We start from the raw sequence: 240,879 nt of genomic DNA on the forward strand, positions 1-240,879 counted from the left end.
AAAATAGGCCAACTAGCCTCAAATAGTTTGCCTTTTGTCCTATATTGCTTGCACTACCAATTTTAGGAGACCAAGATGAGTTTTATAGCAGCTACTTTCCCTACCTGTCTGCATTTCCCTACCTGTCTGTGATATTTGCCAAAAAAATCAATTCTATGAGGATGCTGCAGAGCACTGCACATAGTTTTTCTTAGAACATCACTGGGAAGCTAAGTGAAACTATGTGGCAACCTAAGTCTCAAAAAGACTAACAGTAAAACAAAATACACCATATCCTGCACTATTGCAAATCCACAGATCTTTACTTTCAAGCTGTTGACTCACTGGGCAAAACCTAAGAACAGCAAGGAGCTTTAAGACTAGAACTATTGCAGAGCTGCACTGACCCACCTGAGCTCACACCTGTGAGAAGGAAGGATGGGGGGGGTCCATTTCCTGTTGTGCAATAAAGGGGTGTCTCATTGCTGACTTCTTGTCACACCAAGCCTGCTGCCTTCTAACCTCTCCCTCTCGAAGCTCCATCCACAGTGCTGTGGAAGTGCATTGTAGGGATGTTTAAATTGAGGTAATCTGTCAAATATCTGCAAGTCCTTCAGACCTGGAGACTGGGCATTTGTGCTAAAAGGAAAACAGCCCTCGCATCTGCCAGGACAAACCACAGTACCCAGAGCCTGCACATGCAGCCTTAAGTCAGAGTTTTGACCACATCAGCTCAAGTCCTAGAAGCAGCAAAGCTACATTAACTCAGAGCTCTGCCTACATTAATACACTCTTAACAGAACTAATTAGCCTGGGCTGGGCTGATAATTAGCAGCTCATTAGCTTGTGAACGCTGCTGAAGTGCTACCAGGACCCATGAAGATTTACACTCAGCAGGAAAAAACATCTATTAAAGAGCATCAAACACAGATAATACTTCTATTTAAGGTTCTTTTTTTTTTTAATCCAGAATAGTCTATTAGCCCAAATTCTATAAGGAAACCTGTTTAAATAGGCACCCTATCCTGTAGCAAGTCAGAGGAAGGAGGTCAGCAGCCCCCCAAGAAGGGGGCACAGAATCCTGTAGCAGAAACCAACCCCCCATCCCAAATCTCCTCCTGGCTTCCTCCCATCCCTGCTTCTGTTGTGGCCAGCCATGACACAGCTGTGCTCAAAAGTAGCAGCTCACCCTCTTTCTTAACAGATCTGCAGTTCAGTCTACGATCTCCAGAAAGACACTCCAAGTAAAGAACTTTCAAAAGCAATTACTAATCACATACACAACTCTGGAAATGTCAAGCCTTTACACTGAGATCTTTCTCCCCTTAGCTCTTTGCAAGGATTCACTTAGGCTCATAGTGAACCAGGACTAGGATCAGCTTCAACAAGTAAACGTAGAGTAAGACTCTGAAGGTAGAGCCAAAACCACAACCATAGGGCTGAGCAATACAGATCTGGATTTACTTCAAATGAGAACACTATGGGAACAGACTTTTTGCAAAGCTGTGCAACTGTGCCAGTTGACAGCAGCAGGAAATAAAGTCATCCTGGGCACATCTGCATCATCAGCTTAATGCAGTATGGAGATCACTCTTGAAGCTCATTCCTGCCAGCAGCCCCAGAACAGTGTTCTGCTCCCTGGTACAACAGAGTTCCAGGAACAGGCTAAGTCCAGTGTCACATGAGACCTTCTGGAGCAGCAATCACTCCAGAAGGGCTTGTGACATGCCACTGAAGCATTCCGGTGGTAGTAGATACCATGTTGCTCTGTTCTTTATTTTAAATCATTAGGAAAGGTGGAAAGCAAGGGTGAAAAATGACACTTACATTTAACAGGTTCATTTATAAATGCTGGAAGCTCCAAGTGGCTGCATGTTTCTCTGGATCCTGTGAGACTGAAGCTATCCAGCAGCCAAGTATGGCGATGCCAAACTAAACTGACCTCATATCCAGTAGGATGCTGAATCACAAGGTCATGAGAAGATGACAAGCCCCTGCATCACATGGTTCACAAACTGCAGTATTCATACCTTCCAAAGTAGTCTGTTTGCCCTGCTCCACAAAGATGTGAAAGGTGACCTCAATGGTGGCAGGCTCATCCTTCCCTATGCCACCAGAAGAGCTGTGCCAGTAATTCCCACTAGCGCTGGGATTCTGCAATTACATATCCTCCATAAACACAGTTTGGTATTTTCTGACAGAGGCATTCAATAAAAATTTAATTCAGATGTCTGCATGGATTTGGTGCCAAGTGAAAGCAAACTTTGACATGGCAAGGTCCATCAGAATCCCCTCCAGGAGGGAAAGCAGTGAAAACCACTTCCTTCATGTAAAGAGGGAAAAAAGGCAAATATTGGGATAAGTTAAACTCCTTTTAAGTTACTATAAAATGTATTGCCTTATGTATTGTTTCTTGAAACACCTGAGATTACCCAAAGACATTCAATCTAAGGCAGTGAATATGAGAGGAAGAGAGAAGCTATTGAAGACCACCAAAGCTATAGGGAACTATAAGGACAGATTTGTGCTCATCCAGCTCCTGGGAACTTGTCTTACCAAAAAAAGGGTGAAGGAACATGCCACATTGTACTCAGAAAAAACTGCTGGACACAGGGGACTGCAGCAGCTGAAAAACAGCTTTTCTTAATGTTTGCCTAGGACTGATACAGTTTTCATCCATGCATGCAGCAGTCAGATAATTAATGTGCATTTACGAGATAAGTCATTACTGTCACAAGAGGTAAACAGCAAGGATTACTGGTCATGGCACATGAGGCACTGAAGTTCAGTTTAGTCAAGATTACCTTCCTTAGAGAAGCCACACGGACCTAACCTAGGCGACAGCACAGTGTGACACAAAGGAAAATCAGGGATGACAAATGCCAAGGAACATACACTGGAAGAGATCATTTAACTTCCTCATGTGTTTTTCTGGATCCTCATGGGCCAAGGAAAATATCCATGCATGGCAAAATTTAAAAAGCAAAGAAAACGCCAGGGTAGAGAGTAATCTTGTAGGTGATATGTACCACCACAACAGGCACCCGCTGTGCACCCCCAGCTTATGCATCATGTACAGGACTGTTCATTCAAGCTCAGGCAGGAGGGAAAGCTAGAATCAGCGTGTGCTTAGGAACCAGTGACTGAAGAGATCCATTTAGCTCACCAATCCACCCAAAAAGTAAATTTAAAAGAAACACCTTTCAGTTTGGTTTTCTAAGGAAACAGTTTGTGCAACCATCCTGCAATCAGCCAGTTATTCTCCTTCTCTCTCTTTCTTTTGAACTGCACAATAACTTCAACTAGATGTGACAAAGCAGTAGTGTCCTTAAAGATGCAGTTCTTAAACTGCTGTTCAACACTGGACAGGAAACAAGTCCAAAGTTACCCTGCTGCTAACGGAGAAGCAGGCAAAACCCTTCTCCTTTCTAGGAGCCCAGTTCCACCACATGGGTCTCTCTAAATTAGCCATGGCACAAGTGACTAATGAGAGATGGATCTGAAAACACTGGGAAGCAAAGGGGGAAAGCAGGAAGAAAGAACAGGAGGCATCACCCAACTTGATAAGCGATCTTGTTGGTTTTGGTACTCAGAGGACTTCCTCTTCAGTACACAGGTAAGAGAGATGTACAACACAACAGATAAATAGGGACTTCCCCTTTTCTCTTGTATTTAGAAAGAAAATTAGAAAGCAACAATCAATGATGTTCACAAGCAAAGTGTTCTGGAGGAAATGCATAAATGATAGGAGCTCTCAGCAAGCAAAAGATAGCAAAAGACAGGTTATATTAAAAGTTCCCCAAGTCTCATTGGTTCTTAATGACTCTTGGGCTCAAATTCCTGGCAAAGATTCGGGTTTCTGAGAATTTTATCTCAAGAGCTCAAGAGGAGTTTTACAAGTTACCTGTAATCAAACAGAGAGCAGGGGTGCCTCAGCCACCACAGAGCTTGCCCTATTCCCTTCTCAACATCCTGGAACCTGCTGTGGGAACCAGCTCTGCTTATCTCATGCTGCATTACAACTGTGGGCTGAAATGGGCTCCAATGCCAATAAGGAAAACAGAAGGAGAAATTCAATTGGGTAACAACTGGATAGCAGAGCAAATTCAAGCACCTTCAGGGACATTTATTTCTGTTACATCGCAGGCCTGGCCCACTACAGTCCAGTTTATGGTCTGAAGAACAGGTCATCTGAAGAAAAGATGGATGCACAGATGTATTTGAATACAACCCACTGGGGCTGGAGCAGATAGTACCTAATGAGCTTTTCTGCCTGTCAGGCTCAGCAACCTCATACAGTGACCTGAATGTCTTCCAGTGGCACCTTGAAAAATTACAGCTTATTAGTTTTGCCACTACAAGGATTTCTGACTTGTTCTGTAAGTCACATCAGTCAAGTACTGCCCAGAATCTAAAGAGCACACACTTAGGTCAATGACAGTCCTTAAAAACCAGGCTCCGCTGTGCGGAATCCCTGAAAAAAAAAAACTATGAAGCTGAAGACTTAGATGCTACCTCCTAGTTAGGAAGTTGAGCTGTATTTGTCACCCAGGCACACCTGAGTGGGCAGAGGAGAGAACAAGGATGCACAGATGGTTGACTGTCACACACACAGGCTTTACCATTGCCTGTGCAGTTCTATGCATTGCTGGCACAGACCGCTTGCACAAAGAGCTGAAGAGCTGTCAGGGGCAGGTACCGCAGAGTGCCCGCTTTTCAGCACCCCCCTGCTGTAACTGGATGAGAGATGATGCTTTCTCTATTTACAGTATAGCAAAGCCTACCCTGCAAACACCCAGATGTAATCAAAGAACAGTCCTGTTCACTTACACACTAAGTACTTATAAATCCCAGGCAATACAGTGGCCAGTTCTCTGAGCAGCAACTGAAAACTGCACTCCTGCTTTCCTCTCATACTCATCTTGGAACTATCACATTCTCTTGTATCCTGGCTGTATTTTTTTCCCTCAGCACAAGGCAAGCCTTCTCCCCGAGTGATTCCAAAACCTCAGGTGACCCACTGCTGTGTACGTCAGGTGAGCAACAGAGTACACAAGCTTGCTGGATTCATCATTAAATGGCTGGATTAAACCTACAGTGCATTGCAAGAAACTTTTTATATAGAGGAGATGACAGTTTCAAAGAGGTCGCCATATAGTTGTCACTGGTTGGTTCAACATGACCTGGATAATTGTCTTGAGATCACACATTTAAAGCCCCTCTTCAAATGCCTCTTCCCCCAACAGACAAACCAAAATTATTTGCTTAAAATTTTCAGAATATCCCAGCTTTAAAGTGTCTCACAAAAATATCTTTTGACTCACATTCTTGCACAAGCCCACCAACAATATTCAGGAAAGGCTCACAAAAACTGGAGTAGGAGACTTTCTGGTCAGGAATGCTTGACTATAGGGCCAGGCTCTAGACAGGGTAACTGTGAACTTAAGCATAACCATTTCTATGTTGCAACCCCCCTGTTTGCCACAGTCTCGTTGCCCTTAAGGATGAAATCAACTGCCAACTTTTATCAGTGAAGAAGAGCTCCCATATCCTGTCTGCTAGACCCAGGGAGAGGCAAAGAGCAGGAAGAGCTGCAATTAACTTGGTGCCTAATTACAGTCAAGCTAAAAGACAGCAGTGATCTCTCTTCTACACTACAGAAAACAAAACAAAAATAAACAACTGAGAAACGATGAATTGAAGAAAGAGGTGAAACCAGGAAGGAAGAAGAATGCCATATTCTGTGAGGGGAAGCAGACCCTTATTGAGGATACATGAGTCTCACTCTGTGAAGCACAGATTTTCCCCAGCTGCTGATCTGACCCAGTGCCTTTAACAAGGAAGCATCCTCCTCGCATGGGTAACTAACACATCACAGCTACAGAACAGCTCATCCAGTGATGAGTACACAGCAATGAATAATAAAAAGTATTTAGAATATACATTAATTTTAACTGCACTTTGGAAGCAGTGATTAAAACACAAGAAACACTAGGCTGAAAAGCACACAAGAACAAGGTGAGTCTGGAGGATGAGAAGGCCACAGTTGTGGAGGAGGATGGACCACAGGAAGCTTTTCTTTTCCAGAAACTGAGGGCTGTACAGCTCTCCAGAGATCTTTATCGCTGACTCCTTTGCCTTGAAGCCATCTGACACACATCCCTCCTGGCTGGGGAGCAGCCCCAAGTAATGAAGGGCTGTATCACTTCCTGTGGCTGAGTAACCATTTGAAATCTCAGCAGATGGATTCCGGAAAGGAAGAAGGACCCTTAGCAAGGAAAGGAACAGAAAGCCAAGCAGACTGACCAGAGGGGCGTTAGCTTATGGTGACAAACAGCCCAGCCTCAGGCCAGCCAAACCCATCAGCATGTGGGCACCTTCTTAGGTTACATCAGCCTGAAATCCAGCCTACCCCTGTGCATGTGGCCTGCTGGCTGGCTGACCTCACAGGGAGGGGTGCCTGGTGTAGGCAAGGAGAGGCTCTCCTGAGCCCTGGCACTGTCCCTGTAGATTGTCTGGATGCAAACACCTCAAACCCACACTTAGGCACAAAATCCACATGGACAAACAGAACAAAGCAGGGCAGTGATGTGGCCTGAGACATGGATGTGTGGTCTTAAACACACTTGTAGTCTCATGTAACAACTCAAGGGACAGTGAATGATTTCTATGATTACACTCATTTGCTTTGTGTGTACAGGTTTGTCTAAAGTATAACTTCTATTTTACATGCTGCCCTTTACCGCAAGAACAGTGCCTGTTCTCCAGACACGCAGACACCACAAAACAGTCTGTTACCTCCTGAATTCAGCACAGAGTACAGAAATTGTCAGGGAACAGGGTATCCCAGAGGGGCCATACAAACCTCCTCCACCACAAGAGGAAACATGTTGAACTAGACACTCAAGAAACAACAAACAACATGGCTCATTTCTAATTGTATCTGCCACTCTATGTACCAGCTTGGCTCCCGCTACGATGTGGGGTAACTTTGTATATGTCAGTTGAAACAAAAAATTTTTTTTGTTAAAAACCAAACATTTCTACTTAATGCCAACTGAAATTTTACAAGTATTTTCTCACTCCCCATTTTCTAGGACTATGTTGAAGGGAAAAGACAGACATTAAATGCTTGAATTGTTTTCTTTTTTTAAAGATCAGAAATTAAGACATTTTCAGTTTGTCCTTGCTGAGCTATGAACAGAAATAAAAGGTGCTGGGAACAACAGCTTCCATTGCCCCAGAGACCAAAAGGAAGGGTAAGAAACACAGCATCTCCCAAAAGAACACAGGAGACATTTCTTCCCTGAGGTCATGGCACAGCTATAAGAAAACACACCTGACATCCAAATCTGTCCAGCACACAACTTTCTGAGTAGCCCTGACCTGCAGCTGTAGCGAACTCCTCCCTCCAACTGTGGAACCCAAAGAACTCGGCTGGGACAGTCCAAGCCCTTATACAGTGAGATCTGGATCTCCTGCAACATTAACGGAAATGCAGTGCTTAATATCAAACTCATTTCAAGCTTCAGACTAAGCCCTTCTCTTGCCTTTCAAACAGCCATGACCATAGTGGGTTTTCACATTAATGGTCAGGAAAAGAGGGGCAGGAGAAGGAAAAGAAGCAATGATCGAAATAATGCTGAGGTTCAGCAACCTACCACAGCAACCCAAACACTCAGGAACTGGCAGCACTGCCACAACAGCTGACGCTGTGGGCTGGCTGTAACCACAGGTACCAATACAGGGTTGTATGACAACTCAGCACACAAATGCTTACTGTTTTCTAAGCTGAACTCCATCTCCATTAGAGAAAATCTCAGCACAAGTCCAGCAGAAACCTCAAGACATCTGATAACATTGAAATGTTAACACACGATGTGACTTCAGTCTGATAAGGTTCTGCAGGAATAATGCATCTGGTTCCTGTAGACTGATAAGAACTTTCATTCCACTATATAGTGCCCTGTTTCGCATTTTAGATTTCTGATTTTTTTTAATCTCAAATTTAATGCACTAACTTTGGATAAACAAGCCTTAAAAACATCAAGATGAAAACTACTGTTGCTTAAAGTATATGGGCATTGGTCCCACTAAGATGCTTTCTTATTCTTACATACTGTGGCTTTTGGTAGTCACTTAGTGGGGTTATGCAGTGACAAGAATTAGATTTGTCTGTACAGCCCTGTGGGATCAGGGCCAAATGTGCATATTTGCAGAACAGATCAGGAGCAAGTCATGGTTCCTTACACAAATGTAAACTGGAGCTTCTTCCCTCACTTTGCAAGGCAGTGAGCCCAGCACTTCTGTGGATACTCCAGCTAGCACAAGTTCATTACCATGTAACAGAGACTCTCCTGTCAGGCCTATTTGATTCCAGAAGGTATAACTCTACCGGCTGTGTCTGAGTGCTTGCTCAATAAAAGCAGCAATTTTACTGCAATGTAAGAAGATCACGGCATTATGTCATACTTTGGGCTATTTCAATAGAGAGGGATGTCAGCACCCTGTTCCTACACATCCTGAAGTTTGACTCTACCGAGTGGGAGCACCCAAATTCCCGCTGACACCGGGAGCCGGGTGGGGAAAACGAAAGCACAGGGCAGAGGGGAACGTGTATTTCCAGACGGGCACATGACTGCAGGCGTGTTTGTGCTGTAAATGCCAGCGCGGCCGCGCCCGGGCCCTCGCACACAGCCCCGCACAGCTGCGGGAAGCCCGGCCCGGCCCGGCCGCCCCGGAGGGGCTGGGGAGCCTGGCAGCCCCCTGCGGCCCCGCCCCGCCCGCGGCCCCCGGGAGTGTCCGCATTTACCTGCCTGCCCGCTCCGGGAGGGCCCTGCCGGCGCCCAGCGCGCCCCTCCTGCCGCCGCGTCCTGCCGCAAAGCCGTCCCGGCCGCCGCGGGAAACGGCTCCGCCGCAACAAGGTTCCTGCCGCCGCCGGGAGCCCCGGGAGCGCTGGAGGAGCGCGGCCTCGAGCCGGCCCTGGGAACGGCGGGGCAGCGGCTCGACCGCCGCCGCCTGGCCCTGCAACCCGCCGGAGGCTTACTTCCCCTAAAAATATAGTAATAGAAACACCCGCTCGTTTTTCTGTGTAAGCACTAGGGGTATAATTGCGCCTTTCCAAGTTTAAAGCAGCCGAGATTCTCGGGGAGCTGACACTTGACTTCAGGAGGGATGGGAAACGCAAAATACTGGCCGGATTTTAACAGTCCCTAACGCAAGCACGCTTACCTAGGCGCGAAGGCTGCGGGGAGCAGCACGGCGTGTGGATCCACATCGCCACAGGGCAGCAAAAGGATCACTGGCAGAACCTGTTACCCAAGGAAAACAAAGAATTACAAGACAATTACAAATGGCTTATTTCATCAGTCTGTAGCACGGCACCCCACCCGGCAATACAGGTCCTGTAAAAATAACCTCATGGCAAGAAACAGCCATGTGTGGGTGAGAGGTGTACCTCAGTTTTGACGTTTGGTACGTGCAGAGCAGCCCTGGGTAGCACCGTGCACGCGTTTAAACCCACGGGCGCAGTGGTGTTTCACTGGCTGCATCCCAGGGGAGCTGGCGGTGCTGTGCTGAGCAGCAGAGATGAGGTTAGTGCTGAAATGTAACTGCATGAAGATGTGGTGCTGAACTGAATCCATGAAGAGGATTCACATTCCACAGCAAAAGGCAGGTGTTAGGTCAGCTTGCATCAGTAGTTTTTCTTCTCATCCTCGCACACCAACCACTTAATGTCTCCTGCTAAATCCAACTGGCACAATTAACAAAGTTGCATTTGTATGGGTTATCTCATTTCAGTGACAGCAAGGATAAATGAGAGCCTTTGGAACAAAAAAATACCAGTTCATCTGATTGAAAATTAATTCATCTTGGCCTTTACAAATAATATATTAGTAGACCACTACACATTTCAAGTCCTGCTCCTAAAGATGAATGGCTTCTTCACTGGGTAAAAGACAAGGATTGATCTTTTTATTCCAATTCAACTGTATGCACTGAGATCCCACAAAGGACGAGGCAGTATCATTACCTGCCATGTTACTTATCACCATCCAGCCTTCTCCCAAATGCTACTGAGACATTTCTCTCGGGGGCTCCTCAGAAGGAAAGAGACTCTCTAGGCCTCTTGGGTCTGATGATGTTTGAGAACTTTGTCTCTCTGCCAGATACGAACTAAAAGTTTCCATTCCAGTCTAACAAAATCGTGCAGAGGGTGCGCTGGTCCATCCCCTGTGGGGACACAAATGTCAGAGGAGGAGAGCAGGCAGGAAGTGTGTGCTGTATAGAAATCCATCCTTCCCTTGGTTCTGATTTCACTGTTGTGTTGGAGAGAAAGTGCCTCTGTTTAACATTACACTCAGAGAGTTTTCTGGGAAGGAGCCCATATATCATTTTTCACCTGTAGTGAAAAAGTAATTTCATGCTACAGAAAAGCATAGATGTCATTGGTTTTAGGGGAGGACAGCAGAGAAGCCTTCTTCAAGATCACTCTCTTTTCTGCTCAAAAACAGACTCCCAGAGTCACTTGACAGCCATAAATCTGGAAGGACAGCAACCATGTATGCTGGACCCAGAACAATCCCAGTTGTCTTGGTAGCCAAGTCAAGCCCCAGACTTTCAGTGCAGTCAGGCACTATTCCTGACCCCTTTCTTTCCTACAGCCCTAGTATCTCCCACTGGGTTCCTTGGGACCCCATTTGCCAAACACATCCAGGCATTACAATGGTATCCACTGTGCAACTCCCCCTGCCCCACAACTCTCGGGTCTGCAGGGAACACTGTGTTTCCCCAAGAAAGGAGGGGAACACACAGAGAAAATGGTTGATACTAGTCTCTCAATTTTGTCCTTCTCAGCCCCCTAAAGAACACTTTCGCCAGCTCTAGATATTCCTATTTCTGTTCTTAAGTGCTGGAAACCCTTTGCAAAGGTATTGGGATGGGTAACATGTTCCATTTCCTAGGCAAAATGCAATTAACATGCACCTTTCTCACAACGGCTGCTGGAGAACAGTTTGGGTTCAAGTTCTTAATTTTCCATTCTGTCTGAGAAGCGCTTTATAAACAATTGCCACCATTTTATTGGCAAGAGGAAGAGATTCCATCCCCTTTCTAAATCATATTTATATATCTGTGATCCACCATATATCTCTCTATCACAGCCTAAAACAACCAAATCTGAGAACAGGTAACTACATTTCCTCCTTCTAATCTGGTACAGATTTCTCTTCCTGCAGTCTGTGTGCCAATTAAAAAAAAACCACCGACCAACATTATCCTTCAAAGTTAGATAACACTCTCTAATTCTGAAGAAATTTCACTTTGATTTTTTTGTTGTTATTTATATCTATATATCTATAAATATATATAGACATCTTCAAGAATGCAAGTTCCAGATTTTGCAATTTTCATTGCTTAAGTATATCTCTGTCCTACAGAAATCATGAGCTGTTTCCAGCAAGATATATTGGTTAAAGACATGGTGGTGGCTATCTATCAGAATCTTCCATACAGCTTGACTTCCAGCTTTGTCCTCCTTGTTCACAAACCATCAGCACCTGACCCCGCACTGAACAGAGTGCACGGAGCCAGTTGTACGAGTGAACAAACTGTGCCCTATTTGTCCATATGATGAAGACGTAAAGGAACTCATCTTCCTGCTACTTGGAATGTCTCAAGTGTCAGCTTTTCACTAGTTTTTAGATCATGGTTCTGCAAGTCTAGACAGTTAACACTGAAAGAGGGAGAAAATTACTCTCTGCTTACACTAGAAACTTAACTTATCTGCTTTCCTTGTGGGAGAGTTTGCAGGACCAAGAGCTCTTCAGATCTGAACATCTTCCATAACTACTGCAGAATTATCTTCTGAAGACCAGATCATTGTTCCACGTATTTCTGAGCTTGTTAATAAGAACTCAACCATCTTTCTCAAACTCGGAAACACTTAAGAACCTTTGGGCACATCTTTTGCTGGCATAATGTGAAAGGAGCAGTGCCCATTTATTGTGGCCGTAACAAACTTGCCAGCTCATACCAGCTGAGCATTAAACCCACTGTCTTCCACTGCTGCCTCTGAAGAAGTGGCCTTTTTTCACACGTTTTAATTACTGACTTCCTACATAGAAGCTATTACCTCATAGAAAGGCCATTAACTGGCACATTCAGCACAAGATGAAGTCTTTCTGATAATTGTTCCTTGAGTTCACACTTGTGAAAATAAATATCATCAGATGATTAAATTAAACACTGCAGCCAGCCCAGCTATACACTATTTTCACTTATGATGCAGAAGGGGAGATCAAAGAGAAAGGCCCAGGTAGAGTTATCTCAACTCCTCCAAGTTTGGTTGATAGCTAGCTATTGAACATGCTAATTAGATTCCTGCCTGGGGTGTGCAGCAGAAAATTAACCCTTCCAAAATTGGGTGGTATGGCCATTTTCATGCTCTGTAGTCATCTGGATGCAGAGGGATAACTGTAACTCATCTCCTCTGTATAATAAAGCAGCACACAGTCTGATTCCGATTATGGAGACTCTCGGGCCTCCATCCCCTTGGGTATCTTGTGTGGGCGCGAGGAGAGCTGTGCCTGGGGAACATGAGGAAAGGCTGGAGGCATTCCAGTCCTGCGGGGTTTCTGCCTCCAGCTCTTCCCTTCCCTTTTGGTGAGCAGACATGCCCGTCTCTGCGGTCCTGCAGCGCGGAGCAACACGGCTCTCTTAAGCGCCCTGGCACGGGCACTGTTTAAATAGGCAGATTGTTCTGAGATGCAGTTTCGCCCAGCACTTCCCCGCTTTGCTTCCTTGGGCCGTGGAGGGCAGGAGAGGCAAGTGAAGCAGTGGGCAGCGTAGTCTGTTCCCACTGCGAGCCCGCTGTCCTCCCGTGAGCGCACACACCCACACAACCAGAAAGCTCTGCTATTCTTCTGCTAATGGGATTGGCACCGCTTAAAGCAGTCTGCGAGGGTATTGTCTGCAACCACAGCAAGAGAAACATTATTCAAAGGCTATTCAGGCCCCAAAAGAAGCGGCAGAGCAGAGTAATTATCGGAGACTCTCCATTAACGAGGGCATCTTTGCTCTTTGTCTGTGTTGGTTTAATAAGGGCCACTAATGGGGCCGGGGGAGGGGCGCACTAATGCTTCTAAACAAACCTCCTTCCCTTCCCCACCCCCGCACTGTGAGGAGAGCTGCCTTTATGGGCACTGACAGCCGGGCTGGGAGTTACCATATTGCAGAGTGACCTTCGGGAAAACTTAGTGTGAACCCAGCCGCTTTCAGCCCCATCCCCACCGAGCCGCTGGGAGCATCGTTTGGGTAGCTGTTCTCTTTATAGCCTTTCCATATTTCCCGGTGGTTGCCAGACCGTTTTGTACACCCCCCCGCCCGACCTCTTTCATGTCATCTTGTGACCCTTCATGGCTGGACACGACGGCACTGAGTGGCAGTAATGAGGGACGACAGTGCAGATTAAGTTCTCGCAGAAAAACCTGGGGCTGCTGTCCATTATCCAGCAGCTGTGACTGGGAGATGCTGCTGGGAAGGCAAGAATGGAGCCACCTCCCCTTCCCACACTCCTGGAGAAGGCAGGCTGGCATGTCTCCTACCTTCTGGCTGTGGGCACTTTTCTGGTGATGAAGAGATGGACCGAGGCAAAAGTGAGCATGAACCCCTATCCCGAGATTCCTCAGAGCCACTTGCAGGAGAATGCAGCTAAAACTCTTCTGGGGACTCCTAGACTGTCCCCATCTTCAACCACCAGTTGTAAGGGGCCAGTTTTTGAGTTTGCAATATTACAGGGTCAGATGCATGCTGGTCACTTAAACAGGGAAATGGGGACAAGAGGTCTCAGGAAAAGCAAAAGGCAGCATTCAAACAATGACCTGTAATGGTACACACAGATTTGAATAATGAACCATATAGCCTTTTCCAAGGTGTTGTGGATACAAGATTGAGAACTGCTAGACTCACTTTTAGCCAATGAGGAATCTAAGGAACAATAAAAGGAAATTATTCCCCCAAATTTGGGCAGGTCTTTTACTGAAGCCAAGCCCTGGGTACTGTGCTATTCTACAAATGATGCACTCCTAATAGATGTTTGTACCATACAACCAGTCCATGTACTGCAGAGCAAAGCAGTGCCTGTGTACCTGGATGTGTGCAGGGCAGCAGTCTCAGGAACCTCACTGATGAGCCTCTTTTGATTTTATTCCACTGAGGTATGGAATGACAAAACTCTCTGTACAGGCACCCACGCAGTCCTCTCCACTTAGGCAAATGTCCTGGTGCTAAAGGTTTATCACAAGCAGAGGAAGAAAGACATGTGGAAACTCCTCACTGCTTAAACCACAAGACTCTGGTTTGAAGAAACAGACTCCACACAGGATTCACCCTTGTTTCCTCATGGCTTGGTAGTTTTGAAATTTTCATGATTTTGGCCTTTTCCTTTCAACATTTCACCAGTAACCGCATCTCTTGTAACAAAAGCAACTTTTCATATGTGCTCCTCTGACTCATCTCTATAGGATCAAAACATCTCAGAACAATCTTGCAGGTCAAACAAAGAGCAATCACCCTTTACACACAGAGAGCTGTCACGGTGAAATTAAATAATACCTGAGGTCATTCTTGCCATGGCAGAACTAGGAAGTGAATACAGTTCTATCTCCAGAGTCTTACTGTAGTGTACCAAGATCAGTGGTATTTCTTCTCCCTCTTTTGAAATGTCTGGAGGATTACACTCCTGAAACAGAAAATCCATCCTATTTTCAGTATTTCATTCTTAATGTTAATCAGTTTTTGTTCATTTTCTTTTTTTCTTTTTAGAAGAATAATCATTAAACATACATAAAGCAAAGGATTACTAGGAGCACACAACCTGGCCTCTGATTGGTGTGGGTTTTGCTTTGTAAGTGTTTTTAAAAGTCCTCCTTCTTTGCCATCAGCAGATAATACTGTCAGCTTTGTTGCAGATGTAGACAATATTTGAACAAAAACAAAATAGCAACTCAGAAGGGAGAACTGAGGTCTCACTAATACCCAAATCAAGGGCAAATGAATGGAAGGATGAAAAAAAAAGTTGGCTTCTAACTCAGAAGAAATGGGTGCCACAGAAAAAGTCGTTGCAGCACGTAAAGGAGGGACGGCCATGGCAGACAGAGATTTGTCATGAGAAAGGGCAGTTTTGAGACCCAGCATGAAGGAAAGCTCAGTGAGCAGCTTGTGTATGGCAGGCTGAAATGAGATGGTCCTGTAGAAGGGAGGAGACCTTGCAGTCTCCTGTCTCCCAGTGACAGAGATAGGATGGGCAATGAGAGGGTGGTGAATCTATTTCTTCGAACTTCAGCCAGAACAGTACAGCTGAAGATGAGGCATCAAGTACAAAAGAGATGGAAAGAGAGCAAGTAAGGTCTTGGAAGCAAAGCTTCAGTCTAAGAGCCATCACCTTGCCCATAAGTCTTTTTCCAATCTACTCTCCTCCAGGTATAGTTCCTGCAGTGAGCAGGGAATGACTACACTGGACCTCATCAAGCCAGTTCTATTTAGATTTGCTCTTTAACACCTATAGTTTAATACAAGGATATTTCTTCCCTAGTTTTCTTTTTTTTTTTAATTATTATTAATGCTGCTAGCATTTGAGGCCAACAGACAATGACTGTAAGTGGATTCCTTCCAGGTTGCTCTACTTCACTCTACTGCCATTAACCTGTCACACTTTAAATAACTATCTAACTGGGATCTGATCTGAATCCCACTAAAACAATGAAAAGGCCTGCATTGGCTGTGCAGTTTTGGATTGTGCCCTGAATTGTGTTTGAACTCATTTAATGTGGATTTGAGCCATTTATTCAATTGCACCTGTACCTTGAAACCCAGGGGAAATTGAACAGAAAGAGGAGTAAAATATGCATTTCCAGAAAATCTTTTATGTGTGTTTGCAAGCAGAAGACATACTTGAAATATGGGACAGGAAGCAGCTATTAATCTCTGCAAGTACATCCCGGTTTAGTTCAATGCAACTTCCCTGCTTTGTCTTCGTATCCTTTGAGCTTTTCTTTCTCTACAAAGCAGGCCTTGCTTTGCCAGCTCAGCAAAAACCTGTCCCTCTAATGCCCTCAACTGGTTCTTCCTGCTCCTGCCCTCTCCTTTTCGTTCCTGCAGGCCATCGTCCTGGCCAGCAGGAGTACAGAGAGGTACCCACTCACTTAGCAGCAGGCAGACCAAGGCCCCCCAAGAACAGGGGGGACAGTAGCGATTATGTGATATTTTTGCCTGTCCAAGCAGCTGCATTTGGAAGGGTTTTAAAGGCAGGAATGCCAGATTAGGATGGTGACTTTCTGCCTTTACTCCTCAGGTATGCCATGGGGCTTCCTGTGTGAGTTTAAGCAAGCTGCTTTTGTCTCCACATCTCCACTTCCCTTTTCAGAACGGGGAATGTTGCTGTAAGGGTACATTTAAGAACACAAACTTTACACTGATAGGGACTGAGAAATTAAGCTGTTCATGAACTCATGTCCTGACCAGTCTGATGTGGCTTCTGTATCCAAACAATCAAAGGACTGCAATCACCACTGTTCAGCCTCCCCATCTTATGGGTGTATAGGCAGCCTTAAGGGATGCAGCTGAATGTTCAGTACTCTCATTTCCTGACATGTCTTTTGCGCTGCTCCACCTGCCTACAAACTCTCCCTGCCTGCCTTTGCTCCAGGCCCATCTTTCTCCTTGTCCCAGCCCCACCCAGTTTCTTGGCCTTTTGTGGCCTGTTTTGGTGCACTCCACGGTTTCTCCAGCTTCCCAGTCATAGGCATTGACCTTGTTCTGGTGTCAGGACACTGCTCACTCTCTTTGTGAAGTCTTTAATACAGCCGACAAGAGGAATATCTATGACTAGGAGAGGCAGCTCAGTGCAGAGATTCCCCTATCCAGCATCAATCCTGCCAGCTTTGGGACTGGGAGTAATAGTGACACCTCAGTGCTGAACAACACTGCACTCACCTGCCTGTGGCACCATGCCAGCAGCCATCCTGCACCCACAGCCAAGAACAGTCCCTCTGCAGAGCAGCACAACTATGTGGAGCCTCCAGCCAATTCAAGGGTCTCTCACAGGACACTGCTTGCCTGCAATGTGGATACAGCCTATGCGAGCTCCTTGCTGGGCAGAAAACGCTGTGGGAACAAAATACTGAAGCTGGAGTGAGATCAGTGAACAGATGTTATACAGCATTAACTTCCACTCCAATTCCCCTGGAAAGGTTTAGACAGAGAGTCCTGACACTGATCACGCCTAGAAGTAGTCTGAGAGGCTAAAGCTTGCACAAATGTAATTTGCTGATTCTACCATAAAAAAAAGTCTGTAACCACTGACCATTTATAGTTGTTGCTGATAGAAACTTAACTCATTTTCTCCTCAGAAGTTACAGCCAGACTTTCAGTGTCTGCCTTTGCTACAGTGACTCCTCATCTTAATCCTAATTTAATTAGCAAGTAGCAGAGGGGGGAAAGAAGTAAGATTTCATTGCTGCTGCATTCCTGAGATCTCTGGCTGATGTTTTAGCCTTTCAGTTAGATATTTAGCTGCAGTTAGATATAAGTTAAAGCAGCCTCAGGGTTCTTTTTCTCTCTGGTATGAGGAACAAGAGCATAAACGCGACCATAAATGTGTGTATACTTTCCCCATAGCTTGCAACTCCTCTACTGTCCTGAGAGCTAAAGTCCTCTTTACTTCATGTATCTATCACTATACTCATGTTCCAAGTACATCCAAGAACATGGTCAACCTGAACAGTATGTGTTATAATAGCCTCAGCCGTTTTCACTTTAACTTCTAAAGCTAGGGCATAAATAAAAAGAAGGAAAAACCACTGACAGAATTAACAGGGAATCCAGCTAAATAAAAATGATGCATTCGTGTTAATGGGGACGAACCTCTTAGGTGATTAAGGAACTTAAGTTTGTATCGGCCAGAGGAGTCTCTATAGTGTCACCTATAAGGGAATAAGTAACAGCTTTTTTGGTACTTGTTGCATCTTGTAAGAGCAAAACCCAGGCAATCTAGCTTTATGCAACTGTTACAAGATACCAAGAGAAAAACTTCACCCTCTGTACCCAAGTATACCTTGAAGACGGCTGCAGTATCTTCTATTGCACAAATTGGACTGAGCTGCAAATCAACACTTAATGTTGGGAAAACTGTAGTACTTAAGCATAGGAAACTGTGAAGTCAATGCCATTGTAATGCCTTCCCATCTTTGGCCCTTTGCAAGAGCCCCCTTGTATGGCTTCCTGAACAGCATCTATTCCAGCAGGACAGCATGTTTCTGGCAGTAATATTCCACTGAAATACTGTGACTTGCATTTGAGTGATTATTTTGTGTCATATGTAATATCCACCTGTCTAGATGGTCCTTCCTATCTGACATACAGACAGGGTTGCTACAATATTGTACTTTCCCTACCATGGTTATTCTAGTGAAGAATAGGCTAAAGGCTTTACTTTGATGCTGGCCTGACAGCACCCAAAAGCCCCTTGGAAGGACGCTGGTCCCTTCTTGCTCATGTGGAAGTAAAGAGAAAAATCATGACACTGGACGCTTCTCACCCCTGAACTGGAGAGGGTCAAAAAAGCCTCACACTTCCATCCAGTAGCGTTGCACTTGTTCATCTTGCATTAAACACTTCGCATTTACAATAAACTAAGTCAGAAGCAGAATAGTTCAGCGTGTGCAGCTAGCGGTTAGAAGCCCGCGTTGGTTCCAGCCCCAGCTCCCCTTGCCGGAGAGTGTGGCCGGGAATCACTGCCCTCTCCCGGGCAGAGCTGCCCCCACACAAACACCGAGCCCGAGCCCCGTTTGCCAAAACTCTGCACAGCAAGTAAGTTTGTTTTGCCTCGGGCACCGGGGGAGTACGATTGTCCACTTACTGTTGCCCTGACAATTGAAATGACCTTACTGAGCATCACAGTGACAGCTGAGCTACCTCTGAAGGAATAAGGATTTGTTGAAATATAATTAAACAGGATATAGGTAGTGCTCACTAGGATTTGTAATCCACACATCAAGAACTCTGAGTGATGAAATGGCTGTAATGTAAATTAAAATTTGCTCTGATTATGCAAAATTATCTTAACTAATATATTTAAGCTAGCTCATTTCAAATGTAGCTGCATTTCAGCCTCCAAAGACCCCAGCTTCTGGCTAATGTGCTTTCATCTGCCCTGTTACAGTGACAGATCCCCAGTGGAGAAAAACAAGGAGATGGCAAAAGAGTCAGCCAACGTGTTTCATGATGTTTCCTCGTGCTTTCAAGTCACCTCCTGGCTGCTCTGGAAAATTTCCCTTAGAATACTACTTTGTACATACACACACACACACACACACACACATATATGTATACACACACATCCACAAGGGCTCCCAGTGTTACAGCTCCCATGTATTCACAGTGATACGAGAGCTTATTTCCTCCAAGGAAGTTGGGAAAAAAATCCAGCCATGACAGAGGTGCTCAGATATAGAAGAAATTACAGCTACAGCATTTCATTATCTGAGTGTCTCTGAAAGCCATGTGTAATTTCCTAAGACGATACATTCAGCCCTCCTAATATTGCCAGTGATGGAAAAAGGTGCACTATAGTCATCAATGGCACTTTACTTCCCCATCTGTGTTTCCTCAAGAATTGTCCAAGATACCATGATTCACTCTGGCTGCTTAAGCCATGAGCTCCCTCTAGTATCAAAAAGGATTAATGCAGTTGGTACCTTTGTCATCCTAAAGGAACAGAGAGCAAATGTAAGGAAGTATCAGTAAGATGAAGGAAGTCTGACCCTTTTCTTTATTTTTGACAACAAACCTCAAATCAAAACAAAAAACCCTTGAAGTTATTTCTGTGCACATAACTAAACACTGTCACCTTAAGAACAATGAGGCAAACACACCTACAGGGCAAGAAAAGGCATATTTTACATCCTCATCCAGCAAACATGGGTACAGATTGTAGAAGTGCACTCTGGTCATCACCTTTCACAGGAGAGCAGTATAAGCTGCTGATGTATGCTGAAGTATAAAGCCAGATGATGATTCTGGCTTCAAAGATGTGCTCGTTGCTTAAAAGAGCATTGTCACCAAAAAGGAAACAATAGAACAGAAAAGAATGAACTTGGATAATAGGTAGCTCAGGCCACAATATTCAGGTTGGGTTTTTAGAGATTCTCTAGTAATTACTTCCATTTGATAGCATTTGGGAGCAAAGCAGAGGATTATTTCAGTGGTGTTAAGAGCTCCCCTTCCCCAAGAGTACCAAAATGCTGTCCCTTCAATAAATCCTGTGAGTGAGAAAGGGCTCCCCTGCTATGGTTTAGAGCTTTCATCTAGAGTGTGTTGGCAAGTCTTCTTTCCCAGACAGAGGAGAAGAAGAGGAGATGTAGCCAACATCTTTTTTGCTGGCATTTGGGAGTAGTTTTAGAGGTGGTAAGCACAAACATGTGCTAAAGCCTGTATGTCCCTGCTCCAATGACTACAGTATTTGTGCTGTGCTAGGGGCCCAGGAAGCCTCTCCCTGTGGCACAGCAATTCTCTCAAAACACAGAGGGAGCAAAGAATGACCAACAGAATAAGGCAAAACTCCTGACAGAAGCGAGACACCAAATGGATCTGCTGCTACACATAATTACTGGACAAAATTGCAAGACAAAATAACGTGTAGAAGCAACACCAGCTAGTGCTCAGCAGTTAAGAGAGAGCCTTCTCCCATTTTCAGGAGAAAGCCACAACTCTGTAGCCCAGGCAGGCACTTTAAATTTCAGTTGTTTGTGACATTCCTGATGACTCCTCTGCACTAGTGTCTGCTGCCCTGTCTTTGACATCAAAGACTTGTCCTTGACATATATCACAGGTCCACCAGTGAAAGAGGATTCCTTCATGCTACCAATATTCCCGAGAAAGATCTCCTCTCATAATCTGTTGGCTTAAGTAGCTATCACCCCTCCCAAAGATAAGAACTAGAGAATAGATAGCCTGACATAGAACATACTCCTTCCAAACAGCCTGAAGGAGGACTGGGAAAGCATCTTCCCACTTCAAATGCTACAGAAATAGCTGGATCACTTAGTGGAGTTCAACCAGCTGCCATCACAAAGTTCCCAAGCACTTTCTCTGCAGTGCTGCTCATTCGTTCTCCTAGAAATCTTTTGATCTGATATGGGAACAACCAGAAAAAAAACAGGACTCATGTCCACTCTCTATTTTGTTCCTTTTTCTCTCATCTGCTGGGTATAGGGATGACGGTTGTGTCCCCTGCCAACACTCAATAACTCTGTAGCTATTGTTTTCCAAACAGCAGCGCCCTCAGGCTATCTTTTCTGCTTGACCCTGTAGACGACAAAAAAATTTTCATCAGGGCACAGACTTTCCAAGGAAAGAGTGGGGTCTTAAAGATCATATAATTATTATTGTCAGTTATCTACTGCCACTCAAAGCCAACAAAAATTTGATAATAGCCAGCAGAAATGGTTTTGGATGCCTCACTCTGTGCCAATTCTCTAATCCTGTCTGACACTGCTTGTCCCTGTATAAGTAATAATGTCATAATGTGGGTTAGAACTTCAAGATGTAAATTAGCAATGAGAATCCACAATTGAAAAATCAAAAAATTACCTGCTTTTTTCATGCAATATTTTAAAACATCAAGTTAAAAGTATAAAGATAAAAAATTAAAAAATAAATTAAAACCCCCAAAAGAATGGTACTTTTCACCCCAGTGGTTTAAGTCAATATGAGTACTCCTTTCTGGCACAAATTAATCAGACTATTACCTATTAGAGTAAGTAGCAATAGTCAAGCAAATATTATTTCCCCTCAGTCTCCCTTCTAATGGAAAACAGGAACTACTAATTTGAAGACATATTTATTTTTTTAATTTATACTTTTAAAAAATGGAGTGCCAGTTTTTGCCCGCATCATTTGTTTCAGACTGCTTTCTCAAGCAACCCATTTAAACTAGGATGTGGTAAAATGACACTAAAAAATTACCTTTAACTCAGTATGTGGCCTACCTAGAGACTCCTTTCCTGGCTAGGGGTGAACAGGAACAAATTTGTGTGTGCTGCTGAGAGGGTTTTGGAGGTTTGTGATAGTGTGTGCTCAGGTCCACAATACCAGCTTAGTCCATGCTCCAGATCATGTTCTGTGGGTTTTTCAAAAGCAGGAGTTAGTTTTGGTGTCTGTATCACATTTTCTTTGTGATACAGACTTTGTTAGGTCTTTCTTCAATATTTTCCACTGCTTCTCTTTTAGAAATTTCTGACACAGCTCATTATCACCTAGAAGACAGCTAAAATATTTGGTGGTGACACTGCACTGCACTTCTCATGTAGGCAAAGGTTAACCATTAATTCTAAAACAGCAAGCAGGAATCTGAGTAAGTGCTGGTCAAGTAGCAAATAACCTCGTTCAGTTCTTACTCTGTGGGCAAAGATGGTAAACTCTTGATGACCCATGCAAAGGAAGTACTGCTTCAGGTATCAGCCTTGGTGAATGTTAAGATTCAATAATGGTAACAGCAAAAAACTGTTCTCCTCTAATTCCTCAAAATGTCAGTACTCACCACATTATGTCAATGTTGTCTTCCCAGCAGCCTTAAATAATTCCATCTCTGGAAAACTAGTTTTTATGTAGACAGCCAACTCTACTAACCTTTCTGTCAATCACCTAAGCAATGGAAAAGAATTTTTTTTCTAAGTTAGTAAACAAGACTACTTCACATACCAGAGACAGCACACCACTGGAAAGTATGGACAAAAATTCCCTGAAGAAATTAAGTGACAGCAATTGGAAATCTGAAAAAAGCACCCAAATGGCAGTATTATCTATCTGTAATATTGTTACTACTATATCCTGGATCCTAGAAAACTCTCCAAATAAGCTTAATATATTATCCTTTGTTACCAGACAATGTTACAGAGAAAAAAAAAACCAACAGTTTTTTTAATCCTCAAGTATCTCAAGACACTTACCCATGTACAAATTTAAAATATGCCAGGTGTTGCCTCTGTTTCTGGACTTAAAACATTTATTGTGCACTCTCTTCTTTTTATCATCTCACTGGTATGTCAGCAACAAGACACTAAATAATGAACACAAAGTATTTTTAGGCATCTCATAAAAAAGCAGAAAGCATTGCTGCCTCACAGCATACTATATTTGTCTATGATGCCAGTCAAACCTCTCTGGAAACCTTGTTGATCTTTATAATGTTATGCCCAAAAGGTAATGTTTCTCTGAGTGCAGAGGTGGCTTCAGTGCCTACTCTCTTCAGAAATTCTGGCCACTCAAAATCAAATATGATTTCAGTTTCCTTATCTGAAGCCATTTTTGCTGCAGTTTGGAACCTACACTTCATTTCAAAATAGTCACTTCATTGCTAACAACTGCTAACAACTCTTAAAGAAATGGGAATTCATCAATTCCAAAAGTAAAACACAGATAAAAGAGTGAATACAGAATGTGAAGTTTCTCTCAAACGTCTTCTGATAATTATCAATAATATTCAAACACTTCTACTATTTCCATTAGAAAATACATGAAATATTGTATATCTTGCCATGAAGAACTTGTGTATTATGCTCTGTGCGTTAATTATTAACTTATTTTAACTTACTCTATATAAGAGACCAGATAAATCAGACCCCACATTGGGTACACAAAGGAGCTGAACACCAAGTAAAAGCTTGACAAAGCCAACAGAAACCAAACCCACCACAGACTGGTGTTTTACAAAGTGCTTTATTTCCCAGTTCTTTCTGCAATGGCTCATAATCTTTATTTTTGTTTGTAAGGTCAGAATAAACATCAGCATACCACCAAAAGTATTAGCCTGTGGCTAATCTCTGAAAGATCTTACCTTACTAATGTTGATTATGCTGGTTGACTATCTTTTGTTACCACCTGTCCACAGTGAAACTTTTCCATTTTTGCAGTTATTAGCTAATCTCTCATTTTGCAAAGGAGCTCAGAAGTCTGAAATAAAAGGAATGGAGACACTTTTTTTTCCCAGAGATTGAACTAGCTGAACAAAACTATGTTTCACTATGAAAACATTGATCTTTTTTAAATTGCAACCAATAAACCCTAAGCCACAGCTCCTGAAGATGCTAAATTTGGTTCTAGTGTAGTCTGTTTCTTCAAAGATGTCAAACTCACTTTGCCTGATCCAAGTTCACAAATTTATGGAGTACTTCAGTGCAGAAGATTTTTTGGTAGCTATGGAACCCAGATAACCATGGACACTCTTCCAGAGCAGATGGTGGCTAAGCAAGCAGGGCTGTCCTCGAGAGCTGCACAATGAGGAATTCCTTTCCTTTCCATAAAACTTCAAGAGAAAAGAGAAGTGCCACATGCACTTCTACGGCCTTGACAGAGCCAAAAAAGCCTAATGAATAAATGATACAGTAAATAAACCGTAAGACAATAATCAACAGTGTGTGATATCACTGGAAGACATCACTTGATGAACTTATAATGACAGTGCAATTCTTTCTGAAGTTCATCTAATTTATTATCAAAGAAATCTTCTTTATCCACCACAAATAGCTTTGTATCCTCCAGACAGACAACTAACAATTCACTATCTTCCTTTTAACAGAGAATCTTCCTTTCATACTGAGATGTGAAAAGAGGGGAAAAAATAGATTAACTGAGCTAATGTTAGGAAGCTATCCGTAAATTTTGTATTCCAAACAGTGCCCCCAATAGAAACCATTAAGTGTGTCATGTCAGCTGGTACCCTGTCTTGATACCTTTGGTGTCCAGTGTCAGGTATTTTTCACAGGTGGAGTTAAGAACACACATAAAACCTACCCTCTAAAGGAAGTTCCCGTCTCATTCAGGAAAATAATCTCTGAAAAGCAAGACAATAGAAATCTCAATCCCAAGGTTTGTTTATTTCTTTTCCCAAAGTTAACAGCACTTTCACCAAGGATGCTGCTTTACTGCAAACTTTGCTCCATTCTGAAGCACAGACAAACATAATGCTGTAAAGATGCCACATCCTTAACATCTGTAAGAACAGCACTACCAAAGTTACCATAAAGTAGAATCCATGATGCAGCATCCTCTCCTCAGAATGATTCTTCCATGCTCAAACCTGTAAAAATATGGCTGGTATTCTTTTCCAGTTGAAATGTAATGGATTGGACCTGTTCCTGAGTTAATTCTCCATCTGAGCTTTACTCTAGTGAAGAGGTGAACCAGCAGAACTTGAAAGGCCTAACCAGAATACATCCAGAAATGCAACTTCTGATTCAAACAAGTTACACTCCTTTCTACACACAGAATGAATCCTTCAAATCCTTAAGAACTGTCTTACTTAAAAAATTAAAAGCAAAAGTGACTTGCAGTGATCAAACAGAAATCAGTAAGCATTTTCCACTGAGTCCAGATGTAAATTTCAATATTTGATTCAATGTGAGAAAAAATAATTTATTGCCAATTAAAATAGATTAAATCAGTGAGAAACAAATGCAAATTAAATCAGCACCTTCCCTTCATGCTCCCCTCTTTCCTCAGACTCAACTTCACACTTTAAACCCCCAACTTCTCTGCCTCCCTCTGTCCAAAGCAGCACAGGGCAAAGTGGAATGGGGAAGTTGCAGTCAGTTTATAACAGCTCCTTTCTACCACTCCATCCTCACACTTTTCCCTTGCTCCATCATGGGTCCTCTCCACAAGCTGCAGTTGTTCAGCATAAGCCTGCTTCCATGCAGGTTCTCCACAGGCTGGAGTCCTTCGGTGTAAGCCTGCTCTGGCATGGCTCCTCTCCATGGACTGCAGTTCCTTCAGAAAAATCTCCACCTGCTCTGGCATGTGATCCTCCACAGTCTGCAAGGAAATGCACACTCCAGCACCTGATTCAATTCCTCCTCTCCTTCTCTGACCTTGGTGTTCAGAGGACTGTTTTTCTCACCTTCTTCCTCATTCCTCTCTGCCATGCAGCATTTTGCCCTGTCTTAAATACACTTCCACAGAGGTGCCAGCAGCTTCACCAACGTGCTCAGCTCTTCCCCGCGGTGGGTCCATTGCAGAGCTGTCTGGAACCAGCTGTGTCCTGCACAGGGTCACCCACACCTGCACCCAATACAGAAGCACAAACTACAAGCTGGAGATTAAGAACTTCCTCACCCTCTCCTCTGCTCTCTTTCAAGCTGTGCTCAAAGAGTCATTTGTGGGGGCCCAGTGGGCCAGACCCTCAGACTGATCTGGATTCGAAACAACGGACAGTTGTTTGTACTGATACCGTGCTGGTGCACACAGTGCACAACAGTGCTCTCATCAGCACAGCTCTGCAGTTGTGCTGGCCTCTGTGGACATGCAGAAGCAGAACCTGTGGCAGGTTCTCACAGTTCCTGTGAGAACTTCTGGAGTGAAGGGGACAGCAGAATTCACCCCAGTATCTCTCCCTCCTTAAGCAAAACATAATGGCATCTTACATTTCAGTCATGTAAGGAATCAACCTCCAGCATAGTAAGGCAGAGAGGAAATTTATCCCCAAACATGGGAAACCAAGGATAGCGCAGTTTTTTAAAACGAGAAATTTGTTTCTATACTGCTCTAGAGAGGAGAAAGAAGCAATAGGAGAAAGGCAGAAAAGTGAAAGATGAGAACATCTAAAACACTTCCCCCACTCCCAAAAAGCACCAAGTATGAGTACAGTGATAGGACACAAAAAATCCCAATATGGGTAGGCCAGCAAGAGGTAATTTTATGGCTTGTATTACGTACAAAGTTAGACATGCACCAGCACCTGACATGAAAAACCTGTACACCCACCAAATTATTGTGAAGATATTGATTTAAAACTGGTAAAGCCCTCTTTCCACAGATCATCTGTTCTCAGTAGAAGTAAGAAGGTTAAGAAAGTTCCCACTTTCTCCATCTCCTTCCATGTACAAAACACCTCAGATGTGGTAACTTTTAGCTTTGTCAACAGTCAAGAACATGGAGTTGTCAGACCAGCTTGCATTCAGAAGATAACTACTGCACTGAAGATAAAAGCAAACATACATGATTACCCTTCTAGCTTTTATTAGATGTGATCTTAGAGAATAAATAATAACAAAATCAATGACTAAGAAGTTGTATATTAAAAAAAACATTTACCATCTACAGTGAGCCATTTCAGCCAGTAGAAAATGCAATCTTCAGCTGTAACTTTGAGAGCTTTCTATCTCCTGTAAGCAGCCTGTTGCAAACTTCCCTTCCTCTTCTGTTCTGTGCTCTGGTCTCTTGACAGTTATCGGGAGTACTCTCAGAGGTAAGTGATCCTGAAAAAACATCCAAAACATAGTGAACTAAGACAGAAAAGTGGAAGCCAAGGAAGAAACACCTGCACACTTCAGAAAACTGAAAAGTGTCATCTGTAATAAACATAAATAATTAATTTCCAATTCTCTCTCCCATTTAATTTTAGTTTTAAGAGAATAGCTGTGAGAAAAAGTTAAATTTACGTAATTTAACAGCAACCTGACAAAGCAAAACTGAATTAGATCTAGGAGAGATTTTGAGGCCAAACTTGTGATTAATTTCCAAAAGCACTGTTAAACTCAAAGTTGGGGGTGGGGAGAAATTGAGATTAGTTTTCCTCCCACTGCTGGCCAGTATTTCTCAAGATGTTTAAGGAAACATATTGTGCAAGGGCGGTACTATATAAAGAGCAAGAATGCCTACTTTTACCATTATATTCTTCAGTTGCTTATTCCTCCTATCAGCTCCCATTCCTAAATTACAGCATGCTTGAGGGTGACTGTCACAGGTGCTCTCAACTCTCTGTGTACATTGTCCATCAGGTTTTCATATACAGAGACCTTTAGCTTCCCTTAAGCTGGAAAGCAGAATTCCATGAGCCAGCCTTCAAAAGATTAATATGAGCAGCTTTGCATCAGGCAGAAAGACAAGTGCAGGTGTTCCTGGGAGCCAGAAGGTTTGTCTTCTGCTCAACAAGCACTGCAGAACACAGGGGCATAGCCTCAGAATTTGTCCGTGGCTCAGACTAAGATCAAATTCACAGCCAAAGGCTCTCAGTTCACAAGATCTGACCATTTTTGACACCCATCGGTTTCCCTGAACCAATGCAAATTCCATGCACAAAGAAAATTTGCCACAGCTAGAACTGATGTGACATGGACGTTAACAAACCAACTATAGTTTGCAGATATTGTAACTGACATGCTGCCAAGTGACCAGATACATTACACAAACAAAAAAGTGCCCTCGTGATGGGAGAAGTCATAAGTGTGGATTCTGGTGTCATGCCTGTTTCCCACTCCACCCCTCCTGTTGTGCAAGTTTCATTCTGTAGCTGCTGATCTTTTTTTGTTGAAGACACTGAACAGAGTGATAATTATAGAACAGATGGAAGATCACCTACAGAGGAAGAAAAGTGCCAAACCTTTCAGGCTCGGTTTTGAGGTGCAGTTTGGAATGTTTCATGTTCTGGATAAAAAGAAAAAAAAACGGTTAAAAAGGCTTAGGTTATTTTAGGTTATTTCAGGGCTAGAAGTATATAACATTATTCATTTAAAGCTTACTCTGTAAAAAACGTATCTCTGAAAGGACTTCAGACAAAAGCTCTACACTGCTTCTTTATTAAACAAGCTTTCATTTAGTTTAAGAAAATGTACACAAACAATAAAAAGATTAGGAGGTGCCACTGGCCTACAATTTCACTGTGACTTGCAAAGATGGCAATGCATGGATGAGTATTCATTAGCACTTTGGTACATACTCATAAAAACATAAACATTGAGATCTGTCCAAATGCTGGGCATCTTGTCAAGCAGATCAGAGACACAGTAATACTAATACTTCTGAAAAGGAAGATTTACTTTTATTTTCTATTGAAAAATCCTCTTCCTCCCACCAAAGAATGTGGGTTAAACAGAAGTTATGCCATCAAACTTCAATCCTCTTCCTCCCACCAAAGAATGTGGGTTAAATAGAAGTTATGACATTAAACTTTAATCTCCTCTGTTCCATTCATGCTGGTCCTCTCATAAAATCTTACACACCTTCTTCATGCTCTCCATGTCCCTTGCAGGCTTGTAGAACTTCTTGAGTGGGCAAGAACAGCTATGTCAGCACATAAAGACAAATCATTGTTTCTGAAGGGTGCATTCAGGACTAGCACAGAGAGTGTTAGTCTGTCATGAGGACACTGGAACCCAACTTCTCTCTCTCTCCTACTGATCTGCCAACACGCACCTCTGTTCCTGGCTCTCCTGCTGCCATGTGACTGCCACAGCTAATTACATTTTAAATAGTATCTAGAGACAAAGACTGTTCTGCAAAATGCAGAAGCAAGTCTGTGATCCTTCCTGAAGCCACTATCAACATTTCAACAAACGATAGAGCTAAAATTTTAACAGTATTTTAGTGGTAATTTATGCTGTAGTGACACTATCCTGCTATAGCAATCCAAGTACATTAGAAAAATGTCCAAATGGCAGACAAATAGCTCTGTAGCTCCTTCACAGTGAGGACCCAGAAATCAACTCTTATGAAAGCACTATACGACAAACAGATTTCCATCCTCTGATGAGCCTTATCAATCCCTATTAGAAAAAAGATCAGGAAGAGAGACAAATTTAATTTGCTTAGAACAGCATGGTCTTGTTTAAACAGGCAGAATGTCATTAACAGAAGCCAGTACATGCCAAATGACCAACTGAGCTGCGCTGCAGAGAGCTAAGGATGGTTGTAGTAAAAACATGAATTCCAATTATCCACATCTGATTACACGTGCCCTAAAATATCTGCATCCTTTAACCACAGCTAGGTGTAATTAAAGCTGTATTAAAGAACTACATGCAAACAATTATAGTTCTGTCTGCATTTTATTTTTTTTAAGATACATACGATCCTCTATGCATATATAATTCAAAACTATTAAGTATCCAAAAGTAACTTCCATAAAGAGGCTATCATATGCACGCTTTTTGCAAAGTTCTTCTATCTAGCAGAGGCTAACAGACTACTGATGAGAATAACTCCTACAGCTCCTATTCTTCTGTCCAGGGAAGACTCCTTAGGACAAGGACACTCAGTATTCATACTCAGAAAGCTTTCCATGCTTTTAAACCCCCTTCTGTACAGGATGGGGTCCTAGATGACAAACACACACTGATACTTTGTATGATACAGCAGTACTATTTATGATCACTCTTTTGAAATCTTTCCAGAAAACACATAAAATCCCTCCAGAAAATAAACATGTCATTTGTCATGTGCATTAGAAATGGAATGAGATATTAGACGTAAGAGCTTACATTGGAAAAAACCCAAATGCACACACATACACTCCTGTTAGGTGGTGAGATTTTTGCTTTCCCCTCCTTCTCCCCTCAAATCATACCTTAGTTGCTGCTGTTGGATAGACCACCTGGATAGCTTCTGACCTAAAAAATCAAGCCTGCTTTACACAATGCTTGTTTCATTCATTAATGAGGTGCACTGTTGCTGGGAGAAGATAATTGTTACTGATGGCACAGACTCTGAAGTCTACTCCTAAGAAAGCTTTGTTCAGAAGGGCAGGGCAGATCAAAGACAATTTTCTCATCAGAGATCCGTGAAGAGCACTAACTTTTCACGGCACCATCCTCAGCTATATCACTCTTTCTATCCCTAATGGAACAGATTTTTCCTGCCTAGACATCTGAGAACATATCTGCTCGGATAGGCTTAAGGGAGAAAACTGTAAGTTTGCCAACAGACAGACAAGTTAACAGGCAGCTACTATCCACAGCCAGAATCAGGAATTCAAGTGGTATGAAAGAGCCCAGCCCTAACAGCTGGCAGAAACCATCCTTTCCCTCCTTGTTTTATGAAATCTTTCAGTTGCTATGAATGTAATGATGTCCTGTGAAATGTGGCTCCCTGATATTCATCCAGGTAATGATGATGATGACCCCCAGAGCAAGCAAGGAAAAAAATTAATGGAATTAAAAGGAACATATGGACGTAGGATTCTGAGAAAAAAGGAAGAAAAACTGACAGGGGCAAATCTCACCACTATTTAATTGTGCAGGGAACTCAGCAGCTGCTTCAACAGTCCAGCAGCGAAACACTGAGATTGGAGGACCCGATGGATGGGATTTCTGTGGAAGCCTTAGTAAGTGTGAAGAAAGAGACATTTGGCTGGATACTGAGTATGCTTGAGGTAGACAGAGCTGCAGTCAGATGGATGAGGAGAGCAGCAAGTTAATTCAGTTGGGAAGAAAAGCTTTGTTTTCCTTGGTATCATGTAAAGAAAAAGAGTCTACAGTCCTAGGTTAAAGCTCCAAGAGGAGTTTCTTCTTCATATTATAAGCTAAGAATGGGCATCTCAGACCATGGGAAGTCATTTATCTGCCTCTGGTACTCACCAGAAGTCAAGCAGCTTCGTTGGTTTTGAGGGCAGGACATGCTTCCCTTTTCTTCCACACCTTTAAGTTCCTACCATGAACTCAGACTATGCACTACTGGCATAGACAGGACTGTGGACAGACTCAGGAGCTGCACCGAACCTTTGTGATGGGTTCTCAACCCCAGAGCCCACCCCCACCACTGGGGCCCCATCAGCCCTCCCTGTAGGACACACCTTCATCCTACTTGCTTTTCACACACCTTAATCCTACTTGTGCTCCATCATACCCAAAATTCACTGCCCTAAATAGCTCTTGCATTTCTCCCCATGAGCCCCCATAATGACAACATAGACTGTACTTTAAAAGAAAAATTAGTTTACATTTGAATAGGAATATTATACATTAAGTTACTATATAAAAAAATATATATACACACACATACATATACAGACATCTGTGTCTCTAAATTTTGTACAAACTGCAACAATCTTTATACAACAAAAAGGACTCATTAACACTACTGGTTCCATCCAAAAGGCTGCCAGCCTTGAGTGAGAGCTCTGGTTGTGTGCTTTTTTTAAGCCTTCTCTACATTTTATCAAAAAGTTATTTTTGCATACACATACAGAAGCACAGCCCTTCTTGTAAAGCAACCGATCGCTATTATGGGCAACCAACAACGAGAATAAACGGAGAATAATTTGTTCAATTACAGTACTGTTGAAGCTCAGGGTCTCTAAGTTTGCAAAACAAATGCTTGAACATAACCACAAGAAAACAAAGTCAACATCAGAAAAGCATCTACAATTCCAACACAAAGTAATAACCAACTACTTTGCACGAAGCTACACAGCTTTCTCTGAAAAATTAGCCTTGTGTATACTATTCAAACAAATTCAACTGCACTGAAAGTGGTAATGTTTACTTCTGATCTTTTTCATATACATAACAATCTTCTCTGTAAAATTTAGGTGGACATTAGTGAAAAAAGGTATTGAGTATAGAGACTGGATATGGGTGATGAGTTCACGTTGTTCCACTAGCAACACGCACAAAACAAATGTAAACATATTCTTTGAAAAAGAAAGGTTAAATTAAATTAAAAAGCAACACAGTAATAAACTGAAATATCTATTTGAAAGACAAAGAATTGAAATTCTGTGAAAATGAAGAAAATGGAAAACAAAAATGTGAATATTGGCTGAAGACGCATTTCAAATAAATTTTTTGACGAACAGAATTACAAGTCTAATCCCCAGCTTTTAAAACCAACTAATTCCTTACTGCTTCTTTAAATTTCCTCCAACTTTTTCTTCTATTGTTTTCAGAATGCCATGCAAATCGGGGTAGAATTAATTTTGCAGCCTGCAATTCAAGATGGACTAAAAGAGTATTTCCTCCAGCTGTGAGCACTAAGCCAAAAATAGAAGTACTGTCAGAAATATTGTTCAGCACAGGATGAGGCTGTAGCTTATGGTGGAAAGAACAGTGACTGTTAAAGAACAGAAATGTTAATGAGGGAACTAAGTAAGAACTGATGGAAATGTAACTTCTCTTTCCTTAAGCTTTCACTCCAACCATAAACGTATTGTTTGCTTTGAAGAGAACTAAAACTGAAATAACATCTTGCTGGTAATCTTTGGCTGTAGTTTATTCTTTTGAGAATAAGTATTCTAAAAAATGAGGAAAAATTCTCAAAAAAAATGAGCAATATAACATATGAGAAAGATAAGATAGTCTGGAATGCACTAGTTTAAACTCTAAGAAAAACCAAAGGTGATGGAATCATTGAATACAGTAACACAGAAGGAGGTACCTGTTCTGGTATGCAGTTATTGAGTTGGAAAAGAAAAGGTGACTGCTACCTGACTGCTCCAGAACTATGACTGCAGCAGAGGACATCCATTTTGGACAAATGTTCACAATTAACAACAACAGCAACCAAACCAACCAAACCCAACCAAACAAATAGTCCAAAAAAAACGCAGGTGCACCTTGTGGAATTGTCTTTAGCCAGAAACAAGTAGGATATACCACAAAACAATTCAGTGTAGAAACTAAATATGAGAGGCTCAAAAAAAAAAGAGATTTTTTTTATGCACTTGCATGATAAAATACTGGCTCTTATTTAATAAGAGCATGATCCTGTAGGAAAGTTCTAATGGGAGCTAACCCTTAAACATTAGCTTTAAACAAAGAGCATTCACAATGCTAGTTAACCTCACAGGAGTTAATGTATGTTAAGACTAAGATATAGCACCTACCTAACAAATGCTGCCCATAAAGGCATTTGGAACACAAGTTCAGTGTAAGATTTTTGAAATGCTCAAAAGAAAATGAAAAAAATAATTTTAAATGTCCACTATTTAGATGATGTTTGTGAACGCTTGAATGTAAGTTAGTAAATGTAACAATTTAAAAATGCAAATATTTTGGTTCACATAATATTTGCAATACTTTCTACTCTACATAAACAAACTAATCATTTTCCTGGGTTTTTTTTGTTTGTTTGTTTTCAAGTCATAGAAACAGAAAAGTTCCCAGACTGCATTCTTCCACAGCATACAGAAAAAAACCTTGTAATTTTATGATCAAGCTCTCGACCACTAAGTAGGAACTAATAACAGAACTGCTCCTATTGCTGTATACGAAGTATTCTGAATATTGCTCTCGGAATTCATCATCTGAAGCAAACAATGTAATTGTTTACCTTGATATCTGTGTTGGTATCAGTTTAATTTCATTTAGGGCTTTAAATTGACATGTCTGCCCAAAGAAACATAAAGAAACACGTCTGTCACAGATTACACAACTCAGTGCTTGTCACCTATTATGGCTTTGACTTAAATATTGCTAAAAGATAATTTTTTTATCACATTCAATTTCTAAAGATTCCTGCTAATTATTTTAATGACATGGACCATTTTAGTCTTAGAAGATGTCACTGTTCAAAAAGATGAGTTTGTTTTCTGAATGCTATAGTGACAGCACATTTGGACATATTGCTTGGATTTATATCGCTTTGCTTTCTTGGGCTTGTTAGGAATGCTTACATTACAAGCCCTACATCATGAACAGCAGCAGGTTAAATCACATTTATCTGAGCTGGCAGCTTTAAGTGCATAAAGCAAACGACAGGTAAGCTGAAATGGCAGCATCCGTCATTCTCCATGAGACAAGACTCCTGCATTTAGTTGTTACGACCGACTGCTAATACAGTGCCACTGCAAAGGAAGGCTGCATGCAGCAATGAACCTCATCATAAAGCCAGAACACAAGTTCAAAGATGTCAAAGTTGAAAACATTCACCGTTACAATTCACACTCTTTTCTTCATCACACAACCTTACATTCACCTGGCAGCCTCACCTTTCTCCTCTCCTTGATCTTCACACCATTAACATTATGATCAGGTCGAAGTTGCATTTTCTTAAGCATCCATGTCCTTTATCACTTTGCAGTTTAGCATCCTGACCTTCATTTTGTCACAAAACCATTGCCATACTGATCAACTTTGCCATTGGATTCTGTGATCTTGGAGCTGACAGATTCTATGGTCTCTGTAGTGCAACAACAGTCGAGGGTCTCAAGGAGAAAAAGCAAACCCAGCATTGTGATCCACACTTTAAAGCTAAGGAATTAAACTGTGGAAGACCTTCAGAAACATTAACCAAAATGGGCCATTTGGATAGCAATCAAATTACTCAAAGCTTGAAACAGAAGAGAGAGGTGGTGTTCCACAGGGCAACTGAATGACCTGGAATTGGCAGTGAGCCACATCAGTCAAATCAAAACAGCTTTCTGTCAGAACAACTCTAAAGTATGCTTAGTCTAAATGTCACAATACAATTAAAAAAGAATGGCAGGACTTTGAGAGCACCTGCCTTTCCTTCCAAGACATTAGAGTTCTCCAATTTGAAAAATCCTTCCAGGCTTCACAGGTGTAGGTGAAGAACTATGGTGAGGAACTATGGCAGTCTCTGATTTTATCTGGCTCCATAGACAACGCTTTTTCTCTTGGCTCTTGTTTAACTTGGCTCACACAGGTAATACCCTCCGTATTTTCTTCAGCTTAAAAACAAAACAAAAATCAAACACTGAAGTTCAAACTCCACTGACAGTGCTTCAGCCCCAACAACTGTATGCATTTAAAAGAAAAACATTTCAGGAACTCAAGCTAATAGGTAAGGCATCTATGAAGTTAACTGCTGTTAGGTTGACAGCCAGTTACATCACCTACTGTGCTCTAAGACATTGCAAGTCGACATGAATTTACTACAGTAAGCCCCCCCTTGAGTAACAACAGTTAAAACATCTTATTAAAAAATGTTTGGAGATATAAAATCACTTTCACACAAAATGTCTTTTCTCTTTCCCATGGAAAAAAACAAAGCTACCATCTTAATTTTTGGGGTTTGCTGTGAGGTTCTTTTCTGCAGAGAAATGGAAGTGCTATTGCTGAAAAAACTAACTCTAAAGCACGTTGATTTAGAGAATGACTTACACTTCCGGCACAACTGGCCATTTCTCAATGGCTGCACACCCATTTTAGCAGGAAATAGCCTACTCTTAAGCTAGCACTTAGAAATGAGAAAATCCAGATCACAGAGGATAATTTTAACCAAGTCCATGTGCACACATGGAGGAGAGAAAAAAAATCTTGCAATATACATTGACTGAAATGCTAAGTTCAAGTTTATGGTGTTTCCTCCAAAAAAGGTCTGCAGCATTATTCCTCCTTCAGTCTAGACTCGTTTTTGACCTGCTCACCAAAGAATTTGTCTCTGGGGGAAAAAAAACCCAAACAAAAAAACCCCAAAAATTTCATAGGCAATTCCTCCACTGACTTAGGAAAGGCACCAATATTCTTGCAACTTCCAGATTCAAGCTGGTGAGGACAGTTTGAGACCTTCAGCAGAGAAAAAAGGAAAGCCCAAAAGAACAGTGAGTTTAATTCTTGCAGTTATATAATTTTATATTTGACTACATTTCTTTATGAGCAAAATAGTGTTTCTTTTAAAAATTAACTTACAACACTTGTCACATACAAAAATTTTTGAGATGCATCAACATCTAGACTGAGGAAATGGGTTAAACATTTGATAACCTCTCTGAAATTCTTTTACCCTGAAAAAAAAAGAATTTCTCAGGAGACAAGTCCAATTTTAAAAGGGAAAACAACCAGTTACACAAGCCTTTGAGTACAACAGGCAGAAAATCCCTTAAATTTATCTTTGACAATACTGCCACAGTAAAATAACCCATTATCACTTTAACACATATGAATTTCAGTATATTTCCTCATGTATCCTTAATTTATATTAAATTCTATAATATTCTGAAAATGAAAACGTAAGAATACATGAAGAAATAAAAAGGAAATAAAGTTTTGCTGCCCCACAGAGGTCATTGGTACGTGTGGAGATAATTGTCAGTACGTCATTATGAAGGTGTAGCTATGATCTAGCACATCTTTAGCTAGATGCTCCTGCAGAACTACTCGAGACATCTTTCCAAAAGTCACAGATGACAAGAAAAGATAATATAGAAATAATAAAGCATTGCACAGTTAATGTTTCAGACTCTCCGGGTAGTCAAAAGACCACGTTGTGCTGATCTGTGTATGGTTCACATCTAATAGGTTTTCTTCACCCAAAATTAAAAATCAATCCATGAGAATGCAAGCTTCCATTCTCAATCAGGTTCCATGGCAGAGAATTCAAAGGCTATTGATATTTGTTAGCAGTGGTTTTAAGGAGCCTTCAATTTTGATAGAAAGTTATTTACAGCGTTTATTGCGTATTTTTTAAAACTGTTTTCAAAGAGTAGTTTGAAATTCCAAGCAGTTACGTACAACTCCATCTGACCATTTCTAAAGCATATTGATGACCACAGAATTTTAGTAAAACATTATTAAAAATTTTCAGAAATCTGCTGGGATGGTGTAAACAAAGAAGTCATCAAAATCCCCATATTTCTTTCCAAAGAGTTCTAACTAGATTCAGTATTGGTTATTTCCTATTTTTATTTTTCCCCAAAAATATTTTGAAGATCATAATTATAGCTAAATATTAGGATTTTTGGCAAAAACATTGTGTTTAACAAGTAAGTTGGTATTTGGTCAAAGAAACTGACAAGTGTCTTTTTGCAGCAAAAGATAAGTTTGGGGCTGCTTTTTTTGTGGTTTTTGTTTGTTTCTTTCTGTTTAATATAGTAAAAACTAATTAGAATCAGCTGAAAGAAGTCTATGCTGGAGTTCCCCATTATCAACACATTTCTCTCCTTTCAAGCCACACAGAACAAAATCCACTTTATTTTCTATATTTACATTTTACAGAGAAAAATTGCCACTTACTAAGTGCTGGCTGGTTGTCCACAATCTGAACTGGAATAGTCTGTACATCTCCCAAGAGAATCTGATGAACTCCTTGCAGGCTTCTGGAGTCATTTACGCCTCCAGCTGGTACCAACTGGCCTATGGCAGCCAGACTTTGATCAGAGCCAGGTGGAGTCCCAAAAGCAGAGGCAGCAGCACCGTGCTGTGTTAGGCCAGCACCTGCTTGCAGGTTATGTCCCTGATTAAGTGTTAGAGAATGGCTGGTTATTGCACTCCCTAGGGAATCCAGGAGACTTGCAGGGCTGGGAGGGGAATGGTTATTTACAGCTATCAGGGCTGTTGATCCATTTGTGGAGGTAAATGCTGACTGCAGCTGTAATCCCTGTGAAAGAGAAGGCAGAAGTACTAACATATATTTTTATTTATAGTAGAAGGAGTTTGCATTTAACGGTGCATATTTTGCAGTGCTGCAAGTGTATAGCTTCCAACTTCCTACACACAATCTCTTTTGAATAGTCAATCCCAGCAACCCTAAGCTCAAAATGTATTTGAAAACAATTGGGATAATGGTACCTAACAGCATCTAGAAGACTGTTTATGACCACAAAGCTCTAATTTTGGATTGATACTCAGTTTCGAACCATTCCCCAATACTGCCCATTCCAACAAGACATGGGTAATCTATGCTAAGCATACTGCTTTAAAAAAACCAGTGTGAGGTGGAGCCAGGCTGTCTTCAGAAAGAGAGAGAAACACCAAGTAGAACAGCATCTTAGTGCAGACTGTATTTCTAGGGAAAGTATTGTGCATTTCATTGGGGCTCAGGAAGTATGAAATTAGCTTTTCAAAGCAGTTAGGGAAGAAAGCTAAGAGAGCCAGCTTGGAAGGGAAATGAGCTTTAGAAGAAGCTCTTTTAGCATGACATTCTTATCTCCACCCTTTAGCCTTTCAATCTGGAAGTTTACAGATCTGAGCTAGGAGCAGTTTTAGGACTTCAATATATTTTCTTAAGAGGCTGGAGGAGGATTTAAATGGAATAAATAAGACTGACCTATCTCCCCTCAGTTTTGCAGCATTTTCATTATGAAATGACTGGACCATATGGAAAATGAATAGGCACTGGGTTTGAAGCAGAAACCCACTACCTTCATCTTCTTGGTTTTGCCTTCACAAGAGACCCTAACTTCAAAGTGTTGGCAGCTGGTAGTGGGATCCCCTGCACCACAGTTACATGTCACATGCCCGAGTTCACAGCCCTGAGTTACCTAGACAGTGTTTGGGATTAGCTGAGAGGGAACTTGCTGTTCTCAGCCTACCCTCAGCACTTCCAGCACAGCGTTCTGTAAACAACTTGACTGTACCTGAAGTTGTGCAAATATCTTGGGCTGAAGGGAAGAGAGTGAAGACAACAGCTGGAATGTTTCTGGTGGCAAGGACTCCCCACTCTGGTTAGATTCTGCTTTGGTGATGACTGACTCCCCTCCTGAGCTCCCTACAGTGCCAGAGAGGAAGCAGACAGTTAGGCCAAATTTCTTCTTCCCATTTAATAAAAGCTTCCCTTGCAAACCAAACAAACCCCTTCAATCTCAATATAGATACACAGAAGGTATATATATACATAAATGCTGTTTTCTTTGCAGAACCTGGATGCTAAAGAAAAAAGATTGTGTATGAGAAAAAAAAAAATACTGGAGGAAGATTGTATGTATCTACACAGAGAAAAAACCAGAAACACCAATAAATCTGTTCTTGAGAGCAAAGTAATTGCACCCTACACTGTGCTTTGAATTTGTAGTTACAGAACAAAGGCTGAAACATTTCTAGCAAAGCAGCAAACAAATAATTTGACAACATCTACACCTCAGTAAGGGCTCAGTAACAGATAGGTATCAAAAAAAGGGTTGTCTTCAAAAAAAAAAAAACTACACAGGAAATTTTCTGTCTCACCACTCCCTTCCAATCTTGTTGTTCCAATCTTAGCATAACTTCTATGCAATATCATCAAAAGTCCATTTATCTGGAGGCCTTTCAGCCTACAGATTACATCATATCCTCAAAATTCTTATTCAGTGTAAGAATGATGGACTTCATTTCCTGAAGGCTTGTAAAAACTGAGATTCACTTGTAGCAATCTCTGCAAGAAAACTTCTCATGGGATCATTTCATTTCCTATTTGAGCCACCCAGAACATTTTGGTTAAGATTTATGCAGACACAAGTAGACATTGCTCAGTCTTTTATTTAGGAGTTTCACTGTTATAACAGCAAAAGAAGAGCTTGCCCTGTGAATGCAGACTAGTCTGGTGAATGGCAAAAATTGAGAATGGTCAACTGCAAAATGCTTTCTTATCAGAAAATCATAGAAAAAGTTTCAGCAATCTGAGGGGAGATTCATTTTTCAACATACATACTGATCTGCAAACTTTTAAATCTTTATCACAACTGACCACAAGATACTCTCTATAAATCTCCTTGAACACAACTACTTCAAATATTTAGGTTCTTTTTAATATCCATATGCATATGTGAATGTTCATATGCAGGAAGAGATGGTAGTTCTTTCCTTAGGTTGTATTTTACGGCAACATGCCCAGGAACAAAGCTAATAGTTCAACTCCTGATATACCTGCTACAGAGGAAGCTGTATCCCATGAAGATATGGAGTTCCACACAAGAAGTTCCGTTATTGCCTGATTTCTTAAATGTAAAGTTGTCCCCACTTGGCACAAGTTGAAATTAAAAAAAAAAAACGTATACAAAGAGTAGTCATAAAAGTCAATGTTGTTTTCCCTTGCTACCGCTTCACAAACACTAATAAGAGCTCATTTTTAGAAAGCCAGGCTTCTTTTTTTCCTTAGACTTGTAATACAATTATAAACACGTGTTTGAAATATGTACAAACACATACCCACACATATAAGGGGAGACAAGACATGCTGCAATTAGAGTATCTGCTTATTTTCACTGAGTTGGTGCACATGTGCATAAAACTAAACAAAACCAATTCTCTGGCCTCCTGTAAAATTCAGTATGTCACTGGATGGATGTTTACACATTTGATAGGCTACTTTGTCTTAGAGAATTATCTGTGTAAAACAAAGAAGCCAAGAATTGGTCTCTTCCTGAACCTTCTCCAGCACTCAGTTCATACCAAAAGTCATCCTGCTCAGCTCTATCACAGCTGTTGAGAGCACAACTATTCTGTGTTTCTCCCTAAAAGCACAGTAATAGCAATATTAACACAGGCATGCAAGCTTAACTGCAGTAAGTCTGCTTACATTGTAAATTTCTTTTTTCCTAAAAAACGAGACTTTCTTAAAAAAGAGGGGCACTGTTCAAGCTGAGTCTAATTTAATTCTCTTGACAGGTGTTATTAGCATCTTCATCCAAGATAAAATGTTCTTTTCACACAACCATCCCACTAAAATTTTTAATTGCTTGAGGCTGCTAAATAAAAGCCCAATTCATTATTTTAGTACTTCTTCCAACAACATCATGACTACATATTTTTCCACACATGCAGTCAAATAGTTAAAAAAAGCAAATGAAAATAGTTATGACAAAATAATCCTTCTTAAGTTCAGCTGAGTGACAGAACATGGCAGCAACCTCTCTGGAATTAAACTGAACTTCTGTGACATAGCTAATAAAACACATTTGAAGACAGCTACATTATCCAAACAGTCCTACCATCTGAAGGTGGTGAGGCAAATGTAACAGTCACTGTTTCTGTGAGGACATTCCCACTGTCCGTGGTCCATTGCAGCTGAAAGGAAAAAGATCTCAGTTCTCAGAAAGGGTACAAGCTTGTCTACTGCAGGAACACAGGCTCAATACAGGACCTGTAGGAAAACAATGTCTAAAACTACACTTCCTTATTTTCTTATAACTATGCATTTTGGGAGCTCTTGATTTACCAAAAAAAAAAAATATTGTGAACATTACACTATATCAGGAAGGCTGAAGTCTGCTCATGAGAGTTTAAAGACTTTAAAATAGAAAACAGTCAAACCATTTGGCTAACTAACAAGAACACTCACTCATCACCTGGGCCACAACAGTATAGGGAGAAGGAAAAGACTGATGACACAGCATGATTTAACAGAAGGCTTTGTCAAAGCTGATTTTAAATCAGCAGTTTCTTAGTAGTCACTCTCATAACTGGGAAAACTAGGATCACTGTGTGTCCTTTATGAGTCAATATGCGAAAGAAAATTAAGAAACATCTGAGAGTTACTGAGCATTCAGAAGTATTGACTTCAAGCTTACTTCACTTGCTATAAAGTGTATTTACTAATGTTTACACATTCAAAATGTCATGTAAGCCCTAATTTCGACTGCACCTCAGACACACCTCACCCCCATTTTTTCAGATACGGAAAAGTAGTAGTAACTTCTTCAAAACAGATGATGACAAAGACATGAATAAAATTTTCTGCCACGTGCCAATTTTTCTACACCACATGGCTTCCAGTTCATGGGCATTAAGAAGTGCTAGTATTGTATAATTTGTCAATCAAATAACAGCAATCTAATGCTGATGAGATAAATACTGAAGAAGGTCAGAAGGTTTTATTCACATTTAATCCAACCGTGCTCAGCCAGAGATTCCAGTGAAAATATTGCTGCTGGAAATATAAAGACATAGAGCATTTTTAAAGAAATACAGCAAAATGGTACAAATTAAAAACAACACTTCTAGTATAACTCCAAAAATCAAAAAGATACACAAAGGCTAACATACCATTGCTGGGATACTTTCTGAATTATACACCATCTCTCCATTCCTTAGGGACTTCTGTACTTCATGAATGTGGTTCTTGATGTCATTCACAGTGGGGAAGAAGGACAGATTATGTCTTTCTGGCACTTCATCAGGCGTGAATAACTCTCTTTCCACATACTTTCTGTCACATGTTAAAGGACATTCAAATATGCACATTTAAATACATTGTGCTATTTCCCTCTGTTAGAGACACCACTACCTTCTCCCTCCCCTTGTTGCAATGACAAGACAAAAGCAAGCTAGATGATCTTCTGCCAGTTCCTTGTGCATCTGCTACAGAGTTTGGAATTTAAAATCTCCATTTATTTAAGTATATTTAAAGAGTACAGCAGCTTTTGGTGGCTACCAACAATAATATAGAAAGAGAAGATAAAAGGTGGGAAAAACAGTCTCATGACATCTGGGAAATACACCCAGTGGTGCATCATTGCATTTGCAACCATTTAGTTGCAAACCAAATTAATCAGATGCAAGAGTAGATACAGCACTACAGACTGAGAGCATTCCAGACAGTTCTGTACCTTAGTTGCTTCCTCACTGCATAGACCTGCTCTATTCCCTGAGACACCAGTTCTCGGATCTTGTCTGCCACTTGAGGATGAAGTCGAGAAGGCAGAGCACAGTTCTCATCTCTCACAACCTCCTCCTCCTCCTCAGGAGAAGACACAGGAAAATGGGAGGGTGAAGGAGGGAGGCAGGACGTTTCCATTTCATGGTATTGGTGGGCTTGCTGAGTGGGTAACTGTACATACCACCTAGCAAGAAGGAAAGAGTTTAAACACACAATTCTCAAGCAAAGGCAAAAAATTTGGTGTCTTAGGGGAACAGTCTGACAACCACAAACAACCTAGTTAGAGCGATGTAAGTTTTGACGCTTTCACAACTCAGGGCCCTAATGTCTTTCACAACTCAGGGCCCCCTCACACCTTTCAATGCAAAATAAACTAGCTCAAACCCTCCAATAATACAACTATTTCTATCTGCATGAAAACACCTGCTGAAGTTCCACCACTTGGTGCTTAACGCATTTACCAAATGAATACTTCAGAGCCACAGGAGTCTTACTGACATTGTGGGATTTTTTTACTGTTGATATTAATCAAAAGCCTTAATAAGTGACTCAGTAAAAAATAAAGCAAACCTAGCAAAACATTGCTCTTTTTTGCTTCATTTGTGAAAATAAAGAAAGAAGTGGAAGTTTCACCTGAGGATACCGCCAGCATCTATCAAGTTCTTCTTCAGAATGTTGAATGCTTTCTCCTGCTCCATTCTTATGATTTTCTTGTCAATTTTAGGATCAGTAGGAACCCTGTATTCTGGAAACTTCTGAACCTTTTTAATATAGATTCTGCCAAGGGGGAAGGCAGGGGGAATAAAAAAAAATTCTCCATCAGTATACTTTGTCCTTGGGAGGGGAAAGGCAAAATCCCCATCTTCATATCAGACACTAGAATAGAAGTTTGAGCAGAGTGATGCAGGGAGGAAGGAGCCTCTAAAATAACTGTAGAATTCTTAAAGACACTTCAATAGAGATGGATGCATACAGACACACTTCTGGTCTGGTCTGGCAGCTGCTCAGTCAGAGTGATTTTGTTCCTCAGAAAAAACCCTCTGTCCCTCAGTATAGCAAAAGCACACACCATTTGTGAACAGACTGCAGTTCACCCAGCTGTGCAAAATTGAGCACATACATACTTAGCTACAACTGTTGAAGTAAACACACTCTTAAATCAGTAAAAACTGAACAAGCATCCAGGAGGGTGCTCAAGGAAAAAAACCATTAGTGCTGGATAAGGAGAAACTCCTCAGTGAACAGGAAGAACTGTAACGTCTTCAGCACACAGGACTTGTGCTAAACTAGGCTTGACTGATATCAATGCAATTAAAAGCCTGAAGAAAAAACAATAAATAATATGACAAAGTTTTATGACCCGAAATGGTCGCTAAAGAACATCACAGTAACTCACTAATGCTCAGGTAGATAATGATTCTTACTTCTATTTCATATAGTGATGTGCTGCTACTTTGCATCCAGGCAATCTATCAGATCTCAGCCTTATTGAGTCAAATAGGACAGCATTTCCTCCTTACCTCTAAATGAGTATCAACCTCAAGCTCCCAAGGAGATGAAACAAGAGCTACAGCAGAGAGTATCAGCTACCACCCCAAAAGAGTGCTCTGTCCCAACTCACAGAAAGAACACTTTCTTAGGATGCTGAGTCACTCTTACAGCTTTATAGATAATTCATACCTTGCTGGACAAGTGGCTTTGTACAGATGGCCAGAGGTGCTTTCCTGCTCACCAGCTTTTTTGGGCTGGAAACCTTTCCTCCTTGGCCCATATTGACACTCCATTACAATGGCTCTGCTTCCTGGAAACAGAAAGCAATTCACTCTATATTTATTCAAGCAATAACTGAATTTTTTACAGTAAAACAGTAACTACAGAAGAGATGAGAGTTCTGAAACAGAACGTTTCTGTTTGCCATCGGACTGTTCAGAAGACAGAACGCTTAGGTGTAGCAAGCAAATACAGTGCAAATGCTTCTCTCACAGCATGCAAGAACACAGAGCATTTACTAGGCATTTCTCAAACCTGTTACACCTCGTAACACTCCTGCAACATATGTGAAGGCAAAGTATGAGATTCTGCCCTGGTGAACACCAGTACTTCATAAGATGAGAAAATTACCAAAGGAGCACAATGCTGGTAATAAACATAAAAGAAGCAGAATCCCCAAAATAACAGAGAAAATTCACAGCTGAAATCAAACGTGTGCTGGTTTTGGCCGGGACTCAGTTTTAATTTTCTTCACAGTAGCCAGTATGAGGCTGTGTTTTGTATTTGTGCTGAAAACAGTGCTGATAACACAGGGATGTTTAGTTACTGCTGAGCAGGGCTTACACTGAGTCAAGGTCTTTGCTGCCTCTCACTGCACCCCACAGGCAAGGAGGCTCAGGGGCACAAGAAACTGGGAGGGGACACAGCCAGGACAGCTGTCTCAAACTGACCAAAGTCATGGAATATGGTATGGAATATACCATAGGGCCTCATGTTCAGCGTACAGAGCTGGGGGAAGAAGGAGGAAGAGGCGAGCATTCAAAGGTACAGTATTTGTCTTTCCAAGTCAGCATTAGAGGTGACAGAGCCCCGCTTTCCTAGGGATGGCTGAACACACGCCTGACGACGGGAAGGTGTGAGTGAATTCCTTACTTTGCTTTGCTTGTGTGCCCAGCTTTTCCTTAACCTTCTAAACTGCCTTTATCTCAACCCACGAGTTTTCTCACTTCTACCCTTTCGATCCTCTCCCCCATCCCACCAGGAGGAAAGAACGAGTGGCTCTGTGGTTGTTTCCAGCTGGGGTTAAACCACGACAGCAGGTCAGCAGCCATTTCCAGCCCCCTGGCTTAAATCAACACTTCAGACCAGTCTGTCCCATAAATTCTTAACTGCAAGTCAGAGCTATCTTAACTGCCAAATAACAGAGTTTCAGAGCAGCATACCCACACAAAACCAGACAGGCCTAAACAAATGCTGCTTTGCTCTAAACCTGAAGTAAGTGACTTCTTCCAATCAGACCTCTAAAAAAAGAGCTGACGAGCAAAGCATTAATGCTGTCAAGAAGGGAACGTTTTCCAAATTTCTTCCACGTCATGTTTAGTTATCTTTTATTTGTCAGGCAAGCAGCTGCCTATACCACAAGTGACATAACCAAAACCTTTTTAAGTATTACAACAGGAACATAATCTGCTTCTGTAAGATATCAAATGATTTATTGCTTCAGGGTAATAAATGACATTAAAAAAATAATGAAAAAAAATCTAATTATGTATAACAAATATATCTTGTCTCGTTTTTAACAAACAAACATTAACAAACATTTTAACATACAAACTCAAAATGTAAATTTCAGGATTGAAAAGACTGCAACAGCTTTAAACTAGTCTTTGCTAAATTGAATCTCAAAACCAGTTTGATAGGCACCTTGTTTAACAAAAGCTTCAACTACCCAAAATTCTCACTAAAAATAACAATCAAGATTTTGATGACTTTGTTTTCTTTTACCTCACAGTTTATGGCTGAAGCTTTAAAACTGGTGCTAATACTTCACTTTTTCAGTAACTTTCAGGGAAAAAAAAGAAAAAGAAAAGAAAAAACCCAAGCACATAACCTACATTCCTGCCAATCATTTTCTCTATGTAACAATTAAACCCCATTCATTTAATATCCAAATTAACTCTTAGTAACACATAACATTCATGAGCTAAATATGTAATTACCAACCTATGAAGTATTCATGTTCATTTAAAAAAAACCCAAAAATCTGTCTGCTGAGGTATGTTGATATTTATCTTGTTTGGTTGCTTTTTAAAGTTTATTTATTTTTTTAAAGGTTGCAACTTAAATAGTTTCTTGACTCCTGAGGAACAAACTCTTCAAAAGATCTTCAAGTTAGGCAAGAATAAGCGAACAAGCTCTTACCCTTATGAGCACTTTCATGTCCTAATAGAGCAGATGGGACCTCCCCCTTAAAGATTTCAGCACATGAACCCCCATCAAACAGTACTTAACTAATTCCTAAAGGACAAAAGGAAATAATCACAACAAAACATAAAAAAACCCAAAAAACATGTTTCCTCTTGTTTCAGAAAACAAGCTCCTTCAGACTGTGTCACAGAAATGCCCAAGCTGCTCCTTTTTTATGTTTATGCCTTGACTTTACCAACACTAAGGAACAACATAAAGACTCCTCTTTATGGCCAGTTGGAAGCTAATGTTGAAATTTTGAAAGTAGTTATTAAAATAAAAGTTAGTTACCTGCATTGACAAAGGGGATCCCATCATATGGGACATACTGAGATTTCCACATCAACCGTGTGGCGGGTTTGGCTGGGCTTGGAGACTGGCGTGTCCCCCACACACTTTGTGTTTGCTGCTTGTGTAGCGTTAGAACACTCTCTAATTCTGTCTCACTCACACAATAGCCGCGGTACGAGTCCCCAATTTTCTGCATGGAAAGGAGGTGAAATAATAGGATTATTCACCCAGCTGACTGCTGAACATTACACAAGAAAACAAAAGCAGTCAGGGACTCTGGCAGGTGAGAACATAGGCCCAGATTTTTGGTGTTTTACGTTTTTTGTCCCCACATTAGTACCTCACAGAGATTTAATGTAGGATCTAACGCCAGAGCGGTCTCCACTGAGGTCAGGAGTTTGTCAGCCACTCAAGACCCTAAAAACACCAAGAACCCCTGACACAGTTACAGTTACTGCCAACTCTGATTTCCATAGGACAACTTCACTCCTGTGGTTTCCCCCCAGTACACACTTTGGGTACAGTCACCACCTACACAAATTTGCCTTAGATGAAGTTTTTCACTTGACTGCCACAGAGAATCTCTGAACCACTAATAATTGTCTATGCATGTACTGCAACACACACATGCTCCACTGCACTGGAGCAGAATACACCCACTTATACCACCAGTAACTGTCTCACCCACTTAGTGCACTAACTTTGAATGGAATGTCCCACATACTATCTCTCCCAGCCTTCAATGCACTCTTGATTCTCAGCATTACACAGAAACATACTATACCAGATCTGCCATGTGCAAACTGATGATGGTTGCAATGAACTCTGCTACAATCTTGGCAACTCCACAAAAACTGCATCTAACTAGACTCCAAGTAGTTATCCAGCTACTCAGTGCCATCACAGCCGGTTGAGTGCTGGTCTACCAGGGCCAGCCAGCCATCAGCAAAACTACTGGGACAGAGAACTTTCCACCCAAATTCAGAATGCCATGCTTCCTTCTGTTCATATGCAGCTCAGGGACAGGTTGGGCAACTGGCTGTAAGTAACACCCAGAGTAGTTTGCCAGCTCAGTCTGTGGGACAAACACACTCCAATGAGTACCAAAGTCTGATGGAACTCTTTTGCCACCTTCAGTGACAGAGCAGACAGATGTTTAAGTAATACTGGCAAAAAAAGCAGCAATGGTGTCTCTTCAAAATTGTTATCGCACAGATACTTTAGCGACACCTGCCTAAAATCTGCCTCATAGTCATCTAAGAAAACCAAAATGGCTGTGCAAAACCTAAATCAACCAAGAACCAACAAAGATCGTGTGAATGAACTGGGCCAGCACGGTGTTGCTGTGGGCGCAAGGCCAGACACTGAGGGCTGTGTGTCCACTGCATGGGAGTCACTCTGAGCCACGAGGTGCTGACACTTCAGCACCCCCTGCTCTGCCAGCACACTGCTCCAGCAGTTAAAGTCTGCACAGGCTGCACCCACACAGCTGTGCAGAGCTAGAGAGGTTGGCAATCGTTTACTTAGAAGTTATAAATAACATTTCTGTCCAAACCTTGGTCTGAAAAATCCAGGAGAAGCAAAGCAGTCTGAGAAGTACCGGAACTACCTTCCTTACAGAAACCTGGGATGCTGCCTTTCACAGTAGGGATGACAGCACCACTCCACACAATAAATACTGCACAACCAGGCTTTTTTTAATGTTATCTTACACTTGTCACTATAAATAGGACATTGACCTTATTCTAAGGAGATGAGAAGACTGATAAAACTGTTGTGCCAGAAAAATAGCAATAACAGTTAAGGTACTGTCTCCTATTCTGGCTTTACTTTTGCACAAGTTAGATCACTTCCCTAAATTGGTGGCGGGGAGGAGGAGGACAAGAAGAAAATCATAAGCACATAAGATCCCTGCTCTCTATGAGCTTTGCAAGTAGGGAAAAAAAAATCAACAAATGAGACCATCTGCTTCAGAAAAATAAATTTACTAAGCTTTGTAGAGTTAATTAATGCAATTTATAATTACACTTTATTTCAGTATGCTGATACATGCTGGAAATGCATTCTGATCACACCATTGAAAACTAAGTAGGTTATTGAAAATAGCTGGTTTTAAATTCACTTTTTATTAACAAAGTAATTACCTTGAAGTAATCAGATACTCTCCAACCCTTTCACTCCAAGGTTCAAGCCAAAAAAAGAAGCAATTCCTTTTTCTCTCCTCTGGCCTCATCTCAGCAAAGGTACATAAAAGCTTACACTGAAGTACACAGACCAAAACTGCAGTTTCCTTGAGTGAACTAACAGCAGCAGGGTACCAGAGGCATTATGCTGTCTAGACACAGCTGAACATTTCAAGGTAGTCAGGGAATCAACATCAAACACAAAGCTTAGTGTTAATTTGGATAACTGTAGCTTTTACTCTCTGTGTTTACCTGCAGTACTAACTACCAAAGGAGTCACTGCCCTTTAGGGTGCAGTGGCTTCACCTGCTGACATCTTCTGTGAAAGTCACACAGACCTCAGCACTGTTTGTCTCTATTTTGGCAAGCAACTGCAAGAGTGGAACTGTGAGTTGACAGATTTACCAGCACCCCTCCAAGTTCCAGCAGGACCCCACAATTCTGTCACTAGTAACAGAATAATATGTAAGACGGTCACACCTGAAAGACAAATGACACCCCAAAATCCCATTGTCTCTAGTCTGTGCCCATGAAAAGGTACATACATCCTAGCAGTCTCCAGTGGATCAGGGAGGATTAGTGCATACAGGCAACAGTTCTGCTGAACAGCAGAAGCAGATGTTTATGTCCTCAGAACACTTCAAACAGATAATATTTCTATTTCCTGTTCTATAAAAATAAGATCTCTCCTATAAATGCTGCTGTGAATTTTAAATAGAGCAGGTGAAATTTCTTGTAATAGACAGACAAAGTAGATCATAATACAAGTCCTCCTATAAAATGAAAACAATAATAAATGATTCAGATAAGCCATATGGATGCTAAGATAAGAAAGTATGTGCCACATAGTGCTAAAAACACAGTTTAGTGAACTTTACCAACTAACTGGCCAACTGAATTAAGAGACTGATTCTATGAAAATGGTGTCTCCACCATGGAAGAATTCCTGCTAATAAGTTTCTGACCTCTTAACATTTAAGTGGATATAAGAGTGGACAGTACCATTTGTATGAAATACATAGCATATAAAAAGAGGAAGAGATTAATATATTTAAAAATTATTTCTAAGTGGATACTTAGAAAGAAATTCAATTTCTAAGTCCCTGCAATGGTAATTTCCAGTTATCAGTGGCCAAGTCGATAGGAAAAAACTCAAGTGGTAGAGATATCTAAAGAGATGAAGCAGTTAGAGAGTATAAGATTTCCTATTAAAAAGTATTAAGGGAAAGTGAAATAAACATCTATCAGGAAGAGTCTGGTAGCAGGAGGAAGGGGTAGTTGAACTCTCAAGAGTCTTCCCTTCTCCCCTCCCTTCCTTTTAAGTGACTTGGGATACATTCTAGCTGTTGATAGGATCCAGTCATCAGGACAGTTCTGCAGACACCTCACAATATGCAAATAAAGGAAAAGTTCTGTTTAGGTCAAAAGCCATCATGGGGAATAACTTTTTAACAAAAGAGAAAACAAGTACAGGTAACCTAACCTGCTGGGACAAAAAAGAAAAAAACCCACAGAATATATAAAACAGAAATCCTTAATAAAATATTGACATTAAGGTGTTTTAAGTCTCAGACTTGACACTGGCCAGTCACATGGATTTTCATTTCTGTGTGGTAACACAAACTAGCATGAATAATTGCAGAGGTCAGCAAAGTTTGCCCTGCAGTTCAAAAGCAAGTCCTTACATGGTGCACAATGATTCTTCCCAGCACTGTAAGGCATCAGGTTTTCAGCAGCACATTTTTTGCTTCAGAAGCTGTTGCTGGTCAGTTATTCTAACATTCTCAAAATAGAAAAGGATTCCACAGCATTTTATGTGTCTAACTGTGTTAGCAATACCACTACTATATATCAGGAAGCTTGAACACAACTTCTACAACTATGAATTATTCCTTTCGTGCAATAGGATCACTATCTTAGATCAAGATACTAAAACACCAAGTCAGAATTCTTTGTGGCCCACCTCACAGTTCCTGAGACAGCGTGCCCATGCAGGGGTATTTAGTGGCAAAGGCTGGTGAGGGATGTGAAAAGGATCTTCCATTACCCTGAAAAAGCAAAAAAAATATAATAGAAGTCTTTACAGACATTCAGGAAAGCAACAATTTAGTCTGAACTACAGGTAACATCAAATCAGTGTATTATGTATAACTGTAGAGCATATGATCCAACCATGGATATTGTATCAACATGCCTTAAAAACCTGGGCTTCCTTTTCTTCATATTCTATTTCATTGTTAAAATAATTTACAATAAATGTAAGTATTTAAAAAAACCACCGTTTTCTACATTCAAGACCTCCAAACATTCAGTATTCTTAGTGTTGTTGCTTGACAACAATAGACAAAACACGGTGAAATAGAGCAGCTGATTGTCTGGATAATTTTCTTATGCAGACTGATGGTAAAATGCTAAAGACTAAAACCAATATCAAACACTGCACATTTTAATATATTTTATAAATTACTGAAAAACAACTCCAATAACTATTTTAAGTACACACCTAGTTTCTCCATTCCTTAAATCCTGGGCCAGAAACAATGCCTACTCAATGTTTATTATTCCGAAACAGGTGCATCACCTCCTGTCTATAAAAATATGCCTCCTTTCCAGGATTATTTTTCTGGCATGTACAGACTGTGTTCTCAACATCCATTCACAAACTGTTTCTCTTCATTTTACATGTTTCTTGAACATATATAATTTGTGTTGGAGTGAGATGACTCTGATCTTTTCCACATCTCAATTTCTGAAGAGCATAAACCAGTGCAAAGCCAGCCTACAGTCCACAGAGCAAACACCTTCTTTGGGAGTTTTTCTGTTGTCATAGGTTTTTTGGTTTTTTTTTGTTTGTTTGTTTGTTTTGTTTATTTGTTTGTGGATTTGTTTTTCTTGTTTTTTGTTTTTGGTTTGGTTTGGTTTTTTTGTTTGGGTTTTTTGTTTGTTTTTTTTTTTTGCTGCTGTTGCTCTATTTGGTTGGTTTGAGGTTTTGAGGGTTTTTTAAAGCAAAAAAGAATTCCAGAGTATTCAGGAATTAAAATAGTAGGCAACATTTAGCATGGGGAGAGAATCAGGTGGATATCAAGTTAAAAAAACCTAACAACTAATTAACTTCAGAAGCTTTGTTAATCAATGTGTCTGTCTAAGTGTTTCACCAAAATACACTGTTACCAGCTACTTTCTCATATTTTACCAAAGGAAACCAAAGAAGTTATCCAGAGAACAAAGACCAGGCTCTCAACAGTTAATGCCAACTACTGAAAACTCTATCTAAAAAATCAATCTCTACAATCAACTGTTCTTGAGGGAGGATGGTTTATATAGGTTTTAGTACACTCCTACAAGAAACTTTGCTCCCTCAAACATCAACTTTCCCTGCAGTTCCCTCACTGGATCACATTCAACTCTTGGTTGGCAGTAACAGTGTTTATTGAAAGTTATTTCAGTAATTTGCACTGTGTTACTTTAAATGCCCACCAGCACTCCAGTCAGAATATATCCAATTATGTCTGGAATACAGGGAATAGAATACAGGTACTTTAATTGCTTTTTCCACTGCTCTGGCACACACAAAAGCTGCCTGAAAACCCAGTTAGCTATACATCATTCACTAACACTAAGGGTTCGTAACCTCCACTCCACGGTAATTTTGTGACAACCATTGCAAAATCAAAACTGCAAGAAAAAACCACAGTGCTAACAGTGAATCGAAGTGATTGTTCATCCTTTTAACTCCCAACCTACCTGGTGGTTGTTTTTTTTGATACAGTGAGAGATGCCTGTGGGTGTAGAATGTAACTGCTTGCACTGTCTGCTATAGCAGCCACCACCACAGTCTGCAGGTTCCCATCGCCACAGTTCTCTTCCGAAGCATCTTTACAAAAATAAAACAGACTTCTGGTTAATAACTGAACAAAGAATGGGGAAACAAGCAGCTATGACTAAACCTCATGTTTGGAAGAGCAAGCCTTTTGACATATGAAAGAAGTTTTACAGATGATAAAGTAGTTGAATAGTTGTGAATCAGTACTCTAACTCCAGGCACACATATGCAGATACACTTGATAAAGTTGCTTCTATTCAAGGACTTTGGTAATCACACTACTGCTAATTAATCCTTCCACAGCAAAGCAAATAATCAGAACAACTTGTAAATTACTCTGCTTTACATTTCCACGAATCCATACAGGATTGCACAACTATTTTGCTCAGCTGCAAATCACACACTGGCTGCTTTTAAAATAAGAAAAAATGACGCAATGGTACCGCTTTGTACTTAGTAAAGAACACTTAAACAAGAAAAACAGGCCTCTTATAATTGAATCTGACATGCTGTTAGAGCAAATGTTTTAGCCTTTCTTGGTAATAAGGAGGAATCCATAAGCCAAAAATTACTGTTAGACTGAAGCCTGTGTGTACAGTTAAACAAAAACATAATGGAAAGCTGCGAAAGTAGACAGTCGATATTTTGGTCTCAACAAAAAAACACAAAGTCTCTTTAGATGAAGGATTTTTGCCCTTCAGTTATGAAAGCCTCTTTCCCCATCCTGAGAGACAGTGATAAGCTATTGACAGAGTACAGAAATCACTCCACTAGAAAGCTCTATGAGAAGATTTGTACGTGTGCACTCAGATTACCACCCCTCTGGTTCAAAGCACTGGTTCCTCCTCCACAGACATCCCCTTAAGACACTACAGCTACACTGAAGCCTGTGCCATTTCCTGCATTACCACCACGTGCAGACAAGAGAAACTCAAGGGCTGACAGGCCATTCTCCTTGCCCTTTAATCTTCATAGTAAACCACTGACAAGTCTTCCTAACTGTCTGCTAAAGATCAAATAACTACAAAGTCTTTTATACAGTAAGTCTCTAGGAAAAAACAAAACAAAACAAAAAAATCCCACCAAAACCCCCTCTACCACTATTGTAGAACACGTATTCACACACTATGACACAGAGTCCCATGTAGGATGAACAATGGCAACACAAAGATACTATTCAGCATTGCAACATAGTGCTTACAAACAGCAGCAGCAATTGTTTCAGCACTAAAGGCTCACAGTCAGCTTTATAGTAATATAAGACTGTGCTGTAACCAAACAGTGGTCTTATCCCTGCAGGAGCAGGAAAGGGAGGGAAGGTTGAGCATTAGGGCAGGAACAAGCCTTTCAATGCAAGGTCATGGAACTACACTCCAACTGTAAGTGAAAAGGGCTGGATCATGACTTGAATCCCAAATCTTCTATCCACCCAGCATCAGGACTCTAGTCCTACCTTTGAGCTATCATTCCACAGGAGCACTTAACTACTGCTCGGATTTTGAGAATTTCATAGAGAGAATGAAAAAAGTTTAAAAAACCTTTGAGAGTTTAACAAAATGTGACCACCTAGTTCTCAGTCTTTGCATTCTCATCTCTGTGAATGCAAACTAATACATAGTATTTTGCCATCCAGTAAGGCTTGCAGATAATCAATACTTTCAGATCTTAGTACGTCCATTTTCTAGAGAAAACCTTAAAATTTGCACTTCTAGTTGTACATCTCCCCTCATACTTAAAATGTGACAATTATCATATTGCAACAAAGTGAAAGTTACATCTCATTTTCCTTCACTGGGAACTGAATTTCTACCAGGCAATTCAGTTCTGGCTTCACAAAAGATGCATCATTACCAGTGATTTCTGGAACAGAAGAATTAATGTCACCCTGTTTTTTCTGCACTACATGAATTAACTACTTCACTCAAAATGAAGTAAACAGACAGTGAAAATTTGAAGCTGATAGTACAGCTGTCTGACAGCATAAACATCCTTATCAATGCTAAATAAGGCAAGAAACAACTCTGCTTGATATCTCAATCTACCCATCACATATCCTTCGGAAAGGGGACATAATAGCTCTTCTTTCATAAGGTTTTTGCCCAATAGAAAATGTGGTGTGTGGTGTGCCAGATTCATAATCAGAAAGCAGATTCAGGATGTATTTTGTCTCACAGCTGACTAAGGAAAGGAAACACACACAAAGAAGGTGCTCAAAAAGAGATCATGCAGGATGCACTCAGGAATTCACACCCTCAAGTCCCACAGGTTACACTCACCCTGTGTGCTGGTCACATCCAGAAGCCGACCTTGAGGAATAATCACTTGGGTCACTCCTGGCTGAGCGGAAGGAATGACATGCAGCACCTGTCCATCTTCTGACTGGCTGGCAACAATCATCTGTAAGGCAATCACACAAAAGCAGGAATGGCACTTGTTTGTATGGAGATCATGCAGCATGACTGGGTTTGATTATCACCAGTACAAGAAACATTTTGGTTGGAATTAGGGCCTATAAATTAACTTCGTTTCACATGATAAGAAAACTGCCTATTTACTGTCAATTTCTTAAAATTATTTCCCCCTTTTTAAAATAACCCTTTAACTGAATTAAGGAAAGGAAAAAACCCACCACCTTACATGATTCTACAATGAATTACACATTTATTTGAAATTTACAATACTATGAAAAACCTGAAAGCCATTCATAGTTGGATTCACTGTAAGCCCTTTCACAGACTAGCAAAATTAATCATAATATGTAAAAATTTTGACCTTTACTTCTGAGAAACTGACCTCTCTGGGCAGTATTTCATGCAAAAGCAGATAGAAGAAAAGTTCCAGGACTTGCAAAAATACAAATTAAATTACCTAGAATTTTGAAAAACGTAACTCCTTGTGATGTTAATTATAAAGGACTTGTTCCCAGCAATGTTACAAAACCTAGAGTAACATAAAAGATCATCTTGTTTCTGATTAATTACACTTTAAATGGGTGAAGTGTCTTTAGTGACAGCACAATACATGCCAACCAAGGCCTCTAGGTAAGAGTTACCTTTTTACAAAACAGCTGTTAAAATTACAAAGCAATGTTTTAAGCAAATTAATTGCGGGGTGAGGGTGGATGTGAAATATAATGGGTTAGCTTATTGCTGATGTTCCAATCCCTCAAGGAAAAACAGAGACTTATCCAGGGAATATAGAGAATGCAGCAGCAGTAGAAGTATGAGATCTCCTACACAACAGCATCCAGGCTTGATAATGGTAAAAGACAAGTTGTTGTTTATTATTAGTAATGGCTGAAGACCATGAAGGATTTGCCTACCTGAGGGGGGGAAACTGAAGCATGAACTGAACCACTGAAAAGTTTCACCTTGTTGCTAAAGTCTGAATCAGCTGTTGCTACAACAAACAAGCAGCATGTAAGAGAGTTCTTCAAAGGGCTCCCTCGTCTGTGAACACACCACCAGCCCCGTTTTCAGACACACTCACCATGGGTGCACTGGGCCCTCCTGGGGGCTGCAGCTCACAGAGAGGCTGCCTGGTTTGGTCTGCCAGCTGGAACTCCTCTGCAGAGGGAGCCCGTGGCTGGGGTGGCCGTGCCGGCACAGCCGAGGAGGCAGAACTGCCCAAGAGGTGGACTGTGATGGGCAAGGCAGCAGGAGAGTCACTCTGGCCAAACAGTGGATCCCTGGAATCCATGCACGTTAGATGCTTTCACAGAGGAAAAACAGTAAAATGTACTTTGAGTAGCAACTTCTATTAGGAAACAAAAAAAAAAAAAAAAGAAAGGGAAAAGAACATTTAAAACCAGTGTGCTGTGTTGTATACTTGGAGGGAGTTTTTGTCCTTCTCATCAAGAGGCTAATACTAGCAGTTCTACTTCTGATTTCCATTTCCAAGCTGAAAAAGTATTCATATTCCTGCTTCCCAGAACAAACCCTCTCTGCTAAGGGCAGAATAAACCCCTTCTGCTTGAAATCTGCTCCCCAAAACCACTTATCACTTTAAAATACCTCAAGTCTACCCAGAAACTGAGAGAACTTGCACCAAAAATGAAACTGTAAAACATTCACCAACTTGATTTAACTCGAAAAGAAATCCTAGATACTATTCTACCTGGCCTTTAGATACATGCATTTAGCTATGAAGACAAAAATCTCTATACATTTTTGTAATTCTTTACCACAGAAGAAGCACAATCAATACAATCTCCAGTTCAAATCCAAGAATTGTACAGCACAAGGCCAAGAATCAGATTTTCAAATTCTCAAAAAAATAAAGATTATTCTTATCGAGTTTGCAGAACGAAAGTCTTATAACACGTCCCATTTTTTTAAAATTTAAGTGCATGGGCTCAGATATCTGCCTTGTTGAAACTCTAACAACATGAACATTAAGCATATAAAAATAATGGAAAACAGGCAGCCCTTATGTACAACAACACATCAGGCTGTCATTTGGCCAATGCAAGAAGGGCTGCAATTTGTTATATCTCTTGCAGTAATTGCACAAAGAACTCTGACGTTCCCACTACAAATACTTACACACTACAAATCAGAGAATGGAGAAAAATGTTTCTAAATTTTATATAAAAGTCACATTTGTGCTAAATAATCCTGTCAAAAAATCTGCAGGTATAAATCTCCTGTGCTGAAACTGTAAAATACATCAGAAAAGTAGCAACAAACACATGACACTACTTGTATTAAAGACATTCTGCAGAGACCATAAGCACGTTACTAAATCACTACACGAAGGATATTTTATGTTAAAAAAATATTCTGCAGAAGAACATTCACGCACAGAAATCTCCTTGAATAAGAATATCTGGCAATATTTGATAATACATAGCTAAATAAAAGATTCCCCTTCTCCAGTACCTACACAGATGTCCTGTGTCCCTGGACTCTTATTTGACACATCTGGTCACTAAGCAACTTGACTGGATTTTCAAGTGTTCTGAACCTCTCCTACTCCAAGACATGTCATCAAGTATTCTTTTTTTGAAGGATTTTGTTAACACAATAAAACACATCTTTCTTCAGCACTTTAACAGGATCTATTAATACAGTTACTGATGGTTGCCATTACATGTAACATCTGGATATTCATCACTTCAAAACTGAATGGCACAAGAATCAAAGGGAAGGAACTTTTGTACTTTTTTAAAAGACACAATGTGTTACCATAAAGGCATAAAAAGCCCAGTGCACTGATGAAATAGAACACTTTAAGTTCATCAGAGAGGATGTAATAGAAGCATCTACAAGGACAAAGCATTCGTACCTCACCTGGAAAACCTGATCATTTGTCTCAGACTCTCCTGCACCATCGCAGTTGCCTACGAACAGATCGTTAAGTCCCTCCATAGCAATGTCATGGTCAGCTCCGTTTTCTTTCATCACAAGGTGACCTGAAAAAGCCCAGAAGTTTAGTTCAGCCTTCTGCCAACACATTGCTGCAGGTGTTTTCTTTGCCATTGCAATCTAACAGCAAAGTCCTCAAGAAATCCTTGCCCCTTTATTACTCGCTGCAGAAAAACTTCAGTGTGTTGCTCCAGGAGTATAGTTTAGCCTTTTATATGAGACAGTTTGCTTGACTTGTCATTGCAAACACAGACACAAAACACGTATACACCCTCCCATCATTTTCATCTAAATATTTCCATAAGCACTGAACTAACAACGGTACACATCCAGAGAACACTTGATATTTAAACACATGCCAGCACTGCACACAAATACATTATTCACCTACTTCCATAATCAAAAGACAAAATTTGCATGATACAACTCCATCATGCATAACATCTTGAAGTAAACTGCATTTGTTTTAAAGGGTTATAAAACAACATATAAATGAAATAAAAGTACTATTATTAGTCTACAGCAGTATGCTTTGGGCAGGAAAACACCTAAATTGAAGCAAAATTTGGCATTAATCCAGTGATGAAAGACAAAAAGACAGAGCTACCAGCACTTCAGAGATGTACCTCCTATCCCAAAGAAAGCTTTAAGGAACTCAGTTGCCCACTACAAACCTTCAAGCAAACAGAGAATATTGGACAGTGAATCGCCACATCCACAGGATGATGCTCTCAGGCACACAGGACACCCTTTAAAGCAGTGACCAATCCCAAATATTCACAACCAATGAGACAAAATGACAATTAACTTGGCTTCTACATTAGAAGTGTACTAATATATTAGACTACACACATAATACGCCCAACTGAATAGAAGAAAACTTAATTCCTGCAGTTTGGGATGAAGGAGAGGGAAAAGTGTTCAGGATTCTTCCCTTCAGTACTTTAAAGACAGGCTGTGTTATATTAGCTCATGATTCCTACCAGCTTCTTCTTCACCACACCACACAAGTAAATTCCTCAAGATCAACCTTCTTGGCTGTGGTATTTCAACCATTTACAGCTTTAGTAAGGAGAATGTTAAAGGCAAGAGAGTAACTTGAAAGGAACTGTATAACTCTGAAAGCACAAATTTATGCTGCTTTGCAAAGGCATAAAGGACACAGGCAAAGTAAATCTTCATCTCCTTGGCTTTTGAAGCTGAATACAAACAACATCCTGCTGATACAAACAACATTGAGAAGTTAAGCTGCTCATATGCTCAATATATTAATACTTTAATCTAAAGCAGATTTATTTTTCCATTCAATTTTCAAGTGATGACACTCCAAACCAAGTTCCAAGTGAAGTTACCTCATGCTTACCAAATATTTTGGAGCTTTGGATCTGCGAAAAATTATGAGGTGTTTCAGTTACGATGCCTGAAGCATGTTAGCAGCAAATGAAAAAAAAAAAAAACAACAGAAAACTAGATTTCATCATCATTCAACCATTTCCTCTCAGTTTGAAGATGTAAAGAAGACATGGCAGTTTTGCTAAAGCAGCACATTTAGTTCTTTGAGATAAACTAAGTTTGTTCCAGAGATACCGATGGCACATACTTTGAGCATGCTGGAACCCAGCAACAGAACGCAAGGACAGCTGTCTTGGGACATATCCTCTATCTATTATGGTTAATAACAAAGCTCAGGGGAAAAAATACAGCACTAGGGTAAATATATAGTGATATTTATCCAGTTTCTTTTTATAAGCAGCCCAGAAATGCCTAAAGTTTTATAAAATCAAACAGGTTCTCTGAAAAAGTTCCCCCTAAGGGCATCCGCCACTCTCCAACCATGGCACAAATTCACAGGGGGCAGGAATTACATATCAGAGAGGAAATTAGGGCATAGTTGATACTCTTAAGTACAGGAGTTACAATTAGCTTTATATTAACTCGTACCAGGTTTGAGATCTAGCTTATCTCTGTCATGGAAGAGCAGGCAGATGCTGTTAAGAAGAACTGGGGGCTTCCACTTAAGAGGTTTCTCAAGAGATTTTTGTGTAGATAACACCGGTAACTGGAAGATGCACCCTTATCACTTATGCTGACCACGTTAGATCTTTGAAGTATAGTTAAGAAATAGAGGAGATTTCAGAGTCTCACAAAACAAGAACCAACACCTGCCCACTTCAACAAGTAGAGTCCCCACAACCCGAGTCACCACTGGGTAAAGCCCAGCTGTTCAACAGAGGCCACGAACGACTGTCAAAAAGGTGAGAAAAAGGTACGCGTAACCCGAGCACACCGCAGGTCCTCACACAAGCAGCCTTCTCCCAAAACACAAACTCACTCACAGCTTCTTTTAAAGCCCACAGCGCCTTGGGTTTGCTACTTTCAGCAGGCACTTTATAGTGGGTGTGTCGCTCGACGTGCACAGAAACACAACCCGAGTTACTCCAAGCAGAGACCGCCACTCCGCCGCCCCTCAGCGCCACACGAGGAGCTGCCCCCGCCGCCCGCCCGGGGCACAGCGCCGAGAGCGCCGCTGAGGGGCGGCCACGGGAGCCCTTCCAGCGCCTGCCAGCGACCCCCGGGACGCGCCCCCCGCGCCCCAGCCCTGAGGGGCGCAGAGGGCGCCTCCCCGCTCGGCCCGCGCCCGTCACACCGCTCCGCCGCGCGGCCCCGGGCGGGGTTAGCGGGACAGCCCGGCCCGGTGCCGCCGTACCGGGGGCAGGTGCCGGGGGCACGTTCCCCCACCTGGGCTCGGCTCCCGCCGCAGCTCCGCCATGCGCGCCGCCGCTCCGCGCACGCGCGCCCGCCCTCGGCACGGAGCGGGGCGGGGGCGCGCGGGGGGCGCCGGGAAGGCGGCGGCGCGCGCGGCGTCTCGGGAGCGCGGCAGGCGCGCGGCCGCGTGGGGCTGGGAGGGGGCTCGTCACGACACGTGGTCGGTGTCGGCGACAGCGGCGACAGCGGCGGCGATGGCGCAGCTCACGGCGCGGTTCCGCACCGAAAACCGCAGGTGAGGGGCCGCCCCTCGCGGGCCGGGGGTGGGTTCGGGGCGCGAGTAACGCGGAGGCGGTAACGGCGCGCTGTGCCCGCAGGTTCGCCGTGGAGGATGTGCCCTTCTCGGTGCCCGCGGCCTCCGAGACCACCGACCTCAGCCAGCTCATCAACAAGCTGCTGGCGGCAGCGCACGGTGGGTACCGCGGCGGGGGCGGCCCCTCGGAGCCCCCCGGTGTCCCCCGTGTCCGGCCGGGCCGGGCCGGGCAGCGCCGGTGCCGCCGCAGAACCTCGGGCTGTCACAGGCGGGGCACCGGGGGACCCTCGGCGGGGACGGCGTCGGCCTGAGCCCGCCCTGCCCGGCTGTCTGGGCCTGGCTGCCCACAGTTAGGCACTCCTGGAACTCCGTCTGAAACCCCGCAGGTACCGGGGCTGGACGGCAGGCCCGGGAGAGATGCTCCAGAGGCTGGGATAGTGTGTGCCCAGCGCCACAGGCCAGGCTGCCACAGCTGATGGGGGTGGAAGCGCTGCCCAAAACCTGGCACAAGAACTGATGAAACCAAAGGTTTGGGTTTTATGAAAGCCTTTGAGAAAAGCTCAGCCACTCTGTCAGTGCCAGCTGAAATGGGCCTGACTGACTCGAAAGATTTTCTGGGGAAAGACACCTGTGCAATGCTGTTGAAAAATCCCGTGTTCTATAAGAAACTGGACCAATGGTATCTTCTTGAGTCTTCTGCAAGTTGCTTTTAACCCATGAAGTCGCAAACAACCTTGAATAGAAAGCTAGTGCACAGTGCAGTGCTTCTGCCAAAATGTGGGGCCTGTGTCAACTATGCCATTACAGAGGGAGAAGTGTGAACCAGAAGTTCCTAGGATTTTCATTTTGCTGCCACAAATACAGGGCTCTAGCTGATGGTAACAAAGATGTGGACTAGCAGTGGCAAGACCCATACAGAACAGTATGGAAGCACCACTGGGGTTTGATTACACATAGCTACAGAAGAATGACAATAAGAGGTGAACTTAACTCTTTGAACCCCAACAGCAAATTTTCCGTCCTCTGAAATAATCCACTGGGATTCATGGGCTGCCCACTTAAAACTGGGAGAAGAAACTAACTGATTAGTTGGGTTTTTTTTTCTGTCATTGTTGGTTGGTTTGGGGGTTTTTGTTTAGTTTTGTTTTGGTCTTTTTTTAACCTCTTCCTGTCTCCTTCTCCTGTACTAGCCACAAAATGATGCTGTTCTTGATGGTATCAAATAAATAGTGACACCTGAACATGGATTTTTCCTAATTTGTTTTAGAGGATCACAAATATGTGGAATTTGATTTCCTTATCAATGGCCAGTTCTTGCGAGTGCCACTGGTCACACACATGGAAATGGAAAATATCTCCACGGTAAGTCATACTCAATTTATCCCCTTCTTGGGCAGCAGAACAGACGTAGCAGTTTACTTCAATCTGCTTTAGGTATTACACTATCATCCTGACTAGGTAGATTTCCTTGCTCGGTTTTACTGCTTTTATGACTTTCCCAGGAGAATTCCATGTATTTTTAAATCCATTCTGAACTGCAAAGTGATTAGAGACTATGGGACTGAGCAGTGCAAGGAACATCGTTACCCATTCTTTTGTCTGTATACAGTCCAGAGGGAAAATTCTTGTTTTATTCAGTTCATCATTAATATGTTTTTGTCTCTTACTTTGGGGGATAATGGGGAAGGTTAATATTACCTCTAGAAAAACGTTGTGAAGTGCTGTAGACACCAGTTTTGTATGGTAAATACAGAAGAGAATTCAAGAAGAGCAAAATTACTTGCTTTTGCTTCCAGTTTGCTATTAATAGTAACTTGATAAAAATATGGAAAGCAATATAATTCACACTTTTTTTCTAAAGACTTTAGTTCCACTATTGTGGCAAAGGACTTAGATACCGAGATCTTTGCTTTTGTGTATTTGCACCATGCTACAGTTAAATTTTATTGTTATTGATTAAAAAACCCAAAACCTCACTAAATAAGTATTTTTTTTCTGTGAGCTCAGGAAGAAGTGGTGGAAATAGAGTATGTGGAGAAATATATGGCCCCTCAGCCAGAAGAATGCATCTTCCACGATGACTGGATCAGTTCTGTTCAAGGCACTGAAGAATGGTACCACACTAAGCCAATTCTAAGTTTTGTCTTGCTTATTCCTGTTCCTCCATAGTGTTAAATGGGTGGAGTTTTTTCCCCTCTTTGCTCTGTTTCTGTTTTATTTTTTTTAACCTGGCAAGTCAATCAGCTACTTGCTTTTGTAAGCAGTTCACTGACAATAACTATAACACAGGTAGAAAAAAGCCAGAGTCACTGAACATGAGGTATTGCTAATATAAACAAACAAAACAAATGCTGTTTACTGTCCTTTCTCTTAAAGGACAGTGATATTTCCTCATCTCTTTTGCTTAAACCCTTGACTTCCAATGTGAGGCTCATTAGCAACAAATAGAATAGTGTAACTTTATGCAGAGTTTATCTTTAAAAAAAGCCAAACAGCCATAATTGTCTTTTTCTACTGTGTTTTCACATTCATTTCCCAGTCAACCAGATGATGTTCATATATTAAGCAATGGTTTGAAAATGCTTTGAGAACCTCTAGTAATATACTAGAAACAACAAATTAAATTTTAAATTATGTAAATTATATAAGTGATTTTCACTTACCAGAATATGCAGTACTCTCACTGCTTTTCCTTTTGGCCTGTACTCCTAGCCCCTCGCTTGTAGGCTTTAATGAAGCTTTGCTCTGTAACAAAAAGATTTTTTTTACTTTTCCAAGCTATTTCTTTTTAAACCAGTTACTGTGCTAATATTTTTCCAAGTTTCTGGTTGAGGCTTTTTTTCATAAAAACACTGTTGGTCCTAAAGACAATGATGTTTCAAATTGTGTACCCTGTAGGATATTAACTGGCTGCTACGATCAGACTGCTCGAGTCTGGTCTTTGGAAGGAAAATCCATCATGACAATAGCTGGGCATACAGAAGTAGTGAAGGATGTGGCCTGGGTGAAACAAGGTCAGTATATATGTTAGGGGAGTCGTAATATTTTGAGTTACTGGGGGAGAAATGTCAGCATTCCTCAACCATGAATATTTAATTATCTAAATGCTGTAATTATTTCGGTCTCTGTCAGTGGTGTTAGAAATGAAGTCATGGTGTGGGTAAAATAGTTTTTTAACAGTAATGAATATAATTACTTTAACATGTACCATGTCTATCCACCTTGTAGTCTTCATTAGTAAATAGCGGTAAATATATTAATTGTACTTGCAGGGTAACATGATGTAAACCGAAATACCTACGAGTTTCTATCCATCTGCTATTTCTTCTCTGACTAGAATAATTATAGACTATAAAGACTTTGGAAGGCTGAGTTGGGTGTGAGCATAACTTTTTTCTTCCTCAGACAGTTTATCGTGCCTGTTACTCAGTGCTTCTATGGACCAAACTGTCCTGCTGTGGGAGTGGAACGTGGAGAAAAACAAAGTGAAAGCCCTTCACTGCTGCAGGGGACATGCTGGGAGTGTAGACTCCATAGCTGTGGACTGTACGAAAACCAAAGTGAGTGACTCCGGGAAAGAAACCTTTGTATTTGGGGATGTTAGCAGCCCATATCCCAAAAATCTTCTTTTTGTCCCTGCATAGGTACTTGTCATAATGTTTTTCGGACTGACACAATGATAAGTTTCCAGCCTTGTTATAAAGGTGGTTATTGAGAATTAGGAGTGCTATATCAATGCTAAGCCATAGAATCATAGAATCATTTAGGTTGGAAAACAAGCTAAATGTTTGTTTTAAAGTATATTTTACTTTAAATGCATGTGAATTTTGTGTTATGGTGAGCTATTTTCAAATTTGACCTAAATTTTCACAGGGGTTTTGGTGGGGAAAAAAACTTCCAGAGTGGTACTCAGAAAAAGTAAGTGATAAAGAGGTTCTTTCCCTTCATGCAGGAATTCAGCAATTACAAGCACTCGCATCAAAGGTGGAGTTATTGCTCCCAGCTTGACTCAATATTAGGCAAGTTAAAGTAAAACCTTTTGGCGCTGAAGGAAATAGATATTTAGTAGATATTTTCCCTACAAAGGAAGGAAAAAGAATAATTTTATCTATGCCAAACATTTGTTTGTTTTAGGATCCTAGCACAATTCTTCATGTGTTACAACCATTGGGTAATTTTTCAAGTAGGTCTGTCTTGCAAGGTCTGTCTGGATCAACTTTTAACCAAATATTTTTGTTCATACAGTTCTGCAGTGGATCCTGGGATAAGATGTTAAAGATCTGGTCTGCAGGTAAGATGTAAGCTTGTAAGGCTATATTAAGTTACTGGTTTGGTTAATTACACAATTTCAAGTATGGTTATCCACCTGCATGATATTTGTAGGCACTGTAAATACGGGGTTTTGTTTAATTACTTGCATGGAGATGGAATTCAAAAACTTCTGGCTCATGTCTGCCTGTCTTCTGTCACAGTACCTACAGATGAAGAGGATGAAATGGAAGAAGCAGCAAACAGACCACGGAAGAAGCAGAAAACTGAACAGTTGGGACTAACGAGGGTAAGATGAGCTCCAGGTTTGTCCAGGATTTTTCTTTAGAAGTGTGGCCACACAAAATTTCCCATTGTTAAAAATGGCTGTATGAAAACTTCTGATGTGTTCAATCAGACACATTTTTATTTATTGAAAGAATTGATTTTTTGATGATATTCAATCCAATGTGTCACCATTAAATTCTAGACTCCCCTGGCAACCCTCTCTGGCCACACAGAAGCTGTCTCCTCTGTGCTGTGGTCAGATGCTGAAGAAATTTGCAGTGCATCATGGGACCACACCATTAAAATCTGGGATGCTGAGACTGGAGATCTCAAATCTACTTTGGTGAGATCATTATCCTCTGTCTGTAGGTTCAGCTGAAGTCCAGCTCAGAGAAGAAGAAGTTGCACAAAATAGTAGCTCCTCTCTTAGAATTACTGTTTGCTTTTCTGACAGACAGGAAACAAAGTGTTTAATTCTCTCTCCTTCTCACCACTGTGTCGACGTCTGGCATCAGGCAGCACTGACAGACATATTAGGCTATGGGATCCTCGCAGCAAAGGTGAGCTAAAAACATGCATGGTCTCAGAGTTGTTTTTCAAAATCAGAACTTTTTCCTGTTGGGAGACATCTCAAACTGTTTTCTGGTCCCTCTGCTTGAAACCAGCCACTTAGGGGCTTTTATTAAATACAAAGATTACATCTATTTTCTGTAATCTGGTGTAAGACTTCTTTTGTTTCATTACATAGTAATTTAGAAATCTAACTGAGCTTAGGTTTTGCTTGGTTTTTTTCTTAAACTTACTAATGTTCAACTGTGCAGTTGCAGGACTGAACCTTTTTTTTTTTTGTAAGGTTAATACTTAGGTTGGTCAAACCACCATTAAAGTGAAATAGTAGTAACTTAGACATGGTACTCTATATCATAAACAGATAGGATTGTGGATATTATGACTGAGCCTACCAGACTTATTTTCATGGGCACGTTTCATAGAATAGAATCAGAACAGTTTGACTTGGAAGGGACCTTAAAGATAGTCTTGTTCCAAAACCCCTGCCATGGACAGGGACACCTTCCACTAGACCAGGTTGCTCAGAGCTCCATCCAACCTGGCCTTGACCGCTTCAAGGGATGGGGCATCCACAGCTTCCCTGGGCAACCTGTTCCAGTGCCTCACCACCCTCACAGTAAAGAATTTCTTCCTAATATCTATTTTAAAACTACTGTGAGTTCAAAGCTGTTCCCCTTTGTCTTGTCACTACATGCTCTTGTAAACAGTCTTTATCTTTCTTGTAGGCTCCCTTCAGGTACTGGGAGGCCACAGTTAGTAAACAATGTTTACTTCTTTAGCTTCTGTAAATCTATAGCATCTTATATGTTGTTAATAAAAGCAATTTTTTTGTTTGCCTTGTAGAAAAAACATTGCAAAGAGAGTTTAGTTATGAGAAAATACATCTCAAGTTTTGTTTGGGGTTTTTTTGGTTGGTTGTTGTTGGAGGCTTTTTTCTTCCCCAGAATTTTGTGTGACTTAAATTTTTGTTCTCTTTCTTTAAAGTTCGCTTTGATTTTTTGAAGTTACAATTACTGGTGGGAGAAACACTTAACTTGAACACAAGGCAGTTGCTGACTGCTTTTCTCACTGGATTTTATATGCAGTTGGCATCTGCTGATGTCTGGTTTTTTTTCCTCCTTTTCTGTTCAGATGGCTCCTTGGTTCTGCTGTCTCTGACTTCTCACACAGGCTGGGTGACATGTGTGAAGTGGTCACCTACCCATGAGCATCAGCTGATCTCTGGATCTCTGGACAACATTGTGAAGCTTTGGGACACAAGGAGGTAACATAAACCTGCATTTTGTTGTTGTTCAATAACAAAAGCAGTCAGAGACATTGATTAGAATCTCCTCTGGCATCTGTGAGAATCCTCTAGGTTTTGGGAGTCAGGCATATAATAAAAGAGAGAAAAATACTTTTAGACTACTAGGGGGCCTGTGGCTTAATATCTGAGGGGGCTGCATGGTGCTCCAATGGGACTTACCTGGCAGTAACAGCAGCATTTGGTGACATGCAAAAAGCAGCAACCGTAACATTGCCACTGAGATTAGGAACAGCAAGTGGTCTGCTGACCACTACTCTATTTTAAGGAACAAAATAATTCTCTTTCTAAGGAAAGATCCTAACAGTGTGAAGTTTCACTTGATACGCTTTTCAGATCCTTCATTACAGGTTTCCAAGCAGTGAAATGCTTTGCATTCACAAGACAGAAATAGCTTTCCTGGAAAATGCACACAGTTGAGCAGCATCCACACATGGAAGAAAGAAACTAAATAATAAACTGTTCCTAAACACTGGTTAAATTTCAGTATCAAGGTAGTTTGCAACTAGATGAAGGATGTTGCTGCTTTGCTCTTCAGGGATGTAGGAGAGGATAATACTGATATGATCAGCTCTGGGGAAAGCAGTGGAAACATCACAGATGGTAGATATAAATACTTTAAGAAAGTACAGATACTTGATCACATCTGTTTGATAGCTTTGTGATATTATTTCTTCCAGGGACCAATTCTATTTTCTGTGATTGCTCACGTAATTTCAAACATGTGACTGTAAATACCTGTTTTTTACTAGTTGCAAAGCTCCTCTGTATGACTTGGCTGCTCATGAAGACAAAGTTTTGTGTGTGGACTGGACAGAAGCAGGGGTAAGAATCTGAAGAGCAAGTTACTGAATTTATGAGTGGTGGTTAGGATGAGGGCTAAAAGCAGTCATGGACTGTTATGCTTAAAGAGAGAACAGGAAGTTTGAGTTGTGCTGTGGTTGATAACCAGGTGTTAGTGTCACACGCACTGCAGCACGTCCCCACACTCCTGTGCAAAGGAGTAGGGTGGGAGCTGGAGCTCTGTAGCATTAACTCAGTGTTATACTGATATTCCAAACAAGGAGAGCCACGAGAACAGCACTGCACCTCACGGAGAAAATACACGTTCCAGGGCACCATTTTCTGCCACTGAGACTAAAGTGGCAGCATGAAGTGGAAGCTTGTGCATGCCAGTACATGTAGAAGGGGGAAACTACATAATCCTCTATAGGAAACTTCCCTGCTACTGTAGTGGTACACATGTTTTTAAAATGACCAAAAAACCCCATTTTGTTGACATCCCAAGATTCTCATTGTCAGTAAAAGTCAGGAAAAACTTTAGCAAAGTTCCTACGAAAACTTTACTTGTAATTTTAAGAGGAGGGTAAGAAACAAAGTTGGTTCTGCACATTGATTCTGGGTTTTAGTCATGCATTAACAGTTCATTATTCATTACTTCTTTTTATGTCTTCAAAGGAAAGAAAAATTGAGTCCTTGACTTGTGTACTTGTTTTACTTAGTTCTGATATTAATCACAGTTTTCTTCTCTCATCAGTTGTTACTGAGTGGAGGTGCAGACAACAAACTGTATTGCTACAGATACCCAGCTACAGCCACTGATGTTGGGGCATGAAGGTCAACAGCCAGAAGACTTTTTTTTAAAAAAAAGGAATTTTGCAGCAGTTGCTCTCTGTTAACATCCCTACACAATCAACATCTGAAGAAATGACGAGTTTGTTGCTCAGAGAGCTGTTCCTGGTTTTATATTGGTAACCTATATCCATATTTGTCACAGAAAAATAGCAAAAAACAAATAGGATTCATGTGAAGCAAAGCAAAGGGAACTTCCTCTCTTTCTGATGGCTTTGAATTAACATCTTTTAAATGACTATTTGTATAGCCCTTTTAATAAGAAGTAAATTGTTGCCGATACAGAAAAACTACTCACTGACTAAATTATTTTTTGAGTTTACCTGTTTTCCCCTGAAAAAAAAAAAAAAGATCTTATCAACAGTTCATTGGTTTAGTGCATCATTTCAGAAGAAAATCAGATTTCAGCTGTTGGCAGTTCTTACAAATAAGTCCTTAATTGATAAACGCAGGCTTTTTTTCTAGGATGAAGATTTGGTATGTTTGCAGTGCAAGGGGCTTGATATAAAGGAACTTGACAGATTTACTGGCAGATGAAATATTCCAATTTGTTGGAGCTCATAAATTAGGGCTGTAGATGTCTCTGTAAATGTGCCTGCCTTGTGCCACAGTACATGTTGTGTTGCAGTACAACTAACGCAGTATATCTTGCTTCTAGAAAGCAACAGATGTATTGAAACAAGTGGAGAATCACACAGAGAAGGCAGAAGACTAAGTGATTTGTTCCTAGAAAGAGTGGATACAAGAAGCTGCAATAGCTTTTAGGTTGATAGAGAATAAGTACTATCCAAACATGCTCAGTTTCTCTGCTGGTGGTTTTGCTTTTGGTTCAGCATTAAAATGAAAAAGCTATTCCTGCAGCTTGTTAGATGCCATGTGTGTGATGTTAAACCAACACATAGTTCAGCAGTGTGGAAACCAAACTGGAATAGCCTCACTAATGTCTTGCCTTTCAATAAATGTAAGACCTGTACAGAACAACTAAGTCAAATGTTTTAATTGCAAGATAATTTTCTTTGAAGAGTGACAGCTCTGACCTTCAGGTTTATAAGGTAGACAAGTTCTGAGTAAGGAGTTTTAAGAAATACCAGAACAGCAAAACTGTAGTGAAAATGGCAAGGGTACAGGAGAAGATCTCTGATCCCTTTGGTCTGCAAGTGAAGTACTGCAATTAACAGAATATTAACAAATGCTGCTTACAAGGAATCAGTGTCTTGTCCTTATTATCCATGTGCATGTTCTTAGTACGTGTTTGTCCATTCTAAAGCAATATATACCATTCATACATTAATATAGCAGCTAATTTTTTTCTTCTTTAAACTTGATTCGTTTAAAACATTGCCTTCTATTTACCCCACAGACTGGAACTTGCAAATAAGGTCTGAATAGCTATTTTGTTTTGTAAACTTACCAAAAATACGAAGCATCTTTTGAGCAGGAACATGCAGCACTCCCTTGTCCTCACTATTAGAGATGTGTATAATTTCACACTACACTTGTGGATATGCCAGCCTATCATAGCAATCATTGGTCTACTGTTCCTAAAAGTTTAAAAATATCTCTAATAATTTTTTAGTATTAAAACAAAAAAAGAGTAATATCCTCCCCTCAGTAATCCTTAATACAGTACACCTGACTTTTGGAGGTCTTAACCAAGTAAAGTTTGCAGATGTTTTTAGTGGAAAGCAAGGCAGCAAAGACAGTTAGGAAACGAGTTTGTTTCATTTCTCTTCAAGACTCCCAGTGACAATTCCATGTAAAGTCTTGAGCTATTTTGTGTATTATGTTTATTACACTCTTTTCAGTTTTTCTTTCAGATAAATTACACCTGAGCATGACTTCTGGAATTGCTGTAGTATTTTGCAGAGAGCTGTGGAGCACCTCCAGCCAATTAAGTAGCTGATAAAAATAAATGGGTTCCTCTTATATGCATATGTCTAAAGACTCATAAATGTCATAAGGTGACCTTAATATGGTTTCTTGCCTTCCCCAAAAGATTTACAAAATACTTTTTAAAAAGGTCATGTCACTTGAAGTGTTGGCTTAGCTTAGAAAGATTAATATTAATTTAGACTTTAGAAACCCCAGCTGGCATTAGTTGTTTCACTTTCAAACATTAAATCCATTAGATTTACTACACTTATCACCTGTAATAGATACACAGAACGTACCTAGAAAGGTAGGTTTTGATGGACCACAGAAGCAGGAGCATTTTTACACCTTCCTCTTGTTTGGAAAAGTACTGTGGCAGACAAAGAAACAATAACGTAAACCATATTAACATGAAGTGATACCAGCGTAAGTACAACATGATTTTTGAATGCATCTGTATTAACTCTGTCCATAAATCACCCTAAAACCTACAAAAATACTTTTCAGACTTAATACTTTTTGACTGGCAGTCCTTTGGATAATCTGTAATCCTAATTAAAATGTTTTATAAGACTCTTCCCTTCCATGCACTTCTTTCATTTAAAATAATGATGTGAAATTACAATGGCCAGCCTGAGTTGATTTTAAAACTGCAAAAGAATTGAGTCAAAAACAAACTTGGCAATCCAGAATCAAGGCACTGATGGTGATTCTACTCACAAAAATATTTTTTTTCCTCCCCTAAAAACCATTTCTGCATATTCATAATGCCCTGGTAGGATAATATGAAACAGTAAAGAACTTCTACGTACTCTTAATTTCTTCGAACATACTACAAGTGAGGGGAATAAAGACAATGGTCAATTACTGCAACTGACCTATTTTTTTTAATTGATGGGAAGTAGGGGGTAGGCTCGTTTTTGAGAGGCTGTGCAATACACATTGTTCTATTGCTATTTTTTTCATTCTGCACTGAGCTCCTGGCATAAACTGTTCACTTTACTAGCACACGTAAGCTGCCTCTGCAGTTTTCAAACCCCACCATGCACTGACACGCACATTAAAAGCATTAAGACAAGGGTTCACCGCTTGGTCCTTGGTTTAATGTCACACTTGCGTTTTCTGTTCATGTGTTTTCTTTTTCCCAGCTGGTTCTTTCAGCTTTCTTCTTGATTTGAGACTTTCATCTTTGCTTCTGGACGGTTGCCACCCCTTTCCTACAGCCCTGGCAGAGCACTGTTTTTTCTCTCTTGTTGGCATTTGGTTTATTTTTTTAATCTCAGTCTTCTCTCAACTAAGAGATTGAATTAAAAACAAGGGGAGGGGAAAGGAAACCAAATGTTCCAGTGACCTAAAGCAGTGTGTGTGGATAATGCCATCCACTGTGGCACCACCCACAAGATCAGCACCATGACCGTGAGAATCCCCACCAGGGAAGGGCACGTCAGCTCACCCATAGTACAGATCTTCAGCTGGTGCAGCTCTGCCTGTTCCTTTTGACACACAGCCCATAACCCAGTGGTGAGGGTTTTCATTCAGGAAAAAAAACTCACTGAAGTTTAAATTAATTTTGTATAAGCTGATAAATTTCCAGTATAAACTTAACATACTCCTCTAGATTTTATCACACATACCTTAGGAAATAGATCTAGCCACATGTGCTTAAAGCAACTTCTACAATTTAAACAAAAACATTTCAGAGAGATTGGAAGGAAAAACATGTAGAGAAAGTTTGATGAGGACTCCTGAGTTATGAGGCTTTCTCCTGCATTTTCTGACATTTCTGCAGCACAAAGCACTAGATGGGCACATGCACAGATTCCCCAAAGGAAAAATACATGCTTTTGTTACACTCTCAAGTTGATTTAAGTCTCATTAATCATCAACTTGTTACTTAAATGTGTAATGGTGGCAGGTTGTGCCCTCTGCACCTCTATATGACAACTAAATGGCTGAGGAACATGGTTTTTCAGAGAGTAAGGCTGAAGATCATGCTCTGACAGGCAGAACTACAACCTACCCTTGATTTCTCACCCAACATCTAAGCCAACAGAATGGCTGTTTCTCTGGTTTAGCACCAACACCTGCAGTTGCATCTCGCCTGTGAGCTCAGGTGACAGAAGCTCAGGTGAGAGAAGCACAAGGCTACAGTGAGTTGCACAGACTACTGTCGGCTAACAACAAGTAGGAGTAGTTGCAATTCATACACCAAAAAAAGCCCAATCAAGTTTGAATCACCAATTTTGTTTGATGTAAGCACATTGGCAGAGATCTCAAACTACAGGCAAAACTTGGGTTGAAATTAATTGTTGCAAAAAACAATTTAAATTGTCCTGTAAATTGCGTGAAATGAGTGGCTTTTCAGCTGCCAGTGAGAAGCTGGCTGAGTCTGGTCTAGGAAAGACAGCTGCTCCATCTGGATGAGTCTATCAAGCCATCCAAATCAAGACATGTACAGTATGGAATGCTGAAAATGTAACTCAAACCACAAAAATGTAAATTTCTGTATCAGTTACAATATTCATATTCAAAACTTCAAAATGTCAATTTGCATGTCTGTGCAATTTATTCCATTGGAAAACTAGTAGCCTGTGACCAACAGGGGGTCTCAGTATGAGTTTAAGATACTGTAAAACTAAATAAACATTGCAATAAATGCTCTGTGATTGCTACTGAGAGTTTCAGCCTATAATGTATAATTTAAGCAAAGAAATTTCTTCAAATGTTTGAAACCATCTCTGAATGCAAACCAGAACTCACAAAAAATGTATGGAGAAACATGATATGCCAATTATAGCAAAACATCCCAATAATCTAGATTACTTATCCAAAAGAGTCCCTCTCATCACACTTCCTATTGTATATGGTCTATAAATTTAGAATAGAAAAGTTCTGATGTTCAGTCAGACCACAGCTGCTCTAAACTGCATGTGAAAGACAGATGAAATCACTTGCAAGAGCCTTCAGGAAATGCTCACTGAATTAATTCCTCTCCTTCAACTCTCCCTCTATCCCAATTCTTGAAAAACATTCCCACATGCACGCACAGAGCTATCTCATGGATTTCTGCATACAAGATAGGTAAAAAAAAGAGCAGAGGCAAAATACAGAAGAAATATTGGAAATTCAAACAAATTCACCAAAGAATGAAGATGAATATACAGCAATATCTGATGCAGAGCTGGGTGCCAAATTCAAGATAAACCTAAGGATTATAAGCAGTCAGTATGAATTGATATGTAAAATATGAATAGATGAAAAAAGTATCATTTTCCTTGCCACTAACAAGTACTAGTTACTTTCAACAGGGCAGTCTCAATCACTTGTATCATTTGAGGAGTTCCAAAATCGAGTATTAGAATTACATTATTGCTTTCTGAAGCTGTTCAACACCAGAGAGGAGGACTTTCTAAATTCTTCTCCGCTCTAAGTGGTGTCACTACCATATCTGTTCACACATCCCTGCACGCACTTACCATTTGGCAGAAAGCTCAGCAATTTTGAGTTTACTGCAGTAACCAAAGTGTTACCACAGACTCTGCCAGCCAGGCTGAGAATTCTTTGTCATACAGGACTTGTTTGGGGATTGGGAGGATAACAACACCACACTCTCCTTTTTTAAAGTACTTGCAGCATTGAAGGCTACTGGGTGACATAAATTCCTCATTTGTGTGATCAGCAGGCACACTGCTGATCAAAGAGTGGATACACAGAGCCATCTGCTCAAAACATGGACTTCGAACCAAAGTCTGAAAGGTGTGGCATGGGTGTGCATTAGTGGGAAGCATTGTTCATAATACAATGGTTGGGATTCACCACAAATGTCTGTTTTCTAACGTCCCCCGTTAAAGACAAGACAGTAATTTGTTTTCTAATTCAAAGAGCACAAACTACCATATCTCTCCCATTCTTTTCCTCTCAGGTTTTGCATCAACTTCAGCCCGGATCTCGGTAAAGTCATGCACATTTGAAAGAGCTTTTTCATCTTTAAAAAAAAATAAAAAAAAAAATCAAACTGTCAAAATTCTGACAGAATTTCCTTGAGTTCCATCAGGGACTTGAATTTGTGTGCTTTTAAGACCACAGTCATCTTTGACTCTTGCATTATTAATTTCAGGGGAGAGATCTTACCTTTCAGCAGTCTTGGATTGGTAGTTTGATATTTTGGTTACTCAGCATAGGATGAGGTGTTAGAATTCACCGTCAGTAGCTTTTCTATACTTTGAACAGGGATCAAGTATAGTTGGTGTTACACAAAAGACCTTGTTTCCATCTTGTATCAACACGCAAATGGTCCTCTTGATATATCCATAGCATTTAAAAGAACCATAGATTTAACAGTCATAATGTTTTGCCTTTAGGTTTAAGAGTATACACAGACCCTCAATAGATATTCTCTGTTGCTTGTCAGAACACAGTACTTCTCTCCTGCAGTTACAATACTAAACAAAATGTTTCCTAGATCTAAACAACACAAGTTTAAACAGGTCCTGGTTTCAGTCACACTGCTGTAATTCCAGAGCATGCCAGTTAAGACAGTGAAGCCTATCAGAATCAATGGACTTGATACAGATTTACAGAGGAGCCTACATGCAGCCTATCTGAACGTAATGTACAATGATTAGATCTTATATCTTGATGTAGCTGAAAATTGAGTCAGAACCAGTTTCCAAAAAATCAAATACTCCATGTCAGTGAAGCCTTTTCTAAAAGGAAATAAATAAGATTTGTCTTCATAGTAAGTAAGCTTTGGACAGAATGGTAAGGGGGAGGAGATGATGGTTTTCCTCCCCTTCTAATCCAATCTATTTAAACAGAAGAATCAAAACAATAGATGTTTAATATGATACTGGCGCCACAGAATCCGGCATGAACTCACCAAAGATGAGAAGATGAAGTCCCTATGGTTTCTGTGTTTCAGTTTTACCAGTCTCTACCCTGCTGCAATTTAAATGTGGAAGTCCAGACTGCCATGTTAAAAAGAAGCCATCACTTTTGCAAGGACATATATTTAGACATTCTATTAAAATTACTTTCTAATATTCCATAAGTCTCAAGAAAAATAACAGAAAAAATTCCCTTTATAAAATTCCTGGAAACATTACATCACCAGGAATAACTGAACTCCGGGGTTTAAGAAGGCAAAGACATTTAAGCAGAAAACCAGGAAAACCTACCAGATTCAATCACATGGTAAAAATATTCACATTCCTCTTCCCTTGTAGTATGCCTATATATTCCTTAGCCATTTTTTCTTCCCATTCATTTTTCTTCCCTATCATTTCACCATTGTTCCACATGAAGTCTGATATGGACATTAGTGACTCATTTTTTAATTAACTGTTCCTCCAACCCCAGGTACACCACATCTAACTGCACACATTGTCAAAACCTGAAGGTCTTTCATGTACCTTATCAGTTTGACCAATATGCTGGTTCTGCCACCCCCAGAGGACTCATGACAAAAAACAGTCAATACATTAGAATCGCCACACATTTAATTTTTCAATTACTTCTTTTTCATAGCCATAGCTGAGGAAGAAAATAAGCTAGGGCTCTTACTAATGTTCCAAGCAGATCAGAATGCAAGTGAAGCTGGAAAAATGACAGATGTCAGGGGAAAGGTTTTCAACTTCTTTTTTTTCTTAGTCCCCGTTCACTCCATTGAATGCACTGCTGTCAATTAAATTGAAGGTACAATTGCAAGCACATGGTGCAGAGGTATTTGGAGGGACATTGTCAAAAGCAAAAGCCGTTTCATACTTCAAGAGAAAACCACTTTGCTGAACTCTGGTGCACATAAAGTACAAGCCAGCAGGTGTTGAAGATCTGGGGATAAACAGGAGCTCTACACCTCTCTTCCCTGCCATTTAATCACTTCAAGCTGTGTGCCTGCTCTGTGTCTTTCCCACACATCCTTCTGCTGTTCAGACTGGGCTACACAACCACCTCAGATTTCTAGTATAAGCCCATTCAGAGGTACATCAAATCCAAAACTTCAGCCTGATAGGCTAACACTTGGCAAAGCCCTGTGCAGTTCTGTTGGGGGAATCTTACTGCTCAAGTGCCTGAGCAGCAACAAGCAACAGCACTCCAGCTGCTATTGGACATTTTCAGTCAACATATTGAAGGTGAGTTCAGTGCAACTGTTGGGCAGATAGATACCTTGTTATCAAAACCAGATCCTTCACCCACTTGTCTACTGTGAGCTGGCAAGAGCAGAGGAGTCATTATTACTGTATGACACTTTAATTCTATTTATATTGAGAATGCTGGGAATTCCAATTAAAAAAAAAAAAAAGGGCATTGCCTAGGTTGGGCATTTGCAGTGTTCTAATGCACCGTTGCCCGTGAGCATGACAACAGGTTCCTGTTATTGCTGTAAATACAGGGTTGCATTTATGGAACATGCACCTCTGGTACTTCTACATTGTGGGACATAAAATGGCAGAAAATCAACTTTATGTCTTTTAGCTCAGCATTTATTATTGTTCTTGCCCTGTCATAAGAAGGCAATGAGGGGCAGCCTGTGTGTGAATGCTGAAAAACATGAAGGTTAAAGTTTAAATTCTGACTATGCTGTAGTTACAAATCAGTCCACTTCTCCCACATTTCCCCAGAACATTCTGCTCACTTGGGCTCTTATATATTTTTACTATTTATACTTGTTTTACCTTCACACTGGCCTTTTTTTCACCTTTGGCAGGAACTACCAACATTCAGCCATAAAAACTACAGTATTTGATGTCCTCTGGAGCAAGTCTGCACAGAATACAGAGAAGCAATGCTGTAGATGAAAGATGAATCCCACAAGCTGTATCCTGACAACTGCAAACAAAATGGGGAATTCAAAAAAGTAAACATTCACTCATCCATACAAGTACTGTCTACTCCAGGGGAAGTGCTGACTGCCAACAAGTTCACCAGGACTTAAGTGGATGCAAAGACATGTCATCAGTAGCTAAAAAACATACTAAGATATCTATTGCATGTCATGAGTGAGCTCAGAAAACAAAATCAAAAGAATCCCCTCCACACCTGGAGAAGAAAACCCTATTGTTCTCCATATTTGTTATTAAAACAGAAGAATGTGCTTAGCACCATGAACCAGTCACCATAAGAGGAACCTTGCAACAATGTCTACTCATGTAGACACTTGCCTTTCAGAAGTCTCTCCTCTATTTTCTGTCTCTCCAGCAGTTGCTCTTTTAAGCGCTTTCTCTGAGCAAACAAAGGGTGAAGAAAAACTTAGCTCTGTTTTCTGCCTGAACCACTCTCCTCCGGGATGACAGTGTAGTTATGTGCTAAGTGCGCAGTTAAAACTCTAAAATAAAACTAATCAAAGTCTCAATTGCACATCTACTGCTAGGTTACTGTACATTACCTGCATTCTTCAGTTGGTTTCACTTCCCAAAGCGAGGAGGTTACAATTACCATTCAGTATTTCTACACTTTTCTCCAACAGATGGTCAGTTTCTCTGGAATAAACGTGATCATCTCATCATACAGGCACGAGAAACCTCACAACAATAGAAATCTGTAGGACTGGGACATATTCTAAGTTATTTTAAATTTATAGATTCTCTAATCAGAAACTGCTGCACAGTTTACTCACTTTTTTCAATGAGAAAGAACAAAGTTACAAAGTAACTTAAAGTGCTTTAAATTTCTTTTCAACATAAAAAATAAAATCTGAAGAACTCTGCAAAGACTTCTGGGAAGCAACATAAATCCTAATTCCTTGTCTTTCTACAAGCAAGTAAGAGATTCTGTGCTCATTCATCCTTGAATATTCTGATTATCCTTGTATCAAAAAATCACATGCACAAGAATCTGGACATGAGAAGTGCATGCTCAGTGGTGAGTTTTCCAATTTTAGAATATGCGAAGCTTTATGAAGAAATGACTAGGAGTAGATTGTGTTTTCCAAGCCTGAGATATCTCATATATTTTTTTTATTGAAGTTAATCAAAGAGGAAGCCAATTGTTTGAGATCCACATACTGTAAAACCAGTTAAACAATGCAAATAGCAGCCAGCTTTAAATTTGTTAAATGAATTCTTTGCCTCCCTTAGTAACCTTTCTGTGATTCTGCAAAATAGCTCAGCTCATATCCAAAGTCCCTGAACAGCCTGTGGACTTCCATCCACATCATTCTGTTGCAAGGAGGTAAATTTCTTTCATGCTAAGACAGTGGCTTTCCTACAGATGCAAAGTTTAAGAAAAGGAAAATGGTCATTTAAACTAAAACAGCTGAAATGCATTCAGCACATTCAAGGTCATTTGCCAATCTATACTGAAGTACGAAACATTTATTCTCCTTCTCCCTCACTTTTTCCTCTTTTAAATCTCTTTGGCCATATTGTATATTAAAATTCCATCTATAAAAGTATTTTTATAGAATTAGGAAAAGAAATCTGATGAAATCAGGACATGGCTACAGAGCATTGTAACTTATAAATGGAATCTTCTTGTTAAGTGTGACCAAAATTTTGGCATACCATCATCTTCCTGGGGAAATATAAACAGTCCCAGTGTTATGAAGTATAACCAGAATTTCCGTAACAGTTTCTAAACACATTATTGAAACTATTTTTACAAGTAGATACTTGAGAGAACACTATCACTACACATCTTACACTGGAAGAATCAATAAATTGTAGACATGGAACAATAGGTCAATGTGTTCCTTCTTCCTTGAGAAAGATTTTTTCCTAGACATTACAGAAGTCTCCCTTAAGCAACCCCACTGAAGAATGTGGAGAGAAGAAAGATGACATTTCCAGAAATACTAGTAAGCAACAAGCACAAAAAATAAACTGCAATCCAGAAGAATCATAAACATTCTGTACATGTTTTATTAGAAAGAAAATAGCTGCTTCCCAGAATTCTTGAAAAAAACCCCCACAACTAAAAAAAGACTAATTTCAAATCTTCTCCTTCAGCTTGCAGTCTTTAATTTAATTTTCTGTTCACCTTATTTATAAGAGTACAAGTATCTTATTTCACATTACAACAGTTTTAAATTTCAGTGTTCCTGGTACTATTACGTCGTGTGTAAATGATGGCATGTTCATTACTTAATATCTACTGAACTAAAAAAAATAGTTACATAGCTTCCTAGTAGTTATTCTTCCTTGATATCAGCACAATTATTTCCACTAAAGCAGTTGGTGTTGGCCAAACACAAAACCAGCATGGAGGAGATACAGGTTATTCTCTGTACAGCAGGTAGATCACCAAGACTTCAACATAACCTGCATCACAAGCACACTCCAATCTGTTTGTTCTTACTCTGTTCAGGTGAACCTCATTAAATAAAGTTTTGTCACAACAGACACTGGAGTAGGTAGGACACACAAGTGCACAGCATTTGACATAAAATCTCAGCAGTTAACACACTTGCCTTAGCAGACAAAGCCATAGCAGAAGCACACTGAGCAGCCCATTCGTCCCTTTCACACACATCACTAGCTACCTGAACCTTCTTAGTTCCCTTGTGCCCGGACCCATCCCACCCCACAGGTGGGTGGGAAGGAAGGAACTTGCTTTCAAGAGTGAATTTCATCCTCATACAGTACAGCAGATTAGCAGAGAAAGAAATGTTGCCACATGTGATCAGATACATGTCACATGACACAGGTCAGCATGGCAACTTTCTGATGCAGAGAGTTCCCTCATGGAGCAAGTTGTTTTCACACCAATGAGACAGAGAAGAGAGAGCAGCAGCATCAGGCCCTCTATTCTACAAACATCTTCAAGGCTACAGCAGGCCAAGCTACTGAAGCAGGCAGAGGACACAGAAGCTACAGTGAAGTGAGATCTTTGCAAAACGTGTGCCCAGACTGTTGTGTCTATTAAAATGCAGACCAAATGGATTGAAATACCCATTTAGACAAAGGAGAAGCAGCTTTATTATCATGTACTTTCTTTAACTTTTTTAGAAAACACATATTTTACAGGGTGCCTAATTTTTTACCTGGCTATCTGAACTCCAAGGAGCAAGAAAGTCAAAACCAAAGTTACTAAACACTTGAAAGACACCTAAGAGAGTTTTTCTAGAGAGTTGAATACTACAGTTTAAGGTCCAGGACCAGAGTGACGTGCTAAAGAATGATTGCAGTGTATCTTGGGCCACCTCACCCAAAATGCCCTCTATACACAGAACTGCAAGCCCATGACTTACTGTTCGTCCTCTCTCCAAGTGCAACTCCAGCCCTCAGTTTTTGTCCTTTCAGGGGACAGCTGCATATCAGAGGTGACCACCCCAACACCAGCGATGGAGCAGTGGGTTAGAGCTGGCACACACAAGAAATTGGCTCTGTTTTGGATCCCCATTTGGGAGGAAGGCAAAGAAAACAGTTTTGTTTTTATTCAGATTTCAATAGCAGCTGTCGGAAAGCTGCTCAGCAGTTTGGAATGTCAGAAGTAGTCCCTTTGGAGCTGGATTACAGGGAGATGGAGACAGCCAAGAGCACTAAGCAGATAGCTGTGTAACCATGGAGTAAAACCTACTGCATATTCACAGATACAAAGAACCTTACTCTCTCTGTCACATATAGCTCACTCTCAAATCTTGCAAGCAAGGCCCAAACTAAACCTTTTCTTCAGGCTTGTCTAATCTGCTTTCACTAAATAACTGTATAAAATATGTATTGGTACAACAACTCTAAAAATAAATCTGCCAGTCTTACTGGAGGGGAAGCTACAATGTCTGCAAGCCAACAAAAATAACAATTTTTCATTCTACTCAAAGTTCAGGAAAAATATTCCTGTTTGCCAAATAAAAAAACCGACAAAACTGATGGGAACGGAAAATATTTTCATGCTGAAAGAGGATATTACAAACAATGGAGACTCAAAGTCAAATCTCTCATTATCCTTTTTAAAGGAACTTTCTGAAATAAAACACCCAATTTTTGCAAGAATGATGTAACCCTTAAACAATACTATTCCAAATACTTTGTCATCTAACTTTTATGTAATTATTTCTTTAACAAATAATGATGGAGCTGACCCACCCGATGCATACACATTTCTTTGGGGATTTCTTCTGGCCTCCTGGCTTTAATTTTCAGCCCTTCTGGCAGTACTGAAAAAACTGAAAGAGAGCTGAAAAATCTCAGGCCTACTTTTATTTCAGGAGTTATTCCAGAAGTTCAGAAGACAGAAATTCCATGAATTTCCAATGTGTGGATAAGCACATCTGATGATTCTCAGATTTAAGCCCAGAAAATGATTTTAAAAAATTATTTAAAAAAAAAATTGCCTATAATACCTGTACTCAAAATTACTTTTTGACATATCTATTATTCTTCAAAAGAGATGGTAGGTAGAGCAGCTTTTCCATGAGCTCAGCTTAAATATATAGCTTAGGGTTAATGTAGACAGCAACTAGAAGTACCTGAGAAGGATCATTATTTTGAGGTAATTTTGCTTGTTCAGCCTGGAGAAGAGGAGGCTGAGGGGAGACCTCATTGCAGTTACAACTTCCTCGTGAAGGGAAGAGGAGGGGCAGGCACTGATCTCTTCTCTGTGATGACCAGCGACAGCAACCAAGGAAATGGCATAAAGATAAGCCAGGGGAGGTTTAGGTTGGGTATTAAGAAAAGGTTCTTCACCCAGAGAGTGGTTGGGCACTGGGACAGGCTCCCCAGGGCAGTGGTCACAGCACCAAACCTCACAGAGTTCCAGAAGCACTTGGACAGTGCTCTCAGGCACACGGTGTGACTCTGGGGGACGATCCTGTGCAGGGCCAGGAGTTGGACTTCAGTAAACCTTGTGTGTCCCTTCCAACTCAGGATATTCTAAGATTCTGTATAAACAACTATTCCCCCCCTCTAGCTGAGATGGTTTGAAAAACCCAACCATTCTGTACTGAAACATGTTAACATCATTAACATTTTCCACCCACAGCTCCGCAAGAGGAAGAGGAGGAGGGAGTGTTTCAACCTGCAAGACCGAGTCACCCAAACTAAGATGCCAGCATACATATTCAAATGCTTCCCAGTCACAGGCACATACACAATAATCTTCTGCAAAAGAGAGGAAAAGCTGGCTAATTAAGGCATCAGCCACACCCAATGTCAGGATGAGTCAAGTCAACTATGGCTTTAGAAGTTCCAATACAGCTACAGAGAGGAAAAACTTTGCTCTACCCTCTGTATAGTGGCCAACAAGCTCCTTCTATGCCACTTGCAGAATCAGTTACTCCAAAGTATGAAAAAATTTCCAGAGTCCCTGGACTTTCAAATGGGAACATGCACTCGTTTAAGAAATGTCAATTGAAATCAAGCAGCAACCAAATGAAAACTTCATTACTTATAGAAATTAATTTTTCTTCTTGAAAGTAGGTTATGAAACAGTTATCTGAATAAGTTTACACATAAAGACATTGCATCCCACTGTCCTACTTTATACACGTTGCTGAGTTTTGCAGAAGTGAAGACAATTAGAAAACCAAAGGAAGAGAAGCAAAATTCTGTTGTATTGGCAACTAGAAAATTGAAAGAATACAAGTAGTCAATTCTCTATATATCCTAATAATAATCCAGAAATCTAGATCCCTTGTGAAGTCCTGATTCTTTCAGCATTGAAGAGATCAGCCAGCCAAGTGAAAATACATTTTTAAGTGTATTATAAATACAGAACCAGTGTTCCTTAAATCTGTATCACTACTTCAGCCAAAAGCACAAAAAAGAAATGCCATCTCTAAGTTGTAGAGTAATTGTACAGTAATCGTAGGTCTTGTAGAACATGTTTTAAAATGTGAAATATGTAGTGTTCAGCACTGTACTAAAATCAGAAAAGGATAATAGCTGATGCAGTTAATAATATCTACTGGGACATTATTTCCTTAAGCTGCTCAAAGGAAAGACAAAATCCAAACAACTGGAAAAAGCAGTAGTTTATGATAAGTTAGTCACCACAGTGTAGCCTTTGTCTTGTACTGAATCAAATAGCTCATATTTTACAGTATCCTAAGTTAGTAGTTGACATCCAATTAATTACTTCCCAAAAAGTTATCCGCAAAAGTGATAACAACATCTGAGTTTCCAAGGGAAAAATAAATCAACATGTGACCTCTAGTCCTACTGTCCTTTTAAGCTCCCACTATATTTGAGAAGCTACCACAAATTCATTTTTCTCTCTTTCAGAGATCAACCATGTTTTGCATTTCCAAGTGAAAGCACTACACTGCAGTGTTAGACAGCAGCACTACACTGCTGGCACGGGGGGAGAATTTTTTCTGTACTTCGCATACTCTTAAGTTCCACCACTGCCAGAAAACGTGCCAGTAAGAGAAGGGAAAAAAGTAACACAAACACTTATCACACAGTATTTGACACTGGTTGTACTTAGTCTCACGTAGCGAACTCGTGGTGAGGGATAGAGAAAAGGTTTAAGCAGATTGTGTTCTATACTGAATTATGAAATATTTTTTTGTACGAAACACCAAGAGTTTCTACTTCATTAAGTCCCTAATTCTAGCGGATCTGTAACGTACTTTCATTTGCATTCAACTTGCGAAGCAACTCAATCTCCCACTTCATTGTATGCACCGATCCATTCAAGTTGGGCCAGCATTTCTAGTTTTTTTGAGACAAGAAAATACTTCAGTTACTATTTGTTTGCCTACAGAAATATCCTGAGGTCAATTTAAATATTTTATTATTTAAAAAGGTCTTACTGGATTTAACAAAAAACATTTTTTTTCTAGCTGTTTAGAATATGATCGAAACTATCACCACAGGTCAGTTCTTTTGCAGATCTGGATCTCCTTTCAAATCGAGATGCCACTGGATATTCAGCAGATGAACTGTTTGATGTTTAGATAGTTATACTATGGGCAAACATTTAGAGTGGTCTTTAAAAAAATACTAATTTCATTTTACCATTATAAAGACAGTTTACCTTCCTGCTAAAAATATATACACCATCATCTGGCATAATGGACAAGGAGAACACCATTAAAGGATCCTACTATGAGTTTTGAGAGAAAATCAGTCTCTAACACCTTGGGTTTGGGACATTTTGGAGCTGTTTGAAAGCCTATTAAGCTGGTATGGTTCAATGCAGACAGGATTTGATTTCTGATGCATCAGAGAGGGGAAAAAAAAAAGGGGGGGGGCGGAAACTAGATCTACCTAATTATTTTTTATCCCATGGTCTTCTAAAAATAAAATCCCTGGGGTTATCAGGCAAATACTAGTTCCAGGAAAATACTCCAGGGCATACAAAGGATTCTTTTTAATTGTTTTATCTTCAAGGAAATCACATACTTACGACTCACACCTCTGAGACAGCAAAACTGTATTTGGGACATAAAAGTGGATATGAGTATGATATAATTTCCCACTCCTGAAGAAGAAATGACTTTTCATTTTTCATAGAATCATAGAATGGCTTGGGTTGGAAGGGACCTTAAAGATCACCTGGTTCCAACCCCCTGCCATGGGCAAGGACACCTTTCACTAGACCAGGCTGCCCAAATTGGCCTTGAACACCTCCTGGGATGGGACATAAAACAAATTCTCTGGGCACTTTGAAAGTTTTAGAATTGTTCTGCTGGCTATCTGCAATTTCACAGGACCTTTTTTGGCAATAAAGGTGAGACTGAGCACAGGTTCTGTGCTGTTTTTATTGCTGTTAGAAATACAGATCCGGTATGCCAAAAATGAGGGCGCTTGGGACTCTCACAGTTGAAATCTTGATATTGCCAAAGAAACACACAAAACACCTGTCCAGATTAGGCCAGGATGCAGCCCTTTCAGGAATCTGCTTATGAGATTGATCAATCTCTGCCTTAACTTGCAAATAACTTCTTGCAGCACCAAAACCAGTATCAACCCTCTCTGGGTTCCAGTAAGCCCTGGACCACGGAGAATTACACTGCAGGACACAGTTAGAACATTTTTTTTTTTGTTTATGCAGACTTTAGCAGTTCTTGCATTTCTGACTGCACAGCAATGGGTTTCTGAAGTTATTTTGACAGGGGTTGTGGCTCTAAAAAGAGATTCCTGGCACGACAGAGGGTAGTACGAAAGAAAAGGACAGACAGGTAGGTAATAGAGCTTTAAACAAGCAATGCAACTGAAGACACATTTGTGAAACTATGGTTTTTGAATAGCAGCATTTGATGCTGTCCAGAGATTGCAGCTTAAGACCAAAATCAACTCGTATTGTGACTTCTGATCTAAGTGCCCTGCCACTTGGCATGTATTTGGCTTACCATGTGGATGGATATTGGTGATTTGGGATGGCAGCTGCTACACAAGGACAGCCCCTTGCAGTTTTAATTTTAGAAATTTGTTGGAACTTAGTAAACAGATCCCAGAAACCTGAAGGTCAACTTTATGGGCCAAAGACATGGCTTACAACTTGAATCACGTGTCATTACAAAAAGATAATTTTCTGTGTGAGGAAAGTGAATTGTTCCATACAAACTGCAGGAATGTGCTGTTAAATAACTTCTTAATGGAGCATTAAATATCTACAATTCACAAAAGGATGAGAATGTTAAAAACAAACAAACAAACAAAAACCCAAAACCACTACCCTAGAACAAACCTCTCTATTTAAACAGAAAACGGAAACAAAAACTTCATCTCAAGAGAGAAGTAACTCATAATTACCTGACTGCTCAGCTTAGTTTGTGGTTTCCCAGCTCATGTTAACTGTTTTCTGATGTTAACTGCAGCAAATACAGGTAATTTTGCAAAACTGTAAATGTAAACCAAATTCTATTGTAGCCCTTCATATACACTACACAGCACTTGAATATATCTTGCAGCTGAACAGTGCTTCTATGAATTCTGTCAACAGAAGCATATTTTAAAGACATGATTAAAATCTTGCAAAAGCCACACAGAATATTTGGGCTAGGCCAAAGGATGTAGCCTCTTTGTTAATTTGGCCAGTACAAGATGTTGTAGGTCAAGTTCTGCCCTAACTTATAATTAACTTCAGAGATTTGGAAAGATGAAGTGCAAACAGAACAGATTCTCACCTCCTGCCTGCCTGGCACACACAGCCAGATGAATTCTGGCAGTGCTCACTGTTCACAAACTTGCAGCGGACACTCACTGCCAGAAAACAGAGAAACCTCCCTAACAGCCATTTCCATCACCAGCGAAATTGGATTTACAATGGGCAGCTACACATCTGTAGGTGGAAAAGGCATCCACAACAAACTGTGCAGTTTCTTAATCAACAGCTTAATCACAGCAGTTACACACTCATGCTTATAAGTACAGGAATTAATGAACAGTGTTCTACTTTACTTGCAGTAATTAGGTTTTAATCTACTACTGATTTTTTCTTTACTATAAGCAATGTCACCACAATGTGAAATTGCTATTCATCACAGACATGTTCCTACACGAATACAAGCATCAGTCACAGGGCCATGGCCTGGGTTATGCAAAACAGTTCTGTAAACAGACAGTGCAGGAGGAGGCAAACAAGGCTTGTTTGGCAGGAGTAAGACTTGAAAAAAGGGTACATGCAATGGTGATGAATCCAGTCTATTTTAAGTGTGGGAGAACTTCACCTGAATTTTCTCCTCCATCATATTTTAACTTAAGTCTGCACTACACAGCACTTAACCAATACATGTCTGGCAGCTGAACAGTGCTTCTGTAAATGCAGTATACAGAAGAAATAACTTAAAAAAGTAGCATCTGAAAAGTCTCAAAGTCTGGGAGATGACCATCTTATACAATTTCCAAATGCTGGCTGGAGAGCCAAGAGGACAACAAGGGAATATGATAAGAAGCCTTGGCTGACAACTTCTATACTAATTTGCTACACAGTCAGACCTAACTATAAGAAATAAAACTGAGATACCTGAGAAATCCTCCTAGACAGTCTCCTGCCTGGTTACCTCTCTCACAATCTGAAGAAACAAAATGAGCCGCTGTTTATGAGCAGTTATGTTCCTCAATTCATGAAAACAGTGAATCAAGAATCAGAAAACTGTCATTGCTCACCCCAGAGTTACTCTTTCAGTTCTCTTTGTCTTCAGAAATTATCTTCATTGCCTTCTTAATGTGTCTTGCAGTTTATCTGTATGTAATACAAGGTGTGAAGATATTTTAAACACCAGACGTATTTTCAGTAAAACCACCCTCCCATAAACAAACAAAACCATAAACATTAGATTTGTAGTCAGTGGTAAAGAAATAGTTTAATGGAGAATGTGGTCACAGTCTATTTAATAAAGAAACAGGTCCTGTTCACCTGGAGGGAGATAGGCAAACATACACAGTCAACTGAACAGGTGAAAAAGAATAAAATGTGAGAAAGCATCAAACACAGAAAAGACCCTTGTATTCTGCTCCACTCAACAGCTGTGGACTGCCCTTTTACATTTCAACCAAGTGGTTTCTGAGTTAGGCATAAATTGATGCATGGACTCTGGCTGTGAAATGACACTACTGGGAGCTTGATACTGATGTCACGTTTATGAGCTCAGGCTTTTCCACTGATGGAAAAGCACAAGACATTCTTGCTTTCAGGGGTACACACTAGTAATCCATCAATTCCTCAGGATGCCTCTTGAGGAATCTTTTCCAAGGCAAATCTTCCACTCCGTTCTGGAATAAAATATAGCTGATTTTCCAGAAGAGGAATTGCTCCAACCTTTAAGACAAATTAGACTTAAATTTAATATAAGACCTAGCAAGAAACCATAATTTATCTAGTTTACCACTTCTAGTTTAAAGGAGTTCTGGCTCCAAATTCTGCTCATGAAGATGCTTGTTTTGAGTGCACAGAAACCTGTAGAACATGAGACTATTTCAATAATCCCAGGGAAGCTTCAGCAGTTGCATTCTACTGAACAGCAGTATGAACCTACCAGCAGGAATCCAGGGTTTTTTCCTCAGTCCTGTTCTCATACCTTCACTCCCAGAACACCTGCTGAATCCTTCTGTTCCCAAAGCCTAGGACCTGTGGCATCTTCCCCTAATAGTGGAATTGTAGGGTGCTCAGGAACTGACCAAACCTTCTGCAGATGAAGACAGGGAAAGGAGCTTTCAGGGCTGTTCTGAGGATGCTCTGGAGGAATAAGGGTATGAGTTAAACAAAGATTTCCACCCTGATGAATTTCCTCCAGAAGGGTTAAAAGTGCTTATTTTATTTGAAGTAAATGCCTACTACCCTCAGGGTAAATGCTCAGGCAAATCTTCAGGCTGTCAGAACACAAAAACCGCTCGCTACTAAAAATAAATCCAAGATTAGCCCACAGCTCGAAGTGACAACTTTTTATTTTAGGCAAAAAAAAATAAATGCCAAAAACATTCCGCTATTGCAGTTTGTAAAATTTTCACTGTTTTCAGTAGAAACAGTTCACAAGTCAGAACGCAATATTCAAATAACATTGTGCAAAATTGTACTGGCATAACTACACATAGCAAAAAGACTAGTGTAAATCAAGAATTCCATTGAAATTAGTTGAGCTGCTCCAGTTTTACAACAGTGTACATCACCTCAGAATAGGCCCTTTTTTGCAGAACATCCCTGGAATTCCTCTTGCTTACAAAAATTGCTTTACATGCAACAAGTAACAACATATGCAAGAACACCTCCACAAGTTATCACAGTGTAACAGAGGAAAACATATCAGCCAATTTCATACAAAGGCAAATCTAATGGCAGTTTTGAACATCCCTTGACTGCTACCCTCAAAAATTGCACATTTCAGTAAATGAAATAATTTAGAATGAAGCCAAGCTACGTTCTTACCTATCAGTACATTGACAATTAGGACGGACGATGTGTTCAGAAGGGGTTTGTTTTCTTTTAACTTATTCGATTTTCCAAAGAGATTTGTTTCACAAGAAGCTTGTGCAAGAAATGTTAACTTGCAGTGCTATCAGGCCAAGTCCTCTTCTGCTATTCAGATAGACCTGTCAACACTACAGAAGTCTCTGTAGTCAAATACAAATCCCAATGAAGAACTATGAAACAAAGACCACACCTTCAGTATTTGGTGATGACACGCAACAAAATAAAGCAAGCAGTAACAGGACTCCATTAACACTCGGAGCATTCAGAAAGAGACTGTTGCGGTTCAGTTGGAGTACAGGACCAGAATTTCACAGAACACTTGTGAACAGTTAACATCCTCTCCCCACTTGACTTGACGCACAAAGTAACAGTTTCAAAACAATGCACCCTAGGTCATTCTTTGTATAAACAAAACTCTAAGAGCAGAACTGAGTTTCAGAGTTCTGAATGCTCACAATGCCACATCAAGAAAATACACAGGTACATCTTGCAATGAGTGGTCATTTTGTTTTCTTGTATACCCATATTTAGAAAAATAATTCCATAAGAACCCTTTGATTACAATAAAACCAGTTGTTCCTCAGTGTGTTTCACCTCCCTAGGTTAGGAAGGACACACCTTCTACTGCCTTTTCTAAGAGTCAACATTTTTGTTTTAATACATACCAAGGTGGTTCGAGTCTAAACCACAATGACATCTTTCAACTATGACATTTTATGAAGGGCATACACTTAAACTATGGAATTATATGAAGAAGCACAGTCCTGATATTCTCAAGTGTTTGGTGCTTTTATGTCTTCTTTGCAGGCTATATTAACCTCACGAGAGCAAGAAAGAAAAATGCACAACCTTTGCTTTGGAGATACGTGTAGGGGTGCATCAGTTCTGCAAGGGAACAGGTCTGCAAGTCTGTACATAGGAAAAAAATAATAAAAGGTTCTCACAAATACCAGCCCTGCCTCAAACCATACAGGCAAAAGCAGCAGACCTATGCAGACTGTATGTGTGCGTGCACACAGTGAGTCAAATGGAAATCCAGACAGCCCAGAAGCCACCCTGCAGAAATGAACTCTGTAACTGAAAGTTTCTGGTGACTTCCTATGCATCCTCCTTTGCCCCCTCGCTTCATGGAGAAGCTGTCAGGGACTCAGCAAGAAAACATTCAGCAAGGAAATATGGACATCTCTGGCACCCAGTTACTGGGAAGACATCGGTCAGCATTTCAGAGATGGCAGGGAGAGAACAGATAGAACTCCAGCAAGGAATTATTGCTGTAACACTGAATTCTATCAAACTCAATAAGCAACAAGAAGTTAGGCCCGAGGCAGAAGAAAGGTTAATGGATATGACTTTGTTTTCTTCTTCCCAAAAGGCTCAGCTTCAGTGTTTTCCAAAAGTCTCAGACTCTGAATTCCAGGAAATTGTATTTTAGAACAAATCAAAAAATAGCCCTGAGACTAAACACACTTTTAAAGAGCTGCTATTGCTTCATGTAAGTCAAACACAGCAAGCATTTACTTCCACAGTATGCAATATTTAATTTTCACTCCCTTTTTTCCTCACTTGGGATATGTACCTGAAACCAAGAATTTCTTTCCAAGATGTATGTACTCAAGCATTATCTGTTACTTTTCCAAGAACTTAAATGCTACAGGATTATGGCACCAAGCAAGTAAAGAATAGCTGATGCAGGTCAAACTTCAACAAAGAAGTCCTCTTCCCTCGTGCCTTGAGTTTTTGAAAAAAGGATTCCAATAATCATAGCTGTCACCATGGACTTCATTACAATGAACTCCTTCCTTGTGACTTAAGTAGAATTTATAACTGGAGTATCATCATTTAGTATATCTCAAAATCAACTGTCACTGTTACTGAACACTGCTACCAGCCTTTAAGTGTGACTAGAAATGTAAAATACCAAGAAAAAGAGAATATCAAGTGTGTCAAGTTGTGCATAAAAATAGACCTTGACTTTTTCTTAAGCTAAAAACTAGGCAATCAAGGAACTGACTAGGTCTATGCATAGTTAGGATTTTAAGTATGCCAAAAGAATTTAGACTCTTTCAGTAAAACTCTGCTTGAGCAATGCAAGGTCAGCTCCTCCAAAAAATGGATATCCCACTCTGTACATAAAAGAATTTTTAAAAAGCTCCATGCGCTCTCAAAGCTATTTGAAATAGATTTAAATACTTTATCTAACAGCTATGCTATGGCACAAGACAGCACATAAAAAGTTTAAGGCTAATTTTTTGTCCGCACACATGTCAAAGACGGTCTCAGAACAAAGCTGTCATATTTTCTTAATTCTGAGTCTTTAGTGTGGATTCATAATAAAGTCCAGCTGCCAAGCAATAGTAGAGTTGTCCTGCATATAAAAAAGACTGAATGTTGTCCTGAATGCAGTTGCTTTTTTTGTGTTTTTTTTTCTTTACAAAAAGCAAAAAAACTTGACACATTTGCATTTGGTTTTTATCAGAGCAGCTCACTAATTTATACAGTACATTGTCCAATAACATACAAGGTAAACTACCAAAGAGATACTTGAAGTACTACAACAACAGGTGCAAAAGGAAGTCCTACGGTACGAAAGCCCACCGCTACTGGGAGAGTCACTCTGTGATGAAAACAAACATCAGAATGCAGTTTTGGTGAAGTCAGTTAAGTGTCAAGGCTGTAATAAAGGCTATTTGTTAACTTTAGCCCTTTGGTTCTTAACCATTCAGTTAAGATCTCCTAATAAAGCACTAGGCAGTTTGGCAATGATGGAAAAGTTCTTTACACGCTACTGTTACAGAAATAGAAAACAGACTCAGAAGCACTTCCTTCACCTGAATATGATCTGAATTCAGTCACATCAGGTTTAAAAAAAAACCCTACCTAAAGCAGTAAATTTTAGACTTCAAATTGCACTGTAGTGTTTCAGAAGAAACTAATTAATATCCACAAAGCCTAGAAAAGAATTATCAACTGGCAAAATTACATAAATTTGATGCACAAAGCCACTTATTTTAAAACTGTTCCTGAACAACTTCAGTTAACTGACAATGTCAGTGCAAAGCAGAACTGTTACTTCAAAACAATCCTGTTTTCAAGGGGAAGATAGAAAGTAAGCCAAATTCTGTTTGTTTGCTACTTTAACAGGTGTAATATTTTAATGCTTCCTGGTACATTTTTCATTTACTGTTTTTTTGCATAACGTTGTAAGAATGGGTTCATTATGCTATAAACACAGGACTTTCAGATTCTAGTACGATTTACACTTGCTGAGTAAAGTACACTGCTATAATAGTTACTTATAGAGGATTTAACGTAACGGCAAACGTTCATAGAGACGGTGATTATTATCTGCACACATATGCAGGGTTTTTTGCTCCCAAGCAAAGTGTTTGCAAGCAAATTTATCATATTAAGCACTGAACAAAACTGTTATATTTGCAGTATCATCTTTAAATAGTTGCCATTATGAGGAGACCTGAGTATGCAAGGGATTTGTGAAAGTTATGCATATGGAAGCCAGTGAGAGCTGCTCATGTGTAACAGACCAATATTGAGAGCAAGAGACTGCCCAGGATGACGCTTTGAAATTACCAAATTTAACTCTGTAAAAGAGGTGCAAGGTCGACTTTGTAAGTTGATATGACACTGGTATTCAGGTCGTTGCAGGTTTTTGCATATCTATATTGTATTTACTCAAACCCAAGTAATGAACTCCAGGAACACATGAGGAACCTCACTGAAGTTCCTTTCTGTTTGCAACTGCCTTTCCCCTCATTTTCCTCTTCTATTGTAATTTCAAAGGAACTGTTAACTGCTGCATTATCTGGACAGACCAAGTATCAAAAAAAAAACCCCTCTGTTTTACATGCCAACCTAAGTTGCTAGTCAAAAAGGGAGAATGTATCTGCTGCTGTAAACTTCTGCATAACAGATATCATGCCTGACAAACCATCACCTTCAACGGACACACTAACACCACTATGACAACAGGGAGGAAACCATGCACAGGTATTTCAGTACTATGTGGCCAGGGTCTATAATACAGTGATGAGTCACGTCAGAGCAAATTTGTACCAAGAGTGATTAATGATTCAGGCTGACTAACTTCGTAAGTAGTCAAGCAAGCCTGTAAGAGCCAAGTATTTTCTGGAAGAAAGAATACCAAGTAAGAGGACAACATCTTTTTTCCCTACCTCTGCACAAAAATTCTATGAACAAATAGAACAATACTGGGGCAAGTGCTTTAAAATGCAATTTTCCAGTCAATAAGCCAACAGTAGTAGGAATTCTGTGAAGGAAGGTGTTTTAAGAATGTGACTTACCAGAAGCACAAATTTTCAATATCAAAAAAATGTACACTATATACTAACACCTTTTTTTTTTGCATACTCTTCTGTTTTAAAAGTTTCAAACGTATTAACTTGTCTTGTTTTGTTTAGAGCTGAGGCTGTTCAGCAAGGTCACATAATTTGAGACTGCAGAAGTAATTCAGCAATCCTTTGGTCCCATCAGCTGTAAACCAGCCAAGTATAAAAGAACCTTCCCTACAAAAGAAAAACAAGAAAGAGGGGGAGGGGATCATCCTCAGGAAACACCATCTGCTACGAACCAGAAAAGGCAAATTTTTGTTACAAAATACACATTTTCATACAAAAGACATCTTGCAAAACCATCTGATTGCCCCTCCTTCTGCAGATTACAATGGTAAATAGGATCAGCTGGTTGGTCTTGGGATTTTTGTTTTAATGAGAAAAAAAGTCAAAGGACACACAGTATCACAACAACTGGTCCTTTGAATGGCAAAGGATTATGAGTGTCTTTGTTTTCACCAGTGTTTAAAAAAGCAGGAGAGAAACAGAACCATAGTCTTTATAAGCAGAAAGTGCAACAGCGCATCAGCTGCTGCATCCTCCTGAACTTCTCAATGTGCTACCAAACTGTCAATTATACAAACAGTTTGATTATGGCAGTGCCATAAATTGTTAAAACAATGCAAATAGTGTGATTAGAAAGATCCAGTCAACTGGTTCCATTTTTTTTCCCAGTAGTTGCCCAGAAAAGTGTCAAGACAATCTAAACCTATTCTTCAGCTTCCTCAATACATCCGGACGGCTGGAGCAGAGAGGACTGTGGTATTACTGTGCTTGTTCCACGAGAGATCCTGTCTTGATCTGTGTTTGTAGTCAAGGTGGCCATGGAAATGGGCTGTAACAAACCAGGCGTCATGCTGGAGGAGACAGTCAGGCTGTGTGTAGTGCCCTTAAGTGTGAGATCCTGTGTGGGAAGAAGTGGCTTGAGGATGCTGACAAGACAGAAAGCAGAGCCACTTTTCGGAATGAAATTCACTTTGTTCTTGTCAGGGCAATAGAAGGCTGGAATTTCATGCAATGGCTTTGGCCTAGAAATAAAATACACACAATAGTTTTATGAACAATCAAATTCTGCCAGTGGCAGGGATGTATTGCTGAACATGTCATCAGAAACAAACTGAGGTTTCAACTTGGAGTATTTCAGCTATTTAATAATGCCTTAATGACACTCACACCACACAGCAAGTGACAAGATAGTTTAAACTGCTTGTTTACATGTACTATGAGGTAAACAGCATGTTCTTAGGGCAAGCTGTCTCCAAACCTAAGGAAGACACCAACTTCATGTTGCAGATCACAAACCTTGTTCATGCTGCAGATCACAAACCCTGTTCATGTATTGGCACATCCAACACATGAGAAAACATTCTCTATTGCGTTCTCCAGAAACTTTCACAACCCAACCAGTTCTGCCCCCCATACAGACACTGTTTATACAACAAGCCTTGTGAAAGAAAGCTGGCATAGCAATGTTTCTAATATTGCATATCTCAAAGCAGTTCATGACCATAGGGAGATGCCCTTCTCTAGACTTTTGACTCCTTTGCATGTTCACGTTAGTGTGGCCTGACTCTCTGTAAAAGATAACCCCATCTTACTTAAAAACTCAATGCAGAGAGTAAAATACAGTATTCCCAAAGTGGTATTCATGATCAAGTACCTATAATCTGGGAAGGAAGTGTGGAACAAGCATTTAGATCCTGACTTGCAGTTTTGCCATCTCAGCATAGAACTCAACCAAATCAAAGACATGCTTTATGAAAAACAGAGCTGGAAGGGAAATTGTGGATAGCACAGGAATGCCTACTGTGTTCATTTCTAACCCTGCAATGTAAATCTACCTCAGCTAGCCAAATTCTATTTTAAGATAGAACTATGGGAATCTGCTTTAAAGTCTCTCTTTACTGCTGGAAAATAGCCATCAGAAATTTATACTAATATTTTCTTGTTGCCAGTATTGTCCTTTAGCCTATAACCTACCCCTCCCTTCTATGTGTTTGTAAGACAGCATTATGCACTTCTGTCTTTGTTATACTAGGCCAAACCAACCTCCAGTATACTCTTGTAAGAGACAATTACATTTCAGACTTGAGTCTGTTCATGAAATAGGGTACATTTCCATGTTAGCCAATTCTCCCAAGTGTCCAGAAAATTCAACCCCACTTAGATTTTTTTCCCAAATGAAAATCCTCTATAGGATTTTCAAGCAGAAATTATGTTAAACAAAGGTTGAGCTTTAAATAGTTACACTCACGTATTCCAGGTACACATGGAATACAATAACAGATGTGAAAAGATTTTTTCATCAGACTGTAGTGTCTAAGAACTGCAACAGCCAGGTAAAAGCTGCTGTAGAAGCTGTATAAACCCGTTTCCCTCTACAGCAGAACAGTCCTACAGCTACACAGCAAGGACTTTTGGAAAGAAATGCTAATGCAAGTTAAACCACAATAGATTATGTTCCTGAAACAAGTGAATGCTATCTAATCTGTTGGCAACAAAGCTTACACACTCTAAAATAGAGACAGGTAACTTAAGTTACCGTAACCCTTCCCACATTGCTAGGGGAGAGGCCGTAGAAACCTCTCAAAATCCATTTGCAGAGATCAGGCAAGTTCAAGGGGTTTTTTACATTAACACATATTAGAATGGCATTCTTGAGATAACATAGGCATAAGAGAATTATAGAGAATCTATACATGTGTGACAAAATGAAATTTTTAACTATAGCTTAAGATTCTCACATGCAAGTGACATGAGAGTACAAAAACTCCTCTGAAAATAATAAAACATAACTCCCAGAATACTCCCAAATGATAAAAGTTGGCTTTTTTCAGAATAACCTAAGCATTAAATATTCAAGGTAAAATTCACTCCTGTTACCAAAACTTTCACAACTACACTGATTTAGATGAAAAGAACATGGTCTTCAGAGTCTAGATTACTGGATGTGCCTGTCAAGCTGTGACATATATTAGCTGATGCACCTGCATTACAGCTTATTAGAACATTTCTCTCTAGCTGATTATTGGAGTTCCTCTCCCCCTACCTGCCAGGTAAGAGAGAGTCCTCTCGAGTTACAGTTTTTAAAAAGAGTTTCTCAAGATTTTAACACAAAATTCCAGCAGTAAAATACATACCTATATATGCCAGTATATAGTCACACAGAACAGAGATCAGGCTGTTATCGTGGTTTTAGCAACTGGATTAATAACTTTGATCTGACACAAAATCAATAAAGCAATAATGAACTCTCATTGTTAGATGTTATTTCTTATGTAGCAAAGATCAACTTACAAGTTTTCCTCAAAGACTTTCACCTTTTCACAGCCCTCAGGAGGTTCACGCTTGAACATGTAGCTGTTGTTGGGTTTTGGTGAGGTAGCATATTTTGGCAAAGGAGAATTATTCCCATTCTCTGCAGGAACAGAGTTTCTGATTACTTAAATGTGTCACACTATAAAAAACCCACAAGAGCTATCTTTAAATGCTCCCCAAATTTAAAGCCACTTCATTACCAATGTTAGAAAATTAAGAAACATTTTCATTTGCCTTCAAGTCTTCATTTGCAAATAAGATTTCTTATCTCAATCCCTTTCCTCCTTTCTATTTCTCCATATAACATTTTCAGGCTCCTCTGCAATCTCTGATCATTCCTGGATATTTCAATCTATGGTTCTGTGCCATTACCATCTACCCCAAGAGAAACGGGCAGAAGTCATATTCCTTAAAAAACAGAAGAGGTTTATGCTGAAGTATAAAATTTTCCTACAATATCCCAGAAGATTTCAGATATAAAGAATAATTTACAAAGTCTAAACAGTTAAACTTTTATACGTGCATGTATGAAATGCTGGAAGGTTGCCCACTTTGTCTAAGATCATAAAAAGAAATACCTGACAAGCAAATACCTGACAGGTGCTGTTCCACCTGTTACTGTACACTCTTGGTTCTTTAACTTGCTTAAAATACTTGAAGAACCTATTATTTAAAAAAACAAAAACTTGTTTGGGAAGCACATTCCCCAGTCACATCTATGCAGCTCCAATTAATACGTGTGCACACAGTATTTGGAGCAATTTGGAAAAAACACATCACTTACAAAGAAAAACACATTCTATCATTTCTCTCCATGGACATAGGGAACAAATCCCCTCTTTTACGGTTTAACAAATTGCTGTTCAGCATTGTTGAACTTTTCAAGTTACACAGTACCTTTATCTCTGGAGTCACCAAGAAGATCATCTGTAGAACACGGACTTTCTTCACTGCTTTCATTACAGATGGTAAGGAAGGAGGTTGGAGACACTGACTGGGAGCGGCTGCTGTTGTTACTGCCCTTGTCTGCTCCCCCGGGCGTTTGGGTATCAATGCTCCGAGTGCTGCTGCTGCGCTGAACCACCGGGGGTGGTGCACGGTGCCCATCTGGGATATCTTGAGGCTGTTAAAAGTGAAAGGTATCAGATGGCTGCTCTTATCTGGTTAGCAATTCTTTAAATCCAGCAACAGTGAGGGGTTTTTTCCGGTTTCGTAAAACCATTTGTGGAAAAAAAAAAATTCATTACACACAACTCCAACAGAAAATAAGTCAGGTTCAGAAACTAAGGACAACAGTTTAACATTTCACATCATCACAGAACTGCTGAGGCTGGAAGGGACCTCTTGAGATTATCTAGTTCAACATCTCTGCTCAAGCACAGTTAGCCAGAACAGTTTGTCCAGGAATCTGTCCTGTCAAGTTTTGAGTATCTCCACAGACAGCAATTCCACAAGTTCTCTGGGCAACCTACTCCAGTTTTGCACACCCACACAGATTAAAAAAAAAAATATCAAAAATCTAATGTTTTTTAATTTATGCCCACTGCCCCTTGCCCTGTCACTGGGCTCTACTGAGAAGAGACCAGCTCCCTCTCTTCATTCCTGCACATCAGATATTTATACATCTTGATAAGATCCCCCTGAGCTTTCCCATTTCAAGGCTGAACTTCCAGCTCTCTCAGCCTCTCCTCATACGAAAAATGTTTCAGTCCCTTCATCATCTTCATGGTCTGTATTTCTGATACTTTGTTACTAAATTTACCTCTAAAAAACATTAAAATAAAATTAACATTAAAAATGGGTAAGTTATGCTTCAACTGAGATGGGAACAGTTCAGCATGGGCAAAAAAGAGTTACTACAAAAACTCTTAAAACAGACTTTTTGTCTTTCCCCCTGTTTTACTGAGATCACTTATTAAGAGGAAAAGGTTCAGAATTCAAGCTTTAACACTTTGCTTCCTTTTGCTTTCCAAGAGACTTTTCAACTAACCTTATTAAAAAAAGAACATATATAAATAAAATTAATTCCAGACAAATTTAATTCGAGAACTGTGCAAAATAAAGCTTATGACTTATAAACCTCAAAGCAAAACCAAAATAATTATACAGAGTAATCGTGGTGGCAGATACATACAACGAGTTGTTCCTCCTTGTCTCCCGTCTCCTTAATTATTATCTCAATCTCCTGATTCAGTCCTTCTACACTGTTTCGGAATCGTGATCCTGTTGATTTGGTAATAGGTATCACAGGAACGAGAGCACTCTTTGGAATGGGAGCCTGAAGAACCAGAGACAATGAGAATGTTTTGCAAATAAATCTACATTTATTTCTACTCAAAAGTGACCCTTGGAACAGAACACATCTACACCTTGGTATCAGATGCACTTGAAACTATAGTGACTGTGTTAAAATGGATGCCTTAAATGAAGACAGACAATCCTGAATTTTGTTTAAAATCTGATTTATAGCAGGAAAAGCTATATAATCTAGTCTCAAAATTCCCCTCAATATGGTCTGTCTCCAGCTTGACATTACTGTTAAATTTTCACTTGTAAAGCAAACATTTAAATGTAAGTAATTTTGAAGCCTTTACAATACTTTTACATTTCTCCTGAAGTGAGCTATACCTTGAAGTCACATCGTTCACTATTAGATTGACCATTTGTACCTTCATCGAAATTATATTTTAATGGAAGTCTGTGGCCACATACACTGATAGGACACATGAAAATTATTGCACAAATGCAAGATTCCACTATGCTAGAAATTAAGTCTAACATATTAACTATATTAAGCCAGAATAAAAGGTTGACAAAACAACTTCAGAAGACTTCCACAGAGAGAATAAAATCCCAAACCCAAGTGTTGATACCTAGTTGCTTCAGAATGAAGATCACCACTTTAAAAATCCAGTGTTTCAAAGCATGCATGAAAACTCCATTCTCAGCAAACACGATACTGAAGTTTCCCAAAACCCCCTTTGGTACACCACAACCTCTCAATATTTTCCAGTCTCTCCATTAGCATCCTCCCTCCTGTTAAAAAAATCACGCTACCAGAATATGAGAATATTCTGCCCTCCTTAAGCAGGGCTGTACTACAGATAATGGAATGCTTCCTGCAAACATTTAGTTCAACTCAAAAGACTTGCACAAGCAAGCACAAAAGTTTCTATTCAGGAAATGCTTGTCACTCTGTTTGTCAACAAAAACTAAACACCCTCATAATAGCTGAACTTGTAAAGACTTTCAAAAGTCTTGCCTGAAGAAGAAACAGAGAAAACCAAAACCACAGGAAAAGAGCACAAAAAAGTCTGAGATAACAACCCTGCTAATTCCAAGCAAGGCCTAGGATCAACAATCCAGTAAACACCGGTCAATATTCAGTTATAATACAGGTATATCAGCATAAGCTTAGGCACTAAAAACTGTTTATGCACCCGGTTATTCAATATACACATTCTTAAGACAAACTGAACTGTGAAAAAGTAGAAGGCAAGTATGCTTTAAGATTTCAACCACCATTAGCAAAACGTGCGAGTTCTCCATCTTTTAAATATGATGGCACACCACAAAAATTCTTTGAGCTCTTCAAATAGTAGCATGATTCTAAGTAGAAAAGCACAAGTTCCTCCATTAGCGTTCAATAAAGTTCAGTACAGCACGTTTCACTTCCAAGAAAAATAATATTTTGTACACGAGCAAGGATGATTTGCTAGCCCAGAGTGCCAGAGGGCGGGAAGGGAAGGAGGTATTGTGACATGGGTGGAACAATCAGCCTCAAAACAAGAAACTTGTTATTAGAAATACTGCCTTCACAGAGGACTGCATGGAGCTGGGCCCTGACATGCAGGAATTGACTACCAACCTTGGGCTACTCACCTGCACATTTGTGAACGCACACAATGAGGCAAGGTGCAAACACAGGATAATAATTACAGCATTCATATCTCATGAGTTTATGCCATACCTGTACGGACTCTTAACTGTCCTGCAGCAAAACTCCCTGACAGTATGTTGTTATGTGAATACTGCAAACTGCATGCAGTTGGTCTTGATATTAGTGGTTGCTTAGGATCAATCAATTGGTAAGACATTAAGGACACACGCTTCTCAGGAAACTGAAAGGAAGAGGGGGGTTTGATGGTTCATAGTGTCAAGTAGCAATGTAACATCAGTCAAGTGCACTGAAGAAAAAAAAGATTATTTTGGAAAAACTAACTCATTTATTCTTTCATCTAGCTTCAGCTCTGGCCTCAATTCTACTTTCTCCACAACACCAACATTGCGAATAAAGAAATATCATGGTGGTTTGACTCCTGTTTACAGATTTAGTACCACACAATTAATTCTAAGTGTTCTCAGAAGCAACTTGAGATCACCTGAGGAGGCTATGACCTTTCTGCAAGCCCCTCTTCCTGCTAAGAGAGGCAGAATGGAACATTTCAGGCATAATGTAAAAACCACACCAAAAAAAACCCCATTCAATTGCTCTACAAATAAATGCAGTCAGCAGATCAGACTTGATCAAGGTCCTCACCAACTATTTCCTGATTGTGAGTAGATGGACAGGAACAGCTAACTAGCTTATTCTATAGGGATTGTGTGGATTTTTTTCTCACACAAAAATCGTATTAGAAAGAAGCACAACTAAACAGAGGCTTAGTTGGCAAGATCCAGTAAAAATTTTTGTTAAATTCAAGAATTCTGGCTAAGTTTAAGTTTTTATTAGTAGGGAAGAAAAGAGGATATAAATTCACTAAAATTTCTTATTTTAATTTTAATAGAAGAGTACGCCATTTTCCAAATGTTAAACAGTGTTTACTTAGTCTCTGTGAAGGAACTACTGAGGCAATTTCCTAACACTTTTTTTCACCTTGTCAGGAATCCAACTCTTTGAGCTCAGAAATCTTTGTATGACTCTTTAGAGTCAACAAACACAAGTTTCCTTCAAGCTAGGAATGTAAAAAAAAAAAAAAATAAATTCTAAGTATTCTCATCACTAAATGCTAGTTTCCACATTGTCCTTCCCACAAATCCTGAAGGAACTGAACTGCTGCCAGAAATTCTAGTTTAGCGGTTCCCAAAAGAGGAATGAGAAAATCTAAGAACTTTGCCCTTGATGCCTACAGTTACAGATTCTCACTCTGACTTAGAAAACAGCCATTGAATGCCATTAATCTAAACCCTTCACTTACTCTTTTTGAGTCCTTCTGTAACTTGCCCCCCTTGCAAGTAGCTCAACACAGCAGGCACAAAATTTACCAAGAAAAACAATGTTTTGTTTTCTATCACAATCCTGGAAAAGCTGCTTTGCCTTAGTTTATATTTTATAGTTCGTTTCACAAGACCAAAAACTAATTATCCATTGTGCAATATTTTTTTCACATACTCTAAAATTTGGCAGAATGCAAATGCATCCACACAAGAAGTAAAATAATAAAATAATTATGACCAAAAAAACGTTAGGTACATAATTTGCGCATAGGTTATTTTTCAGAGTAATAGCATCACTGTTCATTTTGAAAATTAAAACCCACTAAGATTATCAATGCTAAAGTGACAATAGCTTAGCATTCAGAAACCCACAGGTTTGCAGAATGTCAAGAAAATCTGACAGACTGCATGAGATTCTCCAGGTACTAAAGAACCTACACCAAAATTTCCACAGGGTACCTTTTGGTTAAAATGCCTCAAATGTCCTCAAGTTCTACAAATTTGGATAAAACACCTGCATCAAGTATGTTGATCTGACTTTTTTTTTTTTTTGAACCAACAGTTTGAGACACGTTTTGTATGTTGATCGTCATAAACTTTTTCAAAAACCCCTAGAAAAGGATTGGGTCATTTATTTGTCTTCCTTTGTTCATCATTTCAGACTGTTCTGACTTTAGCTACAGCAGTCACTATGATCAGCAGCACACTACACTGCACCCACACTGCAGTAAAGCAGACCAAGATGTAGGGATCTGTACAACACAGCCTGTTTCAAATCCAATCTGTTCTTCTACTACACAAAAGAGGAGGAAATAGTTTCTGTCTCAAGATTTAAGGAGTTTGAAGAAGTAATTCCTAAATTGTTATGTCAAAAAACATAATTCTAAAAAAATCCTAAATACTTCTAATAGAACAGAATTCAAACTGATTTCAAAAGGCACTTAAATCCTGAAAATTTGTGACTCCTAATTAAGTGACCTACGGCAGGGCTAAGAAGTTAGGGTCTGAGACAAAAGATGCTAATGATTTTTTTATACAAAGTAGGAGTTAAGAGGAACAGAGCAGAAGAAATTAAAAAAGCTGTTCCATTTTATTTCCAGTCTTGAAAGACAAATAGATTCACTCAGACACCTGACTTTTATCTGGGAAAGAACTTGGCTGCTTAGGACTGAATGCATGGTTCTCCCTTCTATTTCTTATTTCATCCTTTATCAGAGTGGATAAGTATCCAGACACATGCTGATGCCACAACAACTTCCCTCTGTGGCCTAAATTAATTCCAGAAGGATGGAACAACAGAGATGACACAGTTTTTATTAACTAGTGTCAAATTACGATATTTATTAGAACAATGCTAACGGCATATCAGGAGCAATTGGGAATATGATTAGATTTTCAGAGAAGCTTCAGAGATGAAGTACTTTCTCAATTCACAACACTAACAGTTTCATAGTTTCTTTCAACTGCATTGCCTTGCAAGGCTATTGTTCTTTTCATAACTGTTAAAAAATTGTGTGTATCAAATATACATTCACAAGATCAGTAGGGAGAGGAAAAAAGTTTTCTTCTGAAAAAATGTCCAAACTTTCCTATTGGTTTTCTTAAAGTTACTCAAGCAAAACACACTTGAAAAAGGATCTGTGTGTCTAAAAGTCTGTATTTAAAAGCCTGTTATCAATTGAGCTAAAAATATTACATCTCTGTCAACCTGACCTTATTAAAAGTCTTGAGATAAAACTGAAACTGCACACAGAACACGTGGTAGCCTAACCACTGCAATTTTTGAAGTGATTACTACTTCCAAGTCTCAAGGCAAAATAAATGACAGGAAAAAGAAATAAAATCTTACAAAGCCTGAATGAAGTCATGAAGTGTATAAACAAATAAATAATCCCATTGAATAGCCTTTTGTCAGGTAAGATCTCTACATATCAGGGTATTAGACAAGTGTTTGTCAAGACACAAAATGTGCTCCAAAAAGCCACATTTTATTTGAGTATACAGTTTTACCAGCAGTTTGCTCCATGCCATATTCTACATGCAAAGCTGTAATTGTTACAGCAATGTGTAATGAAAAAGATGATCTGTGGTTTTTGCTTAAACTTATCTGTCATCCTTTGTGGAGCCTGCAGAATGCATTTTAAAAATCTCGCTTTAAGGAAGGATTTAACTACCTGAAATTATTCGAAAGTGCGAGTTCAAAGCCAGCTCATCCAAGTAACAAAAAATCTGCAACTCCATTCACTCAAGGAAGTCAAAAGAAAGAGACCCATGTCATAAAATTCACCTATAGCTACAACACATTTAGCAGTCCATGGTATTTCTAAGTTCCCTTAGAGGCAAATCACAACCTTGAAAGGAGTTAAAATTAGTATTAGCTACCCAATATGGCCAAAAGGTACCCAGCCTTACCTGACTGTGGTTAATGGCAGCATGGTTGCCATGAAATGGAGACTGCCTCTCCTTATCACGGTGGTGCCGACTGCTGTGTTTGCTTCTCTGCAGCTGTTGACGCAATTTTGCAATCTAACGAAGGAAAAATTAGATTTCAACGAGTGTATTGTATAGTGTCATGAATCTGTTCCATCACTTACTTAAAATTCTTTACTACCACAATGTTCATAATTACTGCCAGCACTAAATCAGAGTCAAGATCTTGCACACCTAATATGTTAGTAACCAACTCAACTGAAGCCCAGAAGGCACCTCTGGAGATTTAATGAAAGAACTTGAAATACATGAAGTTTGAAAGTAGTTTGGTCACTGCCGTATTTTCTCCTTTGATGAAGAATGTCACCTGCATTGAACACTTTCTTTCCCAACTTCAGATTAAAATTTTTAATAGACCTGCATTACTGTATTAAATACTGCCTTCCTGAAAAATCATAGTATCAGTGCATACCACTAAAAAATTTAATCCAAAGGTATCTCAAGTAATGGCATTTCTGACCTCCTTGAGTTGTTCGTTGCTGCCCCATGATGATGAACGTTTGTGTGAGCTTCTCTTCTTTTCTAAGTATTCTTCAGCCCAGGCACTTTCTGTCTGTAGCAAGAAGATTACAGGATTAATTAAAAAAGAAAAGTGCTGCTTTCTGGTAGAATATTTTGAGACAAATTAGAAAAGAGAACATTTAGGATTTGCTAGATTCAGAACTGAAAGTGAACAGCAATCACCAACTAGAAACTTTTCTCACAGGTGAATTATGAAAAAGTGGAGTGAAACTATAGAAATAAAGACCCCACAACTTTCAGACTTATTCTAATACAGGAATGTGCTAGTTTTCCTTCCAAATTATTGAGCATAAGGCAGTATTCACAGCCAGATGTACCACAAGCTGCTATTCAGTTCTGAAGAACCCGTATGACAGTTCTGAACTGGGGAGAGATGGTATATTTTATTTTTGACACACTAGCAAGGGTAGCTTGGTGTAAATGTTGTGAAAGCCTGCACCAGCACAGCTTCAAAATCATGTTCTTGCTCACAAGAATGAGAAAAAGGAAGACAAGGCATATGAGCACCACTAGGACTTCTGCAAAGCAGGAAATCAGTTTATTAATGTCTCAAAGGGCTCCAGGTTCATAGTTGCCTCAGGCTATGCAGAAAGCAACACAGATAATACTAAACTGGTATAGCTATCAGTGTTTAATAAAAAAAACTTGCAAACAAAAAAAACTTGTGGTGAAAGACTTCTAAGAAATTCAAAGTATCATTAAGACAAACTGTATTTAAGGTAAGAAATGCACAGGCATAATATGTGATAATACTGCATGCTTTATGGACAGTTTGTATTTCCACCTAACCACACCCAGAAACGTCTTCAAAAGCAGTGAACTGTGAAGGCTCTAAGAAGATGGATAGTAAAATCTCTCAGGAACCTCTGTGCAGTCACAAGAAATATACCTAATGAAGCAAGGGGAAGGATATCTGGAAGAAGCTTACACACTCAAAGAGACAGCAAATTCCTTGAAATGCATTGTTACCACAACTGTTGCAGTTCTAAGCATACAGTGGTGATCTAGCTAACCTCATTTTTAGGAGTCACTGATATCTCACTTTCTCATATGGAGAGGAACTTTGATTGCCTTAAAGTCTTCACAGTGTGCAGTAGTTGTTCTTACATGTGAGACTAACAGCCTGCAGAAGCCACAAGTTGACCTTACTTACCCCATCTGCACTCAGATCACAGAAACTCACAAGTCCTCTATGGTATCAATCCCTGTTCTGCAGGGGATATGGAGCCGTAACTCCAAATATATAGGTTGCAATCCCACCAGCTTCAGTTACAGATATAAGTTTCATATAAATGAAACCTCCACTATCAGTAGTTTTTAATCTTCATCATTCCAAATCAAAAACTAACTAGGACAAATCTGAATAATAAAGTTAGTAGGGTTGCTTTGAAATTCCTATTTCATAGCAAAATCAGAATCCATTACAACCTGTTTTTCCAGAAAAGCCCTCACTGATCTTCATTATAAAATAGAATAATTGATAACCCCCATTCCCAACTAAAGTACCAACCTTTGTCTAGTCAATTCTCAAATCAATCAGGAGTCTCACCCTATCCTCTAGCTCCTGGAACAGTAAGCTTTAGCCACTAATTCTAGCTTTCCAACTTAGCACAACCATTACACTTTCCTATGGGAGTCTAACTAACACTCTAATCAGTCTTTGCCTTTCATTTATATTCCAGACTTTGACTCAAGATTCAAGACTTATTTAATAAATTAATATCTGATTCATTTTACAGCATTAGAAGTTGCTTTGATGCTCATCCTCAAAACAAATAGTTGGAAATCTTTTCAGAGTGGGTGTAGGTATAAGACACTAAATTACAGGAAACCTGTACATCAAGACACAAATGTGGTACTATTTTAGCAAGTCTCCTCCTACTTATTCTCCATATTTTGTTTATAATACTATTATCAAGAAACACAGATGAGATAACCAGTAGGCAAAGTGGGATTTATATTTCTCTAGGTTCTTAATGTACTACTACTTGCTTATTAGTTGGTACCATTCACAACATCCTTCCCCCATTCTAGAATTACAAAAAGAAATTAGTTTAAGGTTCAATTTATTACAGATAGTAGAACACTTAAGAAAAAAAGTCTTAAGAGGCAAAAACTTTGCAGTCAAAATGAATTATTATTTAATAATTTAAAAAACCCACTAAGTAACTGTCTCATTTTAACTTGTAAGCCAAACAGGTCTAATTCAAATGAAAAAAGACACAAGATTACCAACATCTGTTTTAGGAGCACTTAAAAGAATATGGACCGGTAGAAATTCTAGCCATGCGTCATCCAACAAACATTCTTCATGTACATAATCCAGTCTAGTGTTATAGACAGGTTTCATAAAATGAAGGAGGAGCCTGATACCCAGTCTCTGCGGGACCTGGGATCTCTTACACAGTCCTCAGCCATGACCTAAGGGCATCTCCAGAAAGGCCTGCAAGCTGAAGTGTGCCACTAATTGCCATCTCTTCCCACTCTGCTTCCTGAACGACTCCACTCCCTATGCCATAACTCCACAGGATCAAGATGCCCTATTTACTCCACTTGAAAATCTTTTATATCTTCGTAGATCCAATTCATGTTCTCTAAACTCTTGAAATCCGAACACATGCATTTCTTGTCAGATTTTGTGAAATCTGAAATTACACACTGGAACCAGAAGATCTTACAAGTGAAACTTCACCCAAACATGACATCTTCAGAAAAGCTGAACAGTATAAATGGAGAGCCTACATTATCTCCAGAAACTAACTATTGTTAATCACATTTTAAACTTGTCCTCAGCTCGAGTGGTTGCTCTGAGGCAAGAAGATTAAAAGCAATAGTATCTCATCACTGTCATACCAACAAAAGCTTTGGGCTTACAGATATATGTCTATATCCCTAAATTTTCTACTGGTTGGAGAAATTTTAAATTAGTAGGTACAAACAGATCATTCTACTTGTCTCAGAAATACACTACCATAAATCACCGCTAAATGCACTCATTCTGCAGAAACACCTAGTGCCCTTTTAGTCATCCCATTAACCTTTTCAAATATATTTCCCCTTGCATATCAAAGTCCCACTGCCACAGCAGTTAGATGGGTCAAAATGGGAAGAAAATGACAAAAGGAAAATGCAAACTAAAAATGACGATATATGGCAAATACAGAGATTATAAAAGCCCAGCCATGACACAGATTGGATTGAAACTAAGATGAAGGAGATCTACTGAACACAGCAAATACTTTGGCAGCAGTACAGAAATATAATTATTTTGAAAAAAGTATTATCCTAAGAAATCAAATATGAAAATATATTTCTAAGACACCCACACAGGTTTAGTTCTGCCCTTTAATGATGCCTTTTAATAGCTAAGCATGAACAGCCATTCCCTGTAGATCACACACCTTCCTTCATCCTCCTCCTCTTACTTCAGTTTGCTTACCTCTTTCACCCCGTCGTCTTCTAACCATTTTTCCAATTCATTTTCCTGCACAGAAAACTTGTTCCTAGGCTGTCCTTTCTTCATCAGTTCCTATGTCCACCTTGTCCACACAGGCATATTCCCCTACAAAGCACTTTCGTTCTCTACCAGGTTGCTCTTTGAAAGGTGGTCCTTTTCACAAAACGCTCTGGATCTGGAGAAGGCCACGCAGTAACACCACAGACTTCTCTGCTCTACACCCTACATGTGTCCTTAGACAGAACACTGAAACCTATGAGGCCACATTTTTGTTACTGTTACCAGAACTAGCAGGGCTTCAAACACAAGTATGTCCCACATGCTGTCAGGTCCTCTTCCAACTGCATTTTGCTTATGTTCTTTGGAATTAGTGGAGACCTGCTGTTGAAACCACATTCTGGCAACAGGGATTTAGAATCTGATATGTTTGCCTCTTTCTTTCACTCTACAAGTTAGAGAAACCTACTGCCAGACTGCATCCACAGAAGGAGAAGTTAAATAAGTCACATACACAGTAGCAAAGGATTCCTGCAATTTGAAAGTGAATAAGAACTTGCGAGCAAGAAAAGTAAAGTGAATGTTTTCAAGGGAAAACATTTTTCTTACATTTAAATCCCATCTTCACATTTAAATTCTCCAAAGACAAAAATCTGTCCTACCTGTGTGGCTTTGTCTCTCATACATGGAGCAGCTTGTCCATGATTATCACGAGGCCACTGTCCAGCAAGGTATGGAGCAGCAAGTGTGTCCAGTGAGGAAGTCCGGCGAACAATACTGGAAGGGCTTGATGAAGGTGGTCTTGATTTGTCTGCTAGAACAAGAACATTTGATTACAAAGAAAGCAAGACAGTTTACTCATTTTAATAGTCTACAAGAAATCACATCAAATTGGAACCCTGATGTTATTAAGTATACAATAAGATACTTTTAATATGGAAATATAGTTTGCTTTGCCAGGCTCTATTCAGTTTAAAAAGGCTATGAAATCTGTTCGTACAGTTTCCTTAAAAACATCCTAAGGCCACAAATGTTGCCTTAGTACTCACACACAACCATTCACTCCCTTAAAGGTAAAACTGTCATTGGATTCTTAAATGATGAAGGCCTAGAAGAAATAAAAATAGCTAAGTTTCCTCACACATAAAGGTTAATGAAAAAAACTGTTGAACATTCTCAATTTCGTGTCGAGTTTAGAGTTCATCCCACTAGCCCTTTACCCTTCGCCTACTTTACTTCAAGGAACACTGTAAACTGGCATGTTTTATTAATCACTCAGTACATGATACATGGCATATGATACATGGTTCAACCCTTAGATCCAGAAGTCAACTTCGATAAGGTAATGATTTACTTTTTACAAGCTAATCAAGTCATCTTCTCCCTTTACATGCTATTTGGTAACTACATTCAGATTTGCCTGATCTTCAGCAACACCTCTCTTAGTGTTTACATTGGTATCCCTTTTCAGAACAAATTAGATGCTAATAAGAATCCTTACTAAAAAAGGTTAAATATAACAAACACAGAAATTAGCATGAGAAGGAAGAATACAAATAAAAATTTGTATCTATCCCATCTGTCAATGATATCTTAAGTAAAGTGGCAGTAAAAGACTACACTGCAAGCTATTAAGAATAAACACTGAAGAAAGGTTCCTCAAAACAGTAATTGAGGTTGTTAAATTTAAGAGACTGAGCAGCGGGAAAGACCCAGGGTTTAGAGATACACAAATGCTCTCATATTTGGAAAATGTAAAATGCAAATAATGAGATCACAATGATCTAAGCTTACTATCAACTCATCTGCTCCCCACAGAATTATACTTGAAAGAACTGTGCATTAATCTTACCTATAATGAATACAGAGGCCTAAAATACATGGTTAGAACACAGAAAGCATGATTCAGAGACCAGATGGAAGCTTTAAAAGGGCACTGGAAAAACTCAGTCATATGTCCTCCCTGACTGTGCCTTAGGATGAATTCTGCACTAAAAGTATCAATAACATAGCAATTTGTATCATGCAGAAACTCATTTATGGGCAAAAGAAATTGTTCCTGATTAGTGTTTGACTGCTAGTCAGAAAATAAAATCACTGACATCAGAAGTCCAGAATTCAAATTATAAGCTGTTGCAAACTACTAAAAATACATATGATAAATATTATTAAAATCTGGTAGGTATAGATTCCGGTGCTGTGGACAGCATCTATGTCTAGTGACATTCTACAATAAATATCTTCATGCAAATTTCACAGTAGAAATGCACACATTAAAAATGTGGGAAATATGTCAATTCAACTACAAGGAAAAAAATTATTAGCACTATAATCAGCCACATTCACACAAAGGAGTCAGGAAACCTCATCTGGTTTATTATTTCTACTAGTACCAACAATGATAAAACCTTACTACTGAGCTCACAGTAGATTTGCTCTCAGGGTACAGCAGCAAATCTGCTTTGGAGTTTGCACTTAAGACCCCTGTATCAAAGAATTTCCCCGACTACCACTACCACCACACTCACGCTGAAGGGTCTGTTCGTAGCAGAAGATTTCAAACCAATTCCTTTTGTCTGTACTATGGGACAGTGTGGCATGCTAATGCAATGTGTCATTCCTTAAAAATTACACTCACTTCCAAAGTTATATCAAACATGTTATTTGCCTTAGAATTAGCTGCTGTACTCTCCCTGTTTTTCTTCTGAGTTATTCTTCCTCTTCAAGAAGCTTCTCTCTTTTTACTAAGAGGAAACAAAGGATGTGAAAAAAAATTATAAATCAGGAAGTGTGTGTAGTCAGTCACATCATCTGCAAAGCTACTGCAGCAGACAGCTTCAGAATTGGAGAAGCAGAATCTATTACCCTCTCCACCACAAAAAGAGAAAAAGCAGAAAGACTATTTTGCAGAACAAACAGAGAGAATGAAAACTGAGGAGCCTGTTTACTATTTAAGTCCAAGGGACTTGTTTCAAGGCACAAAGCCTATAAGTACTCTCTTTTCCTCTGAAATAAAAATTCTTTCGAGGAACTCTGTTTTTCAGATTACTTATATTTAGATGGGGAAGGATGTTTGGATATGTTTTTACTTACTTTTTCACCTTCATAACCTGTTTTAATACAAATTGGCAAAGTCTACTACACATTTCTTCTTGCTGTTTCAAAACATTTCAATGGGAACATATACAATGTTTTCATTGCACTTTCCCCTGCAATACTTGAAGCAAGTGTTCAGCTGCTATTTTCCCTTGATGTGACCTACATAACAAGAGATCTGCCTCCATAGAGATAACAGTTACAACAGCTGTGGCTGATGAAAAACAATGGAGCTGTTTCATCAAATAGACGCTTCTTAAATATTAGATCTGTTTTAATTGGCCTGATTATCTCTTTAAACCAGTATTTGTGATAAATATCAACCCTCCTATCCACCGACCACTAGTATAAATCTATTTAGAAACAAAAGTATTTTTGCAATTTGGTCTCAAACAAAGCAAAGTAATAGAACAAAAAATAAGCAGAACACACACAATACAGACCAATGAAGTCCATAATGCAGGCAGATAACAAGCAAGTTATCATGTCTTCACCAGTCATTATGTACCCCTGACCAACTGCAGCTGCTACAGGTATTACACCTATCCCAGTGTGAAGTCAGGCAACTCAGAAGGCAGTGTCAGCTAAGGCAGTCTAACAGCGGGACTAAAGAGCAAAATTAACCAATATAGATGCCCACCAACAACTAACTGAAAGGTAGGAAAGAGTGCACTGATTTTGGCAAGGTGTCAGCATACAAGTCCAGTTACAATTGATAAAAGAAATTACAGTGTAAGAACACAGACCTTTAAACCAGTTATTTCAGAGAGGAAAATTACTATATATAAAAGAAAGGAAGGGAAAAAAGAGAAAGGCCTTAAACATAAGTAAGTCCGAAGACATAAAACGCTCTGAAAATTCACCTTTCAGTTTTCCAGGAAAAGTTCAGAACTGTTGTTAGAATGACAAAATAATGATTACTGCTGAAGTGTAACTTCAAGATTGATCTTACCATCCTCTTGACCTCTTTCTACGCATTTGAAATTAAATTTTTCAGAAAGGAAAATAAAAACTCCAAAGAAACATTGTCTAACAGATACTGTGAGAAAACAAGCAGCAGAAAAGGGACACTGGAAAAGCATAAGACAGCACTGAACTCACAAAATTCCCTGACAGAGTTCCACTTGAAGTTTTTTTTATACAAGTGGGCTATCCAAAGAAATGAGGAGGAGTGAGACTCATCTAGCTTCTCTGGCATCACGGCATAGAGCTGACCTTTTTGTTCTCTTTTGGTCAGGGTTTTCCCTGGAAAGGACATTCATGGGATCTCTCTCAGGCACAGCTGGCAGAGCTGTCTCTTCCAAAAAGACAACTGATCTCTGGGGCTTCACCTACTTTTCACATTTCATTAAAACAACTTAACAGACTCAGAGCATTAAAACCAGATACACAGCCCAACTGTGTATACTCCTTTTGGAAGACAATCCTGGCTATTATCCTCACATAAATGTAAGAGAACTATTCACTAGTAACTCAAAATTGTCCCACTGTAGAAGAATGGCTGAATTAATGGTGTTTTATAAAATCAAACCTCAGAAAGCCCAAGATGTTCAAGTTACTTAATTCTAGTGAATGAAAACACATTTAACCTCAATAGTCACCTGAAGTGTTGGCCACAAGAAACCTACAAGTATGATGCTGCAAAAATGAATTCACTTTCTTTACACCTACCATTTGTAAAACAGCTTAAGTAAGCAAAGCAGGCATGTAATGGTACACAAAGCCTTCTATACTCTTATCCTACAGAACTTTCAGAACTGCTGCAAAACCTTGGTAATTAAGGTTGACAGGTACACAGCTATTAATGTGTCACTCAAATTATTAAAATAAATCAATTCTATGGTGAAATTTAAGAGTTTAATGGAGTTCCTTTTCTTCCTCTCTACCAAGGAGTTCACATCTGACCTGTTTCAGACTTTATATACTATTATAACTATTTTCATAATTTCCTTTCACACAAGAACACTTTAACATCGTGCTTCGACAGACTACTCTAAACAGTTAGAGGTCAATTTAGTTCCAGATAAAACTAACCAATTTTTCTCCTTAATTTTAGAATGAGTTTAAATGTCCAATACAGTCCACTGGAATATACCAGAAAGTTCAGCATCCAGTAGAGAAATCTCCCACTACTTCAAGGCATTTAAAAGTAAACAATTGCTATGGCTCCAGTCTTGACCTTCTTGTTTACACAGCCTGGTACATTAAACCATTTTCTGAGTTGAGCAGTTGAACTCCTCTGAGATGATGTGCTTTATATAAGAACACAAATAATAAGATGCCATTAGATCTTCATTCAGTAAATAAGCCAAGACAAAACCAACAATAAATAGGGAGCATACACATTTCCCTATCTCACTTTGCAACAGTGTACTAGTAGGTCACAACAACAACCTCTAACAGCATGGTTTGCAGACAGGTAAAGAGGCATATGTGAAAACTGAACCAAAACTGGAGATTGCAGGACAGACATCACAGTGTAGAAATGAGGCCACACCAGTGATGGGAAGGACAGAGCACATTAACGTGCAATTAAAAGCTGAAGTCCTTGAACTAAGCACTAGAGACTGCAGAAAGTGAAAGTAAAAGACAAAAATGGGGTAGTAGCAAGATCTACGCTCCTGGTGATATTTGTGAGGAAGGAAAGTGGCAAGAAAAGCATGGAAAATTAGAAATTGTACAACAGAATCTTCTATTTGTAATTATCCCATAATCAACAGAAAATTCAGTTAAGCATTTCCGAAATTAAGCTGCAATTCAGGTCAGAAAACTAGGGCAAAAAACCCCAAACCAACAAAACCCACACCCAAAACCACAAAAGAAGCAAAAGAAGTAACATTTGCAAATTCACAAGTTGGGGTCCTCAAGTGTTCACGAAAACTACATTCAAAACTATTCAACTGCTTCCCAGAAAAGAAAATCTGTAAAACATGAAGTTAAGTCTAAAGTACACAACTTGTATTTAGATACAACCAGTATCTAAGTTCAGAAGAAGCTATCATTTGTCTAACCTCAAGGTTCATTTTAATCTAAAAAAACATGGCTGCAGCTGTAGGAATCAACAAAAGCCACCATCGACGGAAAGCAAGAAACAGAAAAACCCAGGTTATTCTGCAGCAGATTCTGACTGATTCCCTCAAGTGGCCCATTTGGCTGCACAACCACTGCCTCCTTAGCAAAAAAAGTTCCACTTCCATGTTCTCAGCTACAGCTAAGTTTTCCAATTCATGCGAAGAAGAAATTTAAGTTAACTCGGTCTCTATCAAGCACTGGACTACACAAGACAAATGTTGAGCAATATTAAACAGTTTTAATTTGCATTTGGGCCCCATACAAGTACTGCTCAGAAATTTAAACACGTGGAAGCAATTAAATGGACACCACTCTCCTGTTTTCACAAGTCTTATAACAAGCTAGTGGAGTTATCTTAACATGGTAGAGTGATCAAATTACTTGTTTCCTTCTATGTGCTAATTAATTTGCGGTAAAGAAGCCAACATGGTTTCAAGCAGGCTTCTACAAAATGGCCAAAAGTGAAACTTTTCCACTATAAGTGGTCTGATTCATGCCTTTATTAAGAGTATTTGAACCTGGATCTCAAGGCTAGCCATCCTGTTCCTCGTTCCCCAGGCCAGGAGATTGCACCTAAGGCAAGAGTTCTATAAAGTTCACAGGATGAAGATAGGATTTTGTGATGTGTATAAAGTCTTTCAGATTACTGATTAACAAGAATCTCAAATGAAGAATATGCACATTTCTCGATCCAAAGCCTCAGAATATAACCTTAATAAAACCCTCATTACTCTTATCTGGAAAGTGGAAAATCTAATTCAGGACCTTATTAGGGCTCTCTTACACTACAGACAAGCAGGCACATAGTCATCTTGTACCAGCTGGTTAGGACTTCTAATTGGGCAGCATCACTGCCCAAGAGCCAGGATAGGAGAAAAGAAAAAACCCAATGCGGTAGCCTGGTTACAATTAGTATTTTAGAAAGGGGGAGGAATATTAGGAGAAGTAGGATTGTTAAAGGGAGGGTTGGTCCTAAATTTCTGCGTATACTGCATATTACTAAACTTGTGTAGATTAGCACAGGCAATTTAATGATGAAAGAGTAGCTGTGAGCTTTGGTATCTCAAAAGTAACAGGTTTTTTCGAGATTTGAAGGCATGAACACAAAGCCTCACTCATGCATTTTTGAGTAAACTTTTATCCCAAGAAGAAAACGGGCTTACATATGTCAGCCTCTGTTATCCTCAACTAGCTGCCACATATTGCTCGAATTCCAGCATTTCCAGTAAGAATTATTTAATTATTCAAAATCATTAAAAAGCAGTTTGCTACAAAATGTATGCCATCCCCACGGTATTTTCTATCTTCGCTATAGCACAAGCTTGTCATCACTCTCAAGCTCACACATCCTTCTGCAGGGTTCATGCTGAAAGCAACTACTAAGAGAGATACTGAATACTTTTTTCCTACGTCTCTGCCATGCCTACAGCACCAGTTAGTTCTCTAATCGCAAGCTTGCGAACACTGTTTGGATCAAAACCACCCACACCATCTGGCACGAGGTGCACAGAGAGGGGAGATGCGAAGGCTTCACAACAGCTACCAAAAACCAAATGCACCTTAAGCTTCTGCCCAAGTATCTGAAGCACATCCACACCATCGAACCCCTCTCATTTGCAAACCTGCGGCAGCACTCGCACTACTTAAGAGGAGCGGCCACAACCCCCCACATGGCACGCTTGGCTCTCTGTCCCTCTTCTGAGAGCCAGGACGGAACAGAGCGGCAACAAAAGCAACGAGCCCTTCCACGCACACACGGCCCCAAGCGCTGCCGCCGGCCAGAGAAGGGGCAGGACGGGCACCAGCCCGGGCACAGCCCCGTCCCTGCCTCTGCCCCGGGGCACGGCGCGCCCGGAGCCACCGCCGGCCTCAGCCCCGCTCCCCGCACCCGGCCCGGCCGCCCGGGACGTGCCTCGCCGCCGCCCCGGAGACCCCGGCGCTCACCTTTGCAAACGGGGGAGCTGGGGCTCTTCCTCTCGGGGGAGCTCCTGCCCGGCTCCGGCGACTGCCGCCGGTGGTGCCGGACCCTGCCCTCCGGCAGCGGGGGCACGGGCGATGAGCACGGCGAGGGCCCGCAGCCCGGCGGCGGCGGCGGGGGCGGCGGCGGCAGGTGGTGGTGCCGCGGGGGGCTGCCCCGCGCCCCGCCATGACCACGCGTGGGGCTGCCCCGCGAGGAGGCGGCGGCGCTGCCCCCCGCTCCCCCCGGCGGGGCCGTGGCGGGGCCGCCGCGCCCGCCGCTGCCGGGGGGCGCCGCGCGTGGGAGCCCCGCGCCCGGGCCGCCGCCGCTCCTCGTGGGGCTGCCATGTTGTTGCTGCTGCTGCTGCTGCTGCTTGAGCTGGAAGGGCACCGTGGCCCGCATGGGCTGGAGGCGGCTGCTCGCTCCCGCTCCGCCGCCGCCCGCCGCCGCCGCGCCGCCTGCCCCCGCCAGGGTGGTGGCGGGGGTCGGGGAGCCGCCGCACCTCACGCGCTGGTGGGACATTGTCCGTCGTGAGCCGTGGCTCGCGGAAGGCGGCCTGAGGTGGGGAAGGGGGGGAACGGAAGGGTACGAGGCGCGGGCCGCTCCTCGCGGGGGTCCAACGCCTCAGGCGGCGGCGGCGGCGGCAGCGACGGCCACAGCCCCGTCCCAATCCCGCTGCGGGTCCCGTCCCCTCCGCGCCGCTGCGCCCGCAGCCTCCGTGCGCCTCATCAACAATAGTGCCCCGGCCGCGCGCCCCGCCCACCGCGCCCTCCCATTGGGCGCGGCGCCGCTCGGCTCGCGCAGCTACGGCGCGCCCATTGGCTGCGGGGCGCGCGCCTGAGTGGCCGGGCCCGCGCGGGGGGGCGGTGCGGGGGGGCCGCGCGCACTGAGCCGCACGCGGGCGGCGGCGGGGCCGCGCGCTGCCCCCGGCACGTGCCGCGGGGGGACCCCGGGAACAGCCCGGGAACAGCCCGGGAACAGCCCTGGACCCCTCGGGAACAGCCTGGGCAGGGCCCGCCCCGACCCCACCGCCCCCGCGCCAGGCTAGACCCCCATCCCGCCCCCGGGGTGCCAGGACGTGCCCGAGGGTCCCCGCGACCGCCGCTCGGCTCCCCGCGTCCCGCCGGGGTGCCCGCGGACATGTGGAATGCTGGACGCCGGCAGGGGTGGTGGCTGCGGCTCACCCGTGCCTCGATCCCGTTCCAAGGGACCATTATTCCTATTCTGCTCCATTATCCCTAGCCCTAGGTGCACTCCAGGAGAGGACGGGGCTCCGCAGCAGTTTATCCAATCGCTTTGCCACCCGCTCGCCGTTACCAATGATGGCACCAGGGACGTGGGCAATATCCAGGCAGACTTGACCCCCTTTCCCCTTAATTGCTGTGTTTACTCTTTTCCCATTAGGTTAGATTAGTTGCGTCTTCACTGCAATCTTTTAAAAATACTTGTGAACTGCTGGCATCCTCTTAACCCGATTTATACAGCAGGACAGTGAATACATGCATGGAACAAGCCTAGGTCATGTGTTTGGGGTATTTAAATGCAAGGTAAACACACGTTAGCACCCTTGAGAAAGAATCAATAAATCTTTTTTCTGTCTTTATTGCAATGCGAGTTCTGAGCTACCAGAACTTACCCAAATTCTTTTCAACATTGCTCTACAAGTTGCATGTTGCAATTGAATACCATTGCTATGATACAAATGGTGTGACAACAAATTACATATTGTTCTCTGTTCTTCAGCTTGGTTGAGCTTGGGTTTGCCTTTTTTTTTCCCTTTCCTTTCTCCTTCGCTGTTTCTGACTGAAGCCTACTTCACCTAAAAAGCCCCGCTTCCCCTTTGAGGAGCTCCATCCGTGTGCTGACAAGTTCAACAAACCTGAAAAGCGAGCCTATGATGTGCACAGGCCCTTCTCAAGGATGCCTGGACATTGGCCTACCTAAAGCCTCAAAGGTTAAAGCTCTTGTCAGAGTTGAGAGCTTTTTATGAGAGATCAGATTGGTGAAAGAGAACAGGACAGATGTGTTTCTACTGACGAGGTTGTTGAGAAGTAAGCTCTTACATTCTGAATTAATAAATTTATTTTTAAATGCATTATTTACAGGTACTGTAAATACTAGTAATACGGCCTGAAGGAGAGCTGGATGGGTCAATCAGAACTGGCTACAAGAGGCTGTGAAGCAGCCAGTAGATTTGTGCAGCAGACTTTCATCCTTTGGACAATTTATCCTCCCCAGAAATATTGGGAAGCAGTATTTCCAAGTACTTGGAAGCAGTGTGCCATAAAGATACTTCCAAGGCATAAAATATTCTGGATGCATTCTTATTCCTGTTACTGTTTTGAAGAGGCCAAAAATGACAGGTATTGATTCGTATTTATTTTCATGATGCATGTTATGGAGTCAAGTCACGACTTTGAATGCAGAAGATACCTGTGACAATTATAGTGCTTCCCACATTATTGTCACACTGCAAAGATGACACTGCTCCACGCAGCTGCTGTGAGAATATAAAGCACAGCTTTTATGTGTAGTGCTCATCAGCAGTTGTATCGCTCTACATGCAGCAGATGTGAGAGCTCAACATGTAAAGTCATGTACTCAGACCTAGTCAAACACCGTGTACTTAGTACGTTCATTTGTTTAAACTGTAACAAATGTGTTACAACAGGATTTTACTCCTACACCTTATGGAAATAATGGAAAGAGCTAAAGCAGGATTATGAACTTGAAAATACTTTTGAAACTTCTTTTCAATGACAAAAAAATTCCTCAGAACAAAACCCCAGCCTCAAATACCTTGGATCCAGATTCCCCAGACTCTCCTTGTAGTTCACACCTCTCAAGCTCTGGGTTTTTTTCAGCCATCACCTTCCTTTCTGCCTGCAGACTTTGCCAAATGCTGTCCAGGCCAACTCTGAGCAGCGCATTTCATACCGTTTCATGTGGAACCTTTTGGGCTGGGTTTCTTCAAATCCATGACACACTTACTCCGGCTTGGAGGCTCTCAGCACCCATCCAGAGTCCAACCCAAATGTGCTGCTTTCTAGTCAGTGTTGGGGGATTAAATCTAGGTATGGCAAACATCCCCCCTTACATGCAAGGTGTTGGCTCTTTCTTAAAATATGGTGTGTGGTAAGTGCTGTAGATACAAACAAATCAATCCAAAGGCTGGAAGTATATCAAGTGCCCTCAAGGGCAGATTGATCCAACACACAGAGCTGAGGAAACAAATCTGCAACCTGCTGAAAGCAGGGATGTAAACAAGTCTGGGAACTGGTCAACTGAAAACTGGTCAACTGGTAACCTCAAATGAAAAGCAGACTAACAAGAGTCAAAGGGGTTTAACCAAATTGATAGGACCAAATCCCACTGTACAGTTATTAAAAAGTCAAGATTTAGGGAGTTTCCTTATACTAACGACCGAAAATGTCTAAGTATTACTGCTCACTGATCATAATAATATATATGAAAAATGCTCTGTTAAAATAATAGTAATAATAGTAAACCTTATAGAAAATTACTGTGCTTCAAGCAGCTTCAAATATGTTATTGTCTTATTCCAAAATTAAATAAAATGTAAAGCAGTACATGTAGAGGAGCAATCTACTGACTGAAATTGTTTTTTTAACTACGGTTGTTACAAGCAATATTGAAGGTTGAAAGACTAAAGATTCTGGGAGCCTAATCTAAACACTAGATTATGCCCCAGGATATTTCACTGTATTTCTCATCTCTCCCCTGCGGAGTGAGTTTGTTTTGCTTGTTTCTGTGGGTGTTCAACATCAAGTGGAGAAAAAGACATTTAAAAAATAGGACAAATATAATAGAATTTGCTTTACACAGAACCTGTAAGAGCCTAGTTAATATTCTGGAATATCTGAGGGGATTTGAGAAGGCAAACAGATTGAAATAAGGTATTAAGGTTAAAAAAAATAAAAAACAACAGATGGGACTTTGGGCATAAATCAAACTCCATGCAATAAGCAAAATGCACTCCTGACACATTTTATGAAGTACAATCTTTAAGAAAAGTTGTCATAGAAATAACATCCAGAGGCTCCAGTGCCTCACTGGCATTAAGGTAACACATTTTTGACAAAGAAATCCAGTTCCTCAATGCAACACTTACCTGCAGCTTCAGGGACGTTCCCACTGCACATTCCTGGCACACGTAATTACCTGGGAGAAGTACAAGGTTAATTTCTTTAGAAGCCAGTGTTAAGTTCACCTACAAGTGACATGTTTTTCCACATATACAGATCAGTTTTCTGAGCATGTGTTAAATGTCAGCAGCAACACTAAGCAAAAACCTTGTGGTGAGTGTCCAGCTGCTGAAGGAGAGGGGCAACTGGAATCCTGCTTGGTTCAGTGATGGGAACTCTTGCCAGCTGAGAGTGACTGGAACTCTTCCTGGATTGAGGCAAGGGAAGAGAATGAGCAGCAGAAAAGGCCTGTTGTCCACCACATTTTGGAATCCTTTTTTCGGTAACGGTGAGAGAAGTGGCCTAGTTCATTTAAACAAGAGACAGTATAACCTCCCCTAGGTATCCTACAAGATGCTGAATGATAATTTGCACATGATTGCTTCTATTCCAACAATAAAACTTTGCTTCCTAAAAGGAACAGTCTCAGTTCATGGCTTGTGTAGGCAGATGGGAACTTCTGCTTGCCTGTGCCTTAAAAGCACATCTCACAATCACAGGGTGAAGTTCAAACACATGATTTAGTTGAATTCTGGCTTTCCAGAGGCAAACAATAAAGTTAGCTGGCTTAATGGTGATTTTAAGCTAGCTGTTTCTGAGGCCTGATTCAGAATTGTTAACAGTCCTGTAAGAAAATTCTTGGCATGGTAACAGAAATACAGGTTCCCAATAAATTCTTTCCACCTCAGCAGAGATCCATCAAGGCCTCCCTCCTGCAGGAAATTCTCTGGTCACCCATACACACCTTAGCTGCACCAGTACAAGTGATATGTGCAGCAGCAATGCCTATCTCATGAGCTAGAGTCAGACCTACGCCTTGCTACAATGATTTGTGTCAGATCTCATTTTTTAACTAACCCACAGACCCGGAGGTGCTAGAAGTTACTCCTTACAACAGGGCTCAATTATTACCTTTCCTATAAGAGGGAAGGGGGAGGGGGAGAAAGAGGAAGAAAGGGAGAGAGATTGAGAAAACAGGTATAATTTCAGTATTACAGCAGACTGGCAAAACACCAGTCACCGCAAAGCACACGGACCAACCGTCAGGAAGGGAACCAGGAACAGAGCACGAGCTCAACCTCGCTCCCCTTGCACCATAAAAGTACATTATGAAAACTGTATTTCTGGTCATTCTGATTAAGAAATCTGATATCTTGTGGCATGAACTTCTCCCAAACAAAGGCTGCAGTAAGCGAAAGAGGAAAGCACAAAAGGCTGTACCATTCCTAGGAACTGCTTGCAGGCCTGTTACAAGCAGTGGCACTAGTAAAACGAGCTGTACAACCTCTGTACTCTCTTTATCACAATGCCCTACGCTATCCTTTCCTGTTAGCACTTGGCAGGAACAACAAAGAAATTGGGCCAAAGAAAAATGCTGAGTTCTACTGTGTTATGGAAACCTGAAACAAGTATCTCTACCCCCCTCCATGCTTTCTCCTTCCTCAAATCTACCTCATGTACTTGAGACTCTGCCCACTGGCTTTGACCCATTATCTGCCCAAACCATGCCTGCTCTCTGCTGACTCTATGTCCTCATTCTCAAAAGGTGCTTGGACTGTGATAGAGAGTGCTGGGAAGCTCCTGTCCTTCCCACTGGGAATTGAAATGCACCTGGATCAGGTGTTTCCAACCTTTCTCAATATTTTCATCCTTAACATTTTTCCATTGCCCATGAGAGAAATGCCATTTGCTCAGACACTGCATAGTAAATACAGACTTGCTTTCCTTAATCACCTCCCACAGACCAGCTGTCCTCAGCCAGCCTTATTTGTTGTCTTTGTAAAAGAGGCATGAGTGATCCCCAAAGCATGACTTCGGCTCAGATCACATTTGTGGATTTCTCACAGACTTCCCCTGTGGTACTGAGAGCTGAAAGAAGATCCCCTGACATAAAAGCAGAATATCAAAGTGTGCCATTTAAATTCCAGCAATCAAAACGTTTCAACTCCTCATTGGATGGAGACTGACAACCTTTCAGGCTAACATGAAAAGCTGAATTTATACAGACACTAACATTTTGGTATAGGTTAGTTTTCCTGCCTGTGGAAAATTAACCTTCTTATCCAATAGAATGTGCTTTGGGTCATGGCAGCGAGCAGATGTCTATAATCTCCTGCACGTGGAGAATTTCCATAACATCAGAATTAGCAAGAAGCAAATGGGGGAAAAAAACCCTGAATGGAAACAAATGGAGGACTGACGTGGCTGTGTTCCACAAAGTACGTTCTGCAGCTGCATCACTGCTCTGGAACAAAGGGCAATATAATTATTGTTGTTTTACTTTCATTTCCCATTAGCAAAGCAAAAGCCAAATAAAAGTGGTTGTTATTTCTGCAGGAGAGAGCTGGCAGAGGTGAGCGTATGAGGTCACACAGGGAACACTATGAGGAGACTGCTTCTTAGCCCTGAGTAGCTCATGCACCCAGTGAAAAATATCAGCAAAATTCACCAGTTTGTTACTGCAGGGCTGAGTCAAGGCTTCTCAGATGCCCCGAGGACAAGGCTCAGCCACACCTGCTGGGGTAGGGCAGGACTTGGCTGCTCTTACTGTCAGCAAAGAACGATAATTGCTTCTGGGGACATGTCTGCTCCTTTTGTTATGTTGGCCCTGACTCTCAGTGTGCCTCCTGCTTGCTGGGGAAGCAGGGTTTGCCATAGCCCCTTCCTGCAGCCAGGGGTTTCTAGGTTCTCTGTGTTGCTGATGCCTGAAACAAATATCATCCACCATACTTGTGGGGCTGAGGTGATCTGCCATACAGGCAGATACTTAAACACACACTACTTGCCTCAGTTTGTTGCTTCCTCCTTATTTATGACAGCAAGAAATGAAGCTCCTTACTCTGTCTCCCTTCTTTCCTTGCATTTTGGAGTTAGTTCCTTGGCCACAGAAGTGTAAGACTTTTATCACTTTCCTTTTTTGCCTGCAAAAATCACCACTGTGGATAGAGAAAAATAAATTAATAAGAATTAAGTGAGGAGGAGAGACAAAACCAACAAAGCAACTGAGCTGCAGGATGGATCCCACCAATCTGTGTATAGTGGAAAGTGCCAGCTGGTGGAAATTTGCAGCATCCTTCTACTATCTTAATCCATCTCTTTTAGTTCTGCTGGATAGGAAGGCAGCTCTGGGCTGCAAAAGCTCCTGCTTGTAAGAATGCCAGGACATTGTCTCTTCATGGGGAGGGGAAAGTGCAATAGCTCACGTAGGAAGGATAAGGGGTTTCTCTTTTAATTCCTGTCCCACCTGGAGAGGTTGATCCTTGCTGTGTTCCTCCCACATGCCTGGCTGCCATCAATCCTGTGCTCTCCCCAAGTGCCACTCAACCAAAACTGAAGGAGAAAACTATTCAGTTTAATGCCTCTGTTTTTTAGTTTCTTTTTTTTTTTTTTTTTTTTTTTGCATTTAAACACTTAGCAGGCAGATGAAGTGTGACAGGAGGTCATGCAAGGCCTGCTGCTTTGAAACACCTATAAAACTGTATCCAGTTCCAATACAAACACCTGAGCTCACTGATCAGTGAGAAAGGGCAGAGAAGTGAGCAGAGGCACTGCATTACTGCAACCCTCTCATTCCTGGGAGCGTATCTTATTACTTGTGGCCAATAATAACATGAAAAATGCACAAAAGACAGCGCTTTTTGTCATTAATATGATCTTTAATAAATGGAATAATGCACCATTTTACAGCAAGCCTTTTCTTTGAGGCCTAAAGAATAGCCTTTTAAATGTTCTTATCCAATGTCTCTGTATCAATACAATCTCTTTATTTAGGTTTATATATAACAAAACAATTCTTACAAGTATTCATAGAAAACTCTGTAGTGGCTTTAACAATGTCAGCTTTCATAGTGGCATCCACAGATGATTAAAAAACAAAAATTAGCTTTTTATTTCATACTCACACTGTTCCATGAAACACAACTTATACAGCATAGCAAGGGTATTGGGCAGCTTATACAAAAGAAATAACTGAAAGCAATTATTTATAAATTCATACATGATATTTCCTCAGTGTTTGAGAGGAAAACCAAAAATACCCGTTAACAAAAGGGTTCTGATGAGACTCCATAGTCAAGGATTTCTCCCCCTCTTCCCCCAGAAAAGCTCGCTCAGAAAGTAATGCTCTCTTTACAGTCTTTCATAAGGAAAATGGCAGTTTCACATCTCCATATTTCAGCTTCTACAGAAGACCAAACCCTAGAAATCGGTCCTTGCCATGTTCATTTTCCTCTTATACTGCATTTAGGGGGGAAAATAATCAACAGCAATGGTAAAATATGATTCCAGCTTATATAAATGTGAATAGAGCACGCTTTCCTCTAGAGACAAAAAGCAGACAAGAAACACTACATACAAACCGTTTTAAATACATTTCAACAGCGTGAAAGAGAGAGTAGAGTCACCAATCAGGAAATTCAAAAGTGACAAATGAGTCAGCTATAACTTGGACTTGCCTGTTTGTTCTTGTGACTTCTTACAAACTACAGAATCACGAACTATTTTCTTTTCTTTCTGAATAAACAAGACTGAAGTGTGATACTTCATGATACAGTTCTGAAGCACAAAAAAAAAAAAATAGAATCAAGTGCTCTAGAAATAAACCTCACACATTTTTGCTGTCTTAAAAACAAGCGAGTGGGCTATAACAATTGACTTTAGGGAGACCTTGCAACTAGGAAGTTATAAAGGCTAATTATTTCTGCTTTAAAATAGTTACCAGGCGAGATGCTGTGCCCTGGGTGGGTGTACGCTCCTGTGATACATCTGCAGAAGTCTGTGAAGACTGGGAATAAATCCTTCCTTCGTGTGACAGTTACTGCACTGTTGAGCATGGTGTGTGCACTGAAGGTAACCAACTGAATGACTTGCAAATTTAAACAGTTGCTAATCAACAGGCTTTTAAAAATATCTGACAATTACATTATTAAGTAACATAACTCCAACTAGTTCCTGATTATTATGCACATGTGTATATTAAACCACAGTGAAATAAATAGAGATGGCCATAAAAAGTAATTTGTGTTAGTAATGCACCACTAAAACAGACCTGTGTGGAGCCCAGATACACATTAAAGGAATTGGTGCAAATGAGAACTTATCTTGAAACCTTCCATTCCCACTGCCCCGATGCAGTTCCACTTCTGGACAATAACCGCAGCTGCACTGTGCCGACCCCGCCCGACAGCCTGGACACCCCACCAGCAAACACCCAGCAAGGCATCCGGAGCCAGGGCTCCACATTCCACATCAGCTTTCCCAGGACTAATCCTCCCAAGGAGTGTTTAACACCACAGCCAGCAGGACACACCCCTCCTTTGCCCATAATCAACAGCAGACTCCTCTTTGATTCCAACGGCACCTGGCTCAACCGTGAGCCAGTCAGGTGCTGATTCCCTCGGATACAACTGTGCCAGTAATGACACTCATCTGGATTTGCAGGAGCACCTACATCTGTTATCTGCAGAAATGAAAGTTCTCCTACCAATTTTACTCAGTGCAGAAGAAACCTCAAAATGAGAAATCTGATTTGTCACTATTTCACATCAAAAACGAACCCACTTGGGAGGTGGGTGAGATCAAAAAGGGATGTATTTCTACAGCTACAGTTTTATATGACAATATAGAAGCTTAAAATGTAATTGGATTTAATGGACTAAAACACTATGTTTAAATAGCAACCACACACATAACTATAGCTACTGCATAAAAAAGCCTTGTAAAAATTATGTGTTAAGTGTTCCGGGTTATTTTTTGATCTTTAAGAGAGGTACCTTAAATTACTCAGCTTCACATAAAACGTGTCATGTGCATTCCCAGGTTTCTCTCCCTCTCATAAATCCATTCCACCTAAACAATTAGTGACAAGTCTATCATGGGAGATCTTGAACTACTGGACTGTGTGTCACAGTCTGATCCCAACTTTACTGTGATGCACTAAAGACAATTTTGAAATGGCATATGAAAAAAAAAAATTATATTTGCTACCAGTGCTACCATCTGATGCTGTAACTCATGCACAACATACATATATGCATCTAAATACATAAGGAGTTTACATAAAAATATATATATCTGGCTTCACTGCAATATGTATAGTTTTCATTGGTGAAAGGCCTAAAGTTAACAAAAAATAATGAGCACATTTTAAAAAGGAGGTTAACATATTTACCTGTTAAAACGGGTACTGGCAGACGAGACAGAAAAGTTCAAATAATCCAGATTCATGCAAAATACCAAACTGCCCAGCCTATAATCAGACTTTCATAGACGATTCAATCCAATTTCAATTTACTTTGATGAGCTGCTACAAATTTTCCAGTTAGGCATCAGGTCATGTATATGCTACTGTGCTTGGCAATTATTATTGAAACCAGCCTGTTTCAGCAATGCAAACTGCCATCATTTTTATACAAGTAAAAATTACAGCATAATTAATGTCTCCTGCACTGATTAAATATGTGAACTTTAAAATTCTCTCTAATTAGGCTGGAAATGTCCATAGTAACATTTTAATAGCAGAATGACTATGAACTTCTGAATATTTTTCATGAAAGAAAATGATAATCTGAACATAGATGTAGTAATGTTAAGTAGAGGTTTTTTAATGTTTAAAAAAGGAATATCATTACAGAAAAATGCACTGAACCTACAGCATATATAACGTATACATATATATTTTTTTAAAGTAAGAATTCATTGTTACTGAATTTGGGCCAATAATCTATTCCATACAATTAAAGAACTTCCTTATTCTCCTGAGGCAGATAGGATTACAGATTTCTTCTAGAGAAAGTTTACAGGTGGGAGGATACGTACTTTCTAAACATATTAACGAGGTGAGGTTTTTTTGTTGCTTGTTTCCTGAAACTTGCCAGCATCTATCTTGCATTGTTTTGTGCCCAGTGCGCTGAAAAAAATCAAAATGTGTTGCCTTTGAAAATTAGGTCGTTTTCTATAGGAAAACAGGACACAAATGGGCAGCACTAAAAAAGCAAAACACAAATGGAAATGTCGTTTGTTTCTGAGAATATTCTAATTATGACACTATCAGGCGGTTTTAAGCTAGGAATCCCTTTGTTTTAGCTGTGCAGCTTAAGTGCATCTTGGAGCTTCACAAAGGCCTTGTTAATACCAACTGTTTAGCACAGGAAGCTATTAAGCATTATAAGCAAATTTAGGGAAAGTGTTGCAAATAACATGACTTGTAAATATCAATTTAGTAGGAAATAGACCTGTCTATGAGGCATGTCTGGTCAAATGATTATAGAGTTCACACTCTAAAAACCATGTTATGTTGGTGACTATCTTTATTATAGGAAACAGAACAAGAGGCAATGCATTAACCTAAGCAACTCTTCTGGCTTCGTTTTCTGTAACCAGTAAGATTTTGGATGTTGTCTTATATATACAAACATCACAAATGTTTGCTCTATCATTTTACTTGCATTATGTGTTTTAAATTACCATAACAAATATTCTACTGTTGCCTATTTGACACAATTCATAGGTATTTACACTATCATTCTATTTTTGTTTGCTATATTTATCGTGTCTGCATTATGCATGAGAAACTAATAGAAAATTATCAACTTTTATCATTATCCTTTTTTTGTCTTGAAACACAAACAAATAAAAACAAAATCAAAAAGTACAAGGAAATAAATCACATTTGTCTCCCTTGTTTATAGAACATTTATCAACCGTCCCTGTGCTTGGTCTGTAGAATTCTCTCTCTTACATGTATTTTGCTTGGTTAAGGATGATTCCCTGTGGTATGAGACACAATCCATTATCATTTAACTTACAGAGAAAGTACTCTATGGAGATTGGATTATGTGCTGTGAGCAAAAAAAAAAAAAAGGGCATTACTAAATTAAGCATTAAAACCAAACTGCTAATCTGGTCTCATCTAGCTGTGCAGAATTACAATATTTTGGTACCTGCTTAAGAGTTTGTTTTGACTGACATTTAAAAATAAATAGTTTTTCCTCTATTTAATCGATAGGGTATTTTGTGATAAAGTACATTTTTCTATCACATTGCAAATTATATTTATCCATGGTAGATTGCAAAGCCGATACTTGCTAATAATTCATCCCAGAGGCATACAAATAGTAGGAATAGATAAAAGGGGGGGAAAAAAGCATTGTTTGCTTTAAGAATGTTTAAGGAAAACTGCAGAACACTTTCATCTGGTATTAAAATGATTTTGATTGCATTGATCACAAAAAAGTTGGATTTCTTACAAAGGCTTGGCCTGCAAAGAAAGGCTAGAGAAGACGGGTGCAAATCTGTCTTAGCAAAAAGAAGCAGCAGTCAGAGAAGTAACTTTTCTCTCCCCAGAGTGTTTTGTGTTAGACAAGAGAGTCCTAAATACTCTTTTCAGCCCATATTCTGAAATGCTGATGGATGATACATGCAAAGCAAAGCAAAAGTCGCTGGGAAAGGAGTGAAGAATCTTCAATACACGATACAGCGCTCACCACGAAACAACACAGCGCACTTCAAATGGAGACTCAAAGGAGGCCAGAAGAGAAGAAAACCACAGTGAGTGTTGTGAAGAGAATGCTAGAAATTCTGATTCAGGTCTTGAAACCCAGCTGAGCAACTGGCAGGTTTTCAACATCTGGGATGTGAGATTGCAGCAGATGGGAAGCTGCAGAGTGAATTAAAAGTCAAACCAGAGGAAGGCTGTATTTTTGAAGAGGGGAGATACAGCTGTGTATTTATACAGGGGGATAACATAATTACGCCTCAGAGATGAGAGGTACTATTTGAACCGGAGCTTAAAGAACATCAGGAGCCTGAAACGTGCCTCTTGGCTTGTATTTCTACAACTACACTTAATCAAAGTCTGGATTTATAGAGCTATCTCTTGGAGATATCTAGGAGAATCTAAGAAATGTTAAGAAGCGTTACAAGAGAAAATCATAGCAATCAAGCACAAACAAGGGATTTTGGGGAACAGCAAGAATCAGATGCAGCAAGGCATGTATTAGGCTACTTGTATCATCAGATATAGAAGAACAAGGTTGGCAAAGTTTACCTCAGGGGGAAAAAGTAATAAAACAGCAAGGAAACAAATGAGCTTAAAAGCAGAGAGCATCTGTTTCAGTCATCTGAAAGGAGACAGGGTAAGGGAGGCAATTGTTTGCTGCCAGCATCCTGCCACAGGAATCTGGCAGGCTGACTGAATTGATTTTCTTTCTTTGAACATCACCAGTTTTCAGATAAAGTGATAAAACTTTACTTGGTACCAAAGACTGATGTCTTTTTCATCTAAATAGTTTTTACTGAAGTGTTTTCAATCAGAAAGAATATTTCTCAGGTGGAAGGAGGTCCTGACTAATGAGGAAATTAATTTTCTTTCAGTAGACAGTAAAACCAATAATTCCAAAAAAGAGGTAAGGTTTACTTGAGATGGTGAAAAAAACAATTTATCTCAATAGATAATACATTCACTGACAGCTAAAATCAATGTGCATACAAACTGAAAGAAGGGACTACGCAGAGGGAAAAAAAATCCCCAACCCTCCCCTGCAAACACCCATGAATTTTAAAAGCATGCAATAAATTTTAACACGATGAATGAGGGGCTCTCTAAAAACTCTGAAGGGAGGACGAGCTTCAACTCAACTTGGCAACAAGAGTCAATTAGGATGCACCTACCTGCACAGGCAATTAGGTTGATTTTACCTCAGACTGTAGGTAGGTTAATCAGGCAAGATTTCTGACTCATCACAAAACTGCTTTGTGCCAAGTAAGATTCATGATTTTTTTCTCTGTGTAAACAAAGTACGTTCACAACCTATCTTCACTCGAGCTTTTAAGTACGACAGTTATTAATATTTCTGAATAAAATGTATTTTCCAATGTACATCATTAGTGATCTAAATAAGGGTTTACATAAATACAGGGGGTAAAACTGCACACAAAATAAAATGGAAAAAATGGCTGACATTGTTTCCTTACATTTGTTCACCATTTTGTTATTCAGAACTTCACAGGCTGGCATCTACTACTATAAAGGAAACACATTTTGATTTGGAAGGATCAAAGAAAAGGTACAGAGCTCAGATTTTTTTTTTTTTGTTCCTTTTTAAAAGCCCTTTCAAGTTGGGGAAAATTCATGCATTGTGACCTCTCAGCACAATGTGATATAGGCAGCTGCTTCAAGCTGGCTACAATGTGCAAAGTTCACTGTCATGACCGGCTGACTGCTCAACTGTCAGGGAAAAATTAACAGATACAAAAATGGGAACATGTGGCAGTTTTAGAAACACACTTTTCAATAAAGCATACCATGAACTATAGACTATTGCACATTTCAACATGACACAAGAAAAATAAGGGGTTCAAAAGAGAATACACTTTGTAACATAGAAATATACAGACTAGCTTGTGCACAGAAATCAAAACATGGTTACAAGACACCACTGCAGTCAAACCTGTCTTATAGTCTGCTTATGATCTTAGTGACCTTAAGAAACTGGTCCAAACTGATTATCAGCAATACATTTTTTTGTTACTTTTTTTTTAAAAAAATATTTTGAGACCACATTTTTGATACACATATATATATTCCGTGGTCAAAACAGACAGACTTAACTTTAGCGATACTAAATAAAAGTGCAAAAACGTTCAAAAAATAAAACAAAATAAAAAAATATGGAAGCATAAGCTAAAAATTTTCTGCATAGCTGAAATCTATTTAAAGCGAGTCCTTGGTAGGGGGTGCTGACAGGAGGAGAAAGCAGTTTTTTTAGAATGTCTTCTGCATGTTTGTTTCAAATAATGCAAAAAAAAGGTCATTTGTCGGCTTTTAAAGTATCTCACAGGCAGTTCACTCCTGCGTCCTTAGATACCATGGTGGTGGCAGTGCCTCCTTCGGCAAGGTAAACGGCAGTGCTGGATTTGGGGGGGGCTGCCTGCTCGCTGCCGTTGTTGTTGACCTCGCAGTGCAGAGGCTCGGTGGAGATGACCCACGTCGAAGGACGCCACCGCTTCAGGGAGTAGGGAGTTTTCACGCGTTTCTTGATCTTCTCTCCTGAGCCCGATCTGCCATCCTGTGAGGAGTCACCTACTGAAGGAAAAGATAAAAAAAAAACAAAACAAAAACAAAAAAAACCAGAGTAGAAAACAGTTTTATGAGGAAGGTGAGATTAGATTAGAGTCCAAGGTTGTCACTTATGTGAAACAGAACAAAATCTTATCACACAGAAGCAACTGTGTGGCAGAGGCATGACAGGTATATCAACTGCAACAGCTGCCATTAAAACAGGGGTTAGGTTCTGTTCTCTGTCAGAAATTACTTCAGTGAAGTAATTTGTGTTACCTGGAACGCACATTGGCATCAAACAGGAGAATCAGCATTTGACATTTGAGGGGCTTTTGCAATCATAGTATCTTATATTACCTGTAATGGGAGGCACAAAAGAATGTTGCTACCAAAGGACAGCAAAGGCTAGAATTCTAATAGCGTAATTAAACTTTAGATCCCCTAATCCTACTTCACCTGGCAAAACATTTCACCTGAATACAAAATGGCCCATTCTCTGCTAAGATCCTAAGTCAGGATTTGGAATGTTGGGTTGCAAACCCAACTTTAATCGTGATAAATCATCAGTAAAAATCTGATTGTTAAAAAAAACCTTTATACAATCCTTTCTTTTAACTTAACCATCAATTAAAGAAATTCACTGCAATAATCTTTTTTCTTTACCTCAATAAGATTTCAAATCATGTCAACAACTTAAAAGGAAGGCTTAAACATTTTACTGCTGAATATTCAACTACATTTCTTGAAAGATATGTGATACGTTCTGGTTTGATTTTAAATCTTTTATTTCCAAAGGTGCTGGCACCTCAGTTTATTTTACTAGTATCACAGCATCTGTCTAAACATAGTCAAGAGATTTGCAAGCACCTTTCAAAGACTAATGTGCCTTCTGGAAATATATATTCTCTTTAAAATGTACAGCAGGAGGCCTTTCCAACAGCTCATACAAGCTCAAAGTCAAACACAAAGGAGGGACCTAACTTAACTGTAACTATATGATTACATTCTTATGGTAAAAAGGAGAGTCCCATTGTAACCTCTTAGATATTTGGCCATAAAAATCTTAAGGTAGTTATTCTGAAACGGTCTATTAAAATTCATTCCTTCTCTAACTACTTTGATTAATTTTTAATAAGTACATGGTAAACTGATGAAGAATTGCTATAATTTTTGGAGCTCAAATAACAAAAAAGACAACACCCGACCCTTCATCAAGGGCTCATCTGGGGTAATACAGTAAAATCAATTGCTTTGAAAGTAATGAAGTATATAAGTAGTTATTATAATACATCATTTTAATCAATGCATCTTAGAGATGACTGCTCCTAGGAGAATGGGGAAAAATAAGGGAAAAAAAGTATAATGTGCCCCTGCAGAAAGGAATAGGAAGCTTTCTCAATACGATTTGCAGCTGCCAAGGTAGGGGCCTTGCAAGGAATTACAAAAGTTAACCTAGAGTCAAGAGTAGATGGATTAGAAAAGGGACACATTCATTCTGTATATGTGGAAGGAAGATAGTGATCTAATGTGCTGGAAATGATGGAGACAGGACTTTATCAAAACGACTGAAATTGTGCTGACCCCAGAGATTACATTTATATAGGATTTAATAAGTATGCTTTGAGGAGGGACAGGAGAGATGGAAGGAATTTCTATTCAAGCAGATATATATAGTTACTAAGTAAAAAAGTGTCAGAGAAACTGTTCAAGTCCTGTAGGCACTTACACTGCATACTACTGCTATCCAAACTATTTGTAGCTGACAGATCCAGCGAATTAGGCCTCTGTGCTCTTCTAGTCTGGGTCTGCCCAGGATTTCTCACTACATTCTGGACACTGGCTGTTGCTGTGTCTGGACACGGATTACTGTTGTTGTTATTGGCATTTGTTCGGCCATTATCCAGTGGTCGCTCCCTCCTGTCTACGAGGCGGTCCAGAACACCTTCATCGTGGCCAACCTGCTGCTCCCGCCTCAACAAGGGTTCGTGCTCATCAGGGCTTGAATTAATATTCAGCCGACTATCCTCTCCACTGAACTGGTTCTGAAGCATTTCCTGGGCCCTCTGTGCTACTGAGCTGGTTGTCTGGCCAGACGGCACCGTGCCATTGGCATACTGGGTGGTGCCAGCATGAGAGTTTATGCCGTGGCCTCTCCCAGCCACTCCATTCATGGTGACTGTCACGACGTGAGGTTCTGCAGCATTGATAGTGTTCATCTTGGCAACGCCTGTTTCCACTTGCTTCAAGTTTGATTTGTGCTTGCCACCAAATTTTAAGCGTGGCTCCTTTGTTGAATTTTTGGTGTTTAGGGGGAGGCTAGTAGGCCTCTTCGGAAGGTTCTGTTGCTTGGGTAGAGGATAGACCTGAGCAGATGGGACATCCGGAATCAAACATGCTTGACCATTGGCAGCTTGTGTGAAGTCCTGTTGTCCTGTCACCTCTACTGCAAGCTTTATCAGTGGATAAAGTAAGCTGGAACTAGTGCTGCTGAGTGGATCTGGCCCACTAAACTGCTTAAGTGAATGTTCCATCAGATTCTCATCAGAGCTTTCTTTCAGGTTCTTATCCACTTCTTTTGGATCCAATTTATTTGTCTCCAAGTCCTCCTCCGTTAGCTGCAGGCAAACAGGGGTGGGCCCACCTGGCTGCATGACATTTGTAGTATGTAAGTTTGTTTCATCCGAGTAAGGCATTTCGGATATGGTGGTCATGCCAGTGCTAGGAGTGAGGCCAGTTGTATTGGTGGTGGTAGTATTGGTGGACAGACTGGTGACACTTGTCTCAGGACTAGGAATGCGAGCTTGGGCCTGTTGCCGCTCGTAGTTAATGGAATTTCTATTCTTTTCGCCTGAAGTCAACGGCGTAGTGGACATTGAATGTTCAGAAGAAATGTTCTTCACTATGCTGTCAGTGTGGTGGATTGAATCTTCAATGTAGGAAGAGGAAGAGTAATCTGGGTATGGCCTTATCTTTGATACACGTCGATGATGTGACAGATTCCTTTAAGAAAAAATAAGGGATGTTAAGATCATATATGTAAAAATCACCTCATGTTATAAAGCCTCTCATTTAAGAGAGATGATATTTCAGTAACTTCCTTGAAAAATCCTGGGTAGCAGAAAATTGGTTTTACTAGGGCAAAATTTCATCATGGATGTTATTTACTAAGAGAACAGTAATTTTCTTCTATTTGTCCAATATGTCGTTTGTCTAGTTGACTGCTAAGGTACCACTCTAGATGTAGAGAAGTGACACTAGAGGAGTCAACGAGAACTCAACAGACAAGACCAAGAAAGCAATGCTGGGAAGAAGTCAAAAGGTCCTACGCCATGAAAACTCTACTGTTTTAACCATTTAGATACTCTACGATTTGAACATAATTTTTTTCCGTGACAATAAACACTGCGATATACAGCAACATTACTCTTCTCTCAAACCCAGATTTCTAGCACATACTATTAAGCACTAATGTCAGTTCTGCAAATTCTTGCTCCCTGTGGATCACATATAAGCCGACAACGTACAGCACTTTTCTCCCTGGGGTCAGAATAACGATGCCTTAAACAATGGCCCTGTGGTTCTTTAATTGAAAAACTGCAGGTTTGAGACTCTGTAATTTCCTGAACTCAAACTGACTGCGAATTCAGTTTTTAGTAGAACACTTTAAACAGAAGTTTTATGCATCATTTAGCAAGTGTCCTTAAAGACAATTCCCTTCATCACTCCATATCGTTGCAAGCCTGCTGAGACAGTTTGCCTAAGCTCGGTTTAAAAGGCCCCGCAGGGAGAAGTACAGTTGTTGTGATAAAAGGTGCCTGAATTCCAGGGACACATACAGAGATCTTAAGAACACAAGCAATCAGGACCATGTCACACAATACCCACATGTAGACTAGCTCACGTAACACACCCCCACGTCACAAGTGCAGAGATGTTAAGCCAGCAGCAAGCTGCAGCTTCCCTCCTGGAGCAAGCTGAGCACTGCATTGGGCATTTGCTGCTGACTAAACCAAAACGCGTTCTCTTCTTACCGCTCATTTTGCATGGCAGTTGACATAGGGTTGACTGTTGGACTAACTGATTTATTCCTCTCCCAGATCATCATGAGTTCTGCCATTCTCTCCTCAGCACACTGTGCTGTTAGTCGAGCCTCAGCATCTTGATCCCAGCAGTCTTCAATCGTTTCTTTAAGTGACCTCACAGCCTGCCAGAAGACAAAAATCCTTTATCTTAAATTATTTCCCCTTTATATTGTGCTTCTAATTTACTGTTTTATGGCAGCACTCTGCATGCATGAAAACAGTCACAAGCTGGTAGGAAAGAGAAACAGAAGACACACGATTTCATTCAAAGCTAGTTTAACCTAATAACTGCAATATGCATGACTAGTATTATCATACCTCACACACACATCAACTGGAAGACATTTAGGAAAAGCTCCATTCACCAGTGTCCATACAACCTTCAGCCAGCCCTCTGAGGTATGCATGCTCAGCTTATTCTCCTTGCCTTATGAGAGCCGTGTACTAAGGATTTCTGATATTCTGGAAATGCTGTCATTGTTACCCCCACAGTTCTGCTAATGGTCACTGCCTCGTTCCTCTGCACTGTATGCAAACAACACAGCCGTGCCCATTTCATCGTGCTTTTCTTGCTCTGTTCACCACTGTAGCATCCAAATGTCTCATAAGTATCAGTGAATTTGTCTGCGCCATGGGAGGAGATTATTGCTGCGCTTGTTTTACAGATGGAGAAACAGAAACACACACACATTCCTGGCATCACACTGCGGGATGAACTGTACAGTCAGGATTAGAGCTCAAGACCTCCAAAACGTGCTGCCATATGCTCAGAGAACTGGAGAGGAAACAACTGAAATTATGAGCACTGAACAATTCTGCTTCCACTGCATCTGGAGTACAAAAGCCAGGCAGACATTTATGGGCCCCTGCTGCCAATCTATGGTCCATGAAGAGGACCTGGTTTGCCAGAACATCTCACGTCTACAGCCAAGCTTTAACCTCTCCAGTGCCAAGGACTGTGCATAATCCCAGCTGGGCACTATGGTATTCAGTGGGTCCTGCTGGCTGCCTCTGTGCCAGAACTGCCTTGTGCCCTTCTGGCAGTGAAAGCCTGGACTGGCTCTGCATGTGAGCCAAGAGCTCCTCACCCACCGAGCGGGCTCCTGGCACCGCCTGCATCTGGCAAGTCACTGCTGCTTAGCGATGCAGCCATGGCTGCACTGGTGGGGATGAGCTCCCCCACAAGCAAACCTTTTATCTCCCTTCCCACAGCAGATCACAGAGCAGCTAAGCAACCACCCTCCCCTCAGCTGAGGGACATGAGTCTAAAAGCACCTGCAGGCACAAGGACCTGGATCTGTTTTCTCTCCCACAATAAAATGCCTTCAATTCAGCTTTTAGGACTTGATTTCATCACAGTTTAGACTAAATATTTAAGTCAGTGGACACTCTAATCTCCTGCCTTGTCTCTTTGCAAGATTCTCCCCTACAGGTTTCACCAGCAGTAAATTCAACCAGCGCTTAATTTCAAATTGTATCTCCTCTGGCAGACCCTTTTCTTTTGATGTTGTAAGGATCATGAAAGGAACATAATAATGACTGTACAGACAGCTAAAGAAACTGAACTTCTAGAGCTTCACATTTACCACAATGTGTTTTCTATTAATTTCAGGTTCAAAGACCACTATACCAAAATGCACTATTTAGAAGTTCTAGCATTCATCAAAAAAATAGAAGGGACCAGAAATCTGCATTATTCTATTATTCTCTTAATATCCTTCAGTGCTGACCTTTGAAGTCAAGCTCAGATCCCACTTTGGCAAGTGAGACAAGAATGCTGTAATGTCTCAACACAGTTTATAGCCCTTGAATTATTTTACACACACCATCTGCTCAGATTGTTGATTTACACTGGGAAAAACAATACTGCTAATCAAGGTCCGTAACATAACACATATAGTGCAAGAAGTAGACTGAGACTGCATATATAACCACAAATACAGCATTCCACATCTTTTGAGTGCCTCAATTATGTGACCTAAAAAAATAAAACATTGCTTTTTATTTTTATTTCTCAAATGAAAAGGACAAACACATTTCTTTAATATATGAATTTGCATGAAAGTGTTATAACCCAAGATGTCAGCACTGCTTTAAACAACAGAAAAAAGTCTTTTCCCCCATGCATTAGATACAGGAGGTTAGGACCTGGGTCCAGAGTGGGGTTATCCGGAGCTTAGTTTTCTACATTACCTCCTCTAGAGTGCTCATTCAGATATTATCCTAGACTGGCATAGGGTGGAAGAAATTGTTTGATACACGAGAGAACTACAAATTATTTATTCTTATTTTCTCTTAAAGCAATGATGTAGATCAATCCTTAGAGCTGGAGTTATAATCATCATAATTTTGATTTTTTGCAAAAAAAAAAATAGTAGCAACACAAAGTGTGTCAGGCAGTTTAAACATGGGGATCATCTAATAATGCTGGAGTCTATCAGCTTGTTAGAACGTAACTAACATTTAAAATGGTAGTCTGCAAAACAGAACAAACCTTCTTGAACTGTTTTAACTGTCTTCAGAAACAGCTGTCAAGCTTGGTTCTCCCAACATTGCATTTGCCAACGTGGCTATAGTTAAAACAGTTGTTTGATTTCCTATATCCTTTGGGCGTGGATTCCATTTTTTTCTCTTTGCTCCCCTGCCCCCGAGACTGGCTGGCCAAAACTGTGTTATTAAAGAACCCCTCTCCGAAGCTCCCGACGCAGTTCCAACATGTTTTACTGCAGTGCACCACTGGAGGCTACACTCCTCTCTGAAAACGGTTCTGTACATATTTACAAGTACCAGCACAGGTGAGCCCTCAGGCTCCTCGCTGTCTGCACAGCAGCTACACACTTATCAACTAGCAAAGCCTCTGAAGATTGCAGGGCATGATTTCACTAAGGGAATAAACGGAAGTATCTTTTTAAGAAAGAGTCAAATATGTAATTTCCATACTCTCAATCAAGCTGTATTAGCTTAAACAAGTTACCATGGGTCAGGTGAAACCCCGTAAGTCCATTTCACTTCCCTTGTAATAAAAGACAAACAGCCCCCTAAGCTAAGGGGATTAGCATTACCTCACCTTTGCTGCAGACGAAAGCAAGCACACAGACTCACCAGAGTTCAGCTGACTTGCTGTAACTTGCTGGCCTGCAGCAGCAAGCAAGGCTCTAAGCCATAGCTACACTAATTCAAAACAACAAACAACATTACTACTTTATGGTCCTGAAAACAAAAATTGCAGATCAAATGAAGCCATATAAAATTTTTAATGTAGTTCTAATGAAATGATTGCTGGGAGCTATAGCCTCTGCAAATTCTGAGGACTATACAAGTTCAGAAAAAGTTTATTACAATGTTTGCAGATTTTAGTTTTGGAACAGTATATTGCCAACTATTTTATGGTTTTATTAGTTTATAAGATGTCAAAAGGCAAAAAATGCCTTCATGTTTCTCATCCAGCATCCAGAAAACACATGGGCACTTCACACGCAGTATTACAGATAGTGTCTAACAACTAATATAAGAAGTTATCTGCTGGGTATCACACTGCAGCATCCAATAATAGTAATAATAATTATAAGAGTATTTTTCCTGAAAAGAAATCTAGTTTTCATGTCCATGGCTTTTTAAAAACTGAATTCCATATTTAAGAAGTCCAGACAGAAACAGCTCCCAATCCTTAAACACTAGCAAACATTAAAAAAGAAATAAAAAATTGCTTTTAAGAAATGAGTACACCCTAAAGCTGATTAAATCACTGTTTCTTTGCAAATATTCTATCTCACCAGGCTGTTCTCCTTCCATGCTTCTGGGAATTTTGGTCTTTGCTTCTCTCTAGACACCAAGACTTGCATATCTTCAAAAGTGGGATGGTTTCCGACTTCAGTCTGGAAAGCCATCTGGTACTCTGGCACAGATTCCCCTGTTAGCAAAAGAAAGAAAGGGGGGGGGGAAATCAATCAGATTAAAAGGCAAAGCAAAGGCTTTCAGGTGATGAAAGGTATCATCAGAATTGCTGTCTATCGAGATGTTCCCCAATTTCTCCACAAAAAAATCTGAATTAACTGCAAATGAATTACGTGCTGTTCAGCAACCTTTCCAAGGATAACATCCTCAAACTTTGTTGGCTGAGTGGCACATTCAGAATGTCTTGGAGCCTGAGGATGACACCTACTTTCCATGAAACACCACTGACTGATTATATTCATGTACTTATTTGTGAGGAAGCCCAGCAAGATCACAAGCCTCTGCACATAAAATGCATCTGTTTGGCTACAGAAAGAATGCTGCATTTTAGATTCATTCTATATGGTCTTGCTTGGAAAGAAGATGGTGGGTGTGGCACAACCTCGTGTTAAATTTTAAAGTCTACTTCCTTTTGTTTTGTGTTACAGGTTTGGAAGATTTCCCTGCATTTTCAATGTCACCATCATAAATAAAAGTACAACTGACTAAAGGCTACATTAAATCACACTGTTTTTCCATACATTCTTTCATGGGAAAAGTCTGAAAAACACTTTTATCGGTTCTAACAACTGGACGTACTGCCTTTCCCACAAGATAAACTCCAAATGTATTTAAGCTCTGGACAATAATAATAATGCTCAAATTGCCCTTACCATGAGGCCTGCAAACTACTTAAACAGGTAATTCCAAGTCTCCCAGCAGGAACCGTGCCTCACCCTCAAACACACTGCGCTGACAACCACCACTGCGAACACTAGATGGCACCGAATTAATGGCAGAAGCAACTGAGAAAACTCATTCCCCTCTTCCACTTTCAAAAGCTCTGGCTAAGGATTAGCTTTGGTTGCTGGCACTGCTTTCTACCTATTACGCTTTTCCCAGTTCTTTTGGTTACCTGGGAAGAGGTCTGTGCATCTCATGAAGATCTCCCAGTAGATAAGGCCTAGGGCGTACATATCCACTTGTTTCAAAGCAGATTCACAGTCCCTCAAGTTCACTGCTCCTTCAAGCACTTCTGGGGCCATGTAGCGGATCGTACCGACCTGAGAAAACATAAAATCAAAGCCTCACATCAGGAAGGAATTTCCAAATTCAATTTATTGTGGAGATTTATTTTTTAATACCCTATTTTGTTTGGTGATTTCTATAGTTATGGAAAATGCAGTTCTTTTCTAATCAATGTCCTCAGCTTCTAGACTCTTACCAGCAGCCTAGTCATAACAAAACCCTTGCCCTACTTTGTCACTTCTTTGTATGTACCAGAACAAAATAACTTTGTCCTTTATTTAATGTTCTCAGAAATGTTTTTTCCCCCCCTGGAATTACTCTGTTAAACATCAAGGTATGTATCATAATGGAAGAGGGTGCTACTGAAGAGGAAACTTGTTCTCTTTTTCCTGAACTGTCACCAAGGCTCTACCCTACATCTTCCATAGTCAAAGGTTATTAACAGCCTTGAGAGATTCTATTAATTTTCACTAGGACATATGTTAGATAGATTAGAGCACTCACTCATCAGTACTATCCAAGACTCTTTTGTCACAGGACTGCTCCCTACAGCTCCATTTTAACAGCACTTTCCCTGTTTCTTTGTTCAGTAAGGGGAGATCTAAAAAGAGCACATGTGAACTATGTACTATCAATTTAGCACCTGCTTTCTAAGGGAAGGTGATTAGCACTGCAAAACATACTCTTTGAACGAAATGTAAAGGTTTTCTGTAAAAGCACAGACAAATTTACTGAACCATTAGGGACTTCCATTGTGTTTAGAATAGCCTCACTGTATTTCCATAGCCTGTATTGGATGTCAAGTATATTTATATTATACAAAAAGAAAATAACAACAAAAAACTCCCCCACTCTCTGAGTCACAGCATCATAAAAAGGAAAGCTTAAGAAATCAGTTTCTTCTTTCTGCCTAGAATCCATTATAACCCACTCCTAACAGATGTTTTCCCAATCTGTTCCTTAAATTCATAAAATGATGCAAATTCTATACAGCCTTCCTTAGCAGTCCATTCCAGACCCTGGCTGCCTTCCACAGATTAGAAAGGTTTCTTGGTAACTAACCTGAATTTTCCCTCCTGCAATATAGTCCCATTATCTCTTGTCCTGAATGCAAACAGTTTATTCCTTTCCCTTTGTAGCAGCTGTTTACATACTTGAAGACCCGTCTCTGTCTTCCCTAAACAACCTTCATTCTTTTATTTTTTCCCATAAGGTACTCTTTCAAGCACCCCCTGGTTTTTCTGACCCTGTTCTTTTCAATTGGTCCATGTCTTTCTACATGTACTCACCCTAACACAGATGTATCCATTTAAAGTCCAGAAAATTGCAGATGACACCCAGAGAAATCGTTGTAGGATGTAGAATGTGGTATGTCACCATTTTGCAAAAATTAACACCAAAACCACCAAAGGATGTTTGGTCTTCAGTTAACCCTTGCAGTACAAGACTGAAGGGACCTGTACCACATCACTGCAAAGAACATGGCAACCAAACCTACCTTATGTCTTCTTGTATCTCACACAGAAACTTCAGTCTCCAGGGCTGCCAACCTATCGCCTTTCAAAATGCTTTGTCTGAGTGTTTTGAGAATAAAACCAGTTTCTTCCTATGGAGGTTTCAGTTACTTCTCACCTACACTGCAGCAACTCCCTTACAGAAACCGTACCACCTGAACATTCACCTTGTAGCAACAGAATAACTCTTTCTCAGTGTTACTTCCATACCAATTTGCTCTTTTATGCACCGGTTTATCTTCATTTATACTTACCTCACTAATGGCTGCATTATCTTCCTCACCTGGTCGTACTAATCTGTTTCCAGTTAACTTCATTGAGAGTCCAAAATCACTAATTACACATGTTCCATCATTCTTTACCAGGACATTGCGGCTGTTCAAGTCACGATGGGATATCGCAGGTTTGTAATGGTCTATTTGGACAAATAAAAGTGTTCATTACTATTTGAGCAATTCTACTGTTTGGCAAAATGAGAGAACCAGATTATGTCTGCTCACCTATTATAAACTGAGAATCAACCCATCTTTTAGAAAGCTAACATTTTGGCTTCTTTACAATGAGCTCCGGAGTATGCGATCCCTAGAAAACCGACTGGCATTCAGAGTTTCACCATACCTACATAATGTATTAGGCTACTGCTAGATACAGTTCTACTGTTTGCCAATGATTTTCTTTCCAAGGGATATTTCAGCATTATTTTGGCAGTGGAGACATTGTGTACTTAAGCATAGACCTGCTGCCACAGCCCTAAAAGCCATTTCAAATACTCTCTCTCATATCCACACTCCTGTGTCAAACAGGGCACCAACTATTTACATTACGATGGGAATTGGCACTGGCACCTATTCAGAAGACATGTAGACAAAATTATTTCTGAACAGAGTCTGAACATGTTCACCTTGCATGGGATCCGATCTTTTCAAAAGAATAATCTCAGTTGTTCCTAGTTTATATGCAGTTTATTTTGTTAGTACAGCAGCTAGCACTATAGAACTCATTTTACTGTGGAATTCATTCTACTCCATGAATTCCTCCCTAGCATTCACAGACTATGGCTGTCTCTTCTTTCTGATGGAAGGCTTACACATTTTTTGGCTGCTAATGGACACACGTGTCTGCACATTTTGAAATGATGAATTTAAGATGATAGCTGCAGTCTCAATGTCACATAGGAATACTGATTTAGGTATTTTCAGGCTTGCACTTCTAGCAGCATCTTCAGTTGTCATTCTTTGCTAGAGCTGATGCTTAACATTTGAGATATATAGTTTGGAATTTTAATCAAACCACTAGCACCTTAATGTAGATTCAATGAAACTATCCTTTTATTTACTGCCAAAAAGCTTCATTGCCAGGCCATATTCTGCAGCCTGATAGATCACAGATCTCAGAATCTCTGCTTTATAATCATGACACTTCAGCTGCTGAAATGTTGGCTGAAGCATGCAAGCAGATACAAAGATACAAATCAATACACTGTCACATCCAGTACTCTAATAAAACACCAGAAGTCCAGCATATCGTTTGTACACAGCAAAGGCTAGGGCCAAACCCTTAGACAGTAATCAAGACATGATAAATAAAACTTCAGTGGAGTTAGAAGATATAATTATTTCTCCTTGTGTATACAGTTCACATACAAACTAAAAATTGCTTTGGTGATCTGTGTCTGAACTGCAAAAACAAACGCAACACCCCATCTGTTTGCCCTCTGCTAGACAGCCAGCCAGTGCTTCAGGTCTTCAGTACTCTGTTGCCATGATACAGCAGCACTGCACAGCTCTGCCTCCTCCTCTTGCCTCTCTCTGGGGCTCTCCTAGCTCTCTCACTCCTGTTTTCATAGGAGCATCACAGACAGAGCCCACGACGTGGGGTTGTTCAGAAGGGAAGAACATACCAGAAGTTCTGAGCAGACCCTACTGGCATTCATCATTTCCTACTCTCTGTACTGTCACAGAGAAAAAAAGAAAGGCAGGAATCTACTACCTGACAGAAATAAGAGTACCTTGAAGATCTTGGAATCCCTTCCTGGCCTTACCTCCTCGAGGCAGCTCCGTGTGCAGGTATGCCAGGCCCCTAGTTATGGAGTGTGCCAAGCGACAAGAGCTCACCCAGTCACTCGTGTGGAGACTCAGATATTTGCACAGAGAACCCTAAAAAAAACCAACCAAAAACAAAACAATAAACATGGATTAAGATCATTGTCCAGTTGAATAACTTAAAATCTTTAGGAAAGTCAGTTTTATCCGTTGCTCCTGAATGGTATAAACCTGCAACTGCTTCTGTGTTTACTCACATATCCTAAAACCCGTGACTGGACCAAAGTTGCACTAATTTCTAGTGCTGCCGTTTGGTTTATCTAAAGTGGAATAGAAATTTTATCACAAAATAACAGGGATTGCCTTAGAAATAATTAATTATAAAAATCTTGTTGCAGAACAGAAGAAAGGTAAGTGAAGACATAACAGCCTGGGTTATGTGGGCTTTAGACCCACATACATATGTGGGCACTTACAGAATATTCAACATATCTCACTGGCCCAGCTATAATCTATTTATGTATCGAAACAAAAAAACCCCTAAGGTAACTCAGAGTAGGAGTGACTTCACATGCACTGAAGAAACATGAAAAAAAGAACGTCATGTTCCCCTCTTCTTGAAAGAGAAGTTACATGTGTAAAATGGGGGATTTTCTAGTAGTTTGTCGTGAAATCTCCAAGAAAACCAGAAGGAAGGGTGTGAATTAGAATACTGAGATATTCTAGAAACTGAGACCACAATCCAAAACAAGAGCCAGACCCTGCAAACTACAACAACTTTGAGCAGTTCTTACGCACAGTCCCCAGTGACAATATACTCAGTTTAAATAAACTAAATCCTTATTCATGAAGAACAAGTCATCCAGTTATCTCTGCATATTTATTGGGATATTTTTATAACTACAAACTACCCTGATTTTGCCTATTTAAATCTGTAATCTCAAAGATGCATCAATGTGTCACATCACAGCTGCAACTAAATACATGTTATTGCAAAATTAGTTCTTTAACATTTGGTTCATAAAAATTTGGTATGTGGCATTTCAATCTGTTTGGAGGCGACATTCAGGTAGGTAATGCGTGCACAGTTCAGATGGAGACACACAGAGACCAGAATTTAAAGTGACCAAAATATTAGACATTTTTTTAATCCAGTGCTAAAGTAAAACCAAATTGTTGACACTCCTTAATAGAATCACAAGAGTCTTACACCTTTTCAGACTTAGTCTGTGCAGAACAAGGAAGCCTTAAACCGATGACCTCCCCGGTGACAACACAGACCAAATGTCACTCATACCGGTTTACACAAGTATATATATATATTTTTTAAAATATATGAAATTCAAATAGATTCTGTAACACATAAAAACCCCTATAAATCCACCTAGAAATGAGTTAAAAGAACTTCTCATTTTTTCTTACCGTTTAAAGCTTTTTAAGAAACACAAGCACTCTGATTAGCCTCCAACTGTCAGCAACTTGGGTGCAGTAACAGACTTTCTTGGCTCAGCAGGCTGAGGTTCCAGCCCATTCTAAGAGAGGCCGCAGGATTGCTGTCATGGTGTGACTGAGAAATACTCACTACACAAAGATCTCAAACCAGCTTCAAGATCTTTCTGCTGCAGAGCCTGTTAGCCACCAGATAATTTTTAAGCTAGCTGAGGGCTGTGATTTTACGCTTTTAGTTCAGTTCAATATAAATGACAATCAGGAAAATTTTAGTCAAGATTTATAGAGAGATATATTTGTAATTGTCAGAGTCATGAGTTACATGTTAAAACGGGGACATTTGTTCTGATTCTAACTATTGATAAAATCGATGCTTTTAACACTCAAAAGATTCTATTTGTGTTTTACAACAATTTTTCCATTGTTCTAAAAGGACATCAGTGTCTGACTACCGGGGCAATAGTTCTGTGGCTATTACCTATCTCCTACTATGTCATCCCTCTCAGCTTTCTTATTCACCCACCACATGTCAGAGTACCACCAGAACAGCCTGTTGATTGATAAATACACCTATGTTTCCTTACTTGCTTGCCTGCTTCCTTTGGTCTGAAGGCATGTTTGGATAATGATGCAATCTGGGTCAAACCTATCTGTCTTGCTTTCACCAAGGCACCATCAAGAACAATCTTCTGTGTGAAAATGTTCTGGTTTGTGTGTTCTTATTTCCAAGAAGGGAAGTATTTTGATGGGGAATGATGTTTTGGGTGGGGAATATTTCACCTGCACATCTTGTATTGGTTAGTCCTTTTTGAAATCAGATTTATGGTTCCAGTTTGAACGCTGCAATTCCCTTTTAGTGAGGCTGCCACAGCAGGCTTCCTTCTCTGCTGTTAACTCCACATACAGCAGAACATCTGCTCCTGAATTAAGGATCACACTGTGCATTAATTACACCTGCTGTGCACTTTTTCCAATGACTTCCAAACAACCAGTGGATTGATTTTAGACTAATCTTGCTGTTCTTAATGCCATATTGAGAAAAAAATCTGATAACATGATGTCATAAGCCTCATCTGTGCATTTAATCAGATCCTGTTCATATAAGCAATGAGACATTATTTTCAACCAAAGTACATTTCCCCTAAAAATCCATTCATTCAAGAAACAGCAAAACCAGATCACCTGTGAAGACAGTTGTGCTATACTCTCGCAGGAACAGAATATTCACTTGATTTCACTAAACTCAATTACTTGAAAATTAGCCTGTTCTGCCAGAGCTGATGTGCTTTGCCACCATCCATCTGGTATAGGCAAACCTGACCTTTCCTATGGTCATTTCTAGTCTCTGCAATCTCCTTAGATGCCTGTCTCTTACAAGCTGACATGATCAAATGTGTTCTCACTTAGAAGTTTCAGTTAAGATACTCTTTATATGTTTGTGCTATGCTGCCTTAAATTTGTATATAATATATATATGTGTGTGTAAATACACACCCATATTTAGGTATGTATTTAAACGTGTGCATTTAACTTTCAACAGAACTATAGGCAGAGCCTAAAAAACCCTAAGACAGGCCATCATTACTGGTACTTATCACTGTTCTGCTCCTTCTTGCTACTCAAGTAGGCAGCTTTTGTCCTCCTGTTACCATAACAGAGCAGGCTTCAGCCATCACCTTTACACCCTGGAGGAAACACAATAGGACTTGGCTTACTTGAGAGCAAAAAGCTCATTAAAAAATGGTTTAGTGAATAACTACAGTTCTTTCCCATACAAAGGCAAAAAACCCCAAGATAAATTGCGAAACGTAATTTTTTTTGCATTTTCATATACATAACCCCCATATACATTACATTTGATGATTTATACTGTGTGTTTTCAAAATATTTTTGTTTCTGTGTGTACACACACACACACACACACACAGAGCATTAGGAACTCAATGAATTCAAGGGATGTAAGCATTCAGTTAGCTAAGATTTGAAGATATGGTTCTGGAAAGTAAGGCTGCCTTCTTAGGACTTGTCCTACCTCATCAGTTTATGGTACAGAAAAATAAATACAGTATGTCACAGAAAGCTGTACAGCAGACAACAGAATAAAAAGGCAACACGATTTATGGTACCACAAACTAGTTTGACAAAAATACTGGATCTATTACATTTCACTGTAAAAAAATCCACTATTTGCAGCTACTGAAGTCATTAACTACCATAAGAGAGAGAAAATGTTTTAATACTAAAAAGTTTTAAATTTATAACATTATTTTTAAGTAAAAACAACTCTCCAAATTCTGTTCTTGAGTAAGGACGGAACTGACTAAAAATACCTGCACCATAACCAAGACCAAATACTACAGCTAAGAATTTGTAAGACTACGTTTGGTAGCACTAACTGAGAAATCTTAAAGACTATTACAGTAAACCACATTAAGGTTCATTAAAATTGTAATTTATATGGATTATTTTTACATTACTGAGCAAGAAAGAGCAATGAAAAGCACTGACAAAAACTTAAGTACATCCTTTTTATGTGGCTATTCTTAGGATTCCAAACCAAGCCAATTGATTCCTTTGAAGCACTTACATTGGGGTAATATTCCATCACCAATAAATATTCCATCCGGCCGTCGGCAGTGAATCTCTCATCCCCCACAATGAAGCGGGCGATGTTATCGTGTTCCATCAGTGGAATCCTGTAAATGTTCCTCTCATTGACAAAATTCTGACGATTAGCAAAAGAAAATACTTTCACGGCAACTGGACGTTCATCTAGGGAACCTTTATACACTGCTCCATATCGTCCCCGGCCAATCAACTGCAAAAAAAAATGTCAATAGTCAGTTCACTAAATAATAGATGAAGACAAAACCCAAGTTTTCACTCCACAAAATTTGTATGCCAACTTTTATACTGATTTGCACTATAAAAATAGTGAAGATAGTAAATACTTTGTGGTGAAAACCAGAATTAGAATGCTGTCATAAAAGCTATTTTGGAGCTGGAAAACTCAGCACAGGCCAGTGTGGGTCTTACTAAATTGAACTATAGTCTGAAGAGCCAGTAAATATATAATAAATAATCTATTCAGCAATTTTATATACAGAATCAATAAAATACACTTCTATTGTGATGTTAATTCTTTTATTAAACTTTTGCCTACTAAACATTTATAGCTTTTATGTGATCAATTTTATTTCACTCCAGAGATCACAGACATCAAGGTAAACATTTTAGGTTTAGGACAGTCTATAAGCTGAGCTTTTTAGGTTAGTAATAACAAAATACACATTTAGAGTGCAAAATAGATACCAAAAGAGGTAAACAGGTTTTAACAGAAGGGAACAATTAATTCCTGGCTACCTGTGAATCTTTATTCTAGCCCCCACTATGCTAGACAGTCTTCACAGAATGGCCTTTCCCATCTCCATGGCAACTGAAGAAGAAAGATGCAATCTCTGCCCTAAACCAAAATGCAGCACCACCTTCAGGAAAAGTCCTAATTTCTAAAGCTCAAAAGATTTTAACTACTTAAGAATTTAAGCACCTATTGAATTAAAATATTTTTCAGGAATACCTATACATGGAACTGTAAGGATTTCATGAACCATCTTTTTACTTTCTAAATTTAAATACTTTTTAAATACTTCTTACAAATGAAGCAGGAATGGAAAACAGAACAGATAACAAAAGTAATGTTTCTAAAAATGATAAAACTGTCTGATAGGAAAGTTTTCAACATGAAAGTATTATCTAAGGGAGAGACTTTTCGTTTCTCAGTCCTTTCATGTCAGCGGATTGCAAAGCAGCAGCAAGTCACTTCCAGGTACAAACCCAGAACATGTTCTACCCACAGAGAGTCAAAAGGCAAGCACAGATTAAGACATTTGTCCTGCAACACCCTATGACTGGGGGTGAGGAGTCAGTTCCTTCAGATACAAGAAACAGGACAGAAGACCCCACAGTAGATCTCTCTACCAATGCAGTCACTGCTTTCTGCAAGAGACTGCATATCAGTACAAGTACTCTCATGTGGGGCTTTGCACACTTCTACAAACACACATTGTTAAACTCTTGTAAACTCTGCCTCAAATACTTTTTTGTTGGCAGAAGGCACTGAAGCTTCTTTGCTGATTAGTCTGTTGTCACCATTAGCACAGCCCACACTGCATGTCTGCAGTCTGCATCTCTAGGTGTGGTTTCTACCGGGAAAAAGAAGAAAGTACCACTCTCTGCATCTCAGCCATTCTACTCATTTATTTCTGGTTAAGAGTTTTTTAAAATTCCATATGTTCTATCAAGCATTTCAACTGGAAGCACAGCATTTTGCAGTTTTGTGATGATACATCTAACACCAAGCCGAGTACAGTGTTCTGGTTGGCCTCTAGTTGCCATGGAGATAGATCATACCCCACAGTGAAGAATGACTATACATAAATGCACCACTACTGAAATATACTGCCCTATCTACAGTACATTCAATATTCCAATAATGTTACTGAAGAATTCCAAATGACTACAGTACGATACTGTACTCAGAGCAAGTGGTGTCAAGCAAAAAGATGGATCTTTTGATGCAAGGCTGAAATACAGCACATTCCAATTACCTCCCAGTGTTTCTCTTTTGTTCTTGAGGCAGAACATGTTCTAGCTAATTCCAACAATATTGCTAACAAAATCAGACAAAATAATATAACTGCAGGAACCCTTTTTTTCTTTTTATTTCTTCTTTAAACTGTGAAGAAAACATTACAGGAGCACTGATACATTCATTTCTGTAACTATACCTGAAAGATGATATGACCACAAGTGTTATATCGAAAAAAAATTAAGATTAAAAACTGAGTTGAACATTTACCTCCAACAACTTTAGATTATCCAGATCCAATGAGGGCTCTGATGCTGCTGCCTCCATCATGTTCATACTGTGCAAACCTTGTTTACGATCTCCTGGGGAAGAGGGTGAGAAGCAAATCAGATAGTTTCCTTTTTGACATGCTCCAAATGAAAATAATACAACTTACCTGGGACTTGGCAGAAATACATATTGTAGGCAAGGACATAACAAGTACTACATATACTACAGATATCTGCTAAAACTCAAAGTCACTGGCAATAACTATAAAGCATGTTCACCACCTCACTTAAGCTGTGTTGAGCAGATGATTTGTGGAAGAAAAATGAGTCCCAAAATGCCAGCTTGGACAAATCATAAATCCCTCTGAACTGTTATGAAAAGGATATCACCATAAAGTGTCAGAGAGGAGAAAGGGGAGCATTATGTACAAGCATATAATAGGGACTGGGAGAACAGAAGACAAGTATAACTTTGAGAAATAGCCAAAAGAACAACTGAAAAACACAAAATCAAAAAGACTGTCAATCCCTACCTGCAAGCATCCTGTATCCAAAGAACAGAGCAACAATCAAAACAGCCAGTACAGACACAGATGCCAGGGCAATAACAATAGTCTCATCTCGATGAAAAGAATGAGAAGAATCTGAAAGCAAACAAGATGAGGACTCTTTAATTGTAAATTCGAAAGAATCAACACTATAAACATGTAATTGTTATTACAACAGTGAGGGGGAAAAATGTACACTGTAAGACAATGCACTAAACTGTTTTTCCTCTCAAAATCTAGGGATGGCAAAAGAGCTGATAAAACACAGCTGAGCACATTCATCAACAGCTTTTCCCAGTCTTCCCTTGCCCTATACAGAGAGGCACCGACAGCAGAAAGTGAATTTTGATCTGGCAAAGTTCAGCCCAGCCATACAAGGCCAAGTTGATGCAGTCCTGCTCTGCTATCTGTGCCTTAACCCAGTTTCCTGTATGAATCAAGTTTGTAACCTTTACAAGGCTTTTTAATTGTTTTTCCCAGGATGAAAATCTTAAAAGAGTTTGCTAATTGTGCTGCAAATGTGATGAATGCTGAATGTTTTGCATTCAAATATATACAACATACATAAGTCCACTTACGCAAATATTTCAAAATACGTTGGGGTTTTGATTTATGTCAGTGCTCAGCTAATTTTTTGCATAATTCTCACTCCTCAATTCACAAAAAGACAGAGGTATCTCCACTGACTATAGCAGAGTATTAGAAAACCTGAAAAAATAAAACACTCAACAAAATTAAATAATTATTTTTTATTGAGCCTTTTTTGAAATAGCATTTGATTTGTTGTCAAAATGTATCTTGCTTTTTCAGGTTTGGGGTTTTTTGGGTTTGTGGTTTTTTTCCCCTCAGTGGGGAAAAAAGATTTCATAAAAAGATTTGTTAGCATCTTGAACAGTGAGTGAGCTTAATGCTTCCCCCCATGTCAGACCCCAGTCTGGCTTTTTGCAGACACACAAAAATCCAGCCCCTTTAATATAATAATTTATTAGTGCAGATACTCTTCTGATGTTAGAATCACTGGAATGTGGCCCTACAAGACCTCATTTACTTTGGCTTCAAAGCCAAGTTTGGGAACTATGTTTAAACTTGTCTTATATATTGCAAAAAGTACTCCTTAAAAGACTGTAATGAGACCTAACTATGCTAAAACCACAAAATACAAAATGCACTCAAGACTTAAACACTGGATAAATTTTTAGGTGAGACTGAAATACAATTTATCCCAGTCTACACTAGCTGAATAAACCGAGAACTTCCCTTTTCTTGTATTGCGTTTAAAAGAAATTAAACATGATTCACTTATTCAAACGCCCAGTGTTGACAGACACAAGAGAACTAGATAAGAAGAGAAAGCAAATTTAAAAGAAAACAACTTCCATTCTTACATAACCATAATGCCAAGGGAAAATAATAAAAAGCTGGTAAAAACAGAATACCAGAGAGATTTTCAGCTGTGACAGAAGTATGTGAAAAATCACCTATCAAAACCAACATGCAGCTCATATCTGATACACCATCTAAATAAAAGGAGCTTGTGATAATCACAACACCATCAAATTTAAATTTGTTCTGTCAAAAGAAATACCATCACTACTGGTTTTGGTTCACTAAGAAAGTAAGTTATCACCACAGTGCACTGTAACGTGGAACAAGAGCTCTGACTTCCACTGCAAGGGGACTAAAAGATTCACATTACAACTGTCACCTAAATTATGAATTCAAAGCATACACATACATATATATTAAAAAACACAACATCATAAAGGAAACTGTTGCATCATACAAAGCTTTATGAAACATTACACAAATATAAGAAGCTGAGTAACTGCTAGCAGGGAAATGGTAATTTTGACTTTCCTATTTTTATGAATGGAATTTACATGTTATTGGGTTATCTTTTAAAATATATATTAAATGTGGCAGGTTTTGCATCAGTTCAAGACAGTGCCTAGCGTGTACTAAGAAGATGCAGGTTGTGAGAGACTGACCTTTTTCTATAATCTCAGCTGTATTTCCTTTGACCACACAACTAGAGCACAGCCATTTGCAACCTTCCCATTGCCAAGTAACCAGTAATCATTTCCACCACTGTTTGCCAAATGGTATCTGATGCCTGAGTTTGCTTGCTCTGCTTTAGTTTTTTGTACAATCAAAGGGTTAACAACATGCCTCCATCAGGAGGGCCCTCCTCTAGCCTGGAATGGGATTTTGCTGCTCCTCCAGTCCTAGCATAGCCCAGGGCAAGGGCATCCCGAGCAACAGGTTCTTCAGCAGCTCTGGCTGCCTTGGCACACCTCCCATAGAAGCCTGTGAATGGTGGCATTATGCAGGCTGAAGAGATACTAGAAAATCTCTAGATAAAAATGTTTTGTGCCCACCAGCAATAGAAAAACATACAAAGAAAACTGATCTTGCTTTCTCCTTCCTTGCTGTACTATCCCCTCTGCGGGATTTTTCTCTTTAGTGGGTAGCTGTGCAGTCATCAGGTAACCTCAAAGAATCTCCCTGGCCTTCAAGAGAAAAGAATATTTCTTTTTTTTTAAGCAGAGTTGTTTCTTAATGAATCTTAGATTGGCTAATCTTGAACTAATTTTCAATTCTTATAAATATTGTAAAATAACATTGTCAACATTCCAACAGCCAAGTCAGTCCTACAGTGCGAGTTACTACTGTCAGGTTGTTGAACAACCTTTATAAATTTAAGAATAACTACAAATTTCTTAGTAAGTGTAAATGAACATCTCAATGGAATGGTAAGATGCAATATGAGTGAGTAAAACACTGCATGTGACAGCCAGTCATTTCCCAGCAAGGACAGTTTTACTATCTTTTGCTTGTAAATCTACATAAAGAGAAAAGGAGAAAAAAACCCCATAATGACAAAAAGCCCAGACAGATCCCAAACCCCCACAAACGTGTTATTTCTATTCACCCTTATCTGCTCTGTACGACAATAACTTTTGTAACGCTGTCAGATTATCAATCTTTCTTAAATAGAACAAAAAGGCTATGCCACTTATCTGCTCAGCTTTAAAACCTTCCAAAGCTTAAAAAAACTCTCATTAACTCACTAATTTTATCAATCCATCTTTTTTCTTTGGTTATATGTCATCTTCACTCTTTTACACCATACTTACTTTTAAACACCTAGATAAGAAGCCAAAGCCAGAAAGGACCTCTCAAGGCATTTGCAGGGTTTACATTTCCTCTTTTATCTACTTCTAAGTAATTAATACATATTTTATATATACATATGCACAAAAGTCATATTTCTCTTGGTATTATTTGGAGATGCATTTTAACTAAGTCACCAAAAGACACATCAGTGTGGGTCAATAAAAGTAATCACTGACCTTTAAGCAAGGCACTGCTGAAACAAGGATATAAAATCTATAGAAGCTTCCTTTCATGCTTTCTTCCATGAATTTACAGCCCTGGCTGAAACAACCACGATTTCTTACAATTAGAACATTCAGTATGAAAGTTTATTTGATATTAAATCTCCTATCAACAGTTCCAGATGCATTACAGTCCAGAAACAAATTTTTCTGAAGTAAGACTTTCTTGGTCTGAAACTGTTAACAATCAGTGGACTCTGCTTTTATTATTTACAATGCCTGGACACCTGCCATACAGCTTCTGTATTTTTTCACCATGTCACTGTATAAACTCACTTTAAACATTCATAACAACCACTCAAGAATCTCATTTTAGTTTTCGGAATCATCATCAATATTTGGGCTTTTCTTTAGTGACAAATAGGAAATGAATTAAAAATAAATTGTCCAACACTGGCTTCAAATCTCAGACTGGAAGTGCTGGTATCTCAGTATTATTCCTAAACTAACGTCTAACATAAAAAAGCTAATGGCATGATGAGCAGAATTAGCTGCAGACTCTAGAAAATCCAATGATTAAGGAGTTGACTGTGGAGACAAATTCTACCTACACTTGCACACAGAAGATATTGGCAGAGCTTCCTCAGGTTACGTTACTGTAACTCAAAGCAAGGTTAGTGCAGTGCTTCTTTCACTGCTAAGTACAGGTGAGGTTTTTATTTCCAGCTTCAACTTAGGCTCCCTGATCTAGTCAAAATCTGCCACAACAAAAAATTAAAACCAAGAGAAACCACTGGAAGGCCCTAAACACCTTAACAGTCAATATCTTGTCCCAGTTGGATGGGATAGGAGAGCACAGTTCCCAGGGCTACCGACTCTACAAGCAACAGTACGAAGAAACCATTTAGAAGACAACCCAGCACATACACTCTTCTATCTTGAAACATTTTGCCAGTAATTCTGATAGCAGTCAGCATTTTACTGAAGTCCACCAATCCCATCACAAACAAATATGAGAGCAAACAGCATAAGTATTTTTTTTCCTTTTCTTTTTTAAATCAGAAAAAGAAACAAATCATTACTCCTTAACAGAGACAACCTCCTCCTGGCTGGGGAGCAGCTGGTAACCAACAAGCCACCATTCCCAGAAGCATCCTGACCTCATCATCAAGCAAGAGCTTATTTTTGGGCTCCAAAAACCCAAGTATAACATCCCTTGTGTATGGAGAGAATTTTGTCAAAGGTACACACAAATAATTGGGAATGTATTTCAGAGCACACCGTGAAGGGGAATGCTTCTAGCACTCGGTTAGATGTGAGTCATCTGGCTGAACCCAGCCCTGCACGTGGGACACTCCCTGCAGGCACTTCTACACATTAGGCATTTCTCTCTCTTTTCTCAGGCATCACTGCCATAATAGTTTCCAAGCACTTATACAGTATCTTTGATAAACTAAGTTTTTAAAATTAAGCTTCTATATTGCTGCACATGGAGACTGTTCAACTGCTGCCTTCCTAGCCTTCTCCAGGAATGACACAGAATGAAGAATATTAACAGTGCTAATGGCATCAGGAAGAACAGTGTTTTTCCTTCAAATTAACTCGTCCACCCTAAACGCAAGCTTGTAATATTAATTAATGCAAAAGTATTCCAATCTGTGCCTATGCTTGAAAAAGCTTCTTTTATTTCTTTGTAATTTAACTTTCAAAAATTAAAGCCTCTTTTTTATGCTTCCTGTTTCCATACTTTAAAATTAGCATTTATCCTATGATGAAAGAACATTCTGAGAAAACAGACAAAACCAGGTAACAGCAGCCAATGGCAAAAGAGTCTGTAAATATACGGAACTCCTTTCTGGGAGCCAGAGAGGGGATGTGTGACTCTTCTAGCTTCTTTTCCCATCAGCAAATACTGTAAAACCTGCAGACAACCATCCCCTCAGTTCCCCCACACCCCCCATATATCTTCCCTCCCTCGCCAGTCTGGGTAAAGCACCAACTAACTCACCACCACCAGCATTACTGCGTCAGTTCAAGCACTGACGTCCATGCTGTGAAGGTAAAATATTCCAGCCTGGCTGACAAACTGTGAGGAGCCCATGCACAGTTTTTGTATTTCCTACTTCACTGTTCAGCACATTGTTGCTCTGATACTAGCACTGAAATCAGAACGTATGAAGAGAACAGAAAATGAGGAGAAGGAAGGGTAGTCTCCTCCTCATAACAGCTGCCAAGCTGTCCAGAAAAGTTCTCTCTGCTGCTACACCAAAGCTTTTACATCGTGATGGCCAAAGAGCTCCCTGGGACACTACAGAGATCACTGTTAGGATGATACATCTTAAGACAGCCACGAGAAAAGGCAGCAAGTGTTAACCAAGTTGAAAAACTAGGAATCCCAAGGGGAAAAATTTGACTGTGTAATTAAAGGCTGTATCCCAACATAAACACACAAAAGGATATGGCCTTGAAACTGTGCAAGCAATGACATTGTTTCCTTCTAATATTTAAACATTTGAATATGAAACCTTAGGCTTCAGAATGTTGTTTCAAAGCTATATATTTACATGGTGGTGATCATATAATAAAGGACATTTGCACATAAATTTCCACCAGATCTCTATATTGCTATTAAAGCTTTTTATTCCACTTTCAGAAATCTGCCTACTCTTCATGTAAATGACTCACAGCTGTGTATCTGTCACACAGTAGTAAATAATTCTAGAAAATATATGTGTGTATTTAAGTTTAGAGAAGCATTGTATAAAAACATTTTAGAGAAACATACAATTATTCTATATAATTAAAATCAGTTTTGAAAATAACTACCTATGTTCCAACAGAATTTGTGGTAGCTGTGTATCAGAAACCAAGTGGTCTTACAGCTGATATGTACCAAAATACTAATGTTTATTTAATTTGCCAAATCACAAGTAAGTAGCAGTGTTAGTCTCGAACAAGCAAGGAAAACACCATCCTTTAACCTTCACAGCACAACAGTAACATCTGATTTTTCCAAACAACTGCAGCTGTATGGACTCTGATCAAAGCCAGCAAGATTACACAGAGACTCAAAGATCTGCCCATACAGATCTGCCCATACAGATCACTTTAAAAAGAAGCAGAGTCTTCACGCCATTCTACAACTATTTCTTTGATGTGATAGATTCAATATGTTCATTGCCAATCTGTTGCAGAAGTTGCTCTTCCATTAAGGAATCCTGATGATACTGAGGATGAGATCAGAGGGATGAGGAGAAGCTTATGGTTCAGTCACCAACGCAGCATGAGATGGAAGGCTGCAGTGTGGGGGCAATGTGGCCTTCAGCTGCAGATGACTGCAAATATGCTCTGCAGATCAGAAAAGAGACCTTTCAAGAGTATTTAATTCATTTTGATTTTAAAGTCACATTGCTTTTCACAGTGGCCCTGCATGACTTTCATGACAGTGGTAAGATCGTGGTCCTTTGAAAAAACATACATTTAGCAATCTTTTCCAAAGGCCCACAGATCTCAATCACAATCTGTTTGTCTGTTTTGTCTACACAAAGCTTATATTAAACATGTTCTAGGAATCCTCTACAACATGTAGAATATGCATCCCTAACTGCATTCTAGCAGCACATTCCAACCAAACCAAAACACTTAATCAGGTCTTTTTCTCTCTTCTTTTCTGCACAGTAATCAACGTTTCTTTCCAAACAACTGACTACTGCCTCATTTCTGAACCTCTGTCCTGCAGCAAGAGAGTTCAGTCTTCATCACATTAGAGCAACTGACAAGAAAGCCTCCAATATAAACACTATACCAAAATGACTCCGACTATTTTATGTAAATCCAGAATTTATTCAGCACGGGGAAGAAAATGTGAAAGAAAAAAAATAAGCTGATAACTTGTAACAAAAAACTATGTTGGTAGGCTAACAGTATCTGAAAAGATACCAAAAGATATCTTAAAAGATAGTGTCTACAAAAATATCATGGGCACAGATCAGACTATCATATAATTCAAGAATCCCATCACATGGCCTTCTACACCAATTTAACTAAATGCATTTAAATCTACATTTTAGTTAAGCTGGAACTACAAGGTTGGAATACCTTAAAAGTTGTGTTCTACAGTCCTTTACAATGAAATCCAGCAGGAGCTATTGCCAGTTTTCCATTAAACCTCTGCATTGTTAAGAAGGATGAAAAGAACAAAGATAGCATTTCCTAAACATCTTTATTCCTTAAACATCTTTATCTAACCTTTGACAAGTGCATGTTTTAAAACAGCTATTATCCTAATTCTGATTTATGAGCCTGTGCATGAGAAATAAGGCTGCATCCTTCTGTAAGTACTTGACAAATAATTAATAAAATTAAAATCCATGCCCAAATTTTGTAACAGAATTATAAAATGTAAGTATCCGATGCCTATCAACGTGACCACCTTCAGTACTTTAACCAAAGTTAAGGTAATGAACACTATTTCACATGGAATTCTTGAAGGCACTTGAAGGCACAATGAAGTCAGCAAGATAACTTCTATGGAAGAGGACTGAGCACTTGTGCTCATGTAGATGAAAAACACAACGGGAACTGCGTATTTTGTGGGAGATGGTGCAACATTCTTTAACAGAATAATCCTGCCAACCAGTAACTCTAAGGCAATTTTCATTCATAATTGAAAATGGATGTTTTCCCCAGACTTAAGAGAAATCTCTGGTTTTAGTCTACTGGCTTGGATGAAACAGAAAATCTGCACTTGCTTCCAATCATTCCAATATTTGAAGAAAAGATTTAAACAGTCACCAATATGCTTCCACTTTGCACTTAGCATCATCATATTTTATACTTTTTATATAAAATCCTATATACTTATTGTCATGGGGTGTCCTTTGTGACACATCTTTTCATGTTTTTCTCCACATCAGGAGAGCTAAAATTTTAATCCATTTTTCACGTAATCGCATCACTGTGTGGAACCTGGACTGTAAGAAAGCACCAGTCTCTCGTGAGACTTGCAGTAACATCACAACCTGGCAACCATGCACCACAGATCCCATCTGCCTCCTCACTGAGTGCCTGAAAACATCATGCAGCTTGGGCTGTAAAATTTATTTCCCATAACATGCTCCAGAGAAATCCCGCTACAGCTAGAAGTCAGTCATTCGTGATGGCAGCGTTTCAGTGGGCAGATCTCTTTCAAAAATCTGCTGCTGGAAAATGCAATTTGTACTTGAGCTTTGTGTTGAAGAAGAGGGCTCCCTCGCTGTCCCTGAGTCAAGGCAGTCCAAGAGGTGTAATCCTTTCCAGCATCTCTGTCCTCCTCTGGCAAACTGGCTGCCCCCAAGCACCCAGTCTGGAGCCAGGCTGTGGGGATTAGATTGGCCTTTTTTGTTCATTTTGAATACTGAAGGTTGTACTGATACATGAAACTTAAAAATGAAGCATGAGTGGTAATTTCTTGGCAGGGAAGTGGGTTATGCAATCCCTACCTGTTCTTTCTTTGATGACTAGATACAAAGAGGTGAATTAGCAGCTTGTCACATTTGTACAGAAGGAATTCACAAGTTCGTAAAAACCCAACAAAACTTCCTGTTCTGCCTTTTCTCCTGTGAGTTCAGGGATCTTCAGTGTTATTTCTAACACTATTGAATAGACCCTCATAATCATGATGTATGTAGAATAAATAGCAATTCAATCACAGAACTAAATTTAGATTATTTTCTCTGAAATTCCCTATATATCAATAAATATTTGATTACTAGAGAGATAAGAGAAATACCTCGCTTCCATAGGCAAACTACTTTTGAGTGCACCTCAACCTTGCCTTCAAGTGTAACTGAAAGCTTATTTGAGCACTTAACCACATACTGGGGACATCTTCCATACTGAAATAAAACAGTCAGAGAAATGTTTTTAATAAAAAGGCTGAGAACAACCTTTCCATTATTCCCTTATATTAATCTTGGACCAACAGGACTTACTGCTTATCAAACCGAACAGCAGCTTTACCATAATGGCACACTTCCAGCTTCTGTAAAACACTGGATCAAAAAATACATATGCTGCAATGGAAAAAAATGAGCACTTTGGAGAGCCTCCTTAAAGACATCTGAAGTTCTTTTAAATTCAACAGGATCAATGGCTGCATATTTCATGTTTGTAACGTTCCCAGGCGCTAAAAATAGAGCCCAAAAAATTACATCAAAACACTGAAACGCCTATTTTTGTATGGGTAAGCAAGCAACCAACCCCCCTCATCTTTCAGAAAAGGCAGCTCTGATCCCATGCGCCCACATATTCCAAGTCTACGAGAGCGCTGGAGCCCAGGAACGCTGTTCACCAGTCGGCCGTGCTCCCCTCGCTCCCACAAAGCCAGGTCCCCCCCTTGCCAGCCATTTGCTCAGTGGGAAGGCTGAGCCAAGCCCAGGCAGTGTGGGATGTCTGGGCCTGTCCCAGCAGGTCCTTGCTGGGTGCACCCTGGAGGAACGGCGGGTGCCTGTTTACGGGCAGCGAGGCCGATGCTGCTCCTGCCCACTGCCAGCTCTGCACTCCCCTCTGGTGTGGGCAGGGACAACGAGCACTCGCGTCCTCTCAATAACGCTGCACATCTCTGAGGTTCAGGAATACTCTTCTCCTGTCAACCTTAGCAACAGGCAACGAAGAATGAACTGATCTAATGGACACGATTGCACAGAGTGTTGATTTCAAAATCATTTCCCTAAGCATGCAGTGAAATCTGAATTATAGCAAAATTTTAGTCAGCCAACCTGTTTCAAGTGTAAACCCAAGATCAATACAAACAGGGTGAGAACAAGTTATGACAAAACCTTTCATTGCACTTTTGGTTTATGTCCTAGTACTTCAGATCTCATGCCCTAAATCAGCTTAATATTGTAATCCTCAACTGTAATCCTCAAGCGTAGCAAGTATTTTAGTACTAAACCTTAACTTTTCCTGCTTGTTTTAATTCAAGAACATTTTTTATACTTCCAGTACAACTCAGTATAGTGTACATTCTCATATGCAAAAGGGCTTGCAATTTTAAATTTGAAAGCCTGTGTTACAGATCTGTGAGTTAAATCTGTCTGATATGTTAGAAACATTCACAATTACTAAAGACTGTGTTTGTCTGGCTAATGCCAATTCAAATAATGCCTGTGGTACTCCAAAAGGTATGCATCTGCTCCAGCTCTTTCTATCATGGTTTAGGAGAGGGTCTAACATGACAGTACATGTCCCATTTTCCCATTAATCCTCCCTCATTCTCTTCTATTTTCCCCAGTCATCATCTGTATATGGACATATAATTTCTAACTTTTACCAGATTCTTTTTCTAGGACTTCAAAAATATTTTAAAAGTCTTCTGTAACTATAAGATAACAATAATGGTTACATTTCTCTACCATGTGTCCATGCTGGGAGCAGAGGAGGGCAGCGGAGCAGCTGAACCTCTCCTGTCTCCTGCTGAGAGGCCTTAGCAATGGCTCCTTCCCTCTGTCCTGTCCTTGCTTAAATAGAGATTCAGCTGCATTCCAGGCAGGAAGAACCTCTTCCTCAAAGATACTTCACAGGTACGAGATGCAGCGATTTGGAGACATCCTCGAGCAGAGCGAAATAAAGGACAGAAAAGGCTGTGGAAACCTGACAAGGCCAACAGAGACGAGAGGAGGCAGCAGGGCCAGCAATGGGCAGGGCAGAAGCTGAAACAGTGAGAATGGCCCAGAGAGGAGAAAGGCTTTAACCTCAGGAGGACCCCAGCAAAATCAATAGGCTCCACTGACACACAGCTTCTGTTTCCAAGGCACCAGCTGGAGCGACCTTCTTCAAACAGAAAACTGCATCCTGTATGAGGGCACACAAGTGCACGTCACATATGCATAAATGACCTTTCTTTTTTCCTAAAGGAAAGAAAAAATTTCCAGAACTTGAATTATAAAACAAAAAGAAACTCAGATTGTGTTTCTGGCTCTGCTACTGAATAGCCTGATCTTAGGTAAGTTACTTTGCCTCTTTGTGCTTCATGTTAGCTAGTTATATAATGGGAAAAACAGTACCTTCCCTAACTTCAAAGGTTATTCTGATTACTTTATAATAACACGAAGATGAAAAAGGCAATAATGATAAATAGTAATCCTTAGTTTGCACTTATGCAAAATCCTTCTACAGATCTAAGTACTTGATTTCAGATGAAATACAGACATCGTTTGATGTTCGTTTCTCGCAGCACAAGTGCCAGCTCAGGCATCCCTTGCCTCCTACTCCCAGGTGCCTGTTCCAGCCCAGCGGTGCCCGACAGCTGTGCTGTACAACCGCGGTTATGCCGAGCAGGGAGCTGGGTACGGAAGCCAACGGGGAGACCATGGGAAGGGAGGAAGGACCATATCTAAGGCAACATCCCTGCCAAAATAAATATACATCAATCAAGTACAAAGGCTGGTATCAAAGCTATCAATTCGTGTTACAGCTGACTTCACTTGTATAACACGTTCTGTCTGCCCTACAGTAACAAACTTGTTTCAAACCAGGAATAAATATTTCAACACAAATCTGAATAGGTCAGAGGAGACATTTCATAATCCTATGAAAGTGACTTGCTAATGATGTTGGAATCTGCATGATTGCTAGATTAATTTCACAGATTGAATAAAACTTTTACATAGTGAGTGATACGGCTTCTGTAACTTTTCTACTTTATACATACATTTCACATAATGAAAAATTTTCTGAAATCAATCCCTGAACCTGTCACAGCCCTGAGCATCGGTTTCAGCTGTTTTAATGACACTGTACAATTAAACCGTAAGTCTGAGACTGATATGCTCATAAGACACTTATTTACACAGATACTGTAGAAATTAGAATGGAAAAAGCAACCTTTTAAAATATTGAATACAAAGAAGTCTTCTGTCAATCCAATTAACTCAAATCCTGACTGTACCATGAAATCCTGTTAAATGAAAGGCAAAAACCTCAAGTCTCATTAAACAAGTAGAAACCTTTTTTTTGCGAAATAAAAAAATAAAGTTAAACTTGAAACTGACTTCTTCCTGACAGGTGTTCCTGCTCTAACCCATCACAAAATACATGCAGCCATAGCCGAGGTTTTCAAGTGGTTCTGCTGTTTTCCAACTGGACACCATCAAAGCATTTCTACACTTCAGTGAAGGCACTTAATATACACTTGTTTGGTTGCTCAAAATTTAAGACATCCTCAACCAAGCTCCATCAAAGTGAAAATGCGTAACCAGGACAAAAAATGAGAATTTATGACTGACGATTAACTTTTTGCTTTCGGCCTGAACTATGGTTTGGTGGTTGGTTGTTTTCTGCGGTTTTTTTGCATGTTTTCCTTGCTTATTCCTTCTAACAACTGACAGGTAATCACACCAGTTATGCCTCTGAGCAGGTACTGTCCTATTACTGTTTTAGACGGGAGTTCTGTTTCCCAATCTATCCTTTCAAAAAGGAAATCCAAGTGTTCTCTGAGTTCCATGATGTTTACAAAATACACTTTCTATTTTTCTTCCTTAACTTCCCTTTGCTTAAAGGTTTCAAATCCAGGAGAGGTCTGTCAGGAGCCCAGTTCACTGAAATAATATAGCAAGTTGTCAAGTACTTGAGCACATTTCTACCAAACAATCAAAACATAGTTACATTACAGCTGGAAGATGACGGCATTTGCAAGAACATATTTGCTTCTCAGAGGAAAAAGCCTTGCTGTTAACAGCACCTACCTGGTAACTGTTTCATTTTATAACCACCTAGAAGCCTGCCTTCTAATCTCATTTCAAGGGCTCCATCATACCACAAGCCAGCATTGTGCCAACAGCACTTTTGGGAATAAGACACTGCTACTGACATAACCCATTACAATGATTACAAATACATTAAGGCAGTGAAGAAATTCATGTCATACTTCTGTCATCACTGTGGCCCTGGGTGTGCTAAGCTACTCATCAGGTTGTGCTTAAGCAGAAATTCTAAATTCCTAAAAAGTGGCAATTTTAATTCTTATACGGGTTGCTAGAAGAAACTCCGAATTTATCAGTTTATGTTCAAATATCAACTTATAAATTCACATGTAAAGTGTGCAGGCATAAAATGCACATATCTTTGATGAACATTTAGGTGACATATGACCTCAGCTAATTAAATACTTAGTGCTGTGCTCCCTCATATTATAGGAAACTTCTGTTCCACAGCAAGCACAGCATGATGACAGACAGACTCTTCCTAAATGTAGGACTGTGCTCACCTCCACTCCCTGCTCTGAGTAGCCTCCTACAGATTACACACTAGCTCAGTGTAGGATCAAGGTCAGCAGAGTTAGGAGAACCTGTTCAGACTGATATCTTTAGTACCTTATTTCACTTGGTTTATTCTGGAATATCTAGTGAAATTAAGGATTCACAATTTATGAGTCTTCCCCCATTAGCAATATTTAATTATTATTGTTTTCATAGCAGGTATCTAACACTCCAAGACTATTATGAAAATTTTCTCCCCACAGCAGAGCTTGATGTTTTCAGTTTTAATTAAAATAACGTAAAAAAAAATCCTCCATGAAAAAAAAATCCGACTCGAAACAAAAAACCCCCAAAATTCCCGAAAACATTTAACTGTATAAAACCAGGAAAACTAATGTTAGCATACCTGAGCTATACACTGAAATCTTAAATTAGTTTAAAACCTTTTCCTTTATGCATCCTCTCCCACTGTTATTACTCACTAACTATCCTCTTAGTGCTGGACAGAAGCTGTCTCCTATCTAAGCCTCCAAAGCTGAGCAAGGTCAGCCCACACCTCCCTTGGCTCTCCCCCTGCGCCTGTAGGAGCAGTGCTGGCAGGAGCTCTGAGGGCTGGGAACAGCATCCCTCCCGGAGTGCCTGGCACAGCACTCGGAGATGTGTAATGCTTTTGGTTTACAGTCTGTGTTTATTCCACCCCCACACATTTCTAGTTTGCTCCGAAGATGCTATGAATGGCTCCACAGCTGGGAGTGTCTAACACAGGGGGTGTGCAGGGCTCTGCTCCCCCAAACCCACGTGTGGTGGGGGGCACGGCCCACCTTCCCCTGCACAGGTAACAAGTGCACCATCCATCTGCTAACAGTGCTGATAAAGGCAGAGGAACTCAGATTACTCTTCAGAGTCATTAAAATACTTTTCAAACAACAGCTCGAGTATCTTCTGTATGTTCATCTATTACTGATTCCTGTGGCTTTACATGCTTTATTTTGCAGTAAGTTTTCACCAAGTGTTCTCTGCTTTCCCACAGCATTGTGGAGCAGCAGTGTCTGGACCTGCATTCAAAGGAAGAACATGGCTCTGTGTAATTCACTGTGGCTCAGACAGCATCATCCATTTTGCCTTACTCACTGCAATTTTATCCTCAGAGAATAGAAATGGAGGAAAACAGAACAGCAGTTAGAATATAACCAATTTGTATTTGCTGCAGTTTGGATGTCTACCTGTCACGAGTTCATGTTGGTGTGAATGTGGGTACTTTCTCCGTGCCTGTGGGTTATTTTGTCTGTTTTTTCTGCTGGGGGGTGGTTTTGGGTTTTGCTTCTTTTTGAAGTTTTTGTGTGTGTGTTGTTTCAGTTTTAGTTTTTTTAAACAGTAAAACCTCCCAGGTCAAAAGAATACACGTATAAAAATTGTGTTTGTGTTTTACAACATTTGTACTAATTCATTGGGGTTTAAAATTCTATTTGTGCATCCCACATTGCTACTTTTAGAGTGAGTTAATGCTTTAATAGGAGAAAGAGAACTATGACCAAGCAACAGTGATCTCAGTGGTTCCATACAGGTGGTCCAGTTGTCTAGAGCACATATTACTTGGGTATTCCTTCAGACAAACACATCCAGATTGACAGACAGGGCTCTGAACCATCACTCAAAGATAAATAGAAATATTTTTATTTGGCATAGAAAAAAAAATCACTTTCACTTCAACAGCTCCAACACACTTCTTTCCCAACACACAGTATTACAAAAGTGAGAAGTGTTTTTATACAGGAGGCAAGGATACCTTACACTCCTGCTCAAAGTATATATAGTTTTGAAGTCAATATGAATGTCTGAAAAGGGAATTTTTTGCTAGTCTCAGACTAGCAGTTTCTAAATGAGCCTCACGCCGCCAGTCTAAAGGAAGGCAAAAATCCAGGCCAAAGTCAAAAGCTGTCTAATATCACTCATAGAGATTTCACAAACTTTTAGGAGATAATTGGCCTAATGCCAAGAAACATATATGCAGTATTTTGTAGGCTCAACCTTTAAAACAAATGCACAAAACTGTAGTGCTTAAACACTGAATCCACCTCACTGAAACCTTCAAAGGAATTTAAAAGAGCTGGATCACAATCTCCTATCTCTCTGCAACTCGGTATTGATGTCTTAGAAAACGTCCTTCCTCAGACTTCTCAGAAAATATCAGATCTACCTTTCTACTCTAAAAGAAGAGAAAAAATGCTAAGGTTCCATAAAAAAAAAAAAAAAGAAAAGCTAAGGCAATAGAAAGTCTTCACGCTTCTCTCAGTATCTTTCCTTGCCCTTAGAGATTGAATTCTTAACTTCTCCCCTCTAGACACAGCTATACAGCTAATGTTTAGAAGTGTACTACACAAATAAACTGAAATAAGGTAAAACTCGGTAAGTCAGATTTTAAGACTAATTAATATATTGATTTCTTTCAAATTAATAAATGTGTTACAGAATAAACATCTTAGTATCCCCAAAATAAAACACTGATAAACAAACCAGACTTCTGAGAAAGAAATGTATAGACTATCTACATGAATCTGATGATGTTTGGTTTTTAGAAAGATCAACATCTATTCTGATATTGAAAACATGGAAGCTAAAAAACAACAATAAAAAACCCGCAGATTTCTAACAGCTGACATGAAAAAATCAGACTTCCTATCACAAAATTCAGTCCTAATGAGAACTGCAACAGGGAAAGTCTCTGTCACACAAAAACAGACACAACACTCAGTCTCCCAACTCCTATGCTTACGTATTAGTGTCCATAGCAACACCGCACCATTCATTTTATTTATTAAATACAAAACAGCAAAAATAATACTGGTGAATGGTATACATCAACAGCTATTTCAATACGTAAGGAAGGAACATTCCCAAACCTACCATGGAAGAACAACAAAACTGCAATGTGACTGGGAAGAGTAACACCACAAAATACCCAGATAAAATGAAAAGACACATAGAAATACTATACAGAAGTAGTTGTGGATTGAGGAACTCTACTCTTTATACTTCATATTAGTCTCCTTAAAACTTTTTCACAAATTCCCCTCACCCTAATCTGCCCTACTAGCAATAGTAAGCTTTCTTGGTTACACAACCAACACAAATGTAAATAGGTTTTTGGTATCGACTTGAATCCCTACTTTGCAAAGAAGTACAATTACATTCATGGGAATCTTCACCAAGATTTTAGTGAATATACTTTCATCATGTCTCCCATTTGGACAGCAACAATAGCAGTTATTCCATCCTGGAAGTGATAGCTTTGAAACACCTGCAGTTGGTGCATAATCAGGGGGTCTGACCAGGAGCACACTGACGTGATGCTTTCCTGTGTGTGTGGGTTCCCCTGGATCCTCTGCGAACTCCTTGTTTTTCAAGCACACGGGTTCTGTTACCCAGAAAGCCAAAAGGTCACCTCAGGCGACTCCAAAACAGCCCTGACAGCTCAATTCTTCAGAACTAATGGAGATGTGTATAGCCAGGATGACACAGACCCCAGCTACGAAACTTCACATTCAGCATTCAAGAGTTAGTCACAAGTTTACAATCCAAACAACTGAGGCACGCACCTGCATCTGCCATTCACTTGATTAATACAAAGAACATTAGCCTTCCTTTGTAAGGGAAACTAATTTAAAACCCTCATCCCCAGTATCCACCAACAAGCAGATACTTTGTCTAATACAATGGAGGGAAAGGACAAACTATAGCTTCTATCCAGTACAGCTCCTAACCCTTTTTACACTCCCAACAGAAGATGCTCCAACAGCACAGTTGTTGAAAGAAATCAAATCACATAAAGAACAGTCACTTAGTGCATACAGACAAAGATAAGCACAGACAGTCCCGAGTTCAGGCTCTGACTACAGAGCCTGCAAGCCAGATCCAACCAGGCATGGTGCTGCCCTGCAGCTTTTGCTCCCTGGCTTGGGGGGAATGTGACTCTCTCTGCTCACTGCCTGCTCTGCACCAGCCTCTGCAGGAGCCACCTGACAGCTAACCTACATAATTCTCGCTCTTTAAATGCTTTGTTTAAAAGTAATTCCTCAAGTGTCCTTAGAAACAACTTACCACACTGTTAAAAAACAAATGTTTTATTTACTTACAGCTCCTAGGATTGTGCCAGATTGAAGTATCATTAGCATTTTACCTCCAGAGAGCATCCTCTCTGAGGATGCACAATATGCTACATCATAAAGAAAGCAGCCAGGAATCAATGTTAAGTATCGTATTGGATTTTCTGGATCACAATGTTTTTCAGATAAACAAAAAAAAATTTATCAAAAATGCTCAATAAGGAACTGTGATTAATGACCAACTGTAAAGAGCCAAGATATTTTAATAGTCTGTCTGGACTTTCAGTCTCCTCTGAGGAGGCTGGGTCCCATTGTGCTGAGCTATAGATGCAACTCAGGTATCACTGCAAAGCAGTCGGGCTAATGGGCTGTTTTAAGGGTATGTCAAGTGCCAAAAACCTAAAGCTTTCTTTATAAATTGTATCTGTTCTAAAATCAAGGGGGTAAAATGCATTCAACAAAACCACGATACAGGATTAGATTTTTGTCAGCAAACTTAGCACACAGGACAGAAACAAGAGAGGCTTATGGAAAAAGTCTAATTAAGAAGCAAGAAAAATACATGAAAGGTTTTCCATGATCTAAACACCATTCTGCACAGATGAGCCTAATAGCACTGAACAGCAAATAACACTTAACAGCTCCAGTCCCACGTCTGCCTCTTACTATGTCAGTAGTCTGTGGACAAAGACTGCTACTGTACTGGCCATGAGGTGAGGATTTATTAGTAGTAGCTGGCAACACCTACCAGTGCTTTATAACCAAACTTTGCAGAGCTCTCGTTCCTTTTAACTCCATTCATTTCAGAATTGCTAAGGAAATCCAGAGTAGAGCCATGCTAAAAATCAAATACGAGGAATGCTCCTTGGGTAACATCACAGGACAAAGGGGGTTACGAGAAACAGTGTTCTCAGCAAGCCCAGCAGCTCCAGCCTGCCCAGGGAGATACAACTGCAGCATTTTGAAGCTAATGCCCTCTGTCAGGAGCTGCAGCCGGGGAGCAGCCTGTGCACAGCCATTTCTGCCACTTCAGCTCACCACAAGGAGCCTTGAGCATGACAAGACAGGGAAAGCAGGACGTCAACAAAGCCGGTGAGGAAATAAACGTTGTTTGGAAAAGCACAGGGACATAGACAAGTATAACATCCACAAAACATAAATAGCATTTTAATTTTGCTTGTCAATGACTTGAGCGTAAAGTATCTTGGCTAACTCACTCAGTATACTGTGCTGAGTTACCTAAACAAATTCACAAGTCTTTAAAGTGGTGTAGCTTCCACAGTGCTGTAGTTTTAACTCTCTCTGAAGTGTTAAAAGCTACAGCACCCAGTCTTGAAATTTTTGGGGAATAGATATTAGAAGCCTATTACTACTACTACACCATCAGAAAGCCTGTTGATCTATAGTTGTTGATAATGTCACCCAAATGTGCACTGATATGTCAATCTGCCTTCCAGAGAGCTCCTATCTACTTCTCAAATTATTTGTGTTGTTAAATAGCACTGTAGAGTTTGTTTAGAATAATGTTGATGTTGTATACATGTATTACACATTGCATATTGCAGCATCTAAATAAAGACATAAAAAGTACAGCATCCTTGTCCGTTCTCCATTTTGCCTTGAGATGGGGCAAAACAATTCCTTTCCGCTCCCTTTTTCATTTACAGTTCAGTTTTCCCCCAATGCATTGTTTGATGCAAAGAGTATTGTTGTTAGGAGTCTCATCTGCTTTTACCTTGGGTGTACAAGGCATTCACAATAAAGCCTCAATGTACACTGTCACAAAAGATATCTACTAACTATGACATTGAATTTATTATACCACAACATAAAAAAGTCTGACAATACTCAACGTTCCCCGTAAATGGAAAAAATATATTTACTATATTTGTATTACCCAAAGATATTTGCAGTTCTTTAAACTGTGCATAAAACATAAGCAACTAATTTCCAGTCAAGATGCAAATTAGCACCTCAAGAACTGCACATGATAAAAGAACTGTGAATCACCTATTTACAGACATCAGTTAGCTTAAAATGTACATTTTCACTATTACTGAAGGTGTCAAAAAACAGCGATTGCATTTCAAAAAATTTGTTTCCCTTCTTCATTTTAGACCTTAACTGTGAATAAAAGAGTTGCTGTGCAGTACTAGAAATACACAGGACACTTCGAAGATGACAGAGATGAAGATCAGACAGTTATATCAAATGAATAAGCCACAAGTTATCCTCACATCTACTTCAAGAATAGAGACCTCTGAAAGAAAGTACAAATATAGCTCTAGCTCTTCACAAACATACTATATTGCAACGTCAAGATAAAGACAAAAATGCCACCTTGCATTCAAAAAGCTTTTTTTTTTAGATGTCAGTAGATTTTAAAAAGAACTTTGCAAATTCCTTGTTCTCAGACCTATGGGTCATAACACAGTACTAATTCTTGCTGGCACAGCCCTGTGGTGACCTGGTACAGTTCTCCTAGTTCAACAAAGCAATAGGGAACATACTCATAAAAGGAAAAAAAAAGAAGAAAAAAAAATGGAGGGGGGTTGGAGCTTTTTTTTTTGTAAAAACAATATTTGAAATGTTTCTCCTTTTTCAAATAAACATGTTTGCTCTTCTAACACAGCTTTCAGCATTTTACGGGTTTGGTGCATAACAGAAATTTAAAAACATTTTCAAAATATTTCAATGCCAGAGCAAGTAAAACACTCCAATTTCATCTTCCTGATTAAATGCTTCTGTAAGAGAAAAAATTTACACGTACAGTTTTCTAAGGAGGCTTTGCCTTCACAGCTAATATTTCATATTCAGACTCCAATTTCACATCAAAGCTTTACTTTTAAATTCAGTAAAGATGCAAGTTTAATCTCGGGAGACTATGATGTCTCAGAAGTTAAAACAGTAAGTGCTGCTACCGACAATCTTTAAGAGATTTGGCTTTGATAGATTCATTTCTAACGGGAAACTGAAGTTACTCAACAAGCATTACCAGTTATCTTGGGAGATTTTTGGTACATTCCACTAATTCTATGGAAATTAAAGTTTTCACTTGAATTTCTAAAAAAATTGCTTTGATACTTTGCTTCCTGCAACAACTTTCACTTCTACTTTTTCTGCCCTCCGCTAATCCACAATACTATCACCTTTCCCTCAGCTGCAACCACACAAGACATAGCCTTAATTAGAATACGTTTCCAAAATGTTATCACTATGCACTTATAGCAATGTGCACCCTGTGTCACAGCCCTCTCCACAGTTAACTAATTTCCTGTAACCAAATAAACAGCAAAAAACAAACACTAAGCACCAAATTTCAGATGGAAAGGCAACTGAAGGTTCAAAACTTTGTCAACAGCTGGCTAAAATCCAAATATTTAATAATTATCCAGTATATTAAAAATTATTTTTAAAAAAACCCCTACTTTTTGTTTTCCCCCTCTCTTAGTTGCTCCACATACAATCTCTTTTAACAGAGACACATACTTAGAAATCTCCACACACATTCACATGTATCTCCTTTAGCAGTTCAGTATCTTCATTTTCTACAGTGCCCTAAAAAGTAACTTCCTTGAAGGCACAGTATCATTCTCTTGCATCAAATACTTAAATGTCTCAAAGTACACTTTTTTAAAGAGATATTAAGGCCCTTAATTACTGTCTTAATATTTCTTCCCCCCCTTATAACATAGTGAAGGTACATTAACGACATAAAATGCCTTATCTCTTCACTGACTTGACCAACTCCCTATCATTTCAAGGGTACAAGTTTTAAGCCTCGTGTAGATCAGTCCCAGCTCCATCTTTTAATGCCCAATATCTACCACCTTGCAGAGGTTTTTAATTTCCCCTTTACTATGTATCCAAATCACCTGAAAAAAAAAATTAGCGCACGCGAGGGAAAATGTGTTACAGAGTGTTTTCTTAGATTAAGCAGATCAGAACTGAAAGAGCAGCTTTAAACACCAGCTACAAAATTAGCTGATCAGATACTGCGACCCAGCTGAAGTAAATGCATTTCAATCATAAACTAATATCGGATGCTGCTCTCCGGAAAAAGCAGTTCAAGATAACAACTGAGAGTGAGCAGGGTTACAACTTTCCAAAATTAGCCTGACATGATCTAATTCAGCTCCAGAGGGAGTTAGATTGGGCCACGTGCCCACAGCAACATGAGTCCAACTGCTGCCTCACAAAAACAATAGTTAAATGAAAATTCTCTTATTACCACCATAATTAACCCGACCCAGTCACATATATTAGTAATTACTTTTTTTTTAATGGTAGCTTTCGTCCAAGTTTCCCCACAACTCTGTGTGCACTTAAAGATAGACTTCTACATACATATTTTATATACCTAGCAAGAAGGCTGGCAAGGAAAGGCAAGGATGTTCCACTGGAAAGATAAACCCACCTTTCAGTGTTCCAGAATAAAGAAATAACTTCCTTTGCTGTGTGAGGCAGTCTCTTTATATCCAAATCTCTGTGCTTTTACTGAATAAAAGCTTCCAAAAGCCTCTAAAAATTGCAGCCACCATTTGCTGTTGGTGAGAAGAATGCCCTACATAATTTTCAACAGTAAGTACCAGTAATGCTCGACTGTTGCTGCCAGGGATTTTTTCCATATATCATACAAAAATACATTCTTAACACTCAGTTGCTCTAACATTAATTTATTTGCAGAGCCAGGAATGCAGCCTTGAGGGAAAAAAAATAATTAGAAATTGTTTTGTTGCTTTCATCTTGATGTTATTTTAACGTGACTGTTTCATTACAGCAATATATCTATGACCAACGAGGGACATCATTAAGTCTTTAGCTACTTAAGTTCTATTTAACTGGCCATTATGAATGATTGAGGAACTAATGAATTTGTCTTCAAAACAGCCTCAGAATTTAGAAAGCATTTTGTAGACACAGGAGGCAGATATTTGGCAAGTCTCAAACTAAATATTTGACAAAGCCAAAGTAAACACGTCTCAAAACACTGACCCAGGAAGCCACAGTTGGCCCTCTTTAGGTAGGGTTAAGGGGTATATGAATATACTGGCTGAAGTTAAGACGGAAAATTTTTTGTCCATTTTTTGTGATTTAGCTAGGCAGAAGAAAGTATATTTTTCCCCAGAAGTGCAAGCTTAGCTTGAGGATAAGTGGTTGTTTCTGAACTTCTGCATTTCAGTAGCTCCAAACTCCACAACCAAATCTTGAGATTCAAAGTCACCACCCTGCTCCAACCACTGCTTCTCCCGGCATCAGGAAACAGCTACCTTAGTCTTTGCATTTTTAATACCTCCAGACTGTGGGTTCTAGACTATAACCCATCCTACAGCATTTGCAAAATTCTAGCTGGAGGGATTAGCAACCAACAACTACTCAAATCTGCCTGGATTATCTTGAAGATAGAAGGGAAAAATATTATGACTACTCAGATGTATGATAGTTTTAAATTACCAGCTGCACATTAAGAAGCAGTAAAGATTAAATTTAAGGCTTCCAGAACCTGTTTGTCCTTAATCTTATTTTTCATTTCTAATAAAACTTGTTACAAAACAGAATGGATAGCCTATATTTATTCCCTGATCAAATATGAACCAAAAAAACCCCCAAAAAACAAAAAAACCACGAAAAACAAAAAAAACATTCTACCAGATATGGTTGTGTGATAAATACATTTTGACATCCTAAAACCAACACTGACATTATCTTAAATATTACACTTAATTTCTATAACTGCTATATTTTATGACAATGCTAATTTGTTATATCTAACACATATTAAGGTCTTAACTTACTTTCATATCCTTGAATCATTTATAGTCCAGCTACATCTTTCAACACACCACTGTTAATTGTCATACAAAAACTGCATCCAAAAGGCTGTATAAAGTAATTGTTTTATTCCTTCATTATTCTTCTGGATGGATTTAGCTCAATAACCTAACTATTCTGCTGTTTCCACAGATCCTTCATACAGCCTTCAAGGAATCATTTTAAAAAGAACAGCTACAATTTTCCTTAATAATTAAACTTTAAATTGACTAAGGGCATCAGTAGTGTTTACAGGTTCCATTAGTTTTTAAACTATAGCTGAATTTACACTTGTTATTCCAAGAACTTTTTATGCTGTGTGATTTTACTGAAAATCAGAAGAAAAACATTTACAAATACTTAGGCTTCACACAATTAACTGTACACCAGTCACCTCTGTTTCGAAATTTCCAGGATCAAAGGAACAGTTCTAGGAGGCCACATACATTACTTTCTGTCATTCAAGAACTATTCAATGTGCACCACTTTTAATGCTTTATCAAAAATACAGATGAAATAGTGTTCTTACAGTTCACAGGCAATAGTGAAATAACCTTCTGCAGAAGATTTCCTATATGACTGTGACAGGTTCAATTTTATTATCTGAAAGGTGTGTAGCCTGTGCAGCTAAGCTTACTAATGCCCTTGGAGCACTCAAGTTCAATAGAAAGGCTGGAAGAGGGCCCAAGTAAGGTATCTAGTAGTTAACACAAAGCTTCCCAAAAATTCCATTAAAACTGAATTTTGCCAAAGAAAGAGTGCTGTTCTCCATGTTCAGATGGCAAAACTGAATCTTACAGCACCAAAATGGGTTCTGGAAGGAGTTGAGAGGGCTGAAAAAGGGACCATGGAGACTCCAGCACTTGGAATGGAGGTCAGTAATGTTGTAGGGGTCTGTGTGCCACAGCCTACCCATTCTTTCACCCTTCCAGCTTCCTAGAGCATCCTCTGCCTCCACAGTGCTACGAGTGTTCGGGATATAAACGGTCAGGAGCAGCCCCATCTCTGTGGGATGTGTGGTAAATGAGGCCATCGGTGCTACTGGAATGGCCCATCTCCATCTCTTTACAAATAAAACACCAGAGTGGCAAATGAGGCCATCTGTGCTACTGGAATGGCCCATCTCCATTTCTTAACCTTGTCAAAGCAGACAGACAACTGTGCTCACAGCAATCTACTTTGCTTATGCTTATGCCTAAAGCCACATTTGCCTATTATGAAAATGGAAGGTGACACAATAATACAAAACAGTTTGAGTCAGTAGAAATGTATGCTGCAGCACTCAATTACAGCTGGGTGAATTAAGGACTGTGTTAAATTTAATCCCCCCCTCACTTTCAAGTCAACATAAGATCTTTCACTATTAAAAATTCCATATAAAAATTATTTGAAGATCTTATCACTCAATAACTGAATTAATTCAGTCTGTAATTTCTACCCTTGAAGAAGCACAAGTCATTTTGTAGGAACCTGGTTTTGCTATTTTGGGGGGACAGAAAGGGACAGGGAATTATCTTTACACTTTTTGTTCCTCCTGTCTAATCTCCCTCCACAACACTAACTCCAGTCACATTTGGGGAGCACAATCCAATGACTACTACAAGAGTCAAGTAAGAGTCTGTTCTGCATTGTGCAGTGCTGAGCTGATTCTAAATGGTGACTATTTACTGGTTCTACAAATAGCCTTATCGACCAAAAGGCACCATGTCTTATCAACTTTCTTTACCCATTTATATTGTATGCACTTTCCCAGTAAAGGCTGTTTATTTTTTAGTATGCCAAGCCCTCGTTTTGATCACACTTGTTTACAAATACTCCACCCTACAGCCATTTTTGAAAGCATCAGTAATTAAAGCATCGGGATCTTCACGCTAAAGTTAATTCAAATACTATCATTCCTAAACACAAACTATTCCTTTTGCATTCTACAGCTCTAAATGCTACCCAATTAAAGACATCTTCATTTACAAAACACTTTCCATTGATAAAGAACTCTCAACACACGGAGCAGTTGTGTCTCCCTTTACATACCTAACTGTATTTAATTTCTCTTTCACAATTCTTATTTAGAAAAGGCTATCCAAATGTTTACGTTAGGCCACTAACTCAGCCTCTTTACAGGTTCTTAACTCTTGGAACACAGCACAACAGTGTGCCTGCTAGTTATGATCGTGCTTCTGTCACAGAAGGTAAGCATTTGATCCCTTGATTTAGATCCATGTGTTATGTTGATTTTATAACAGAAAATTACGTTGCTCAAACCAGTATTTCTGAATATTATATCAAAGTTAACGCCTACCAGAGATATGCAAAAGAAAGAAGTCAGATTTCAAAGCACTGTAAGACTGTTGGAGAGAATCTCTACAGTCTGATATAAGACCGGTTCTACCACTCCAAGCTACCTGTGCACCATGACTGAACAGACAGGCCAGACCATCCAAAGGTGAATGAACCTACTGGCCTGTTTTTAACAGAAGTCATGAATCCTGAATATCCCCACAGGCTTATGAGCTTGGGCATCCAACTATCAAAACACCCAAGATCACAGACCATTTTGGAAAACGTAATCTGCATTCAGCAGTCGCCTATAGAAACAATCCTGCTGTAAATATTTAGCTCAGTCTTTGTGGAGCACTGTGGAATATATGTGTGATAAACTTTGTAAGTGAAAGCTCTGTTCTGCTTGCCGTCTCCGTGGCACATAAATAGAAAAGTCACAGGTTTCACATTTAACAGTACCATGAAAGAAGCATCTTTCTCTAAGACATTTAAACCACAAAATAGCATAGAGGGAAACATTTGACTTACTGTAAGGTGTTGTATCAGTAGGATCAGGAGGTGGAAAATTTTCTGTGAAGTTGACATTACACAAGTCCGTACTACAGCAGCAGAAGCGGTATGTTCCATTCTGAATCAAGGAAGGGGTGGTTGTAACTATACACTCCTCAAAGTGACACTCCTGTGGGTCTCCTATATGAGACCAGCAACCTGTAAAAAGAGGCAAATTAAAGAACCTTTTTTAAAGGAAGTATAAAATTTGTTCTATCAAATAGATAAACACACCTATAGAAATCCATACATTACCTAATTAAACATTACCAAGTGGGGTGAAAACAGTTATCATAATCTGCTTATCTGACTTTACTACTACCTTTTAAATCAAAACCTGAAGAATTTCTTTTAGAACTTCCCACAGTCAAGGAGAGGAAACATGGGCAGCAATGAAGGCCAACATCAGAGGTGTCCAGCTGTCACCTTAATATGATAAAACTTGAATTCCTAAGCCTTCAAAGCACAAGCATGCCATTCCCCATTTCTCTGGTACCACAGAGCATATCACCACCCTTTGGTCTAGAGTCTAAATGAATTGTGACCTAGTCCCCTCCCTAGGTCACAAGACTATGTAGTTTGGTGCTTCTTGCACAATTTTCAAGATTCTGTCCTTCCTCACTGTCAACATCACTGGGCTTTTCTACAGTTATTTCTTGGTTAATACCAGGCCCTTTCTCCCTGCAGCAACTGTTCCTTCCCAAGTATGGTCAATGGCAGTTAAATGTCATTTATGCACAGATGTCTGGAAGGCAGAGAGGCAGCAGGGGGGCAGAGGTGAGCAGTCAGTCTGCCTCCTTCAGCACTTTGCCAGATCAAACATGAAACAACATGGAGTACAACTGCACAGCTGTTTGTAAATACCAGCTTTCATTCAGCTTTATACTAAATTAACTTGCATCCAAGTAACAAAGAGCAGAGTCCCTGAGAATGGTAATCAAAACGTCTCCAGCAACTGCAAGGCTCTTGAACCCTCCTACCATCACTGCCCCCACAGAACAGCAGTGAATTGCGCTACTGATCTGGGACAGTTTTGTGGCACAGCTGGAGTTTCCTTTGTAAACAAACATCCAACCAATATGAGTATACATTTTTTTTACTTAATGAGACACTTATTGTTAAATTTATCATTACATCAATACGCATACTGAAATTCAAGAAAGCCATCTTGACATCACAAGCCTCTGGACATCCTAAGTAACAAGAAATTTGAGTGCTTTTTCCTTCAACTGTGCCTTGATGTCTTTGGTTTCTTTTAGAAGTCATTTATTTCAAAAGAACTTTCTGTTCATATTTAAAATTGCTAAATGGGAAATTTATAAGTATGCATTTGTACAATGTGCAAGAAGTCTAGTTTTGCAGCTGTGCATCTTTGTATCTGCTGGCTAGATCACAAAATGTGAAATAAGTAGCAAAACTACTGCTCTTAAACTGAACTGTTCCATACCTTGTTTTACAAGATGTATGTCTCCTTCTCGTGTTTTTTCCCAAAGTCCATAGCAGGTACTACCTTTCATGCACAAAATTGTGCCATTCTCCTGGGAGATTCGGCTCTCACTGATTCCATGGTCCTGCTGATATGGGTCCTTAAATGCACACAGCCGCTCCTCACTCTGGGTGGCTTCAGACAAAGAAAGAAAAATAATTTTCGTCAGTGATTCTATGCATAAAATATTAAGGAGGATTAAGGTCTTCTGGAAAGACACACTGAAAATCATCCTGAATTATATGTATCCATTCCTTAAACTCTACTCTCACAGACAGAAATAAAAATGAGGTTTATCCCAAAGTTACTTTCATACAGATGACAAAAAAAACCTCGACAGATGTCACAAGATGAATGTGCAAATGTCTGAAGTTCATAGGTGCTGAATAAAAACTTCATTGCACAGTTTGCCATCATCTGCATCGCTTGTCCTCAAGCATAAATTACAGAGCTATTTGCTGGTTTCTCCAACAACTGCAGGTGTTACCTAATTGTTTACAGATCCTAAACCAAGATGATCTTTTTCAGACTGCACTACCCAGCCCAGTGCCTACTGAATTCAGAGGGGTTTTTCCACTCTCTGGCTATTGACCTAGCTCTTCTTTTCCACATGACCCAGCCACTGCACTGACATTTACTGCTTTTCCTCAGGAGCTGATCAGTTTGGGCTCTTTCACACAACTTCATTAATGACCAACAACCAAACTAGCAGAGTAAAGCCCCTACAACTGACCAGCAGGTCTGGGAAACACTGCCAGTAAACAGGAGCAACACTGCATGTGAAGTCTTCCTGTGGAATGTCCAGCAGCAACATCATAAAAGATACAAAGAGAGCACAAAAATAAATATCCCCCCTCCCACCTGAAACATTCTGGGGGGTTTTTTTCATTAAAACAAAACTAAAACCGCCCACAAAAAGTATCCTGATTTTTATTTCATCAATAAATTTCAAAAATGTAGTATCTTAACAACTCATATGTTTGAACTGCCTCTGTCATCTTTTCTTTAGGAAGAATAAACACATTTAAAAAATAAATTCTTCAAAAAGGCAAGAAGTTCAAGATAAATAAATCCTACATTTGTAGTGAGTACATTTAGAATATTTTCATTCTTCCCTTAGTCATTTTATAAAATGCATGGAAAGCCAGGTGTGTAAATACAAGGCACTTAAGTATTATTCAGAAGTACAGCTCAGCAAACAGCCAATCACAGTAAGAATTTGTACTAGGTTATTTCAACAACTAGATTTCATCCAGTTCTTTAACTCCCATGACAGCATTGGTAGCAAAAAGATGCAAGGTGAAGTAGATTGGTCTTTTGGGAAAACTGATTTTGAACTTAAAATAAAATTACACTATATGTGATTTTAAGTTATGAAAGGTACTGTATAAAATAGTTCCTCACAGAGGATTTATTTATTTTATTATTCTACAGCACTGGCCCCAAAGAAGCCATTTTGCAGCAAGGCAGACTTCCTGCAGAAACACTTCCAGTGCATCCCCAGTGCGGATGATTGGGTAATAAAAAGAAAAGCCAAGAGACTCAGATGCATGTGTCTCGCTTCCAAGGCCTTTGCTATTCATTAAGGAGTCAAAATTCATAATTCTTTTACGCTGAGGCAACCATAAAATGCTGCACCACCAAGAAGAGCATTCAGTCAGTGTCTCCCAGTTTATTCTGTGGCTGCAGTAACTAAAATAGCACAACTTAGCTTATTTTTCTAGTGGTCTGGTAGGGCGTGTATGAGCAGTTGAGCTGCACGTCGGCTCAGTGGCGGTAAAACTCTCAGCTGAAGAGACAAGAACTTCTTCAGCCAGTGTAATTCAATCACTTGCAGCTCCACGTACCCCAAGAACCTGGCTGGCAGTCTGTGCTACTCACCCACCTCTGCACATGGGTCAGTGCACTATTAACAGTTTACATTTAGAACTTTAGAGCTTTGCAGTGATAAATACATTTACTATGAAGCAGTACTTGATAGTCAGAAACTCGGTTGCCTAAATTTCGTATCCAATTTTTTTTTAAATCTAAATGGGTAGAGCTAGTCAAGTTACTGAGTACAAAAAGGTCACACATTAACAGCCAGCATATGCTGCCTCCAGCAGTACTTGCCAGTTGCACGTAGTAGTTTTATTCTCAGGAACAGCTGAGTATGCCAGGCGTGAAGCATCTGTCCTGCATTCTCTGCTCCATGACATGGGACTGGCCAAGAAACAACGTATGAAAGGACAGTACTCCACTGCCGTAAGGGAACTGGAGCTGACTAACTTTTTGAAAATCAAAAGAAGAAAAAACTATCAGAATTAAAATTTTCAAGACTAAAAATGGGATAGAATTACACAGCCTTGTGAAATAGGGCCCATCTGCTCCAAGGGACACTAGGAAGGTTTTAAAATCCATTGTGAATGACTGCTGAGTGGGGCTAAGGCCATCCAAGATGCTGGTTGTTTACAAAATGCTCAAATTGCTGCAACATAAGCCCTTTCATAATTTGACTTTACTGTGAAAAACAAACTTAACAGAATTTATGAAACAGACACACGAATCTGGTTTCCTTATTAAAAAAAAAAGTAATTCCAGGAAAGTCCACTTTCATAATACCTACCTCAATAGGTTTTAAAAAAAAAAAAAAATTTAACCTCTCGATTAATGGAAGGGGAAAAAAACCCCCAAAACATTTAGGTTTTGCTTTATGCTCAGAAATACAGTTGCATGTGTCATGTCTGTTTTCCAGAGTCTGAGACAGCTTTAATTGCTAGCTATTCTGGTCTCTTCATCTTTCTATAAATCTCTTAGCATCAAGGTTATGCAGAAGATACTTGAAAAAAGAGAAGCTGTTAACCGTCATGCTAGATGCTGTCCAACTACACACTACAGAAAATATGAGCTGCTATCAAAGTCTTTTCTGATTTAAAAGATTTACCTTGCCCTACAAGAATACCTGCAGAGGGGAGGAAGGGGCAAGCATGGCAAAATACAGTTCACGCCGCTAGCAACCTGTCTATCAGTTTTCCAGCAAAGTCATAAAAATACAAGTTAACTTGACACATTTTACTGTCAGATGATCTCAGTGGGAAACTTTTCCAACAAAAAATAAAGGTTACTCATCCAACAACTAGAGTTTTCATGCTGATCACTGCACATTCCTGCTTCGATTATAACTTAGAGTAGAACAGCCCCTGTGGGAGCAGTACCCACTGCAATACTCTGCTGACCCCTGCCCCTTCCCTGATGGCATGGAACATCTGGAGAACAGGGGACACGGAACAAAAGCTACTTTATTTTTCTCTATGGCCTCTGTAGGTTCATTGTTGAAGTTGTAATGCCGAAGAAAATCGGGTAGGGTGTTCAGATGTACAGAAACCATCTTGAAGAACAACAGAATAGATGAGCTGCTTCAGTTTCTTTGCGTGATTTTGGAACATTCCTGCTCTGGGAATCTGGCAGTAAGGTTTTCTTCTTCCAGGCAGTGGAACCTAGTCAGATCTAAAAAAATTTTAGTATTGGAATATTTCTAGGTCAGGTCTTGAAAGCCACCTCTAGCCTAGAGGAGTACGCCTTAAACTTTGCCCAAAAGAAGTAATACAAAATACTACTACAAAAACAACACAAAAGTGCTGGAGTGCCTGCTTCAAAGTTTACCAAGTCTAACAGAAATCTTACTCTTCCGGGTAAAATATTGTGGCTTATTTGGATTTATGCATGTTCCCCATGGATTACCTTTTATGTCAGTTCTCAGTCATCACGGGAGCCAACAAGTATGCAGGCTGCTCTCTGAGCTCAAACACATCTACCTGTCCCTTGGGAGTTGTGCATCTGCAACCTTTGAGGGCAGCCACTAACACTCTCTGTAGCAGCTTAGCTGGAAACAGTTCCAAAGCTACTGCTTCCAAAACTCAATGCTTGGAGATATTGAAAAGCCATCTGGGTATGGTCTGGGGCAGATGGCTCTAGGTGATCCTAGACTGGACAAGATGACCTCCAGAGATTCCTCCCAACCTCAACCATTCTGCAAGGCTTGCAGGTCTCCAGGTACTCAGTGTGCAGCAACTGGTCAAAAATTATTCTTCAGCTGGGCTACCTGCCACTTTTTGCCTCCAAGGCAGGCAAAATGGTAGGGTAAGACTAGAACTACTGGATTCTCTAGTTTGTCTTCAGTTCAAATAGATACAAACCCAAGGAAATACCTTAATGTTAAGATCTTCATTAAACAACAAGAGCAATTAAAATAAACAACTTATCCTATAAAGACTGAGGCTCCTGCTCCATTTGATACCTCCAGTTCACTTGTAACCTGTCAGAAAAACAAAGGGCAAAGCCCCAGCAGACTCATGTGCTCACCAGGCACAAAGGCCCCACGACCAGCTCACTGTGCAGAGCTCATTTCCTTACACATTCCACAGACCCAAGATGTACCAGCAGTGTATCCTCAAATCAGCAAATGCAGAAGCCATTTACAGATGAAGCTATAAACTGTATCTGCCCAGACATGAAATGTCCCAGCACACAAACAAAACCAAGACCTAGCACCAATAAATAAGTGGTGGCACAGGTTTCACAGGACATCTGCTGCATGGCTGAAGTCGCCTTTCAGAGCCCTGAATTTACCTTTATAAGGCAGATTTCATAGTAAACTATATTTATTCATCACAGAGAACTCATTATACAGTCAGGTCTTTTCTAATTCACCTTTAATGAAAGACCATGAGAGAGATGTTGAAACAAACAAACGGCAACTGAATCCCTACATGACATACGCCACTGGAAAATCTGCTGCTACAGACAACTTCTAGCTTCTAGCTCTACAACAGCTTCTAGCTCTGTTGCTAGAAGCAACAGAGAGGCTGACACTGAAAAGGACAAAAGTAAAATCCAAATAAGAAATCATGAAGGATTTATAACGAAACGCCAATTTTCCATTCCTCTTGAACCTGGGTACCAGACGAACTATGTCAAAATAATTCATTAAAAACTGTAAAATGAACTCAAGCTTCTGTTCTCTCATCCAGCAGAGGCTTCCAACAAAGACAAAAAGGGAAGGCACCATTCCCAGAAGTTGTACCAAGGGAAAAACTAGTGACAGCATAGCAAGCTCATCAATTCCCTATCATAAACCAGAGGGGGAAAAAAAAAAAGAGTTCTGTTGCTCTCCAGCCCATTTTACACCTCTGTTTATACAAAACCACACTTTTCTATCCAGTTTCAAAACCATTCTTAAAACATGAGTGGCATCAGAATTGAATATAGGTGCTTCTTCAAGCAGTCATCTAAGGAACAGTAAATGTTCTCAGCTTTCCTGCTTGGCTGCCATTACTGGCGAGTCTGATCTCCGCACACTTAACTTGAAGAAGATTGTGAAAATTTATTGTCTTATTCCAAAAGGAGAATGGGGAAATGACTCCATTAAATTACTTTCCTGAAATTATAAAGGAACTGGGAATTCTCTGTAGTTTCTCAAGTCCATTCTGGGGCTCAGTCTTACTGCCACAACACTCCGGGGGCATGGAGCTCATCCCCATGTGACTATCATCCAGTCTCAAGGAAAAGGACCAGGGCTTCAGGAGTTTCCTTCTTGGCATATGCCTCAGGTTTTTATACGATTTACAGTCTTAGCACTAACCAGTTCTACCATCAACAATAACAAAAAATATCTGAACATTATCACAGGAGAAATACTATATAGATGTTTTCAGTATTTTCTCCCTGTAACCACATTGCTGTTTCCAACTGCTCAGAAACAGAGAACTGATTCACACTGATATGTGAATTCTGAATGTCTGTTCACTACAAAAACACCCTGTGTTTACTATTTGAATATTTGCCTTTTTCCCCCGCTAAGATATTTCTGAACAGCAAAGATCAAAAGAAAATTACAAGTGTAACTACTCTCTGTGTCAGAAATCTTTTGTGAGATTAATATACAATTCATCCATACTAGGATGAGTTTAAACAAATGAATATGCTGTTCTTGCTTTTAATACATTAATTCTTTCGCGATCACTTTGTGTTCTAGGAAAACATAATTACTGAAAACAATGAAACAGAAATACCAAAAGTTACAGGAATCCAACTGCAAATCCTTAGAACATGAGTCATGCTTTCATTAATAGCATCGGAAGTCAGTTCCATTAGTACTTAGTTGACGCCTCCTGACCTCGCATCTATTCGATGCAGTACACAGAATTCGCATCAAGCGCAAAGGGAGGGGGAAAGGAAGGAAAAAAGGACTCAAATGTTACTCAAATGCTACTCCATGGTCTACTTGTTTGGATTAAAGATAAATAAATAAATAAAACATTTGCCACTTTGTGATTAACGCCAGGCAAAACATTTTGTGATGCAACAGTCACAAATAAGAGTCTGAGATAACAGTCAGAAGACGAACTTGCACGCAAGGTACAAGAACAGGCTTGTGAGCATCACAGACCACACACACGGGTATCGTGGTGGTAATTACACCCAACTGCCTTCATGACCATATAGGTGAAGACTTGGGAAAAAAAAAAAAAAGAAAGAGAAGAAGTTTTCCAAGCATTTGTTTGCCTCCAGTGGGATTTCTTTAAATATAGGCCACCATACATTCAACCGGGAACCTCAGTAGGCTGCAACAGATTTGTTTATAAAGACTGAGGTTTTTTTCTGTAACTTGTCCTTTCAATTAGTCAGATTTTCATCAGAACAGCCATAGACACAAAACCTGTTTTATTTTGGCCCTGTCAGCTTTCTATGGAGTTCTTTTATTTACACAATACGGGGAAACATCATTGCCCTCGAGGCAGGGTTATGAGATAGCATGTGTCTTCATAATGCAAACTATTAAAGGGAAGGTGATTAAAGTATTGTACATCAGGAGGCTCCTTTGAGTATTTCTTTTCAACTACTGATAGCTAAATTCTGGTGTGATGTACAGAGAAACAGAATCTTGAAGAAATCATCACTTAGCAAGCACTCTACTGCTGCTTTTTTCATCTTTTTCTCCTTAGAGGTTTTAATAACAAATATTTCTAAATGTGTATCCACTTACATTAAAATGTATCACAAGCGGATGTCTTTTGAAGGAAGCCATGCTTCACCAGACAGACCACCCCTAATACTAACTTAGAGTGGGAGGAAACTAAACTAAACTAAACTACTGGTAATCTGCCGAGTATTTACGCTTCCAGTACTCTGCTTTGTAGCATGTCTGACCAACTGCCCAGCAGGGATCTGTGCTGACTGGTCAGGAAATGACATATATTGTCTGCCTAGGATTAGGCATAAGGGCATGAAGGTCTAAACCAACCCAAAATGGCCTGCAGACTTTCTGAGTAAGAGGTCAGGAGCAGCACAGTGCAACCCATAGCCAGGGAATGTCTGGTTGGGCACAGCCTATTGCTTTACAGCAAACTGCCATGTCAAAAGTCCTCCAGGTGGGCTCTGAAAAGCAACCACTAGATCAATATTTTAAAGACATGAAGATGAAATAATGGAAGCTTGCACAAAAGAATACAGTAGAACTTCAAGGAGGGAGGCAGGAAAGTAAAGAAAAATGATTCAGAAATTTGCATCTCCAGTCATACTTTCGTCTCCTCCTAAGAAAAGGAGAGTAAATAAAAACATCACAATCATTATTTTACAGGACATATTATGTACCTCAAGATTTACTGCAAAATATATTTTGACAATGAAGCCCTTACAGTTTATACTCAGTGTTAAAATCTGGAATGATCTGTTCACAGTACTGCATGTCCTTAGCCTTCGTTGATGACAATTATTTTGGTTTTGTCTGCTTTTGCTGTGTAACATCACAGTTTCAAATGCTGGCAATTACACAGAGCCAAGGCTTTGATTGAGAACTGGTGCCAAAACTAAAATAAATGCTAGTACTGATACCCATTTTGAAGTGATTGACTGCACATGCAGATGACAAAATCACTTATGTTCATTACAAGGTCCTTTGCCCTCAAAACAGCATGAGACTAGAAAATTTAAGTGTCTTTTTTCTGTACATGGATATACTTTCATCTTTCCTTCTCCTCAGTCTAGCCTTCAAGGAAGCAAGTCTGAAATCTGTTTTCTTTCCTTGCTCCCTTTCTAACACTGTATTGTCTGCTGATAAATGCTACAAGCAGCAACGGAGACGCCAGCCTTTTCCTGTTGCATATTCTTCAACAGGGCTTGGGTACATTGGTGTTCCAGCCTCCTTCTGAAGAACCAGTGGTCTATTAGCACTAAATTAACACAACAGAACCAGACCATGTGGCAGCTGTGTTGTGGCTCTCACGCTGTGCACCAAGTTTGCACTTTGCTTCCCACCCAGGCACTGCTGTCTTGCACCACCGTGGTACATAGTCCATGGCCTCCTCTTAGCCCCATCTGGGACCAGCTGACCCTTCTGGCACAGACCCACTGCCCCCTGGCCACCAACACGTGCCCCCCTTGCAGCCCACTAGTATTATATGCCTTTGCCCAGATGCACTCACCGTACCAGGAATTTCATTAACTGGAATTGATGTGAAGAGAGAGGTATGGAGAGGCCAAAAAGTAAATCGCCAACTCAAACTCTTTACTGAAGGCCTGTTCTCCTTTTCTCCAAATCTACTCTCAAAGGAAGTGTTACCTTAGAAGAACTGAGCTTAAGCAAGAGGAGTCACACAGGAGAGAACCAGGATGGCAGAGATTTATTGCTAGCAGTTGAGAAATTACGTAGTTCCCAAATGCTGCCAGATGTTATGAAAAAATACCTGAGCTTACTGCCCATAAACTGTCACTGCTTTATTTCTACAACCTTCTAAGTGTTTCTGAGGATCACTCGACCACCTCGCTGTGCAAACCTCACCCAAACCAGACATTACCACAGATTCAAAATTCCATCCATTTAGCAAAAGCTCAAGGCATACTGGCAAGAAAGATAGCAACACCTGTGGTTTGGGTCAAAACTCAAGAATTTCAAGCAAATTTGAACAAACCAAGTTAATACTGTTACTGTATCAGTATCAAGAGGCTGAGGCATTCTTCAGCTAATATGGGAAGAGATTTGAGCTGAATCTATAATGAGGATATACCTCGTTGGCTCAACCAGGGTCAGAGAAGGACAAACTGCAGAATTAAAACCAAGTGTCCTGAAGTCTCTACTACAGCCGTAACAAGGTGACCTTTGACTACCTTCACTTAGGCCACTAATCAGAGCTTCCCCCACCTTATAAGATCTCCCCCACAATGTATATACATCTAAACAAGAATCTACCTCTCTCAATGATTCAGCATTTTCCTTAACACCGTTTTACAGTTGTGTTCAGCTGGTATGCAGGACATTTGTTTTTATTGTGTAAGTCTGTCTAGTCCAGCAGGCTTCTTCCTTCCATCTTTATCCCCTCTAATAAATTCCCATTGATTTTTAACTAGACAGAATTAAAACAAAATGCACGAAACAAACAGGTAGTGGAAAAGGTTATCAATCTGTCCAATATGAAATTCCTAAATATATCACCTGCTAGCTGTGAAAAAAACTCTTTTGGTATGTTACAAAACAGTAACAGTACCTTAGTTCAGGGATCACACAGGACTGACAGCATTTTACCACACAACTTTTCTATTAAGAAACAGCTAAAGGCTTTACAGCAAAAGACTACAGCAGGTTTTTTAATGTAAAAATAGTAAAATGTCATGGCATTTTAGCATTCACTTTCTTAAGCTCTGAAATACTCATCTTTCTTACCAGACTTCAACTTACAGCCAATCCCAAAACCTTTACATTTCATATTACAGCAAAATCCAGTCAGTGTGTCCAATGTGGAAATGCAATGGTCCACGCACATTACAAAAGTCTTCTGAAAAACCTGTCAAGCTCAAATACTGGAAAGTAGAAGCAAATTAGCAAAAAACATGATTTAACCATTAAATACCATGCAAGTGTCAAATCATGGAATATGTTCAACACTCACTTAAGGGAGAATCTAATCTAAACACGTTAGTGGAGTACAAAGCACAAAAACATTTACTCTCAACTCTGAATGCTTTTTTTTTTTGGAAATAATCTAAGAGCTCCCACAAAATTAATGAAGTAGAAGAAGAAGATTTTCTGTGAGGCATCACATGGCAGAAAGCACCTCGTGGCTTCCAATCACACTGACTGGTTTGCACTGTCTTCTTGTCTCAAGATGAAACGATTCCTTATTTTACCCCATGAGCAAACAGGAATTCCAGTCTTTACACATAATTGAATCAGCTCAGAGAAGCTACTCTCAGACTCATGATGTAGAGCAAAAGAAAATTTTTCAACAAAAAGTATTTTGTAAGCCAGCTCTAATGTATGCCTGCCACTTTATTTAAGTATTAGTCCAACTCACGCTAAAGGTTATTAAGGCCCAGATTTCTGGAAAAGCACAGGGAAGGATGTAGTTGGCTTTCACTGGCTCAATGGGATTTCAGACATCTAACTTCTCTAGGTCTCCTGGAAAAATCCCAGTCTACATTTAATCTGAAAACATGAATAAGTATATTACAGGATTTAAACAAGCCTAGCATTTTTCAAATTATTTTTTTATATATCTTTCAATTCTTAAATTACTCCATTCAGAGAAAAAAATAAGTAAGTTCATGTTACTGTTTAGCAATTATGTCAGAACAGAAATCACCACAGCCTTAGTCACACATAATCTTTTCCAGTGGCCAGTGCCTATTCACGGAACTGAAAAAGCCTGAATTCTTTATCTTTGCCCTAGACTGGAGTTCAGGGATTTTTTTTTTCTGGGTATGAGCGTCTGGCTTTTGTTTATCTGGGCTGTCAAAGTGAAGTATCTGCATGGAATAACACAGGAAACTCTGCAGCAAAAGCAACAGTAAGGCAGACTAATGATGTGGCATTTATCCTCCAAACTCAGATGTAACAAATTTCCCACAGCAAAATCAGTTATTTCAGAGTCTACTTTAGACTCTGAAAAGTCTAAAGGCCTTAAAAAAGGCCTGCTGCTGGATAATCCAACACATGTAATGTACTCACTTTTCTAGCTAGCAAGAATGCCATTGCCACTGCAGGTATACTGAAACATTTTCCAGAGAACTCTTCAGTAGCTTAAGTTTGGAGAAAGACAGTACCCATACTGCCCTGTCTCTTACAGTATATTACAAAAATTCTTCCTGTAAAGGTTTTTAGGAAGCTTACGCTACTGGCAATACACTGAAACATTTGAACGCTGGCAGACATTCTATGACCTGAAGCTACAAGGAAATTAAGCTCTAAAATCATAATCATATTTTGCCCTCAGAAATATACATTATATTATCTTCTGACTGACTACAGAAGCTTAATCTATTTGGCTTTGGAATCTTGAACTCTGAAGAAAATGACAAGAGGAGCAAGAGGCCGAAACCACCTTTCATCCTGACATACTTTATGAAGGCATCAAGCCTCTCACCTTTTCAGAATTCCTTCAAGGCCTTTAGTACCATGCCACTGAACATCCCACAAACCATTGTTAATCTTGAGTCAAGAGCAGGGTCAACATGACAGCTCCCTGTGCACCTTAACACAGCCAGTGAAAGGTGAAAGCCAACTCATGCAGAGGACGGACTATTATCAAGGACCAGTAAGAGATCGTGGGCTGCTACAGGAACTTGGGACCTACTTCAAACACTCCTAACTTTGTGTTCCTTAGCTGAGAGAAGGTATGGAAAGAATTGTCAGCTAAAGGTATTTATGGTGTTTGTCGAACTGGGCAAAACCAGAAAATATTGACTTTTGCTTCTGTTAGACTTCAAGGTTATCAGCCCACTGAACAGAGGTCACCATTCATATATTTCTTGATGTTACAGTGCTTACATTGTTAGAAACTTATGGGCACAGCACCGAACTATTTAAAATCAACTCATACGTTTTCTTCATACGTTTCTTCATTTCCATTTAAATCTCTGTTGTAGGCAACAACAACCTCACTGGCTAAGAAGGTGATAAAAGCAAACTTTTGCAAACTTCCTACAGTCAGAAGAATCAGCGTCTAGTCAAGACAAGCTCTTCATTAACTTCTGGTTTCTAAACTTAGGCAGTTAAGAAGGGTATGGTTGGTACATGCACACCAGCCCAGAGTACTGAACACACTTGTTTCAAGGCCTGGCTTCCACGTACTGAAGTACAGTACGTCACACCAAGGAAACAAACTTCTGGGGACAAGGAAACAAAAAAAAATATTTTAAACAGCAGAGGACTGTTTTTAATTATCTTTGTTGATGCTAATGAGAGGAAACATGGAAAAGGGCACTCCCAAAATACAGACACTCAAAGAAAAGACTGTAATCAACTTGCTTAACATTCTACATTGCACACCTGAGGATGATGGCTACAGTTGTGCTCAGAAGACCATCTTAACTCCTCACCCCATATATATGTACACACCCCCACCAGGTAGCACAGGTTAAAACTCCCAAGACACGGCAATAGTGTGAGCAGAAAACATCAGGTTCTCCAGGTCACTAGTGAGCCTCATTCACCAACCAGCTGTTCCAGGGGCGAGCACAGAGCCAGACTGTGCTGGGGCTTCCCCACACGCACCGTGGCTCTCTACCACAGACACAGACAAGATAAGCATTTCAGTCCATGACTTTTAGAGTTCACACTTTTTCTGAATCAGACCTGCTTTAAGGACAGGAAATAAGCACAAACAGCATCTTAGCATTTGGGACTACTAAGGAAGGAACAACACCAAATCTCATATAAAACCAACCAAAACCAGTGTAGAGGCTTCACAATAGCAGAATTTAGCAGCAAAGAGGTTGTTTCCTCTACGTTTTCACTTTTTTTGAAAGACTTTAGTCTTTTGACAGCACAAAGTGCTATATACATTTATTACAGGGAGACTGAACAAATATTAACTGGTTGAGTTAGATGTTTTAGAAGTAAAGCTATGATCAAACCCTACGTCAGCCACTACTGAGAATGTTTTAATTTCTGATTGGGATCACATGGTTTAGTGGTGAACATGGTGGTTCTGGGTTAATAGTTAGACTTGATCATCTTAGAGGCCTTTTCCAACCTTAACAATTCTATGAGTCTATGAACTGATGATTTTTTCTCTTTAACGTGAACTAGAAACCTTAGAAAGCAATATAACTTGCAGCAAATATTTAAATAGCAGCTTTAAATAAGTACATGAGTTAATAAAACTGATCTGAATTTATTTCCTAGCAAACTGGCTCTAGTTTATGAAAATTGAAGTATAACAGTGAAAAACACTCATGTTTGCACATGCATTATTTAAGTTACATTTCTTTATAAAAAAATACAGTGTTGTACAGAATACTACATATTTTAAATAAGCCATACAACATTATGAAATAGCTTTGGTATTCTTTTTAACAGAATTGTATCATGGAAAACTTACTTGCAATCTCTCTGTAAATAAGAGATCCTGATCCAAACCTGAATTACTTGACATGGTGATAAGCCAGATAAGGACAATTTCTGGTGATTAAAACACAAATCCTTCCAATGTTGAATGAATTTAAGTTCAATTTTTTTGCTAAACAGTTTTAAGACAGACATGCCTTTTTTTTTTCTTTTAACATAGATATGAGAAAAGGGAAAAACCCAGAAAACACTCAACTCATAATCTGAATATGTGTTTTAGAGTCTTAAGGCAAGATATAATTTATTCTACAATATACACTAAACACATTTACAGGATCAGACAGGTTTTCAAAATCTCTGAGACAAACTAATACTGCAATCAAAGGATTAGCAAACCAGCTGCCTATATACCATTACAGCTGATTATCATAGACTGTAGACAGCTAGCTTACTTGGAAAGTGCTTTCAGGAATACTGCACTGCTGCCAGAGAGAAGGGTATAGTAGGATAAATAATAACTCATTATTTTATTTAATATACATAAAACCGGACACTTGTGCAATATAAATTGCATGATGTTTTAGAAAATCTTGTTATAAACTACATTTACAATAAAACCTGGCAAAATGGAGAAGTGAAGACACTTATAAGACATTGCCATTCAGAGCTAAGGATGCCATGCAGTGAAGGTTTGACTTTTCAGTCTTCTCCCCAGCTCTTACTAAAAACTAAATGGATTCCATAATTCATCTTATCATGAATCCTTATACATGCCAGGACAAAATCATGGAAAGAGAAAAACTGAACAACTTGGAAATTAAAAGTTTTATCTTCAAAATGTTTTCAAATAGCTCTTGAGTTCACATGTAGAAAAAATTGCAAAATATAAACTTCCAATATCCCTCAATAAAAAAATTGTTATTAAATAGTCTTCAAATAGTTTGTTATGTCCAAACAATTTTCCCTCCTTAAGGCTATGAGAAAGAATTATTGTTCTTACTGGAGACTGAGCTCTTTCCAAACAGGAAAGCAGCAGAACTCAGCATATTTAACAAGATACTGAAGTGTTTACAGCACTGCTTACAAAAAAAAAAGGAAAACATCTTTAGTTTTTTACTAACACTTCAGCTTCATGTTCTTTCAACATCTTTATGAGTTGCACTACTGGTAATGAGACAATGTTTGCATCACTCCAACTTGATACAACTACAAAGGAAATACATAATTTATTATCTATGAAGAAAATTCAGATGTGGATGGAAATTATAGTAGTGATTTGTTCATCTAGTAAAACCCCTCCTTTCAGATGACACTGATGCAAACCCAAAACTAGTAACCGAGTTCATCTCTCAGGTAGTTGGTAAAAGAAATAATGTTAGCAGAGTAGAGCTGTATCTCTCTATCAGAAGTATGGACATGGCATTTTTTTGGCTGCATACGGTTTACTTAGACTAACACTGGCTTTAGTCTATGTAATTTGAAATTATATATTGAATTCTGAGATTCCTGTACAGGGAGAAAAACAGGATCATCTTGATCACAGTTTCTAGCTATTGATATGGCCTCTGTATCTCAGAAGAGGAAGCCAAAGTCAGAATTTCACAGCCAGTCAAGAGAGGACAGACTGCCTAGGGGTAACTACAGAAGTGTAAATATGCACCAGTTATTCAAAGTATGGCTTTCCAGAAAGCTTTTAGATTAAATAGATTATTCCTCCCCTACTTGCTTCTTCTCTAGTTTGTCTTCTTTCCCTCACCTTCTGGGGATTTAAAGGTCTTTGAACATCCTGTGTAGGAGATGAAACAGCCATTCACAGTTTTTAAATGCTCTATCTGAATGAGCAGAGTAGTTAAAGAAAAGAAGCTTACCATAGTTTTAATCTCAGCTTCTGTGTTTACAATATGGTTACTCTCCAAATCTTGCTTGCTGTCTCTATCCCATAATATTGAAAGGTCAGCCTCTCAGGTTGGTAAGCAAAATCTCCTGAAATCTTCCTCCCTATCCATCCACCCAAGTAAAGATTCCTAAGAGAGTCTACGCACAAGTACATCCACACCACCTTTGTCTTCCTTATTTTTAAAAGCTGTATTTTCCATTACACCTTGATTTTTTCTAAATCACAGTTGCACGTCACTGAGGACAATGAGGATCAGAAAACAGGAAATACTTTGATTGATGTGGGGTTTAATGTTACCAAGTCACTGTATTAGTCAGGGACCAGAAAACACTAACAGAAATTAAAGTGAAGAAGATCCCAACAATAGAATCAGTTGGATTTCACAGAGGAAAAAAAAAAGGAGCTCATGCTCTGCTTCATTAATCCTTTCCCCCTCGTCCTCTCCTCTAATTAGTATGCCTAAGGGCTCTCTGAGAACACTGCACCATAAGGATGTACAACACAGGTATTAATGCAAAATTGGAAGTAAAATAATGAAAATGTTCTTCTCTGTAAAGAGAAGAACAGAGCACAAACCAAGAAAACAAAAATCCGGGACAGGTTATCATTTTAGAGTAATAGCAAAGGAAAACGAAGGAAGTTCAACAAAGGAAATGTGCAACTGTTACCATCTGACAATAAGCCAGTGACCACCAGTTACAGAGGAAAAGGAGACACGACAGTTCTCAGGCTTTGCAAAAATACTAACTTGTAACTGAAAAACACAGTCAAGATAAGTACAAGGAAATTCAACAATCTCTGAATATACTAAGTAGTTTACTCATAAAACACCATCATCATAACAGGAGTATTTGGAATTTAAAAGCTACTGAAGCAGTGAGTGCAGAATCTGTTCCACAACATTTACGGTTCCAGGTAGGTTTACCCCAGCGCAGAGTTCATTATTAGGTTCCCTTCCATGTCCCTGTTGCACCCCTTAAGCAGTAAGGTTCTCTGTCTTATCCTTAAAATGCTTAACCTTGTTGAACTTCCACCTTACCTTTCAAAGTCCTACCACATTCAGTACCCCAAGTGATTTTTTTTTCAATCTGCTTATCATTTCCTTGCCTGCTCTTCCCCTGATGTATTTGACAGCAGATGCACATTTCTCCCATAAGCACCACTACACCTTTTTTAGGTCACTCTGTATGTGCAGCACAGTTCCTGTGAGCAGCTGCCAAGTCACAGTCACTCTCTTCATTTCATCCAAGCTTGTGCTGAAATTAATTTCTACCAGAATGTAAGTCCATGATGAAGAAATTAGTTCCCCCTTTTTAAACCACTGAAAAGGCATCAACAAAACTCCCATACTAGCAGATGCATAAAGCAGATGCAGTATGTGTGGCATTCTTCAGCCTGTGACTTGGCCTCCACACTTTGGCATTTTTTGCCCTGAGTCATTGTACTGTTTTTATAATACTGTATTTATAATTCTGCTTATAAATAAACTGAGACGGCATCCAACTCATGCTTTCATCCAAGTACCTATCAAAAATATTAAAATAAGAAAGATCAAATCTGTCCTGGTTATGGTCATGCTGACTTCTATTACAAAGTGCTTATCAAAGTCCCTAGAGTCAGGAGAAGCAATTCATTCTCTCATTTCATGGGATAATACACATAACTCCAGGATCTGAGGGAAGGAAGGCAAGCACATTCTAGAGACCTGTCAAGGCTACAGTAATGCCACTGGCACAAGCACCCACCGTGGAAGACCCTGTTGGTGATCCCGGGTGAGCCTGCCAGCCAAACCCACAAACTGAACTGTAGGGGCTCAGACTGACACGCATTCCCACAGGGATGGCCCCAGCACCGCAGGCAGAATGGCAGCAGTGGAGATTTCTCCTGCATTGGTTTGGTTTTACCCACGGAGAAATATTTGGCAGTCCCCTCCTTAACCCTATGTCTGCTCTACGATCCAGAGACACCAAATGCTAAAGAGAGCAAAAGTTCTTTTTTTAGGCTCTATCCTCCTCTCCTGCCCATCATAAAACACTGCTTACTTGTTATTTTCAATCAAATTTGACAGAAAAGTGAAGACCCTCATGGATACTCATTTCTCAAGAGTTCAATGAAAGCACGCTGGGTAGAGGCAAGTGGCACCAGAACCACTTCAGTGGAAAGAAAAGGTGCTTGTTAGGCATAAGGGATTTTACAGTTTAAGGAAAGATTACTTAAAAGTGCCTCCTACTTAATCCCAGCACGGCAGCTCTCAGAGGACCTCTGGCAAACAGGACATTCCCAATTTGGCCAGAGCTTGTCTCATCACCACATTTCTAATCCACATTTCTCACTTCTGTAACTTTTTAGCATACACATGTAGCTGTTTACACTTTACTTATATTGTACTGAGGTTGTTAAATTCCAGTCAGGTGCCAAATGGCAGCATTAGAGCCAGATACGGTGTCAGTATCTGAAGCTGAGAACCACTGCTGAGGTCTCTCTGCTCCTCCTCAGCACAGCTTCCCAACCGAGACCAGTTGCAATGGAACGGGAAAGGAAATGGAAGAAGTGCCACCTGCAGTGTCTTGCTGTGTTTTAATCTGAAATCAGCCATACGCTCCTCACAGCAGTGTCTGTTTATCAGGCATTACAAACAACTGAATCCTAAGGGATCTATGCACGCACACCCCCATCACCTTCTGCTGAAGCACACACTAACACTAATCCCACGCTGGCATAAGCAGCATCTTAAAAGAGTCAAGAATTTTGTCCATTAAAAACCAAAACTTACACTTGGCAGTAGGATGAACCGAGCAGACATTCTTTTCATTTTATACAGTTTTCTTGAGATGCATAAACTGATTTATAAGATTCCACTTCGGACACCATTTAAAGCTAAATGAGTCTGAGGCTGTCAATTTTTATTTTCTTAAGCTTTACTTCTTATATGTGTTCAAAGAAAATAAGTACTGAAAAACATCACTGCAAGCATCACTATAGCAACTGCAGCTCTTGAAACTTCCTTGGTGCAACACACTCAGATTCCAGATGGAGCAAAATGCCAAGTCTATCTTGCTTTTCTAAGGAGCCTCTCTTTCCCACAAAGCCTCCAAAGACTAGCAGGGACATCAGCCACAGAAGTTGCTCTTGCAAAGACCACACAGACGAATAAATTCACCTATTTTCACAGTTCTGAAAACAAATAAAACAATCAACATCATGACATCTGCACCCAAACGCCTGCATGAAATGTCACTAGAACAAGAAAAGAGTTATGCAAGGTATTTATTCGAGTCCCTTTACAACCCAAGGGTTGACCTCATTAAAGTCAGAGGCAGTTTTGCCACATATTTCAGCAGAGCCAGAATTCAACCCTTCATGGGAGGTTTCCCTGGTAGCTCAGCTCTTTGACTCACCACATGGCATCCAGAGTATTTTGTAGCATTTCACTACACCTGCTGCCCATCAATTCTGTCTTACTACCTGGATGCAATTTGTAGAAAAGGCTGTGTATCCTTGAATCAAAATCTTAGAAAATAATAACAGCAAACGTACTAAGGAGATTGTAAACAAATCCAGGGTCATTTTATTTCTAGGAAGAGACAGAAGACTGGAGTAAAGGCATCATTGGCTTCTATTTTTTATGCAGCCATCCAGGGAGGAATAACAGATAATTGTGTATTTTGTTCGTTGGTTCCAGCGTTCTGCATGTAATTCAGTGCGTTACAGAAGCAAGAACAACCAAAGGATAATTTCAGGTGCCACTACAAACTGTAACTGCCATCATAATATCCAAGTGAAAATTAAAACACCATAAAAATGCATCAGTTCTCCAAAGTATTCCCATCGCCAAAAACACATGGGGAAAATGCCAACAATGAAAACTCCTTATAGATTCTCTGGTTTGGCCCGTCTTCTGAAAAATAATTAACAAGGCATTCATCTGGCTCTTGTCTAATCCCTTTCTGAGTTTGCATAAGTTCCAAGGTGAACCTGTGATATTTATTGCACCTTCTGGGCCTGAATGAAGTGGCAGGACTACGGTGCAAGGAAAGATGAGTAATCCACCACCGCTAACGGCAGGCACAGATGCCAGCATTTACAGGCTTCTTGCAAGCCACAATTTTCAAACAGCAATATGGTCATGTACCAGAAACATCGTTATGCCCTGGAGATTCAGCCCTTTGTCCTCCAGTTGACATAAACGAAAACAAGTGTCAGTACATCAAAGAATGCTGTCTGCATTTCTTATTGCAACTTTCTGCTATCGCTGACAGATGGCTCGGTTCTTATGGGAGAAGAAAAAAAAACATTTCCTAGCAGACCCCAAATATTTGTGCTTGCTTGGCACACCTCTCAAACAATTCAAGAAGAGGAAAATGGGGTCAGTATGAATTCTCTTTCTGAAAGGAAAACAAATAATGGAGGGAAATACACAGGTCATGAAACTAATTAATATTGTGCAGGCCATATTTGAAAAATACTAGATAGAACACACATCTAGTATTTCCCTTCTAGAGCCTTGGGCCATAACACCCAAAATAACTTCAGCTGCCAATTATCTGGAGTCCATCTATCACAGTGAGAAATCTGACAGTCACTAGTGGGGAAACTGCAATGAAAAGATTTAAGTTACCACTGCCATTTGGCAAATGTGTAAGTAATAACTTAGATTATTTTCCTTGAATAATAGTTTTTTATTTTTAAAATCGTAAGTGAGGGAATGTCTGCAATTTCTCATGGATATCCCATGTATGATATGAAGTTCAGGTCTGAGAAAAAGTTCAAGCAGTGTCAACAGCTAATCTTCAAGCAATGATGAGAAACTACCAACAACAGCGATAACAACTGGAAACATCTCTTAAATGGTTGTCTAAATTCTTACATCAAATCTCTAAACAACAATTATTTTCTAAGTTATATACATGGAGCTTCATGTACTAAAGACAAACCGAGCCATGCAAATTTGATTACACATTTCTGGCATGCTATCAAGGCACAGAAAAATGCCACATGTACTTGTCTACTCAACTTTAACTAGAGATGATTCCACTCATAATTATTCAGGAGATTTAAAACTCTTTTTTTTTTGGTTCATCTAAACAAGTTCAAGGAAATCACCTCTCATCTGTGCATATTTTGCGGGGAAAAAAGCAAAACTTTAACAAAATTACTTCCTTCTATCTCAGCTACTTCTGGATACAAAGATAGCATGTAGGATCTATGGCTGTAGAGTTCCCACATCACAAAATACGACTCAAAGAACCTGCAGCGTGATTTAGATTGTGTCAAGGAAAGCTGCAACCTCCTACACTATTGAACAGATATTTTGAGGCAAATGTGAAATATATATGTCATTGTTGAGCTTAGGGGGGAAAAAAAGTCAACAACAAATGATTCTATGACAATTTGTTAAGTTTGTACTTCACCCATTCTAGCATTACTAAACAAATAAGCTGCAGTGGTCAGTTATACTTTTCCTACATCCTATTATCAACAGCTGTTGAACATCTGTACTATTAACACACTAAATATTCAAATCAACTTATCTCTTCCAATGGAAGGGAAAAATCTCAGGTTTCCAGTCTGGTCAGCAATTTTTCCAATTTTTTTAGCTTTTGATGATGTTCTAAATACTTGTAGAACCACCATTTCTTGGAAAGGAAACGTACAGAATGTAATAGCCATCAGTACGTGCTCCTCTCTCTGGGGCTAGCAGCCCCTAAAACTTAAACCAACATTCCACATGAAATTGTAATCAACTCCCTCTAGGCTCAGCTATCAACTATTTGTCAATACTTGTTTATCAGCTCAGTGTTCATCCCTCCCTGCTCTTCCCCAGACTCCTAAGATTTCCTACCAAAAGACAGCACCACTACACTGACTGAACATCAGTTTGTGCAATTCTTACAGTAATTCTAAACTCCTTTGAAAAAGCAAACAAGAAGCACGTTTTCTTTCAGACAACTTAGCTGCATCGTAAAACAAATGCTGGTTTAAAAGCTAATTGTAACCACTCAGCAGTAGTGCTGCTTGCACTGCCCTGCTCCCAGAAAATGATTAACACCACCGTATGGGACAGGCTGCTTCCCTCCTCCATAATCAACCCTGCTAACTAAGTTTTCAGACAATATAGGACTATTCAGATCCCTATGCTGGCCTGCTTCTTTGTGTCTCTATTAACTGATGTGCAGCTGTACAAACAGCAGTGTTTCACCACCATACAGTCTCCTTTAATACAATTTATCTTATTCAATAGCACTTCCATAAGCTTAAATGAGCCCAGCATTTGAAAAACAGTAACAAATACCTTCAAGACATACTCCCCCATCTACAAAAAGATACCTACACGTCTCAAATAGTAAACTGCACGACAGTCTGTCTGCTGCATCTCCACAAAGGGGTTTTGCTGAAATCACAAGTCCTGGGGAGTGTGAGGGGCCATGTGTTAGTTTTACGAATATTCTCACTCATTATCAGGTTCCGTTCTCAAAACAGAAAACAACAATGTATAAGCTTTGCCAGTACAACCATCTACAAAAGCCACCATTTATTTCTTCAGGTAGAAGAGGTTTCCCCAGCTGTGCTAAGAATGCCATCATCTTCCTAAATAAACTATTACACTGATGAGGAGACTCTAATTTCTAAAGAAAAGTCTGGAAAGAGTTGTTTTTGCGAATTTGCAAAACAAGTCAGCTAACAGGAGCAAACAGTCCCCCTCACAGCTGACAGCAGGTTGTAACTCATTTTCATGCTTCCCCCTGCTCCCTCTGCAATCTTTTTGGGCACTTCTGGGTAAAAACACAAGAGAAATACAGAAGAGACATCCAGACACATCCATGTAAGGCACACATCCAATCCACTGCTAAAAGCAATTCACATGACAATGGCTCAGCCACGCTAAATTATTCTGGATTGTCTTTGCACAGATAGGACATAGTTTTGCATCTTAGTTGTTCAAAACATTCAACAGGGGAGCACTTAAATGAAAAGCTTTTTATATTGGTGCTGCTCAGAGCTACTGTGTTTTTTAGAAAGCCTTAAATCTTATTCAGATCATAATCAGGGGTCCGATACAGAAAGGAAAATGTGGCATCACAGTTGAAAATCCTTTTGCCAGGCAGAATTCAATTTCAGAAAGTGTTCTTTCTTGATCTCCTAAAACACAGGTGCCTCAGCTACTGAATATTTCAGAAAAGTTACAAATAATCTGAAATTTTCCCCATAACTGATATAGAGAGTACACTTTTAATATTAGCAAAAAAAAAAAAAACCTTTATACCTTGTAAGAATTATTTCAAATGGATTTAAATACCTTTTTTTTAATAATTTACAGATTGCAAAGAATGGGACATGTGAAAACTACATCATATTTTTCTAAGTTGGCAACGTTTACATCTGTAACACATGTTATTTCTCGTCTGATTTAGAGTATGGCACAAGAGCAGTCGATTTTATTAAGAGTTCGGGAAGACCTTTGAACATCCTGTCACAGTTACTGTGTCTCACTAACGCAAAGGAAAAGGGCGAGGGACAGGAGGGAACACATTCAATTTTACAACAGCAGAAGTTACGGCCTGAAGTTTATTTCCAAGAACTCAGCTAACCCCTCCAGCACAATCAAACACAGCAGCTGATGGGTGAAGCAGTCCTTTCTTTCCTCCCCTCCCTATTTAAACTGCCTCTCTTCGCCGGGAGAGACAACGCCGAGGCTCCCCTGCCCTGAATGCCTGGCTCTGGTCCAAGCTGCCCTTAATGAGGTCCTGGCAACTCCCTGGCACTGCAGACGCCTCTCAGCGCCGCAAACAGCCTTCATCAAACAGACCAGAACCGCGGGCAGAGCTGTGCCTGACAGCAGGGCTTTTACTTCCAAAATAAAGAGACAAACAGACATTCTAGAATATCGTACACCCCAGACTTTATCTGAGCTAATCCGATCTCACTTCAACTCTTCTCCAAGGAAAGCGAGCGCTAATACCTTATAACAATTAACAAAGTTTACATATTGTGCTATTCAGGCCAGCCAACATTTGATGCAAAAGAAACCCTTAACTCTTCTCATTTCAATTGTTAGGAATCCAGTTATATATTCAATATTTGGGGAGGAAAAAAAAAATCAGCAGTAGTCAAGTTCTGATTTTCTTTTCTAAGCATCACTGACAGGACAAATCACTACAACAGGAACCAAGCTCTAAAAAGCAGAAGGAGATTCATTCTTTAAACAAGTATCAACTAAAGAAACACCACAATAACGCATTAGTGACACTACTCACTATAATTTGCTAGAGAATGTAATGCCCACTCATACTTCCACATTTTTTAAATTACAATAATTGTCATGCTTCGTGTCCATGTTTTAGATTATCTCCTTTTCTGACTGACTACAAGCTTGGTTTTAAAAAAAAAAAAAAAATTACAGTACAACCTAACTATACCACAGAGAGCAGTTGCTCTGCTTCCAAGCTGATCCACACTTAGTTTCAAGTAAAAAAAAAAAAAAAAAAAAAATCAGCCAGAACTGTGCACAGAAAGTGCTGCTGTCTCTTATCCAGTTATGGAGTAGGATTTTCTTGTTTGGGTTAGGGGTTTATTTATTTGGAAAGTAATGTCACTTTCCTCTACAGTTATTTGCAAACTTTATTAAAATTATAATTGAATTGAGTTTGACTTACTATCCTATTACAGGGTATAACCCAAATCCTTGCTAACAAGGCCCAAAACATTTCCTTTCAAGATCACTTGTGCACAGGAGGCACCCTGCAAGAAACCACACATTCAGATCCTACTGGCAGCCAAGTTCCAGCTGAAAAGGGTAACTTTTGTAAATTACCAGCAGTGAACAAAGAAAGAATCCCATCTCTTCAGGCTCAGTGTCCACTGTCCAACCTCAAAATGAACACGCAGGAAGTTTACTCCCTTCACCACTGATACTGTCCTTTACCATCGTGTGTTGAAAGCAGCTCTCAGACCAAGTCTTTTGTTTTACACACGTAAATTACATACAGTAAAAACACCATATTTAGCAAAGGCATTTACTCTTCCAACATTAAATTAAAAGACATTCTGTTTGTAATATCCAATGAACACACCAAGTAAATCCTTGGGTAGGACCAGCACTTGCTCTCTCCACCCATCCAACAAGCCTTGTTGGAATGGAGCAATCTTTTCCCAAAGCTGAGGGAGAAGGTTCCTGCTTGATCATGTATGACTGAACTGGGAATTGGGTACAGCAAGAGACTGTACCTAATAAAATATGTGGATGAGCTTTAATGAGCACCAAGTGAAGTTGTAATAAATGCTAGAGATAAACCTAATGTCTCCACACTGCTGAGGGGCACAAGGGGGTGCAGGTCTCTACAGATGACACTTGGTAAGAAGACATTGCTTCCTGTGAAAGGTATTTCATAGCAAGTTGCTCAACTAAGCACTGCATTTGGATTATTTTGCAAAGGCAAACCATTTAATTAAATACAGTAGTAACAGCATAAACAGGGTGTGGGAAATCTGAACAGCAAAGGAGCATGGACAAGAGTACAGATAGGGAAGGCGAAGGGTACAAGAGAAAATATGCCAGAAGACAGAAAATAGTAAGTCCAAGTGCCCAAGAGTTGTAAAGCACTGTCTAGGTTACCATTGCTGTGACAATCCATCTTATATTAATCACAAATTATGTATCAATTGGTGTATAACACCGCAATCTGCTGAAATATAATACTTAAATAATTATTTAGTGTATTAGATATCACTAATTTTAAAGTGAATTAGCAATCCACCTTATGGCATTGAAGAAAAGGGTTGCACTAACATCATCCTCTCACTTTGTTAATTTGAGACTGAAACACATACAAATGAATGCCTGTGAAATGCAAAAATAAGGATTTATATGTAAAGATATTTGAGAAGAGACACTGATTCTGCATAATTAACAGCACTGAAGAGATGGAAATGTTTGCTCTTCTTAACAGTATCCAGCAACCTGTAATTTAGCAAGCTGCTATCATGAAAAACCTGTTATTCCATTTATCATTTTCTCACCAAATTGGACTAAAATTTCCGTCTGGATTCCATTTAAATCTGTCTTTGTAACGGTGCAGCTGAACACAGTTCCATAATCACACCACTGAATATTTGCTAAGCAGGCTATATTTCGAGAAAGAAGGAGGTGAAAGACCTTTTCCTCTAGATACACTAAAGTAGCCTTTGAATCAGACTGAGGGACTGAGAGTGAAAAGGCATCAACAATGCCCACATCAGGGTAATGAAGCAGAAAAGCAGCAGGATCAGCAGCAGCAGAGGGAAGGAGCTGCGAGGAAACTGGACCTCCCCCACTGCAGGCAGGATGGCACCAGTGCCTACGTGACAACACGGTGGAAAACCACACCAAACCACCCCGTAAGGGTGAGGCTTCAGATCCAGGCCATTCACCTTCCACGTGCCCCTTCTTCACAGGGAAACTGTGTGCTTTCAAAAATTACACTTCTATTTATTTGTACCACCACTGGTTTGCAGCACAAATCTCTCGAGTAATGCTTGCCACGAAGCAGACAGGGAAAATGCACAGCACTGGCCTGTCTGTGATCCCAGTGTATGGGCAAAACGATCAGAACCTTTATTTTCAGTATGAGACAAAAGGTTTTTCCCAATGACCCAATGCACATCATTCACAAGGATTATCCTGCTGGTTAAAAGGCATTTCAGCAAGCTCACTGCTCAGGGTATGAAAAGGTCTTAGGCTGTTACATTAGTTTCCCTCCAGCTATTCACTTGGTGCCAGTAACAGAGTACAGTATTTTTGAAATTCTACACTTACGTTGCGTATGTTTTCTGGATGATTTCCAATACTGACCAGTTTCAGTAGACACACAAACATATAATATTTTCCAGTACAAGTTTCTGGTTTCTAAGCAGGATTACCTTAGGACTCTCTAAATCAGAGATTACGGTATTTTGTGTAAAGAAAAAAGCTCTATAAATTTTTCTTCCACAGATATGGAATGAGCATTTCTCCTTTTCATCATCCTGTTCTATCCTGCACAGTCTTTAGAAAGAAACCTATTGTATGAAATCACAACTTTCATAGAACGGTAACAATGGGCCTTCCCAGACTAAAATACAAATATGGATGTCAAGAAATTCAAAATTTTAAATGCAATTTAACATCATTAATCAATATTCCTTTCAGGAATGTAATGGCATGAAACAGTTTGCATTAAAAACAACAACAAAACATTTTGCTAGCAATGACCTCCTTCAATCTTGGTAAGATTGACATCTTTCTCCAGAGGTGGAACAATTATACCCTCAGCACAAGTAAGCTCCCATTTAAAATGTCCATAATTGATTACCAAAACCATTTGTTTACCAAGTCACATAAAAAAATGAATTATCCAACTGTATAAAAGTCCATTATATAGCACTACTTTATACAAAAGCAATTAAGTGCCAAGAAAAATCTGATTTTATGCAAATCCAAGCCATTTATTATGAACACGAGATAAATGCCTTGGTTTGGCTCCACACTGAACACCAATATTCAGCAGAACACAAACATATCCTTAACTTTGTGCTTAACATTAAGGAATTGTTTCGTTTCCACTGTACGTGTCCCAATGATTTTGAACCTGATATTTAGCAAGTTTGCAATAGAACAGAAATACAGTGATAAAATCAATAGCCTTTATGTCCTTCAGTTTTTTCCATCTTATGCTAATATCTCTAATAATCAAAGAGCTGTCTAGCACCAAGTAAGTTTGTATCAGTCCCTTATTTTCTTCATAAATGCACGACTTTCTTCAAATCTCAAGTTTTTAATATATTACTTGCACACTCTTCTGTATATAATGCTTACAGCTTATCCAAACATGATGCAGAACCACATAGTAACAGCTTGTGTCCATAAGGCAGCTATCACTTTATCGAATAATCCAAAAAGGAGCAACAGATGAAATGGGAGAGGGGGAAAAAAAAAGCAGTCACAATCAATTCTTCAGTAGGAAATAAGTTATAAATAGGTTAAATATAAGCTTATATAAAATTGTACCAACGTTTGATTTAAACAAGTAGCTTTTTAGAACAGCAACAGTATTATTTTAAAAGACATCAAACAGTAGAGCTAGAAACAGTTCTGTCAGAGCTCTGGAAGTTTTTTGTTTCAGTGCCTTCTACTATCTCTTACTATCTCTTCCACTTCACAAGTCTTTCAAAATCTGCAGTCTACCTCTTAGCAAATAATTACGCACATCGTTTATAGATCTTAATTATTTACATTTTTTTATTATTTCAAGTAACCAAAGGCTCGCAAAACCAAAAAGTTTAAAAAGCCTTTACCCTCCTGCTGCCAGGGATTAGCATATTTAAGCATTCTAGGGAGGCCCACATGAAACAAAAGAGACGGGCTGGGAAGTACCACAAAGCAATGCTTCTCAAGCAGAAATGAGTGCTTGAAAACAAAACAAAAGTGGGGAGGAAGAAAAAATAGAAAAAAACAACACTTACGTATTCACACCACTTGCTATTAACCCAGTGACAGAAGTAGAGGTTAAAAAAAAAAATCACTGCAGAAATTCAAAAGATGGTAACAAAAGTCGGTGTATCACACACAACCAGCTCAAAGCTATTCAGTTCCTTTTTCCTTGCAGCAAAGGTCTGCCTCAAAGCTCACTAAAAAGCACAATATAGTCAAGCCCTAAAACAAGCCTCCTTCTCCTATAAATCAAGTAAAGTACCAAAGGGAACACTAGATGAAAAAAAGAAATCTCTCTCTCTTCAGGCAAGAAGTTCCCAAAACATCAACACTTAAGCGAAGATTTTCATTGAGACAATGCAGCTTTAAATTGTTTAACGTAGTTTTTACACATCAGTTGTGAACTCGGGGGTGTTTCGTGCTCCACAGACCAATTGCGGTGAGAGATTTTTCTCCTAATCAGCCGCTCAATAACTCTGACAACCCTGTTATTCAGTAATCCACAAATAATTCTCTCTTTCTCTCCGGGGCCATTACACTGCCTCTTAACCCAAACTGAAGTAGGATTAGCACCATTTTGCCTTTTCCCCTCCCCTACTTACTGCTGTTTCTCTTGAGCCAGAGCTGACATTCACGAAACTGCACAGTGAACCAACTGGGAGAGACGATCTGGGAAAAAAACAAACTGGGGGAGCGTGGGGAGGTTAGTCTGGTAAAGTCAGCTCTCCAAAGAGCAACACCGAGGCACTGGTGCTGGCAGGCAAGAGAAGGCAAGGCCAACGGGCTAGCAGTGCATCCCAGAGGCAGGTGAAAGTCAAGAAAGGTGGTCCCTGGCATGTCAAGGTTTAGAGGTTTAGGCCAACTTCAATTCATCGCTTCCTTCAAAAGCAAATCAAACATGTAACAATTCTACAAACGCAAAGAAACCAATATTTTTGAGCCAACAGTTGTATCACTGAAATAGAAGTTTGTACTCATCTAATGCTGACTGGAGGAGTGTTAGAAAATTGAGTGTATTGTCACTGTTATTTGATTGATTCAGTGTTCCACTGTGTGATTCCATCCACACATCCACAAATTAAACCCAAGAACTTGAAGAAATTATTCTTAAAATAATTGACTTGTCACAGTGCCTTTATGGGAATTTTATAAAGGTTTAAGCTGTAACCTTGTCCTGCATTAAGTAATTAACAGTACAGAATTGTAAAAAGAACAGCAAAATACTAAACATTTGCAGAGTAAATGCCACAGCCCCTCATTCTTTGACCTCTGTGGAGCTCAAAGGTAACACAACGTATTTCACAGCAACCTATTACCAAGTACATCTCCTGAAGAAATTCCAAGTTTCTTTGTAAAGAAATTAGAAAGGGAAAGAATCTGCTGTGTTAGTGATAACACTTCAGGACACAAAATCTTCACTTGTTTCAATTCTTTTGAAGTGCTTTAATACATTTTTGATAGCTCAGTGAATGGATTTATGGGTAGACCATTTGCATATATTTTGATAGAATATGCAAAGAGGTTCTCTGAAGATCCCTTTAAATAAACTACAGAGAAAACATTATTTCAGTAACTATGAATGATAGCTTTCTCTGTCCCAGAGAAATTAGACACCCATACATTCTCTGCATTAAAATTTAATTGGATTATTTACTAGCAGTGTGATTTCCTTCCTGAAAACCATTTTATACTCATCTCTGACAAGTATCTAGAAAGTCCTAGAAGTCAAGCAAAAAGTTGAGAAATTCACCATAATTATGTGTTTGAAAACAAAAATTTATGGGGAAAATCAAAAGAAACCAATCCACACTGGAACGCCCCAAAATCAGGTGCGGATTGTTGGGCAAACATCACTCAGGTTGAAGAGAAAATTCAGTGATGGGCCTGCTAGTCACAGGTGCCTGGATTCTCCCCAAATCTTTCAACTGACCAGTTTTGGCCTTTTCGGACTTCCTATTCCCATACAGCTTCCTGTGAGTAATTACTTCACACAGACATTTCCGAACCATTCCTCCGCAGTAAATCTGTTACTTCCTTCTTTGTGCTGACCCCGAGTAACTTCACTCCTAATGACCTGGACAAATACCAGTGGACTTTGGAATTTCAAGTGTTGCCAATAATCAGACTTGGCTTTCCTTACACATAAGTATCCATGAAATTCAAGACTACTTCTCCAATGCAAACATCTCAGGTCTTCCTCTTAGATAAGGTAAAGGCACTGTGAAGAGGGAGCATTTCAAACAGAGCTAATGCATAAAGACAGATTACCAAGCAAGACAACTGCACTGTATCACAACAAAAATGACCTTAGATTAGTTTTATGAGAATGAACTTCGACAATAATGAAATACAAAAAAGTGTTTGATTACTCAGAACATCTTTTCAGTCTTCTTAACGTAAATGACTACTAAAACAGGAAAAGATAAGCAGGCAAATATTTGAGTTTGGAAGGCAGGTGAATCTGTCTATAGGCGAAGGAAATTCAGATTTGAAGATCTGCTGTTACAAGAAAAATATATAGCCACTGATGCACTTCTTTTCTCCAAGTCTTAAAAATTTGTATCTTATGAACTTAACTAGTTAATCACCCGGATCTGGCATTACTAAGCATTTCTTTTATCTGCTTACACTTTGCAAGCCATTTTGTACAGCATATAAATATTATATTATTCTACAAAATTCTACAGTAAATTTCACATTTGAAGTGTCTTAGAACACTATTTTATGTTGTGCAAGCATTCATCTCCTATGCAGAAGAATCACTGCCAACAGACATAAATTATGTCTATCAGCCTGATGCATGTTTTAAAGGTGAGTTGAGATAGCCAGCTATGAAACTTTGCTCCAAGAACATAAAAGAAGAAATACAGACCATTCTGCAGCAGAGGGAGGTGTCACAAGCTCTTCAAATTTACAGTAGGATATAGATGTGTGTTATTAAGGCCACTCTCAGAATCTAAGTACATACACAGATACTGTTTCACCATCTAACAGCCTGAATAAATTCCCGAATAAATACAGTGAGCAGGCAGAGCTACATTTTCTTCTCAGAATAATTGCCAGAAACATTGAAAATTTCAAAGCAGGATACAAAAGCACTGCACACTCACGCTATTTAACAAGTGTTGGAGCTGACCCACAGCAGGAGCCCCACGAGCTGCTGTAACTCACCAGTCTGGCAGAAAACTAGGTCAGTAGCCCTACAAAAACACTACTTAAATTTCTGCCAGTTAGAGACTTAAAGCTGCTTAATGAGGGGTTCCAGATGAGTACAAGGGAGAGGAAGGAATACGTAGCTAGGAGTGGGAGAGAAGCTGGAAGAGAGAGATTCCCTAATGGATTGCTGCTGGAGAAGGATGACTAAATTGTCAGCTCCAGGATCTGAAGTCTCCTGAGTAGTTCCTGAAGACCCTTGCCAGAATGAGAAAAATGGGAGAAGTCAAGCAAAGAACTCTTAAGTACCCCTTTGCCTCTCCCTACCTCAGAGGGCACCCGCTGACCCAATCTCAACAACTGTTAATTGCAGACACTTCCTAAAAAGCAGCACTGTGCAAAAACCAAATTCTGTATTCACAGTTACATTTTTATATGGCATCTTTAAAAACACAATAAATATCATCTCCACAGAGAAATTACTTCTGTTTGCTCCCAAAAAAAAAATAGAGAGGGGGAAGCAGGGAGTAAGAAGGCACAGAGAGAAATGTATTTTGGGATAAACCTATATACATAAAAGAAGTGCAGCTAGAATTTTATATTAAACCTTTCAGAATACAATAACTTACTATCTCATGGGTTACTTATTTTCAAGGTAACAATGACCATATTCTACCAACACAACTGCTCACTAAAACAAAAACTGAATGAATGATGACAATGTAACACCATTTTCCAATCACGATGCTAGAACTGACCCTGGCAAGCACCATTCTGCCTCAAATTAATGACAAGTGGAAATTACCCTTTGCTTCCAGCTGCCTACCTTACATACTAGTCCTGAAGTTTTCACTTTGCCCTACCTGCTCCAAGACCATCAGTAACAGAGAACACATTTCTCAACCACTGAAATGCAGAGTCCATCCCACCATATGACTACCTGCAGCTGAAAGGATGTGAAGTATTTTCTAGCTATGATGCACAACTTCTGTCTGTGTTCAATGAACACTGCTCAGTTGCAGCAGCTAAAAACAACAGATATTCATTCATGAAAGGGTGAGTTACACAGAATTGTTCAAAAATTGGCTATCTGGCCTTACCTTAAACGTAAGCCATGGCAATTCAGAAAAAAATAGTATTGTTTCTTACAGTGGTATATATCTGCTCTAAAACCATTCCCTGTGGGATATGGGTTTGCTTCTAATGAAATCATAAATCACAGGAAATTTAAGAATTAGAAAAACAAGACAAGGTATTTATTACTGTTTATGAACAATATTTAGAGAGGTCCACATAGTGTGTCTGCATGCTTCAGTAGCGTGTGTGTAAGGGGAATCTACCTTCAAAACTCACTGACCCACTTTTGAAAATGTATCACACCTGTAATCACTGTAAACTCTGTAAAAATAGGCAAGTAAGTTACAGTAATAAATACTGCAATACTGTTAAATATTTGATCTTGGAGTTAACTTCAAATACACACCTAAAAACTCTCACAGACTGTTTTTAAAGATGTACCGACATAATCTAAAGCCTGTAAGGATAGTACTAGATAAAAAATTCAAGTTCGTGGTAACAATATTTGAAAGCAGCAAGAATACATGAGATACTGAAACGTAAAGTCTTCTGAAATTTCCCTTAAAATATTGCTATTACTTTCTGCTGGATTCCTCCCTTATACCCAACCAAGACAGCCAGCTACCTCTGTCTCATGTTCCGTTCAGATGAGGATATGGATTGAAGAGGGACCTGGGAAGCTCATGTAATCCGTAAAGGAGAGTCACAGTAGAACTTCACCATCTGCTAACAACTCTCTTCTCAGGTTTTTGCCTGGGACGTGGAGGATGGGAGCAGGTTTGGAGGTAGAGAGGGAGGAGTGTAGTTCTGTTGCTGCTGTTTTAAATATAGTATTTCATACTACACCATACCAAGAGTGGTAGGCATACTTTTCTAAACAAGCTTGACTGAACTGAAGTGACCTTGTCTCCCCAGCCTTGTTAATAATGCTTGAGAAGAGGATCTGTGAATCCCTTACAAGGTCTTGATAAGCATAGCCATAGTAGCTTCTTAGAAAATACTATGACAATCACACATTTTAGTCACCTTACAGACAAAACCAGAAAGCTCTACAAACTTCCAGGGCTGCAGTATCAGATAAAGGAGACAAACCCAGCCAGTACTTCAGAAAGCCCGATCTGGCCTTCTGGCTGGCTGCCACAAAATCTTCATTTAAATTCTGCTCCAATTCTAGTCTCTATTGTTTCATTGCTTTAGGGAGCTTTCACTTCACAATGAGGGCACCTCTGCCAATCCAGCCCTGCCTCTGTAAATAATTTACTGGTTACAAGATTTCATCATAAGCAGTGACTGGAACTGCAGCACTGGGGAATTTAAAACATGAATGTCAAAACGTGCACTTACCAGAATCCCCCCAACAGCCAGAGCCCTATCAGTGGCTCTCAGGCAATGCCCAACAGACCTGGAGCAGGTCTCTCCTTGCTGCAGGAACCACCAAATACGTTTCATCAAGATGGGGATGAAAAGAAGGGTAACTACTTCAACACAGCCACTGTAAGCTTCAAATGGAGTACACAAACAGAGGGGGTACTCTACACTGATTTCCCCCCTGCACCTTTCAGCCAGTCAGTCTCTCATAATCCTTTCAAGATTCATCTTGTCTCATGCCCAGGGAAAACCATCTCAAGGCAATTAAGAAACATCAAACCTCTTGCTGGCTCCATTAGAAAACTACATTGCTCCATGCAGGCCCTCAAAACTATGGGAGGTGTAATAAGGTCCCTCATGCATGCCAGCCAGCTGCTCATCGTCACCTGCACAAGCTGCTGAAGTGTTGTCTTCACAAGAGGAACCACCACAAACATCTGCTTCTCCTGTAAAGGCCTTCAGAACAATCTTTCTTATATAAAACTAGTTTTCAGACCCACAATTTATGTCACTGAGATTGTCCCAGAGAGAGAACACAAAAATTTCTCTCCATTGGGATTTAAGGTTTTGTTATTTGAAAGCCTGATTGTAAAAATCAGAGCATATGCAGCTCTGAAGAGGTGTTTGCTCGTGAATGGACCCATTAAAACCACTCACCCGAATACAAGTCCTCCTGCTTACAGAGCAGAAAACAAGCTGGAGCAGTCACTAGAATACTGTCCTCCACAGATGGTAACTTGTTTGAGAAGCACCAGGCGTGGGGTCAAGCTGCAGAATAGCAGTGATGTGAATTCTCCTTTGTTAGATAATGGACTGCTTGCCTATCTTCAAAAAAATTTGCTAGGAGTTACAGATTTCTCCATGAAAACTCCATGAAATTACTGAGTACTGCGTTGATTTCTTAAAATCTGCCAATAATGTTACAAGAACAAATTCAAGCAGAAAGAAAGTTTTCATCAGAATTGCAAAACAGTGGAAGACATGATTGTAATTCAGGTCAAATAGGTTATAAATATTTGCATTAACACACCAGGTCTGGTTTGTCATTGGCTTTTTATCATGACTCAGTTTTGTTAAACTGACCACCACAAACAAGTATTCCTGTTCTAGTTTATCTTCACACTATTTCAGCTCAGCATGTTCATATACATAACCTGAAATTCAAGTTTTAGGATCTCTTCTAAACTAATTGCACTGTTAGCCACCTTTTCAATGTTAGTCAATTAAGGACAGCATTGAGGGACAGTTTGGTTGACATTATTTATATTTACTTACTTTAAATGGAGAGGGGAGGGAATAATTACATTTATTATAACCAAGCCTGGAACTCTGCCTGTAATTAAGGATCTGACACAACTTAGAAGAACTCCATTTTCAGTTGCTTAAGACATTTGCCAAACTATCAGTCAGGTCACAGATTTCATAGAGCAAGCCTTTTCCTACCATTTTACTCAGAAGTGAAAAACAGATTCTGTTAAAACGATGTTGTCATGCCTGAGAATAAGACGAGAAAAAATAGGTTCTGAAGTCCATACTAAAATACTTTTTTAAAGTATTCTGTTGACGAATTCTAAACGTGGAAGAAGCTGAATTTAAGCTGTGGCAGACGGGCTGCCTCATACCAAGGGTGTGGCTCCTGGTTGGTTTGCGGCGAGCTCTTTTTTTCTTGTGGGGAAGTGGAAGGGGAACAGAGAGAGGATTGCTCATTTTCTTGACAAAGTACCAAAATTATAAGCCTCTGAAAAACTTCAGAAGAGGTTGTTAGTTTGGAAACTCAATTTTTGACAGACCAGCAGCAGCGGACATGCTCTACAGTCTCTCTAGGACACGGGATTGTTGCACATGCTGCTTCCACGGGCAGATAAAAATCTGCTGCTTTATGAATGAGCTGAGGTGAACTTAGCTTCAGCTCCTCCTCCAGCAGCCAAGCACCTATTCTGGTAAAGCTGGAACTAAAACACAGTTCTCTCCTAATCTCAAGCACAAAAAACAGTAAAAACCCCAAAATATTAAGAACTCTGGTACGGGAAAGGCAGTGAAAAGACAAAACAAGGGCCAGTGGAGAAAGCAGCAGTGAAGTGGACAAAAGCAAAGAAGGTCAAAACCAAATGAAAAGAACAAAAGCCAGAGAGAAGATGCAACTGAAACAGAGAAAAGAAAGTCTGGAAATGTTTGTGGCCTCCAATAAAGAGCAACTCTGCTTTGCAGAAGCAGCTTTTTATTTTTCCCCTTCCCCTGCTCACCCTCCAGATCCCTGGCATTTATTTTATGATTCTGGTCACAATGTTGTGCTTAGGAAAAAAAATATTATTGTAGCAAGAAACTAGGAAATAAACTGCTAGGTTCAAAGCAAGAGATCTTTTTAATAACATCTTGTTTTCGATATATAAAGTTTTAGGTTTGTGGTTGTTTGTTTGTTGTTGTTTTTTTAATTAATTTTTTCCTATCTTATTGCAGGAAGCTCTCACCAGGGTATCTGGTGCTAGATTGCATATTTGTATTCAGTAGTATTTAGAGAATTACATCAACAAATAAAAATGGTAAGATACCTTGTATTTTAATTAATTAGTTCACTGCAGATTCCTCTGTGTTTGGTGCCAAACAAGGCTACATACAAGGGCAACAGACCCAAAAGAAGGAACATGTTCATACTATGGCAGAGACAGATAATTAAACACAAACAGTGTGCACCTGTCAGGCTATCATCAAAAATCTACTCCTTAGATTTACTAAGAAATCTACAGAGACTTAAAGCAAAGAACAATTTCTCTCTGTCCAACCTTTTCCAGTACCTAACTCAAATGAATGTTTTTTCCATGTGCTTAAAGAGATCTTTATTCCTTGGCCCTTGTGAGGAGGATTCATTCTTCACACTTGCCTAGTGCTTCAGCCATTCAGTCACAGAGGAAAATTAGGAAGGAAAAAAGTTAATCTCCAATCATATTATAAGCATTCTTGCACCTCACTAAATTTTCTTGTGCTTAAAAGTACTAAAATATTGAAATAAACTTTTCTGTTACAGATCTCTTATCTTTTTCATTAATATAGTTTGAAATCTGCATCGAGTTAGCATGTTTCTCCCACAGCAAAGAAACTACAGCTCAGTGTCCATGGTTCTTTCATAACGGTTTTAATATGGCTTGGCAACTAGAGTATTCTAATTCAGGAACCTAATAACACTACATCCTCCTTTTTGGAACTTGGAACTGCTGGAACTTGGATGCTCAAAGTTCCAACTGTCCAAAAGATGACTCAAAATATTGTCTCCTAATTTCAAAGTCACTAATTTTAAGATCATAATCATCCTAAGCTCTCTCTCACATATATAAAAAGCCTTAAGAAAAATTGCAAAGCTCACTACTAGCAAAAGCAATGGCTGTTACAAATATGGAGGGAATGGAAATCAGTTGATTACAGGAAAAAAAAAACAGCCACAACTATGTTAAAGTTTCATCATATATGTATATATTAAAATTCACCAAACAGCACTGAGAAATTGGCAATATCTGAGTAAATCCATATAATCTGCTTTTATTGATTCTCAGATGGTAGCCCACTGGATTCCCTCACACTAAACTCATTACTTGAGATGTGAAAAAATAATTGCTTCAGAAAAGGTTAACGGAAAACACTCTCAGGATTTCACGTGTTCATTTAAAAGTCTTCTGAGCCTAGAAGTTTCTTAATATCTACAGGGAAGGCAGAGCTCAGAATAATTCTACATGTACTAAGGCTCATATTACCTCTTCTCTCTTCTACACAGGCAGAACAGGCACTTGGAGAATACTTGACAGAAGCAAGAAAAAAGTGAAAAAATACAAAAGAAATACATAAATATGGAAAAAAGGAAATGGAAGTAATTCCAACAATGTGCTCATATCCCTACACTTCGCTGTTTTTTGCAATAAAAAACCCCAAGTATACTCACTGTCAAAAGAAAAGGGAAAAAAAAGTCACATAGGGAACATTCTAGTTTACTGCTGCTTCTAAGAAAAGCAGTGAAAAGCATGTCAGAGTACAGACACTTGGAATTGCTAATTTAGATGCAGCTTAAGATTAGAAATTCACTTTCATCTAAAATAAGGAACACCCACCATGTGCCTACCAAATAAACACTTTTTTTGCTGCATCGTTAAAGTATATTCAAGTAGTTGAGCAATTGTACATATTACCAAAAAAACCTATTTAATCATCTGTCCAGCTTTCTGAGCTGTTTATATTAAACATCTCAGGGATAGCTCAACCAAGCAGACAAAGACCATGAGTAGATGATACAGAACAACAGATATTTGGAATCTGTGGCCTGCTTGGGATAACAAGTTGATGAAACTGAGTGCTCAGGAATGATGATAAAAATTCAGTTTAACTAAGCAGAATTCAAATGGCAGTAAAGTAAGATGAAAGGTAAAACACTCCCAAATATATTTCAAATGACAATGTTTTCTCTTTTGAACTGTATGTACTGAAGTGAAACAGAGCAGTTAAAAGTGTTGAGAAATTAATAAACACATTTCTAAACCTTTTGGAAACAAAATTTTCTTTTAAAAGTGGTGTCTCTAATAGTTGTATGCTTTGCCACTTTTCACAACTTCTCTCTGTAGAGTAGCTTTAATTAGTACAACTGCTTCCACAACCAGCTTTCTACTATGAGATATCTCAAAACAACATCAGTTTTGGATTGTAATGAAAGGATGGTGAAGTGGATGACAGCGCACTGGGAGCCAGCAAACCAGATATCCATTTCTCTTTGATGGTGGCATGTTAAGCAGCAGCAAGACACTTCATCTCACTGTGGCCCTCCTTCTATCCATTGTCTATATAGTTTTTAAGTTTCTGATGCTTTTGCAGTGAGGCCTCAATGCCTTTTTTTTTCTTTTAAACATCTGTACTGCAGAATCAGTGGCGTGTGCAGAGCAAGTTCTCAAAACACAACTGGTGTTTCAGAACAGAACATCCAGGGAATGAGACTTGCCTCCACATCCCAAGAAAAAACAACATTTATAGCAGCTCAGACAATTGTTTAGAGGTGGAAAGCAGCTATTTTTAACTATTCTGCTTAGTGGCTGCACTTAAGGGAGGCTCCCATTTCCTTTCTTCATCTTACGCAGCAGCCGTAACTACTATTTCCTTTTCCCTCAGCTGCTTTTACAAAACATCTGGGCTTGCAGCTTGCATGGATGCACTGTCTTCAATATCATCACAGGTTCAAAGCAAAAGCCAAATATTGCTTCCAAACCAAATTCTGCCCTGAAGGGCAGCAGGCAACTTTACCTTTGAATGCATCTATTTCTGTTCCAACACAGAAATAGTAAGCCTGAATTAGGCAGAGCCCTGAACATGAACCAGCAGACCAGCCAGGGGATCCAGATTTAAGGTGCTGGTGTACAAGTAAGTGCAAAAGGGGATGCAGCCATCACACCAACAGATTTTGATTGTGCTGTTTAAGCACCGCTACTTGGTGTGATCACCTGCACTTGGGACACTTTAACTCAAGCACAGGAATCTGCAGAGACAGACAGCACTGTATGAATTGTCAGCTCCTGACAGCCAAAAGCAAATATCTGGTGGATCACTGAAGAGGAATTTAGGAGCTTGACTCTAGGAGTATCATTGCTGAAACCCTAGTTAACTCTGACTCGCATTTAATCCTGTTTATTTTAAAGCTATGAGAGGTTTATTATCATATGCTAAAACAAGTCTTCTGCAGTCCTTAACAGAAATGGATAAATGCTACCATATGCCAGGTATGGGACATGAGAAAGGAACTTTGTCTTTTTCCTCAAATGGAAACACTTGAGACGAAGACAGTATTTGTATTCACATTTGTATACATTTGGTGCATAAAAACCGGAAGGATAGGAAGGGCAGAGCAAGCAAAGGCTACAGCAGTTCTAAGCTAACTTCCAAAGCCTGATCTCATCAGCCTTGCACAATACAACTCCAAACACAAAGATGAGAATTCAAAATAAATCTAGGAGAACTCCGAGGAAAGGTATCTGCTATCACACTAATGACTAGATACAGATCTCCAAGAGAGCATGATGATTTTCTTTTTGAACTGTCACACCCACCCGCCCCTGCCACACAGTAATTGACAATGCTGAGAATAATTTTGGTTTTCTTCTACACACAGTGAAAAAATATATTACCAGCTTGTCTTTCAGAGGTCCTGGAACTCTTTAATAAAATGCACTATAGGAAAAATAGTTTGGAAATCTGTGGCAACGGAACTCGTGTATTCCTCAAGGACTGGAATAGGTCTGCACACAATTTTACCTTAACTGCCCTCTCCCCAAACCTTAACCAAAGCATATGATTCTTCTGAAAGCATTATTTAAATATATATCTGAAATCACTTCCTTAATTACTCACTCAAGCTCATGCATGTTTAAAAGAAGTTTAGTGGATGAGCCACCTCTCCTGGGCTATACTGAGCTAAGTGTAGGTAGGCAATGACTGTCCTATACCACCTCTAAACTCACCCCACTTCATTTCCCCCGAAACAAATTACACATTCACAGAGGATCTGTCCATCAAGATTCTCAGAGTTCGTGTTCTGCAAGACAAAGAAAGTAGAAAGCTGAAGGATCCCCACTTTTTGAAAGCATACCAAAAGAGCTGGGAGAAGTTAAGCACTCCTTTAGGGAAGAATAAACTTCAGTCTTTTGCACTTCCTTTATGAATCCCAGTTGATCTGAGCACTTATCAAAGATCTCTTTTTAGTTACATGATACAGCTCATTTCTTTTCATTGAAGAGAAGAAATGCATAAAACAGCAATGTTCAAGTGGAAATAAAAACGTCTTGCTACAATAACTGAAATAAGGGCAATAAGTGAAAATTAAGAAGAGAGAATATTGAGAAAGAAGCATACATGAAGAACTACCTCTGAACTGGGGAATATAACATCCAAGGGGAAGAGAGAAGCAGGAAGGTCTGCAACTGCAAAAGTCTATTCTCTGCAAGAACTTAAAATTGCCCCTTTTTCACCATATGAGGCAGATACCCTGCAGAGAAAAATACTTTAAAGAACTGTCACAGTTATGCACAAAGCAGCTGAATTAAGGTCAGACGGAGAGTTGCTATCATGACATTCTGGGCGTTTATATGACTGATTTCATGTTTATTTTTAATGCTCTGCCTTTAGGTAATTCTGGTTTTGCTAGTGAAAACAAAACTACAGAATTGTGCTCATTCTCTGCTAGATACATTTGCATCTTCCCTTCTTTAAATGCTCCATTAGCATCTTAATCTGCAGGATTATCATCTCCTGCTCAAGCAGAACAATTGACAAGGGAGAAGGAGTGATGTCCACAAAGCCAGATAACATAAAAAATTGAAATGACAGCGATAATTTATTTAACTTATGCTGCAGCAACTCTGCATGTGCACACTCACAACGTCTTTCCCAAGAGCTATCTTAACACTTACTGCAGGTTAGGAGCATGCACGTGGTCAATCAAAGCAAAGCAGTTAGCAAACTGGTTTCCATCTGAACTCATCCTGTTCCTTTACATCTCTTCGTTCAAGAGTTCTTAACATTTATCCTCAAGCTGCCACTGGTTTGTGCCTCCTGTGCTATCAGGGGCATCTGCTATTCAACTCTTTGTCCTCACATCACCACGAAAACTTGAAAATACCTTTCCATGCTGTCCTCGGTAGCTCCCACATTTTTCCCCTCAGAAGTCCTCCCCAGGTAATTCTGGTAGTGTCTGCATAGAGATCGGGCTAACAAATCCAGCAGAACTATTTACACTGGGCTCAGATTGGGCTACATCACACTCTACCTCTGAAATTTTGCTATGCCATCCCCTTTAATAAAATAAAATGCAATAAAAAATCCCTTTCCCTTTAAAAGTTGTTTGGAAAAGTCAAAGCTCACTGCATTACTCTTCAATTAAAGGGAGGTGAGTCTCTAGTCGTGTTTCCTAATACTTACTGCTATAAAAGTGCACTTCAAACTTCCTCCCACCTCAGCTAGATAATGAGCTTTTCCTTCAATCAAATATAATTAACTGTACAGCAATTCATTAAACCGTTTCTTTCAAAAACCACCCCCCCTATGAAACGAGAAAGAAGCAACACTCTGCAATTCAAGTCGCAGCCTTTCAAGTGAAGACCCTTAACTCTAGGAAGTGTATTGCCAGAGATAGCACTGAGCTCTCTGCTCGCCTTCCCGAGTACCCACCACAGCACATTCTTTAGCTGCAAGGTCACTTTTAAGAAGGTGATTAGCTTTCCTTGTTTGCTGCAGGATGAATGATGCTCTCGTGCCTGTCTAGACTGAGACCTGATGGAATGCAGTTACCTCTGCACCTCGTACCCCCACACCTCGCGGAAGTGAAGCAACCCCAGTGTTATCAATTAAGCACTGAAACGAGCTGCTTTGTGTAATTGCCACGAAGGAATTTACTATCAGATTCCATCGCATACGTCAGCCTCATGTGCTATTAAATATTTCAGCTAAATGTAATAACTGTTTGTATGCGGTATTCCTAGATTTTAAACTATTTAGTTGCAGTTATATGTTGAAAGCACATGTCGGTGACATAAAGGTAAACTCATTACATGCTTATCTTAAGCATCCTAAAAAGAATAACAAAACTAAGGGTGGAGAAGGGTGGGCAAATCTAGGAAAGAATCAAGACACAAATACCTTGTTCTGTAATAACAGTGGTAAACATCCAGCCAGGATGTCTAGTTTTATCTGGAGAAGAAAGGATATTGCAATAGGCTTACTTCTCAGTGTTTCCTGGTAGTCTCACTAAAATGTCTGATCTCCAAAATCTGTGTCAAGTTCAAAGAACTAACTGTAAATCTGAACAGAAGAATAAAGCATTCAGAACACTGGAATATTAAAAAGGCTGGTGGGATTACAACAGCACCTTGTATAATAAGAATCTGAAAACAAAATATAACTGTACTGGACTTCACTGTCCCAAAGCGGTTCTGGATTTAAGCTTATAGCATGAACACAAAACTATGTTAAAAAAGCAGTGCTGAGAGGCTCATTACTAGCATCACATCAGCACAGAAGGGGAAAAATTACTTATTTAAATTTCCATTCAAGTACAGAACATTCACATAAATTTTCATTTTCCCCCTCAGTAATGAGATACAGAAGACAAGCTAGTTGATACAGTAAGAAAGTTCAGTATTTTAGAATTATCTTGATTTATCTTTAATTAGAAGCCTGTCGATATCTTTGGGGTTTTATTTTGCATTATATGCATGAACATCTTGCAGGAAGTCTGGAAGTGATATATAACAGCATCGTTAAATGTATGTTGAATCATGATGTCTGAAAACTAGGGGTTTAACTACATTTGAAGATTTGAACTTGGCAGAAAAGATACCATATGCACAACAAATACATGAAACCTGCCACCAAAGAGGAGCCTTATCTCTTCTTGCTAGTAGTAAAGCAACATTAAAACATAGGTACTTATCTGTAAAGCCCCATAGCCATTCAATCACTTAAATTAAGCCCTGGTTTTCACAAATATTTAACAAAAATCTTATGGAAGGTTAACCCTAGCCAAATAAAAGGAGGCAAAATCATAAAAAGGACTGAGATTCTAAGCAAATTCTTATTTCAGTTAGTACGACTGTGGATTACTCAAGCTCTCTGTAAAAATATGCTCTGTAAAGTTTTGCATTATTTGCCACATAAACCCATTTTTTAGAAGTCGAAATTTTGGGTTTCATCTGTTTCTTTACACTCCCAGCAGTTCAAACAAAAACCTGTTGCTGCTCTGTTGTTGAGCACTGGCCACACACAGTGCAGTTCAGACAGAATTCTGAGGGACATATTCTAGATTTACTGACAATTTCAGATGCTTTCTTAGCTACTGCAAACTTCTTTCTGAAACGGGATATACAGAAGGAGAAGGGTGCAATGCACATTGCCCTGTGTGCTACACACAATTCACTATTCTTCACAATCACTCCCTCGGTTTTTAATGAGAACCTTAATTAACTGTAGAGCTTTTTTACTTTTCCACCTATCTTCCCTCGTTATTGGATCACAACTCTGTTCCCAGTTTTGTTGCCACATCAAAAGCCCATTTTTTTATTTTTCTGCATGCCCTATTATGTTCTCAGCTCAGCTCTTTTGTTACTGACCCTTCTCCCACTCTTCCAAAACCAGTCAAGAAAATCAAGTTGTTGGCCAAGATATCACTTTGACAATATCTGCCTCCTTTTGCAGACCTTCACTTCTTCAAGCTGAAAGACTGTTTTGATGACTGCTTCAAAGCACATCACATTTCAATAGTTGTTTTCACATTTAACTCTTCCACTCCTCAAGAGGGCCCAATTCAACATCCCTTTTAGCGTATCCCCTCTTAAACACCTCTAGATTTCCTCAGTGAAGTGACTCCTGCTCAGAATATTCTTACCAGTCTCATATATTATGGCACCACTTATTATTCAAGTGTCTTAGGACCTCACTAATTTTTTTTCCCTGCACACTAAAAAGTGAGAGAAAAAATATTCTTACATTCCTAAAGTGAAACCACAAAGTTGTTTGAGTTGTATCATTATTGTATCACTAGTCTTCCTTCTTCACACCTTCTCTCCATTTTTAAAATTCATTTACTATGTCATGTCCTATATGGACTGTGTATTCCTGTGCCCAAAGGCCACATTTTCAAATTTTAAGTAGTGTTATATCATCTGCATACAGATTAGTAAAATAATAATTGGGGGTTATTTGTTTTGGACACAAACATTCTATTCCACTATTTAAAATAAGGGAAGCTGAATTTGCTGACAGCTTCATTACTTCTCTGACAGGAAACAATACAAGCAAAGAAAGTCTCTCTATTTGCCACTTTCAATATTTCTAAGTCTATATGGAATAGTTTGGGAATTTAAAATTTAAATTTAAAATTCTTAGTTAAAACAATGTGAAACAACTGTGACCAAATAATTGTGTTCTGCTGCAAAAGCATTAACTACTACAGATTAAATTTAACTAAAATTTAATTAGGCCAGATTCATCTTAGCATAACTAAAAGAGAAATTATTTAACAGGTCCTGATAGAATCTGAATGTAATTAATAAGTGTAAAGTTTACCCATCATACAAAATAAGTCATTTATAAGGAGTTTTTGGAAACTAAGAACACCATGCAAACACAAATTCGCCAGTATTAAAATATTAGAGTTTAGCAGTGGAAGCATATTGGTATGCTTGAATTTTGGTAACATAGTGAGTATATAAGGACACGTACACATATAGACACACACATACATACATATATGTATGTATTACAATTTACAAGTCATCTTCACTGTATCTATGCAATACACACTAGAATTGGGTATCTGCATGTGTTCCATATAAAAAAAGTTTACAGAGATCCAAATAGTGCTACAGTGGGCACGAGGAATGATTTATCCTACTGCTTCCACATCTTTTTTCACTCATTTAGATTCACTGAGTCATTCATCCCTGCCTGCAAAGCCGAATAAGAATAGCACAGAACGCTGGAACGAGTTCTTCCACTTCTCAGTGAGTCCTATTCCAACAGCAGGAGGAAGCCCAGGGAGACAGGAGTGTGCACCCTGGTCTCCTGTCCCCGGCAGAGCCCAGGCCCGGGTGGCTATTTCAATCCTGGCAGCTGCTCAGGCTACAGCTCCCTGGCCTGGGCCATTACAGAGAGAAATGCAGGAAAAGAACTTCAAACATGCAAACAGAAGAAACCGGCACCACGGTGGCATCCAGACGAGCTTCATTACAGGGTTCCTTTTAGCCTTCTCTGATTGCAACTGAAATTATTTTAATACAGAAGGCTCGTTCTTGGGCTAAGTGCCTGCTTTGCATATACATGGCAGTGCCACTGTCTAACTAAAAAGATAGGTGCTACAATTTTCCTACTACAACCTTAGTTTTCTTCAGCTTAGTATACTGGCTCCACACACTATGCATATCTCAGACAGCTAAATATAATAAAAAATTTTATTTAAGAACTGGTAATCATTTAAAAAACCTCTAATTTTCATCTAAGGTTTTTATCTGCAAATAAATATGGAAAAACAATTTCTAGTGTTTAGGTTTTAAACACAAAAGGACTGACAAAAGTTCACAGCATACAGCACATTATCTATGTCCACACTGAGACTTTTGAAGCTTAGAAGGTACAGGGACACAAAGTCTCTCAACGAAATCAGCTTTACTGACTTTCCTGTGAAGGACAGCACGAGAAGGAAGGACCAATTTTCGAAGGAAGGACCAATTTTCAAGTAGGTTCAGCAACAAACTAACTACAACAGAACCACTCCATCACTAACAAAAGCAAGCAATTTTTACAATGGACAACTAAACATACTGCTGTAAGATCAGTTATTTATACAATCGTTACTGTAGAAAACAGCTTTAATAGTAACAAAACCCACTATTTTCCCTGGTGACACGTTTGTCAAGTGTAACAAAAATTCCGAATAGCAAAGGATTGTGGATTAGTTTAAGTTATTGGAAAAATCTAATAAAGGTTCTCTAGCATGGATGGTCTAGGAGTTTTGTTGCAAGTATCTGCTGCTTTGGTTGCAGAAATAAAATGTTTTATTTCCAGCAGAAACCAAACCATTCCGAGGAAGCCTCATAAGGCAAAAGCAAGAGCAGTAGAGCACGTTTAGTCAGTCCTTCCTGTCACTGAACTACCTTAAAGCTTCTCACATCAGGTAAAGCTGACCTTTGTGACTTATGCAGAGGGAAGTGCTCTTCACGTCAAGAATGACGAGCTCGAGAGATGACACTGCCAACGCCCAGCACTTTGATATTAATTAAGTGCTGCATTCTCTAATGCATAAACTAAGGAGCCCAATTAACATACATGACCTTCGATCATACTTACAGTCATCTCACTACAAAAAAAAAAAAAGCCTCCTCCTGCTAGCAACTAAAATAGAAAAACCATTACAGTGGAACAAGGAGCATGAATGTAGTATCAGCTTTTGGCTAAGCATAATAGCAAGAGCTGCTGTGCACCACTGTTAGCATTACCTTGCCCACTTGCTGCTGGCAGTCAGTACAGAAGATCAGAGGTTCCCTGTGCCACTGCCTGTGTCATTGTCTGCCATTTACTCCAGCCCAGAAGGTGACAGTATGTGCCTTTCCACTACTCCTGCTTAAACAAATAATAAAACTATTTTTCATGCACTTCACAGATTGAAGCAAGTATAATACATAGCAAAAACATTAAAAGGGACCACAGGAAAAGTCTAAGTTACAGCACTGTTGAAAAGAAGATCATAAGGAAGCTTAATGTGTTGGATATCTGAACTACAGTGTATAGCAAAATCCAGTCTGAAAGTGTGAAAAACAATGCATCCCATGCAAGTTACTCATACACACCATGAAGTTCATAAGTGGATGATAGCCATTCAGTAAGGTGATCTGGGCATTGTTTTGCAAGCTCAGTCAAAAAAATTGGCTACTACATTGTCTCAGAAACACCAGTTGTTCCACAAGCAGTGAACTAATAGCCTAAAATTTGACCCTTATCCCACACTTCTTAGCCAACTCCCATGCTTCCTACAAAAGGGATCCCCCATTTTGCCCCAGGTCTCCTATGGCATGTTGAGTGAACAGAGGACAAAATATACTGTGCTTAGTCCAGAACAGTGTATGTACCAACACACTTGCCAGCACCTCTGCACTGACAGGGCAGCCAGGTAATCTCAGAGGATTACCTGAGCTGAGTTCTGCTCCTCTTTCCCCTTGGGAAACCTCTATCTTGGGATTGTCTCCTCTATTAACTGAATAATTTTCACGAAAACAGTAGCAAATTAATCTTTCAAGACTTTAAGCATCTTTCACATCTGACTGAAATCAGCCAGCAGACTCAGAAGTTAGACATGGAGATGGAAGAGTTCACAGTAGTCAGTGACAGTCTTCTGTGTCCATAGTGCCTATTTTTACTTCCTTTTCTCATAGAAAAAATTAACCAAAGAGAAAATACAGAGTACTGAGAGATGCAGAAGGCAGACACATTTAGAGTTCAAAACAAAAAATGTGATTTGATGCAAACTCAAGAAGGCAATTCACAAAACTGACACATCCCAGTGACTTGGAACAAAACGCCATCACCACCCAAAAGCCTGTGGTTTCCAAACTTACAAAACTGAGAGGAGGTAAAGGTAAAGGCAGCATCTAAATGATTGGGTCTCTCATTCATTCTCACAAAAGGGAACAGAAATCTTCAAAACTGCCACCTACAACTATGCTTTCTTTCTCTCTCCGCTGCAAAAGCTTCATTCCATTCATTCTCCAAACAAGTCTGACAGAAGTTTAGACACTATCTCTGTCTGGCTGTCTAATACTCCTTGGTTCTCATCCCACAGTAAACCAGATTGAATCCTTCATCCTTTCAAATCTCTCCTGTCTCAGTCTTTCTTCCTCCTCATCACACCCCCAGACTGACCTCTCCTATCAGATCCACTTCTGCTGCTCAGCCAAGCTTCCAGCTCTGCAATTAACAGATTAACAGACCCCTTGAGTCAGGAAAGCATCATCAGAAACTGAAATTTAGGAATAGCACAAGTTTTCAAAAACAGTTTTTGGAAATTGCAATAATTGCATTTTAAAACACTAATGGTCAACTCAAGGCTTCCATCAAAAATTCCTGCAGCCAAGCTCAAGACACTGGGCTTCAACACAGGAATATCGAGACTGATATTCCCTGGCAATTGTCTGTGTGTGTACTCCACACTACATGTTCAGGTGGATTGCCACATATTAATTAAGGCATATCTTAAACAATCTTGCATTAGAAAAGAGGGGAAAAAAAAACCTACTGCTGTTGCGTTATGAAAAACATGATGATAATTAAGCACTGTAAGAGGACGGACTACCTAGATAGCCTGTGAAATCCCTCTTCACCGGAGATTTTAGAGGTGTTAGACAGACATTATTATCTGTGCTTACAAAACCAGACCATGGAGGAAACAGAGGAGAAGTCACTTCCAGCCTTGCGTTTCTGTGAACGTATGTTTCAGAGGAAAAAAAAGAAAAAGGAAAAAAACCCACCCCCAAACAAATAAAAAAAGCAAGCAAACAAACAACAACAAAACAATAAAAACCACCCCACAGAAATCAGTTTGCATACTGAAATGTCAGTCTTTTGGAAAACAGTTCTTGTATTTCACTTATTTTTAAAATTCAAATTCAAGCAGTGAGCAGCTCCACTAAGTCTACAAGCTTAATAAAATTAATACTTGCTGCCTGTAAGCTATGCACAGATTCCAGTCCTACCCAACACAAAGCATCACCCAGCCCGTTTTATTCAGGGCATAAACATTTTGTTCCGAATGAAACTTTACACTCAACTCACAGCCCTGGTATAAAGTTAGAGTCTGCCCAGAAAATGACAGCACATTTTCATGGCACAGCCAGACTGAGTCCAAACACAATACAGCTCCAGTGCCATGCACTCTGCTGTTAGGAATAAAACATTTCTGAAGAACCCAACACAGCAACTTTCACATCTTTTCGGTGAGAAAGGTGTAGGAGAGTGGTATCTGCCAAGGAAACAACGCCACTGACTACACAGACTACTGAGAAATACTTAATGGAGTATAAAAAGGAGGGGGGGACAACAATGTAAAAGTCAACAAATTATTTTTTAGAGAAATAAGTGCTAGAGAGGTGCTATCAAAACAACCACTTCAACAAACTTCACCATAGGAATATTTATAAGAGATACAGTTATGCTTCCCTGTCTGTCCAGGGTGAAGTGAGGTTTGCCTGCCTTCACCAGAGAAGGGCAGGCAGACAATTCAGCCAGCCTTTTATATGTGGTTCCTTTGAGGGCAGAACCATTCACACTGAAGTGAGGCATCTGTGTAGTGTCTCAGGGCTTGAAATTTGGGTTCAACGAATGAGCACAGCTTCCATTTCCTCACAGGCTGTGCCCACACTGCATGGTGCAGTACCCAAGCACTGAAGTTTGCTTGGGAACTGGAAGCAGCTTAGCTGAAATATCACAGAGGTTCACACAGGCTGATACACCTGATGGAAAATGGGCTCTTCTCAGCGAGGTGAATGGTTCTGGGCAGGATCCTGGGCTTTCTTTACACAAGTAGGCAGCTAATGAAGCCCGAGTCTGGCACACAGGCTGTGCTTCTATGTGAGGTTATCCATCAGGCATACCAGTGTGCTCCCCAAGAAAACAGCTTTGTTTCCATCTCCTAGGTTAGTATTTCTGAGACAGCTCCCAAGACAAACTGAAAAATAAATTTAATTTTTAGATTTCATCTGAATAAGCCATAAACAGTGGGCACAGCTTTCGTAAATAAGTAGAAATTGGGGTGCAGATAGGTTTAAAAAACCACTTTTATACACAAGATGCATAGAGTCAGTTAGTAATTCAAAACACTGAATTAGAAGAACTGAGTTGGACAGCTAAAGGAGGCTTTTCCTCGTGTCACACAATTCATATTTCAAAAAAATTATGTTGAGATACTAAAGTAACTTTAACTGGCAAGACAGAATTAGATAAAGATGCTTCTGCTTGCTCATTTTGATTAATAATTAAAATGATCATTAAAAAAAATATTTCAATCTCTATCCAATCCCTTACACACTTTAATTTTTACAGCCCTGATGAACCACACAGACATAGATTTATGGAAATATTCCCAAAGATAAAACCATATTCTGTTTGCTTTAATTTTCACGTTATACTTCCCACAAATAATTCACACATTAGACAACGGAATGCTGTCTACCCTGGACATGTATAAAGAAGGAAAAGTGGTTTAGTATTGCATATCACAGAACGCAAGCAAGTGAAATGAGGAACGATTATATCTTTAATATCTGGTCCGTATGAACACCCAAACAAAATTCTTTAGCAATACTGGGGAAGAGCCCAAAGGTTCACCAACCACCTCTTCAGGCACAAACCCCCAGGATTAACACATCAGAATACTCTACAATTTACAGGCATATAAATAGTTCTCACAGTTCTAAGAAAAAGACTTAGAAATAGGTATTCCAAATAATTTGAGAAATAAAGAACAAAGTGGCACAAACCACTGTTGTCCAATACTACTTTTTAAACCTCTGCCCAAGACTATTATCAGTAAGATGTCCTCACTGTAGCATTTCTCTTTACAAGGACTATTACATGATTTAAACACAGAGCTACCAGATAACTGTTAAGATCTGTATTTTATGAAGGAAGCCAGTATTATTTTCCTCCTAATAATCAGCAAATATTACTGAATCTAGAGCTAGTTTTTTATTATATCTTCAATTACAAAAGTGAAAGAAGAACCACCTTCTTTCTTCATTCATATTCTACATTATGAGTAGAACTATCATCTCCAAACCCACTGTAAGATTTTTTTTCTGGTCATCCTCTTTATGCATCTTTTTATCTTCCCTTTCCTGTCCATACTAAGCCCAGGTCCTTGTGGAGCTCTCTACAAAGAGGTCCAGATATTATCCTCCAGACAGAAACTTAAAAACCTGTTATGAAAATACCTTCCCTCTGATGTCATGATTTTGCATTTATAAACACTCAATTCTATACACTGCTGAGATATAGTATCCATTCACTAATCAGAAGTAAGAATTAATAGGGGGTTTCAAAGCTACAAAGGCAGCATTTTCACTCTGATGGGAGCATACAGTTCATACTTTGGGGGAGGGGAAGAGAAGAAAGAGTGTTGGCTCTTTCATGAACATAAAAGGGCAGAATTACACATTAGTGTAGCTTCCCCATGTATAGACATTTTTTTCTGAAATGCAGTGTAAACTTAAAATCAACCATTAAAATCTTTAACTACAGCTCAAATCATCCACGTAATTACTCTTACAGAGGATTATGACCAAGGTTTTTTAAAACTAGAATTGTTAAAACTGCACAATTAAGAAATAAATCACAATGGGAAAATAGGTTCCTATTCACAAAACAACCAACCAAGCTGGCATCGCTAATACCCTTTTAGAAAGGTAAAAACCAGAACCGAAATACTGGGAATGCTGTTGCCAGGTCAGAATTGAGGTGAATCGGCAAAACCGCGCAGATGGGCTCCTACCGCACCTGCCCAGCCCTTGGCCTGGTACAAATGCGTACTCGCTCCTTCAGTAACCCTTCTCCTTCATCAGGGCATTGAAGTTTTCACAAAGGGGGAAAAAAGCCTACACTTTTTTAAAAATACATTTGAAAGAAAAGTTGAGATGCTGGGCATTCTTGATTCACGTGTGCTTTAAAAACCGAGATTTTTGACCTTCAGAAGTCCCTTCCCCCAGCTAAAGAAAGAGAAAAGGGAAAAAAAAATTAAAAAACACTCCTCAGAAACTACCACAGAGAGACGCTGCAGACATCAATCTAAAATAATGGCAGTCAAAGGTCAGGATGATATAGGCAACATCAACCTTTTCATTTAAATATCTTCCTGAAAGAGACCTCTTAATAAGCAGAAGCAAGAAAATCAGGGACTATCCAGTCAATGATGAAAAAAAGTCATTTACAGGATTTTCCTAATAATGACACCAAGTATCTTCAACTTTGACAAATAAATTTTAAGACCTCACTGAAATATAATACGCAAACTACCATCAGCTTGCTGGGTTATCTTAGCAAGATTCAGCAATTTTTTAAACGAAGATTCACTTATGAACTATACACAGCAGATTACAAAATAACACTAAAAAAAGCAAGCACTGCAAATTGGATCTGGACCGGTAAAACGACACAAAAGTCGTAGTAATCTTCCAAAACTGCTGGAAAACGCATACTGCAAGAACAATTGGTATTACTGCCTAACAAAGCTGGGTAACACTCAGAAGGCTCCAACATGCTAATCTGTCACCGTGACAGAAAAGCAAAAGATGCCAGACCAATCCACATCCCTCTTCCAGTACTCTACATATCTAACACTGAGCTTCCGAACCCAATAAAAAATAGGACTAGAGTGTCCAAAAATATGAGTAAGGATGCTCTTAGCAAATCTGCTCCCAACTTCTTGTTATTAAAAAAAGAGTACCCTTCAAGATTTGTCAGCATTCCTCAACAGTGTTTTGTGTTATTGTTCTATAATCACAGCTACATTTTTGCTTCAGATCTCTCCTCCAAGAAAAAAAAATTACACATTACAGTAAGTCTGTTATAAAAGTGAAGCACATGTTTAAGGCCCATAGAAGCACCGATGCTGATAAAATTAAAAATGGCTGTGCCCGAAGATCCCACAGCAAAAACAGGCACAGCTCTGCTGCAGATTAAAATATATATTAAAAATTCCCGCATTACCTTACAAAGGGCGAGGTATGCAAAACAAAAAGATTATATATATTTCCAAAACTGAAGTAAGTTATTAGACAAGAGATGCAGATCTAGGCAAAGCATACTTCTTCAGTGCAGGTCGAGTTCATTTACACAATAAAGCAGCATTTTATTCCCCGAGACACTTAACGTATCGGGATTTCAAAACTTTTATCAGGCTTCGCCGCTGAAATAGATGCACACCACTCTGGAAGGAGAGGAGACACGGATGTGCCCAAATACCAGCGGACCCCACCCCCTTCCCGCTGCCAAAATGGCCAGTTCGTTCCACCCAGTGGCTACTCACCAGCCGCAGTGCCGAGCAGCAGGGTGGCACTGGAGAGCAGGAGCACCAGCACAAGGTGCTGCAGTGAGGCAGGCATACCTGGGCAAGCCACGGTTCGAGCCAGGAGGAGGAGGAAAAAAAAAAAGGGGGGGGGGGAGGGGGGTAAAAACCCCAAAAACCCGACGAGAGGAAATTCCTCCTGCTTTCACACAGCCTTCCTCAACTCTCTCGGTTTACAATCCCGCCTGGAAGGGCAAATGGCAGATGAGGGGAGCCGTCTTCGCTCTTACTCCATTACAGCCGCCTGCCTTCATGCCTGGGGCGCCGGCAGCGCTCGGCGGACACGGGGGAAGCGCCTGGCTCTGCCTCCCAGCCCCGAGGCATCTCCCCCGCCGGGGAGGACGGCGGCACGCTCCCGACCCCGCTGGGAACCGGGCTATTTCCCACGCAGCTTCACGACATCGAAGAAAGAGCCCGGTTGGGAAGGGAACATATCCAGACGCGCCCACAGCGGTGTCAGTCAGCGCGGCCCCCGCGGGCTGGCCCGGGCACGGAGAGCGAGCTACGGGCTCACGGCGGCGCCGCGTCCCATCCCGGCAAAGGTCTCTGTCCTCTGGCGGCCCCTCCTCGCTGCCTCACGCTCCGGGGAAGGCGGCGGCGAGACCCCCCGCTCTCACGGCGAGGGCTGCGGCTGCATCCCGGCCCATCTGCCTCCCGCGCCGGGCGGGCTCCTCCGCGCTGCCCCGGCCCCCGCCGCAGCACCGACGCCACCCCCGGCCACCCCGACAAAGGTGGGGCCCGGGGCGGCGAGGCCCCTCCTCGGCGTCTCCAGCTGCGAGCGCACCCGGCTGCTCTCCGCGGGCGAAGGCCCTTCCCCTCCTCCGCCGCCCGCCCCGAGTTTCCACAGCGCCGGGCAGCCCGGCCCGGCCTCCTCCCTCCGGTCTCGGCTCAGCCTCTCCGCGCTGCCAGCGCCTTCCTCCCCCCGCGCCGGGCTCGCCGGCGAGGGGCCGCTCCGCCTCCTTCCCCTGCCCGCCGCCGGCTGCGGGTGGGAGCCGAGCGAGGGCCGGAGCTCCGCCGCCGCCCGCGCCCCCTCTCGCCCGTCCGCCCCAACAGCACGGGCAGCTCCAGACACAAAGGGGAGTCGCTGCCGCCGCCGGCCCGGGCGCCCGTCCCGCCGCGCCGCCCCCGCCGCCCGGCCCCGCCCCGCACCATAGAGGTGGCTCCAGGTAGGCAGAGCGGGGCCGCCCGGGCGGAGCTCCGCCGGGCTGCGGGAGGGGGCGCGGGGCTCCGGGCGCCGCCAGGGCGGAGGGCACCGCCTCGGGAAGGGGAGTTGGGACCCAGCGGCGGCTCCGTGAGAGGGGGAAGGCCTCGGCGGACCTTCCCGGGAAGGCCGCGGGAAGGCGGCGAACGGCCCCCCCCGGCAGCCTGTCTGTCAGAGAGGCTGTCAGCAGGGAGGCGTGAGCTCGGGAATCACAAAAACCGCCTGTAACAAGAAAAAAGTGTTTAGCAGACTCTGAGATTGCATCAGCTTTGAACTCCGTGGCCTGCCTGTCAGACACCCCGGAGCTTCTGCCTCGACCTCTAGTTCAAGCCCCCGTTATCTTTGTCCCTGTGAGCTCCGCTAGAAGCACTGGCCATACCACCTACTGCTCTCCCTCAGGGAACCCTGGCAAGTCACAGAATCAATGGGGTTGGAAAGGCCTCTGGGATCATCGAGTCCAACCTAGGACCGAATATCACCATGTCAATTAGACCATGGCACTAAAGTGCCATGTCCAGTCTTGCCTTAAACACCTCGAGGGACAGTGATTCCACCACCTCCCTGAGCAGCCCATCCCAATATCTAATCACCCTGTCTGTGAAGAATTTCTTACTAATGTCCAACATAAAGTCCACCCAGCTCACACAGCTTCAGCCACCTGACTCTCCCAAGCAAAAGCATTATCTGCTTCTTAAATTAAAGAGATTTTATGATTTCAAAACAAAGATAAAGTCAGCCCACTGTGCTGTTTGTATGCTTTAACCTTTGCTATATTGCACAGGACTAAAGAGATAAATTGAGGCCAGCAGCTGATGGGAGAGCTGTGACTGGAACGTGCTGTCTGATGTTCTGGCCTAGCGAGGCTCTTTCAAACAAGTTTTACCGGCTGTAGCATAGAAGAAAGTTCTAAAGAACACCCTGCACACAGAAAGCACCTTCATATATGGGCTTCACCAAAAGGTTTGATTATGGGAAATGCTTCTCTGTGCCAAAATTCCTACACCAGTTCCAAGAATGGCATACAAGGAATAGAAATTCAAAAATCCAATTCCACACCTCAAAGTATTAAATGCTACTACATAAAATTTTGTAGTTGCAAGTAAGAGTTACAATTTTAGTGATAATAAAAGGTTTCAGCATAACTATTCCTCTTCACAAGCCATAAGAGGTGAAGTAGATGTAATCTGATTCTTTCATCATCAAGAAAATTAGTAAATGAATTCTAATAGCATTTTTGTCATTGTGATGCTTAGGCCAGAGAGCACGGTCTTTGACATTCCTAGGGTCAAGATGAATTTATATGGCTGATAGTTATAAAAATGTTTTTTAAAGTTTTCTACAATATCTTCACTTCCAATCTATGCAGATCTAACATGGATATTGGTGAGAGACAATAAAATATAGAATCCCAGATTGTAATTTGTATTGCCACTTTCCAGAATTGCAACCACATGTTAACCACAGTATCCTTCCTGTTATTTGTGGAATGTGAACTGTCAAGAAATAACCTTTAAAAGCAAAAAAAAAAAAAAAAACAAAAAACCAAAACCAACAGCCAGAACAATTTTACCTCCAAGAGAGGAAAAAAAAAAAAAAAGACATTAAGTATTTTTTGCAGGCCCAAAATCCAGAGTTCTTTTCTGGTTCAGAAAAGACACCAAACTATGCAACACACCTTCTGCCCAGCTGAACCTGCCAATAAAAGAAGCGAGATCTACTTGGTTCAGAGAAAACAAGAACCTAACTATGTGTGGGTTGTACAGCGCTTTCCCTGTTTAGATGGTAAAAGAAAATTACTGTAATTGTTTATGACATGTATGAAAACCTGCTCACCCTGAAATAAATGACAGAAGTCTCACTTGTTTGAATGGTTCTAGTTTTGGCTTATCAATTAATACCAGGAATTGTTGTCCACAAGAAATTGTACAAAAACATATATTCTGCCTTAAAATATCTTTCTTTTTTTCTCGCCACAAAATGGATTGGATTTTTGTTCCGTGTTTTTCCTGAAAAGAAGGAACAAGACATGCCATTTTTACTACAATTATTTCCTCTTAGTTTCACAAAAACCCCAAGCCTGATCAAGAAAACACCCCCGTGAAGGCCGCAGGGCTGTGAATCTGCTTCGCCTGAGCTTATATCAAGTCCTTGGACTAATCTCACAGACTTGCAATCCCAGCAGTTTGCAAGAATTTCCCCTCCTTCCCTAACCTATTCTGAATTTTGCAAAAGAACTTCTCTGCAAGGGCCAGGTCCCTCCCAGCCCGGTGTGGCTGTGAATGCTGCCGAGAGCCGCTGGCCACGCACCGATGCCAGGCTGCAGAGCGGGAGCCACTGCACCCCTGTTTCTGTGGGGCTGGCAGGGCCGAGGAGGGGCTGACCCCTCCTTCACCACATGGATGTAGAAAGCGATGGCTACTGCCTAAGCACAGAAGCAGCTTCCTTTTCCCACGGTGGTGAGAGGAAATCAGAGATCTAAACTGTCACACTCAGGCTCACCCATTGTTATGTGCTTGGACAAGAACATATTTATAATCCTTTCTGTGGTATTGTTTTATCTCTAAGCTAGGATTTCACTAGCCTAATATCCAGCAACATCCAGTAAGACCTACAGAAAAGTACTCGGGATAATGAAAATTTGCAGAGCTGCAGCACAGTAAATCTGGTGCAGGTAAAAGTAGGAGAGAGACAAGAGAAAACATGTGAAATCTACCAAGATTTAAAAAAACCCCAGCTTTCTGACTGAAGCACTGTATTTCCACCAAGAACAATGAAACAATACTATTGAACTTAACAGAGACTGTTAAAAAGTAATAGGAGGAGGAAAGACCTTAGAAAGTAGATGGTCTTCTGCAGCTGTTCCCAGGGCAGGCAGAGGCAAGGCTGCCCAGGAGCACATGGGGCAGAGGCAAGGAGGACAGTGGCAGAGGAGCCAGGGTATGGTGGCAGCGAGCTCCCAGAGATGTGAGTCACATACACAGCAGGGGACTTGTATTTTGCCCTCGAGCGAGGAAGCTCTGAGCAGAACAGCCTCATGCAGCACGCTGGGGCTGCCCTTTGCTTCAGAGAGGCACTGAGAGCAGAATTACTGCTGATATGAAGCTCAGAAGTTTCCCCGCTGTCGGTCACACTGATGCAGACACAAACATATTGATATCACTTGCAAATTCAACACTGCACGTAAGTGAAATTAAACATGTCCTTATTAGGAGCGTCTCCTTTAAACAACACACATCTTTATTTTTAATGAACTGGAATATGGGAAACTATTTTCATGCTACCAAGAGAGTGTACCAATCAGTGGTAATTAACAAAGAATGAAGAAAACCAAGGTGTACTACCAAACAGTAGCTTTAGTTCTATTTCTTTTCAGAAAATCCAGTGTTCAGGCACTTTAAAAAGATTTCTCAGGATAGGTTCACTGTTATCCAAGAGTTTTTCAGCGCTGACGCAACACAACTGTTATCATCGTTAGGACTCAGGGGACTGTTCTTTTTGAGAGGGCCTTTCAAGAAGTCAACAAATCAGTTTAAAACAAGCCATAAATTATATTTGGCTGCCCATCAGCTTGGCCGGAGTGTTCTCTCAGTGTTGGCGTAAGTGTTGGGGAAAGAATAGAACGACACAGTATAATATTTAGCTTTTAGGGGATATTTTGTTCCTAATTTAAAACCAAAGCATCCCCCTAGCATTGACTCTGATGCATAAACATATGTTAGAACAGCAATCAAGATGTCCACAGACTTTCTTACAAATAAATACACCCGTTCTGGATCCTAAGTAATAGCGTAATAAATAATGGATTTGGTACAGGTCTCCACCGCGAATGCTGCCACTCATTGCTAAATTAGGGAACTGTCAGCAAGATCATCTCCCCAGTCTTGCCTCCTGTAACTGTATGTGGAGAGAGACATGATTCCTGATAGATAGGATCCAAGCCTTCTATAGCTCTCCAGATTATTAGTAACATCCTGAATTGCAGCCAGAATGCGCCGAAAAGACAATACTGTCTACTTACAGTCTGCTGAGTTAGCAGTACAGCTTCAGCCAGTGCAGCCAAACAAGTAATCACACGCAGACGTCACTACCCTTGGAAGTATTCAGTTCCTGGTTTTATATAGCTTTTCCCATCAGTGTCCAATCTGAGGTGTTGCACAGAGGCATTAAGGCACCCCCATAAGTACCCTTGGAGTTAGAGGTCAGGGTAGGGAGGGTGCCTGTGGGAAGACCATCGGTACAGGGAAGTGGGCACATGATATGCAGAAAGAAAAACAATGAAACCTCTGGGGACTTTCTCCATCATGGACATGTGTCCTTGGGAACAGGGAAAGGCTCCCTGCCCTTTAGAGCCTCCCTGCAACCTACCAGCAGCACTTGCATTTTTGTCTGAATTACTGTTGGTTTCTGCTCCTTTTCCAGGGCTTGGTTTTGTCTTGGGAAAAAAGATTTCACAAAAGAGGGACTGAGGGACACCCAGCCATGATTGAAATCTCAGAAAAGTCCTTTGTGGGATAAAGTCAGTTTCCTTCTGTTTTTCCTGACAGGCAGGAAAAACTCTATCCATGATGGTCAGTCTTCCCTGCCAAGATGCGAGAGTGGCAAAACCTCATCACGTACCAGAGCAGGCTCTCATGCTCCCACTCCTACCATCAGCCTTAAGGAAATGGTAAATCAAATTCCCTTCCTCAGAGGGAATTAATTTCCCCCTTAGTCCAGTTAAATAATCTGTGCCAGACATTACTTTTTGTCTTTAGACTCATAAAAGTCTATCTGAAGGCTGTTACGACTTCATTTTTCTTTGTCTCTGAAGCATAGAAAAGAGCACCAACTGTCAAGCTTTTGGGGGAAAAAAACCACATTTGTGAGTATGAACTAGTGTTTTCAGTCCTGGGTTTTTCTAATTCTACCATGTTGTTGTCTATTCTACTGCAAGGTGAATCACACTCTGCAACGAAGTGACGACAGTCTTTGACATCACCATCCTATAACAGAAGTTTTGTGGCAGCTTTGTTTATCTTTTCATGGCAAACTTTTAATAAATTTAATGCAAAAATTAATCACACCACTTTTGTGGCAGTCCCCAGAAAGATCTATTTTGATATCTAACTTCTTTTGTTTCATGCTGGTCTCACATTTGCTGATTTTGGTATAGTGAATGGTTTCCTATGGGGAGCCCATAATTGCATGATCAAAGGTGTGAGGATCAGCCTGGAAACATAAGCAAGTGGGTGTGGGACAGGTAAGTCTTTGGTATACAGGGAGAAGGAGGAGGAAGGTGCACACTGTGGGATAAGCAAAGGGAATATTTTGTGTCTAAAAGGATTACAATGAAATAGTTAATAGACATTTTTACATTTCACAATACAAGATATTTCTCTGTGATAATGAACTACCAACAGTGTTGGTAGCAGTTGCTGCCATGTTTTACAGATAACACTGCTTAGTCTGTGGAAATCTTATCCCATTTTGGGGGTGGAGGTGAGAGAAACTTTCAAGATAGCTCTGAGAAGCACCTCCTACTTTGAATTAAGTCTGAAATCATATGTTAAAGGCCCTTTACAGGCTTCCTGAAATCTATTGGCTTGTTCATCACAACATAAAATAGGAAATTTGCTGCAGGGTGTTTATCAGTTCAAAACATCACTTATTCATTAAATCCAACAATGGGCTTAGTCAGAAATAGAAATATAATGAGCTGTGTCGGAATCATCTTCTGGTCCGTAGCAGAGGGGTATGTCATCGCCACAGACCTGCAGGGTTTCATTCCTGAGAGCTACCTGAGCCTTCTCATACTCACGACAGGCGGCTGGGAACGGAGCTCACGGAATCTCCAACATACTCTCCTGCTGCTGTTACCTTTCTTTTTTCTTCTGGTTTCGGGTTTTTGGGTTTTCTTCTTTTTCTGTTGTTGGCTGGCATTTTTTAATCACTCACTACATGAGTTAGTTAGCAGTGCAAGCCAGGCTGGTTTTCAAAAGCCTGGCTTTTCTTTTTTGTACTTTAATTTCTTACAGACAATTAGGATTAGACCTAAAAATATTTCTCCAGTCGGCTCCATACTTCTAGCAGGAAGCTAATAAAAATGCCCTTTGAGAACAAAATGAAAGCCCGTGGTAACATCTCAGTAGGCCTGCACTCAGTTTGCCAAGGTGGAGGTCCAGAGGAAGCAGCCTCTGTATATGCTCATTGCTGGCCATCCTCGAACTCCACACCAGTTTGTCAAGTGTCAGGCATTCATCTAAAGGACAGAAGCAGCGTCTACAACATGAACTTTTTGCTTGTTATTTTAAATGACAGTGTGGAGGGAAAAATCTTTTGCTCAGGCTTCTTACAACAGTTCCCCTTGGCAATGAGAAAGGAGGCATCAAATATGAACC

General features: G+C 40.0%; 5 protein-coding genes across 14 annotated transcripts; 2 read left to right on the forward strand and 3 right to left on the reverse strand.

The window, feature by feature from the left end:
* Nucleotides 1-27,207: 27,207 nt before the first annotated feature.
* On the reverse strand, nucleotides 27,208-61,466 carry CARF (calcium responsive transcription factor). 8 transcript variants are annotated; one of them, XM_039389625.1, is made up of 16 exons: nucleotides 61,419-61,466; nucleotides 58,605-58,726; nucleotides 56,803-57,024; nucleotides 55,590-55,710; nucleotides 53,235-53,364; nucleotides 51,454-51,538; nucleotides 47,308-47,497; nucleotides 44,740-44,860; nucleotides 43,693-43,836; nucleotides 43,010-43,243; nucleotides 42,447-42,609; nucleotides 41,393-41,468; nucleotides 39,065-39,195; nucleotides 37,722-38,085; nucleotides 34,736-35,437; nucleotides 27,417-28,458 (listed from the first exon to the last, which is right to left on the reverse strand). In XM_039389625.1, exons 1-15 carry the CDS (start codon nucleotides 61,447-61,449, stop codon nucleotides 35,322-35,324), a joined length of 2,250 nt encoding a protein of 749 aa, XP_039245559.1. In that variant the 5' UTR covers nucleotides 61,450-61,466; the 3' UTR covers nucleotides 27,417-28,458; nucleotides 34,736-35,321. The 8 variants fall into 8 exon arrangements, with proteins under 8 accessions (XP_039245558.1, XP_039245559.1, XP_039245556.1 ...); XM_039389624.1 differs by lacking the exons at nucleotides 27,417-28,458; nucleotides 61,419-61,466 and adding an exon at nucleotides 27,208-27,290 and having other exon boundaries at nucleotides 58,605-58,918; XM_039389622.1 differs by lacking the exon at nucleotides 61,419-61,466 and having other exon boundaries at nucleotides 58,605-58,918.
* A 41-nt stretch (nucleotides 61,467-61,507) lies between these two features.
* On the forward strand, nucleotides 61,508-71,665 carry WDR12 (WD repeat domain 12). The gene is made up of 13 exons (XM_027731386.2): nucleotides 61,508-61,680; nucleotides 61,763-61,857; nucleotides 62,966-63,060; nucleotides 63,706-63,812; nucleotides 64,597-64,712; nucleotides 65,104-65,258; nucleotides 65,944-65,989; nucleotides 66,171-66,256; nucleotides 66,437-66,577; nucleotides 66,689-66,794; nucleotides 67,936-68,068; nucleotides 68,860-68,932; nucleotides 69,645-71,665. Exons 1-13 carry the CDS (start codon nucleotides 61,640-61,642, stop codon nucleotides 69,720-69,722), a joined length of 1,272 nt encoding a protein of 423 aa, XP_027587187.1. The 5' UTR covers nucleotides 61,508-61,639; the 3' UTR covers nucleotides 69,723-71,665.
* Nucleotides 71,666-89,862: 18,197 nt separating this feature from the next.
* Nucleotides 89,863-118,647, reverse strand: FAM117B (family with sequence similarity 117 member B). 2 transcript variants are annotated; one of them, XM_027731474.2, is made up of 9 exons: nucleotides 117,884-118,647; nucleotides 110,434-110,585; nucleotides 106,256-106,348; nucleotides 105,718-105,831; nucleotides 100,223-100,366; nucleotides 98,986-99,211; nucleotides 98,068-98,188; nucleotides 95,480-95,798; nucleotides 89,863-94,944 (listed from the first exon to the last, which is right to left on the reverse strand). In XM_027731474.2, exons 1-8 carry the CDS (start codon nucleotides 118,416-118,418, stop codon nucleotides 95,480-95,482), a joined length of 1,704 nt encoding a protein of 567 aa, XP_027587275.1. In that variant the 5' UTR covers nucleotides 118,419-118,647; the 3' UTR covers nucleotides 89,863-94,944. The 2 variants fall into 2 exon arrangements, with proteins under 2 accessions (XP_027587275.1, XP_039245555.1); XM_039389621.1 differs by having other exon boundaries at nucleotides 89,863-95,798; nucleotides 110,434-110,582; nucleotides 117,884-118,645.
* A 7,089-nt stretch (nucleotides 118,648-125,736) lies between these two features.
* Nucleotides 125,737-234,315, reverse strand: BMPR2 (bone morphogenetic protein receptor type 2). 2 transcript variants are annotated; one of them, XM_039389632.1, is made up of 13 exons: nucleotides 233,263-234,315; nucleotides 180,381-180,554; nucleotides 178,913-179,092; nucleotides 152,600-152,710; nucleotides 152,068-152,159; nucleotides 149,797-150,027; nucleotides 145,760-145,874; nucleotides 143,973-144,133; nucleotides 142,092-142,239; nucleotides 141,016-141,152; nucleotides 137,192-137,364; nucleotides 134,887-136,160; nucleotides 125,737-133,184 (listed from the first exon to the last, which is right to left on the reverse strand). In XM_039389632.1, the coding sequence occupies exons 1-13, from the start codon at nucleotides 233,336-233,338 to the stop codon at nucleotides 132,934-132,936; spliced, it is 3,123 nt and encodes a 1,040-aa protein (XP_039245566.1). In that variant the 5' UTR covers nucleotides 233,339-234,315; the 3' UTR covers nucleotides 125,737-132,933. The 2 variants fall into 2 exon arrangements, with proteins under 2 accessions (XP_039245566.1, XP_027587366.1); XM_027731565.2 differs by having other exon boundaries at nucleotides 132,934-133,181.
* Nucleotides 233,499-239,578, forward strand: LOC120324893 (proline-rich proteoglycan 2-like). The gene is made up of 4 exons (XM_039389627.1): nucleotides 233,499-233,648; nucleotides 233,693-234,467; nucleotides 239,047-239,168; nucleotides 239,436-239,578. The coding sequence occupies exons 1-4, from the start codon at nucleotides 233,499-233,501 to the stop codon at nucleotides 239,472-239,474; spliced, it is 1,086 nt and encodes a 361-aa protein (XP_039245561.1). The 3' UTR covers nucleotides 239,475-239,578.
* The last annotated feature ends 1,301 nt before the right edge of the window (nucleotides 239,579-240,879 follow it).

This window comes from Pipra filicauda, unplaced genomic scaffold (assembly GCF_003945595.2).
Source record: "Pipra filicauda isolate LSUMZ 115617 unplaced genomic scaffold, ASM394559v2 scaffold74_size2892960_pilon, whole genome shotgun sequence".
NCBI lineage: Eukaryota > Metazoa > Chordata > Aves > Passeriformes > Pipridae > Pipra > Pipra filicauda.

Bases quoted from the DNA above. Each gene is read 5' to 3' on its own strand.
- WDR12 (XM_027731386.2), top strand. From the start codon at position 61,640: ATGGCGCAGCTCACGGCGCGGTTCCGCACCGAAAACCGCAG. The intron at 61,681-61,762 runs GTGAGGGGCCGC...CTGTGCCCGCAG, and splicing joins TTCCGCACCGAAAACCGCAG to GTTCGCCGTGGAGGATGTGC. The intron at 63,813-64,596 runs GTACCACACTAA...TGTACCCTGTAG, and splicing joins GTTCAAGGCACTGAAGAATG to GATATTAACTGGCTGCTACG.
- FAM117B (XM_027731474.2), bottom strand. From the start codon at position 118,418: ATGTCCCACCAGCGCGTGAGGTGCGGCGGCTCCCCGACCCCCGCCACC. The intron at 98,189-98,985 runs GTACTGTGTAAC...CTGTTCCTGCAG, and splicing joins TGGTGACTCCAGAGATAAAG to AGAATGGGAATAATTCTCCT. The intron at 95,799-98,067 runs GTAAGTTGATCT...TTTTATTTCTAG, and splicing joins AAAGTCTTTGAGGAAAACTT to GCCAAAGCCATTGCATGAAA.
- BMPR2 (XM_039389632.1), bottom strand. From the start codon at position 233,338: ATGCCTGCCTCACTGCAGCACCTTGTGCTGGTGCTCCTGCTCTCCAGT. The intron at 180,555-233,262 runs GTGAGTAGCCAC...CTTTGTCTGAAG, and splicing joins GCTGCTCGGCACTGCGGCTG to CCACCCAGAGTGAGGAGCGG. The intron at 145,875-149,796 runs GTAAGTGCTTCA...GGTTTTTTTTAG, and splicing joins TGATGGAATATTACCCCAAT to GGTTCTCTGTGCAAATATCT.
- LOC120324893 (XM_039389627.1), top strand. From the start codon at position 233,499: ATGGCAGATGAGGGGAGCCGTCTTCGCTCTTACTCCATTACAGCCGCC. The intron at 233,649-233,692 runs GCACGCTCCCGA...TTTCCCACGCAG, and splicing joins CCCCGCCGGGGAGGACGGCG to CTTCACGACATCGAAGAAAG. The intron at 239,169-239,435 runs GTAAATCAAATT...TTCTACTGCAAG, and splicing joins CCATCAGCCTTAAGGAAATG to GTGAATCACACTCTGCAACG.
- CARF (XM_039389624.1), bottom strand. From the start codon at position 58,793: ATGGCAAAGAAAACACCTGCAGCAATGTGTTGGCAGAAGGCTGAACTA. The intron at 55,711-56,802 runs GTGAGTGTGTCT...ATTGCCTTACAG, and splicing joins GAGGGCCCAGTGCACCCATG to ATGATTGTTGCCAGCCAGTC. The intron at 42,610-43,009 runs GTACAGAACTGT...AACATGTGACAG, and splicing joins GCAGTGAGGAAGCAACTAAG to AAAGTATGTGGAAAGAGAGT.